Raw genomic sequence first — 269,780 nt, 5'->3', positions numbered from 1 at the left:
CAGCCCGTTTCGTCTTTGACCAAGGTCGTAATAATGACCAAATTCAACGCCAGAACCACAGTGAACAATGACTGCATGACTATTATAATAGTGGTCTTGCTAGATTGAAATGTTCATCTATTTTGAACCTCTCCAAAGAGTTTTTTGCTTTCGTCAAGGTTGAGTTTATTTGAAGAACATAGTTGTTATTATTAGATTGACTGGTGCCTCAGCTATACTATTTTCTTATAACAGTCAGTTTGTTTGCCGCATCATGATTGGCCAATACAGTCGATCATCACCTGTTGAAAAATTCCATTTTCAGATGATTTAACGATCAGCTTTGCACGGATATTTTATAAGTAGCGTAGTAGGAGATTTGAGCCGGTTCTAAGCCTCCCCCCACCACTATGACGTATTAATTGCTTTTTTATTGTTGTTGTTTGGTGAAGTCAAGGTGATGTGACCTTGAAGGGTGTGGTGTATGGATCGTTCAGAAATTTTTTCCGGTTCTAATCCTCCCACCAATATGACGTGTTATTTGCTTTTTTTTTGTTGTGCAGTGAAGTCAAGGCGTTGTGACCTTGAAGTGTCTGGTGCATGGATCGTTCAGATTTTTTTTTTCATATGAGATTTTGTGTGTGTATGTGTGTGTGTGTGTTAGAGAATGCACGGTACAGGGTTTCATCATGTGCTTGTTTGTCTATGTACAAACATACGTCTGCATACTTCGAAGATCCTCCAAGTAATGAATGCTCCATCGGTGTGAGGGCACCAAGTTAGTAGTGGAGTGACGTCACAGCAATAACCGTTCAACGGCTAGAGAGCGACATGTTCACTCCACGACGTGTGGCAGAGTAATGCGTATTCATCGGTCTGCTCTCACCTCCCTCGATGTAGTGAAGGATGTGACGTAACGCCCCAGACTCGCCATCAATGGTGACACGCAGGCGGGCGAGGACTGTGCTAACGTCTGTCTTCTCCGAGAGCGCAACGACAATTGCTTGTTCGGCTATCGCTCTCGAAGCAGTGAATGATGTGACGTAACGCATCACCCTACCCTCGCTATTGATGGTGACACGCAGGCGGGCGAGGACTGTGCAAACGTCTGCCCTCTCGAGAGCGCAACGATCACTGCTTGCTCGTGCCGGCAACTCGCATCAAATTGGGAGATGGGCTTGGCTGTGACGTCAGGCATCTCTAGCGGATGCATCGATGTGTCCTTACCTACCCTCACTCTCTACGGTGATGCGCAGGCGACGTGGATTATGGTATTTAAGAAGCGGGCGAGTGTTGGTTATGTCAGTTTCCATCGAGTGAGTTAGTGAGAACATATCATAGAAAATGTATTCTTGTGAATGTGGTAAATCTTTTACCCGTAGTGACAACCTTCGTCGTCATCAGCTCCAGAGTTGCCAAGGAGGGCCATCAGTGAAACGAGTGAGATTAGATGACGCTGCAGCACCTATGTACACATGTAATTGTTGTAATGTGATGATTCCATTGACTCAAGTGAATTTCTCACAATAGAACTCTACAACATAAGAATAATACATGTGTTCAATTCAGTGATGGTGTTCAAATTATAAAGAGCGCCTTCAAACGTCGGATTGCGACATACAGGGTGCAGAGTTCCATTGTTTCCACCGATTACATGTTATTCTTTAATGAAATCAGGCAGAAAGTTATAGAATTATTGGAATCGGCCATCAGGGTTCACAAAATCATCAAAGTGAATATGGAAGTATTTGGGAGTTATATTCTACAAACACAAGACCTGAAGGAAACAAATCATTTAATTCACAGAATAGAACAGTTGATCAATCTACTGATTTGAATTCCTTATTTGATGGATTTCGAAATGGGATTATCGCTCAAACTACAGAATTCCAGGAACGTGATTCAGGTAAACATTTCTACCAAGTTTTAATTGGATGGATTAGTAATATTGTTCTGTATTTAAGGTTGGACTTGTGAAAAAATCATGTTTCTGGAGTTGAACATTAATAAATACAGCCCGCTCAGTGGATGTTCATATGTGAAGCTGCCTGAATGTATTGAGCGTAGGAAGGCCGTGGTTAATGTCCGTAATGAAGATCAGCATTGTTTTGCATGGGCTATCACTTCAGCACTACATCCTGCAATCGATAGAACATCAGAAGTTTCATCGTATCCACATTTCAGTACAGTCATAGATGTAACAGGTATGAATTTTCGGTAAAGTTGAAAGATATTGTGAAATTTGAAGACAAGAATGATATTTCAGTTAATGTGTACGGTTTAGAAAGTAAATTCGAGAAGGGTAAAATAATGTATGAAATAATTGGACCATTACGTTACTCTCAGAGAAGACTTAGAAGACATGTCAATTTGTTACTTATCACAGATGATTTCGGTAATAATCATTATTGTTGGATCAAAGATCTTTCAAGATTAGTTTCAAGCCAATTATCGGCTCATGAACATAAGAAATATTTTTGTGATGGCTGTTTATTATATTTTTCTAATGAACAATTACTATTACGTCATAAGATAAATGATTGTAATCACTTGAGTACTACAACACCATCAACCAATTTCAAAGTCAATAAATATGGGAAAACGGTACCTGAAAATATACTAACTTTTGAAAACTTTGAGAAACAAATGAAGGTACCATTTGTAGTGTATGCAGATTTTGAATCAGTACTGAAGCCGATTCAAACCACTAAACCAAATCCTGAATACTCGTATTCGATCAAGACATTCAAACATGAGCCTTATTCATTTGCTTATTTGATTAAATGTTCATACAATGATGATTTATCAAAATTTGTTTCGTATAGGGGTGTGGATGCAGCCCAAAAATTCGTTAGCAAAATCGAAGATGATTTGAAAAATATTTATGAAAATCATCTCAGGTTTCCTATTCCTATGGATGTACAAACTCCTGAGGAAGAGGAACAGTTTGCTTCTGCCACAAATTGTGGCATTTGTTCCAAACAATTTAATGATGGCGAAGTCAAAGTGAGGGATCATTGTCACCTCACAGGAAAAAAAAGGTCCCTGCTGCTCATTCATCTTGTAATTTGAATTTTAAATTGCCAAATTTCATTCCTATAATTTTTCACAATCTCAGTGGATATGATTGTCATTTATTCATAAAGGAATTGTATAAAAACAAAGATAAAGTGGATGTCATCCCACAAACTAATGAAAAATATATATCTTTCACAAAACATCTCTTTACACACTCCTATACGGATAAAGATGGTAGGGTGAAGAAGAATTATTTGAAAATGAGATTCATTGATAGTTTCAGATTCATGCCTAGTTCTTTGGAGAATTTAGGTGCAAATTTAACATCTGATCAGTGTATCGAGATGCGCAAACATTTCCCACAAATTGAAAATTTCAATTTGATGAGAAAGAAAGGTGTATTTCCCTATAGTTTTGTTGATGACATCGAAAAACTGAATCATCCAAGACTTCCAACCAAAAATCAATTTTATGATAAACTCAATTGTGAACATATATCAGATAATGATTATGGAGAGCTCAACTTGTTTGGAATTTATTCGAATGTCAGGATTTGGGTGAATACTCTGATTTATATTTAAAGTCAGATGTGTTACTATTATGTGACATTTTTGAAAACTTTAGAAATATATCTGTTGATAAATATAAATTGGATCCGGCACAATACTTCACTGCACCCGGATTATCGTGGGATGCCATGTTGAAATATACTAATATTGAATTGGAATTACTAACTGATATTGATATGGTTCACTTCTTTCAAAAAGGTATTCGTGGTGGAATAAGTCAATGTAGTGAAAGGAAACATAAAGCAAACAATACATTTTTACCGGATTATAATCCAAATGAACCATCTTCATTCATTTCATATTTGGATGCAACAAATCTATATGGTCACAGCATGTCGCAACCATTACCAACAGGTGAATTTTCATGGTTAGCACCTCATGAAATTCTCAATCTTGATATAATGAATGTGGATATCGATAGTCCTTATGGATATGTATTGGAAGTGGATATACATTATCCCAAGAACTTCATGATAAACATTCCGATTTACCATTCTTAGTTGAACGTTTGATACCTCCATATGCAAAATCGAAAGTTCCCAAATTAATTCCAAATTTAAACGACAAAAGAAAATATATTGTTCACTATAGAAACTTACAGCAAGCTGTCAATCATGGTTTGATAGTGATGAACACACATAGAGTATTGAGGTTTAAGCAATCATGTTGGATGAAGCCTTATATAGATTTGAATACTGAAATGCGTAATAGGTCTAATAACAAATCTGAAAAAGATTTCTACAAACTAATGAATAATGCAGTCTATGGAAAAACAATGGAAAACGTAGACAATAGAATTGATGTTAGACTCATTACACATTGGGAAAATATAAAAAGAACTATAGGTGCTAGTTGTCTCATATCTCGACCAAATTTTAAAAAATGCTCTATTTTTACAGAAAATTTTGTTGCCATTCAATTGGCTAGAGTAAAAGTTCATTATGATAAACCACTATATTTAGGATTTTCCATTCTAGAATTATCTAAAACAGTTATGTATGATTTTTTCTATGGATGTATCAAACAAGAGTTTGGAGAAGATGCGTCCTTACTCTACACTGATACCGACTCCCTTATTCTCAAAGTAAATACAGACAATTTCTATGAATTTATCAAAAATAATATAAATAAGTTCGATACATCTAATTATAAAATAGGAAACCAATTCAATATTCCAGTGACAAAGTCAGTTCTGGGTAATTTCAAAGATGAATTCCCAAATGATCCAATAATCAGCTTTTACGGTACAGGTGCTAAAGCGTATTACGTGAAATCTGTTGATGGTGAACTGAAGAAGGCCAAAGGTGTGAAACGATCTGTTATAAAGAATGAATTGACATGTGAAGACTATGAAAAAATCATTGAAGAGGGAGGTATGATATTCAGGAAGATGAACTCGTTCAGAAGCGTATTGCATGATATTTACACTGAATTGAAAAATAAAGTCGCTTTATCGTATCATGACGACAAGAGATTCATCATTCCGAATACCACTCGAACTCTTCCATGGGGTCATAGCGATATAGAATTTTATCGAAATGATCCTAATGATAACATTCGTTGGGTGTCTGAAATCGTTCATTCTTTTTCTCAAGAGAGCGCCTTAGACCAACTAATCAATTTGTTGACTGTAGAGATGAATAATTGAATTATAATTCGAAGTATTATTGCTTATTCCTTCAAACCGGAACATTCTTATTTGTGATTATTTGTGATTATTGTATTATGTATTGTATATGTATCACTTTTACCAAGTTACTTAGATGAATAAAAAATGATAAAAATATTATTTGTTTCATTTCTATTTTCCTAACCAATTACTGTAAAGTATATAGTATAATGTAAATGAAAGAAATATCAGTTTGAAAAGAATCATCGTAGAGTGCACAATGTCTAAAACAATCGATAAGTTTGGTAGAAAAAGAAAATTGGGTGGTAATGTCATTCGAGGTCCTCCGGGATTGGTTTTAAATTAACAAAAGATGGTCATTATGACATGCAAAGAAAATATTGAAAAATATAAGCGAACCAATTGACAAGAGTGATTGTGTAACTGTATCATATCTTGAGGGGGAAATTAACGGAACAAAGGAGGTTATACTTCTAGCCCTACAAGCTGCAATACAATCCACAATAGGTAATATTGCTCGCGATGCCCGTCAAGCATTTGACGATAAAATTGCAGAGGCTCGGATAACTTTCACTCGTAAATTTGACAAACTTACAAATGATGTGGACATAAAAATGTCTGACATAACAGCGTCTACAAATAAAAAATTTGATGCTATGTCAAATATAACAGGGACTACAATGAAAAAGTATGATGTACTAGAAGAGAGAGTTGAAGTTTTGGAGAAAAGCCATAAAGTCAGGCCATCAGGTGGACTGGGATATCCAGGACTGGACATTGATCCAAATGTTAGAATAATAGAACCAAAACCAAAACCAACAGATGACGTATTAATTGAACCAACATGGTGAATTTACTCCCGCGTTAGGTTAGATTAGATTAATACATACAGTAGGTTAGGGTCATAGGTGTTAGGTTAGGTTTGGTTTCACGGCGCGCGAAGCGCGCGGGTGGGGGTGGGGGGCGGCGGGGCCGCGCGTAGCGCGGCCCCGCCGCCCCCCACCCCCCACCCCCCCCCTCCTCCCCCCGGGGTGGTGGGTGGGGGGCCACCGCGCCGGCGCGCGAAGCGCGCCGGCGCGGTGGCCCCATTACGCTCGCGCCGGCGCGCGAAGCGCGCCGGCGCGAGCGTAGCGAATTGGGGCGTAAGCCGCGCGGAGCGCGGCCCGCTTTCTTCCCACCATTGCTCACCCCGCCCACTTCCTACCATTTCTCGCCCCACCATATTCCAACCATTGCGCATGCACGCCCCCACCTCATTCCCTCCACTCCCAATGATGTTGATACCCGAGGAGCACGTTCTTCTACATTCAGTACGACAACTCCAGTCATCCAGAGCAGTCCAGCCATACTCAACCAGAAGCAGTGTACTATACGACGAGGAGCTAAGTTTGAGTAAGTTAACAATGTACTTTAATTTTTTACATCTACTAACTTTGTATTATTTTACATTTTTAGAATGGCATCCAACACTCAGGAATTAAATAACGCTGTGGCATCCATCATGCCTATGACAGAGCAGGAGAAGGCATCCACTTCGCGAGTTAGGTGCAGATCCACCAGCCCTGACTTATTCGAGGAGGAGGAGGAAGTCAGGCCTGTAAAGAAGGTTTGCCAACGACCTGCAGCGAAGGTTGGTCCTATTTCTAAGTACCGAGCTACTTGCAATAGGACTAATCCTTATGCAGGTAGTTGGTCGACCGCTCCAAACAGCTTAAGGCCCTCCACACCACCCGCACCAGTAGTGGAACAACCTAGGGCGCCTTCTCCGGAGGAGCCACCAGTTGTATTGTCCCCATCGGAGGAGGCTCCCATCGTATTCACTCCGTCGGTGGTGCCGCTTTCGCCGATGCTGGCAACACCGGTGACGAATCCTGAAGTGTTAGTGCCACAAGTGCGACAGCCTATCGGAGAGGTTAGTGAAATGTTGGACAGTTTTCTACAGAGATGTAAGGAAGCAGAACATGCTTCTCGAGCTAGTGAGGCCGCGTTGGTTAAAAGGAAGCGCGAAATGGCTGAAATTGTTAACCGACGGAGGGAAGCAGAAAAAGTAATAGCCGAACTAGATCGGAAGTATGCATCTCTGGAGAAAAAGTGTGAAGCAGATACCTCTTCGATAGAGACTTATAAAAAGTTAGTGACTTTTATAAAAACTTTCCCATAGATTAAGTGTAAGTGTAGTAAGATTAGTTTTAGGTTAGTTAGGAATATTTAATTAAGATAGTTTTAAGTTTATGTTTGTAATTTTAGGAAATAAAAATAAAATAAAAAAAAAAGAAGTGAAATTAAGGGTGTACATTGTTTTGGTTTGGTACACATTGAACAATGCGATGGTTGGAGCATTTTTCTTCACTTCGTCTCATTATTATTTCCTTTTTTTATTTCAATTACAAGTTCTTCTATGCAAATACCTCACATCAATTTTTGTGTTCTCTAATCTATTGTAAATAATCTCTTGGGAAGAAAATATGTTTCATAATGAAATCAATAAGTATATTTCATATAATTCATATAGTATTTTCAATTTTCTCTTTCATGGAATATAGCTCATGTCATTTTTGAAATTCATTCCCACTTAATCCCCTCTCCTCCCCACTCCTCCCCCACTCCCTTTCAAAAGTATAAAAGTAGGAATTATCTGTTGGAATATTCAGTTGATCAGCCACCTTCAACATGGAACCTGATTCAACTACTGAGCCGTACAGTGACCCAGCGCATCAACATCCTTACTGGGCTTCTATCCATGAAGGTTTCGTTACCTCCACGACGGCACCTCACTCGATGGATTATGATGACATAATTTATGATGATCGGATACAAGTGCTTCACGTTACTGGAACCGATCAAGCGGACCTGTCTGATGGGGATTATCCAGATCCCTATGATTGGCGGAATGATTACGAATGGGATACACAGTCCGGAAACACAGACGACGACGACAGCGATGATGACGGTGACGCTGACAATGAGTCCGATGATAGTCCTCCACCATCCCCTATCCTGATTGATGAAGTCCTGAATTCAGACGATGATATGTAATCGTTTCCTCATTTCTCCCATCCTTTCTATTCCTTTCCTTTCCTTCCACGGAGTACACACTTTTTGGTTGGTGTACACGAGGCACTGCGAGGTTGGGGCAGTGTCTTTTTCCCTCTCCCTTATTAGTTTTTTTTATAATAATCACTCAGAGTTTCTCATAATAATAATCACTTAGAATTTCAAGAAAATTGTCATTCTTATTGCTTTCGAATTTCAAACACTGAATTGTTCTACATTTACACTTCACCCCCTCCTTTTTTTTCCAATATAAATAAAGCATCAATCCCAGTTCTATATCATTCTTCCACAATGTCGAGTGCTGATTCCACCACCGAACCGATGAGTGTACCAGAGTGTTCTATGACGAGTACAGGCCCCATCCAGGTACATGGAATAGATTCAACGTTCGATCATTTCAGTACAAATTTTGCACAAATGCTGCAACGTATCTATGATCTACCTGATGATTTCCCGGCACGTATGGAAGAAGGTATGCAAGAGGAAGTAGAGGCAGAGTTAGAGATGGATGTCAATGAGTTAGACGATCTAGAGGATAACGAGCTAGATAATTATGCTAATGATGATTCCATTAGTATATCGTCTGATTCAGATGATTATGAGGATGACATCATCAGTATATCATCAGATACAGATGATGATACAATCATCATTGTTTCTGATGATGATGAGGAGCGTTAGTCCATACCATTGCATGGATTAATAAAAAAAACAGCCCTTTTCAGGGCTACAATTGAAGACTGAAACAATAAAAAAAAATAGCTCTTTTCAGAGCTATCATTATACTTTCAAACAGAAACAGGTTCATACCATTGTTAACATTATAGTCTCAAACAAAATGTATGTATGTAAAAGTATTCATCATTATATGCATACAATGATTGACAAAATGCCAACTTCAACTTTCATTTAAAGTAGTACTCATCATATGCATAGATATTCAATGACTATCAAATTCCAAATATCGACTTTTCAGTCAAAGTAGTAATTTATTTGTCATATAATGTATAGATATTCAAAGACTAACAAATTACTTAGACTTTTATTAGTCAAAGTATTCATTTGTCATATAATCTATGAATACTAATACAACTAACTACTGTTTGTGTGAATAATGTAGCCCTGAAAAGGGCTGTTGTTTTTTTTTGACCAGTAGGTCCACGGTTATTGTGCCACAGGTTGGACATTATTACATATAATACATGTAGATACTCGGGTGAAGTTTGTTAGTGGCCTCTCGCAAGCTTCACACCAATTCTGTCCCATTTCCATAATTGAGACAGTGTTGTGGGTGTTGACATGGGCATACCACCCTCCATTATTGTTTCTATGCGAATAAAACCGAAAGCAGCACCAACATAGTTTTTTGTTCTCTCCATCTATTGTGCTGATCAATACGTATGCATCCATTGCACAATACAAATCCAAGGGATCTTCCAGTGTCTCACTGACATTGAGCGTTCGCATACCGATCCTCAAAGCACCATCGCCTTCAGTTGTGTCAGCTTCTATCCCTTCATCATCTCCTTCTTCATCCATGACCCTCTCAAACTCCATCACGTCATCATCTTCGTCGCTTTGGTTGGCCTCGTTTTCAACTTCGTCTATCTCATCTTCATCGACTCCAACATCTTCTGCTTCAACTATCACTTCCTCTAGCGGAACATTGACATCCTCATCATCTGATTCGTCTATCCAATTGTTTTCATCAACAGCAGATATTCTATTTAATGCAGCATTTATTTTTGCAGAATTCATCTTGTTGTTGTTTGCTCACAGTTGTAGAGAGTGAATGAATGAACTCTAGGTTTGCAAGTCGACTTATATAGGAGGTGATGCGACTCCCACTTGACTCGTTTAGAGTGGAATAGTAGGAGAAGTTATCCCACTATACTTTCACATGATGTTGATTTGTATAAATAGAGATCGTAGGTGTAGGAGAGAGCATTCAGAGTTTCTGTAAGTCATCTCTTAATATTTCTAATCGAATTAGTAAAATGCCGTTTCCAAAAGAGTGGAATGAAAAACCAAAAGTGTGTGTCTACCCAATGATGATTGCAGGGGCTATTGTGTGCTACTTTTGTCAAATAAGTAGACCTAAGGATTCAATCAATCCATGTACTGGTATGTGTAGTGATTGCGTGTTGCGGATTCAACTATCGCCTCCTTCTCATCCACCGAAGCGAACAAAATCGGATTATCGTCAACAACAGTTACAGTGTCTGAAGTGTTCCGAACCTATAATATTTAACAATATAGGTATCTGTAGAAATATTTGCGGTACCTGTGCTGCCGTTCCAACACCACTGCAACGTTGTTTGCGTTGTGATACATATTCCATGAATTGTTGGAATCATGTATGCAATGCATGTAGAAGTACTTGGGATCTGTGTGAGAAGGTTGGTCAACTCTACCCCAATAGGAGAATCCATTTTTTTCAATGTTGGTGTTTGACGCACGAGCAACAACTATTGAGGAATAGAGTCAAAGAACGTTCCACATCCACAGAGACATATTGACATTTTTCATTTTATATTTTTTATTATCGTTATTGTCCTCTATTATTAATAAATATATATATATATATTTTGAATTTATTTGTATTATTTTCTAACATTTAAAAATACATGCATGCAACACAAAGTTTTCCTCTTAAATGACAAAGATTGTTACATGCGTGAATAGTTTAGTGAGAGAGCGCATGTGCCAGTTGATGAAAGAGCGCATGCGCTAGTTTATTTTCTTCTATAAATGGTGAGGTCTCAGTAACATCATCACCTTTCCTATCCACATTCTATTGCTATCACATATCATTCCTCAGACCTTAATAATCATGAGCTCTATGCCGCTATTGATTGCTGAAGATGGTTCACCACTTATTGATATCGATCAGACTGATTTTGAAAATATTCCAGTATTACATTTATCCAGTCAAGATTCGATAAATGATTTTGATATTAACGACTTCGTTAACTTTGCAGATGTGCCAGAACCAAATGAGCAAATTATTATTGAAAATCCGATCGTTTCGCAATTATCATCACTCAAACACTCTTCATCTACCCTTCCTCTTGGTGTTGATAAGAAATCTAGAACAATCAAGAGGAAGGTTACTAAGGCATCTTCATCGATTGTCACTGACTTTAAAGAAAAGAAAGAATCCAAAAGTGTTGTGCGACAGAAAAAACCCGCAACGAAAAGTGACAGATCGAAGAGGAAGCCAAAAGGTACTCCTAAAGAAATGAAGAGTGATTTGAAAGCTGAACCGCTATCTTCTTTCAGTCCCCTCCATCGGTTTGGGGAAATGAAAAGGAAAGCAAAATACCGTCTTGTAAAGGCACAGATGACTATTGCTGAACTTGAAAAGAGTGAGCGAGCTATTAATGCTAATAATGAAACTCTTGAAGCATTAGATGCCAAGATTGCATTAGCGAAGGTTGAATTGGCTAGAATGTCTAAAGATGCTGATGAACTCCGTTCAAAAATAGGTAAAGATAAGCAATTCCATCAACGTTCGAGAATGCAAGCTCAGGCTGAGCTTGAGCAGTCGACTAAGCTTTATGAGACGGCATTATCAGTGAGAGATAATTGGCAAAAGGAGTTGGATACTGCATTTCAAAGTGACGGCGATTAGTTTTGGGAATGATAATGTGTTTTCAATATCGTGAGTTGAAAAATATAAGCGGGAATGGAGTATACAATTAATTTGGTTTGGTATACACAGAACATTGCGAATGGCTGGGGCAATGTTTACCGCTGCAATATTTTTCAATTCACATACTTATAATTGAAATGAAAACAATAATGAACTTTAATATTACTTTATTCATAAAAGTCACTATTAGATACATTTAAACCATATTTGATTCATCAATCCAAGAATTTTGTTCGCTAGGAAGACCTAACCACTTTACATATACTTTATTTTTTCTTCTCTTCAACACCTTCTCAATCAGATATACGTCAGGATTCTCGGTTCGTAATAACTCTTCTTCGTAAAAACATCCTCTAATCGGCTGTTCATTCATATCTTCAAGATTATAAGTCGTTGGGATGGTTTTATTAATTTTAACAATCTTGAATAGCTCCGTGGTAAAATTCGCAGTGTAAGACTTTTCAAAAATATTTTTGTATTTACTTATACGTACAATATCATTCAATTGGAATTTGGGTTTACTTTGTCTTCCTCCAATTCCATTGATACCCTTGAATTTCAATTTTGTTGTTGAATCAACATTGATGGGTGCCATACCTATTGTACGATGAACTTTATTATTATATCTACTAGTTATAATTGGAAGAATATCAAGCCATTTGTGGTGACCTCTCATCGAAAATTCCTTGTAGAGCCATGCCTTTATTGTACGAATCACTCTTTCTGCTATAGCTGCCTTCTTTGTGCTGAATGTTGAATAATGATTGATATTATATTCTCGCATGAGAGATGAGAAGCTTCTATTAAAAAATTCTTTCCCTTGATCGCTTTGTATATGTTTAGGGGAAAATTTGGCTTTCTTCAGTACATATTTCATTGCATTAGTTATTGTACTACCTGTTTTATCTTTAACTGGCACAGTCCATAGATATTTTGAGTAACAATCAATTACTACAAGTATATATCGGTATCCTTCATTACTTTTTGCATAAGGTTGTAGTTCAGCTAGATCTATTTGCCATAGATCTGCAAAACCTTTGATGGTAGTTATTCTTCTACGAAAATTACGTCTTGCAGGTCTATGTAATTCATTAACAACTTGTCGTTTGATATCACTTACTTCATTAGTCATTCTATTTCAATATGATTAAAGAGAAAAAAAGTGATAATGTTACTGCATTGAATGATGATGTGACAGTGATCATTACTTGTGGATATATATTAATATATTATACCTTCTTCACGTAATTCTTCAATTATTGAAATTATTTCATTATCATGTCCGGTATGTCCAGCTGACTTTGATGCTACCAATAGTCGTAGGCGAGCAACTAACTCTTTCGGTGAATTCCAGTACACATAATTCGCAGGTTTAGAATTATATGTTTTCTCCATTTTCACTCGTTTGAGTGCTCCACCAATTTTACTTCTACTCCTAATTGGATATTGTCGTGAGTCTAATAGTGGTTTGATGACTTCACGAAATTTTTTAGAATTTGTATTTTTAAAACCATTCTTCAGATGATATTGTTTATATGGAGCATTCGTTATTTTCAATATTTTGGAATATACTTGACGAGTTTCTTCATTATCAACATCTTGTGGATTCTTCAAAAAGATCATATCATATAATTCTGGACTACCTGCGCATTCATATTTTTTCACTTTATTAGCATCCCAAAATGAAATGTTTCCATCTTTGAAATGTACCACTAGACTTCCCATTTTCAGCTTTTGTGTAATTGGATCCATACGTACGCCAAATGTTCCATCATATGCTGGATTTCTAGATTTTACATTATTCAAATGTTTCATCAAAACATCTTCACCACTTTCATTCATAACAGGTGAGATGTCAGGATCCGAGGAATCGATGTGGGACGATGATGGTGTTTCGAATAGAGTTGTTCTCATATCGTCTTGAAGTGTGCTCGTGTCACTATTCACAGATGATACACCATCAAAAGATTGTTTTCTTCCTATTGGAGTACTCATGGGATAATTTGAAGTAGATTGAACAGATCCACGATTTGGTGATAACACTGCTGATTTAGAAGTAGCGTTTGATGATAAAACATTCAATGGTTTCATTATGGGCTCATACAATCTTTCAAGTGTCGAACGATTTTCAATATTATCATTCTTGATAGAGTTGAATTTCTGTCTGACAGCTTCTGTTGTCTCTACTAGTTGACGTTTCAAATTCATTTCATTGTTTTTATGTTCAGAATCGTTTTTTGTATTCATAATGCCCTTTTTAAATTATAGCTCAATTCGTTGATGAAGTGACCTCTACAATATTCAGTGATCGAATAAGTTTCAAAAACAAGATCATGGGTATATAAAACTATCGAATCCTTTGCGATATCTACCTTCATCTATTTTTCTATCCTTATCAATTACTAGAAATCCATATTGATCCTCCCAGCATTTAACACACATCAATTGGAATTGTTTGAATGTTACATCGGGTGAAACATGATCTGAATAAATGTGATGTAAATTCGTCTCATCTTGTTTGAACATTATAATGAAATTGGTATTGTCACGCACTAACTGTTTGGGTACCCGTGAATATGTCTGTGCTAGATAAAAACAATCAACATCCTTATGACGTCCCATACAGAAATATGATCTAATAATATCTTGCTTTTCACATATCACATCATCGAAAATGAAAACAGAATTAGGCTTAGCGTCGGAGGGTTCCACTATTTCTGCATTATTGCTGAATGTATAAAAACCTAATCCTTTTATAGGTTCCAAAACACTTCGCAAGTACTGATATTTAGGTTGATTGAGTGACTTCGAATAGAGATACACATTTCTAAATCTCAATCCTTGTGGATGTGTTAATAGTGATATCATTGCATTCGTCTTTCCACAATTTGAAGGTCCTATAATGAGTCCTCGAACTGATGATGGAAGTAGTGGACCATGTCTGAATACTCTTTGTCCATTCAATCCACACCCAAATTTCTCATCTAGATTATCTACAGCAAACTTTTCTTTCTGTTTTACAATGCGCATCGTGCCGTGGTTGGAGACTATATAAATGTTATTAGCTTATTCATTTCAATGTGTACCATCAAACGATACGGACGTATTGAAAGTGATCGTAAAATTAAAAGAGGTTGTGGTTTTGTTAATGATTTAATAAACAAACTTCCTTTCGAATTACATCTACCTGGAGGATATCAATACTGTGGACCGGGTACAAAATTGAAACAACGTTTAGCTCGTAACGATCCTGGAATCAATAAATTAGATATTGAATGCAAAAAACACGATATTCAATATTCTAAGCATCCATCTGATCTTGCAGCAAGACATTTAGCCGACAAAGAACTTGAATACAGCGCTTGGGATAGGGTTAAATCAAAGGACGCGAGTATTGGGGAAAGAGCAGCTGCATTACTTGTCACCAACATTATGAAAGCGAAAAGACATATGGGCATGGGTTGTAGTACCAATAAGAAAAAATGTAAGAGGAAACAATCGAAGAAAAATAATATTAAAAAAGTTGCATTTGGTGCTGGGATAGTCCATAAAGTGCGAAATGTATTGAAGAAAGCTGGTGGGAATCAATTTGTGACGAATAATAGCAAAAAAGCTATCACTGTAGCATTGCAGGCGGCTCGTAAATACCTTAAAGCTGCCGGTGGAAAGAAGAAAATCCGCACACCACGCATAATTCCTGTTCCCAAGATCGGTGGACTTTTACCATTGATACCAATTTTTGCTGGACTATCCGCACTAGGAAGTTTGGCGGGAGCCGCTGCTGGTATTACCAAGGCCGTGAATTCGGCAAAAGCCAGCAGAGCGGCTTTAATGGAAGCCAATCGTCACAATAAAACCATGGAGGCTGTAGCATTAGGCAAACGCGGAAGTGGAATATATCTCAAACCATACCGTAAAGGTTTAGGACTATATTTAAAACCATACAAAGCCACAAACAAAACAAAAAACTGATTGAACCCCTACCTCAGAGGCCTCTTACTGATCTCGATCTCAGTTATTATGCACAAAAAATGAAAATTCCACATTTTCGTGGTGTTTTTATGCGTGATAGATTACCATCTTCAGGTCCAAAACAAAACGAGACAGCTATTGTTAATTTAGATGGAATAAGTGGACCAGGAACACATTGGGTGGCATATAAAAAATGTGGGAAAGAAGTCACATATTTCGATAGTTTTGGAGATCTACCCCCACCATTGGAATTGACTCGATTCTTTCGAAAATGTTCGAATGTAAAAATCAAATATAACTATGATCGACAACAGAAATTTAATACAGTTCTCTGTGGTCACTTGTGCTTGCAGTTTCTCTCTAAATAATTTTCCAAATAAAAATGGATTCAACACCAAAACTGGATCGGGAGGCTATCAAGGGAATGGGGTTTTCACTTAGAATGTTTTCAAAATATGGTACCTTGAAAAAAATGGATAAAGTGATGCTTGCAAATATGCCTAAGGAAGTGATACTTGCATGTGTTGCACATGAGATTGCATATGTTTGGGAAAAGTTGCCTAAGCATCTGCAAGATGACATCGATATAATGAAACATAGATATTGTTATGAGCACCACCACGATCAAAATTCAGATTCGGATGTTAATGATGGTCCTATACCTCGAAAATCTATGTGTTGTATTTGTAATATAGAGGATGTGAATATTGGTATCAATAAAAATGATACTTATTACAATACAACACCTTCCAAAAAGTGTAAATTGTCTCAAATGTGCTGTTGCTGTGTACAATAATAAATTGAAATGTGTTTCAAAATATTCATCAGTCATGTCACGAAAGTTCGAGCTACAAGCTGTCGGGACAAGTGTCTTGAGTGCGGATTTTTTTCCACCAATTGAATTGGATAGGAACAGTCGTTATGGATTAGGACTTTTGGGATTCTATGGATGCAATACAATCAATAATATAACTGAAGCTAATAACTTAGTTAGTTTTAGAATCAGTAATGACAACTCATCGATACCCCAAAAGTTGACAATTGAAATTCCATGTGGTGCTTACGAAATAGAAGAGATCAATGCCGTCATACAGAAACATATCATGTTCAGATTGTTTCATGATAAAAAACCAAATGATGTCGTTGCAGATGATATTTTCTATCTACACGCCAATAATAATACATTCAAATGTGAAATGCGATCCAAATATGAAATTGATCTGACACATCCAAATTCTATAGCAGAAATGATGGGGTTCGCTCATGGAATATTTCCACCAAATCAGATACATGAATCATCATTACCAATAAACATTACAACTGTGAGACTTATCCGCTTAGATTGCAATATAATATCAGGTTCATATATAAATGGTGAAGAATCTCACATTCTTTTCTCATTCGATATTGATGTTGAACCTGGCTACAATCTTACTAAAGAACCACACAGTATTATATATATGCCTGTCAGTCCAGAAGGTCGTCAATTGATTCACAACATTACAGTGCGTATTTTGGATGAAAAAAATAACCTTATCGATTTTGGAAGTGAAGAAGAGATTTTCATTATTTTGGAATTGAAGAAAATCGAATAACTGTTGTTATGGGTTTCATTTACAATAGACAAAATCGCATTGAACAATCCCAAACGAGTTGCACTATCAAAAAGAAAGGTGTGCATAAAAAGAAAAGTGTGCATAAAAAGAAGCTCATTCCACAAGTGTATGCTAAACAGTTAGCACATAACGCTCTGTCTGTGAGTGATCTTAAATTTTTGAAATCGATTGGATTGAAAGTGAGAAAATAACAATGGTGCTCGAAACAAACAGTGAAAAGTTGAATATATTCAATGAACCAGTGCTCGATCATTCTCTCATAAGTTTACATGAGCACACATATAAGCCCTATGGATCACCGCTATTCAGGAATTCGGATGAAATCAGAATTGCAATCAATAATCAAGATGTTATACTAGATATTGCCGACAGCTTCATTTACATAGAAGGTAAATTCACCCCCAAAGATGTAGCGAAAACATGCTATCTCTCGAATAATGCAATTGCATTTCTCTTTGACGAAATTCGTTATGAAATGGGTGGTGAACAAGTGGCTGTTGTTAGAAAACCTGGGATAACATCTACAATGAAAACCATGATATCATTTGGACAATCTCATGCTAACACATTATTGACATCTGGTTGGGGACTTTCACAATTGAAGCAAGATATCTTGGATACAAACAGTCATGTTTTTAGTGGAAAACTACCACTGAAATATTTGATGGGTTTTGCTGAAGATTACAACAAAAGTATCTTGAATGCCAAACAGGAATTGATTTTGATTATCGCTCGATCATTCAAAAACTCGTATATAGGTGAGATTGATGCTGATTTGGAAATAAATAAAATCGAATGGAAAATAAGACATATTGTACCAGATGATAAACACAAGCTAAAACTTTTGAGTAGAATAAACAAAAGCGGTCTGAATGCCAAAATCAAGTTGGCGTATCGTATGTGGGACCTCTATGAACTACCATCATTACGTGGGACTTCTTCAGACATATGGGCCATCAAAACAACTAATGCATTGGAAACTCCTCGTTTTGTCATCATCGCATTCCAAAGTACTACCACATCTGAAGATAGAACACAGGATATTACAAAATTCACAACTGCTGATATCAATAGTATTCGAGTATACTTGAATTCTGAAGTTTATCCATATGAGCGTTGGAATTTGAATTTCGATAAAAAACTTGATGCTCCTGCTTATTATGCTTTTGAGAGTTTCCAGCGAAGTTATTATGATAAAGATATGAGTGAACCTCTGATGGACATTGGGCAATTTAGAGAGAATCCACTATTCGTCATCGATTGTTCCCATCAACCGAATGCAACAAAATCATCAACTATTGATATAAAGATTGAGTTTGAGACGAGGAAGACCAAGTTTCCAGACAACACTAAAGTATATGCATTAATTTTGCATGATACAGTTTTAACATACAATGCATTGGATGGTTCAGTTCATAGCAGATATTGACACTCTTTTCACTCTATCATATACTGTTTTATGATCTTTTTTTATTTGTAACTGACTTATATCATGTATTGTATTTTATATCATATTTATTGTTTTGTAATCATTTTCTATTGTATTTCATGAGATTTAAATAAATAAAACATGAAAATAATTCATAGTTTTTTATTTGACATTATTTATGATTTACAGGAACATACAGACTATCTAAAATAACTTCTTCCTCATAATCATCATTTTCGCGACCATCTTCAATTTCCTCTCGATTTTCATCATTCAATTCAAAGTGATGAATAATCCATTCTGGCAAGTATGGTTGGAGGCTATACAGGAATCTTCTTAGGTTCAGTTCAATCATAACCTCACAAAGTTGCCACAATTCCAATTCATTATCCAAAAATTTGTTACAAACTTCTGCACCACTCCAATACTTCTCAGCATCACGAAGGCATAATTCGATTTGTTTTTCATCATAGCATACACTCATATCATAATTGCTTGCATGTTCGGCTCCATCACCCAACACCTTCAATTTAGACGACAAATGTTGAACCGATGATTTGAGATCTACAACATCGACCCAATCTTGACTTGCGTACTGCATCCACATCTTTAAATGGTGGAACTGAAATCGAATAAAAAAAAACAATAAGCAACCTCCAATTTTCAGTGATATAATACTCACATTCCCATTTTACTTGTAGTTACAAAGTGGGTGTATTCAACTAAGTTAGTAATGTTTATATTTCCATATAATTATCATCTAATATATGAATATTAATAAAACAATAAGAAATTCATTATAATTACTATTATTATTCAATCATATTGAATTTGACTAGAGTTAGCGTTTTCACACCAAAAAACTTTGTAAGCTATGACCTAAAGAAATTCGCTATAAATTATTACAATTATTATTCAATCATATTGAATTTAACTAGAGATCGCGTTTTCATGCCAGCAAAACTTTGTTGGCTCTGTCCTAAATACACCATCGTATATTTACCACCTGATGAGTTGATACAAGATATATCGTCATCACTGAATTGCAACGAAATACGTTTTGGTAGCCATGTTTTAAATAATTTATCATTGCTCACATCTTGCAAAGTTAATAAAATTGATTTACCAAATCGTGTAGAATAAGTTGACATATTTTTAATTATGTACACTTCATCAATTGGCAATGATGATAAGGCCTTTTGCTCTAGTATTTCAACCTCCTGAACAATCAAATTATTAATTTTATTCAAGTCTACTTTTGAAACGGACATGATGATAATATATATGAAAATATAAACAATTTCCAACAGACAAATACACTCACCGTCTTCCTTCTATTACGAACTGAATAACACTCTACCAATTGCTAACTGCTGCAGATATATTCGTCTACTGATTTCATAGTGTGCCAGGCATTTCTTTTATATTAAACAGTGCGAGTCACCCCCACCATGAAACCGTGAAAGGTTCACATTGCTAGTTGCTATCCACTAGACATGCCTGACGTCACAGCCAAGCCCATCTCCCAATTTGATGCGATAACAGTTGCCGGCACGAGCAAGCAGTGATCGTTGCGCTCTCGGAGAGGGCAGACGTTTGCACAGTCCTCGCCCGCCTGCGTGTCACCATCAATAGCGAGGGTAGGGTGATGCGTTACGTCACATCATTCACTGCTTCGAGAGCGATAGCCGAACAAGCAATTGTCGTTGCGCTCTCGGAGAAGACAGACGTTAGCGCAGTCCTCGCCCGCCTGCGTGTCACCATTGATGGCGAGTCTGGGGCGTTACGTCACATCCTTCACTACATCGAGGGAGGTGAGAGCAGACCGATGAATACGCATTACTCTGCCACACGTCGTGGAGTGAACATGTCGCTCTCTAGCCGTTGAACGGTTATTGCTGTGACGTCACTCCACTACTAACTTGGTGCCCTCACACCGATGGAGCATTCATTACTTGGAGGATCTTCGAAGTATGCAGACGTATGTTTGTACATAGACAAACAAGCACATGATGAAACCCTGTACCGTGCATTCTCTAACACACACACACACACATACACACACAAAATCTCATATGAAAAAAAAAATCTGAACGATCCATGCACCAGACACTTCAAGGTCACAACGCCTTGACTTCACTGCACAACAAAAAAAAAAGCAAATAACACGTCATATTGGTGGGGGGAGGATTAGAACCGGGAAAAAATTTCTGAACGATCCATACACCACACCCTTCAAGGTCACATCACCTTGACTTCACCAAACAACAACCAATAAAAAAGCAATTAATACGTCATAGTGGTGGGGGGAGGCTTAGAACCGGCTCAAATCTCCTACTAGCGTTTTTTTAAACTTCATCGCCCTATATCTCAAAAACGAAGCAACTTCGGACATATATTCATAGGAACTTTTTGCCTTAAACGACCTAACGAATCACCTTCTGAAGTTTCGTGCCGTACTTAACAAACACCCTGTATACCTCACACTTCTCACCGATCCTAGTTTATTTCGTGTTTATTATATATTTCTCTTATTTTTCCAGCGGAGATTATTAACTAGATCAAGCCTAGATATTCAACCGAGTACACTCAATGATTTACTCGTCTATCAAAAACGGTTTCGAGAGAGTTTTACTTCCATCAAAAAACTAATTGTTGTGGTCGTGCACTAAAAACTGAAATCAAAATTGAAATCTATATATCTAAAAATCATTTCATTTTTTACCTTTCATCTTCTAGAAAAGATCCCCAGGGGTTATTTCTGAACACCATGTAACATTCCAAAATGGACGGCAGCGATACCCAAACGATTAGGGGGTGTTTTTTTTTCATGAAATTTACGCACCGCCGCTGCTCACCATGAATAGCGGGAGGAATATGCGTTTGAGACAGTAGCCCGTTGCCGACCCGATGACGAGCTCAGCGTTTCGGAACTAATGGACGCCGTCAAGCGGTGTTCAGAATGTTCCACACGTGGCTACTTCACCGTGAAACCGTTTGGTGTTGACAAATCATCCGTACTTTACACTCGTATTAAACTAAACTAACTATACACGATGTATTGGTAGTTGTACATCACAGAAACAGCGATACGCGGGTTATGGGGAAACCCACCTGTTTCTCTGATCGTGCACTCACAAAAGGGAGGTAGGAAACAAATATTTTTTATATTTTGATGTATGAAGTGACACTTCAAAATTGTTCTGGATGTCAAAACGCCCCTCATTCCCAATTACGAAAATTCCATTCATTTTGTTCAAGTGTCTTACGGCAAAACATCGGTGTCTACCAGTGAGGATGACAGTGTTCCATGTTAGTGCAATTTGTTACCATTCATTTAAAGTAGAAGTCTTGTGAATTCAATGTTTATATGAAAGTAGCTGTTTCAGGAGGGTTTTCTTCCAGTTTGTGTCTGAAATTTGCTTCTTTGCATGATCTACACATCCATGTATAGTTACTTATTTTCAAATTGATTACTTCCTTCCTTTCTTTGGAAGATTCCCACATTTTTTTCATCAAGATGGAGTAGTAGAAAACCAAAAACTTTCTTTCCCAAAAACATTAGTCTTCTATCTTATAATCATTGAAGTTCATGAAATCACTCCCAGGCTTCATTACACATTTCAACTACAACAATAATACTAGAACGCCGTGCATTTTCGAAAGTTGTTCGACTAGCTTCCAGAGAGATCCATTGGGTTAAACAAGCATTAACGCGACGTATAAGGAAACAGGCGATAGACATATGGCCGTTAGTTTGAAATTGAGTCAGAGGTTTTGTGTTGTATTGTTAGTGTAGTAATGAAATAAAGCTGATCAATTATTGTCGAACCTACTGGGAAAAACGTATCAATATAAAGTAGATTCCACACGACGGAAATGCATAGTATTGTTGTCTGATTAGCAGATTATAAAAGCATTTTTTCAATCAACCTAGGCCTAGACCATGCAAAAGTCTAAGAGCCCCCACGTACCAAAACTTTCTCTCCAATTTTGCTCTTGACTTTTTTCCTGCGACTCCTTCATTCCAGTCTCGAATATCGAGGTACTAGAGAATATAGTGGTGTACAGTTTGCCTTCAGGATCATTATTGATAAGTCATTTACGTTAATTAAAACAGTGAATAACAATTCAGAATTTTTGGAGGGGGAAAAAAGATTTTGGCTTTCTACTACTCCATTTTGATATAGGAAAGAAAGGAAGAAAGTAATCAATTTTAAAAGAAGTAACTCCATACATGGATGTGTAAATCATGCAAATAAGAAACTTTCAGACACAAATCTGGAAGAAAAAACCTTCCCGAAACAGCTACTTTCATATAAACATTGAATTACACGAAACAAATACTTTTATACGAACACTGAATTATACAGGAAACACTTTTTTCTACTCAGTTTGTATTCCAAACATTCTTTGTGAAATTAAATCGGATATCTTTAACAGGGTTTCTACACATACTAAATGAAAATAAAAATTTCACTTACATATATTGAAAATTTAATTTTTCATTTAGTATATTGCGTAGAAACCCTATATCTGATTTATTCCATAACGAATGCTTGGAATACAAACTGAGTATAAAAAAGTGTTGTCTGCGTAATTCAGTGTTCATATGAAAGTATTTGTTTCGAAAGAATATTTCTTTCGTGTAACTCAATGTTTATATGAAAGTAGCTGTTTCAGGAAGGCTTTTTTGCCAGATTTGTGTCAAAAAGTTACTTCTTTGCATGATCCACATCTACACATCTATATATACAGTTACATCTTTTAAAATTGTTTACTTCCTTCTTTTTTGGAAGATTCCCACATTCTTCTGTATCAAGGGGGAGTAGTAGAAAGCCAAAAACTCTCCCAAAAATGAGTCACTCCTAAAATGATAACCCTTTCGAATGAAATCAGTATTACTCTTCCAAAAACAGCTCCAAGTTACTCTACTGAAAGTGACGTAGTAACATCCTCTACATATGTAACGGCACTCAGACCAATTCCTTTTGGTACCCGTGCATCTTCAATCCTTCAACTAGACAATGCACTGATCGTGGATTATCCAAAATACTCAATATAAAATGGTTTTTCTTAGTTTCGCTTTTCGTGTGAGCATCTAATATTTTTCTAATATAATGCCTGTCGGGCTTTCTTTTGAACATTAGTACAGATAGAGCCTTAACCCTTTCGAGCATGTCGGTACACATGAGTACCGGCATGAATCATGCAAAGACTACAGGCAAATATTCATATTTCATATGGTTTCTATACGTACCGGTGCGTCTCCTACCGTCCTATGTAACTGTGATGCGCGGAATTTTATTCCAGGTTATGTAGTAGTCGTTTATTTGAGCCGGGTCACGTTTTGCCCTCCGTTTTCAATTAACTTTTACGGAAAAGAGTGACATAAATTGCGCGAATTGTGTGTGTGGATTTAGTTAAGGGTAAGTTTCAAAATATTACTACAAAATATGATGCGAAATACTGCTGGAAATAACAAAAAAACACCTGTTTTCTACACTGGTACACATATGTACCAGTAGTCCGTAAGTGCACTAGATGTTGGAACATGTATGTACCGATAGTCTTCTGTATTGACTGTTTCCCTTTTTGTTTCAGACAATGTCCAGAAAAAAAAATTATGTATGGATGAGTTGGACCACATCGCTGAACATTTGTCAGAAGTTTTAAGTTTATCCGACTTTTCGTCAGGCATTAGCGATTTATGGAAGCCATCATCTGCAGAAAATTCGGGCCAAGATAATGAGTCATTGTGCAGCAATGATGATATGGATTCTCAGCAAGTCGAAAGCTTGGAAGAAATGATTGAAAGTGAATCACTGGATGGAGAAACTGCTCATGGAGAAGAGTCTGGCGATTCAAAAAATCATAGAATTTTATGGTCTGATGTGACACCAGACTTTGTTCCAAGAAAAGATACTGATGTAGGTGAAATACAGATTGTGATTGGCTCAGTTCTCATTATGTCGTATAATCGATTACCATCAATTGCACATTATTGGTCAAAACATCCATCAATGGGAAATATAACTATAAAAAACGCTATTTCGAGGGATGAATTCAAACTTATTTCGTCAAAATTATATTTTGCTCCTCCAGAAAAGCCGACCGACTGCTCTAAAACTTATTATATTGGTGACATCGTTCATTGCTTGAACAACACGTTTCAAAAATCACGACAGGACAGCAATATCCAAAGCATTGATGAATCGATGACTAAATTCAAGGGGCGGTCATCCTTCAAACAATACATGCCCCTCAAACCAACAAAGCGAGGAATAAAAATGTGGCTCCGTTGTGACTCAGAAACGGGCTATACGTACGATTTCAACATTTATGCGGGTAAAGAAGAGGGCAACCAAGTTGGTACTTTAGGAGAAAGAGTAGTCAATACGCTTGCAAATACCATACAAGAGGTCGATGTTGACTTACTCCATTCAACAAACTATGCAGCAGTTGTTACCTGTATTGCTACTGGAAAAAATATTCCGAAACTACCCGAAAAACTGAAAAAGGGTCAATCACTTTTCAAATGCACCAAGGAGGGTGTAATTTTTGCAAAATGGCAGGATACTAAAGATGTTCTGGTTCTTAGCAATTGCCATACGAATAAAATTGTATCGCTAAATAAGAAAAACAAAGATGGTACAAGATCTCCTATAGAATGTCCAGATATGATTGCCTTCTATCGGGATCACATGGGAGGAGTCGACCGGGCAGACCAAGTGGCGGGATTGTATGAATTTGACAGAAAATCAAAAAAATGGTGGATCAAAGTTTTTTTCAGGCTTTTGATGATGTCAGCTGTAAATGCCTGGATAATTTACAAAGAATTATCAGGAAAAAAAATACCATTTCTAGACTTTCGCGTACCATTAGCCGAAGCAATTCTCAGCGAAGGCCAGAAAAAAACAACTTTAGTAAAAGGTCCATCAACAAGTGGTCGTCCTTCCGAAAAAAGACTGAGTCAAAAAAATGTTCCGATGCATCTGCCTACTGAAGGAGATGTGCTCGCTGTGCCGAAACTAAGATTCAAAAGAGGACCAAGACAGTGTGCAGTCAATGCAGGTTACCATTATGCAAGAATTGTTTTGCTGCATACCATACTTAACAATTTTCACGTTCATGTCAAATTTATAAAAATGATTTCTGTAAGACGCTTGGTACATATATGTACCACCATCAAAGACCCTAAAGGACTGGTGGTACATATATGTACCTTCCCCCCACCACTTCCTATAAGTAAAAATTCATATGAATTTCGATGCAGATGTTTTATTTTATCGCCACTGACATTGAACCACTGAAAATCTAACCCATAACCCTTGAAACCAAAACTCGTCTCGAAAGGGTTAAAAATATCTCCTTTAGAGGTTCTATAAATTTGTAGCTTGGCTACAAAATTAATAATAATAATAATAATAATAATAATGGTCTTTATTGGGTGAAATACAATATAACATCCAAAAGGCGAAGTTCAAAACTGCAGTGTAGAACACTACAGATTTGTTCTATCACTTAACCTCAAAATAAGAAATAGTAGTTTTCGAAGCTACATTAACATTGAAATTTTCGAAAATTCCCTCAAATGAAATTCATCAAAAAAGCTGTGAGGATGGCCACTGTATATTGACAGACTTCGTATCGAGACATACCATCGGCACGAGCGGAGTATCAAACTTTTTCCGAACACGAAAATACTGGAATTCATTTCAAGAACAACCACCTGCAACGTCCAGCTGCAAAGCTGTTTGAATTAGTTTTTCAACTAACTTGAATAAAACAGATCGATAGCAGCGAAAGCGACAGTGGCATAAGTGCGATAATTGCAAAGCTTCATTAAAGTATAGTGTTCAGTTGTGATTTGTGTTATTCAATAAAGTGTTTTAATCCAAATAACCGTACCTCTCATTTATTTACTAAGAAACTGCGGGCAACATTATTATGAGTGTAACAGAACACCAGATTTGAAAGGGTTATATTTTTAGGAGTGATTAATTTTTGGGAAAGAAAGTTTTTGGCTTTCTACTACTCCATCTGATACAAAAAAAATGGATGAGAGAATCTTCCAAAGAAAGGAAGGAATAATCAATTTGAAAATAAATAACTCTATACATGGATGTGTAGATCATGCAAAGAAGTAACTTTCAGACACAAACTGAAAAAAAGTCCTCCTGAAACAGCTACTTTCATATAAACATTGAATTACACGAAAGAAAAAATTCTTTCGAAACAAATACTTCTATATGAACACTGAATTATACAGAAGATACTTTCCTCTATTCAGTTTGATTATCGAACATTCGTGGAGGAATAAGAATCAGATATCATTCACATGAGTTCTACTTTGAATGAATGGTAATAAATTGTACTCACATGGAACACTGTCACCCTAACTGGTATACACGTGTTTCGCCTTAAGACACTTGCCCTAAGGCTCTTCAGTACCAAATTGGATAACATTATAGAAAATACACACACTTCATTCATGAATTACGATTTTGAATGTCACGGAATAAGCTTGATCTGCTTATGTCATCGATGACATCGTAATGACATTCATTCACCTATTTGATTTAATCCCAGCCATGAGGAATCTTATTTGATTTGAAAGGGTTATATTTTTAGGAGTGATTAATTTTTTGGGAAAGAAAGTTTTTGGCTTTCTACTACTCCATCTGATACAAAAAAAATGGATGAGAGAATCTTCCAAAGAAAGGAAGGAATAATCAATTTGAAAATAAATAACTCTATACATGGATGTGTAGATCATGCAAAGAAGTAACTTTCAGACACAAACTGAAAGAAAGTCCTCCTGAAACAGCTACTTTCATATAAACATTGAATTACACGAAAGAAAAAATTCTTTCGAAACAAATACTTCTATATGAACACTGAATTATACAGAAGATACTTTCCTCTATTCAGTTTGATTATCGAACATTCGTGGAGGAATAAGAATCAGATATCATTCACATGAGTTCTACTTTGAATGAATGGTAATAAATTGTACTCACATGGAACACTGTCACCCTAACTGGTATACACGTGTTTCGTCTGAAGAGCCTTAGGGCAAGTGTCTTAAGGCGAAACACGTGTATACCAGTTAGGGTGACAGTGTTCCATGTGAGTACAATTTATTACCATTCATTCAAAGTAGAACTCATGTGAATGATATCTGATTCTTATTCCTCCACGAATGTTCGATAATCAAACTGAATAGAGGAAAGTATCTTCTGTATAATTCAGTGTTCATATAGAAGTATTTGTTTCGAAAGAATTTTTTCTTTCGTGTAATTCAATGTTTATATGAAAGTAGCTGTTTCAGGAGGACTTTCTTTCAGTTTGTGTCTGAAAGTTACTTCTTTGCATGATCTACACATCCATGTATAGAGTTATTTATTTTCAAATTGATTATTCCTTCCTTTCTTTGGAAGATTCTCTCATCCATTTTTTTTGTATCAGATGGAGTAGTAGAAAGCCAAAAACTTTCTTTCCCAGAGAAAAGTATCTTCTGTATAATTCAGTGTTCATATAGAAGTATTTGTTTCGAAAGAATTTTTTCTTTCGTGTAATTCAATGTTTATATGAAAGTAGCTGTTTCAGGAGGACTTTCTTTCAGTTTGTGTCTGAAAGTTACTTCTTTGCATGATCTACACATCCAAGTATAGAGTTACTTATTTTCAAATTGATTACTTCCTTCCTTTCTTTGGAAGATTCTCTCATCCATTTTTTTTGTATCAGATGGAGTAGTAGAAAGCCAAAAACTTTCTTTCCCAAAAAGAACACCAGACTTTTGAACGCTTTTGAAAGTGTGGCAAAAAAAAAGTCTGAATTACAAGCAAAAGTATCTGCTACGCAAAAGAAAATTGATATCTCTTTTCGAAAGAGAATGCTCCATTAAATAGAAGACATACGATATTCGAAAAAACGAAAATCTAAACGAAAGAATTTAAAGAATGCCAAGAAATCGTTCCCTGCGTAAGCACAATTACTGCATCTCCCTTGTAATTCCTCTGCAAATTACAATATACGTGCCAACAGTCGTTTACGGGAACTCGCAATAAGAATCACATCATGAAAAAAAATGTCAATAAAGAGTCAATACAAAGAGCGAACGGAACAATGCCAACTTCGACGTGTGTTGATAATAGCGGGTCCGTTCCCAAGACAAAATCCCCGATAAAATGAGTTCCGCGCCCCTAAATAACCATACCTTTACATCGAACATAACGATGGGTGTAACGTGTGAAAATAACTATATAATTTGTAACCGAGGATATGATTATCGACATCATGCAGTCCGTCCCGCTGATGAGAACGTTCATTTATTTTCGCAATAATGAACCAGCTCCGGACTGGAGGGAAATAGCTACCGGGCAAATGCTAGGTGGGTCCGTTTTTAGTAAACCGAACATCGACAAACGAGAAGACATCAACCTTCTTTTTTTTTATTAAATATTAACACGGTTTTATTAGCTTCCAATGTATGTATGTATACCGTGTGACACAGACTTATGGTACACCCCCTTTTTTTTCTTTATTCTTTCACCTATGTTTAAGGAACTATTAATATTGATTATGCTTACAAAGAGGCACTTTTTGACGTAATGTGAGATTTTTTTCATCTTCCGGATTTTCCGGATATCTTATCAACGTTTAATTTTCAAATAGAACACCCTGTATATTATTACATTTTTGAAATCTACACAGTTTTCTGAATTCAATGATACCCCATACTTCATATTTTGAGTGTTAAGACGCTTGGTTTATTATTTGCTTACCATTTAAAAATTTATTTCCGCTAGCCTGTTTCATTCTAAACAAAAAATATCTCTTGGGTTTTTTGCCCAAAATAAACCAGTTCGCAGCAAAAAATTATTTCACGAACAATTACAGAGATATATCGTCATAAATGCGAACTAGATTTATTGTTATTTTGTAGTTAGTACCTTCATTAAACGATTAAAGGGTAATAAACAAAAATAATTTATTAATAACAAAACATACAACATGTCGTAATCATAGTAAATGTTCAATATGTCTACCTTCAGACATTACGCATGCGTCTACCCTACACGCATCGATGATGCGGTTTCTTAAGTCCTCTACATCGCGAACAGGAGTACGATAAATGCTGTAAATGGCCCTAATTAGAGAAATCAAGAGGATTGATATTCGGGGATCGAGCGGGCCAGTTCTGTGGTCCTCCTCGATCTATCCACTGATTTGCATATGTTTCAGTTAAATGCTGACGTGCTACTTGACTCAAATGGGCGGGAGCCCCATCATGCATAAAAACATATCCCTTCTAACGCCCAAAGGAACTTCCTCCAGCAGTACTGGATGCACTTCTCTTAAAAATTGAACTTATGCCTCACCATTTAATCGAGGAGGTAGAAAATGAGGCCCAATTAAATCATCCCTAATAACTCCGAGCCACACGTTAAGAGAAAACTGTTCTTGATGGTTAGTTTCGACAATAGCGTGAGGGTTTTCATCAGCCCATATGTGGTAATTATGAAAATTAATAATCTTGTCCCGAGAAAAACTACATTCGTCTGTGAATTCTATAGTCTTCAGAAAGTCACAATTTCTTCTAATCATTTTCAGCATCCAATTGCAAAATTCAAGACGGTTCGGAAAGTCTCGCGGTAACAGTGCCTGTACTCGTTGCAGATGGTAAGGGTATAAGAGTTGTTCCTTTAAAATTCGAAATGCCGTCATATGATCCACATTTAGCTGGAAAGAAATCTTTCTAGTACTGGTAGTAGGTTGTTCTTCAATCAAATTAAGTACTGCTTCCTCGAGCTGTGTTGTTCGTACTTCTCGATGGCGACCACAATCCTGCGTTCTTCTGTCGAATGAACCATATTCTCCTTATGAAGTCGAGCAAATATTCTATGTGAAGGATGCTGTCGTTGAGGATACATTTCAGCATATCTTCTAGAAGCTTCTAACCCATTCCCCTGAGACGGACCGTAAACGTAATGCATATCAGCCATTTCCTCATTTGTGTATGCCATTTTAATAACAAGTGAATTATTAAAGTAACAAATTAAGAACAGAACAACAACACACAATTAGTATTAATTCAATTTCGAAAATTCACAAACTGACAGCGTCATACCAATTCAATTGTCACTATCGCTAATAGCGACCTACTAGATAGATTTGTTTCGTATTTTCGCATTTATGACGATGTATCTCTGTAGTTGTTCGTAAAATAATTTTTTGCTGCGAACTGGTTTATTTTGTGCAAAAAACTCAAGAAACATTTTTTGTTTAGAATGAAACAGGCTATCGGAAATGAATGTTTAAATGGTAAACAAATAATAAGACAAAAAGTTACATTGGAAATACATTTTAGGGGTTGCGTTTTCCACCCCTTACAACCATGGGGTAAACCAAATAAATTTCTGGCTGAGTGTCTTTTTGGTAGTACAGAACGTCAGGTTGATTTCAATATTGTAAATTTTTAGTGCTTGTGAAAAAAATTGTTATACAAATTTCATGTACCCCCTTTAAGGGGCTGTATCTTAACAAGGGATGTTCCAATAAAATTTCTTTATATGAAAGATCCTATCTTTTTTTCAATGAGGAATCACCTCCTTAAATGTTTTACACTTATTTAGTTACACCCTGTATTCAGGAGACGAAGAAATTAGGCAACTCATAGTAACACAGTCTAAAACATTTCATTGATACTTTTCCAAGTCCGACCCTGAGCGGACCTGTCGATTTCCTTTAATTCGACGTCCTGCCCTGCTCCCGTTCGGCCTTTGTTTGATTCTCGAGAAACATTTGAATTTCGGGGCGTTTTGCTGCTGAAAAGATCGAACTGTGTTCTTTTGTGAGAGCGGAAGGCGAGGGATGGACGCTCTTATTATTACGCACTTTACCCAAATGCATTTTAAACGGTTTTATTTTTCTTTGAGTCGCCCTTCGAATTTTCTCAATTCCAGGGGTCTGCGGGAGAGAAGAAGGCGCGGCGCGGATTAACTTTCTTGTCTGGGGCTATTCACAATGCTCCGCTTTAATGGAAAGCATCGTCTTGTGGGAAAATTGCACTTCGGCATTTCATCCCATTTCATTTTTGGGCTCTCAGAGAGAAGCTGCTTACGAAATGGCTTCAAAATACATCTTGAAAATGATCAATTTCTAAAGAAGCATCAATTTCCAAAACGATTCAAATCGAATTAAACATTTGTTCCAACAATTTTCAATGTCTGTATCTGTGTTGAAAATATTTCATCAAACCGGGAGAAACTGAACTAAAACTAGAACTAAACAATTTTATATGGAAAAATATAGTAATGTAGGTACCTACTATCTGTTTCATAATCAACACATAAATATTATAAACTGAATTCAGGCAATCGCCTGAAAAGAGAAGACTTTGGTCAATCCTTGAAAAAATCATTATATAGAGAGTCTAAACCTGAATATAATCAAAAATGGTTTTCCCAAGGCTGGACTATATCCATTCAATGAAAATGCTGTGGATTATGCAAAAGTATTGAAGTTTTCTACTGCTGCATTAGATTTATAAGCTGGAAAGAGTAATGTCAATATCTCTTCCCAGACAGAATTACAGCAAACCTTCAAAAAATCTATTGAATTTATTGAAGTATTTGAAAAACATTTAGAAAACCACAAATTAAGTGAATTTGAACACTAGTTGAATCAGTGGTCATTTCAATGAACGTGTTAGTTAGTGTTGACTTGAAAAGGATGATATTTTAGCATGTGATGCTGAAGAAGTAGTAAAGAAAATTGATTGTCCTGTTGCTGTCAACAAAACAAGTGTATTTTCTTTTCCTGACTTTGACTAAGTTGTATGACATTTTTTAGGGAAAATTACTGTAATTCCTCAGTATTATAAATGAAATGACTTCTTTATTTGAGGAAAAAATTGAATAAATAGATTATTCTGAAAGTACATTTCATTTTGTCTACTTTTACCCATAAACCTAGTTTCTTTTTTTGTTGCTAAATACAGAAGTAAGTACGTAATTTATAAATATCCCGTAATTAGGCGCAACCATTCACAAAATTAAGTTCAAAGCGAAATTTTGTTACGCATATGGAACAGGATGTTCCAAAAAATATCAAGAATCATTTAAAAAATTAATACAATATGGTTCAGTTATACATATTTCCAATCCGTAAAGACCCTTTCATCTTCTAAAAAATTTCTATATCGCTCAACTTTCTTGTGTAGCTGCAAATCTTCCTAAATATGATAGATGCCTTAATACTCCGTAATTTTGTACTTTTACCTTAATCAGCCCGAAACCGGTCTGCAAGTGTGCCCGTTCCAAAATTGAAGGTCGACTCTTTCAATTGTATTGCCAATTGCATAAGCAGGAAATTTTCTGTGAAGATTCCTGCACTGACGCCTGTCGGATATAATCCAACGCCCTTCGTGGTATTGGCCAGGGGAGTAGTTGTTTTTTGATAGGTGTCAGTCCATTCAAGCTACCGTGTAGGTTTATCCGAGACTGGGTTGAACGTTTAAAGTTCATTTCTTTAGATTTGTTTACTGCCAGTCTTCAAGCATAGCCCACTGACTAATAAGACAAAAATCAATGTATAAGATTGAAAAGGTCCTTCTAGGAGGAAACTGCAGTAACGTTAGTTACAAATAAAAGTGGTAAAAAACATATAAAGTTTCAATTCTTTTTTCTTCATTATGATTTCCTACCACGTAGTAACGTCTACATCCATCAATTTATTGAATATTGAATTACAGTACATTTTAGCAATACTTTGGTAATCAAATAATAACAACCAGATCTACCTCACTAATTAACAAGACGAAAAAACAGACAAGAGTGTATTTTTAAAAGAAATTAGAACTTACCGGGGTCAAACCATAAGTAGTGCAAACTTTTGATACTGACTGTATTTCTTCTGTGGATTCTCTTTATTTACTGTACTGTGAAATCAAACGTGATACAGGTCCTCTTTATACTGTTTTACATTGTTGAGTGTTGTTTCAAATAATATTTTCAATTGAAAGTAATAGAATGAATTTTTTTCGATAATATTGATAATAAGTAAGTTTGTGAAATAGAGGAAAGATATATTTTTGATGAAAATATCAAAAATAGACAATTCTGAGATTGTCAAAAATCTGCAGATGAAAAATGGTACTTAAACACTCTGTATAAAACATTATTTGCATCAATAAAACGGTTTTTATGTGCTCAAAACACCCAAATAACTACTTCATCAAACCTGAGAAAACTATTTTCTAGATAGTCCGAATGAGTCCTTATCCAGTTCATTATTTGACGATTCAACTGTCAAAGACAATACGTTTCGTCAAAGATAGACCGCTGCGTTTCACGTTCTACTTTTGTGGTTGAAAATCACCGAATCAGAAAATTCGATTGCCGAATGTTTACACAATTGAAACATCGACCGGCCGCTTTTTTACCTCCTTTGTGACAAGTGACTGGAACTAATTTTTAATTTCTATTTGCGAAAATAATAACAGCATCGAGGTATGTCGAGAATTTATATTCAGCCGACGAGCGCTCCTGTTATTGTAGATTTCGGTGGTCGTTCTTCCAGAATGTGATTTCGAACTCCCGAACGCAAGTTTCTACTTCGACATTCCTACAAACTTAACATGTTAACTTTTATCTCGTGTATCGGCTGAAAGTGAGGCGATACGATGTGTTGGGGTATGGAAATATCGCGTTGTTAATACCAAAGGAATTCCATATTTTATTGTTACTCGTCGATTGTTCCTTTGTGATACGGAGTAAGGGTATTTGTTATATGGTGAACGTTTATCACTAAAATTTTACCAAATCGTATTGATTCCGAAATTTCGTATTATGTAATATCTTTTGAAGGAACCAAATCGCTTGTTCAATTTTTTCATCACATGCCGAAAACAGCGGAATGTAAAAAATTATTGAATGAGTTATAACGGGTCTTCTAACACAGGGACTTCCGAACTCTGACGGCCATTTTGTTTAGGCTACATCTGTCAAATTGGTTGTCATTTATTCCGCCTGTTTCGTGCTGTTCGCCCATTTCACGGTCGTCATTATCATCCTACCGGGAGGACTATTCGCTGGTGAATGAATTTGAGTCCACTGGTTCAGTAAACGATCGACCAACACTCGTACGTTTATAAAACGCAATATCTTGAGTACTAGTCTAGATAGTCTAGTACTAGAGTACTTGTCTAGATTTTCACTTCCCATAATACAACCATTACAAGGAAAAACATCGTCCATTGTGAAGAATTCAAGGCATTTTGTCGAACTACTAGGGTCAATTGAAGTCACACAGGAAGATCAACTAATTAACTTCGACGTGGAAAGCCTTTACACCAACGTTCCGGTCGAAGAAGCACTCCAAATCATACAGAGAAAGCTATCCGAAGACGGGAACCTGAAAGAGAACGAATCTACCTATAGAAGTAATTATGAAATTACTAGGATGATGTTTACGAAAGTGCTACTTCCAACTAAAGGACGAGTTCTTCACACAAGATGAGGGACTGCCAATGGGATCGCCACTTTCACCAGTCATAGCCAACATATATATGGAGTGGTTTGAAACTCTGGCCATTGAAAAAGCCCACAAGAAACCTATACTCTGGTTGAGATATGTAGACGACACCTTCATAATATGGAACCATGGGAATACTGAACTAGACGCCTTCCTGAAACACATCAACTTTCACAATGGAGAAGTAAATTCACAAAGAATTACCATTCTTAGACGTTTCGGTGAAGAGGACCGACACTAAGTGGGAAACATTTGATACCGAAAACCCACTCACACGGGACAGTATCTGAACCACGAATCCAACCACCATCAATCGACTAAAAAAGGAATCATCAAGACTCTCAAGACCGTGCTTTCGGGCTCTGTAATACGAAGGAAGGTCTCGAGAAAGAACTAGACATCATCAAAAATGATCATCACCGGAATGGCTACTCCAAAGCGATGGTAGAAAAGACTTTGGCTAAAAGACAGCAGGAGCCTCACAAGGAAGAGCCATCACAACCAGTGCTTGCACTTTCCTACATCGAAGGATTATCAGAGAGGATAAGAAGAATTTGTTCCAAGTACAACATCAGAACCTGTTTCAGATCCGGTAACACTATCCGTAGTAGCCTCACGAAAACCAGGTCGCCAAACGCGGACTGCGATTCCAAGAATTGCATTTACTGGATACCCTGTTAGGAAAATCCTATATTAACGAAACTAAGAGGACATTGAATGTTTGCATTGCCGAGCACAAGAAACACACACAGCGAGGGGAAACCAGCAAATCAGGAATAGCAGACCATGTTTGGACCCATCAACACAACATCGAGTGGTCCCAAGCTGAGATCATACACAGAGAGGAACATTGGTTTAGGAGAAAATTCAAGGAAGCCGCATATAAAATAATAATAATAGGTCTTTATTCCCATAATGATACAATAAATAAATGTGAACATTTACTGAAACGGGAAAGGCTGAAGCTCAGTTGGTTGCATCAAAAGATGCAACCAACTGATATATATATATATATATATATATATATATATATATATATATATTGTTGTGATATATTTATTGTTTCTAAGAATTTTGACCAATGAGACTAGTTAATAAGTTTGTTCGTTTAAAATACAGGTTAGATACGTAACCTTAGTTAGTAATTTCTTATATTTTGTTCTCAGTAAAATGGTTACGCACACAATGTAACAACTAAATCATTCCCCAGTTGGTTTCCATTGAATTTCAAATGTCACAATCCAGTATTGAAAAGATCAGTCACCAGATATATATTTTCCTGAAACACAAAAACAAATAAATAAAACCATTTAGATCAATATTAAAAAACAAAACAACATTACAATTTTATTCAAAATTATCCAAATCAATATTTTGAAAGTAGTTTCAAGTTGTGAAAGGAAAAACACTCAGTATATGAAAAAACCATGTAGCAAAAATATTGTCTAGCCTACTAGGTGAGAGAATTAGAGAGGAGCTCATGAATTATGCCAAATGCAAATTTCAAAAATTAATTTTGTAAAATAGAGAACATGAATTGTTATAAGACAACCAATATTGTAAATATTAGATATTAGAGTTTGTTTATGAGTACAAATGGTTAATAAACTAAGTGTAGTTTGAGTGAAGTTCCAGAATTTAAAAATTAGAAGGTTTTGACAGCATCTAGAATTTTCCAAAATTGGTTGCCAAGGAGATTTGGAGTTTGTTGAAAGAGGAAGCTAAAAGGAGTCGATGATCAACGCTGGAACGAGAAACACGTACAATTTTTGAAAGTTTTGAAAATTGAGTTAAAATTAAGAATTGATGAATCAAACCTATTAAAATACATATAGATTCAATTATAAATAAATATATATAGTGGAAAGCAGATAATTGAACTTACCCATAGTACCAATTGGGAAAATTGGAGAAAAAACATCCAGATCAATTCACCGCACCAACAAGGAAAAGTTCAAGGTATTTAGAAATCATGTATAAAACTCAAACCGCCATTCACTGAACCTGTTTGCTGATAGAAGGAATCCAGGAGAGACATTTCAATTTCTCAGTGTTTGAAAACTCACTGAACATTTATTCACCATTATAAAAACACATTGAGAACAATAACCATTTGTAAACTTGATATTAATGATTAATTTATAAACATTCACTGATCAGCCATTTTAGTAATCTGTCATAAGGCAGAGAACGTTGTAGCAGTTTATTTTCAACAAGGTTATACCACGGAACAGCAATTATTATAGAGTGGTACTTCAAATCAAATCAAATCATTTTATTCTCAAATATGAAATGGAAACCATACATACTATTTATTTTAAGACTTAGAATGTAAGAATAACAATTAATACAATTTTAAGTGATTTGAGAATAAATTCAAAATCCCACTGAGGTTACAAACCTGTGTGTGGTTAAAAAATTCAAAAATATTAAGAAATATATAATAAAATACGAAATACATACATCGGAACGAATAATAATATTCATAATAATATGTCATAATAAAATGATATGACATAAAATATAAAATGTAATAAATAAAAATAGATAAAAATAAATCCTTAAGTTACATATAATATGAAAGTTGGGAATATAAAAGTAACTTTTTTTTTTTTAATTAAAAGCTAATAAGCGAAGTAAGGTAGAGGTACTATACGGAATTCAATCATAATATTCTCGTATTTTTCTTCTTTCTTTACTTGATATATGTTTTTTCAACAGTATTTTGAATTTTTTCAAAGAAGTTTCAGATTTTAGGTTCTCAGGTAGGTCATTATATATTTTAGTATGTGTAATTACATTCAGGATTTAAATTTTAAGATATTTTTCGCAGGTGTAGGTAGGTAAAGGTTAATTGTACTAGTGCCATAATTTTTGAAATCAATATTATATTTATTATCCTTTTGAAATTTTATTTGCCACAATATCTTTGTAAACATACAAGACTTTTCCAAGAGCTCTACCTGTAGAGAGAGAGGGCGCTGCATGCTTATATAAATCCGACTGAGCTGAGCTAATCAAGGTAAGAAGTATCTGTAAGATAAGGTATCTACCTGAAGTATATTTATCAAATTCAAACAAACAATAAAAATCAAAACTCTAATGATAAAATTTTGAACCCATTTATTAAATTCAAATTAAAAACAATACAAAAAAACAAATTACTAATTATCAACATCACCAAAAATTATAACAATATGTATATATATTATTATATATATTATATATTATTATATATGCTGTCCAACAACGTATTCAGCCAAGCTAGCGTAGAGATACGCAACATATAGAAACCCATGATCAAGCGAAAAATGACCAATTCCCTCCAAACGGTCATCTCCCAGTGAAGCGGAAAAAATTGAAAGCGGGGATAAGTGAAAGTACTCGAACGACCCATAAATAGTCATCGTTCGGAGAAATCAGTCCAGTCATCACCTGAAGACGATTGTAGATACTAACAATCGAAACGTCGTGAACTAACGTGGCTCTAACGTGGAATCTCTTAACTTTTTATTTTATTTTCATTTTTATTTTTTGTTCAATCGTTATATTTTCACTTGTATTTTATTTCACTATTATTTCATTTCAGGTTATTTTTGCTTAATATAATTATTATTTTCAGCTATTCATTTTTAATTCTTCTTTTTTTAGTTGTTTCAGGAATTTAAAACCATTTTATATATTAGACAATGGAAGTCCGAACTGGTGAAATTCATCATGAAACTTTGTCAATCACCTTCAAATAGACAAAACTTCTTGGCCCTGATCTCAAAATGTCTACTTCGAAATTGACACCGGTAGGGAATGTAGTTTGTTTCACAAGCAAGGTGTCCGTACCTATCAAAAATTAATCATAAGTATTCGAGTTTACATGATCCCATTCTACGTACATCTTTCGAAATTTCATGTAAGACATATTACTCTCTGTGGTTTTTTTGTATCTTCACTTTTTGTGCCAAGGTCTCCATTGATTCTGACTTTGAACATATGAAAATATTGGAATTGTTTGAACTCTCGTAATGCCTAATTATATAAATTTCTCCAGTATACTAGATACAAACCACTGATGAAAGCTAAACGCTGAAAATTTCTCAGCAACCAGCAAGTGGTAGAGATAATTGCTGTTAACAATATAACCGACCTAATTACCGAAGTTCTCTCTACCTTTGACGAATGGGAACTTATCCACTTAGCGATCTGCTTTGAGAATTATTGTGAAATGTTAAACTGAAACGCCGCAGGAAATCTTATTATTACATTCCGCCTAGCCTGAAGGGCTGTTACGAACAATAAAATGCATTTTAATATACTTTCCTTTTAATAACAGGTCCCGGTGCATTCGAAGCAATTGACTTTTGTTGTGTGTGCTTTTGTGATTACTTTCAGATTAGATAACCAACCGTCGATCAAACAGTCTTGGGGGAATTCAAGGAGTCTGGAAGGAGATTTATCTTATTCTCAAATACTGCTTAACCTTATTCAGTTGCTTTTTTTTCGATTCATGACCTTCCGCAACCTGTAAAATAAACAAACTATATCAATAGAGAATCTGCAAATGAAAGATAAACAAAGAGTTCATTCCAAAAAGTTCGTGCGTGATTTAAACCACGCAAGTGTCCAATTTCGAATAATTGTAACTTGTCATTTTCATAAATTTTTACTGAAAATGGAATAATCCATGGAAAAAATTAAATATTTGTACTTATCTTTCCTTAGATGGTTATCGTTTCGGAAAACTATCTTTTCCGTTCTCAAAACCTAATAGATTCACAATCGGAAACTAGTAAACGACCGTCGTGAATTATTTGAACGAGTAATGGTCATTTCTCACAAGTAGAATACTACACTTTTTGTGTGACAGATCAAGAATATTTCAAAATAAGTTTCATATATGAAGTATATTCCGTATGAGAATAATAATTGTGATTTCATTCAATTTCGAATAGTTCGAAAATTGGGTGTTTACAAAAACGAAAAAACTGCCATCGGTCATTGAGATTTGAAACCAGAATTCTGGTTCACGGATTCCGACTATCAACTACTCCACAAGATTTCACTTTTTTTAAATTGAAAGGGGTGTATTTTTTAGGAGAGATTAATTTTTGGGAAGGAAAGGTTTTGGCTTTTTTTGAATCAAGATGAAGACGTGAAAAGCCAAAACTCTTCTCACATTTTGTTTATCAGTGTTGAACTCTTGAAACTATATAGTTCAGTGATTACATTTGATATTTGAGACTACATTTTGTAGTGGGTGAAAACTCCAGGCTCACTTGCACTTTTAAATAATTGAAAGATAACTGTGAAATTATGAATCTGCTCGTCTGTGATTTTCTTCGAAGGTACTGAGTTGACACAAAAATGTCTTTCAAAATATAAATTCTACACCAATTGACAACCGTTGTATATGAATACAAAGTACAGATAAAAATACTGTTATTTCATAAACTACAACATAGGATTTGATCTTTCAGCTTCGCGATCTTCACAAGTTTGTAAAGATTTATTCGAAAGATGTAGTTTATAAAATTACTATGGATCTTCATCAAGTAACGGCTGAATCGATCAGAAAAAGAAATTGTTATCACGGGAACAATAAAATTCTCAAAAAAGAGGTTTGGAGGATTTTTGTAAAAATTTCTCCATTCAGTAAAAGTAGCAGCTTTTTACACCTTCGTAATTGTTCTCCATTACAATTTTTTTTCAGGATGTAAAAATTGATAACTCCCAGAAAGATCCATAAAAAATAAAAAAGTATATTTGAATTCAAAATTAGAAGAGATCCTGTTTACTGTAAAATAATAATTGACTTTGTTTCTATGTTTTACAGGAAAAATATCGGTTTAATTGGAAAAAAGTTATCATTTAGAGTTTATTTGAAGGCGTTTTAAAATTTAGTATATTTCAATTTTTTCGACATGGCAATGAACACTTCCTCATTGCCACTTCAAGGATCAACAAGGTGGTCTCCCAGAAACCATAACCAAGTTTTTTTATATACATTTTGGTGACAACTTCAATGATGTACTCATCATTATAATCGTTCATTTAGTACTCTATATCTCTTCAGGTTTCCGATTTTCCAATGCATTATGTTGTACACAATATATACTCTCCCACCTTTTTTATTTATTTTTGAATGTTTTGTATTGTATGTATTACAGTTTTCTCAAATTTTCATGATTCTGCAATTTTTCATTATTCTATAATAATATTAGACAGTTTCATAATTTTCCATATGTTAGTTTTCAGTTATTTTATTGAAATTTACATACTAATGTAAAATTTCAATGAATCTAATGAATCAAGACCAAGCACAAGTACACTTCTACAATTGATTGCAAGAAAAGGCTAGTTTGAAAAAATGTTTTCAAAAACTACACCTCACGATTTGATCTCCACAAACTTTATTTGAAAAATATATCACAACATGTTTCGCTAGCACAGTAGCTTTATCAAGTGATTTTGATACATCAAGTTTGTTTCTTACACTAATATTTAACAGGGTGTAACTAAATGAGTGTAAAACATTTAAGGAGGTGATTCCTCATCGAAAAAAAAAGGATCTTTCATATAAAGAAATTTCATTGGAGCATCCCTTGTTAAGTAAGATACATCCCCTTAAAGGGGGTACATGAAATTTGTATGACAATTTTTTTCACAAGCACTAACAAAGTTACAATATTGAAATTAACCTGACGTTTTGACCTACCAAAAAGACACTTAGCCAGAAATTTATTTGGTTCACCCCATGGTTGTAAGGGGTGGAAAACGCAACCACTAAAATGTATTTCCAATGTAACTTTTTGTCTTCTTATTATTTGTTTATCATTCAAAAATGTATTTCCGATAGCCTGTTTTATTCCAAACAAAAAATGTCTCTTGGGTTTTTTGCCCAAAATAAACCAGTTCGCAGCAAAAAATTATTTTGCGATAGTGACAATTAAATTGGTATGACGCTGTCAGTTTGTGAATTTTCGAAATTGAATCAATACTAATTGTGTGTTGTTGTTCTGTTCTTAATAATAATGAGGAAATAGCCGATATGCATTACGTTTACGGTCTGTCGCAGGTAAATGGGTTACATGTTTCTAGAAGATATGCTGAAATGTATCCTCAACGGAAGTATCCTTCACATATAATATTTGCTCGACTTCATCAACGATTACGAGAATATGGTTCATTCGACTAAAGAACGCAGGATTGTGGTCGCCATCGAGAAGTACGAACAACACAGCTCGAGGAAGCAGTACTTAATTTGATTGAAGAACAACCTACTATCAGTACTAGAAAGATTGCTTTCCAGCTAAATGTTGATCATATGACGGTATTTCGAATTTTAAAGAGCAACTCTTATACCCTTACCATCTGCAACGAGCACATGCACTGTTACCGCGAGACTTTCCGAACCGTCTTGAATTTTGCAATTGGCTGCTGGAAATGATTAGAAGAAATTGTCACTTTCTGAAGAAGATAGAATTCACAGACGAATGTAATTTTTCTCCGCACAAGATTATTAATTTTTATAATTACCACATAAGAGCTGATGAAAACCATCACGCTATTGTCGAAACTAACCATCAAGAACAGTTTTTTCTTAACGTGTGGCTCGGAGTTATTGGGGATGATTTAATTGCGCCTCATTTTCTACTTCCTCGAGTAAATGGTGAGGCATACGTTCAATTTTTAAGAGAAGTACATCCAGTACTGCTTGAGGAAGTTCATTTGGGCGTCAGAAGGGATATGTTTTTTATGCATGATGGGGCTCCCGCCCATTTTAGTCAATTAGTAGGTCAGCATTTTTTAGAAAGTTTCAAAAATTTGACTGGTTTTATAGATACACTTCGAAAAAGTAGGTGGAATATGATACAGACTGGTAATATTGTTGATTTTTCTCATAAAATTTATTTCTTTTAATAAATTCTCACACTGTGATAATAGTTAAGTTCTACTACTACTATTGTACTACTTTTATGAATTGTATAAAGTGTTTTTTTTAAACACGAATCCTCAAAAAAACTGAAACATATGCAAATCAGTGGATAGGTCGAGGAGGACCGCATAACTGGCCCTCTCGATCCCCAGATCTCAATCCTCTCGATTTCTCTATTTGGGGCCATTTATAGCATTTGGTTTATCGTACTCCTGTTCACGATGTAGAGCATTTAAGAAACCGCTTCATAGATGCGTGCAGGGTAATCAAAGAGACTCCAGGAATATTTGAGAGAATATGTGGCTCAATGCGCCGACGTCTAGACGCATAAGTAATGTCTGAAGGTAGACATATTGAACATTTACTATGATTTCTACTTGTTTGTGTGTTTTGTTATTAATAAATTAGTTTTGTTTATTACCCTTCAATCGTTTAGTGCAGGTACTAACTACAAAATAACAATAAATCCAGTTCGCATTTATGAAGATGTATCTCTGTAGTTGTTCGTAAAATAATTTTTTGCTGCGAACTGGTTTATTTTGGGCAAAAAACCCAGAAGACATTTTTTGTTTACAATGAAACAGGCTATCGGAAATGAATTTTCAAATGGTAAACAAATTATAAGACAAAAAGTTACATTGAAAATACATTTTAGGGGTTGCGTTTTCCACCCCTTACAACCATGAGGTAAACCAAATGAATTACTGGCTGAGTGTCTTCTTGGTAGTATAAAACGTCAGGGTAATTTCAATATTGTAACTTTTTCAGTGCTTGTGAAAAAAATTGTTATACAAATTTTATGTGCCCCATTCAAGGAGCTGTATCTTAACAAGGGATGCTCTAATGAAGTTTCTTTATATGAAAGATCCTATCTTTTTTTCGATGAGGAATCAACTCCTTAAATGTTTTACACTTATTCAGTTATACCCTGTATACTATATACAGGTAACCATAATTGAGACTACCTTCAAAAAATTACCTAAACCTCTACCTAAGGTACCTGTCCAATTATGATCACCTTAAGCATATTACCTCACATCTACATCAATAATAACTCTTTCTTGGTTTTTAGGGAAGCAAGTTCAATAATGGTGATCTATTCAAATTCAGTTGGTCATTCATTGGAATGTTTGAATTTTTAAGTTTATTAATTGTCATTGCTTCCAAATGATTCAGTTTCAAACGTTCATTTTCTATGTGCAAAATTTCGAACTCTTAGTTAAAGATATGATTTTTTTCTGGAAGATGATTTGTTTTCCTATTCACATAGCTCGTATGATGTTCCTGAATTCGATTCCTAAATATTTCGCCAGTTTGACCAATATATACTTCAAGACACGTTCCACACTTTAATTTATATACTCCTGATTTTTCGAATTTGGATGTTTTGTCTTCATTATTTCAAACTAACTTTCCCAACGTATTACTTGTTCTTTATGCAATTTTAATAGCTCGTTTCCTCAAAAATGAAGCCACTTTTTTCGTTGTTTGTCCAAAATACGTTGAAGCTCTATAATTTTGATTATCTACGTTATCAATAGAAAAAACGTCTCGTTTTTAGAAATTACTATGGATCTTCATCAAGTAACGGCAGAAGTACTCAGAAAAAAAAGGAAAAAATATTGATAATTTCTATATACTTTGCTATAAATATTGATACATACTGTAGTTGACATATTATTGCTAACCCTTAAAATTTTCAATATATATTTAACAAAAAATCATTTACTCAATCCCTCTACGCATACTTGAAACGACAGTTTGTCAACGTATGAGTTGAAACATTGCCTAAATCCTTGTCGAGGGTTGCGACAACAATAAATCTGCCTAGTTCATTAATAACATTACGTTTACAAATTTCCCATTGCAACAATAGTGCACGGTAGGGGTCTGCCGTTATTGAAAAATCCTACGGAAGCGAATATTAAAAGGTGATAACAAAAAATAGTGTACAATCACGAAGCTACCCGAATGAACACGTATAAATACATTAGTTTTAGTCGAACAAGCATCGGTAAAAAGAGTCAGTTTAGGATAAGTAATGGTCTCCCGTTGAGCCGGACCCTGTCGATTCTGACATCGAATCGAAATTGAAGGTCTGAGCTTGCATTTGAACACTGGAACCATCCGTAATTTCCGTTATGCGATTAACCACAATCATATTATATTTGCACTCGAAAGATCTAGACTTGCCCAAATTGCCCATTCGTATATGGCATTGTTGTTAAACAAGGAATTAGGAATAAAGAGTGCGTACATTCATATCCACTCGAAGAGATTTGTACTTGAGGTTTGCATTTCGTTTGACTTCTCACATTATTGATGAAACGAGGTTGTCTTCGTGACAATTTTTATTTTTATTGGAGTATATGACACAAATCCACACGTGACTTCGTGGACTCACGCTGTGTTCAAGAAATTATGGAGAAGTATGAAAAAGACATTCATTTCATCGAAAATTGAAGATGTCAAAGATGAAGAATTTAAAAATGAAAGAAGCTTTTATTGAAGAAAAGTTAAAACATAGAAAGAAAAGAGCGTTTTCTTCACAGACACGTTTCATCAATGTACTGTTGTATACTCGAAATCGTGAAAATAAAAAAGTAAGTATGTATAACAGAGAAGTATCGCAAATTTTACAGAAGTTGATTGATTTTTTCAACAACCAGTTCTGTAAACTCCTCACGGTTACGGTTTGGTTTTGGAACTATATCTTTGTTTTAATTGGTTCTAAAAATATAGCTGGAACATAATGGAACATTTATTGGACAAGTCTTAGAACTGTTCACAAAAAATGATAAACTTTTTGAAGCAAAACTCATGAAAATGATGAATCAATCAGATCACAATTTTTTAATGATTGTTTCAACGGAAACTGAAATATTTTTCAGGTCACTGATTCTAATACAGTTGATCTTTCTAATTTCTTACCTACTTTGACGTCTAATAAGGTGTTTTTTACGTAACCTCAATCTATTCGAAGCTCAAAATGCTGAGATTTCTGTCAGAATTATTCAGTTTTCTATAGTCCGTTCATAATTTGTTGATAGCTCATTGCAAGTTTGACCCTCATTAGAGAACTGAAATACAGAGAGGACAGCTAATATGATATAATAACAAAAACCAAACTAAAACTGGCAGTTTAAGATATTTTCGACTAACCCACCTTGTATCTGAAGAAATACAATACAGCTATAAAACTTTTATTCCGATTATGTAGGTATTTTGAGTGGAAATGAGTGACCAGTGTCGTAGAGTATATGATTAAAACATTAGTTACTTTAAATAAATAAATAAATAAATTTCTTTATTTTATTCAAAAATAATAAGTTACTTGCAATTTGTAAAAGATACATTTATTTAATTAATACCTATTTTTAAATGATATAAACTACGATTACTTACAAAACTATTCAAATTCAAAATAAACAGGATCATCTTCGGAATCCGAGTCGTCTCGCAGGTTAATAATTAGCGGTTGTGTCTCTACAGTCGCATCAATTATATTGTCAAGATCCCACATTTTTTGTTTTTCTTCTATTGCATGTCTTACTGCATCTCGCCAATTTTGTTCTGTAATATGTTGTAAAGACTCATATAACAATTCACGTACAGCTTGTATTTTATATGACGTATTTTTTCTAGCCACATAGCTTTTCATTTGTGCCCAAATAAGTTCAATTGGATTTAATTCGCAGTGGTAGGGTGGAAGTCTAAGGACTGTGATGTTTCGTCTTTCCGCCATTTTGTCAACTACGTATTTCTTGAACTTAGATTTGTGTTACCGGACAATTTTTAAAAGTTCTGCTTTAACCATTCCATCTTCGTAAGGCAGGGACTTATTCCGCAGCCAGTCAATGATATCCTGTTTCTTCCACGCAGTCGTTGGAAGTCTTTCAACTAGTCGTGAATGATAAGGTGCATTATCTAATACTATAATTGAGTTTGGTGATATATGTCATCTCCTCGTGATAGTCTTTTGTGCTTTTGGATTCAAATTCCAACAAACCATGCTTAGCAAATCCTTTTTCACTGCCAATGTGAGAAACTATTAATCTACTGCCTTTACCAGAGGGTGGGGAAATACCAGTAGACCAACCTTCCATAAAGGCTTGCCTGGAGCTTGATATATTTTTATCTGTCCAAATTTTTGTGAGAGTATGACCTGCGTTTACCCACGTTTCTTCCTGATAGTAAATTGGCCTTCCTTCAGCCCGAAATTTTCGTATAGATCTTAGATACTTTCTTCTCCAACATATTATCTCTTCCCGGTCAATCAAAAGTAATTTTCGGTCTGATTTCTCCCACCGGAAATTTAATTCTTTTAAAACTTGCCACAATTTGGTTCGTCCGACATGAGGCAAATCCGGGTCGTCTCTAACTTCTTGTAAAATTTTGTTTAAGTTGGGTATTTCTTTTTTGTAAAAAAATTCGTGAATTTTCCTTCGAATACCATTTTTGGCAAATTCATCAATTTCAATAGGTTTTCTCCCCCTCTTTAAGTATTCGTTTGTATTTGGGTTAGCTATACCTTTTTTTTTCTTTCTGATAGGAACCTATATATTGTTGACTCCCCTACGCCCGTCATATTGGCACAACTCTTGATTAGGTTCTGAACAGTGTTTGTGGGATTCTGAGAAACCAGAGCATCGTGAACGTTCAAAACAATAGTCTTCTCTCTTGGTGAATAGACAGACTTACTGACTGTACGCAACAGTACCGATGTAAATCTTGATGATGTTGATGATGATGACGAAGCCATCGCAAGCAATCAAACAAAACAAGCAGGAACGAAAGGTACGTATATGTTTGTAGGAATATGAAAAAAAGTTACTCACGCACTGCACAAAATTCGCAAAATAAATATTAGAGACGTTAATTACTGCTGTAGACGCCGAAACACCAACGAGCCGTAAATTAAATGCGATTAAAAAATGTACTAAACCAAAAATTATTTTCGTTCGTAACAACTTCACCCTTTCAAGGCAAGTTTCGAATATAAACTGAAGCTTTATATTTAATGAATAAACACCTCAGGAACCTCCGCTTATGATTTTACGAGTTTTACGACCGTTTTATGACTTGGGCCCTCATTTTGTGCTATCGACAAATTATGAACGGACTATAGATAATATTTTTTGATATCAGGGCATTTGTACTATTCTTTCAAGAAACTTGTGCCTTTGGCAAGCCAACTTGACATAAATAGGTGTTTTGCAAGATCGGCGACATAGTCACTGTCAGATCTGTCTATTTTGTGATCACATATGGAATCATTAACTGAAATTGGTTATTAGGAATACTTATGGAGACTTGAAATTATTACGAATACCAATATTTTCAGATATATACTTCTGACAGTTCACACCATTACCCACAAAAATAGTGTCGGAATTATGATTTCTTGGCCAGAGGGATATTCCGAGCAAATTTAGAAAAAAATGATAAACACGCCTGAGGAAGCTTTTGTATTATGAAATACGTATTGCGGTTTTGTAAACTAAATTATCTGAAACAATTAGTTCAGGCCAGTGTCAACTCCTTACACTGTAGGTTAATGGACTGACACCTATCAGAAAACAATTACTCCCCTAGCTAATATCACGAAGGCCGTTGGATTATATCCGACATGTGTCAGTGCAGGATTCGTCACTGAAGTTATTTCTGCTAATGCTGTCGGCGATACAACTGCTGCAATTGTTTTTCATTTATTGGAACACACGGTTTCGGGCTGTTTGGCCAATCGTCAGTGCAGGGTAGGTGTCTATCATCAACATAAAATCGATAATATCTCATAATTGAAAATCGAATTCCTTCAGAGTATTATTCCTTAAAATTAGGCAAAAACGAACGACAAACAACAAATTTAGCATCACCCCATCTGTCTGTTAACGAGGTAAACAATATACGAAGAATTGAGCAAACTTTGGATATGCGGTTGGCACTTTTTACACTATCATATTCTGACATTTCAACTGCAACATTGAGAGAAAATCACTCTTATGTATTTGAATATGTATCTGATTGAAGTAAATAGTATTTTATCATCTGCTAACTTGTAGTAGAAACCGTTTGTTATGTTTCGTATCAAACAGTTTCTTCTTTAAAAGAACATATTCTGATTTGAAAACTTTGAGGAAAAACACAAATGAATATTCAGAAATGTTTGGTTCCTTTTATCTGACATCTGAAAACAAAGAAAGCAATCTTGAAAACTGAAACAGTTCAGTACAGCAAACGTCACGAATGTGCTTTATACGAAAAAATTAAAAAATATCTTAATCAAGTAAAGTGCCCTGAAAGAACTTCGAAATTGACTGATTATGGGTATGATCTGCAAACGTCGTAAACTGCTCGAAAAACATTTCGTCTACCGCATAAACCCAGTCAATTCACGACTGCATCGGAAATCTATCCCACAAATTGCCACAAAATATAACCTAGCAGCAAGAAGATATTAAACGTGACTTAACTTTGGAATTGGCGAACGGCCAGCGAGAACAACTTTAAAATAAGGACGAAACTCTGAATATTTCAGGAGATATATAGTTCCATAAAACATCCGTCTATGAAAAAGTTTATTGCGATATTTATTACTTTAGTTCCCGCGAATATACGCGGATAAAGCACTGAATATACGACACCCCGGCGAATGGATAGCTGCAAAATAGTGGAGGGCGACTACTTTTGTTCCTTTTCGTATCACCATTTCTGGATGCGGTATAAAGAATGGACCGCTGGCCGTTAAAGTATTCACTGGTTCTACAGATATTAGAATGGTTATGATAATTTTTGTTGTTTTCTCGAAAACTGTTCTTTATCTATTAACGGACCTATACCTCAAAAATGGGTTCAAACTGAAAATTTGCTATTGAACAAACAAATATACAGGGCTATTCAAATTCGTTTCTGTACATGGGGATCTCGTAAACGGTGAGAGATAGAGTGTCGGTTGAATGTGGCAAAGTTCCGTATTGTAGAGACCTATTCAATGATGTGATGAAATCTAATATAGCTCTTTTGGTTCTGGAGATATACAGGAAAAACGAAAAAATCCCAAATTACACAACACAACAAAGTTTCTGTTTCGGGGTTGAAATTAGATGATTTTAATGTATTTCCACGTGTTAAAACCGAAAGTGACCATAAAAATTATATATTAGCTCTTGTTTTCAAGATATAGTATCATTATATTATATATATGTATATTGAGTTTTCAACAAATAAAATATTTCATCACCAACACCAATGGCTTTTGCAGTACCTATGGTTTGGCGTGAGCCTACCAATCATACAGACGACTGTTATTTCTGCTCAACTCCTCCCATTAAGCAAGGTTTATCTATGAAGAAAAGAGGAACGGTTAAATACCCTAATCTCCCATCTGCTCTTCGGCCTGTACCACACTCAGACAATTTGCCAGTCCCTTCTCCACCCCAAAACTATGAAATTTTAGAGGAAGGTGATGAAGACTGTTTAGAAGGAGCAACCCATCCTTCTACATCCTATGACCCTGATTTTGAGGTAAGCGATAGGTCTAGTGATCCGCACAGAATTAGTCAAGCAGAGTTGAGTGACCTTATAAGAGATCTTCGCTTGTCTAAGGAAAAGGCTGAGCTGTTAGGGTCAAGACTACAACAGTGGAATCTTCTAAAACATGATGTGAAAATATCTCAGTACAGACAGCGTCAAAAAGATTTGCTTCCTTTTTTTGAGAAAAAAGAAAACCTCGTAGTTTGTTCTGATGTTAATGGTTTGATGGACTGCTTGAATTTGGATCACACTCCATCTGAATGGAGACTGTTTATAGACTCTTCAAAACTAAGCTTAAAAGCTGTACTTCTGCATAATGGAAATCAGCTACCCTCTATTCCTATAGGTCATGCAGTTCACATGAAGGAAACGTATATAAATATGAAAACACTTCTCCAATCAATCAAATATGAACAACACAATCAAATATGAACAACACGAACATGAAGAAAGATTCCATCAAGACATTGCCTTAATGGAACAGAGATAACAGGGCCGTTGGAATGAAGCAATGCTTGCAGACTACTGCTGGTCTGTGTATAGGGATGCTCCAGAAGTGTTTTATAAAAGACAAGCTAAACGACAGCGATGTTACAATGAATCGGATGGACTTAATTGAAATTTGGTGGTACAAACTTCTTTTATTTGTCAAAACACTAAGAATAATGTTTTTTTCATTAATTTTGTACTTAAAATATTCTAAAAGAAACATAACAATATTGTTTTATGTACTTTCACTTTTCACGTATAGTATAACTACTCTTTAAGATTAAGTACTGTGTATCTCAAAAACCAGAGCTAATAAAAATGTTTCATTGTTATTTTCGTTTTTATCACCCCAAAATTAGTAGAAATTGACTAATTTAGTGTAGGAAACATTCAAAAAATATTTTTTTGTTGTGTTGTGTTATTTTTTTTGCCTATATCTTCTTTATTAGCATACATATTGAAAATCTCTCCACATTTTGCTATTGGCACTTGATGTGAGCTATCACAATATGTTCATGAATCTTTTATATAGGGTGTCCCTGACTTGAACCACCCCCATCTTTGAATTTTTAAATACGGACCTGTATTTTTTGTTGTAGTTTTTGGATCGTAGACGTTCACTTCATACTGAAAAATTAAATTAAATTTTATATTTCGGGATGTTTCGGTAATATTTGATTATAATTGTGTAAATTATTCCTTTTTAAATTACGGCCCTGGAAATTGGTTGACTAGAGTTGAATGACAACACATTTTTTTTTCATTTTTAGGTACCTATTCATATTTTTTCCATTGCTCTGGGCATTTTCTACAATGAACTTCGAATAAGAAAACCTTTTGTGATTATCTGAAATATATCTACATCAAAAATATATTTCCAATTCGAACATTTATTGCGCCATTAATTTTTTTGTGTATATAAATTACTTCCTTTCAATTTTCATTACAATTATAGTGTTCGTTTCGGATGCTTTTATTGCTATCATTTCTTTTTCTGTTCATAAAAACACATATAATATATTTTTGTTGTAGATATGTTTCAGATAATCATAAAAGATTTTCTTATTCGAAATTTATTGTAGAAAACGCTCAGAGCAATGGAAACATGGAAAAGTATGAATAGATATCTAAAAATGAAAAAAAAACTGTCTAAAAACTCTACGGTACTTAGAGAGACGTGAAAGTTGCTATTGCGTTTTTATTTAACTCTGTCAACCAATTTCCAGGGCCGTAATATAAAAGGGAATAATTCACCCAATTATAATCAAATATTACCAAAACATCCGGAAATATAAAATAAAATTAAATTCCTCAGTATAAAGTGGATGTCTACGATCCAAAAACTACAACAAAAAATACAGGTCCATATTTAAAAACTAAAAGATGGGGGTGGCCCAAGTCAGATGACACCCTATATAAAAGATTCATGGACATATTCTGATAGCTCACATTAAGTGCCAATAGCAAATTGTGGACAGATTTTCAATATGTCTGCCAATAAAGAAGATATAGGCAAAAAATAATTTGGGATTTTTTCGTTTTTCCTGTATATCTCCAGAACCGAAAGAGTTATATTCGATTTCTTCACATCATTGGATAGGTCTCTAAAATACGCAACTTTACCAGTACTCAACCGACACTCTATCTCTTTACGTTTACAAGATCCCCATGTACAGAAACAAATTTGAATAGCCCTGTATATCAAGCGATACCGTTTTTATCCTTCGAGTGGGCAAAACAATTCCAGAAATTTAAAATGCCACAAAAATTATCATATATTAAAAACCTCATCAAATGAGAAAAAGATTATATATGTAAATGTTGTTTGAAATATTGTTGGCGAAAAAAAATTTAAAAATCAATTTTAAACAACATTTTTTCATGGAACGAATATTAGATGCTAGATCTTCGCCACGAAATTACAGTTCCAAACCAAAAAAATAGCGAGTAAAAATACTAAATTTTCGCATCATTATCGCACATTTATTTTTTTTTCAGGTTTTAACTTTCTACTTCTCCGTCCTTTTCTGATAAAAAATATGTGGTATTCTTCCAAAAAAGGAAGAAACCAATTAATTTCAAAATAAACTCTTTACAATGATTTGTAGAGTATGCAAATAATTAACTTTCAGACACGAACTGATAAAAACCCTTGCAAAGCAACTATTTTTGAAAATATAATAATTTAATTGATAATAGTCTTCCAGATGAAGAGCACGAACTGTTCAAAGAATGTTTGTGAGATTTCCGAGCAGTTGGAAAGTTATTAGATTAGTTCAGCCAGGTTGATTGCCAAAGGGAAATGAGTGAAATCAAAAATCATGGAGAAAGCCCTAAACCACCATATCCTCAAATATTTGCAAGGCTTCAACATCTTGAGCGACCATCAATATGGCTTTCGGTGTTCAATTCAATTCCACAAAACCCAAACATCGGTTTTCTTCAGAAAGAGAAGTTTCCTAACCGAATATAATAATGTCAGATCAAACAATTCCGCTTTCTGCTTCGATAAGTTTCTTGGGGGTGAAAATGGACACCAATATGTCTTGGCACAATCATGTCGCTGGAATTGCAAAGGCTGCTTCTCAAAAACTTGGAACACTGTTCCGAACCAAAAGCTATTGGTTTCCATCCAGAAAAGAGTCGTCCACCTGATTGGAGACGCGAATATCACTTGCAATCTTGATAGTTTGGAACATCGAAGAACGAACTTTTCTACAGTCGGCTAATTCAACTTCACTCAGCGAATCCTTGAAATGCTTGAAAAAATCCTTATTGTTTGTCATATGACTACTTGCTCCAGAGTCTATATACCATTCATGAGCTTGAGCTTTATCACTAACGTTAAAGCTAACATGAGTGTTTTCTTCAGTTTCTTCATTATCTGTAGAAACTACATTGGCTGTATTTGATTGTCTTTTCGATTTCTTATAATAAAAACAATCTTTCTTCATATGTCCCATTTTCTTACAGAAATGACATATCACATTTTTCGAGTTGCAGTGCTCGAATACCTTTTTAACAGACCCTTTTTTGTAAACTTTTAGAGCCATTTCACTAGTTGATGTGGAATTCTCCTTCCGCCTATGATACTCCTGTACTAATTTGCCTTTTACCATTTCGAGAGTCAGATCACATTCTGCCCTTCCTTCTAATGCTGTTACCAGATTTTCATAGCTCTCTGGGAGACTGCATAAAAGTAGTGCTACTTGTAGATTCTCTGCTAGATTTTCTCCCAATGTGACTAACTGATCGATAATGCTCATCATATTATCTATGAGCTTTTCCATGTCACCATTTTCAGGTAATGTTTTACATAACCGCTTCAGCAGAAAAACTTTATTGGTGAGAGTTGGTTTTTCATATTGTTTCCTTAAATTCTCCCAAGCTTCTTTGGCTGTTTTACAATTCTTAACATGTATCACTTGTGAATCTTCGATTAGTAAACCAATTGTAGCTCTCGCTTTACCATCTTTTGCATCCCAATCACTGTTCTTTTGTTCAGGTGGGTTTTGATTGACTATTCTCCATAGTTCTTCTTTCAGTAGAAGCATTTCAACCTTGTATTTCCATATTTGGTAATTATTGCTATTCAGCCTGACTATGTTGAATTTTGTCACATCCATATCAACAACAGTTTTACTTATATATGCCAGTTTTATTGAAACGTGCCTGGGCCCATAACCTGTTTGAAGATACTTTATATTTATGATGAGAACTTTATCGAGACTTTTTATAATTTTTATTTCTAGTAAAATTATAACAACTGAACTTGACAATATATATCAACAGACAACCATAGAAACATCGAATCAAAAATATATAAATATAATGTGGCTCAAATTCATTTTTGTTGTTAATCTCCAACAAGTTTGGAACATCGAAGAAAGGTTAGAGATTTGGTTCTCTTCTATAGATACTTTCATGGGAACTGTTCAAATGATTTGGCCCATTTGATTCCACCAATGACTGGTTATCGTTTTGAGGTTCAACTCAGTACACCTCGAACGGTAAATTTTCGTTATGCGGACACCCGGCGATTTTGAAAAAATTTTTGACTGTACTTACGTATTTTGATGCGTAGATTACGAATCCGAAAGAAAAAAGCGGCGCTCTTCCTTATTTAAAAAGTTACGGCCCTTCAAAGTTCAGAAAAGGGCAACTTTTCAGCCTTCTTTTTCACTAAATAAACTATTTAAAAACACAAGCATTTATTCACTAGGTCACCTTTACACCTTATTCGTCCTTCTTTAACACTTTTCACTTCAATAATCAACATTTTTCTTATAAAAATGTTAAAAAATGTACGGAGCTGCTTTTTGATTACATATCACTGTATTTTACGTTTTTAAGGTTAATGATATGGTTGGAACGACTGATGCAGTCCATATTCCTGAAGTAATTCAAATGTTTTTTACCTTCATTCTTTAGATCGTAAATTGGTTATTGGTGATTTTCTGAAATGTCTCTAGTAACTAACCTAAAAATAGAATAATGTCACCAGGAGAAGCATTCGTTTTTAAATTAAGTTTTTTTATAAGAAAAATGTTGATTATTGAAGTGAAAAGTGTTAAAGAAGGAGGAGTAAGGTGTAAAGGTGACCTAGTGAATAAATGCTTGAGTTTTTAAATAGTTTATTTAGTGAAAAAGAAGGCTGAAAAGTTGCCCTTTTCTGAACTTTGAAGGGCCGTAACTTTTTAAATAAGGGAGAGCGCCGCTTTTTTCTTTCGGATTCGTAATCTACGCATCAAAATACGTAAGTACAGTCAAAAATTTTTTTAAAAATCGCCGGGTGTTCGCATAACGAAAATTTACCGTTCGAGGTGTACTGAGTTGAACCTCGAAAATTTACCTTTTGTCCTTTTAAAAAAAAGTCAAGTGATGAAAGTTAATATTGAAATAAAAGTGTTTTGATTTCAATTATTCGATAAAGTTTGTCAATTCTACGATTTCATTCTGAAGAGCGTTCAGAAATATTTAAAAGGGAAATAGCAGATTATTCAGTATTTACTAGTAAATTGAACCCATTACCCACAATTCCCGTATACATCATTTACGAAATATTAAGCAGACTTCCATTAACCGCTAGTGAACCTAATCCTCCAATATCTTCATTAATATTCCGTAACCATATGCACCCATCACATCGCACATTTCTAATATTGAGTTTTTTCCAACCGACACGTCCCCATTACTCGTTCTGATTTAAAAAACCCATCACAGATAAGCGATTCCAATCATATTAACACTGATCAGTACGTAATGAACATGTCAGTATTGTCGCCCATTGTCTGGTTAGGGAGGGAAGCTGTATGATAACCTTATCTCGGAATCTCTCATATCTAACCTCATTCCGGGTATCTCGCCCCATTATCTGCGACACTATCAGCGTTTGTTAACGCTTTGCCAACTATTAATGTCTCTGGAGACGTGCTTCGGTTAGGAGGGACAATACCGCCGAGAGATTGACCCAAGAGTATTGCAATATGTTTGGTTCTAATGTCATTACAGAACTATTAGTATGTAACGTGGCAAGTAATTCGTTCTGAATCATTGTAACTCCACTCGATTGTAAATGAAGTGCATAGTTCTTAGAGATTGTAACACTCTTGCTCTCAGAATTGTTATTTTTATCACACATTCATTTCTAAACAAAGAGCATTGCCATTTTTTTATTGGATTCATTAAATTTTCTCAGATAATTCAATTCAAAATACTCTTCACCTCGAAATGAATCTTCATACAGGGTCACCATTAAAGTGCGCACCATATGGGAAACTTTTTTTTCGAAAAGTTTCAATGAAGTTTAACTTTGGCACTTATTTGTGCTTTAAATTTAACTTAAAATGATGCGGCCAACTGCGACCCACCGACGTTCAGTGTTTATCAAATTCAACTTTTTTTTTGAAAAAAGTTGAAAAAGTGCATTTCTAGATCGGATTTAACAAAAAGTTACTTGAAAAAGTTGTGTCTAAGGCAATTTTATATCCATATGCCAAATTTTATGCAACTATGATAAAGTTAACGTTTTGCTTATTTTTGACAGATATCCCCTTTATTTTAAAAAACAAGTTCGGTTAATTGTCATCAATTCAAGTATACATAACAAACTCATCATGGAGTTTAACTTTTCTGATACATTTTTACTTATATGGACATTTTGAGAGAGAAATTAAAAATGTGCTATAAAAATTTTAACATGACTGGTGCAAAGTTTCAATCACTTGGCTATTTTCTTGAACAAACGTCAGTACCTTCAATTTTGAAAAAGCACACACAACTCAAAAACTGCAATAAGTATTAATAAAATTACTAGAGTTGAAATCACATTGGAATTTCAATATTCAGTATTTACAGATTATTTATAAACACTAACTAGGGCGGTAAGGATGCTTACTCACGTTGAATAAAATTTTTAAGTAGATCTTGACAAACAAAATGCATGCTATGGTAGTGTCAAGTTGTTGATTTACTTGTCAAATTTTTAACAGTTATTGTTGCAAAAATGTTGTCTCTTCAGGAAAGAATAGAAATAGTTTTAATATGTGGTGAGAATACACCATACCGGCAAGTAGCTAACATTTTTAAAGAAGGGCATCCAGGAAAAAATGTTCAACATACTACTGTGTCAAGGATAATGTCGAAATTCAGAGAAACAGGATCCGTAGCAAATCAATTTAAGAAAAAGCATACTCCAAGTAAATATGATGAGGAGGCCCAACTTAACATTTGTTTAAAAGTTATTGAGCACGGGCAAACGAGCATAACCGATATTATAAAAAATACCGATTACAAGAGGGAAAGTGTTAGAAAAATTTTATTAAAGAATAAATTTTGGCCTTACAAGCCAAAATTTATTAACACATTAAAAGAACGAGATTTTGATGTCCGCTTGGGGTTTTCATTCTGGTTTCAAGGAGAGAGAGAGAAGAAAATGTAAAGTTTCCGTATAAAATTTTATGGACAGATGAGGCAACATTCTCTTCAAATGGAACGGTAAGTTCTCAAAATTGCCGATGGTGGGCCCAAGAAAATCCCAATTTCACAGTTGAATGTGGTGATCAGTATTCCTTTAAAACTAATGTATGGTGTGGGATACTTAACGACCAAATAATTGGGCCATTTTTCTTTAGGGTTTTCCGTCGGTTATCTCAACCTATTAAATAATGAGGTTAGTGAAGTTTTAGATAATATGCCTTTAAATAACGATGAAATTGGAACCTTTGGTGTGAAAGTTGAATAACTTTTTTCGAGATCAATTGCCCTAACACCAAACTGATATTTTTGCACTCGACGCGCGTTTCGCCAACAAAGTTAGCATCCTCAGGAGAAGAAAATTGATGCTCCGTATTCTTAGGGTTCTTGATGAATACTCTTCGTGAGCAAAAAAAAAAGTATAATCTATAACTCCTGACCACTCTGGATCGTTTGTAGTTTTTTTTGTGGAAAAATCCTCACTTGTTTACTTCTTAATAAATGTTCGAAAGGTAGCAAAAACGTATGTGCCTTTCTGAAAGTTCAACTAGTGTTTCCTAATATGACTGATAACCAGTCCCTGCAAAGCTTATTGTCAAATCATCGGAAAATGGAACTTTTAACGGGTGATGATCAACTGTATTGCCAAACATGTGCTAAACTAACTGACTATTAGGAAAAAACAAGTATAGCTGAGGCACTAATCAATCTAATAATGACACTGATGATCTTCAAACATGACTCAATCTCTGACGGATGCACCAAATTCTTACGAAGGTTCGAAAATGAAGTAAAATTGAAGTCTATTAATTTTTTCCAACACGAAAACTAGTCCATTTCTTCTTTAAAAGTAGTATGTAGTAATATATGTTATATTTTTTATATATATATATATATATATATATATATATATATATATATATATATATATATATATATATATATATATATATATATTGTATTTATTATAGTGTACATTGTTCTGTTACACGAACAATGTTATAGAGTAATATTTGTATATATGAAGATATATTTATAACCTTTTATTTTGACTTGCTACAAATATTTGTCCAAATGTATCACGTAGCCAATAAACTTCTTCTGTTCTATTCTATTCTACGTAGAACAGATTTTTTGGTTAATACTCCAAATTTAGAAATAGTATAAAATGTTGAAAAATTAAAAAATCTTGAAACATTTAAAATTGTATTCTCAAATGATTTTTCTTCAGCACATTGGTGACATATTACGATTCATATTGTGTTCAATGTTACGACTGGAACTATTGTCTAAAATGGTGGTGGAAGAACAATTCACATTCAAGGCGTTTTGTCAACGCCTTGAATATGGGGGCAATCAAAACAGAACGAAATCAAACATTTTTGACGTAGAAAGCCTATACACCCACGTTTTTTTCGAAGACGCACTTCAAATCATGCAGAGAAAACTATTTGTAGACCATAACCAGGTTACCAATGGAAGTAATCATGTCAATACTAGGATACTGCAATTGCAGGCGCTCGTATTCGTTTGACGGTCATCATCATGATTCAAGTATATCAAAGGATCATGGACAAGCCTCATAGTAAAACGTCTTCTGCTCCAAAAGTTAGTAATTGGTATCATATGTATCTTGGTGCCGTTGATTACATCCATCGTTGCTTCCAGTACATTCTCGAAACACAATATTCAACCCACTCTTTGACATTTGTCTGGGTCGCAACATGTTGAAAGAGTTTCAATCATTAATTAATTTTCCACAATGTTTTTTAGGGTTCTTTTCTTTTGGTCTGAGATAATTGTTGTTAGGATAATTGTGATAGGAATCACACGTTAAAAGGTGAGACCTCGTTAGTCCTTAGCTCGCACAAGTTTCTCAACTTCTGAGAGTTGTCGTTCGTATGGGGGGCGACAGCTGATTAACGGAAAAAGAGATTTTTAAACAGTTTTTCTTCAAACAAAATATCTCAAAAATTCCTCCACTCGCATAATTACCGAATACACGATTCGTAAAACGCCCAGTATTCGATGCATTATTTTCTCGCAACTCTCAACGGGCCGTCGCTGGTCTGTGTATGTGTGTGCTCAATGATTCGAGCGGACATATATTATTTTTGTAGCCGAGGGTGTAAATATGATGTCACAAAGCCATTTGTTAGCTCGCTTCCTGGTCTGGTCGGAGACAGGAAAACCGCCGAGGCCCGATATGTCGCACTCTATTTATGATTCGAAACCATTGCCGGATAACGCAAACATATATATCCTCCTCTCTTCGTGTTCAGCGTTTGTTTTACTAGACGGTTGTTGCTGTTTTGTTGTTTTATTCCCATGATAAATGGATTTTCGCGAAATGCTAGAGAAAAATCGACTCAACTGGAATGACTAGAGTTCTCAACATCAAATTTTTCAATTTGATTCCCAATTTTTGCCTTCCTAAAAATACTTATATATCATATAAACGAGTTTCAATAAATGGTGAATGGTTAAAACCCCTGCTCTTTCGCCATTTTCTACAATCAAATTGGCGGTCCAAAAATAAAAACAATTCACAATACAATTTGTTTGTCTGTTCGCTTCATCTGGTACAATGATACTATCCCATAAAAATAAATACATAATTTTAAAAATATTATTATGGATAGTGCTATTAATTTTCATCGAGTAACGGGACGGTCCATTCATAATTTTGGTACAATACAGGGCTTTTCATGATGAGCGTTGATTAGCCGTTTCTGGCAAACTATTCAACGGATCAACCTGAAAATTTCACAGTATGCATAAGTCAATATGGCCTACACGCCTAAAACATTTTAGACGAAGCGGCGTTGTCGCTTCTACTATAAAGTAGCGGCTTCTTTGATTTTTCATATGGAACACCCCGTATATAATATCATATTATGATTCATTATCACTTTGTCAACAAATTCATACACTATTCCCCTATACCTATCTATTACCGTTTAGAAGATATAAATTAATTTCGATTTTTTTTACCAAACATGAACTTTTATAAATGCTGATAATCTTGAACTCTCTTGCACTAAAACGATCAAATTTGAAATGAAGTGGAGTGATACTATGAGGATCTTCACTCCGAGTCATATTTTCATTTGCCTCATACAGGGTCTTCAAAAAATGCAGATACTTTGATCTCATGAAAAAATGAGTGGAACTCAATTTTTTCAAATGAAACACCCTGTATATTTCAACATTTTTGAGCTCTACATCCAATTTTAGATTAACTTTGTTCAGATAACACTATTTCTATTTTGAACCGTCTTCGAGATAAACTGTTTCAAACGGAAACTGACGTGGTTTTCTTGCTCGTTTCATCTCCGATGTGATGTTCAAAATGACGAAAGCCTTCGAATTTTTCGCAATAGAACTCCAACTCTAACGATCCTCATCAAAAAAAGATAAAATTTTACCCAATGCGTTTCAGAATCATCATAAAGGTATCGATATTTACTGATACTGAAGATAGAACAGGCAAACCAATATACCAAAGCCTCAACAAAAAGACATCTTATTGAAAACAAAATGGAAATGAAGAATTTGAAAATTTTCATATTGGATTTGAGCATATACAACAAAAGACTTGTTTTCTTTGATACATAACATTTATCAAAAACACAGTTCACCAGGAGTAATTTTCCTTTAATGGTAGACTGGAAATATAATTCTGGCATGTAGAATGAGAATTACAATTGCTAAAAGAAGAAGAGTTGCCAATTCTGACAATTTTTATAATCATATAATAACTACTTGAATAACTGGACCACTGAATAAATCGTATTTTATGATTGTTCCTAAAGACAAAAATCAAAATAAAATACTTGACAATTTTTTGCATTACTTCATCGACGTCGCCAAGTCTACGGCAAAAAATCAAAATGTAAAAACCGGGTCCATGTTTTTAAATACTAGACAAGGTTTTACACAGTAGTAACAAATATTTTAAGGGAATATTCATTTTTTTAGTAAAACTTTTCAAGTATGTTCAATTACAAAAAATATAAAAATGAATGGCTCTCAAGAATTCTATACTAATCACTATTGTTGCTACAACATATGATTTTCTCGTCTTTTTTGTATGATACAAACCATGTGCAAGCACATGTAGTGTTTCATTATATAAACATCTGGGCAGATCTTGAACTATAAGGTAACTAAAGGTTACATCAGTTCGGACTTCCATTGTATAATATAATATAAATTGATTTGAAATCCCTGAAAAAAAAATTAAAGAAATTATCTGAAAATAACAATTTTATTAAACAAACAACTGAAATTACAAAGAAATAACTTACAAGCTACAACAAAAAAAAATAAAAATTGAAATATTAATAAAAGCTGAAAATAAAAAATATTATTAACAAAAAATTAAAAATTAAAATTAAAAGATTCCAAACCAAGTTACGTCACGACGTTTCGATGGTTAGTATCCACAATCGTCTTCGGGTGATAACTGTATTCTTATCCTTTCCGATAATCCTCTGATGTAGGGAAGTACAAGTACTGGTTGTGGTGGCTTCTCTTCCTTGTGGAGCTCTTGCTGTCTTCTATCTAAAGCCTGTTCTATCATCACTCTGGAGTAACCATTCCGTTGAAGGTCATTTCTGATGATGCCCAGTTCCTTTTCAAGACCTTCCTTTGTATTACAGAGCCCGAAAGCACGGTCTAGTAGAGTCTTGATGATTCCTCTCTTAGTCGATTAATGGTGGTTGGATTTCTGGTTCAGATACTGTCCTGTGTGAGTGGGTTTTCGATACACAGATTTTTCCCATTAAGTGTTGGTCCTCTTCACCAGTACGTCTAGGAAAGGCAATTCGTTGTGGACTTCCTTCTCCATCGTGAAAGTGATGGAAGGACTTAGGTTGTTGATATGCTTCAGGAAAGTGTCTAGTTCTGCATTCCCATTGTTCCATATTATGAAGGTGTCGTATCTCAGCCAGACTCGACGCTTCTCGTGGGCTTCTTCAATGGCCAGAGTTTCAAACCACTCCATATATATGTTAGCATATATATGTGGCGATCCCATTGGCAGTTCCTCATCTTGCGTAAAGAATTCGTCCTTCAGTTGGAAGTAGCAGTTTCGTACACACCATCCTAGTGATTCCATGAGTACTTGTATCGGTAAGTTTGTTCTATCTTTCAGGTCCCCATCTTTGGATAGCTTCTTCTGTATGATTTAAAGTGCTTCTTCGACAGGAACGTTGGTGTAGAGGCTTTCCAGGTCGAAACTGATCAGTGGATCCTGCTCTTTGATTTCGATTTCGCCTAGTAGTTCAACGAAATGCCTTGAATTTTTCACAAAAGATGATGTTTTACCTTGCAATTGATTGATTATTGGTAGTAAAAATCTAGACTAGTTCTGAGTGGCTGAATTTCTGGAGCAGTTTTTTGTTTAGTAAAATTGTTATTTTCGGTTAATCTTTTTAATTTTTTTTTCAGGGATTTCAAATCAATTTATATTATACTAGACAGTGGAAGTCCGAACTGATGAAATACACCACAAAACATTGTCAACCACCTCCGAACAAACCTCAGAGCAGATATTTCATTACTTAGAGGCCGAAACGTATCAATCAAACAATAAAAACTGTTCAACACACGATTTCTGTCGTACATTTCAATCCTCTGCATTCGGTAAGATAAACCTTTTCGAAGGTCTGCGATTAAACCGCATGTGTAGATTACAACACGAAAGACATGATGTATTTGTGAGAGTCCTAATTCCTTTAAATGTATTTTAATCCTTCTCGCAGGGAACAGTTTTCGGTCGAGAGATTCGTCCGAAAATAGTGTAATGAATTTACACAAAGCACACGGCAGCCGCAAACAAAACCACTGAAAATTATCACGGTCGACGGACAAAGCAGATTTTCACGATTTTTTAATCGTTTTAACCCATGTTCAACTGATTTTCTCTTGTGGGAACGCTCGCATCGGTTACAGGATTATCACACGATTCTTCCTAGTCATTTATTTTCGCTTGTGGAGTGCACACAAATATTCGATTGATGAATATTTTTCCGAAGGACTTATATAAAGTATGCTGCATTAAGTTTGAAACTTGCATACATGTCTGTCACATAAAAGTCAATGTCCATCGTATTATTAGCCAGGGAAGTAGTTGTTTTACGAAAGGCTTTCACCACATTCCACTGTGGAGAAACTTTGGCGATAGGTGAATGTTTGGAAATTTGTTATTGATTTTACCAGTGAAATTTGGTGATAAATTGTTAAAACGATTTATCGATTCATGATAGCCTCTTCGTTCTCCAAATTTTAGTCCACACGATTTTATCCAAAAGGGTATTTTGAAGCAAAACATATACAAGGGTCGACCTTTCACTAGTATTGCAGAAAAATTCTCGAAATGGTGTTTAAGTAAACAATTTGATGCGTCAAACAAAACAATAAATGTATTGAAAAACATGGATGGTTTCTTTGTATTTATCTAGGTTGTGCGGTAAATAACAGTACGACCAGCTGTCTAAAGCGCTCGCAGATAATTAAATAGAAGTTATAAAGCTTCAAATCCTTTTTGTGACTTACATTAATATTAAAATATAGATATATATATATATATATATATATATATATATATATATATATATATATATATATATATATATATATATATAGTAATAGATGTAGATATAGATATAGATATAGATATAGATGTAGATGTAGATATAGATATAGATATATATATAGATGAAGATATAGATATAGACGTACACCTAGGCGTAGACGTATAGACGTAGATGTAGATGTAGATATAGATAGTAAAATATTGCGGCCTTACTAAGAGACCAAAAAAATGAGAGATGTCATTGAATCAGATCATCTAAATTAGTATTCACCCATTTTTAGGTTATAGCTACTTCAAATTCCAAAAAAATCAAAATTGCTCTGTGGGTATTTACTCTATTCTATTTCCAATGCCTTTTTATATAACACCAGTTGTTGTCCGCGGCTTCGCCCGCGTAGAATTTGGTTTGTCACGTGACATACCATTTTGAACAAAGAGTTACAATATTTTTATATCAACCCAAAACTTCACGTTTCCAACTTAAAAACTGTCTTTGAACCCCTGTTTTTCTCCCCTGGGTGTGGAAATTCCTTATTCCCTTTCTTGATGCTAGTTTACGCTATACAAAGAACCTACCTGCATATTTCAAGATTCTAGTTTCAATAGCTTCGGCTGTACGTTAATATAAGAGCAGGCAACAGCTACTAATTTATATTTTCACTTTAAAAATATATTAACTAAAAAAAATATGCCAACTGTACCAAGTAATGAATAGCTTCGAGAATTGAATTATCTTACCTATACAGAAATTCGCAAAACTTACACAAGTGTCAACGACGTCCCACACGTCTGCCTGCGTTCGGATCGCGTTCTCAGTGGTGACGCTTCATTGCTTAGACCCCCGCGTATCGTTCCCCGTCGCCTTACAGTAGACGCGATGCATATCTTACAGCGTTACGTCAAGTTAATCCTATCGCGATAACTTTTAAACGATTCGTCCAAATAACTTAGTGTAAAAGACAAAGTTTATCTATATTAAAAACTTAAAACGATAGCTGTATCAATTTTTATAATAATTTGGCAGATATTCTTGAATGTGCATTGTAAAAAAAGTATCACATTTAATTGTATTAATGGCTCAGTATTTTGCATATAGCGGCTACCACATGTATCTAACTCCAACGGTATAGGCAGCGCACGTCAAAATAGCTCTCAGGGAACAAGAATTTTTTCGAATAACTTAATACTTATCATTAAATTATGACCAAAATTACACAAAATTTTCGTAAATTGTAGCCTATATGTTATTATGATGTATAAGCTGCTTTATGTAAAGTTTCATTTAAATCCGTTCAGTCGTTTAGGCGTGGAAGAGCCACAAAAATACATACATACATCCATCCTCATAAACTTACACATTTATATTAGTATACATATAGTAGTACACGTATACGTTAGAGGCACTTGTTATTCTATCCATGAACTCTGGAATTGACTGCGGTGGTGTAACGTAAACTTTAGATTTCTTTAATCCCCACAAAAATCTAAGATAATCATATCAGATAATGCGGCGGGTCATTATAATGGACCATGGATACCTGAGTTTGGATAATTGTCATCTACTCATTTTGGAACGAAATATCTCGTACGCAGGCGGAAAGATCACCCGAAGACGATTGTGGATACTAAGAATCGAAACGTCGTGACATAACTTGGTTTGGAATCTTTTAATTTTTATTTTTCATTTTTAATTAATAATAATTTTTAACACAACACAACAAAACATGCGACTCAGACTAGTTGTCTGTTTGGTGGAATTCGTGTTTCGAGTTTGTTTCCGAAACTTAAACAAGTTTTTTGTTTCTGTTTTCGAAAACGAAACTATTCGCAAATTAGTCCTTGAAGTATGCGATACAAAACCACAGCTCATTTCATCTTTTCAGAACTCGTGAATAGAAAAAAGTACATACTTTCAACGAAATTGTCCAGAAACATTTCATAATGTAAAAAATAAATTTGTGGACAAACTGCATTATTATCAGGAACAAAATAGTGAACATCTCGAACATTTACTGAACTAAACTGGCGTGAGTTGTAGTAATACCACCAAGCCACAAAATGGTATCGATTAATGTCTGTTTTTTAACGAAAACTTTATTTGTCGAAACCGGGAGATTAACCAGTGTGACAAAACCACGAGTAGGTAGGACGAGAAGGGGGGGATATTTGCGTCCGCACTGTATATTCCGTAATACCCACGTTCGTTTTCTACTATTACGAAAATTTATTATTCCAGAAATTTGAATGTGAATACCCGGTTGAGATATAGCTTCAAATTTTGGTTAGTTTGATTCGAGTTTAACTGTGAAATATGACATTTGTAAAACTTTACTTTGGCGCATTCAATGAATTATAATCATAACTACATTTCTATTATATATGACCATCGTTGAAGACACGCAGCTTTTTCCCATAATCATATTAAACTCCACATTTTCAATAATTTTCACAAACGAAAAAATCTGTCACACAAAAAGAACCCACCCTATCAATAATCGAAAATAGGTAAATCATAGCCAACACCTTGTTGAGCTTAGAATCGATTTTCAGAGAGAATATCAGAATAAATGAAACGTACGTAGAAAAATCAAATTTGTATTCACAAATTAATTTTATAATCTCATGCAGTCTAAAAACATATCTACCTACATCAGTAAATTCGCTGTAACTATGTACATCAAGGCTGGGTACCGATAAAAAATGTTTTCTATATACAAATGTCAAATATCCTTAATGTAAAAACTGAAGGAAAAATTTTTGCGGTCCCTTTCCAAAAATACTCCAATACCTAAAGCCATTCATCAGATAGAGTTAAAAATAACTGAAATTAATGCCAGTGCGGGGTGATGCAGAATACGTTTGTTCGTTTGTAACTAGTCCTGACCACAATCACGGAATGATAGGTATTTGGTGGCAGAGTGCTGTCATTACATTAATTCTTTTAACAAGAGTGACTCAGGTGATGGAATCGAATAACTTCATTGATTACTCCATAATCAAGATGTTTTGAAAGTTCGCGAATTTGGTTGAATTTGAAAGACAAAAAAGTCTTCATCAAAAAAACATCAGTCTTCTGAAAAAGTATTTTCGAAAGTTGATGTTAATTGAGTTCGAGTTACACTAACGTCAAGCCACGTTCAAGTTAACAAATATTATTAATAGGATCAATTACCGATGATGGTTGTTAATCAACGAAGAAATAATTTGGGTTGTCAAATTATTTTGACGATAGGTGTTCTTCCTATAAAATCAGCCTTTTTATTGTGATCTATTCCTCTGGAGCTGAAGATAGAGATCATATTTTCAAAAATCTTCGAATAATATGCTCTACTCTGTGATTTCGGGTCAAATACAGGGTTGCGTTTAGGCAACGCAGTTTATAATATTTCGATGATGAGTGCCAGGTTGCATATATTAGGGTTTTTTGTTATTTTGTATAATTATCACATTCGTCTTCATTGTGTTGGTTTTATGGGATTTATTTGAGACTTAATTTTTGAATTATGTATAACAGAATGGTGAGTCCGTTGGTTACGTCTTTCAAACTTCAAAATTACATACTTCAATTTCAGCTATGACTACAATTGGTAATGTAGGAATTGGTCTCTTTGTTTTGATTATACTGTGGATAATTACCCTCGCAATTTTTGTCATTGGTGTAAAACTCCAAAGCAATATATCTTGGATTACCTTGGGATCAGCTACTGCAATAACTATAATCCTGCTGATAATACCTACAGATAAGGGCACCCCCATCGAAGAGTTTGATGTTGTTGTGAGTGCACCGATCAAATAATAATGATCATAATTATACTTCTTTATATTTCAGGAAAAAGACTACTGTATAATATACAAAAATCTCCTCCTTTCCATCTTATTACTCAGCTGTTTTGTTGGCTTTATTTGTTTCTTTGTGTTCCACTGCATAGAGCCAGTACGGCCAAAGCCCATTAAAAGTTTTTATTACGAAGACTGAGAATGAATAGAATAGCGCGTCTGTTATATTGTCATTCAAGGACATTCACTTCAAGCAACGTGTTGAGCAGAATTATCAACATCAAAAACAATGATGAATTCCTCTCGAAAGTGATGCACTCCGACAACCCAGTCATTGTTAATTTCCACGCTGAATGGTGCGAACCTTGTCACATCCTAACCCCAAAAATGAAAGAACTTATCGAACCTAAGGACAATATCGATCTAGCCATAGTGGATGTAGAACATAATGCAGAACTGGTGCATACTTTCGAAGTGAAAGCTGTACCGGCAGTGATTGCTGTGCGAGACGGACTGGTAGTTGATAAGTTCATTGGTTTGGTGGACGCTAACATGATAGAAAGTCTGATAAATAAACTGGACAAAAAACTGTGAACAGTTTCATATATTGTTATGAATTTGAATGTATTTATATCAGTTGAATGATAAATAAAATTCTCAAACAATCTGTTTGTTTATCAAATACCAACAAAATAATAATAACCTTTACTTTCCTTCAGAAGCAACATATAATTGTATATTTTTCAAAATCAACAATACTGTGGAAAAAACGATTGGGTAACACAATGTGCAGCCTAGCTTTAAAAATTCAAGCAGTACAAAACTTTTTAGGTAATAGCTGGAGCGTATATAGATTTTATGAGGTCTGTTCAGTCCTTCTTGTGGAATGATTATTAATTAGTACATATCATGACACAGTGATATGGAGCTACAAAAACATATGATTTTGAAATGGACAAAACGACTGAAACGACCTGATACTATTATAAAGTTTCTTCTGCAACACTGTTTCTATAATTTTGAGTTATATATTGACACGGCAGAGTCTTTAACTTGTCAAAGACCTCATTAAATCACCATTTAGTTGATTTTATAATTGTGCTTTCAATTAACCTACACTCTTATCTTTATGTTTAGAATTAATCCACTTTTATTATTTTTTAGATGAATTTATCTTTGTTAACTCCAAACAAGGATTTCTGTATTTGTGACTTGCCATAAAAGTATTATAGTATGTAAAATGGTCAAATAAAGTACTCTACTCTACTCTGTTCTTTTTTTGAATTGGTCATATTTGCTCAAGGTTTCATTTATCATTTACGATTTCAGAAGTTGAAGATTCTTCACCACCCCCATAAGCTGTCTCGAGTTGCAGAAGACTTCTAAATTGGCATTTATATTTGTTTTCAGAATATGGCAATGAATTCTTCATACCTTTTATCACCCACCAGTTGAAAGTAATTTTGGAAAACAAACATCTATATCAATCTTTATTCAACATGTTTTCTGCAATTACAGTCCATAACCTCGAGACAAAAGTTTCCCAACGAGAAAAATTGCATCCCATAGATCGCGATACAAATTGTCCCATAAGTCAACGTTGTCCATCAGACTGATCATTTTCATAGGTCCTGTATGCTGTAGGTCTGTTTTTTAAATTGACTATGAATGAAGCAAAAGACTAAGGTGTTGCTCAAATGCTTCCAACTAGTTACCTTGCAGTAAAAGAAAGACGTCGTCAAAGTATGGCGCTTTGAAACCGACAGCATTGGCAAGAGCCTCCTTTATCTTCAAAATTCGATGTTGAGTTCTCTGCCGATCTCATAGATGGCGCCGTCGACCTTACTCACTTAGGCTTGTCTTTTAAGGACCGTCAGTTGGGTCCAGCAACGCATTTGTGGTTCAGCCTAGCACCACTGATAACACCTATGGTGTTAAATCATAAATTTATTGTGTTTGGGATTGTTTCCACTCTAGTAATAGGGGAGGAATGGAGGATGCAGGATGAAAATGTTCAATAAAAGCACTGGATATTCAAATCTTTTCTCAATGATTTGTAATACTGAACTTGCCAGCAATAATAGTAGAGAGGGTTAGAAAAAATGTCATTTCAGATATCAGATGAAGTGCAATAAGAAACGCTGTACTATTTAACCAAATATGTACACTTACAAACAATCAATAACAATTAAACACACTATATACTGAAAATACAAAAATATTTTCTCTTAATATAATAACTTGATCACAGGCTACACAATAAAACCGTTGAGAAGCACCGTCTAATCTTCATTCGAAATTAATGTTCTCGAACTTCTTGCTATCGATTTCTGGCATATCCTCGTTGATATTTAGCCTATCTAAATCCAGTGCTAAAAATTAATTTATATTGAAAAGGCCCAAGTACATTTTCTTGTTTTTACTTACATTCTTCCTCCTGTAGGTGCCTTTCAATTTCTTTGAACTGAGAATAGACTGTTATATATTTTTCAGCCAATTCATAAGAATGGAATGCCATCAAACTCAGCATCTTTACCGTTATTTTATTTTTGAAAAATGTATCCCATTCATCTGAAAAATACAAAAGTTGTGTAACAAAAAACCTAACGTCATAAGTACACAAATAACAAGTTTTTATTTAAATTACAATGCTGAAGTATCCTCAAGCAATTAAATTGAAAATGGTTCTATGCATAATTCAGGGGATATCTCTCATATTTTTTAATCTATAAAAAATTTGAAACCAATTCAGAGGTATACTTGATACATGATGGTTCTAGTGGCATATAATTTGAAATTGAGGAAAACATCCCCATTACTTTCTACAGAAAAATAGAACGCACACAAATAACTTCAATATTCACTCACTTGTACTTTGCCCATTCTTGAATTCTTTATGTCGTTCTAAAGCTCGGTATAAAATTTCTACTTCTAATTTGTACAACTGAGGAAGGCATTCACACCTGAAAATATAAACGTAACAGCACTATGAAAATATAAACCAATAATTTGTCTCACTCTTTCACATTCTGGTGATGTACAAAAAAAGAAGACTTGTAGGTGTTGTACATAAAGCACAGCAAATTCAAACTGACATCTAGTGGGATACTATCTAACTTGTATATACACCTGTCAAACATAAGGCCGAAGATATAGAAGCGACAGGCATCTGAAAATAAATTTAACAAAACAAAAATTCTAAATTAATTTGAAAAAATATCTAATGTTTGTATAGATATATTCTCTGATGAGTGCATTTATGTGTATGCTGATTTATCTTTTTTTGTAGCTCTGCTCGATCTTAGTTATGTTCTTAGTTGTTTTTTTTTTCTCCCTACTATTAATATTGTATGATTCTTGAGAAAAACGATAAGTTTATGTATATTCTGTATTATATATGATATTAATTTATAGACATTTTTCAACAGTTTCATAAGAAAATATTTCTTTATTATGTTCAGTACACGAAACTGACGAATCTGTGAGTTATGTGAAAGATTAAAAATATACCCTGTTGAAGTGAAAATTAATTATGTAAGTGAGAGGTGCAATAATGCCACTTGTAACGAATTTATGATAAAAATCATATGTAGGTTTATGAGCAAAAGCTTTTGTGACATTAATAAAAAAAGCTTTCCATACATAACATGTTTATTTATCCTAGACTGCTATATTTCTACTATCTGCTTTTTGTACAAATCTGTTATTATTTGATTTACAAACCTTTCTTGAACTCTATTTATCTGGTTCAAAGTCACAATTGCTATATTACTCAACTCACCATTATTGAAATAAACAACTCCTTTTTTGGTAGTGGAACAACTTTTCGCTTTGTTCAATAGGAATTCGATAAAAGACGTACACTGAGATGCCTCCTTGAACAAATATGTTATATCAAGAATAATCTGTGGAGGAGGCCTAAGAAATATCAGCTCTCTAGTGAAGGAACAGACCAACTCGGGGCTGAAAAGAAAATCAGCTAATAAACGTTTAAATCACTTTCCTCTTCAACTTACACACATTCATATTTCTTCAATTTACAAATGTTAGTGAATACTGTCAGTGATGATCTTAGGAACGTCGACATTGCCTCTGCTTTTCTCTAAAAATATACAGAATTAGGAGTTTCGTAATACTTCTGTGCAGATACCTACAATCTCACCAATAATTTTGGCGATGTTGATGAGTTTATTCAAAAAATGAAGCCCAGTATGAAACCTTTTTGATAACATGTACGGCAACTGTTTCACAATCGAGTCTTGTTCCGATAAATTGATTAATTTTTCTCCAAGGATATACCTACTCAGATACTCGCAATATGGAAACAACTCGGCAAGAAAGCTTACGACCAGTCCGGATTTCATACCCATTTCATCTCTGTCAAAAACAAAAAAACTAGTTCAAACTTTAAAAAAAAATTATTATTAATTCACCTTTTACATGACTTGTCCAAGAAATTCTTCTTCAAATAAATAGAGTCAGCTTCTAAAATGTCCTCGGTACCCAAATTATTTTTGATTCGTTCCAATAAGTCTTCCAAATCTGTGAGCAACTGCAGGCTTATGCAGACTACCTGAGATACAATGATTATGATAATAATTTCACTGCCCATGTTATCAAAAACATCACGTGGGAAACATTAAAAAAACAGTATTGTAATGGAGCTGGGTAGCTAAGGTGAAGTCAAAAGTACAAAGGATAGCCCCACAAAAGAGAATTACCTGTTGGTAATCTAAATCAATAAAAGGCAAATCATGTTCCTTGATATTTTTAACCTTCCACGATCTAAAATATTGATAAATTCAAAATGTTGATAATAAAAGGACCTAGACTGTTCGATTTTTGGTGTCTTACATGTTCTAACAACCTACTTTTCAAGTAACATCCTGTTTGTCCCACGAACTATTTTGAGTATTTTTGGAGTTCAAACAAACTGAAAAGGAAAATGTCATTTTCGTGTAATTCAATGTTTATAGTTTTGAAGTGGCTGTTTCAAATGGGTTTTTTCTTTCAATTTGTATCTGAAAGAAACTTTTCTGCATGATCTAAACATCTTTGTTGAGGGTTTATTTTCGACTTAACTACTTTCCTTTCTTTGTGAGTTTTCCATATTTTTTTTATAAATATGGCATAGAAAGACAAAAAACATTCAATTCACAAACAAATCTCTCTTAAATGAAATATAAACTATTTTGGAAGCTATCACACCTTATTGATATTCGTGATGTTTTCCCTCATATTCAACTCTTCTTTGGTGCACTCTGCCAACTCAACCATTACAGGAATAACGTTATCCATATCCACATGACTTTCCTCAACCACTACACTGGTAGATACAGTCTGATTTTTGAGGTAGGGAATAGCATTCTTGGATGAATGTGTCAGTTTGTTTTCAATGATGTGCTTCTCAATTTTTGGGTTATTCAATGTCATTTTCGATACCAGTCTCTTCAAAGGATACACTAAAAAACTTTAATTATCAATAATGTTTCGAAAAAAAGGTTTAAGATTGTTAACCTGGATCTGCGATTATGTGGAGTTTGTCTTTTGCTGCTCTGGACTGTTCTGTGACAGTTTTTACTACTGTCTGCTTTATAATTTGTTTACTTGTTCCCATCTTTGAACTGTTCATTGAGGCATTGAGAGAAAACTTGGAAAAATCCACCACTTTCTGACTCTGCTTCAAATTCGCTATCTCAAGATTCTGCAATAATAATAATAACAATAAATGATCAGGAGTATAATGTGCTTTATGCATTAAGCAACCAGTTAAATAAAATACAAAATACATATATACCGTTTATACCAATAAATAAATAATCAAAAAATAAATGAGTTTATTCATGTGTTTATTCAAAATGACTTACTTTAAACTCCAGTTCACTTTTCATAGACTGAATTTGCTTTTCCTTGATACCCAATTTATTTTTCCATTCACCCTGAGACTTCTGCTGTTCAATATTGATATGCATTTTAGTCTCAGAAAGTTGATTCCTCAAGATAGATATCTCCCCAGCTTTCTCCTCGCATTGCTGTTGAAGCCTTTGGATTTCTTTTTCATAATTGATTACATTTTCTTTGTTCAAATTCGTCTTGCTTGTTCCAGGTCGTATGCTCATTTCGAACTGAGTGGAAGAACAAATTTTGCCTGGTTCTTTGAAAGCATTATAACTCGGTAGTATACTGGCATTCAAATTGTCTTTATCCTAGAAATATAAGTTAAAGATCAGAGTCAACAATAATTTATTTATCACTGCAAACTTCTGTACAAATATAAAAAGGACTACTTAATGAATTTATCCGTCTAAAATTTCTGTCCTATCTTTAAAAAAATAATAGCCGCCTCATTGATAATTAGAAACCTATACTTATAGTACTTATAGTGATCTGTAGAGTTTTCAAAAAGCATACCCTACTTTCTCAAAAGCGGGTGGAGCTCTAGCACTTTTCAATTTTACTACCCACTGTGGGAAACTGGGGCAAACTGTTTTTTTTTTCAAGAATGAACACATTGCTCAGATATGTAGATGACCACTAGAAAAATAAGCATTGAGAAAGTATTATTGATTACACAAGCCCAAAATATACAATTGTCAATACATATTTTTCAATTGTCTGATTGAAAAAAATATACACCACTCAATCTGCATATATAAGATGTTATTAATGTCACACAAAGAGTGTAAACATTAAGGATCCCGAGATTGATCCCTGAGGTACTCCAACTCTCACAAGTTTCTTCCGATCAGAGTTACAAATTATAACAATTTACATGTGGAATACATTGTAAAGTGGTGAACTCACTTCATTCAGGACTTGGGTGGCCCGGTTAATACAATCCTCCAAGATACTATCATCGAAATCATCGCCCCACAAGGCATCAATATCATCATCCAATTTCTGCTTCTTGGTGTTCTTCTCTATGGAATTGGAAACTCTTTTTGTCATGGTGGTTTAAAAACTACAAAAACAACATTATACAATAAACTAAGAATCAACAAATATTACACAAAACAAATTTGAATTTAGGTTAGGATCACATGTTGACAGCTGTCAGAAACTGAATCTACAGAAAATCACATATGAAAAAAAATCAGCATCGTTCGTTTGTATTTCTCAGAAACACCACTTCTTAGCTGAACTTCTAACTGAACTATTGCATAACGAAATACGGGTTGCGGTTCAGTAAAGTGAACTACAGTCCCAGCAGCCATGTAACTTATCGAGATCAATTCACGATCGACTAGATATCGTTTTCTTTACTAATGTAAATGATTTTTCTTCAGCTCTAGTTGTATTCACAGAATTCAGATTAGGTCTCAGTGAAAATGAAAATACTCCTGTTATCCAAAAGAATGCAACAGCGGGTAATTTCAGTCTGGTCATCGGACTTTTAAGGGATAGTAATTTCAACCCAATTGTGGATGGGCCCGCCCCAGGTCCACTTAAGTGTGGCCACATTTGGATTTAACAACAACGGACGTTACCAACTGGCCGGATAGCCTTAGATGCTGAGGCCATTAAACCGACAAGAAGAAGAGGAAATATCGAAACGGCAACACTGGCCGATGTCCCATAAAAGTAAGGTTATATACGTTAAATTGGTTGAAAAATAATAACAAATAGTAATTAAAAAATGGACAACAAAGTATGTGTTAAAAAACCCAATAAACTCAATGAAAACGAAGATTTTGAAAAGTATACCAAGGAGGTTGTAATTTTTTTTGTAACGAAAAGTTCATATAAATTTTCTTCAATGTTTAAATTTCAGGAGTTGATCGAGAAAATGAAATCCATAACGGCTCATAATCAACAGTTGAAAAATATAATAGCGAAATCATCCCTTAGTAAGGAGCAACGCCAACAAAATAATCTTAAACCATTCAACTTTTCCAAGTAAGTTTTTCTTTCATAAAAAAATGTCTTGTTTCTTTAATTTTTAATGTTCAGAGTTTCCAACCTTCTGATTCTCAAAGGTTCAAATCGAACTAATTTTTTTGGCTACTTGAGAACCCTCAGAATTCTCCTTTTCCATGTCTTTGGAAAACGCGGTGCCTCACAATAAACATGACGAACGATCCTTGTCCCTTTGTGCACTGTATACAGACAGCTAGATTTTTCATTATACAGCCATATTATGTTCAGATGTCCAGTGAGTTTCCAGTGAGTAATGAAGTTTTTCCTTTGTGTGCCCAGATGTAATTTTTCAGAGTTATATGGGCTGTATTTCAAATACATGAACTATTGGAAAAAAAGCTGTGGTCAAATAATTATTCAATAATGAAAAACTACATTTTGAAAACATTTTCTTAACAAAACAAACTTCCAAATGAGTTTTCATTGAAAATATAAACAGTGGAATAAGTGAACTTTTTGATGTTATTTTTAACATAATTTCTGGACCGCTTAATATATATTTTCAAAAGACTTTACTAACAAAATCTGAAAATAGAAGACAATACATCGCATTTTGTTTAATACCTAACTTTGATACACCATGTCTCTCCAGGACACTCTTTAGAACAATATTTATAGAAGCCCAATACATGAAACCTTTATAAAAAACATTTTTTGATAACTTCACTCCTTCGTCTCAAACTTCCGATGGAAGCCCAATGTGACACACACTGTATAATTATATGCATAATACATGTTAAAATATAATTCTCTTCTATACGTCCGTGGTGTACTTGAATAAAATAACATCCAAAACCCCTTTTGCAGATGTACCGTCAAACATATTGCTCTCAAATTGTACTACCTTGGTTGGGAGCACAAAGGATATGTGGTACAGGAAGATACCACAGATACCATAGAACATTACCTATTCGAGGCTCTTCTCCGAACAAGGCTAATTAAAGATCGTCAGTCATCAAATTATCACAGATGTGGTCGAACTGACAAAGGGGTCAGTTCGTTTGGTCAGGTGATATCAATCGATGTGAGAAGTGCGCTTCCCAAAGGTGCAGATGACTTGACGAAAGAAATAAACTATTGCAAAATACTGAATAAGGTTTTACCCAGCAGTATACAGTGCATTGCCTGGAGTCCAGTTGATGAGAGCTTCAGTGCTAGGTTTGACTGTAAAACCAGGAGCTATAAATATTACTTTCCAAAGGGAAGTTTGGATATTGAAGTAAGGAATGAAAACTGGAATTATTGGTACTTTCAGATTGATGAGAATCATCGATCTGTCCTTTGTTGAGCGTTTCTTTTTTTACAATGGTTTATCTGATTTCAGAGAATGAAAGTTGCCTCAGAAAAGCTACTCGGAGTCCATGACTTTAGAAATCTTTGTAAAATGGATGTTGGTAATGGTGTGACAGAATTCACTAGGAATATTTTGAAAATCAGTATCGAAAAGAGAAGCAAAGACGATTTGGAAAATGGTAAAAGAAAATGAGTATTCTCCAACATCTATGATTTTTTGTTATTCCAGATTATACAATATATGTGATAAATATCAAAGCAAAAGCATTTTTATGGCATCAGATCAGATGCATTATGGGAATACTGTTTTTAATCGGGCAAAGGAAAGAAGAACCTGATGTTATAGATGAGCTGCTCAATGTAGAAAAAAATCCTAGGTGACAATATTTATTGTGAAATAACTTTTTTTCTATGAGAATGATCATTGTTTTGTTTACATTTCTTTCGTTTACAGAAAACCAGAATATAGTATGGCAAGTGAAATTCCTCTGAACTTATATTTTTGTGAGTATGATGGTCTCAACTGGCAGTATGACAAGGAAGTCCTAGACCAGATTATAGAAAAGTTGAATTCTATTTGGACATTTCACGCAATAAAGTATATATTTTAGGATAGTTAGTAGTTCATATTTTCTAATTGAAATTATTCTTTAGGAGTGAAATGGTTAAGGACATGGTCGCAAGCTTGGAAACCGATAGGAAAACTTTGAGCATAGACTGTAATAAGGAAGAGAAATGTCTCAGCACTAATCTTTTTCAGAAGCCAAGTTCAAAAATATACATTCCCCTAATGAAAAGGCATACTTGTGACAGCTTGGAAGATAAAATCAAACATTTCACTAAAAGGAAAAGGATAGAAATTGTAACTAAAGCAAAATGAAAAATGGTCTATTAAAAGTCTTATAAAAATATAAAAGTTTATATAAGTGTGTAGTAGCATTTGTCAGATCAACTGTCACTCTTCTTATTTCTGAAGAACTGAAATAAAACAAGGATTTTTATTAGGCCCTCAATAAAATTACAGTAAATTTCTGTACCTCATCTACTGAAGCAAAGGCTTCATTGAAGTCGCCGACTTGCAACGATTTTTTAATCCAATTTGGTAAAGCATTCTTGACGGATGCCCTGTTATATCTCTCGTCTAGTAACAGGACTGTGGCATAGTCGTTTTTGTGTCTGACAGCTCTGCCGATACACTGATTGACTGCTTTCATGCACTGATTTTCATAATACTTTTGACCTGAGCCGGCACCCTAAAGAAAAATCACAATCATCATTGTGGGACTTGAATTATTATTAAATCACCTCTGTTTTGTCCAGATATCTCATTTTCTCTTTCAAATCCGCAGCCATTATGTTAGCATAAGGCAGTCCAACAACAATGACGCATCTTCCCAACTCGTCACTGAAATTAAGCCCTTCACTAAGTTTTCCTCCTGAAAACAAATAAATATAGTTTGAAAAAACTATCAAAGACGTTACGTATAGCGGCATCTGCCCGCGAATAGCTCAAGCAATAATTGATAGTTACGTACTGCGCCATCTGCCCGCGAATAGATCAAGCAATAATGCCGATAATTCAGTCGATACAGATCCCGAGCTTGAGAGTTACAAACAAACATACATCTAATCTGACTTGTTATAAATGTACTTTTTTATATAACATAGTTAAATAAATATTCTATTCTATTCATACAAACATGCATACAGGTGAAGCTAATATAAAGCATGTAAAAACGTTAATGATATAATAGTGGTTGATTACAGAAAGATTTATTTATTTATAAACATATAATTGGCCAGTCATCAGAATAGATCTGGTGTTATAGCTTACAAAGTATGCTTTGATTAATATAATCTTGTAGTTATTTATAACAATACCAAAATAATAAAAACAAAAAAACTTTATGTCAAAGACAGATCACATATATCTAAGAAATCTATTTTGAAATCTAAGAGGATAAATGCAAATAGTATTGAGAATACTAGGACTGAAATATTTAGTTTTGTTATAAAAGTATATGCGAATGATATTGAAAAATGTGAGAAAAAGCGACGATTGAGGAGATAAAAACAAAATCGTTGGGAGAGCTGGAAGACATTACCTATGTCCTCGAACAGTGCATACCAGAATTACTTAGAGGATTGGAAAAAACACTGACACAAGTTTATTATATCTGAGGGGGACTGACTTAAAGGGAACAAAATGGATATTGATGAATAAATATTTTTTTTAAAAAATTAAAATTCATCTTACTTTGTGAACAAACCTCATATATAATACTTTACCTACAACACTAAAGAGAAGTGCTCCAGCGCTTCCAGGCTTCCTAATAACTTCAGCATACTTTTCCAGAACAGAATCTACAGATTTAGAGTTTTGAGGTTCTCGAAACACAGCTCTCCCAAAATTTATATCTTTAACTTGCTGCCACACCCAATTCTCATAGTTATAAGACGGAAAAAATACTACAATGCCGCCTTTTACCTTTTCGCAAGCTTGTTTTATAGTGTTTTTGATATTGTTTCCCTGAAATACAAACAATAATAACTGCTTCCAAGTACAGAAATACTATATAGTACCATAGCCATTCTATTTTCAAAATTAAACAACAGACTTTCGTTGCTGGACCCTTTCGTGATGATTATTGGTAGAATATTTTCAGGAGGTACAATGTGATCGCAAGCAAAATCCATTATCCTCTCCGGACTTGCGCCAGCATTGATGAAGAGACGATCTTTGAACTCGCCAATTGGTTTCATGGTGCCACCTGCCACAATAACTGATCTGGCTTCTTTGACAATGTCACAAAAGTTCGAAGAGGGGTTCAATAGCAGAAATTGAAGTTTACATTGCAGTTTGTCCGTATTTTTCTTCAACAAGATTCTTCCATCTTCATAGGAGTACGTTAAGGATTCTAGAAAAGATAGAATGGCTAAAAGGGGGTTACTAGCAGGTGGAACAACAATTTTTTTGGGATCTTCAGCTTGAATCTTTTCTTCAGCTTCAGTTTTGATATTTTTACTCTTTTGAATGCTCGCTAGAAATTCTTTAACTCCTTTTTTTGCTGGAGTCTCACTAGTTTCTTCGACAGGATATTTGATTGCATAGCTTCGAATCTGTATGAAAAGAGTATTGATAAACACTTGATGTTTGATTTTTATTTCCCTACCTTTTGAGCTAATCTGCAATCTCTGCTAAATTTTACAAGCTTGAACATGTTATAATTATCTATATGGGCCGTTAGTACAAAATTTTCAACTGTGAATATATCTGTAGAGTTGTTTGTGCAACTTTTCTCTGAAATTATTGCTTCTATTATTTATTATCTCTATCTCTCAAATATAATACTTTGAAATATATTTAGAAAATGATTATTTCATTCTATTTTCCAATCAAAGGTAAATGTTATGTATTCGAAAAATCTGAGTTTTCTATTTTAATTTAAATCTAATGACAGTAAATAACTCAATTTTAAATAGAATACTCACCAAGCAACTGCAACAACTGGTTAACAACGAATATGAGCTGATTTATCATCAACAAGTTTTTGGCCGAAAAACGAGTACTGAACTTATTTTTGTAAGATTTCATTTGATGCAATGCATGGTAAACCTGATTATAGTTCAGATCAATATTGTGCATTTGAGCCAACGCCTCCAGTAGATTGTGGGCCTCATCTATGATGACGATATTATTTTTCAACTTAATCCCATTTGCTTCTCTGGTTGCTTTATGAAGGAGGGTGTTATATGGTATCAAAACAACTTCCGCATCTTCTGCTGCTTTTCTGCTGGCATAATAGGGACAGGCATTCATTTCCTTGGCACTCGTAACTAGGTCTTCGACGTCTTGCACCTCCACGAGGGCATACTCTTGTAATTCCTCAATCTTTGTTGATTTATAAAATGGACATGAACAAGATGAACCTTTCTGCTTTTTGACAACCTTTCCGTCTTGATCAACCTTTGGTTGAGGATTCTTTTTCTGTAAATCCAGGCATCTCCAGGGATCCAAGTTGAGAAAGATATATCACTGAAATGTTTGAAGAAATTTTAACTTACCTCTCGTTAATTAAAGCCATACTCTTCAGTCTAGACACATTGGGATTAACACAATACGTTTGTCTTGAAGCCAAAGAAATAACTCTTATGTCATTACAGAAAGGTGATTTTTTTATTTCTCCAACGAACTGGGACAGCTGTGAATGTGTTCTGCTAGCAATAAATATCTGAAATGAGACAAAATGAAACCCAAACCTCTTTCAGCAGTATAAACTATATACAGTACATCTATATACATAATTCCTTATAAACATTTTTGCTTGCTACAAAACAGGATGATTTACATTAAGTGAACATTTTTACAAAGAATGTCTTTCCTTGGAAAAAAAATTAATGGTTTGTTTCTTCTCTTGTTTGATTTACCGTATTGTGAATGTACTCTAAATATAACTGAGTGAGGAAAACAAAGAATTACCTACTTTAACTGGTTCATATTTGGAGTCTTGTTCATCTTCATCTGTTGAATAACCATCCTCATTCATATCTGGATCTTCTGGTAAGATATCATCATCCTCCACTTTTCTTTCATCTTGTTGATTTTCTGTGTCTTCATTGTTGGGTTTACTTTTACTGAAGTACTTACGCCTCTGGTTATCCTTCGATTTTTTCACCTTCTTCAGTTTTTCAATCTTCTGATCATATTGCAATATTTTTGACTGTCTGATTTTCAATGAATGCAGTTTGTCTGTTATTTCCCTTTCCTTAGCTTGAGATGCTAACCAGTCAGTTGTTTCTGAGGCAATTATTTGTTTTTCAATTTCAAGGTTTGCTACTGTTCGAAATAAGCACTCACGTTCAAATTTATTGTGGTCTTTCAGCCATCTTATTGCTCCGCAAATTATACTGAGTGATTTGCCCTGTAAATAGTTAACTATTGATCTTATTCTTATTTGTTTTACTTAAAGTGTATGAGAGAAAACCTAGTTTGTAACAGTAATTCTAAACCATACTCACGGTGCCTGTGGGACTCTCGAATATTCCTAATTTTCTGTTCTCTAATGCAAAATATAAGTTTTGCATAAACTTTTGTTGTATATCGTAAGGTGGGAAAGGAAAATCGAATTCCTCTGGTGAATCTAGTAATTGCAAATTGTCCTCGATCATTTCAATTACATTACTTGTTTATTTTCATTTTTGATTAACTTGTAACTTTAAAAGTAATATATAACCTCAAAAATAACTCCCGCCAAAATATGACATAAGGTCCGTTCGTTTGTAAAAAAGTTCAATTCATCATCACTTTCTTTTGGACACTGAACAGCCGATCATGAAGTGATTGCCGAACACCCAGAAATAATTAGTTAATTTTGTCGTCTTTCTTTTGGATAACACTTACACACACAAAATGAATTTTGATTTATTCAATATGATTTAGGGTGGTGTGCAAAAAAAATACTACTAAATGTTAAGACAAGTTTTTAAATTTCCTGATGTCAACAATGAAGGATACGATGGATTCATTTATTGGTCCATTCAAAACGTTAGCACATTAAGACAACGGAATCAGTTATGAAATATGAATTAACATAAATCTCTTAAACATTTTGCGATGTATAAATAACATTTGGTTTTGTGCAGCCGATTCGCTCTAGTGTGAATCTAAAAAATAAAATGTTATAGAAAAATTTTTAATTTTTCTAAAGGAAAATTGAAACGGTGCTCCTGCTTCTCCTACTTTTCTTCTTCCATTTTTAATAGGCCATATCGAATAACGATTTCATTTGAGCTAAACGTATTTTTTCTGAGTTGGCTACTTCGTGTATTCATCATCAGTGTTAGTTGCCATATGATGTTGATATTTCATTGTCAATTTTTGACAATGAATTTTAGTATGTTTCGTAATTTTTTGTTCTACTCTTGGGAAAGTGTTTTCAATAGGAATACTTTAATTGTTGACCAACAAAAAAATGGTATTCAATTAAAGGTTCTATGCATTCATCTGAATACTTTCTCACACAATTTTACTTTTTTGATAGTTAAAAAATTCATTTGACCAATGAAATTTTTTAAAAGGAAAAATGTTCCTTTCTATCTCTTCCTTTCTTGACTCTGCCCTCTTTTGGTGCAATATGCTAGCTCATTCGGGCAAAATTTTCCTTATTCGCAGAATGAATTTGTAAAGTCAAACGACTGTTGATATTTTCTGCGACAGAAAATGTGAAATGTTTGAAATAAAATTATTTTTTAACATTACTATACTGAATAGTGATTTTATTTGGAACACTTTTTTTTCACTCGTGTTCGTATATGGCTTTCACTTGATATTAAGAAATGTATTTGCTAGGTATGTCTGATGGATTACATTAACCAATAAAAATGCGCTAACGTTTCGAATGAACCAATAGATTAATCCATTGAAATTTTACGTTTAATAAAAAAAATATTTATTTTCCAACAACACAGAATATCAACGGAAACATCCCCTCTCGAGCATGCGCACATTCCTTGTACAGGTGCCATCGCATCACATGACCTGAACATTGGCCCCGTGACCAAAATTGAAGGAAAATTCAAAATTGTTTTGTACATTTCATAGGAATTCCGAACTATGGATATGCTAGATCCGTTAGAGCCAGGGTAAGGTGAATAATAGAAAAAAACTGTTTGCTAAACTGTTATGTAATGACCCGATTGTGACAAGGTCAAATTAGGCTTTTGCAGGGTACCCCAGAATATGTTAATTAGATAAATATTATTGATAAAGATAAACAAACAATTCGTTTTACAGAGATTCTGGCGAAGTGGATAGTAAATTAATGTTGGATGAAATTCATATCAAAGGACAAGTAATAGATAGTGATGATGAGGGCAATGTAGATCATCTCTCTCCTCAAACTTTATTAGAAACTCCTGGAGAGCATGAGGTGCAGTATTCTCTTCGATCACCTGAAGGTAGGATTTTTGAAAAAGGTGTATTCAAATTTTGTAAAGACAAGTCATATCACAGTTTCAATATTTGAAATTTGCATGTATTGTAAACCCTTTTAGTAATCTCAAGAATCTGAACAATGTTTTCTGTATATGTGACTTGCCATAATCATACTATATTTTGCATTATGATCAAATGAGCTACTCTACTAATTTCAGGAAATATGATAACCTATCGAGTGTTACAAGTTGATGACAATGGTGTTGAAGCAGTCCCCCAAATAGTAACCGCTGGGTCAACCGGTTATACAAACGCAGCAGTGCCTCAAGTATTGACAAGCAATTTGAATGGACAACTTTTTGTGATAGGAAATGCAAATGAAGTGTTTACGTCATCACCTGGTGGAACCCGAGCAATAGCACCTAGGTCTTCGCTTCTCGAAACTAATAACAGTGTCGTTACCAACATCAAAAAGGTAAAGAATTGATTCACTGGGTCATCTTGTTCTGTTTTCATATTATGGTTTGTTTATTTTTTCTACACAAACTATCTTTGGAGTTGCTTCATAGACTTGTAAAAATTTCTAATTTATAATCAATTACACCCTGCAATGAAACGGCTCCGAGTTCATTATTTAATAACGAAATTATTATTTCAATAGTGTATTCGCAACTAAAAAACAAAATGCCTAATTTTCATCAGGATGGTGTACCATAATAATAATGAAGCTATCCATGATAATAATTGAACAATTTTCACAAACATTTTTTTTCTAGACGCATTTCTCTAATACCGTAGCTTCCTCAGTAGAAAGCTGGTGAGGAAGAGAGGGAGTTATTAATTTCCATCAAGTAACGGGTCAATCCATTCACAATAATAATGAAGCATTCATTGCCCAACAGTAACAATCATTTACAGAGAAATATTGAATGAGAAATAAAATCGAGTATGTGTGAAAACATAAATTAACTTACCAGTAACAATTAATATGTGCTCTAAGTTTATTTTTCAACTCAACTGAAGTATAAGAGAATATATCACGATAGTCACAAATTTTGTTATAATTCATGCACATTGTGCAGTTTGCACCCGTTTATACATAAAACTGCATTTTTTCGAGGCACAAATAAGTTGATTTAGGATAGTAGTTCACGGGAATCCATTTTGTTGTTCAAGAGTTTGTACAGAAATTGTATGGAATTGTGTGGCCTGCATTTTGCTAAAGAAATAAAATGAATTATCTGTTTAAGCCTCTCAGTGAGTTTATTTTATCAATTTTGAGCTAATAAATTTCAGAAATTTTTTCTGTTCCTTCTCAACTTATTCACACAATATTTTTTCAGATACATAAATAAATTCTGTTTAGCAAAGTTAACATTACTTTTTATTTGGTCATGAATAGCACTTTCCGCATATTATGCAGGATTTTCAAAAAAGTGTGGAATCCGAAACATGCATCAACTGAAAAGTTGGTTGAGTAATAATTTTTCATGAATTTGCAATGGACTCTTGTAGCTTAATTAATATATCAAATTGGTATATATGTAAAAAACTGGTTCTGCAATAGTATATTTTTTCTGCTAGTTTCACAACATTTCTTTTTCTTTCCACAATAAAAGTTTTTTCTGTTTTTAGGTAAGCTTGGTTACTTCTAATAATTACTAGTAAGATGATTGAATGGACCTATACAAAGTTTTTCAATTTATTAACACAAGCGATTTCCACAAATATTTTTGAATTTTTAGAAAAGAAAGGTTTTGGCTTTATGAAAAATGAGAAATGAAACTTTCTACGTTATTTTAACACTTTTATTTGTAACGCATGTTGTTACTGCAGTTTCGTCATCTCCATCTTCATACAAAAAAATGTATTTCATAACTAATGTTTGGAGTACAAACTGAATGAGGAGAAGTTTTTTTATAATTTAAGGTTGATATAAAAAGTATACACTATACACTATACAATGAGTTATGGAGTACCCCATTTTTCAAGAGCTACTCAATATTGCAGACCATGATTAATGTGTTCTTCTTCATCATATGACAGATTAAACCTCGATAGTAAGATACAATAACTCACAGTCAGTTTGTAAAACTGAGTGTAACAAAGTTCTTGGTCTTTTCTTGTTTCTTCTTCATGTAAATAGTCATTCAATAATATGTAGACCATTTTCGGGAAAGGTTTTTGGCTTTCTACAACTCCATCTTGATACAAAAAATTTGGGAACCTTCCAAAGAAAGGAAGAAAGTAATCAATTTCAAAGATGGAGGAGTAGAAAGCCAAAAACTTTCACTCCTAAAAATATAACTCTTTCAATTTCATCTAGACCACGTTTATGTAAGAATGTTTGTCAACGACATCACAATAATGATATTCGTTCAGACTGGTGTCCTGGTGTCTGAAAAATAGATTGATTTTAAACATCAAATAACCTTATTAGGCACTCATTTAAATAAGAGTTTGAATATGAAGACACAAATCTGAATAAAGCCTTCCTCGTTGTTAAACAAATGGAATAAACTTTGAATACAGACGACTTCGAAACAGTAGTCGACTTATTTTTGAAAACAAAATTATTATAATGCGGAACATGAACATATTATTAGATATATTTCAAAATAAAGTTGAATCCTTATATTAGGGAAATGCTATTGTTCCCAAAAATGTTTTACCTGCCAACACCTAGAACCAATATGTTATTCAAATCTCCCTTATTTGTAGTAGTAGTAGTATTTATTAACCATATTGAATACACTCAGTACAAATGGCAGGTCACAGAATAGGTATACTAACATAAATGAGTCAAAATATATATGTATATAAAATATAGAGATGCCAGGAATAACAATTACAAACTTATAACAACAAATAGCTTCACAAAAGGAACGTAAATATTAAAATAAACATATATCTATACATAAATATTTGCTAACACACACACCACTTGTAAATATTCAGTGCTCGAAAAATTCTTCCATAGTATAGAAGCAATTTTGTAAAAGATATTTCTTTGTTTTGTTCTTGAAATTGTCATAGCTGCTAATGTCTTTAAGAAACTTTGGCAGCTTGTTGTAGATTGATATACAGTTATAGAGAGTTGATTTTTTGAAGGTTGCTGTCTTATGCTTTGGTATATCAAGAATAAATTTTCTTGAAGAGTAATTATTATTTCTTCTCAATATGCTGAATTCAGCAAAGTTATTTTTCACAAATGTTACGCATTTTAGGATAAATATGGAATGGAATGGTAGAATACGGTGCTCTTTAAAAGTGGATCTACAGGATTCCCTATGTTCCAAATTGAATATTAGTCTAATAAGTCTTTTTTGAGATATAAAAACTCTTTTGTACTCAGTTGATAGCCCCCAATTTGCTATTTGCTATAAATTTAATCAACTGTGACAGAAAGTAGACATTTATTCAACACCATTGAATATATTCAATAAAGAGATAAAAACCATTCTGTTTGCGAAGCAACAAATACTCATTTAAAATTTGGTTTTTTTCAATGAAGATATTATTGTTACCTATATGAATGTTTTTATATTCAACACTTTTATCCCAAAACTGTGTATTATGTTTTGCAAATCATCAAACACTTACTTGATATTTGTTAATTTTTTTTCCTTTTTTATTTAATATTCCATGAATGTATTATTACTATTATGATATGTATATATTTTCTATATTCAACAATGTCATCCCAGAATTGTATTGTGTCCTGTAATGGGGGTCTAGTGCCTGTTTGGACAATAAAAGTTTTTTTAAGATGATTATTTTTGAAAAGGAGTCATTAAAATTTACGTCTTTGAAAATATGTTTTAAAAAAATAAGGTTTTTATGTGTCTGTGTACATATACAAATTTTCATTTTATTTTCTTTCCATAAGTGACTATATTTTGAAATTTATACCACTCTTTTACTCATTTCTGACTGCATTTGATACTTGACTTATATCTGTAGCATCTGTAGCAACAATGACCTTGTCTGCAATATAAAGAAAACCAAGTTCATCTATTTCTTACCAAAAAACAGTACCTCAAATCTAGATCTAATGAACAACATCAATATGTGTGGTGAAACTCTGGAATACTGTCAGGTAGCTAGATTTTTAGGAATACTCCTGGATCAAAAACTAACATGGAGGCACATATCGACAGTTTATGTGTAAAGGTTGGCAGTGGAAACTACGCAATTCGGAATCTGCGAGACACTGTTTCTACAGAAGTTATAAAACTCATGTATCATGGACTGGTACAATCAAGGCTACAGAATGGATTGATCTTCTGGGGTAACTCTGCATATAGTGACGGCATTTTTAAGGTTCAGAAATGGGTCATTCGCTGTATGGACAAGTCTCGTCCACTGGACTTTTGTACACCGTTACCATTGCCGTGCCTCTGCATATTACAGCTAGTGTTATTCATCTATGATAATAAAAACCTATATCCAAAAAACTATGATATACATAATTACGCTACTCAGGGTGAGGATACTTTATACCACCCCTACTCTCGCTTGTGTGTGAGTCAGAATTCCCCAAAATACTTGGGTATTAAATGCTTGAATAAAATAACAATTTTTATATGGATCAATAAAAGTAGAACTGTAATGAGGAATGAACTACAAGGTTTCTTGTTGACTAGACTTTTTTGTCTAGTTCAATAAGTATTCTCATGTATTTAATCTTGTAAATCTGTATGTGTGAAAATTTTAGTGATGAATAAAACTATTTCTATTTCTATAATAATGGCGAATAAATGTTATATTCTATCATTTTGATTTGGAATCATACAAATTTTGTAAAATTATTTTATCTCACTTTAATGTATTTGGATTCACAAGGTTTATATTGTGGCGAGTTTATTGCAATTTTTTACTGTCTTTTTGCGAATCATGACTGTCTGTCTGTATTTCATAAAATATAATTTCAATATAATATAAGCTGTGATAAATCATTATTATTTAGAGGGACGAACGTAGACGAGCGACTCATAACGAAGTGGAAAGGAGACGCCGAGACAAAATTAATAACTGGATAACCAAATTGGCGACCATCATACCGGATAATTCGCCGAACGAATTACGAACCAGTGGTAACTACGACGGTCTATCCAAAGGAGGCATCCTGGCAAAAGCCTGCGACTATATAATGGAATTAAGGGAGACTGAAAATAAATATGAAGCCATGTCACGGGAGTACAAACAAAAGGAGCAAGAAATGGAGGCGTTGAAAGTGAAAACCACAGCTTTGGAGAGAGAAAATAGAGAATTGAAAGCCATACTGAAAAAGAATGGGATTTTGTATGTATCAAACGAATTGCCATCCTAGTAAGTGTAATAATAACTATGTTGTGAAACGTAAGTTATGAATATTGAGTATTTGTTATATATTTTTTATCTTATTTTTACTTTATAGTTGATATTTTTTAATTTGTTGTACAGATTTTGAAATGGGACTCTATTTCAATTCGAATATACATTAAATGGTTGATATATAGTTGAAATTATTGTACATAATAAAAACATATGTATACTCCAGAGTTTTTTGTCCATGTCCCAACACAATTTTTGGAATCCTTCAGTCAATGAATACTTGAGAATATCTATTTCTCGTTTAATAAACTGCCTCAAGATGATATTCTCTGATTGAATGTAATTATTTTTTGGATTGGTATTAATTGACCAAGTGAATTATGTATGTTGGATAAATATCAAACAAAATGTTTTCACCTTGCTAACTTGTTGCTTGAAAATTGAAACATTAGGTAAGTATAGATATTTATCAACAACAGAAGTTTCTGTTATAGAGGCATCCAAATTAGTTTGGGGATATATGATATACTCAACAAGTCAATAGATTAAAAATAGACACTGCAGATATGTGACCAATGGTATAGAGAAATTGATACATTATCAGGCCGATTTGTTCATTTCTTCCAAGTCTCCAAAAAACACTGCAGCTTCGTTTTCCCCCCATCTTTTTCATGACACTCATTCAAATCTACTTACTTCTCAATATAATACTTGATGCCTTGTTTTTCAATTTTTTATGTACTTCATATACTAGTTTTTGTACCGATACCTGTTGGACACCAAAAAACTTCACTGTACTTTTAATTCACTTGAATATGGAAAGGGTTTATATGGGTGAAAATTATTTCAATAGGTGTCACTAAATAATTTTATATTTGAGAATTTTTTGAAGTTTATACAGTGAATTTTCAGAAAATGGAAGCAAGATCCCATTCAGCAGTCATTTTTTTTTATAATTAAGACGTTTGGGTTAGGAACAGAGGTAAATTGTGCCAAAACAGTCGAAAAAATTATATAATATATTATAAAAATAGTAAATAATAGTGAAATATAACAAGTACTTCAACAATATTTAATACTACTTACGAATCATATTATTTTTTCAAGCACATTAGTTACATCTAAGAAAATGAAAAGATCGGTGTAGCTATTATATCTCAATGTTATTCTGATAGAGAAAAAAAAACATTAATTGAAAAAAACTTCACTGAACCACAGTGTAAGTAATTAGTTATTTGGACTGTGGAAGCATGTTATTAGTGACTACATTTGAGGATGTTAACTATTCAGCAAGTCGATTTGAACTACCAAATGTGTTATTTTATCCTCTTAAGTGAGTAAATTAAAGCTGTCAAAAATATATTTTAAAGCTGAAAACTATTTTTTAATAGTTAAAGCTGAAAACTATTTTTTAATATTCAAATAATGTGAATACTATGTCTTCCTTGTTAGCTTATTCAATTTTATTACATGATCCAAGAAAATTAATAAAAATTCACATGAAAACTACTTTCCTAGATGCCATGATGAACATTGGATTAGGCAGAGAAGTAGTTGTTTTTCCTCAGGCATTTACTAGATTTCACTGTGTAAGGAGCCTTGGGAGTGGTAAATGTCTCAAATTATTTCCTTGGAGCATGTATCTCTTTAACGGTAATCGGACTGGTTTTATTTCCCAAATAAACCAACTAGGATCAAACTACACTTTCGTCTGTGAGGCCTTCATTTTCTTAGAGAAACCTTTTCTTAGCAGATGAGATACCTAATTCATTCCCTTCTCAAATTATCTAACCTAGCTTGAAGATCAGCGTCGGCATCTGATAATCCTCCTCCATTTCCACCAGATGCAGCTGCAGCTGCTACGGGCTGTTTCTGACCAGTAGGTAAGGCGCCTCCAGTTTGGGGCAAGCCAGACAGAGTGTCCGTGAGTTGAAGACCCAGTTCGTCTAGGACTTGGTTAACAACAGCGTCACTGAAAATTGTTTGTTTAGTAAGCAATTCAGAACAATGAAAAGAGCAAAGAACTCCGAAGTTGATGCCAATAATTTTGTAATAAGCATACTTTTGATCACAGCATATATCAAAGAAATATTACACGTTTTTCAATCCATATTACCAGTGTACAATATGGACAGCATTGGACCTAATACAGAGTCTTGTGGAACTTGTACATCAAGTAGTGAAATGATTTATAACAATTATAATTATTACAAACCTTTCTTCTTCGTCGTCATCGCCTTCCATTGCGTCATCAATAGCATCGTTCATGACTTCTTCCTTCATGTCCATGATTTCCGACTGTTTTTCAAATTCTTGTAATATTCTTTGAATCTGAGGCAAATTCAGCTGGCGATTCATGCTTGCCATAGCTTTAGTAACACCTTTCATGGCTTGTGCCATAGCGTTTTGAGATCGAAGAGTTTGTATTTTGAGGGAAACTGCTTGAATGTTCGCTTTCATAAGCATGAATTTTTTAACATATCTTCTAGTTCTAACCAAATCTCTTGCCATAATTTTTACGGCATCCTATTGATTATACAATTAGTGATAAAATAGTAATTTTGAAAAGGTCTTACCATTTGTCCTTCTTTGGCTAGCTTTTTAATATCATTAATTATTTTCTTTTCTTGTTGTTCCATTTTCTGCCTTTCTCTGTCTAAATCTCTCATTGCCTTGTTAAGGGCTCTTTGGTTTTTGCGTAAAAGCTCTTCAGGTGTAACTTTCTTTCCAAAAAGCCACTCCATTTTTGTGTATAAACTCAAATTCAAAACTAAATTAAAAATGACTCATTATATTGACTGTCTAATTGACGTCTATCAATATCAATGTGTCACTGTCACCTGTCACTGTCAAATGTCAATGATTTGTGACTCCCTGCTCCCTAATAAAGAGGGTTTTGTTTTCAACGCCGCGCCGTCTCTTTTTTTCTTTAAAACGTTCAGATTTGTAGTCTACGATTTCTGCTTGAATTTGAATAACTTCCCTTCCAAACGCCAACGTCACTCATAGTTATCTAATGAATATCAAGAATATTGAAAACTATCAACAATAATAGAAGAATACCTACTTTAAATTTTGATTTCCCAATTAACAATAATATGGAATTCATAGAAGAACAAAAGTTTTAACGAAAGAAGCGCGCTCTCTGTGAAAAATTACTGCGTGAAATAACGATTAATGATTTATTTGTTCACCAGACACCACTAGGAGAAAGTTTTTTGGCAAGTCTGAAAATTTGGTGAAATTCATTTTGGTTTGATCAAAATCTGTTTATCCGATAACCAGCTGTCACCCTTATGATAACAAAAACCCTCAAAATGCCTTAACGAGATCTTACCTTCCAATGAACGATTCCTAGAACAGTTTGTACAATAAGCAGTCAAAATCGATAGTCCGGCCACTGTTTCACATAACAGATGATTGAATAGATAGAATCAACCACCCACGATAATTTATTAAGGAATGACGAAAAACTTTTTTAGGCTAATGGGAATTTTATTGCATAGTTTTATTCTATTGTGTACATCAATAAATATTTTACACCTTTTTTTACACAGATTGGATTAGTTAAAATTAGTATTTTAAAAAAAGACGAATGGGATTCTACGACGTTTTGATTGCATTTGTGATCATCTTCAGGTGATAATTTAATGATACCCTATTTCGAAGATACAAATATCCACGATTATGAACTAGGACTAGTAAAAAAACGTATATATTGTTTCCCACAAAAAAACAATATCGTGGGATGTCATTTGTCAGCAATTGTTAGACAGTCAGCTGACTGTCTTGTGACAAATTTACTTGCTTGGTTAAAAGTTGATAGTCCGTCGTCTTGCGAGTTGTGAATTGACTGGGTGAGGTTGAAAGTGATACAAGTGAGTTTTTTCTAGGTAATTTTTAAGCTTTCAACATTTCTTCTTAGTCCGAACCATAAAATATTTCATATAATCGATTCCATTCATCTTTTCCGTTCAAGAATATTCCTATTGATTTTTATCATCTTTGGGTTTCTTTTCTGAGAAGTTGTGTAGGAAAGTAATTAATGACTTCGTGTTTATTGTGAACTTGCTTTGGAACAATACATTTTATGCTCTATTCATTATTAACCCTTCAAAAACATCCTTTTTGCTTCAAAGCGATATTATGAAGGCGTAGTCCATAAGAATATAGTGTTTGTTGCACCATTTCAGAGGTGCGGCCCAACCCAATTGACAGTTGGCACATGATTTTGTACACATATGACAGCTAGCAAACCTTTTATTGTGGTTTGTACTAAGGGTTTAGTTTGTCATGTGACTGTTAATTATCTCTTGATTATTTCACAACTCTCTTTTCAAATTAGTGTACTTTTTGATCCCACGGGTATAGAATATTGTCAAATTCTCATCTATGTGAATAATTTAATTTCATATTTCCAGGCCTACATTCATAATGTCGAGATTAATTGCTGATGAGGAACAGGAATCACAGTATGGATATGTCCATGCTGTATCTGGCCCAGGTATGTTTTTCCTCAATATAATTTATAAGTTTTCATGTAACTTTTGTTCTAGTCGTTACGGCCGAGAAAATGTCAGGATCAGCTATGTATGAATTGGTTCGAGTAGGATACTATGAGTTAGTAGGCGAAATTATCCGTCTGGAAGGTGATATGGCCACCATTCAGGTAAATTAAACTCCTTAGGGCCCCAAAACAATTTTTTTTACTCTAATTACATTTTAGGTATATGAAGAAACTTCTGGAGTAACGGTGGGAGATCCTGTGTTGCGTACCGGTAAACCTCTATCTGTGGAACTTGGGCCAGGTATTATGGGTTCCATCTTTGATGGTATCCAACGTCCGCTGAAAGACATCTGCGACATGACGGAAAGTATCTACATTCCCAAGGGTGTGAACGTGCCTTCACTCTCCAGAACTATCAAATGGGAATTCAACCCAATCAACATCAAGGTAAGTCTGTCCAATCTGTTTGTATAGACTCATCTAATTTTATCATTTCAGTTGGGATCCCACTTGACAGGTGGAGATATTTATGGTATGGTCCACGAAAACACCCTTGTTAAGCACAAAATGATCCTCCCACCAAAATCTAAGGGAACAGTTACATACGTGGCAGAACCAGGAAACTATACCGTTGATGTAAGTAGGGAAATATAATTATGTGATGCAATTATTTATGGTAATGTGCTTTGACAGGAAGTTGTATTGGAAACTGAATTTGATGGAGAAAGGTCAAAATACACTATGTTACAAGTCTGGCCAGTTCGACAGGCAAGACCTGTTAGTGAAAAACTCCCAGCCAATCACCCGCTTCTCACAGGACAGCGTGTATTGGACTCTCTTTTCCCGTAAGTTATTTTCTATCAAGTGACTTATTTCTCAAGATTTGGTTGTAGAAATTTCATGAATTGCATTTAGGAATAAAACACAAACATATTTAAAATGAACAGTGTTTCTGTAGTTATAGCTTTAAATAATATAAATTTTTAGACATAACAGATGAAAAAGCATCAACAATTTTTTACATTTCATTCATTTCCCTTGAAGACAAATTTACATTTGTATAGGAATAATCACATAACAAAAACAAGACTCCACGAAATAGTTTAAATTAAAATGAAACAAGATATATAGTAAATGTCACAGTTGAAGATTTTGAATCACCAGCTGAATCATTTTGATTTACAGTTACAAGCAACTAGTAGGTTTTTATAGGAAAACTTCAAAAATGAAGAATTCAAGGAGAGTTGAAATACAAAATTCTTCAACAGTTCTTTTCAAGAAAATGAGTTAGGCTTTTTTGCAATACTGTTATGTGATGACTGTGAAATCGATATTCATGTACTAAACTTTTCAGTGATATCAAACATTTGTTGATAATTTTGAATTCGAATTCTAGATGTGTGCAAGGAGGAACCACTGCTATTCCCGGTGCTTTCGGTTGTGGTAAAACTGTAATTTCCCAGTCACTTTCCAAGTATTCCAACTCTGATGTCATTGTGTATGTAGGTTGTGGAGAGAGAGGTAGGAAATGAATCAAAGTCATCTTTTTTTTTATTATTGGCTTCAACAACAATTTCAGGTAATGAGATGTCTGAAGTATTGAGAGATTTCCCTGAACTGACTGTGGAAATTGGTGGTGAGACCGAATCTATCATGAAACGTACCGCCTTGGTTGCAAACACCTCCAACATGCCTGTCGCTGCCCGTGAGGCTTCTATTTATACTGGTATTACCCTGTCTGAATATTTCCGTGATATGGGTTACAACGTTTCTATGATGGCTGACTCTACATCACGTTGGGCTGAAGCTTTGAGAGAAATTTCAGGTAACCTAATAGTTCTAGTCTATTTAAACATGTTAATGTTGAATTTCAAATGGTTAACGGCAAAAATTCTATACACGACAACGGAAAGTTTGAATAAACTCACTTGTTAGGGATTTTATTAATAGAATTACTGAAATTACTGATAGCAAAATTCAAGATGATAGATGAAGTCATTGTAATTATAATATATACCCCCATATTTCTAATTTATGTTTATTTTTTACATGATTTGAGAAAAAATAGTTCAATCATTGGATAGTAATGGTCAGTTTGAGATTTTGAACTCTGAAATGGTTAAATGTATTTTTAAAGTAACTGGAACATTTATGCTAAATTCTCCTCAGTAGATTTCCCTCAAAAACTTTCATTTTTGAAATTATAAATAACCTGGCCGTTGCAAAATTTCCAAAGTTATGTTTACAATTTGGATATTTATCACTATAATAACACAAGACCTAATTTGTTCAATCAAGTAAACTGAGAATGGTTTAATAAACCGAAATTGGTCGTAACAAATAAGAAAATCTTATTGTTATTGATAATTGCTGATAGGTAGATGGATACGTTTATTTACTTCACAGAGAATTTGTAGTCCTACATGAAAACATTGTCAGAATAGGTTGTTTTTAAAAGCACGTCACAAAATACAAATATTGTGTTCAAAGTGTCACTACAGAGTTTCACAAGTTCAGTTTCTAACCGAAATGACTCTTGATTTCTTGGAAATAATGTGTCAATATTATGTTACTGTAATTTCAAACAGCTTATTATAATATTTATAAAACTTATTTTTTGTTATTATTATGAATATGTTTGTACAATAGGGTTTCCTCTTTCAAATAAATACTATTTGGTTTTTACCCTCAGTTTTTAATAGTTATGCTGTTTGACTTCAACAAGGTAAAGCATAGTGATTGTCTTTTGCAGGACGTTTGGCTGAAATGCCTGCTGATTCCGGTTACCCAGCCTATTTGGGTGCTCGTCTTGCCTCTTTCTATGAACGTGCTGGTCGCGTCAAATGTTTGGGTAACCCTGACAGAGAAGGATCGGTTTCTATTGTAGGAGCAGTATCTCCACCCGGTGGTGACTTTTCAGATCCCGTTACTTCAGCAACTTTAGGTGAACAATAAATTTTCAATTTACTTTAATCTATTAATCATAGGAGTTTTGTTACAGGTATCGTACAAGTGTTCTGGGGTTTGGATAAAAAACTTGCCCAGCGTAAACATTTCCCATCTATTAACTGGCTCATTTCTTATTCGAAATACATGAGGGCTCTAGACGATTTTTATGACAAGAACTTCCCAGAATTCGTATCACTCAGAACCAAAGTCAAGGAAATTCTCCAGGTAAATTTTTTTAAATTTATTTTGTCTATATCTTCGCTATACCCCCAGATCTGTATAAAAATGATGTTTCACTGACCAACTCGGCTTTCTCACTATGAAAACTCCTAATAAATATTGGCTGACAATGTTTCATGGTGAATTTTATCAGTTCGGTCTAAAGTTGTCTAATATAATATGGTTTGAAACCTCTGAAAGAACTAATTAAATTAAAATTATCTTTTAAAGAATTCGAACCATATATCATAATAGTTCAAGTCCGAACTTGAAAAATACAGTAATTCACAAGTGTTTTAATGAAGTTAATTTTATTTCAAAGCAAGGCAGAACGACTTCGGTCAATAGCCAGTTGAGCAAAATTGTAATTTTGTTCAATAAATTACAATTATTATTATTACAGTTAATATTGTTCAATTATCTGGAGTTACAGACAACGAATACATTTACCTTTGACTCCTTACACATGATGTGGGATTTGAAAGACATCTCACTGTCAAACTTTTTTTTGACCAGTCAATGAACATACTATATGATGATTTGAACTCAAAAAACAGCTCTATTGTACTCTTCTTTGATCTGAGTGAAGCGTTTGATACGGTTGATCACAATCTCCTAGTTGAGAAACTCTATCACATTGGTGTTAGAGGGACGCCACTAAATTGGCTCACATCGTATCTCGAAAATCGAAAACAAGTATTGATACTGGGTAATGCAAAATAGGAAGAGGAAACTGTAAATGTAGGGGTACCGCAAGGATCGCTACTGGGTCCAGTACTGTTCACTATTTTTGTCAATGATATCACCTCAACATGCAAACAAGCGCACAAAATAATGTATGCTCACGACACAACTATGATAGTGAGAGAAAACAACTTAGCAAAAACAGTAGAAACTGCCAACACCGTTGCAAACCAATTTCACACATGGTGTACCAGTACGGGCTTGTGTGTGAACAGAGAAAAATCAAATTTTATTTCATTCATTCCAAAAAACATCAATAATACGTTCTGCTCCCTGATTAGAATCGATGGCAAAAGTATTGAACAGGTTACATCAACGAAGTTTCTAGGTATTACCTTGGACCATAAACTAAGCTGGGAAACCCATATTAACAGCTTATGTAATAAACTGAGTAAAAACTGCTTTGTACTAAGGCAATTGAAGAATACAGTGTCAATGGACGTGCTGTTATTGGTTTACTATGGTTTGATACAATCAAATATATCCTATGGGTTGATATTTTGGGTAGGCTCAACTCAAATAGAAAAAGTATTTCTACAGCAAAAGAAAATTATTAGATGCATAAAAGGGGTACATCAAAGAATATCATGCAAAGAAATATTTACTGAATTATCTATTCTAACTGTGCCATCATTGTACATATTTCAAATTATTTTAAACATAAAAAAACAATTGGAAGTACTACCTACAAATAGTGCTCACCATAACTATAATACATGAAGTGCAGGGAATTTGCAGCAGCCGTTTTCGAGACTTGCCATTGGTCAATGCTCTCACATATACAAAGGCATCGTATTTTATAATTATTTCAAGAACAAATATGGAAGTGAAAAAAATTTAAATTATTTTTAAAACTTTTAAATCTCTTTTAAGTAAGTTCTTGCTGAAAAAAGCATTCTATTTTGTGAAGGAATTTTTAAATGACTGAATATGACCTTTTTTAAAAAATTTTAGCGTTGAAAGTAGGTTGTGTATGTAGAATAGTCTTATAAATAGGTATATATTCTGATTTTAATTGACTAGTCTAATGAAGTAGTAACATTTGTGTACCAAATTATTTTGTAACATATTATGTTCTGCTTTTACAGATGATTAAATTCTATTCTATTCTACTTGTCATTTTGTAATACTCTACAATCTTTGATGGATTTAATTGATGAGTAAATTTTCAAGTTTGCAAATTATAAGCAGTAAGTCAATTCATTTTTTTTTCACGAGACTATTGATAAGAAGTAGGAACAGATTACCATGGATTTTGACACTCTCCACAGTTAGTTCAGGGCTCATATATTATCATGCAAATTGCTGAGTGGTAATTGTCCAATTGAACATAAGATTTAGGCATTACTTTCAATGTCTTCTTTTTTTTTTATCTAAATACATTCCTGCTTGTTTCACCCAAAACATGTTGTTCCACTACTTTAAAATCGTGATTTATTTTACATTCCATTTTACAAATGAGAATCTATTCATAATTGAACAAAATTAATTGTCATGAAATGGTTTTCTCACCTCAAAATTTTGATATGTCGGTCTCTATGAGATATTCTAAAATTTCAGGAAGAAGAGGACCTCTCAGAAATTGTGCAACTGGTTGGTAAAGCCTCTTTAGCCGAAGCAGACAAAATCACCCTTGAAATCGCCAAACTGTTGAAAGAAGACTTCCTCCAACAAAACTCCTACTCCTCCTACGACAGATTCTGCCCGTTCTACAAAACGGTAGGCATGCTCAAGAACATGATTGGACTGTACGACATGTCGAGACACGCTGTAGAAACGACCGCCCAATCTGAAAACAAAATAACCTGGAACGTAATCAGAGACTCCATGAGCAACATCCTCTATCAGCTCAGCAGTATGAAGTTCAAGGACCCCGTCAAAGACGGAGAAGCCAAAATTAAAGCAGACTTCGACCAGCTCTATGAAGACATCCAACAGGCCTTCAGAAACTTGGAGGATTAAGTGGGGGGTCGCGTAGGACTGTGCAGCTTGGGGTTTTAGGTTTCGAAGATGTTTCTCTGGAACTGCACTTGGTCACTATCAGAAGGCCTCTGTCCCTCACTCTGGATATTGTCAACCGGCGGAAGTAGTAATAATGGGGTTTTCCCTTTTGATATTATCATGTATAATAATAAATCATGTAAATTTTTCGAGTATGTGTATAGTTTTTTGAGATTTCTTGGTGAGGGTAAGTGTTGAAAACTATAATTTTTCCCATCATTCCAGTTACTTTTAAGTTTGATTTTTTTTTCATTGAAATAGGTGCTTATCAGTTGTCCAGTATTATCGATTTCATTGAACTGTGGCCATTTTCGAAATCATTTACACATTTTAAAGCTGTTGTACATTATATTTACCTTTTTAAAGATATATCTTACTATTGTACAGTTTACCATGTATCCAATGTCTAGAGGTTTAGAACTTTTGATTGTAGTGCTATTGTTCTGTTTTGAACGATAATAAACATACATACTGTTGTTTCTGTAGAGTTTCATTTTTTGAGTGTTGGAGAAAGAAAAAAAATCATGTTCCTTACATTGAAATATCATATTCACTATGATATAAAATTGTTTGTTATATATTATGTATCACTAGTTGACCAGGCAAACTTTGTTATGCCTCATTGTTAATAAATATTGTGTCAAGGAAGAATATTGTATTTTTCCAATAATAAAATATTTAGAATTTTTTTTTTAACTTTTTTTTTTCAATTTTGAACAATAAATAATGAAATTTGGAACAATCATGAAATACAAATCAATTCAAAGAACTAAGATTATAAAAAAAAGGAAAGAAAATCACATCAAAGGTGCTGCTTCGTTCCCTCCTGTTAATAAAAGAGGACATATGCCTCATTGCTCACAAGTGATTTTGGCGAAATTGGGAACACGTGTGAATCGTTGTATTTATGCCACGTGCCACTATATGGGTGTCTGCAATATGCTGTGTAATGTCCATTGTAAGTAGTCCCACTGTGATTTGAAAGTGCATATAGATTATAACGACAAGGAGCCACATTGTCTGCTGCATAACTGCTCATATCTAATCCATCTGAAGAAAAGTCAATGGAAACATTCAATTTGCCTCTGAACCTTTCCGTCGGAGATAATCTTTTCAAATTAATTACTAAAATACGGGGAAACTTATAGATTGATAAGGACTTTGTACATTTTCTTCTTTGTTTGCACCTCGAACACATTGGTTTTTCATCTCCATCCAGAGTTTCCTCTCTTGTGAAAGAATCCAAGCAATGTGACAAACTCACTTGGCCAGATCTTTGTGGTATGGGAAGGGACAAATCCCAGAAAGGATCAAAGGTTACTGATGAGTGTCCACAGTATGTGCACTTCATAGTGGATTTTAATTGACCAATGAAATAGTCTACAATCTTGGAGTTGTTCATATTCAAACATCTCTGCCAGGACTCTTGTGCTTTTCCGTTATCGCTCAATTTTTCGGCAATCTCAGTTAAGATCGGTTCAGGTTTCTCAGCAATTTTGTTGAGGTCCTCATGTAAACCTTCTAAAAGATATCGAAGGAATTCGTGGGCGTCTTGATGGGCAGAACCCATGTATTAAGCATTTCATTTTTCTGACCAATCATGTAAGAAATTTTTTAAATTAATTTAAATTTGTGGATAGTTATTCTCTGAATTTACTAGAACAAATCTATGTTAACTGTACAAGAAAAATAATTTTGGGGTTTTCTGTTTTTTCAGAAATAACTTTTGAGATTTGTTTGAAAGCATAAAATATTTTGCAAGATACCATGTTTTTTCCTAATTCTTGAAAACTTTAGTGAATCAATGTTCATTACAGAAAATTTAAATAGTAAGTCAATCAAGTTGCTAAGATCTACTCAATTCTTGAATGAAGTTTTGCTATAATAATAATTTATTGCACATATTACATAAAATAATGAAACAACCAGTCAGAAGAAAACAATCTTTATAAGGTAGCCTTCTAATTCAAGTTTTATGTAAGTATTCCTCGACAGATTAAGTCAATTAATAATTTCGTAAGTGTTTTTTTACTGTTTGAAAATGCTGCTTAGATTTCTTATTCGGTTGCAAAGTTTAATACGTGAACCATCTTATCTGAAAAGGCAGAACTATGGTTCTGCCATAGATAAGATGGTTCTAAAAAAGACAATGCCATTAATATTGAAGTGCTGTCATCAGCTTAGTATATGATAGTTTCATGTTTTGCAATCATGTGAAAGACACATGAATTATAAATAAAAGGGGCCCCAAGATACTACCGTGTGGTACCCCTATATTGATAGCACTGATTGTAACGAATCAATTAGGATTTGCAGTACTTCTTTCAATCTCATTTCAAGAAAACATTGCAAAAAAAAATTTTGGGGGCGCAATTTTTGACTTCATAGTATAACTTTCATAAAAATCAACGTTGAAAAATTTGATTATGAATCTCCCTCACAAGAATTATTCTAACCTCATTTATGGTCTATGGCGTCATCTTGGACATATTTTAGGAACTATTACAATTTTCAGGAACAGATTTAGTAGTTAACTGCAAAATAAATAAAGATTCCATTTGAAGATCCTCATACCAAATTCTCTCAGTTTATGACAAGCTAGGCAAGTACATATTTAAATATTCATATGTATCAACAGTAATAAAAATAAGACTATCGAGGAGAGATTCATACCTATAAGAAAATATATATTTGAAAACATTCATCTTTCTCGAGGTGAATTCTTGTTGGAAAATAACTACTACCCGGACAATTACCATACCAGACATTGAATATTCAACAGACATGTTTCTTCCTCGCTATTGGGTCTTTGTTTATGTGATGGAGCTGTTACTAGTTAACATATCTTTCTCCTTGAAATCAGTAGAGTCCCAAGCACATTACTGTTTGGGTCCTGTCTCTCCTGCACTTCTAATATCTCGATACTGGTCTATAAGTAATCTACTGGGAACATCTCTAAGACTATCCTCTGTGGGGTATCTTGCACAAATACCTGTTGAATATAATTCAATGCCTAGTATAGTACTTGCCGGGAAAATAGTTGTTTCCAAAACCTACTATATAGGTATAGGTGAATATATCTGGATTTTATTTCCAAATTATTTATTTTCCCAACGGTAATACTACAAAAACTTCTAGGTACTCATTAACATGGACATGCCAAGTAGTTGCATACATGAAAATTAAGAAAACCTCATTGAATATACAGATTATTTTTAATGAAGTAGCTTTAGTTGCTTGAAACTATAGGTACAGACTAATAAGTCTATACACTGGTGGTTGCTGGGAAGTCGTTTTGTTTCAAAAATTGTTGTAGACCAAGTGGGGAGGTTCTGACATTGCCGCAAGCTGGTGCCAATAGTGTTGTGTTGCTACACCAGTGTATAGACATCTTAGAAAGGCATAATTGCTCGACTAGGTTTCTTTACTAATCACCCATTATAATACAGATTTATTTTTCATACCCAACCAATTATACATTTTTTATCTCAATGTGAAAATGCGAAGGTCAAAAAAATAATTTTATTTCAATTTTCTATTTTTAATAAACAAGACATACGTTATACAAAATATTAAATATAAGAAAACAATTCAGTATCATAATAAAATCACATACATTGTATTTTGCAACTATCATGCAAAACAGTTTAATTTATTTCACAATGAATATTAATATTGGTGCTTTTTTCAAAATCTCCTCTTTATATAAAATATAGATAACTGATAATGAAAATTCAAAAAATATTTTTGATTTTGTCTTGTAGAGTTAAAATTTTCTGCCAATTTGTAAATAATTTGGCATTTATATACTCATATTATATGTCAGCCAAAAAAGGAATCGATTTTCACCATAATTAATAGCAAGAACCTATGGAGTTGAGTAATCATTATCAATCACGGAAATATGATAAAAACAAAAAAAAATTTTTCAGATATAAAGAAAAAAACCCGCTATTTTCAACGCTATTTCGACCCCATGTAGATTGTCATTGCAGTCAGTGTTTTGAATCTGAATCCAACCAAAGCTTGGTCGCATTAAAAAGTTGTGTTCTGGTTGCTATGCAGTTAAGATGATATCAATAGAATTAGGGTATTATACAGCTGAAGTAGTGTACCACTCTGTATTTGAAAGTCACTTGAGGTATAGGATTTCTTTTTGGCATAGTTGTAGTAATTATCTATTCAACTTAGTCAAATTGCAAAAAAGAGCTTTAAGATATAATGTGTAAAGCTAAATATAACGAGCCATGTCAGCCGCCCTTTACATCCCATAAAATATCAACTGCAGAATCACTATATATCTCAGAAACGGTATTGATTATAAAGAAACATCTCCATCTATAATTCTGTTTATTATAGTGCTTTTACTAATTTTCAAGTGTTTGAGACTTACTTTTTTCATTTTTAGTCTTTTCTTTATTTTTCAATTATATATGAATCTTTATTACATTTGATGCTCGTACTATTAATAAGAGGAGTGACCCTGTGCAAATGAATAAATAAATTTAAACAGGTTTGGCTCCCACCAAACATTCTACAAAACTCACCAAAACAGCGATATTAAACTTCCTCTTCCTTCTACAACTTTGATTAAAAACTCATTTATTTACAATGGCTGTAAGATATATAATCACTTAATTGCCAAAATAATAATAATAATAATAATAATAATAATAATAATAATGATAGCCAGTTGAAAATCATTTAAAGGTTAACTAAGTAACTTAAAAAAGTAATATAGGTCCTTATAATTACAAAGTTACAATTTGAGAAAATGAATAACAAAATTAAAATAAAATAAATTCAAGAGTATAGAATCACTTATTGAATTTAAAAAAGTAGTTAAGAACCTTTTTGGTGGAAAAAGCCTATTATAATCTTGGAGGATTCTTTGAGGATTCCTTCTGATACATTTATGAAGTTTTAGACTTATATAGAATTATTTGTGGTCCTATTGTTTTTTACTTCATTTGACATCGTACATTGTATCATATCTCTTATGCTTGGTAATCATGATTTATTTCATGTACAATGAAGTATATTTGTAATAAATTCATCCACCGAATCTCATAGGTTAACTCCTGCTATAATTATATTTGATTTTTGGTTTTATTGCTTAAATGAATGACTGAATAAAGAATTGAATTGCATTATAATTTTGAAAATAAAATTTCAAGTTCATCATCTTACCAAATTCCCAGTCATTCAAATTGATATTTAAAAGGCGAAAGGTAAATCAGGACGGCTGCGTAATATTTGTGACATGCATAAAAACAATGACAGTAATAATTTCACTAACAATAACTCTATGTCAGAAACGGGTTCGAAATTTTCAACGTAAATCATACTTCTAATAGAATTAAAAATTCATCATCAGCATATCATATTCACTCACTCTGAACAAATATTTCCTATATAATATTGAAGTCAAAGGGGCCCACTTCGTCAAAAGTGTTCTGCTGACCGCCAGCGGCGTTAGGCATCTGCTGGCCCATTTGGGGCCTTGGACCATTTCCACCCATCTGTTGCACATTCATCAACTGTCGATATTGCGGTTGCTGAAATAATAGAAAAAAAAAAGAGATTGTATCTGATGTATAAAAGTTGAAACTGAAAGAATACATTTTATAAATGTACACAAGCAGAAAGACACAGTTTCAATTGTATATTAAAAGTGTAAGGTAAGCGAACCTGCTGCAGTAAATGCCTCAATCCTGGATTATTGGACATGACAGGCCTCATCATTCGCTGTTGAGGAGTTGCAGTTGCTGCTTGAGAGTTAGCCTGGTTAGCCATTTGCTGCCTCTGCTGCTGAAATTATGAACAAATAAAAGTGACCGAATAAATTAAATAGATTTCAAAAAGAAATGAACTAAGAAGTATGAAATGATATTAATGTATGGTCTTTATTTCACGTGGCGAAGTTTTGTTGAATGCTATTTTTCCACTCGACCACGCTATTTGTCCACCCACCATATATACGAGATTTATCAAAAAATTATATCCAAAAAGGGAGGAAAAAAATTAGAGTTCTACAAAATTTTTGTGAGATTGGTGCTAGCAAAGCCATTGGAGCCATTATTTTATATTTGATAGATGCCTTTCTCAAGTGCTGGCACCGACACAAGTTTGTGAAACGAGGTCTTTTGTGTATTTGAAATATTATTTTGATTGATTTATTCTGCAGAACTGGATATTTTCAAAATTTGAATAGCCACAGTTACCCCGTAACATTGAAGATATTCAAATTTAGATAATATATATGCATTGTAAACCAAGTACTTGTTTTTCACAGTTTGCGAACATTTCAAAGCGCTCCTAACATTAGTACAATTTTTTTTATCATCAAACTTTATATGACCACACCAATTCAGCTCATCATCTATTATCAGTTCTAAATAATTTGTGTCACATTCATTAAGCGCAGATCATTTATATTTGTTTGAATGCTTCCACAAACAATCAACTTACATTTTCGAGCATCTTGTAGTGCATCTCAGTCTGCTGGGCGGCCTGCAATGCCTGCTCCAACTGCGACGTCTTCATGTGACTGATCCTCTCCAACTGACTCTTGTATTGTCTCTCCTGCTGTTGGGCCGCTTCTAGGGTCTGTTTAAGCTGATTTATCTTCTCTAAATTCTGCCTACGTTCCACTTCCAATTGGTTTTCGATAGGACCGTTTTGTACGGGAGTCTGCATCATATTCTGTTGCATCGGTTGGTTGGTGCCTGGTTGGATACCTTAAAAGAAAACCACAGCACTTAATAAATCAGTATCAACCTGTTAACTACCAGTACAGAAAAATGTTGATAATTCTTACATACATTAGTACTTCAAAATACAATCAAAACTTGAAGGTACTCTTAAAGTTGTAAAGTATAAAAATGAATTATCATTGATTTTCAGAAGTGATTTTTTAAAACAGCGCATACAGAATAGAATGTAGCGTTTCACCAACCAAGTCTTCAGAAGTCTTCATCTCCTGAACATTTGGTGTGTAAGAAATGAATACATAGTGAAGGTAAATCTACCAACACTAATCTACTGTTGTACACTCAGTATATTTTGAATGCTCTGGAAAATAAACAACAAGTGAACGTAATTTACACCGATTTTTCAAAAGCATTTGACGTCGTGAACCATAAAGTTCTTTGTGAAAAATTAAACGCAATTGGCTTTTTTGGGAGTTTGCTGGACTGGTTCTCAAGTTATCTTTGTGATAGATCACAGTTTGTGAAAATTAAAGGATTTATCTCTCACGAGATATCTGTTACCTCAGAAGTACCTCAAAGGAGTCACTTGGGAGCTTTTCTCTTCAATATCTTTGTAAATTATATCAAAGAAAAAATTACTCACTGTGAAATACTGATGTTTGCAAATGATCTAAAATTTTTTAGATCAATTGATTCGTTGCAGGATTGTGCGAAAATTCAAATGGACCTTAAATCTTTTTCTGATTGGTGTAAGATGAATTATATGGATGTCAATGTAGAAAAATGTAAAAGTATTTCCTTTTCAAAGTCATTAAACCTCTATACAGCTGGTTATAGTATTGCAGGGAAGAAGTTTGAACGTATACAATCTATACGAGATCTGGGTGTTACGATGGATGACAAGATGGACTTTCATTTACAGTATGAACACATATCTAACAAAGCGATGAAAACGTTAGGATTCATATGCAGATCAACAAAAGATTTTACCAACATTTTTTCTATCAAGATACTATACTTTGCATTGGTTAGATCAGTGATTGAGTATTGCACTTGTATCTGGTCTCCAACACACTTCAATCACAGTTATGATATTGAGAAAGTTCAGAATAAATTTCTTAGATACATTGCCTACAAAATGAACATGCCAGCTAGAAGTCATTCGCTCTACTATTGGATTGCCCAAACTCAGTACAAGACGGGCACATGCAGATAATATTCCTACATAAATTGTTGAGCAACGAAATTAATTGCCCAACGTGTCAAGTCAATCTGCATGTTCCCCCGAGAAGGACACGTAACAACCAAACTTTCAGTCTCGACTTTCATAGGTGTAATTATGGAAAAAATTGTCCTTTGTCCAGAATTCTAACGAATGCTAATGGGACCAATATGGATTTTTTTCATATCTCTCAGAGCACTCTTAGATATACTCTGCGTGGTTTAGATTTATAAGACTATTTTTTTATCACAATTTTATTTTAATTTTCTCTATGTAGGTTGATTTATCAGATATGTAGATACTAAAATTAGAATAGTTAGAGTAGTTAACTTTCTAAGGTTAATATATTGTATAAAAATTGGGGGTTACCCGTTGAATAATTAAATAAATAAATTAAAAGAAAAGGAATGAAAGTACACCATAATAATACATGTTGAAATATTTACAATTTCTGAAAATCAATTCTAGCATCCTTTTCGCTGCTGATGCAACTTCAATTAAGAGTTAAAAATCCCAATTTCGAGACAAAATGTAAGTACAGTAATAATAATTTATTGTTCATATTACATAAAAAGATATAATAGCAATAGTTGTGCAGTAGCATTCTAATTCAGAGATTTATAGAAATATTCCTCCACAGACTTGGTTCCAGTTCAATTAGTAATTTGAATAGTGTTTTTCACTAATACTCTATTGTAGACTGACACCTCGAAAGCCTTTTCAAAATAAGATAATATGGTAATCGCTCGAAAATTTTCAATTTGTTTACTATCCCTACTTTGGATACTTCTCATTTTTATTTTGATTCAAAATTTATCATCTTGTATCTTCTCACCTTGCATCCTAATGTTCGGCCTCATTCCACCCTGCGCAACATTCTGTCCGATCATTCCTCCCATCACTTGACCCGGCTGGCCTGTCGCACCTACGACGTTGTTCTGAGTTATTTGACCGCCACCCATCGTGAGGCTGTTCGTCGGCGGTATAAGTAGATTTTGTTGAGTGTTTTGTGAAGTGACCGGGTTGGAGCCAGGCATCTGAGGAGAATTCACGACTTGAGGGTTTATCGAAGGACCACCGGGGCCTCCCTGAAAATCGTAACAACCCTGTGTCCGTTTAAGAGCAGTTATGTCTAGAAGTAGTGTTTTTTATTATAAGGTAATGGGAAAAAAACTGTTAAAATCTGATTTTCGGTAAACAGCCTCCTTCAAAAGTCGAAACTTGTGCGAGATGAGGAGTAACGTTGTGTTTCCTAGCATAGGTTGAACGACAGGAAGTGAAAATCGATCGTCAGGCCTGGCGGCTTGAATCACCGGTTCACACAGCGGTCGATTGACTGAGTGGCGCAAACCACCCGCGTCAACCCAACCGGCTACCATCCCACCATGTATGGAAAGCGATTGAATTATACTTGGGAAGTTTTTGGATGACAACTTGACATATGCAAGTATGTTAGGATTTTTTCCAATTTTGAAGACGTTAAGATAAGTATCTTAATTCTTTTTAGATGGGCAGAGGGCAGAGTTATCAAATACAACAAATTACTGTAACTTATCTGGGTAAACTGAAAAGCTTACCCTTTCAATACCCGTGTAAAGTTTTTATTTATTTATGTATACACGGGCAAATCCAATTCAAATATAAGTAGTACAGTGTTATGTAGCACTTGGTGCAATACAGTGGATTTAAAGTAAATTATAAGAATAATACAATTTCGAAGTAAGATAAATAGATTATTTAAGAAAAATTAAAATGTATAACAATAGAACTAATATAATTCTTACAGGCTAGTAACACTAGACACAATACAACAACACAAGCAGAGAGAATTAGATGATAGATATATTAAAGATTTGAAGGTTATTCAAAGAGTTAGTCAATTGAAGAGTTCTGGGAATGAAGCTGTTATATGAATAATTGAATCTGTGAAAAGAAACGTAAACCGTTTGCCCTTGTCTAGTTGAGCGACTGGGGATATATATCAATATTTTGGAGAGAAGCTCGGAGCTGATACTGAGTCCGTTGATAATTTTGAATAGAAGTATTAAATCTCTGTTTTCTGCGAGCCTCAAGAGAAGGTATGTTCAAAATGCATTCCAAAGCAGTATAGTCATAATATACACGCATCTTGAAGGCAATATGTCGCAGGAAATTGTGCTGTACGGCCTGCATTAATATTTTTATTTTTTCTGATTGTGGAAGGTGGAAATACCCAAAAAAAGTCGACGAAAAACTTTGATTTCTTCCACAAAAAATTAGTTTCGTTCAAGGATTTCATCAAATGGACTTGAAAGAATATAATACAATATTAGTAGTCCTCAAATTTTGGAATGCTCTTCAAAAAAGTTTGGAAGCATCAAACAAAACTTGGCATAATTCAGAAGTTTCCAATGGTATCTAAGACATAACCTTGTTTTATTGAAAAGGACGGGTTAGGGAAAGAAAAAAATATTTCACAAAAATATTAGATGTTTTCAAAGCTACAGTTTTCTCTGTAGAAGTGAATATTACACACTAGACTAAAATTCTTATATACAACAAAAGTGGGTACCTAACTAAAATTGGTTAATAGTGTAAGCTATACCAGGTATAATTTGTAAACCAGTTACTCATAGTCCTTGGACAGCAGGTAAACTTTTGAATATGGATAAACTTATGAGTGTTATGGTATTGGTATGTCATATATTCTAAATCATTCCAGTATGTACCACATACCTTTCTTCCTTACCAACTGTAATAGCAATAAACTCCAACTGTATGAGTATAATTATAGTTCATTTTCATTGTTCATTTATTATTTTCAATCATACAATTCCACTATTTTATTAATAGATGTAAGCAATCTGTTATCAAAACAAATATTTGTACTGTAATAATTATATAATTTATATATATACATGTTATTTTGAAATTTTTGAATGTATAATGTTGCTATTTTTGTAGAAATGTTTTTAGAAATATTTCATTGAACTTGTGTTTGTGTTTTTAAGTTATTTCTATACGTGTCCTTTTTCATTAAATATCTATCTATCTATGAATGAAAAAAGGTGAGTAGTCAGCCTCCTGTTGGTCGTTCAACAGGGAACCCGTACGTTTACCCATATTTATTTCCAGGAATTCCAGCAGGTTCAACTTCTGTCTCGTAGGTGGAATTGGTCTTCTTCAGTTCAAAACTGAAGATAACTAATGTAAAGATCAAGTTACACAGGTGATTATATTATATAAATTGTGTATGGAATAAATTGATAGATTTTAACTAATCAAAAGTTTATTTTTTAGAACATGTTGATAAAATATTGTTTCAAAAAATATTTTCTTGAATTAATTTGTTTTCCAGTTATCCCAAGGTTATTAGTTTGTTTATTTAATTCAATGTGTCTTGTTTCTTGTTTGATCCCTATAACATTTGCTTGAGCTTTTTAGCACTACCAATAACATTTACCAAATTATAATTCTTTAGATTTGGCAAGGCATCTATCTTGTTTTCCTCCTTGAATCCTTTCCTCATACAGGTGCATAAAAAAAGATAGACCACTATCCATCAAGTAGTAGGAATTTAGAATGACTTCATTTCACTTTTCCATCTTTCCCAGCAAACTCTTTAATTTGATATCCAAATTATGGGGTTATATATATATTATATATATGGGTGAGACATCTTGGGCGGTCTGACATATTGAATATAAAGTGTATTCTGTATGTAAAGTGTACTTTGTATTCTTTTCAGCAAACCCTTTTATTTAATAACCACATTATAGGGATGCATATAAACAACTAGTCCGTCATCTTGATTGATTCGCTAATTTGGATGTAGAATGACGTCACTGAGCTAATTAATAATATCCTTTATTGCCATATAAATCTACAATGGACAGGGCAACGTCAATAGGTTTTGATATTTACAATATTTGTTATACATAATGATAATAATAGTATAATAAGGTACAGTACAATAATAAATAAGACGGTTGAATAATAATATAGTAACAATAATAATAGTAATAGTAATATCCTTCCTATAAATCTACATTGTTACAACTACAGTTCCCATATCACAATTTTTATAATTGGTCAACATTACATGTTGGATAATTTAAGAAGGACTTTTAAAGAAAGAATGGTGCAATCGCATAGAGACCCATCACCAACTGTCGAAACTATAATAAACTTTGGTTTTTAGATAATCAATGACTGAGAGTCTGAATTTGTTGTGGTTTTCTGTATTTATAATTTCTCTTGGGAGAGATTGATAAGCTTTTATGGTTTTGTAATGTGGTCCTTTTTCAAAAAGTGATGAATTATGTCTTGGTATGCTTAGTTCATTCTTGTGTCTGGTATTTATAGTCATTTGGTTTGAGTAAAGATCACAGTTTCTCATGAAGATACTATAATGTTTTTTGACAAACACGACTAATTGCAGAAAATAGATTGAAGGAACTGTTAATATGTCTAGCATCTTGAAGTGTGGTCTACATGTTGATCTATGAGGTAGTTTTAACATACAGCGAATTATCCTTTTTTGAGTTTTGAAGATTTTATATGACTGTGTGGATGATCCCCAGAAAATAATTCCGTATTGAATAATAGATTGAATATGCGCATAATAGTATATCTTCAGACTATCTAATGATACTTGATCTCTTAGTGCACGGATTAGACCTGCTGTAGTACCCAGTCTAGAGTTAAGTTTGTTTAGATGGATGTCCCATGTAAAATTATTTTCCACTGTGACCCCTAAGAATTTAATATCACTTATTTCAAGCATAGATTTGTTAAGCAATTTGGCATATATCGATTCTAGCCTATTTTGGGATTTGCTGAATGTTTTTCCTGTATTTAATTTCAGGTCATTTTCCTTGCACCAATCAATCATTTTTTTGAGCTGCTTGGGACAATTGTCTGGAGAGGGTAGACGGAGCTTCGGCTGACACTATAACCGATGTATCATCTGCAATTATGCATTGTCATCCAAAAATACATAGCAAGTTGAATAAAAGCTTGTGATAATTAAAGAAACATCTGAAAAACGTTTTGTATCTCTGTTTGAAGATGATTTTCATTATAATTCCAATCATTCCTCAGTTGTGAGAAACTAGCAGTGTTCTACTAGTTCACATCACATGAGGAATGGATAAAATTTGAACCCGAAGTCTTGTTCATTGCAGATGCATATGATTCAATATATCCAAAACCTATTATAAATAACACAAAAAGTCATACCTGTCTCATCTGTTGTTGATTGGATTTCTGCTGTTGGATCACCTTCCTCAGTCTGTCAACAAAAGCTGCCTGATCATTGGGTATGAACCCGAGATAGGCTCTTTTGTCGGCTGTATACAGTAGTATGAGTACCTTGATGTCGCACGGCGAGTGATTTTGTTGGATACTCGTGAAGTGGACACACCCTGCCTAAAAAAATATTCATCAATCATGATACACACTGAAGTTTAAATTGAATGGAACTCACAAATCCAGAACTCATGACTCTCGTCAGAGACTCCAAGGCATCACATGCCTGAGGATGGAATAAGACGGACTTGGAATTCTTCAAATATGCTCCACCAATATTCCCGATCAACTGTTTGGGCATAAGCTGCATGATAAGCTTCTGGGGCCAGCCATCAGCTTTTCTAAAATTTTAATGGACTTAGCACTCTTATACAAGATTTTTAATGGGTCATTTATAATTTTTATTGAACCTCAAAAATGTTTATATGAGGGAAAAATATTTATGAAATAGCAATTTTTCATTTCAAGAGCATGTACTTTTTCTGAGTTGGCTACAGACAGGGACAGTCGTCATTTCAATTGTTCAAGACGTTACTTCAATTAAATAATAAGAAAACTAAATGGAAAACGAATACAATGACAAACACTTCAAAGTCGTTGTATGATGAAACTGGGTTATTCGGTGTTAGAAAAAACTTACATTTTTCAGAGTTTATTATGGACTGCTAATTCTTCTATAAAATTTGTACAGCATGCTTTCAATACTCGTAACAGTTCAGTTAAGACCATGAATGTTCCACGATCTGGGACCCAAACTTTACAAGACTCTACCTGAATCATTGAAAAGCATAAAAAACAAACTCAAATTCAAAATAGAGTTGAAAAAATTTGTTGAGAATAATTAAGATATGCTTCTTCTGATACTTGAATAAGAAATATCTATTATTAGAGGTGTCTTTCAGAGCGCATCACAGACAGATCTTTCTCTCTCTCTTTCTCGTCCTCTATCTTCTTGTAACTATCTCTTCCTTTCTACACTCTGTTCACTATGTTTGGTTATACAGGAAAAGATATACTATTTAGTTTGCTGGCTACAATACAAGCTTGCTTAGGTAGCCGTAACTTTCATTAGATTTTTATAATCTCTACATTTCATGTATCTTTATTCATTTATTTTATTTTATTTCAATTTTATTTTTTATCCTTTTGTCATAGACGACTATGTATTTTGTCTTATTACTGAATTGAATGAATTACTTACTTACTTAAATAGCAAATGAAACTCAACAAAAGTCAATATAAATATCAACTACTTGTGACAACTGACACTTATACAAAGTTTTAATTCTGCTTAATATATACAATTTTCATTTTTACTTAAATAAAATATTTGAAAAGTTGAATGATACTGTAAATTTTATGTGAATATTTGAGTTAACCCAAATCAGAAAAATGACAGCGGCCTCAAATGTGAACCCTGAAGTGTTATATAATGGCACACATTCTGGCACTAGGGAAGAAACATGTAAACCTTCAAAAGGTGATGTAGTAAATGAGAAATGCTGAGAAATACTCACAGTTCAGGTTCCCCATCTTTGCAATTAGCCGATACTTGACATGGAACGTGTTTGGTAATCTTCTGTTGATCTGTGGCATTTTTCGGCTTCTCTATCCATTCCAAAAGCCCTTGCCAGATGGTGTTCCTCTCTCTCACGGAACCCATCTGCTGAGGTTGTCCTTGGACCCCTTGCGCCATGCCCTTAAAACAGGACTCTTAAGGTTAAAACGGAGGTCAAGGCAAAAATTGAACAAAACTCACCTGAGACTGAGAAGTGACCACTTGGTTTGCTTGAGACACCTGGGCCATGGGGGTCATCGAAGTCTGCACGTTCCCAACGTTTCCTTGTGGGTTCATTGTCAGTTTGTTTATAGGTGAGTTAGCAGACACTGAAATGATTGATGATAATTTTTTGATATCGACATTGATGACAGGTATCTTACTTTGTCCAAATTGATTGACTCCGGTTGCTGTCATCGATGAAGGGGGCCGTGTAAGCTGGTCGATCAGTGCACTGCCCTGAGTGGCTCCACCCTGCTGGTTGGGCTGCTGCAGGTAAGGACGTGGTTGTTGCACGGGAGGAGGCATAGGCCAGTGCGGAGACGTGCGATTTACGTGACCTAAGGAATATACAGCGTGTAACAACAAAAACTTAACAGAGCCGTTTTTGAATATAAAAAGTAAGATTTTTAAAAAAGCTCGGACACGTCGATTTCTAATTAAAGGGGGACACCTTTCAGACTAATCAGATTTTTTGTAGTACGCATCCCCTCGGAGGGGTGCGTCCGACGACCCTTATTTAGATAGGGACCGGTGTGTTTCTCATTTATTTCAATGACTTGGTCCATGTTGTGTTCACGTTTAGATGTAACATAGGGGAAGTACACTTGGAAAATGAATAAAATTGAAAATTTGGAGAAAAACAAATTTTTAGGGCTCTTCATTGATGAGAATCTAAAATTTGATTTCCATGTCGACTACTTATGTAAAAGACTAGCAGCAGGATGTCATGCAGTGAGAGTTGTTGCAAGAGAGTTAGACATTATTATCACAAGATAAGTTTATTTTGCACAAATTGAGTCCTATTTTCGTTATGGAATTTGTTTCTGGGGAAATTGTGCAAAATTTCGTTTCGATATGGTATTCTCTCTACAAAAAAGATCCATCATATATTTATGCAAGGCTAGCTACAGGGATTCATGCCGCCCATTATTTGTGAAGCAAAAAATTCTGACCTTAGTGTGTCTTTTTATTTTGGAAACAGTACGTCTTATCCACAAAAAATATAAAAATCAATTTAGTAACACCTCAACTTATAGTACACGTCAGTCTTACTCCGTTTTCCTTCCCACACCTTCTCTAGCCCTTACACAAAATTCTATTATTTTCAATAGCAAGAAGTTATTTAACCACCTTCCCATTAATTAAAGGCGAATATATAATGAAAAGAAATTCAGAAAGAAAGTGAAAGAATTCTTTGTTGGGAGGCCCTATTATAGTGTGAACGAATTCTACCAAGGCTCTATCGAGTAATTGGCATGTAGCTTTGTGTAAACAAGTTAGTGAAACCAACACGAAATGGCTATTAATGTTCATTATGTAGCATTATATATTTACATTTACCTAATATTCATTAATTCATGTACTTATATTTGTATCTGTTCAGCTGGACTTAATATTGTTCTGTCCATATACTCTGCTCTTGTCTCTAAGCATTATTTTATAGTTTATATTTGTTAATTGTCCCATATACATGTTTTACTTTACTAGACTTTGCCAATAAGATGTTCATATCTTGGGTAATAAAGCATATTTTGATTTGAAACTATTATTTTCTTTTCATATTACTAAAATCACACTGAAATCTTAAAAACTTCTAGGTTATGTATCCAGGTTAATATTTTCAAAATTCTATTTTGTTCCTTAGTGAGGTCAAATTTGGAATACGTCTCTATTGTATGGAGTCCTTCTTATTCTATTCACAAACTGTCACTAGAAAGAATTCAGAATAAATTTTTAAAAACTGCCGCTTTTAAAATAGGAATGCAAGTAGGCCTTTACCACAACAGTGACGTTCGATCTAATCTTCCGTTAACTCCTTTGGAAAATAAGCGTATTCAAATAGATTTACTTTTTTTATATAAAATATTGTCAGGGCACTTTTATTGTCCTGAACTACTCAGTTTGATTAATTTTAAGGTGAAGCAACGTGAAACAGGGGATGATACATCTGTCTTCATGGTGAACAGGCACTTGACAAACTATGGACACTATAGTCCTCTATCAAGAATTCTGAGAGAGGCTAACGAGTAAGGTCTCAATTTTTTCCATAACTCTTTGGAATTATTTAAACAGGAGGCCAAGGATTATGTATTTTCTATTTAATTATGTTTTTACTATGTTGGTTGTTAATGCGATTATATATCAGTTTTAATTGGTTTCTACTGTGTAGGGTACTACTTATATGATTTTGTATTCAATCATTGTAAAACAGGGGTTTCCCGTTTATACTGAATGAATAAATAAGTAATACTCCTTATTGACTGTACTACCATGTGACCACTTGTAAAATTTTTTCTGACTCAGAGTTCAATCACCGTATGCCACTGTCAACATATCAAGGGTTTTTGGGCATCATATTCCGTGTTTTTTATGTTCTTGTATTGTTCAATGATAGTTTTAGGATTAGCACATATCATGTGACGTTTATGTTTTTCATACATTTAAATACAAACATGGGTGGAGAATAAATTAATTTTTCTGGCTACATCTCTCCAGGCTCATGATTATTCAATCATCTAAGGATCACTACTCGTTTTTCTTATATTAAATATTGTTATTATTGCTTGCAACTCACTGTTTTATTATTTTTGAAGCCAATCGCTAAACTTTTCGCAAGTCCAAATCAATAATAATAATAATAATTTTTATTGGTCTCAAGAAACATAAAGTTTGTAGACACAGGTCAGTAGAAAAATACATTTTAAAATTCATATAAGGTCATACATTAAAATTGGTTAATGATAAAGAAAATAGAAGGTATAACGCAATAGAAAAGTTAAATAATACATAAAAAGAGTGGCATTATACATTATAAATATATAAAGTATGTAGATAATGATGAATTGTGCTATCAGCATAAATAAAACTACAGGTTTCTGTGGGTTATGAAGATATTTCTGTTTTTCTTGATGAATGTTTCGAATTCAAGTATACTATAGAAACAGTTATTGGATAGTATCTGTTTTAATTGATTTTTGAATTGCGTCGAGGGTCTATTCCTAAACTCTGTGGGAAGAAGGTTGAAGAGCCGTATGTCGTCTCTGCGTTCGTTGCAGACGACATAATGGCACCAAGAAATTGTGTTTGTGTCTGGTATCATGAGGGTGAATTGAAGAGTGTGTTGCATGTTCATTTATATTTGACTTAACTGTTATTATACTTTGATAAATGAACAGTGAGTAGATGGTCATGATTTTTAATGAAGGAAATAGTTCTCTACAACTGGTATCCCATGGTACATTTAAAATAGATCTTATTGCCGTTTTCTGCAATGTGAAAATTCTCGTAATATGTGAAGATACTGCATTACCGTAACACTGTATTCCATACATCAAGTGACTATGAAACAATGCATAATACGCAGATACTGTTGCTTCCATGTTTGTGACATGTCGTATTTTTCTTAGTGCAATAATGCAATAGTGCGATAATGCGAGTGATAGATTTGACGAGTCCTCAAAGGACGAGATGATATCTGTAACTATAGTCCGTTCATAATTTGTTGATAGCTCACTGCAAGTTTGACCCTCATTAGAGAACTGAAATACAGAGAGGACAGCTAATATGATATAATAACAAAAACCAAACTAAAACTAGCAGTTTAAGATGTTTTCGACTAACCCACCTTGTATCTGAAGAAATACAATACAGCTATAAAACTTTTAATCCGATTATGTAGGTATTTTGAGTGGAAATGAGTGACCAGTGTCGTAGAATATATGATTAAAACATTAGTTACTTTAAATAAATAAATATATTAATATTCTTAAACTGTAGGTACTGTAAACTGTATTTTTATTTAAAAAAAAATTCTTTATTTTATTCAAAAATAATAAGTTACTTGCAATTTGTAAAAGATACATTTATTTAATTAATACCTATTTTTAAATGATATAAACTACGATTACTTACAAAACTATTCAAATTCAAAATAAACAGGATCATCTTCGGAATCCGAGTCGTCTTGCAGGTTAATAATTAGCGGTTGTGTCTCTACAGTCGCATCAATTATATTGTCAAGATCCCACATTTTTTGTTCTTCTTCTATTGCATGTCTTACTGCATCTAGCCAATTTTGTTCTGTAATATGTTGTAAAGACTCATATAACAATTCACGTACAGCTTGTATTTTATATGACGTATTTTTTCTAGCCACATAGGTTTTCATTTGTACCCAAATGAGTTCAATTGGATTTAATTCGCAGTGGTAGGGTGGAAGTCTAAGGACTGTGATGTTTCGTCTTTCCGCCATTTTGTCAACTACGTATTTCTTGAACTTAGATTTGTGTTGCCGGGCAATTTTTAAAAGTTCTGCTTTAACCATTCCATCTTCGTAAGGCAGGGACTTATTCCGCAGCCAGTCAATGATATCCTATTTCTTCCACGCAGTCGATGGAAGTCTTTCAACTAGTCGTGAATGATAAGGTGCATTATCTAATACTATAATTGAGTTTGGTGGTATATGTTCAATCATCTGCTCAAAATACTCTTCGAAAACATCAGCTGTCATCTCCTCGTGATAGTCTTTTGTGCTTTTGGATTCAAATTCCAACAAACCATGCTTAGCAAATCCTTTTTCACTGCCAATGTGAGAAACTATTAATCTACTGCCTTTACCAGAGGGTGGGAAAATACCAGTAGACCAACCTTCCATAAAGGCTTGCCTGGAGCTTGATATATTTTTATCTGTCCAAATTTTTGTGAGAGTATGACCTGCGTTTACCCACGTTTCGTCCTGATAGTAAATTGGCCTTCCTTCAGCCCGAAATTTTCGTATAGATCTTAGATACTTTCTTCTCCAACATATTATCTCTTCCCGGTCAATCAAAAGTGATTTTCGGTCTGATTTCTCCCACCGGAAATTTAATTCTTTTAAAACTTGCCACAATTTGGTTCGTCCGACATGAGGCAAATCCGGGTCGTCTCTAACTTCTTGTAAAATTTTGTTCAAGTTGGGTATTTCTTTTTTGTAAAAAAATTCGTGAATTTTCCTTCGAATACCATTTTTGGCAAATTCATCAATTTCAATAGGTTTTCTCCCCCTCTTTAAGTATTCGTTTGTATTTGGGTTAGCTATACCTTTTTTTTTCTTTCTGATAGGAACCTATATATTGTTGACTCCCCTACGCCCGTCATGTTGGCACAACTCTTGATTATGTTCTGAACAGTGTTTGTGGGATTCTGAGAAACCAGAGCATCGTGAACGTTCAAAACAATAGTCTTCTCTCTTGGTGAATAGACAGACTTACTGACTGTACGCAACAGTACCGGTGTAAAACTTGATGATGTTGATGATGATGACGAAGCCATCGCAAGCAATCAAACAAAACAAGCAGGAACGAAAGGTACGTATATGTTTGTAGGAATATGAAAAAAAGTTATTCACGCACTGCACAAAATTCGCAAAATAAATATTAGAGACGTTAATTACTGCCGTAGATGCCGAAACATCAACGAGCCGTAAATTAAATGCGATTAAAAAATGTACTAAACCAAAAATTATTTTCGTTCGTAACAACTTCACCCTTTCAAGGCAAGTTTCGAATATAAACTGAAGCTTTATATTTAATGAATAAACACCTCAGGAACCTCCGCCTATGATTTTACGAGTTTTACGACCGTTTTATGACTTGGGCCCTCATTTTGTGCTATCGACAAATTATGAACGGACTATAGATAGTACGGAACTATTCAAGTAAATTTGCCATTTTGTTGATATGAATACGAGAAATCTTACCAGGATTATGGTAACCCGGAGGAGCGTTAACCTGCATCATAGGCATTTGTGGATTGCCCATCATTCGTCCGCCGCCAACATTTAAACTTCCAACCCCTTTTTGCTGTGCCATGTTGAGTCCTTGAAATAAACCAGGTAAATAAATCAACAGCAACAAAAATATTCATACAACAGGCAATCTATAAGCCTATAGTTATTTGATTTTTTACCTGGAGGTCCTTGGGGTCGATAGACATTATTCTGTCCTACAGCAGCTACAACGCCAGCAGAAGCATTGCCTAGAATGTTGACATTCGGTTCTCGGGTAGGTATAGGGCTGTCGCTACCAGGCAATGGACTGGGAAGGGAGGTTATAGGTATTCCTGTGTTTGCGATTTGGGACTGGCTTGAAGTAACATTTCCTGCTGGTGGGCTGATGGGTCGTTCCTTGAGACTGATGTAAGAATGAATGTAGCGCAAGTACAAATTATTTCAAGGCAAAAATACGAACATGATTGAATTGATCCCAACTTCATAGTTTAATGAAAATTTTCGATAGATTGAACATTTTACCCTGTAGTGTTAATTTTTATTCTTCAAGATAAAATATATATAAACACATTGTTCAGACATAATAATTTTCTTTGGGTCTAGTATGATTTTCACATTATTGTTTCTTATTTTATGGGTTTGGCTTGCTTACCCATACCATTATTACACTGAGGGTCGAGAAAAGCTGCCGCAACCAGAATATTGCTACATCTTGAAACTTCAAATCAACATAGGAATCCTACTGTATTGATAAAAATTCAGATGTTTGTAATGTTAACTTGTTCTTATGGTTTGGTTTTTAAATAATATCTACACACATCGGAAAAGTCTAGGGATATTTTTAAAAATGGCAATAATTTTTTTTTAGATCGCTTTAGGGAAAAAAAGTTGACGGGTGATTATTAAACGAATGTAACTTACAACAAAATTTATTAAATGGTCAAAAATACTGAGTGCGCATATAAGCAAATCTAAAAAAAAATATGGCTCTTCTTTGGCACCCCGAAAAAAAATCATAATACAAAAAAAAATGGAATCAGTACAAAGTATGGCCTCCACGCTGGTTTATTACGGCCCTACATCTATCGTGCATCGACAAAATGAGATTGTCAATGTCTTGTTGAGGTACATTTGCCCATTCAGCGATTAAAAGCTCTCTCAATTGAAACGTTGTGTGAATGTTCCCCATATGCGGAGTAATTCTTCGTTGAAGCATGTCCCAGCGATTTGGAAAAACGAGATCGGTTCTGCCGCCGATCATGATTCCGCCCCATAGCATTACTGTACCACCTCTGAATGTGTGGACTTCCTGGACGTGTCTCAAACGTTCATTATTTCCAGGTCGTCTCCACAGTCTTACTCGACGAGAATCTGGATGAAATCCAAATCTGGATTCGTCTGTAAACAAAACTGTGGCCCAATCATTTGCATCCCAGTTTTGATGTTCTTGACACTACTCTAATCTTCTACCGCGATTGCCTCTCGACAAAGGTGGACATCTAAGTGGCCTTCTGTTGTGGAGATCTGCTTCATGCAGTCGATTTCTGACAGTATCACGACCAATGGTTACCTGGTGCGTCTGCTGCAACACGTTAACCAACTCAGGTGCTGTGATTGTCGGTTGTCTTCTTGCGGTTATGACCAAAAATCGGTCTTGAATTGCAGTTGTAGCGCGTCCTCGCCCTGGATGTTGTTCGGCTGGACTGCCAGTTTCACGGAAACGCCGCCACAATCGGCTGATAACACTTTGGAAGACCCCCAAACGAAGAGCTACATCATTTTGTCGCATGCCACCTTGAAGAAGCCCTACAGCTCTATTCATCTCAGCCAATGGTAAGTGATGGCATTCCATGTTAAAGCACAATATTTCCAGTTCAATTGCTGAGCAAGAACTGCATAGAATGTACAAACTCGACACTTTCAGATTATTCATTTTAGCCGAAAACCTACAGTTTGTAAAAAACTTGATAAAAGATTAGTTACCGTTTTTGCAGGCTTTGTTCAACCCATAGAAATCTACAGGGTGGTCGAGTGTACCAATTTAATCGAAATTAAACGACCTCATACATTTATTTTTATGATATTTAGTATGTTATAAAAATATCCCTAGACTTTTCCGATGTTTGTATATCTACATTGGTTCAAATAATATAACTTATTGCACGAAACTGTGATTTAAACATCCAATACAAATGAATCCAATATTAATCAAATACAATTGATAAGGAAGATCTCTTCAGATTGTTCCAGAAAATCTTACTGCTTCAGATGATGCTCTTTGTTGAAGAATAAAACACATTTTCTCAGGAAAAAATTGCAAATTCCCATTTGGAGCATGCCCAGAAAAAAAGAGTGCAAGGGAATGACAATACCTGATGTTAATTCCAACCACGTTTGTATAAAATGTTATTTTGATGTTTTTATGAGTTTTTTGTATAGTCGACCTGAAATACAATATATCAAACCTATCAATATATTACATTACACAATTTATAGGATACAAAAGCTTGTCGCAGGATTTACCAATTGTAAGTTACATATTGTATTCTTTTTTCTACAATGTCAATATCGAGGCAAGCTTTTATATCATATACAATGTGTTTGTTCTCAAAAACTTTTTTTTTGGATAATTTTTCGCTGGTTTTGTTTTTCCTATGTCTGTTCATTTCAATGAATGTGTCACTAAATATTACTTCAAGTGGAAGAACTGTTTGAGCTTCCTCTTGAAGATGATCACTTGGTGATCGAAACATGTGTCGAGGTGTTAAAATAACGGTTTAGTGTTGGTTCCAAGCAGTGCATCACGAGTATTAATGTGTCACTGTTGCATGATTGGTCCATACAATATTTTTTCGAGCACCATCAACTATTCCTAACATTGTTTTTTGAAAAAAAAAAAAAAACGGATACAGTATTAGATATATATATATATATATATATATATATATATATATATATATATATATATATATATATATATATATATATATATATATATATATTACAATGTAGGTTTTCACGAATGGTGGAATATGATGTGCTGTTTTTCCGGGTGTTCATAAGTTGTGTACTATTCGATAGTCGACGTTTCGCCATCATCTCAGATGGCATTATCAAGACGTGTTACTGCTTCGCTTCGAGAGGTGTAACTGATGTTAGGTTATTCTTGTGGTGTTTTTATATGGTTTCGCTTGCGTAAATTGTATGGATTTGTTACCTGTTTTTCTACCTGAGGGTTGTTGATGGCTTCTGGCAGTTCTCCTACCTGGTTTGTGGTTGTCTTTGGGGGTTGTTTTTAATTATTGTTTTCCAAATCCCTTTTGTTGATGAGATGTTGATTTTTATAAAGATACTAGATTATAGTAATCTTTTAATGATACTTCAATACTAACACTTTCACCCAAATTTTTGAAAAGATGGGTTAATTCTTCTGCTAAGTAGTCCACATGAAGCTTCCAAGTTGGGAATAAGTCAAGCATTACTTAAGGAAGTTTCATATTTGATTTCACCTTTGATGAATCAAAACTTTTTTTATTGAAGTGTGTAACTGCTTTCTGTCACATAAGTAGGAAGTTTCAATTCAATTTGTTAATTTACCACTGAAGATAATGTACTAATGGATATAAATGAAATATTTAATAAAAGTCTAGGTATAATATTACACATTAGTCACAGGTAATAGTTTAATAGTTTTTATCAAATACATACAGAAACATTCAACTTTTTTTCCAAAACAATAATTCACAGTATACTTAAATTTCCATATTGCAAGAGTACCTACATACATCATTCATACATACATAAATACATACATACAAACAAACATGGCAAGTTATTGAAAAATCAATCCCTCCCAAGTGCTGGTGAAATCCACAGGGCAATATGAAATGAGCATAAAAGCATAAGGACAAGAAATTATTCTATAAAAAGTAATCAATGATTACTTGTAATAATCAAATTATAAATACTAGAAACATTTTGGTTGCTTCAGTTTATTTGATCCTCAGTGTGACAATCCAAATCCACTGTTCATTAGTTAACGTAGTTGAACCAATACAAACATATGTGATTGGTGAAACACTTCATTTATTTTATTGCTTATTAAAAACTGAAACATTGTCTCACCTGAATCCTTTAAGTAAAACTAAGTGCCTTGGATCCTTTGCATAGTTTTTAGTTTGGGAAGAAGACAAGTCTCCACCAGCTTTCTCAAACAACTTGTAAAGTTGAGGTATTTTCCTAGGTGATACCACCGAAAAATTGATGTTTTTCTGAAATGGATTCAATTTACTATACTATCAAAACCTTGCATTGTGTATTTTTATCACCTCTTGCAATATAGTAGCAAGCTGTTCAGCAGACTTTCCGGAATAGACATGAGATTCCAGAACTGGGAGAGAATATGGCGGAGAATTGCAAACGAGAACACAATGTTTTTGAACAGAAGAAGTTGCATCTCTTTTTTGTTGTAAATCCTCGAAGCAATGCAATGCTGTTGCAAGGCCTTCTGCAATATTAGAATGGGACTCTCCTTTACCTCCAATCAAGCTAGAAATGTAATGCAATGCTGAAATATATTCAAGCCAATGATATTCTGGTAAAATACAATTCAACAAACTCATTTAATGAATACATGACGCAATTGTAAAATTCATGTTTCATTTGTTAGATTGAGGATCACTGGTGATTTCCATTTTTCTTGCCTCATCTCGGAGAACAGTAGGACTGTTAACGAATTTAAAAGAGTTTTTCGGAATCTTCTACTGGAGGATAATTTGTACTCCATTTTACAATATTTTACTGATAGCTTTCAGCATATAATGTAATGCGCATTGAAAGTTTTTTTGTAAGGTGATTTTTCCTATATAAATATATTTTTTTGCTGATGGAACTGAAACGATTTTGTATTTTGAAAATTGTTTTCCAGTGAAATCTTTCTGGAATTGTCATTTAATCTTAGTGAACTTCCGAAGTTGAAATTCAAGGAAAAACATTACGGACTTGAAATTTTTGTGAGAAAAGGTTCATGTTTCCTTACTCCAATTTGTCAATAGTGTTCAGTAGTTTTGTAGGACTTGAAAAAGGTCCATAGGTATCAGTACTTGGGTGAGGCAAGCAATCGGCAGCTTGGTAGGTGACAATTCCGTACAGCGAGTTTGCATTTTCTGATACGTAGTTAGTGTCATCTATATTTCCTTGGCTGAAATATCTGAAAAAAAACTTTGGTTAATTTTGTGAAATACACAAACAAGGAATTTCTTCAAGAAACATAATAATCAGTAGTGTAATTGTAATCAAAATGTAGCAAGGTTACACTGATAAAATCAGTACCTCAAACTACATTCAATTATCCGTTCATATTCATCAGAGATAGGTGAGGTGGCTGGAAGTTTCAGAAAGATTTTTTATTAAAAAAAGAACCTGAGTTGTTACTTTTTGTATGTGTATGTTTTAAATTGCTGCTTACATCAGAAGAACTCCCTAACACAATAAAATATAAAAAAATTGTGCAACTCTAGCATTTTTTAAGAATGCACTTGAATCAGTTTGAATAAATAATTTAATCTTTATATGGTGAGTTCTGAGATACATCAAGGTATGTATGTATACAAAGTTCTTACTCCAAAGATGGAATGATGTAATTAGTTTTGATATCATTAATGTAAGCTCCATTTACTGCGGTTCCTTCAATAAGAAAAATTACATCTGCTTGAATCCCGTGTTCAGCCGGACAAACAACCATGTTTGTGTAATATAAAAGCAAAATATACACTTTCTACCAGACCAACCACACTTTCAACTATTTACTATAGTGATTCGAATTAAAAATAATCGATAATTCGATTGTCATAAGTCATAATAAATCGAGATATCGAATATCGAATCGTTATCAAGATTATTCGAATTATTCTTCTTCTTCTAATGATGTGGTCGTTGCTTCATTGGCTCATTTGACATTATTTGCATCACAGAACATAAACATTTAGCTGTTTCCGATTGCTTGTACCAGAATCACAAATGTTTTTACATATTGAAAAACTTTCAAGCCTATCGCTGATAATAGGTGTTTTTGTTTGCTCTAATCCTACTCCAGATTGAGTTATTTCCGGCAAAAGTAATTATCTGCTCTATGTTATTTAATCAAGCAACAACGAATAACGTTTGATAGGAAAGAACCAATTTGGAGTAAGATTAATGTTAACAAAACACATCCAATACCAAAGCCAATTGAGAACGGTTGGCGCTGATTTATCTCAAAAATTAATGGAATGAAACATTATTCCAAAACTGGAACATAAAACTCAATGAACAAAATGAACAATAAGTTCACAAACTCCAAATAAATTCTCAACACTCAGAAATGAAGTAAGACATTGTTCTTAGTTTACAGTAAAATATCACAGTTTATTCTAATAATATACATTCACATACTAAACAACTTATGCATTATCGATGTCTATTGAGTGAGTCTTCTGCGCATTGCGAGTGATTTATAATTCGAATGATTATTCGAACGTTTCGATTATCAAAATAATTCGATTATGCCCATCACTGCTTTCAATCATGCACAATAACGAATAATATCAGTGTTGTTATTGGGAAATTTTCAATTGTATCTGAAGTAGAAACTAGAGAGAATCGATAACTTATCAAATCTGTCGAACGTGCCCACATATCATTTAATTCTTCTGATTTGTGACAGTACCCTTTACACTAGTTGAACTCCAACTAGAGATATAGCAACTATCTTGGGTAGAGAGGTTTCAGTCAATGGTTTATTTTTTGATGATGATGTATGCGGAATCTCGTTTTATTATGTACATTGATTTCATCGAGTAATTCTCACTTCGTGAATGACGAAAAACTTTGTAGAAAAAGATCAAATATTTTTCTTCTGCTTCTATCACATGATATTGACTATCGATTGAGCACTACTTTTCAAGAAAGAAATTATATACGTCAACAATACTTTTACCATAGGCATTTCAAAAATGTTTTGATTAAAATGCCGTTACAAATCTTCGTTTTCTAGAGTTTTATACCGCCACCATGCGGTAATATAAAGTAAGTTGAGAAGAAGAATAGTACTGTTTGACATTGTTGGCAACTCTAGTTACCGCTATTTCTTATTATCGATGGTGCTGCCATACCATTGAAGTTCCTAGCGTGACAGCGTTCTTGTGTTGTGGTAATGTGCGGTATTAAAATAAATTGTATAAAGTTCGAATTTATGAAAATTTTCATAGTTTTGAATTGCCATACAGATCAGTAGTAAACTGATGCACGTGTTTAACTCTTTGTAGTGTGTATTTATGGTGCTGTAGAATTGATATTGGTAAATGACGCATCCTAAATTACAGCTTTCTTGTTATGTTATATTAGACTGCCTTCATGTGAATTGAGTGCGATGCATCCCGAGTTATAAGGTAGTCATAAGTTTTTGATATGGAGAGTGCCAAGAGAACACGTGGAAGATCTAAATCGAAGTCGCTCTCAGAAAGCGAACCAAATACAAATTCTGAAAATTTTGGGAAGGAAACGGCGCCAAATTTGAATGGTGATAGAGATAGAGAATCTGCTATGGATGAAAAAATTGATTCTGTAGACGATGCTGGCAAAGAAAACGAAATGACAGCTGAAAAATTAGAGGAACCATCCATCGAAGAAGGAGCTAAGGTTCCGAAAGGAAAGAAACGTAAAGCTTCGGAAGTAAAATCTGAAGATGAAAATGCCAATGAAGAAAGTGTCTTACCGAAAGTAGAAAATGCAAGCCCTTCGGTGGAGCCAGATCCCAACGTGGATATTAAAGGTTTGTGTAATGTAGGACTACGATGATTGATATATAGTTGATTGTTCATTTTTCTGGTTTGCGTTTTTGACTGACTGACATCACAAATCTGTATATATACTCAGTATGTGCTGTACTTTGTCACATCATAAACAATCTATTAAGATACGGTATTTTCCTCCAGAAATGAAACTGGACGGTCCATAAGGCCTCCGAGGTTGATATACCAAGGTACATTTTCCTCAATCTAGTGCTTACCCACTTTGGTCAAGTAGGAAGCAACACAAATGCTGAGAATAAAAATAGTAATAATATTTATTGACTGTTCGTAATACAAGCTGATACAAGCAAGTCACAAAAGATTGACAGAATAGTAATAATAAGTATACATTTGAAAATGTTTAGATATACGTCTCTTTAATTGAAAGATTATAAGATAATTACATAAAAATTATTGAAAACTGTGAAGCATTACTCTAATAATAAGGCATAACTTCCTACCTGTTTTAATGATTATGGTGGCACTGTAATGTGGAGACTTTTTATAGAATTTCGTTCATTGAATATTTTCAAGTCATCAGCAAACATTAATCTTACAGAATGACTAATTTCAGTTTTGACATTACTTAAAACATTAAATAGGAATGTTCCTGAATGGTTTCTTTGCGGTACTCCTGAGCTGACAGATTTTGTGAGATGTAAATCCTTTGATTTTCAATACTTGTGCAAAAAAAATATGTGTTACATCTAATTGCTGTTCATTAAATTGAATTAGATGAAATCTTGTATTCACAAAATAATTCCAACAAAAATCCTAATTGAAATTGTCAAAAATTATATCTATTCCAAATAATTTTAACATAATTTTCTATTGAATTTGTTGGGGAATTTATGGAACTGAGTTAATAAATGACTGCCTCTTGAAGATAACTTCATTTTTACAGAAGAACCTGCCGAAGTAGATTTCAATGCTGATCTCCAACTTCCCTCCAAACAAACTCTTGGCAAGGGTAAACGAGCTCGCATCCCAAACAAAAGATATAGCGACATCCCAATGTCGCCCCATAACAGACAAAAATCGGCCGAGAATGGATCTGAACAAATAGAATCTGAAAATGATTCTCTCATGAAAGAAGTTTCAGTGAAAGTAGAACCCCTCAGTCCATCTGTTGTGTCACTGAAATCTAGAACCAGTTCTGGTAGCCCATTGAATCCTCACAAAAGACAAAAGGTATCTGTGGACTTATCCGATCCAAAATATCTGAAGCCGTTCAATTTTGGTTGGAAGAGAGAGTTGGTGTGGCGAGCAACGAACGAAGTTGGCTCCAAAAGAAATGGGGATATATATTACTATACTCCGTCAGGAAAAAAAGTTCGTTCAATGAGGGAGGTGTCTGAAAATTTGAAAAACAAGGAGTTATCTCTGGATAACTTTACCTTCTTCAAGGATTCCTTGGGTATTGATGACACAGAAAAGGAAATTATAAGAGATGCTAAGAAGCCAACTCTAGTACCATTGGCGAAGAAGGCACTACTGAAGGCAACAAAAACTCCAAAGAGCCCCAAAATGCCAGCAGCATCTCCTAAAGTCCTGAGCCCAAAGATTTCCCCACCAAAAGTCGCTACCCCAAAGGTTACCACCCCAAAAGTCACCCCGAAAACTGTCACTACAAGACTCACCAGCCCCAGGAAAGCAGTCCTAAACGAGACAGCAGATACTCCTGTGGTCAAACCCAAAGTAGTTAAAACCGCAGGGACTCTCAAGGTAATTTGTTATTATTTTCAAGAGGGTTTAAAAATATCACACAGTACAATCAGGGTTGATGGATGACATTCAAGTCAATTGTGCATGTCAGAATTGTTGAGGTAAAGTTTATTGTGATTTCAGATGAAACTTTCTGCTAAGAAGGATGCTAAAACTTCTCCAGCTAAGCCTGCAGAGAAAATGGAGGTAGAAATAACCCCTGCTAGAACACCATCTGTAAGGAAGTCTGGAAAGTGGTCAAAGTAAGTTATCATTTGTTTGTGCTAGTTTCGTTATATTATTCTTAAGTCCCTTGTTTGAAATACTGCTCACATTGATTCTCATTTGATTTCAATGTATAATATATCTAGGAGATATCAATCTTTCCACACCTTTTGCATATTTTGATTCGGGGGTGTTTCTCTGAAGATATTTTTTTCTAAATCAATTTTTACACTGTAATTGTCGCTTTCTTTTATTTTTTCATTTCCTATTTATTTTAAGCCATGTTTAATTCTTCAAGAAGTACTGATAATGATGACTTCACCTCTTAAAGATCAGATTAATGAAGACAATTTATTTTTAATGTGTTCAAATAGCCAAACAGATTGAATCAGATACTCTTTATAATAAATTTCTCATATGAAATCTTCCTGGGGTAATTTCTTTGCATGTGTTACTGATTCTGAAAATAACCTGTGGTACGTAACGTACATACATTAAATGTCACATGAGAAACATCAAGCGGTGTCATATCAGGTGATCTAGCAGGACTTTCTTACAAATCACATTTGCGCTTATCCACCGGATGGATGATTATCGTCTAGCCACTTCGAACCTGTCTGTCATAATGAGGAGGTACCTCACCTCGTTGAAATGTTACATCAGTTGAAACCCACTTGAGTTTGTCGTTTATCCAAACCAGTAGATATGCATATGTTGTCTCTTTGAATGGTACGCTAGATTAGCCGATATAACACCTAGATGTTTTTGATGATTTTTTTGTTGAACTAAAATTGTTTGCATGATTGCACATATAGGGTTCAATATATAACTTTTATTTTAATAATCCTGCTATTATAGAAATTATTTGATATTTGTGATGGAATCTGCTGATACTTGATGAAAAACCATACTCAACCGTATTCAAGAAACACTTAGTATAGGACACCTGAAAAAGTTATTTTATAGCGAAACATGTTGTGTATTTTGTGTTTAGTGAAAATCTCACAATACAGTGTTTGTTGAATTATTTGGTGTCATTTTAAGGCTCGGCTCACATCACACAAGTTTAGTTTCTTTGTATCTGTGCATGATATTCCTTTATCATGAGATATGCTTCTTTCGATTCTTTGCCTTTATTATCTCTATTGTATTTATTGTTATATTTTTGTTTCGAGACAGTTCAAACATTTTCTCACTGCCTGTGAGATGGAGAAAAAAGTTTGATGAGGAAGTTTTTCTTAAACCTTCTAAATGTGATTTCAGCATGAGTTTGGTCTAATTCCTTCCTTATTTATACCATTACAAATCTCTGTTATTTTCATACATTACCAATTCATCTTCATAAATTCAAACTTCATAATTTCTGTAGGAATAATGTATTTCACTATACAACATATTCCTCAGACGTGTTCAGTACTAACTAAATTAATTTCCAACTCATGAAGGTTAAGCTGTATGATCGTTCGTCTTTTAGACAGAAACCTGTTGATTCAGTATAACAGGAATTACTAGATTTGTTTACAATTTGCCTACCTCAAAATCTTTTCCAATTTAATGACAGGTTTTACTCTTGCGGCGAAGGCTATTAATTGAAAACCTTTGCTTTATGGATAACATTAGGTACTAGATATTAAGTTATTGGCTCTCATTATGTAAGGTAAACATTCCTCTTGAAACGTATAAAAACATTAGATTAGTCGTTGAGAGAATAGTCCTAATCATCTCATGATGATGTTAACTTGCTTAGCGAAACACGTGTCGAGAAACAGCATTTTTGTTCTGGTGCGGAAAAGTGTTTTCATTTCATTCATTTCACGCCAGAGGTTCCTAATTCTACTTAGCGAGTACGGATACAAGCTTTGGACCAAGTCTATCCAATTTCAATGAACGATAGTAAGTTTTATAGGAATCCCAAGGTAAGTAATTGGAGAAAATTTATTCAAAAACAGTAAAGACGAAACTTCAGTGTTGGATTCATTGGCCAAACTTATAGAATGTTCTCTAAAAGAGTAAAATGATGAAGCAGGGTGACACTCAGTCTATTGGTATGCTTAGAAATCAATAGATTTCAATAATTCCCATAGGGGACAATTTGTTTTTAATGATGAAATTGGTGAAATTTTGATTATGGTATAATGAAACTCAGGTATTTTTTTGTTTTTATTTCATATTACTGGAGTTTTTTCCCAACACCAAATCGTTATTTTTAACACCTCGACACGTGTTTTGATCACCAAGCGATCATCTTCAAAGAGGGAGATTGAAACTAGAAATAATGGGAAGCTAACCTTATTTATGCTATATAGGTATCCCATACAGGTAAACCATCAAGGTGTACCACCCATACAGGTATACCAACCTAAATTAATTTTACAATTTTGCCTTATCTATTTCGTTTCATGTCCAATTTATTAAGATTGTTTCCAGAAATTGTAAAAGTTTATTAGTCAGATAATAAAACTCATTAAGCTTCAAATCACTATAATATAAGAAGCATGTTGCAGATATTATTTCAGTTAGTAGTGAACACGTCTGAAAAAACTGGTCTATAGTGAAACACGTATTGCGATTTTGTAAACCGCCAAGAGAAAATCTAACAATCAAGTGTCATTTAAATATGTCGTAATGGATTTTCATCGAGTATCGGCCAGTTCCACCACATGTCCAGTAGGATTGATTCTTTAAATTGAGACAATGAAAAAGCTAACACGATGTTCAAAGGACGACTAAGATGAAATAAAATGATTATCTGTGACACCAATATATTGGCATGAAAAAGCCAGGTTTTTGTCTAGCCCTGATCCATCAATTTATTTGATTTAAATTATTTTTGATTTCAAGCAGTTTTGAGAAACACCCCGATTCATATCAATTTACTTTGTTCAACAATTTGCTAACTCTCTCGTCATGTTCGAGTTTGTGAAAGGGAAGAAACCAAGTAAAAAGTAGACGTAGTTTTATCAATTTAGCGAAAATAAAATGAAGCCATTCATTTTACAGTATTTCAAGCTATTTTTTTTATTTGATGTTGTATTGGAAGTAGTTTTACGCCTGAAACAACCCAACCATTCATATCCCTTTCCCGTTATCTCAAACCAAACATATTGCAGTTTTAATCAAGAAGTGAACAAGCCGTGTCGACCCTGCTCCATGAAGTGTGAGGGAGTGCGTGGTATTGTACCGACGCTGCAGTGTAGACTGTGTCTTTGTCTGTACCATCACGAGTGCTTAGGATTATCGACGGAAGTGTCACAGCCATACGTGTGCAAGGTATGATGTCCTATGAGACGGTTCATATTTTTATTTTTTGATTGTTTCTTGCTTGTTGGTGAGTGAGAGAGCTGGGTGTTGAGGTCATCTCGCTTTGGATCCCCAACGTGCAGATAAGATTGATGTTTTGTTTTAATTTTTTGATAAAAGTGTTTTTCAACAAGCTGACATACATACTAATTATTTTTGGCTTATTATAGCTGTTGGACAATAAATGGATTGTAATCATTAATACAGAGTGGTCACTTTTACAGTTCTGCTATATAATGGTGTGAACATTATAAGAAAATTTTATTACACAATGAAGAAAATTATGACAAGTTTCAGTTTATGACATTTCAAGACATATTTGGAATATCTCAGTTTCCTATTAGTCTTTTTTCGATAACAGTTTCATAAATGATGAAAAATATCATGAAATACAGAAATTTAAAATATACTTTGTTGAAGAAAAATAAAAAAATATTCAAATTTAATACGAACATTATAGAAGTTATATCCATCAAACAGTTGAAAAAATAATATAAAATTATATAACAAGTAATAAAAAATTTAGAAAAATATTTAGATTTAGATTGATGATAATACAGTATGAGGTAGAAAATTGAACAGAGCAGAGTCAGAAATGCTTTATTGTCATAAAAGTTTAGGTTTTTTTGACAAAGCAGGTTTAAGAACTAAAACAATCTGAAATATTAACATAAAGGTCAAGAATTTAAAACAAGATATTAATATGTTTGGGAAAAATAAAGTTATGAACTTCAACAAGACCTGATCTCTGAACCAAATAGTATCACATTTTCAATAACCAGCTGAAAACACCATCTCTGTATGTTGGTGTTCTGTATACGTACTACTATATCACATTTATTGAGAAGAAAGAGAAAGATATTCTAATAATTTTTTTATGAACGATTAAAGATTAAGAAGTAAGGTTTCTGCTGATTATGGTTCATGTTGCAAAAATATGAAATGTCACAATGCCTGGTTGAATGGTGTTAACATGTTTGTGCTTGGAAAGTGTGGCCATGATTGCATGTATGTGTGAATATGATTGAAAGGCGTATGCATGGCTGAATGATGTACACGAGACAGCGTACACCTAGAAAGACGAATAACATTATTTATTGTTCTACAGAACTGTCACCTAGAGAGTCAAGACCCCAATTTGGCTCCACCAGCCACTTTGAGCGCGCCGCCTCCCCTCACCCCTATTAATACGTTGAAAACAGCTGGCGGGCATTCCACCACTACCCTACCAAAACTCCAGAGAATCCCCCGACCCGGCGACACTACCCCCCTCCCTCATATCGAACCTACCGCCCCGAACCCGCTCCCCGAACTCCCGAAACTAACACCGAGACCGGTTCAGTTGCCTGTCATTGTGACGCAGGCTGTCAAAGCAACAGAGCAGTCTCCTGGTTCGGAGAACAGGTCCCTGGTGGGTTCCGTGACCACTTGGTTGCCACACAACTCCAAAATAGTGGAGAGCACCAATGAGGAGCTCACTGAGGCTTCTAGGCCACAGTATGTCGAGTTTTTGGGAGGTAGGAAGTTCCTTGTCATTCCCAAGAACAACTTTATGTCAGTGTCGCCCACCGTGGCTGCTACAGCAGTCACCAGCCCGGATGTTGAGGTCGTTCCCACCGATTCTGCTCGGTTGGGATCGGAACCTGTTCCCGAAATCAAAGTAGAACCCGAATCTCCCTCCAAACCCGAAAACTCCCAAATGCCTGAAGCCATGGAAGTAGACGGCGAGTCATGTGAGAACAAGCAAATTGATGGTGGAGATCCTCCCAGAGGAGAAAATGGAGTCGAGGACCAGAACACAGAGTGAGTGTTTTTTCAGTATCTTTTTCTAATCTTTCTTTGAATTTGCAGGCTTTTCCACCTCCCACTCTTCCAATTTTACCAAATTTCCTTTGAGCGTAAACTATTCCAATACATTTAGATTTTTCAAAATTGGTTCTGTATGATTTTTGACGCAGAGTTGAGTTTTTTGTTTTTGTTTGTAGGAGTGTGTATAGGAAACGAAATTCGAATTATTTTAATAATTGGCAAATGATTATTACATTTTTTCAGGTCGCAAGGTTTCCACGAATGTGTGAACACGGTGTTGGAAAAGGTTATTTGGCAGAAATTTTTAAAAGAGGAACATTCGTTGATTTTTTAATGAGATATTCAAACATGAGCAAACTTAGATCTGTATAAAGTTAATTGTGGTCACGATATTACTGAAATTAATCTAACTAAATTTAATTATGTATCATACGAAAAATATAGCATATTCAAAAAACACACTTTAATGTGCGATTTCAAGTGTAAATATCACATTAAAGTGTTTTTTGAATTTGTTATAATGGATTTTCATCAAGTATTGATCAGTACTATCATATTTTTTCCAAAATGATAGTATTTTCTCAATTAATTTTTAATTGATTGTGAAGTGAGAAGAAAATATCTTTACTGATGCTAGTAAGTTTGTTACAAACGTTTTTCAATAACAATACTACTACAATAACAATAATAAAATTTGTGTTAAAAAACACTATTGGGAGATTTTCACGTAAGCAACCTGATGAGAAGGTATAGTTTAGCAAAACTGTTTGCAATTTTATGAATTCTTCATGTGTAGATCTCAAAGTATTTTTAATATAATAATCATTGATTTTTGTCAAGTATTAAATCCTTAAAAAATGAAATGAGCAAAGAGATGTACAGTAGAAAATTATCAGATGTGTATTATTGGAGCTGTTACCAGTATTTGTAACTGAGAAGATTTAGTATTAATAATAATAATGGTAATAATAACTTCATTAAAAATGGGTACTTCCTAATATGCAAATGAACATTTTTACATATTGGCATTAATAATTAAACTCAATAATTACTGCACTGAAGTATAATCAAACATTGCTCTTCATTTTAAGAAACTTCATTAACTCGTGTTTGAAATTAGATAAAGTATTACATTGCTTCAATTCAGCTGGAAGTGTGTTAAACTCTATAAACCCTTTCTGGAATAGGGAATTCATTGTTCTTGAATAGTTGGTACAAGGTTCACACAAGGTGTTACTAGTTCTTGTGTAGTAACTATGAACATCATGGTGGTATAGAAGAAATTGTCCAAAATATGATGGAGTTAGCCCTTTTGTTAGTTTGAATACGAATATCTTTGAAAAATAAAACTACTTGTCTTCTACCAATAACCAGTTGAAACACACAAAGAATTGTTATGACGGGGAGTATATCGATTAAACCTCAAAAGAATTCACAAACTTCTGTTTTGAAGTTTCTGTAGTTACGCTATAGAGTAGTGATATTAATGATGGGCAATATTTGTAGTGAAGCTGAATCATTGTTTTGAACACAGTAACTAAAAGTTGGTATGTGTTTGGCCTACAATTGACATTTAAGTCCTGGACACACCTTCGGCTTGATTGGATCTTTCCTGCACTGACGAGGGGTAATATCCCGAAACCAGTCTGCAAGTGATCCACTCAATTGATTTTAGCGAAGTTCTGCTGCTTTGGACGGAAAAGAAAAATCTGCACAAGTCCCACTGTGTTGGGAGAGGCGAATATTTTGAATTTTATTCGTAAATTTTATTTTCTCAAACCCATCTATTTTCATTACTTGGTCACTTCTTTCTTCCAAATAGAAGGGTATGTATGTTTTCTTAAAATTCAATCAAATCTCTTCGAAGTGAAAACCTTAGGGCATTTTTAATATATCAAATTGAAATTTGGTATGCATATGTTTTTGTAAGTTGTTCATTTACTTTATCAATGTGACCAGAATAGAACTGATGACGATTTTGAAAAGTTTTTGATACAGTGAATTAAAGAATATTGGGAAAATCTTTCAGATATATTTTATGGTCAAATCATGTTTAATAAAATTATTTTGTTTCTATTTAAAATTATTGTTTTTATCACTAGTTACTTTTTTTTTCATTAACTAATCATTGGGTCTCTAGAATCATCTGCCCTGATTAGGTGCAACGAATAAAATATTTTAGTTCTCTGCCTTCTTTCTAGACTGTTTGTTGTGATAGTCTGTAGAATTTGGTGATCGATTCTTCATATTTTATTTGCTTCTGCTTTTAGAATGATATTCATTTCATGTATTTGTTGATAAAGTAAATGTCAACTTCAACATACAATGTGTCCTATTCATAGTTGCTGAAAATGTGATTTCAACAATCTTTGAAGAGTAGGTAGACTTGTCAAATACAATAATTTACTCAATCGAAAGTATTAGTATCGCATTGGCGTACTGTCTGACAGGGTAATAACTATTGTTGGTTTTCATTTTTATTTTTCTTGTTAAATTCATAAGATATATACATTATTAATTGTATAAGTAATACTAATGAGTTTTATTTGTACAAACGTATCCTATATTGTGCACGTGATCAAACAGGACTTGATTTTATTAAACTATAATATAAATCAAAATAGATTTCAGATTCAGCATTCTCAAACAGCCATTTAAAAACTTTTCAAAGCAGCATTTCCAAGAATCTCTACACAATACAATAAACAATTTCAAATAATATTTTTAAAAGCAAGAGTTGAAAATTGTATTTTTTACCTAGTAGTTGAATATTTTTAAAAAACGTCTTCAAATTCAGTTCATTGAATGTGCGTTAGCATATATATATATATTTATATATATACATTTTCTGTAAAAGGTATCTACATTAACAATATTATTTGATAAGACTGACATTTTCCATTTTTTCTGTGTTGTTCAATGGGGAATGTTCCTCCTGACGACAATCAAGTAGTTTTCAAAAAAGAGCTCTAAAATAAAGCATTTTAAACTTATCATTTCAACCTTTTTTTTTTAAAAATTATTTAAATACTTGAAAAAAGAATGAAATAATGCATTCAACATTTAAAGGGATTTGTTTCTATTTCACCATTTGACAACATCGGTTATAGCTAATAAAGGACAATGAATCTGTTACCTGTATGAGACAAACAAAGATGACATATTTCAGAGGCGTGCTGTTCTGTTTATTTATGTTCCGAGTTCCGAGACATTCTGTGACATATGACATTTTGTGCACCTAACCTGTCTTCCTCTATATAAATAAATAACAAAACAACTGTTGTTTATGTGGCTTATGGAGGTGGTATTGAACTATAATTTATATTTTGCCTTAATTGTTGATTTATAAAGATAATTTTTCTTTTTTTAAAGTAGAGTATCTAGGTACGTATAAATTAATTCAACTTGATATAGGCGCTGTTGCCAATATGTGATTTAGAAACAAATCCCTTTAAAAATTAAAACCCAATATTTGAAACATCAATTTGAATACTTTTCGAAGTGAATTTGAAAAACTCATGAATTGAACTCAACTTTATTTTGTTCAAACTTGCATTTGCTGTAATAACCCAAATTGAGGAATATTCCCCATTGTATTGTTATTTTGACCAGAGTTTCTCAACAATGAGTTGTGAGCTTCAATAAAGTCTATCTATCTAATCAGAAATGTTTTTACAAGTTAAATTGTTTCATTAGCGATAAACCAGGCAGTGGAAGAGTTAGATTTTTCTGGATTTTGTCAATGTTCTCAAATTTATTGATTTATTTACGAATCAAGCTTACTGTCCCCAAAATGAAAATTTATATTACAGGATTATGACTAGACTCTGCTATAAGTTGTTCATGAGCTACATATATTTTCTTTTATTGTATAATAAAGTTTTCAAATATTGAATTTTAGTGTTGTATGAGCTATAATGAATCACGTGGGTGACTTACTTCATCTCTTTCCCTACCGAAAACCTAATGTTATTTTTCGATTTGTTCTAGAACCAAGACCCAATCGACGCCCGTCGCCGTCAAAGCGAAGAAACGCACCATCAAACTGAGCAGCATCACCAATGCCGAAGAAAAAGAAGAGAACAAGTTCATGGAGAACTACCTGCAGAACCTCTCGTACGGCTACAATACGCTTCTCTACGTGTTCCAGTACCTGAAAGTGCAGGATCTCCTGCGAGCCGGTTGCGTCTGCACGATGTGGCGGGACATCGCCAGCCATCCCATGCTGTGGCGGACGGTGCGCATGAAGAACTCTCAGGTGCACAGCTTCGAGGGGCTCGCCAACACGTTGAAGAAGCATGGTACTAGGCACCTGGACCTGCGCAAGATGCTGCTGCCGACGGGAGGCGACGAGATCTGGCCTGAATTCTCCAAGGCTATTGAGAAGGTGGACACGCTCAGAAGGATCGAGCTGTGCAGGTGATATTACTGAATATTCTGAATATCGCATTCTTTTTCTTCCCTAATTGAATCCAATATTCTCAATACTTATTTCTAATGTCATTATTGGTATTACTAATATGCATTATTATTATTATCGAATCGATTTTCATTATTTCTCTTTCAGGTGTCCGGCGTCCGTTGTGGAAAAATTGGCGGTGTCCAACCCGCAACTAGAAGTCATCAATGCTGTGACAATCAAGTGCGAGACCATGGACTTGGCTCCGTTGAAGGCGCTCACTAATATCCGTGAGCTGCGGCTCAAGTCCACCGGAGGTTTAACACTCTCCTCTAACCTGGACTCGCTTAAGGAACTCAAGTTCCTGAAACACCTCTCTCTCACTTCGATAGGCGACTTGGACCGCTTGAACCTGAACGTGATTGGCGAGTTGACCAACTTGGAGTCGTTGGACCTGGGGGAGTGCACCGACTTTCCGAAGACCTTCGGCAGCGATATCCTCGTCAAGCTGCAGAAACTCGAGAAGCTGCGGTTGGAGAAGGGCCAGGGTTTTTGTGAAACGTTTGAAATACTCGACTCCGTCAAGGACATGCCGAAATTGGAGCAGCTCGAGCTGGTGAACTTCGACATCAAGTCCGGCTTTGATAAGGCTCTCGGAGCGTGCCAGAACATCAGGAAGCTGCTTATTATTCCCACCTACATCTCGCAGGCAAGTGAATTCACACCTATAAATACACTACCTCTAATACCTGGTCTCAATGGATCTATTACACAAGTCATATCTTATTGAGTATTAGGTGTATCAAAATAAGATTTGGTGAAGATTGAAATGGTTTTAATTCATAACTCTTTGGAATCATAACTTGTCCCTAAACCAAGTATTTCGTTTATTATTTTCCTATGGCACTGTGATAACATCTTTTTTGTGTTGACGAGTACTTGCTTTTGTAATACGGCATCATACAATATTTGTAAACTATCATTTCTCTAACAAATCTCTTCACAGAATCAGCAAAATACATAACTTAAATTTTATTCAATATTTAATGATTCAAAAGTAAAGTGGGTTGACAGAATCTGAAATTCACTCAGGTGTTGCCAAGTTGATAGGGAATGCAACCCTTGGAAATTTTCGTGCCCATCTAAATTTAAATTTATTTGAAAGTGCAACGGTCAACCGAACTTGCAATCTATAATACTGTAACAGAAATTATGAAAAATGTTACATAAATGTGTTGGCGGCTTGTACTTTGACCTTTCAAAGGCCTTCGATATGGTGAATCACAGGATTCTACTAAATAAACTAGAAGGATATGGTATTAGAGGCAAAGCACATGATCTCATCACCTCTTACATATCCGGGAGATCACAAATAGTGGACATTTCTCAAAATAATTTGTCGGCTCTTTCCACTAAAAACCCCATTACACAAGGAGTACCACAGGGGTCTATCCTGGGCCCCAATTCTTTTCCTAGTATATGCAAATGATCTCTCAAATTCACTCGACCCTGGATTAGTATACCAGTTTGCAGATGATACATCGGTTATAGTGTCAGCCGAAGCCCCGTCTACCCTCTCCAGACAACTATCCCAAGCAGCTCAAAAAATGATTGATTGGTGCAAGGAAAATGACCTAAAATTGAATACAGGAAAAACAGGGCTTATAACATTCAACAAATCCCAAAATAGGCTAGAATCGATGTATGCCAAATTGCTTAACAAATCTATTCCTGAAATAAGTGATATTAAATTCTTAGGGATCACAGTGGAAAATAATCTTACATGGGACATCCATCTAAACAAACTTAACTCTAGACTGGGTACTACAGTAGGTCTAATCCGTGCACTGAGAGATCAAGTATCGTTAGATAGTCTGAAGATATACTATTATGTGCATATTCAATCTATTATTCAATACGGAATTATTTTCTGGGGATCATCCACACAGTCATATAAAATCTTCAAAACTCAAAAAAGGATAATTCGCTGTATGTTAAAACTACCTCATAGATCAACATGTAGACCACACTTCAAGATGCTAGACATATTAACAGTTCCTTCAATCTATTTTCTGCAATTAGTCATGTTTGTCAAAAAACATAGTATCTTCATGAGAAACTGTGATCTTTACTCAAACCAAATGACTATAAATACCAGACACAAGAATGAACTAAGCATACTGAGACATAATTCATCATTTTTTGAAAAAGGACCGCATTACAAAGCCATAAAAGCTTATCAACCTCTCCCAAGAGAAATTAGAAATACAGAAAACCACAACAAATTCAGACACTCAGTCATTGATTATCTAAAAACCAAAGTTTATTATAGTTTCGACAGTTGGTGATGGGTCTCTATGCGATTGCACCATAACTGAGTACTGCGCAAAATTCTTTTAATAGTCCTTCTTAAATTATCCAACATGTAATGTTGACCAATTATAAAAATTGTGATATGGGAACTGTAGTTGTAATAAATATCACCTATTGCAAATCTTAACCCATTGACGTCAATGTAGATTTATAGGAAGGATATTACTATTACTATTGTTACTATATTATTATTCAACCGTCTTATTTATTATTGTACTGTACCTTATTATACTATTATTATCATTATATATAACAAATATTGTAAATATCAAAACCTATTGACATTGGCCCTGTCCATTGTAGATTTATATGGCAATAAAGGATATTATTATTATTATTATTATTATTATTAACATGTGGATGCCATAAATGTATACATCTCTTCTGACGATAAAAGTATTCTTCCCATGTTTTTTTTCTGCTTGAATTTCTATCTTTTTTTAACACCTTTCAAAATTGTCTCAATCAGAAAATATTTTGCATACGCGATAATCAAATATAAAGTGTTATTTTGCACCAACAATAAAAATACATGCAAGTGGAATACTGTTTGCCGTATCTTGTTATGGTATTTTATGTAACTAAACTTGTCCTGTTGCTAAATTAATGAAAAAATAAATGTTACAGAGCGCCACCACCAACCACATGGTACTTGGCGGTGTGCTGAGGTTGCAGAAAACGCTGTCGCACTTCGTGTGGGGCGTCACTCTGGAACTCCTGCGGGTCACGGAGTTGTTCGTTGATCAGTGCGAGGAGCCGAAGGAGAAGAAGGAAAAGAAGCACGTTGGCAACGGAGACAGCATTCCCGTGCTGAAACCGGTACCTCTATTGATGGACAAGGGCAGCGAGATTGCTCCTGCGCTGGAGCCTCCCCAGGTGGAGATCCTGGCATTGCCAAGCTTGCAGAAACTGCTGATGCAAAACCTGCCAACGACGCGGGTCAAGATCCTGAAAATACCCTTTCACGCCACCTGGAGGCAAAGCATTACCGACTCTGTGAACTAAGAATAGGTTCTATGACTAAGGTTTACTGTTTAGAATAGGCATGTACTATTTTTAGAGTTAGTGATCAGGAGAATTTGCAATTTTAACCCTTTTTTTCCACAGTTGGAACTTTTATTTCAGATTATTACACCCTTGTACTGCAAATTTGCTGATACTTTTTAAAAGTGTATATGTACATATTAAGGCCAAATTCTTTTTTTTTTGTATAATTATGAATGTTTACATTACTACAGGTATGTCTTGTTTTTAAGTAAAGCTAAATTATTTTGAAAACTTTTTTTGAAAAACTCGTATGACTGGAATGGTTTGTATATATTTTTTTTCCAAAAAATACAGACTTGAAATCTGTACTTGCGTTTTTATAATCTCTATTCCTGTGCAACCAACAGCAAATAATCAACTTCAAATTGACTAGAAAGCCGGAAAAAAGTATTCAGAAGATTCAAAGAACAATGGGGAATGTTTCTCCTGATGAAAATCAAGTAGTTTTCATTAAAGAGCTCTAAAACAACGCATTTTAAACTTATCATTTCAACCTTTTCATTTAAAAAATTATTTAAATACTTAAAAAAGAGGAATGAAATGATGCATTCAACATTTAAAGGGATTCGTTTCTATTTCACCATTTGGCAACATCGGTTATAGCTAATAAAGGACAATGAATCTGTTATCTGTATGAGACAAACAAAGATGACATATATCAGAGGCGTGCTGTTCTGTTTACTTATGTTCCGAGTTCCGAGACATTCTGTGACATATGACATTTTGTGCACCTAACCTATCGTCCTCGATATAAATAAATAACAAAACAACTGTTGTTTATGTGGCTTGTGGAGGTGGTTTCGAAGTATAATTTATATTTTGCCTTAATTGTTGATTTATAAAGATAATTTTCCTTTTTTAAAATAGAATATCTAGGTACGTATAAATTATTTCAACTTGATATAAGCGCTGTTGCCAATATGTGAATTAGAAACAAATCCCTTTAAAAATTAAAACCCAACATTTGAAACATCAATTCGAATACTTTTCGAGGTGAATTTGAAAAAATCATGAATTAAACTCAACTCTATTTAGTTCAAACTTGCATTTGCTGTAATAACCCAAATTGAGGAACATTCCCCATTGTTCATAAGATATTTTCACGGCTGTAATATCCACCATTGTCTATTGATAGTCCAATTAGAGGGAAGTTTACTTACAAAAGGTCCGGTAGGAACATAGACACTTTTCGAAAATTTCAAACTACTCGACCTTTTGTTACTTAACCTCCCACTTCAGGTCTCCAAAGAGACCGAACCATATTTTATTGAGAAAATTGTACCCTTATGAAGTGAGGAGCAAGGTAATAGGTTGGGTCAGTAACTATCTCACAAAGGGAGCAAGAACAGGCAATGCACATTTATGTAAATTGAATGTGAGTTGTGAAATACCACACGGATCTATTTTGGTACCGTTGTTTCTAGTTCTTTTAAATGATATACAACACCATCCCAAGACCGGGAAGGTTGTGAGGGTCACACTATTGGGCCTTTGACTGTGTTTCCCACAGCATTTTACTCGAAAAACTGTCATATTATGGTGTAAGAGGTACTCCTTTGGGTTTGATTGAAACTTACCTGAATAATCGTTTCCAGAGAGTTTTTTATGACAATGCATTTTCTGAGCTGAGGCCGATTGACCTAGGTGTACCGCAGGGATCGGTTTTGGGCCCGCTTTTGTTCGTTATTTACATCAATGATTTTTACAACTATATGAAGCCATGTCACAGTGTATTATTTACTGGCGATACATCCTTGATGTACTCTTCTATGAATTATTCAGCTCTTGTTGATAAGTCTATGGAAATACAAGAAAAAGCGGAGCACTGGTTCAGTATCAACAAACTCATGATGAATAAGGAAAAATCACAAAACATGATTGTTCTATGGCTCTGCCATTACCTGAATTCTAGTGTGTCAAATTATTGGGTTTTACTCTGGGCGATAGGCTAAATTGGTCCAGCCACATTTTAAGTTTGAAAAGTAAGCTATCGAGTGCCTTATTTTTACTTGGACAGCTGAAACCAATAACAATATTCACTACGTTGAAAATAGTATTTTGCTCGCTCATACAATTTCTTATTTCTTATGGTATTCTACTTTGGGGAAATTTTATTCATTCCACAACGAATGTTTGAAATACAAACTAAGTAGAAAAAATTATCTTCTGTATAATTCAGTGTTCATATAGAAGTATTTGTTTCGAAAGAATATTTTCTTTCGTATAATTCAATGTTTATATGAAAGTAGCTGTTTCAGGAGGACTTTCTTTCAGTTTGTGTCTGAAAGTTTCTTCTTTGCATGATCTACACATCCATGCATAGAGTTATTTCCTTCCTTTCTTTGGAAGACTCCCTCATCCTTCTTTTTTTTTGTATCAAGATGGAGTAGTAGAAAGCCAAAAACTTTCTTTCCCAAAAACTTTGTAGTTCCTTACACTTTGTTAAATATGTTTTTGTATATTGGCTTTGCCGTTGAAGAAATAAATAAATAAATAAAATTTACGAAAAAATTGCATGGCATGAGCTAACTGATATTCCGATGTCTTCAGCAACTTTTCATATAGTGATTCGACGATTATCCCTCACAATTTTCTTTACTTTCTCAATATTTTCATCAGTTGTTGATGTGTTGGGGCGTCCAGGGCGTCCATTCATATCTTCTCGACCTTCTATGAAAAGCTTGTACTTATACCACTTGTAAACATTTTTCTGACAATCACCGTATGCCACTGCGTCAACATTTCAAGTATTTTTGAGCACCTTATTCCATTTTTCACACAAAATTTGATTCAAATTCTTTAATTAATTTTTTTTAGATAGCAGAAATATTTTGTCTAAAGATGGAGAAGTAAAAAATCAAAAAGCTATTTTCCAATCGATATCAAGATTAGAACTTTTCTGAAAAAAAAGTATCACAAATGAAGAAACTATATTAGGAACTTGAATTTGTTATGTCGGTTTTATTCTAGACTAGTTTGAATTTCTGAAGTTAAACTCAAATTATACCATTAGAAATATGAAACGATTTCTATATTTTTCTGTGTCGAAAACCATAAGAATAAATACTGCCTTAAAAAAGAGAAAAGTATTTTTATTGGATCAAAAGAATATATATTCCATCAAGGTTCGCCTCCTTTAACAATAACAAAAATATTTTAAGTTTAACAGCATAAAGCATGAAAGTATGGTTTACCTACAGTAATTATAACAAGTTTGCAACAAACATCACATTTACACTGATTAATATAAATTATTGACATATATTCATACCAGTGACCTGACTCGCTCAGCAGGGGCAGCAAAACATATATTACTACATTTTTTTCTATCGATAATGTCAATCAGCTTGTCCATGTAGAAGATTCCCATTTTTAGCCTTTAGGTGTCGAAGTTTTGTCTTCTAGAAACTTCTTGAACAGCCCAGAACATTCGAGAGTCTGTTCTGTCTGTTTTTCCGTTATTCAGCTGTCCCCCCCATACGAACGACAACTCTCAGAAGTTGAGAAACTGGTGCGAGCTAAGGACTAACGAGATCTTACCTTTTAACGTGTGATTCCTAACACGGTTGCAGAATCATCCCAGCTTCAACCAGATAAATTCTCTCGAGAAAAATATCTGGTCGAGGCCGGAATCGAGCCCACGGTCTTCCGATCGTGAGTCGGGCGCACTACCACCGCGGCCAATTCTACAACATATTTGAAACATTACACAACAATCCAGAACATTTCGGAATATTCTGGAATCTGGTGGAATGTTTACGGATGTAAATGCAATATTGGAGTTCATAAGTGGTTTCCACATTCAAAATGTTGAAATTGTTATATTCATATTTTGTATATATAGGTATATGACAGAGAAACAGAGTAAATATTTCTCATGACTCAATTTATAGAATTTGGAGTGGATTGACATATTAAAGACACGTAGCAAACCACAGGACAGTTAATTTTTTTCAAGTGACAGTGGATGAGTATGAAAAATATTTATTTAGAAATACGATTTCGAAAAAAAAAGTCGTAATTTCAGAGAAAAGCGATATGTCTTGCATGAAGCGGTGTTAATGAAAAAGAGTAAAGAAAAGTTATCAGACATAGGTTAGGTGTGGGAAAAATTTAGATAGGAATAGGTAAGACAACAAAAAAGTCAGGCTGAAGAAAGTAGTAGAGGAAGGCAAATATCACGAGATAGAGGTAGAGTTAGAGAAAAAATATGAGCAAGGCGTGAGTAGAATCAAGAAAATGATTGTTCAGAAGCGCAGATAGACGTTGAGAAAAATATTAGGCAACAATAGTGACAGTTAGTAGTAAACAGGGGAAAATGAACAGATAAAAACTGAGGTGAACGAGAAGAAAGAGAGAAGTTGGGATCAGAAAAAAAATACTGTGGAGAAAGAGAAAGAGAGAAAAAGAGGGGGTAAAAGGCAGAGAAAAATCAATGGCATCAGTTTGAAAACCTGAGCACTTCCTTGTAGCCTGTTGAGAGAGAAGAAGAGAATTATAATAATATCTAACGAAAGAAAATTTTATAACAAAAATGAAATATACAGAAATTCTAACAATTCTTATATATTGGGATTCCATTCAAGCAGAAAAATTCTAAAACTGATAAGTTAGAACAAAACGCAAGGACAGTGATTGAATGGCCCTTTGTGACAAATCGTATTTGGAAATAAATAATTGAAATTTGTTTTCCACACCAAGAATTGAACGATTCATCAACTAGAAACTCCGTAACCGTTTTTATGGCATTTACAGGACACTGGATTTTTACTTTTCGTGACAACAACATTCCTTTTCATTTATATCTACCTACATCGTTTAAAAAAGTCTACATAATTGACAATTATTCACGTTTGATCCGTCGGGCTTCGACACAGTATGGTTGTTGTACTGATAATAGTGATCAACAGAAAAATCGCCAACAGTATTCTATCCAAGACGATCGAGGCTTGCTTCCATTCTAGCTCGGTCAGCTCTCTTCTGTCTTGATCTATCATCCTCTGATCGTTTTTGTCGATGCTGGCGTGTACTTTGTTGAGAATTCGAAGAATCTGGTTTTCGAAAACATCTGAAAAAAAAAACAATAGTAGGTACGATGAAAATTTACTATACTCTTAGTTACAATACATTTGAATAAATCTAGTTGATTGTATCATACTCATTGAAACTTATGAGTTTGAAAGAAAAATAAATTTGAGTGTCATCGAAATAGAAATGACTATTTCAATATGCCAGATTATTTTTGAACGGGGAAGCGTGAAATGGAATGAGAAGTGGACCTAGTATAGACACTTGAGGAACTCCATAGACATAACTCTTGTCGTAAACTGTATGGCCTGATAACCTCATAAGACCGGTAGTTTCGTATATAAATATTCCGGTAAGAGAACTAGGAATACGTCTGCTTAACAAGTTGTTCAAAAATATTACCAATTTCGTCCCACCTCACAGCATTAAAAATTCACTGACTTTAGTAGAAAACATAAGGAACCAAACCACGCCACATAATTCAATTTTAGTTTCATTCGACGTAAAGAGTATGTTCTCCAACATACCGTACAACGAGTGTAAGCCCCTCATTTTAGACATATTAGATCAAGCCAAAGTAGACCATGTCACTTCCTTTGAAGTTTCAACAGCTTTCGATGTGTGCCTGAATCAGAGCTACCTGCAGTTCAACAACAAATTCTATAAACATGATTCAGGTTTACCGATGGGCTCACCCCTTAGTCCACTTTTAGCAGACATATTTATGAACAACTTGGAGACCACTATAGTAAACTCCGACCTGGGTAAAAAACATATTCATTTTTGGTACAGATATGTAGACGATATTCTTGCCTGTTTCAGAGGTACTACACGACAGCTGAACCAATTTATGACATTCATGAACAATCTCAATAGCAACATTCAGTTCACGCTCGAAACAGAGATAGAGAAACAGATAAATTTCTTAGACCTGGCCATTACACACAATCAGAATAGATTCGAGTTTAATGTTTTCAGAAAACCTAGCTATACAGCTATACAATCTAGCTAGAGAAATTGGTACAATTACACAGATAGGTCATAATAATGGTTTCAACGCAGACACTATCCAGAAGTTAGTCAGGAAACAAAGCCGAAAATTCAGTTACCGATTAATATATCCTCAGGTCAAATGACCAGAAATCAAGAAATGGGTAACGCTAACATATTTTGGAAAAAAAATAGAAATAATCGCAGGTTTCTTCAGAAAAAACAATGTGGAAGTAGCATTCAGACCACATGCCAGGTTATCTCATTTCATTTTCAATGTCAAAGATAAGGTCGACAAGTTGGAAAAAATAGTGACTACATCCTCATGAATAATTTTTTTGCTAGCATCAAATGGGAAACTTTATTACTTGAAAAAGATATAAATTTATCTATAACGAATTTTTATAATGTACTATATGATGCAATCTATCATTTTGTTCCGATAAAAAAGTTCAAATCCTCAAATTTTCCTAATTGGTTCAGCAAAGACTTGAAGAAAAGCATACTCGATAAGAAAATAGCACACAGAGAATATAAAAGTGGTGATGTAGAAGCATTTCATAGATTTCAATATCTCAGATCTCATTGTAAAACCATGCGAGATGAGTGCTATCGTAGATATATTTCAAAAACCGAAAATAATGTGTCAACTAATCCCCGATACTTCTGGAAATATATTAATGATAAGAAGAAACATTACAATCTCCCTTCCCGTATGGTTTATGATGATATCTCTACTGATAACGCTAATGAAATAGTTAATCTTCTCTCAAAATTTTTCTCAACAATTTATGACAGCACTACGGTCAATGAAATCCCCAAATTCAAATTTCAAAATGTTGCTGACGTCTGCCACTATAATATAGATATCAAGGAAGTTATAGATTTAGCTTTAATTACCATTTAAACTAACAACATGTCCTGATAAGATACCCTTGCACCTGATTAAAAATTGTATTTATACTCTAGAAAAACCACTACACTGGCTATTCAATCTTTCTATTGAAAAAGGAATATTCCCAGAATTTTGGAAACAAAGCTATATCAAACCAGTTCATAAAAGTGGACTTCGTAACAATATTAAAAACTATAGAGGCATATGCAATCAGTCAGAGTTGCCCAAAATGCTGGACTGTCTAATCACTAGAAAACTTTCATTCGATTTCACAAACATCATAATCAATCAACAACATGGTTTTACCAAAGGGAAATCAACTTCTACGAACTTATTACTTTATGAAAACTACATCATAAATAATCTTGAAAATAGGCTACAAGTGGACTCTATATACACAGATTTTTCTAAAGCCTTTGATAGAGTCAACCATAACCTACTGATTGCTAAGTTGAATGCCTTGGGTTTAGAGGGAGATGTTTTAAATTGGATTGAAAGCTACCTTTACAATAGAGTTCAATACGTTAAATATGGCAACTCTATATCTGAACCGATAAATGTGTCATCAGGTGTTCCTCAGGGATCCCACATAGGCCCATTACTGTTCAATTTATTCATCAATGATGTCTCCACTGTTTTCACCTCCAGCTCATTTCTAATGTTTGCAGATGATTTAAAGGTGTTCAAATCAATACAAAATATATCAGATGCTCAGGCACTTCAATGTGATTTGGTACAGTTTTCTAGCTGGTGTGACGTCAACCTTTTGCATTTGAATCCAGATAAGTGTCAAAAAATTACTTTCTCAAGGATCAATAATGTATATGGTTACTCGTATAAAATCAATGGGAATGATTTAGCAGTAACGGATAAAATAAAAGATTTTGGTGTCGTTTTTGACTCAAAAATGTCATTTAAGTACCAAATAACGGCCCGTAAGATGTTAGGCTTTACACTTCGTTCTGCTAGAGACCTAAGTGTCGAATCTATAAAACTGGTTTATTGTGCCCAAGTGAGATCCATTCTTGAGTATAACTCCATTGTATGGTCACCCTATTATAATGTTGATGTTGAGTTGTTAGAGGGGTGTCAAAACAAATTCTTGAGATATGTTGCTTTTCAGTTAGGATTAAATAGAGGAGAGTATAACTACTCACAGATATTGAACATTTTGAACATGAACACCTTAACTCATAGGAGACTTGAAACAGATCTTGTGTTTGTCCACAAAGTATTAAACGGCTATATTGATTCTCCAGAAATAGTTGAGCTTTGTACTACTCTCTCTGTGAATGATAGAAGAACCAGAAATAGTGATATTTTTAAAATTCCTTTTTGTAGAATCAATTATGATCAGAATGAAACAATATGTAGGATATTGAAATCAGCAAATCATTACCAACTTAACCTGGAATTGTTTAATTCATCATTATTATCCTTCAAAAAATCGATTAAAAACATCTGATGTATCTTTAGTTTGTAAGCACATGTACAATTTATAAAAAGATAATTGTAAAAATTGGCTTGTCCGTTGAAATAAATAAATAAATCTGGAGTTTATAAGCTTAAATGTCCGGAGTGTAATAGTGTTTATATGGGACAATGCGGATGAAATTTTCAAAAACGGTATGCTGAACATGAAAGGTCCTTCAGACTAGGAAAAAATGATTCAACGTTTTCAAACCATTCCTTGGCATGCAACCACAAGTTTCCGAATCTAAAACGATACGGAAATTCTGCACTATGCAAGGAAGGGTTGCAAACTCAATTATTTAGAATCCTTGGAAATTTACAAGCATGAACATTTCGGGTGCAACCTGTTAAATGATCAAATCGATTTAATTTACTCTCCGGTTTTTAAATTGGCACATCCGCATTGTGAACTGTAAATTCAGGTACTCAATCAAGTACCTGAATGGTATATATTGGCGAATGTAATGAATCATTGTTAGTTTATTGTATTAGTTTGAGAATGTCCATATAGGACGAAACTGCAGTAACGATAGTTACAATTGAAAGTGATCTCCTACCACGTAGTAACGGCTACATCCATCAATTTAGTTCATTAACTAGCTTTTACATTACACAATAAGATTTTTCTCAGACAAATAACTTCTTAGGAATCTGCAGACAGATAATGTTGCTAACAAAAGATCGTGGTCTGTAGAAAGACTAAACTACCGTGAGCAATTCACACCAAAAATAATTTTTTGTCCCTTATTGCATTTTTCATAAACGGATCTAACATTTAATATACAACATCCTGGCGAGGTCACTATTTCTAAATTACATTTAAATTCTTATCGTTTTCATCCTCAATTGATTGCTATTCCTTTACTGAACAATGTTCAATATTTTTTTCCAAACTGAATTGGTCATGTTTAGAATTGGAAAAGAACAGAAACTTTTCATCTAAGAACAAGGAAATAAATCGTAATATCTTTCCTGAAGGAGTTTAGAAACTTCAGTCGGTTGCTTTGTTGGATTAGTAAGTTTGGTTTCCTTTCCGACAAAGTTTGCTGTTCCTGTCAACTGACCCTTTTCTTACTATGCCTGTTGAATAGCAAAGAAAGAAGTATTTCAAAGTAAACTTCACCGTCATCGTATAACTAACTTCTTTCCTCACTTGTGAATTGTTTTACAATTACATATTTATCTCGCAAAACCAAGCTATACAGTGACAATCAAATAAAAAAATATTTCAGAAGAGAGCTACATCGATGTTTCATGAATTTTAGTACATGAATATTTATGAAACTTGAAGTTTGTTGAAAGTGTTTCTTCACCATATTTATTACATATAGATACGACAAAGTAAACGAAAATCACCCTAGAAGCAACATTTTTGATCTGGTAAATCTCACAGTAAACCAGGTATTACTTTCCTTTAATTATTATGAATGATAATTCACTTTTTTTTATGCCTGTACTGCCAATACTCCTGTACTCAAATTTTTGCTAGCAGCTCTACTTTTTGAGATATGATGGAAACTAACTATCTTATTAGAACAAAACTTTCTTTTATGTGACTTTCTTGGATGAGTTGGAGTGTGGTTACTAATCAGGATGATTCAGAAAGCATTCTCTTTGCTTCTAGCCTTAATCTCCAAGGTTTCCAGGTAATCGTTCAAGATGGTTATGAAGGAAATGCATCTTAATGTTCATGTTGCATATTAGTTGCCGAAAGTATAATAGTAACTGATAATAGTACCCTTTGACTTAGCACTCAATTTTGGGAACGATCTGGATATATATTGAAAACATTCCCCCTCTTTGTTTAGAGCCTTTACTTACTGTTTCATCAATCCTAGTTTGATGTATAAAGGAGGTGTTCCCCAGGCACTATAGATGTGTTTATTACATTAAACTTGCCTCGTAATAATTCGTGTCTGAGCGGCCAATCTTTTCTGATCCAATGCTCACTTTTAGCTCTGCTGTTCCACAAGCAAATAAAACCGCTTTGTTGGCCCAAAAGGAAATTAACATCTTACGGTCTACGCAAATCAAATCCACGGTTGTGTTCTGTGTATTTAATTTTGTCTAAAACCAGAGATATTGTGGAATATTCTTCTTCAGCTTTGATTGAATGAGCAATTGGCAAAAAACCAAGTTCATTGCCACTATGTAAAAGTACACATTTAAGCCTGCGTTCTGACGAGTCTATAAACAAACGCCAATAATGGTCGTAATTTCAGTCATTAATCCCGGAATATTATTGCAAAAAACAAAATCGTCCTCCTTGGAAAACAAAGGAAGTACTTTTTACAATCGAGAAGCTAGAAGTTCTTATGAAGTTTTAGACAATCCGAGATTTCTTATTAAATCATTTAGATCCTCTTGGTTGAATGGTCTTGGTCTTTCGGCTACTACTATATTCGCAGCTTGTGTCACTTTCCTCCATTGGTTGAACAATTTCGTGCGGACGTACCTGAGATGTACTTGGTTGGGGTTCTAATATATCAGTTGAATGCAGGACAGGTCTAGTAATTAACGGTACAGTAGGATAAACCCACTTGGAATGATTTTGGCGGTTAATTCTTGTTATGTTTACGGCGCAGAAATAACAGTCGTCGTGGTGGTTCGACGGTTTACGCCAAATCATCGAACTAATGAAGTTCAAGGGATCCCTCTTGTTATTTTTCCATTATGGTAAAGACTCCACACACGTTTTACACACTATAGTCGGTATCCAAGGCTTGTTTGTTTCCAATGGCCGTTGAAAGTACCCCACGTAGGCACACAGGTCCTTCTAGACGAAGCCATTGCAAAAAAAGAAACAGAAAATAGTACGACATTGACGATATCGATATCAACAGGCATTTGCAACATATCATTCACTTTTTCATTCAGTCCTTAGGTATGGTATAATCAATTGGAATAATGCATCAAAGCTACATCTTAATAGAATATTTGTCATTCAAAAATCTGCAGTAAGAAGCATAATCTCTTCCAGTTATGATGAAAAGTGTCGACCAATATTTGCAAAACTTAAAATAGTGACCCTATACTCAGTTATTGTCTATGAAAATCTGCTTCTTGTTCAACAAAACTTGATGAATAAAGTTACTCACAAGGATATACACCAACATGATACAAGAAATAAATTAAACCTTGTTCCTATAGCTAATAGGTTGAAAAGAACAGATAATATAGGAATTAAGCTATACAATGCCTTATCTGTCGAATTTCGTAATTTGCCATTCAGAAGATTCAAAAACTTATTGAAGAAAATATTAACCAAACAACCTTTATATGAAATTGATCACTTTTGTGACCACACTTTTGTGGTCACCTCCCGAACTTTTACTCAACTTTGAATATATATAATATGTTAGATATGTGACTTATAATTTGTAAAGCTCATGGCTTTACGTTTTAGTCAATTTTCATACGATTGGAATTTTATCTTGTTAACTTGTATTTTTTTGTAACTCTAATTTATCTACAACCATTTTTTTTAAACTATATTGACGAGCCTTAACCTTTCAAACCTATTTTAGAAATTGTATTGACTAAAAAAACTGTGTGTTTCTTGAGACTAATAAAATTATTATTATTATTATTATTATTATAGAGAGTACATTTTAAGGAGGTACCTGTTTCTCCTAAACTAGAGCTGCTAGAAAATATCTGAAAGTAGATTTGAAATAAGCGAGCCTAAATTAGTAAACAATAGGTGAAAAATCTCATGCAACAAAAAAAAAGTTCGATTTTGTTCTGCAGTATAATTCGATGAGCTGTACCAGAATTTTTCAACCAATAATTTAGTTTTATCTCAAATGTCAATTATTTTGCTTATCAATAGAATTACTGTTTTCCGAGACTATCTACCAAACTTTTGGTACGAAATTATTATAATTCCTTTGACCTATCAATGACGACTGGGGTTAGGAATTCATTTTCTTTATCTATGGTATTATAATTATGTTCCATTAGTTTAGTTTTGATTTTGTTTTCGAAAACTTTTATGACCATTTTCAGGTAGAATAGAGAATCCTTAATCCCCCCAGCCTAAGATGCCACAGGACAATAAATATAATAGGATTAGATTGGAGCAAACTTTCAGATGAGGAATTTCGAGTCACTGAGTCATGTTGACGTAAAAGTATTCTGTTTTTTCTACATCCAGAAACTATTTGTTACATTGAAACCACTTTATAGGACTTCTGAAATCTCCTTTTCGCATATTGTCCTCATTAAGAAATATATTTGTGTCGGTTTCAAATCTGAGAATAATTCCTCTGGAATGCATTTTCAATAAAGTATTCATGTAGATGATGGACATGATAGAACTCAAAATCGTGCTTTGGGAAACACCATACTTTATAATTTGAAAATTCATTTCTGCATGCTGATTTCTTCTAGTTTCGTGAGCAGTCTTTTATTGTCAACAGTATTGAATTATTTGGAAAAATCGTTTTTTCCAATGTTAAGGTGGCATTCTTTTCTCTCCGAATACAAATTTCTGCTCTGATATCTTTTTTTTTCAAAAATCTGGTTAGTTTGATATTGATTTTCTCTATATTTTTTACAAAATCATGAATCAGTGATATTGGTCTGCAATTGGCAATCTCAAGTCTATGCGACTGTGCGAAAGTAGCGATTCACATTGGATTTGAATCGCTGGAGATTTAATCCATTTGGAAAAAAGTTGTCAGGATGTTTATTCCACATAAACGCGGTTCTCCAAATGAAAGAGTTCTCAAACAGTGAAGTTCGAGGTGTACTGAGTTGATCCTCAAAAGCAGTCACAGTAGGCCCGTCGCGTATTTGAAAATGAATTGATTTATTAATGTTGCACGTACCTAGATCGGCCTCTTTGGATCTTTGTAGAAACCTTGGAGATTTTTGCTGGCGCTGTTGTAAAAAATATCCGTCTTCTTGCTGTTGCTTATCTACCCACGGCCATGGACAATCCAGCCTTGTTCCCGTTTGTGGATTGACTTCCTGCAAAAATATTATAAAAATTTATGTATGTTTATTTGAATGTGATTGATAATGTTTTTTTATTAATATTAGAGATTCGGACTCCTACTTATTTGTATTATTACTTGTTTCGTGCTTATTCCAAAAGCAAGGAAGAAAAGAATAATAACAGCATAAAAATTATTATAAACAGCAGGAATTGTGCTAATTTCAGGAAAAATAAATTTAAGTCGGTTCAAGGTAAGGAGGATGAAAGGGGCGAATTTTGAGAGTAGAAAATGGTTTTCTATGATTTCCACTGAAACTGTACGTTTTATTGAAAACAGGTGTTTGTAAATGAAATGATCTACACATTTTGTATGTACCGTTTTTCCACATAACCACAAATTTCTAGAGGAAATTAGAAAATCAAACTGGTTTGTTTTTTTATTTCATTTCCTTCAACCAAATTACTTGTTTTTGACCATTTTTTTGTGCTTAATATTCTGTAAATTTGTTGAACATTTTATTTTGATGTTATTCTTAAGAAATAGTTCATTTTCAGTTTGAATACACTACATAGTCGTTTCCTCAGTTTACAGGTACTCTTCACTAATTTACAATACTAATTATACAAATTATCGACTTCAATTAATAGAGGTTACTGTTGGTGAACAGGTAGTTTGAAGAACAGGTGGCATCAGGTAAAATGATTCGCCTAATTCAAGGAATTTTTTATGCAAATACATTTAACAATGGAGAGAGATTAACTTATTGTTGGTCGTTCAGTAGGAAATCCAACGATCACTAATACTAGCATTAATAGAAGAGATTACTACTAACTAAAGAGAACATCAACATAGCATAAAAGATTGATAACACCGTAGGTAGACATATGAAAAACAATAAATCCCACATCGACAAGGACAATAAATCGGGTGTCTACAATCTAAAATGCGGTTCGTGTGTGTTATTGAATTCATAATGCAAATGTTAAATATTTATAGAAACATCAAAACATTTTCTATGCCCCGTAAGCCGATAAAGAACTATTTCATTTCGAAAAATATTTATTTGTTCACCTATCACGCGAGATTTTTCGAATTGTTCGTATCCCACTTCTGACACCATATTTTCACAATAAATGTGGTGGTTATTGTAATGAAAAATTACACAACACTAATTCGGCGTCTCAGTTCATAAACGTAGTTTCATCATTATTACCATATTTTCCTTTCCTCAACGGGTATTTTTGTATCCCGAAGTATGATGTTTGTTGAAAACAACGAATCAGACTGTACCTCGTTAATGCCCTCCATATTGAGAAAAGCGAACAGCAAAAGCCCCACGGGCTTTTCAGTACACTTCGAATGGCGAAATACAGTTTAGAGAAATATTTTGTAACGAAAACACCGCATAAAAGCGAGTTTCCAAAGTTATTACAGTTCATTTTCAGGGAATTTCAATGAATACCTCGTTCAATTGAAGTCGTTTGAATTCGTTTGTATTGGATGAAACTAGTTTGTGTCATATGCTATATGTAAAAGAGACGTCAATGTGAACAATTTTAGATTTTCGCTAAAAGATCTGTTCGTGTTTGATTATTCCACATGAGTGTGAATGTGAGAGTAATTCGACATAAATATGAATGCTGACTCTATACGAATAACTCATGAGAAAATGTGATTTTAATTACATAGTTTGAACTTAGTCCCACAATAAATTAACTCCTCACCTGGACTGGAGGACTTCGATGTCTGTTATTGTCGAACCTCATAAAAACCAGAGGAGCTAATTTTTCCAAGACGACGTTCCTCAATAGTCCCGGGACAGCTGCTCCTCTGACTCCTCTGTGGTAGATGTTGAGAGTGACCACTGACAGCGCTGATGCGAAAGAAACCAAACATATGCTCACTCCATAGTACATGCCTGAACGAGAAAATGTAAGTCAACATTTTGGTCAACGGCTCTCAATGTAATTTAAAAAAAAGCAAATTTTTATATGACATTTGATACCCTAAACGTACTCCCGCTTTCTTAAATACCGTTCTTTCCCGGTTACTTTGCGATGTACGCTTCCACAAGGTTCCGAATTGTATAAAACATCATTTCATAATGATGGAACAGCCCAGAAATTGCTTCGCTGATATGGTAGACACACTTGCCTTTTGCCAGCTGCCAATGCATAGCTTCACCGACATGAAAAATGTTTATATCTTCTAAAGATCTGGGAAAATTTGCTGTATAAGCCTAACACCAGACAGCGCTGTTTCGACCCGCCAAGATCTCATCAGTGGTGCTAGGCTGGACTATTGATGAACTATACTAAGAAGTACAATACTGAATGTAAAGGCGATTTCCCCCGAGGCGGTCAGTTACAAGGACAAAATTCAACTTTGAACTCCAACGTCCTATCTTTGGCTGTAACTTCCACTACAAAACAACTAGATGAACTTGTGATCCAACAAAGTTCACTCTTGTAAAATTTTACGTGATTTAATGATTTTCTATCTTGGTCATAGGAGTTCTATGACATTCTTTATGGAAAAACACGTGCAAATTTGGGGAGGTCTATTCTGGTGATTTCTGGATCTCAGGCCCTGTTCACATAGATTGGAAAGGACAGAGGTCCGATCCTCGCCTCTACCAGACGTCAATTCTGTGTGAATTAGGCCTTAGACTCTCAGAGCCCCCTTCTCCACTTTTGGCATCATACAGTCGACCAATCAGAAGCTACCGTGCGTACAGCGGAAAATCAGTAGATGAACAAAGCGACTTCGAGCGCAAAATCCCATGTATTTTCTCATGACGCTAATTTTTTTGCAATTATCATTCCATCCTTCTCTGCATCGATTACGTCACACGTTTCTCTTTCCCACTTTCCTTCCGAAACACACCTACCTCAAGTTGGGTGTTCCACAAGGTTCCGATCGGATGTCATGAAAATTGCAAAAAATTTAGTGCCATAAGAAAATACATGGGATTTTGTACTTGGAGTCGGTTAGTTCATCTACTGATTTGAATTTCCCGCTGTACGCGCGGTAGCTTTTGATTGGTCAACTGTCATAGAACTCCCATAGCTATATTACTAATGAAAACCATCAATTTATAGAAAATAAAATGCTCTTTCGATGAGTATATACCACTAAACATTAGAATAAATATTTATTGAGATATGGAACTACGAAAAGACATGACTTTTAAACTGACAAAACTTTTGGAACAACCTAATACTTCCGTAATGATTTATAATTGATGACAACCCCGTATCTCCACTTTAGAATAATTCAAAATATTTGACCATATCAAACCAGCATTGCTGAAGAGATAACTGATTCAAAGTTGAATGTAAACATTTTAAATGATCAATTTTGGGAGGATAATAGACTTTGAAGTTATTCGTTGTTCTGTACAGACGAAGCTTTCGATTGATCGAAGACGAATGGGAAAGTGAACTACTGAACAGTGTCTTTCACGATCGAGGAGTATTTGAGGAAATCCAGCCCGGTAATCTCGTCAAAGTGTTTTCCAAAGTGCGGCAGAGACTGTCACGGTCTCTTGGGAAACCAAAGTTATCCGAATGCGTGCCGGGAACTACTTTGACTTTATTAAAAGTTCAATTCGATTCACCTGCTTCCCACTTTACTTGTTGACGCCGTTTCCCATTTTGTCACTGATTTATTGAGGCTTTGCATTTATTTATGACTGGTATACAGTATACTTTGGGAAGAAGCTTTTACAGCTTTCCATTTCTCATTAAATAAAAAATTGAAAAGTTTGGAAGAAAACAGAAAAAAATAACTTCAATAAAAACTCTTCAGATGATCTCTAGATTTTTTCAGATAAAAACATATGAACATTGAGTTGAACGGAATAACTTTTTCTCATTCAGCTAGTACTTCGAACAGTGATAATTGATCTATTGATAAAAATAGATCATTTCAATAGATTCACTTTACACCAGAGGTTCCAATTCAACCTATCAAATTCTGAATAGAAATGATATGAGGTCGTAATTTTATGAAAAAGTAGTGTGCCTCGTCATATAACAGTATCCAAAACAATGGACCAAGCATAATTTCGTGTTTTAGTTTCACACTGCTTCTTGAAGGGAAAAATACCGTGCAGGCGAAGCAAGGACTTGAAACAACAAAAACAGAAACAACAATTAGGCAAACTTTGGTTTGCTGACTTCAAACGTGGTCGTAGAGACACCGATGATGCAGAATGCAGTGGACGTCCAAATGAGGCAGTAACACCAGAAAACATAAAAAAATCCACAAAATCGTTTTGAATGATCGAAAAGTGAAGTTGCATGATAAGCTGACATTGTAAAGATATCAAAACAACGTGTTGGCTTTATATTGCATGAGGATTTGACTATGAGAAACCTCCGTTCAAAGTGAGCGCTACGTGAGCTCAATGTTGACCAACACTTTGTAAAAGTATTTTTTACCGCTTTGAAAAAGTGGTTGAAAAATGGCCTCGGTATTTCAGGATGAGCGTAGTGTAATATTCATCGACTATCTTGAGAAGGGAAATACCATCAACAGTAAATATAATATAGCGTTATTGGAGCGTTTGACGGCTGAAATTGCGGAAAAACGACTCCATTAGAAGAAAAAGATAGTGCTGCTCCATCAAGAAAATGGACAGCGTCACAAATTGATGAAATCGATGGCAAAATTGAAATGGGCTTTGACATGCTCTCACATCCACCGTATTCGCCAGATTTGGCTCCCAGTGACTACTGGCTGTTCGCAGACTTCAAAAAAATGCTCACCGTTAGGAAATTTCCCTCGAATGAAGAGGTTATTGCTGAAACTGATGCCTATTTTGAGGCAAAAGATAAATCGTTCTACAAAATTGATATTGAGAAAAACGCGTTTTCTTTGTTGGGCCCGGGACTTTTCAGCCCATGTGTTACACCCGGAGTTTGATAGTCCATGTAAGTGAAATTCCATATGTGTAGCGTTCTGAATGAAAAAAAAGGTTACTTCTGTGTACTTCAATATTCATATGTTTGAAAGAAGTTGTTTTGGATTAATTTTACTTAATCTTTACATTTTCGTGAAAAGTATTTATTGATGTTAATCACTTTCTTTCTTCCTTCTCACATGATGATGAAGAAGTAGGAAGCCAAAAGCTTACACTCAAAAACTGATCTCTCCAAAAAATATGCCCTTTCCACTTTCCGCAATTCTATTTTGAATACATGTGTTTTTCATCGAAAGCTACATCCTGCAACTTTTTTGAGTGAAGTAGAAGCTATATTATGCTATTTGAATGAATGCAAATAAAATTTCTTTATGATAAGGAAAAAGAAAGCAAAAAAAATATCACTGCCATTTTTCGATGGTATGTAACAGGAAATACATAAAATATTATCAATTTTCTTGGAATTGTTTGTTTCAGTTCGAATTATAGTCAACATTGTTCATTTAATAAATTATTTTGATGATTTATAGCGGAGGAAAAACACCATCATGGGTCAAAGTTATCCGCCTGTTTCAAGAGTAACTTTCCATATCCCAAAAATAATATTTTATAGCCATTTCATGGACAACAGTCATCAAGGAGTTTCAACATGGAACTCCTTGATGACTGTTCATTGTCAGTTCAGAAAATAAAATGATTTTTCATTTTTCTCAAAAAAATATTCATTTATTCATTGATTTTTATCTTATCCCTTTCGAACTAGTCCTCATATATAATACACCGTTATTTTCAATCCTCGAAGCAGTTGTGATATGCAGTTTTCGATATGTCCTTGAGCTCTTTCAGCGATTCCATTTTCATCTCCTCAATCGTCGCAAAACGCCGTCCTTTCATGAATCTATTCAATCTTGAGAGCAGGAAAAAGTCGCGGGGGGCAAATCTGGTGAATACGTTGGCTGAGGCATGATGACGGTAATGTGTTTGGCTACAAAATTACGAACAAGAAATAACGAGTGAGTAGGTGAATTATCGTGATGCGAAAGCCATTGTTTTTCCATAATTCCGGACGTCTTCTTCGTATGGCTTCTCGCCAGCAGCGGCGCATAACTTCAAGATAGTTGTTATTGACCATACGATTATGTGGCAAGAACTCCTGATGCTCTACGCCACGGTATTCGGAGAAAATAGTGAGCTTTTTTCAGTCTTGGCTCTCCTGGGATCGCGCAACCGGGTTTTTGGTTTGAATTCAGCAATTTTGGAACGAACTTCGCTGTCACACGCTGCTTACGGTGATCTAACCGTATAAAAGAACAAACAAGAAGATAAAACGTCCAGTTTGAGTATATCCATGAAGATGATAGCATAGTCTGCTATCAAAAGCGCTCGCATATATTGAAGTTTCAGATCCTTTTTAAACAAGTACTAATATTAAAATATTATCATTTATAGATTCTTTGTACAACAGGGCAGATATTGCAAAATGAAAGAACTAATGGCAGTTTGATAAACATTCAGAGTTTCTACGTAATGCAGTTCATTCAATAGTAAAAAATTTCATTTCATAAGAAAATTATAACGGTGGTAACACTGATTACAATTGACCAAGCAATAAAAGTACACTCGTGCCTACGATGGGATTTAAATTGGTGTATGAAAGCTTCTCTTTCAATTTTTGTTCGTTTTGTCTACAATATTATTAGTACTTTGACAGACAGGCGGGGCCTTCAATTACTAATTTGGTATTCAGAACATCGTATTGTAAAATTACTGTCCCACATGTGCTTCCGGAAAGCAATATGAGTTTATTCTCATCACAAATTTACCTCCAAAATATTTTGTGTGCTTGCAATTTTGTTACATTCCCTGATATTCTTTGTGAGCACTTTTCCAGTTGGTTGGTTTGTCTACAGCCAATTTATTCATGTTCTTTACGTATACTAACTTCATAAAGGAGCTTACGAAATCGAATCAGTACTAACAACGTTTCGGTTTTAATGTGAACTTCTGGAAACTGAAAGAAATGGAATTGTTCTTTGTTTTCTCAATTTATTCAAAAGACGTACGGGAATGGGATAATATTCTCATTATGAACGAAAAATGAGGAAAGCGCGAAATTTGTTATGAATATTCCGATGTTGTAAAGTAAAATAATGTAGTTTGAAATGCTTTATTGCATTTAGTATTATCAGAATTTGAACTACAATTCTCATTACATTAAATTTTTCTGTGATATTAGTATCATAAAATATTTTAAATGATCAATTTTTAGGTGTACGGGGAATGTTATAAAGGAATGTGCAAAAAACAATTCAAACGACATTTTTAATTTGTTTCGGGGGAATCCAATTTTGGAATATATATGTGACACTGGCTATATTTTTTCAAAGGTATGGAGGTCGAATTTAACATCACCATGTCCTGTCCCTCTATTATTACTTCTGTAATATTTTCAAAATCATTTCATTTGTGAAAATGAACTTTCATTGTTTTATTAAGAAAAATCAATAAGAAACAACAACAATATGAACAAAATCAACGGCTATATTGCTTAAAATCACCTCCATCAAGTTTCATTCTCAAAGATAGCTCTTCTAAATTTGTAGCATTGATAGTGTTAACTTTCGACTACAGGCTTTCCTACCCAAAAAAACTCAAAGGTGTGAGATGAAGTAATCTACCTGACCGATCTATCACATTGGAAAACGTTTGCCGCTCTAAACATTTCTCGCCACTGCTGAAACATGTCTTTGGTTTCTAAAATAGGGCTAGTCAAAGTTTCTACACATTCTTTTAAATTCTTGTAGATATCAGCTTTCCTAGAGAATGGTCCATATGGTTACCATGAGTTCCGACTCCAACATTTCATTTTTGTGGAGTTTGCGACTGTGTTTCCAACACTGAATGAGGATAGACATGTCTTCACTAACAACGATTCTGTCTGTTCATTTCATCTTTCAACAAATACCATGTGCGGAAGCGTGAGAGCGTGGGAGTCACCCGTAGAGGTGAAGGTAAAAATGCTCCTAAATGAAACCACATACCAAGGTGTATGTATACGTGCCAAAACGATGTATGATTCTGAATCAAATCAGTACCACTAACGGAATCTTCGAGACACTGGGCTCCTTTTCGTCGTTGAAAGTCTTAACGAATTGTTGCGGGGCTTCTCCAAGATGGACCTCCTTTCCATAGCTACTCGTAGGATCCATACGGAACACGGAGTAACCAACATATCCGACCCGGAGCCCACAGAGAAGACGTTTACTAAGCGACCGCAAGTGTCTTTCCTTATCCAACTCTTGATCTTGTAAAAAACCTGGAAGGCTAAGTGGTGTAAGCAGATAGCGAACTTTTCCTGAATCGGTCAGCAAATACGCTAACTGGGATCTCCTAAGTAAGCTATTATGGTTGCCGTAGAAGATGTGCCACATATGCAATTCCAGAGCTGCACATTCTGGTCTTAATGACTGCAGGTCACTAGAGAGAATTAAAAGAGCTTCTCCTGGATGGTGGGTACGGTGAGTACCTTGAAGCCTTGGGAGTGCATCTTCCTGAAGAAGACATGATACCTAAGCCTCACTTTTGTGTTGCTCACCTACGTAACGAATGTAGTCGCATTCTGATCGCCGATCAGGTCCTCACTATGTTGAGGTCTATCAACCTTGGATTTGGTTATTTTTTATAACAAAATTCAGACCCTGGTATCCATTGTTGCCAACCTTATATTGTGAAAAGATCCTAAAGTTCTGTTAATTCAAATTTTTGGTCAAATAGTTTTGAATAAAAAATATAACGCATTAGGATTGTATGCTTCAGTTCGTATAAAAGGACGATCAAAGTTTTGGAAATACGTTTCCACGTTACTTCAATTTTCGAAATTTGTAACCAACGGACATAAAAAAGATGTAGGTTCTTCTGGTTGATGTCCAGATTCCAAACTTTTGGTATTACTTTCAAGTTGCGTATAATGTTTTCCATGCTCTTTGAGATATCGAAATTCATACTCACTAATAAGAGGTGTTTTTTCTGTAGGGGGCAATGTTTCTCGAATGGTCATGAGAAAAACAGTCATTGATAGAAGCGCGCTGATGCCAAGCGTTACTTTCTCTCCGGATTCAGACGGAACATAGAATACCAAGAGTGCTGAAAACAAAAAATAAAAATAATTAATGGAAGAACGGTATCATTTTTCTACAATAATGGGCTGCTTTAATTCTCAATTACAGAGCAACAGCGAAGGTAACAATAATACAGAAAAGGAATTGAATTGTAAATTTTGAATCATTCTGGTGATTTGTTGATGATGAAAGAAAAAAGTTACTATCCACCAAACATTATGCACATCCATAAATGAAATGCTTTGCTTATCGTTAATCGTTTTGCTCTGTAACTTGTCCTGGTAACACAGAAATACCCCATTATAACTATGAAAAACCAGTTAGTTTCAGTTATTTTGGAATCAATGTCGTTGAGGTTATTAACGAAAATACCGATTCACCAAATAATTTTATTCACCTGATGGTTTTCTAGCAGTTTTTATAAAGAAATGTATATTTATATTATCGTAGAGTGCATGTAGAGGTCTTGAGAACAACATGAATGCAGCATATCAAATTCTGTAAAATATAAGTATATACAAGTATATTATGGCCGAAGGTAGTTATTTCCAACAATCATTAGTTCAAATCGTTTTCAATTTTTATCGCATCATTATGCCACATTGTCGAAAATTTTCATTACTTCTCAAAAATTGTTACAAGGAAATTAGTTCATTTTGTTTCTATATCTTTATTTTTCATGTATTGTAAACTTATCAACTCACCAATTCCGTTAATGAGTATGCATGGCAAGATCAGATTGAAAACGTAAAAGAGCGGCCTTCTCCTCAATTTGATGGTGTAGGTTATGTCCGGATAAGGTTCCGGACAACATGAGTAAAATTCGATATTCTTCACGGACGAAAAACCAATCAAATCGAACTCCCCGTTCGCTTGGTAGTTGCTGACATCTCCTTCTTCAGTTTGCTTCACAAGTTCGACCTTGAACAATATAGAATTTTAGGAAATTTGTCGTGCATATTATTTTTTTATGATTATTGTACTACAGGATAATCTTTTTCGAGCAGTGCCTGTACAAATACGCTGTCTGTTCAAAAAATAAGGTGAATTTTAGTTGTTTCAAAAAATATGTATTCATCAATTTATATTTTGTTCCTCTTCAAAGTAGTCCCCCTTAGATATAATATACTTGTGCCAGCATTTTTTTTAATCATTCAAACAGTTCTGATATGAATTTTTTGGCATGTACTTGAACATCAAACTAAATTTGGTGAATAAGGTGGCTGATGTATGATTGCGGTGTTGTTTTCGACCAAAACACTCCGAACTTCCAGTTAATACTCCTTATTGTCCGTACGACTATGTGGCAAGAACTGTGGTGCATTTGTGCATTTTTTGGTCTTGGTACTCATGGGCTCTCCCATTGGGACGATGGGACTTTGGTTTCAATGTCAAACTATATACCCATAATGAGTCATCTGTTATGACCCTTTTAAGCAAATTTGGATCGCCGTTGACGTCATTTTGGAAGGAACTTCGTTGTCACACGCTTCATGACCAAAATTTCCGAAAAAATGCATGTCCTGAGTCAACCGATATGCCGACATCCTAAGCAATTTCTCTAATAGTAGTTCGACGATTCTTCATAACAATTTTCTTCACTTCCTCAACATTTTCATCGGTTGGTGAGGTTTCCAGGCCGAGTATCATTTACATCTTCTCGACCTTCTGTGAAAGGTTGTACCATATTTTTTTGACTCAGAGTATAATCTAGATATGCCACTGTCAACATTTCAAGTGTTTTTGAGCAGTCAATTCCATTTTTTACACAAAATTTCATACAATCATACAAGTTCTACTTATGAAAAACATTTCTAACTTTTATGTCTCTCAACAACAAACTGAATATGCTTAACAGCTGAAACTTTGAACTTATGTTTGGGACGAAAGTACCAACATAAAAGTAAAAAAATAATTAATCGAATATACGTAGACCACGAAACTAGAACATTCACCTAATTTTTTGAACAGTTGACGTATATTCTGAAATGCAGAACATTGTTATATTATCTGTGAAAGAAGAAGAAAACTGGTTCATCAACTCCAGACTTGTTCTGAACCCATGGAAAACCAAAACTTCTTTTTTCTAAACAAAAACATCTCTTTCTTCGAAGACATGAGATATCCTGGAATATTTATCGATAAGTTTAAAATGTTGTCTACTCATTGATTCTCTTTGTGAGAAACCAAGTCGAACGTTTAAGGATTTTTGCAGAAGCACAAATACTTAAATTTGCTGAAATATTTTACTTTTCGAACGTTTACACCCATGGGTGAAATTAGCGGTTTTGTCAATTTTCAAAATTCAAAAATATGCTACGAAGATCGTGACAAATTTGAGATTCCTGGATAAATGTAGATGTCATTTCTCTAATATGAAACTTCTCACTATGTCAGAGCTTTATATAAATGAATGCATGAAATTTGATTTTAGGAATCAACATTATTTTTAATCTCATCTAATATATAATAAACTCGTGTCACGGTGTTTGTCGTCCCACTCTTTTGAAACAGTTATACCGATTGTTATGAAAATTTTAGAGATTAGGTCGTAAAGTATATTTCATACCGCTAGATGATTAGGGTGTTCCTTCCCAGAATTTTTTTTTATTTTTTTTATTTGGTATCATATTTGATACCCTTTGGAAATAATTTATATTTCAGGACGTTTGCTAGGTCAGCCAGTTATAATTGTTTCTCTTTATTCATGCATGAAATTTTGTAACCATCTATCTGTATCTATATTCTTTATATCGGCAGGTGTAGGCCAAGACTCGCCGGACACAACGTGTTAGGAATCACACTTTAAAAGGTGAGACCTCGTTAATCCTTATCTCGCACAAGTTTCGACTTCAGAGTGTTGTCGCTCGTAGAGGTGTGACAGCTGGTTAACGGAAAAATTGATTTAGATTTTTGAACACACACTCTCTTATTGACGATAACATCTTCGTGTTCACGCATTCTGCATAGAGGTGTGTCTACTAGCCCCATATTATGGAGGTGTTTTCTTAGTTGACAGTGGCCAGTCAGAAATCCTACTGTTAAACGTAGATTTTTCCTGGTCATCGTCAGATATTTCTTCGGCGCCAGCTTCCAAGGGTCGCCCAGGGTGATCCATCTCATTTCTTTAAGGATTGAGCATGGGTGTAACGTTTGGCTAGTTCCGCATTTGTCGAAGTCATCAGGCCGTGGGTGCCACTGGGTCCTAAAATTCTTAGTCCAGCCGCTTCCTTGGCTAAAGAGTCGGCAATGCAATTACCTTTACTCCTATCGTGCCCTTTGATCCACCTCAGGATAATGTTATTACCTAACGAGTACTCCCTGCAACGAAAATTGATAAAACATTAATGTCAAACAACCCATAATCAGCTCATTTTGTAATCCAGAGCCTTATCATATTGATATTTTACTTAATGATACTTTTTCAAATACTGAAAGATTATATATTTGAGCATCTGTATTGGACATTTATCTAAAGTTTTTTGGCTAGCTTTTTCCACAATGTATAAAGTTAATGTTATTAGTCGTTTATGTTAAAATACATTAGTATTTTTTTCCATGTCATCAACAGTAAAAGCAACTATTTTTTAGACATATAGTACAAATTCTGAAACACCTGGTATGAAATCTGTAAACTGTATATTTCCCATCTTCAGTTCCATTCTTCTGAAAATGGAAATACTTCATTCCATAATCCAAATGGATATATAACCTGAATGGAGGCGAACGGGAGTAAGGATTCCTCTTATTTAATTTAGAATTAGAGCAGCTTTCGAAGGATGTTCAATCTCTTCATATCCGAATGGTTTTACTTGCTTTTTATAGAATAGGGGATGTTGTCAAATACCTTCTTTAAAAAGCGTATATTTTTAGATCTGTAACAATTATTGTCTTTAGGATGGATGGAGTAAAATGTGAAGAAAGCTTCGTGAACATGTATAGAAATCGTTTTAACAAAGGGTAATTATATTTTTCGGTATTCGAGAAATGAAACTATTACCTTATTCTACTATTTTTCAACGACCTGTTCTCGGATTCTAGAATGATGATCTTGACTCTTGGTCCTAATATCAAGAGAACGGCTTTCTACGATGCTAGACTCAGATGTTTGTTGTGAGGTCATTCTACAATGTTCCGCAGAGTTTGTTGCGACCATACTTCCGTTTGAGTGAATTTTACCAAAGGTCACACATCTTAGTAATAAATTGATGCTAGTATTTTGATAGTACTGTTCATTCATTACCAATGTTTGTGTGTGTGTATTCAATGTGCATGGATGTATGGAATTCAATATTCTATTCTCAGTTGGGGTGCTATTTTTCCATCAAACTTGAGAATACTGGACCTACTTCATAAGAAAATATTGAAATTAATGTTTTTCAAACCTTTTACTTACACTACTATAGAATTATTCCGTGATGATATTGATGATAACTATGACACAAGAACAAAATTTAACGAATATGTCAAAATGAACAAAACCATAAAGTATTGGGCCAGAGATGTTTCACATATATGTACAGTGTGACCCATTTTTAATGGAAACACCCCCTTAAAATTTGAGGTTGTAAACCGATTTTAATATTTTTTTTTGAAATATCAAGTACTGAAAGGTCTACCTTGGGACAAAATTTGAAATGTTTATTAAAATTTCAGGGCATACTACGATATTTTTCCTTACTCGAAAATCGGGATTTTTTATTAGCGATTTTTTTATTGAAAAAATCACTACGCCACTGGATTCAGTGTGCCTCTAAACAGATGTGACCAAAATTTCATCAAAAAATATTCATTATTAACAAAGTTATGACAACTCAAAATTTCGAAAACTCACACAGCTAACAGTTACAAAAAACACCCTATATCAACAGATATAGCCATGAGAATTTTTTTTTGGATTTCAACAATAAAGTGCCGCCAGATCAAAAAAAAATAGCGTAAATATTTTTTATGAAAATAACGGAATTACATTCAAGTTTTCACGCAAATTAACTAAAACTAAGACCTAATATTTCAATTTAAATCTTAGTTGCCATGGAAATGATATTACAGTTTGACACTTGTGGAAGATTTAAGTGTACTATTGTCAACAATATTCACCTCACAATTCTTCGAATTATTTTGAGTCATGGCTGCAAGATTGAGCGTAAGAGAGAAAATTGAAATTGTACGCCTTTCGGGAGATGACGTTAGAAGTGCTAGAGAGGTTTGTAGAGTATTTAATGAGAGACATCCAGATCGTCCTCGTATTAGCTGCGGTACGGTAAATAAAATAAATAAAATATTCAATGAAACTGGTGCAGTATCAAAAATGATGTTAAAAAGTAATCCTGTACAAAGACGAAACAGGAATGACAGGAATGATCAAATCATTTAAGGTTTTTTCGGAAATAATCCTAATGCCAGTATAAAGAATGCCACTTTAGATTTGAATATTCCACGAGAAACTATTCGGAGATGTCTCAAGGCGAAGAATATTAAACCTTTCAAGCCAAAATTTTTACACACACTTCAAGAAGGCGACGAATCAAGACGCCTGAATTATTGTTTATGGGTCCAAGGGGAATATTTAAAAAATAGAAATTTCCTAAAAAATATTTTATATACCGACGAAGCCACTTTCACTACAAATGAAGTAGTGTCATCACAGAATTGTCGCTATTAGGCAGCGGATAATCCTAACTGGGTAATAAACTGTAAAAGCCAGTATTCTCAAAAAATCAACATCTGATGTGTGATACTGAAGGAACGAATTATTGGTCCTTTCGTTTTTGAGGAAAACATTAATGCGCAGAGGTTTCTAGAATTTTCAAGCACAGAGTTTTGGGATGCTATTCATGAGCTGCCAATCAATGAACGATCAAATTTAATTGTCCAGTTAGATGGGTGTTCAGTTCATTATGCCAGAGCTGTGAGGCAATGGCTTAACGAACATTTTCCAAACCGATGGATAGGCGCTGGTAGTCCGTTTATAGAATGGCCACCCAGATCTCGAGACCTCACAGTTTTGAACTTTTTTCTCTGGGGACTTCTCACACCTCACACAAAAAGTTTACAAAAACGTTTTTCCAAATGGATTCAATCTTCATCAGTTTGGATAATTGATAATTCCAAATGAGTTTTCAACTGATGTTACATTCCAGCAAGCTGACATACCTTAAAATGGCCCACTGAATCATCTGATTTGACGCTTCTAGATTTTTTGTGGGGAGTCGTGAAATGCCGAAATACATCCACTGAACAGTGTGCAATTATCTTCTTTTTTCATTTTCACATAAAATCCCTGAAAAGGTCCTGTTGTACACTATTCCATTTAATAACTGGAATATTCTGTTTAACGATCCCTATATCCTTTCATATCGCACTAAAATAGCCTAATATTATTTTTATTCAAGTGTTTATTTGTCTCTCCAGTGAAATATCAGTTCCAGGACTTATTATGTAAATAAGTAGATTGCATGGCGACTTGATGAGCATATAGTTTCTGGGAAATAATTTCTCAAAATGAATTTTGGTCGCATTAAATATTCACTGCGGGCAGCTGGAAGTTTGATGTTCATTATCAGGAAATCTCACAGGCCTTCAAAACTTCTAGTTTGTGCGGAGTTTCAAAATCTGTTCTTCTTGAAACTTCAAGTTTGGATAAAATTTAGTTGTAAAATCTTAACGCAACTGTTGCCAAAGCAAATATTTTTGTTGTCTGTCAATTCAGTCATAGTGAATATGAAAATTACAAAATAATTAACCTTTACAGAGTGTATCTACAGTGCCTGGGTGAACAATAGTGAATTCCTATTTCACCGTGTGCCGATTTTTCCATACAGGAGGAAGAATAACCAAAATTAGGAAACCTTGTTTTTTCAAATGAAACTATAAATAATGTAAAGCTCGAATAGTTCTCTGGCATGAATAAATAAACATATAATTTATACTTTTGAAACTGATTTTTTCAACATTGTATAACAAATCGTTATCACTTTGGTTTAACTAAATCAAGTAGGCAAACTCAACATTTACCTTGATCTCATAGTGTGGACTACCTATTCTGTGTACAATGTAAAAAACCGATAAGATTGCGGAGGGAATTGTGAAAAAGATTCTGAAGAATAATAAAGAGAGAAGAAAGAAACGTCTTACATATCAAGTAAGCAAAAGGAATTGAGGTGGCAAGTATAGATACTTTAGGGATAGGAGAGGTAATCAATCAGGTAGTCATCAAAACAGTGAGCATGAATATCAACAAGGCTATGTTATGGGTCCGCATTGTATTTGATAGTAATGGAAAGCGGTTGAGAAACTTACAGTGGAGTGATTACAAGAAATATTCTTTACGAAACAATTACTTCAGTTATTGTTAATAAATTTATTATAAACAAACACATTGTTTATAAGCAATTGAAACATTTTTTTTTTGCATTATGTTGTTTGAAAAAAATCATGATTTAAAAAAAATTGGTTTCTTAAAAAAATTCTTATTTGCTAAAAAATGCGTTTGTTAATTAAAAATCGTTTTTTGCAACTAAATATTTAAATTAAGGAACCATTTTTTTCAAATCATAAATTCTATTGTTCTTTAAGGTTTTGAGAAAACTTTTTTTTAATTCTTTTTTTAATTGTTTATTTAAAAAATGTTATAAACAATTTTTTTTTAATACTTTGTTCTATAATAAAAGTAACTATGTGTTTATTTTATTTATTCTATTTTTATAAAACTTTTAATATTGTGATACCTTGATACTTGTCTTTTTCATTCGCTCCTTCGCTTTAATAATTATTATAACTTTCAATCTACTGCAGTTATGATAAATATGCTTCAAGTCTTTTTTGTTCATTATAAATTTATTAACAATTTAAGCCTTTTACTAAAGTTGTAGTCCTATTATTTATTCAATTATTGATCGTCATTTATTAAAAAAGCAAAATTTTCGAGTCTTTTCAACATAAACTCCGTGTCATGAAACAATAAATCATAAGGATTTTATTACTTGCACTTTTAGTAGTTGTAGGATCATTAACATTCACTTATTGTCATATTTGTATGGAGTTTAAGAAAATTAAATGAAGCAATCAGTCATTCTGTTAATTTAATTTTAATGAGTTTACTCATGTAATGTATTTTTTATAAAATTATAATTTTCAATTGTTAATAAAAAAATAGAAAATAACATTTTTTTTATTTTGGCAACGGTAATCTATTTTTTTGCCTATTAAGGATAACTTCACCAAAGGAAAAAAATGCCAGGGTTTTAGTTTAATAATTATAGGGATTTTTATATTAACTTTCAATTCAGAAAAAGTTATTAATTAACACATTTATGATTAACGTTAAAATTGGGATAAACATTTTTTGACTACGGATTATTGTTTATTGATGTATCCCAACATCACATGAATTTTTTCATTCCTTTATATTCACATTTAATATGTTTAAATGATTTTTTTTGTTTTTATGTCAGAGTGACGAAAGGCGCGCGGAAGCCAGACTACCCGCTTTTGGCTCTATTTTCAGGGCTCTGTAAAAATTATAAATAATCGAGAAACAGTTTCGGGAGTCGGTATTTTTTGTACGCAAATTCATTGATCTTTTCAAATATTTTTTCAAATTTCCAAAATTTTGAAAATTTTCCGAGATATTAAGAAAAAACTAAAGCCCCATTTTTTTTCACTTAATTGTTTATAACTTTCGTAATTTTTATCGGCGCGATTTCGGACCCTTCCTTAAACTTTCTAGGCAAAAATACGAATCGAATGACACCTTGGTCGTAGTTTTTGGACAGGCCTGAAAAATGTCACCAAAAAGAGCTAAATCGAGTACATGTGAACCAGACTAAACGTCTTATAGTAATCCACAATTCTTATTTCACCTTTTTTCAGGAAATCAGAACAAACTGAATCTTTAACTTGAAATGTTTTAGGCCTCAGGGAACCAGCTTGACAAATGTAAAAATAGCTTTCAAATTTCGATATGATGATATAGAAATAATAAGTAGTTAGAATTCTCAACTCTCTTGGGTATGGTAATTATGTTGATGATTGATACCGTCATGATTGATAATATCCTGAATGTGTTGATTTGGTTGTATTTCTGTTTAAAAATAGATAACACTTCATACACTAGAATATTGAAACTGTGTTTAGTCACGTGTATCTCCGTTTCCAATAAGTGGCTGCCTCCAGAGGCAAAGCTCAGCATCCACAAACATTTTGATTCGGTATATATCTTATTTACGAAGATATATGTGACGAAATAAAACTCCCAGTATATATTTTTAAAGCTCTATATCTCGCGGGCATAAACTAGAAAACGACAATTTGATGCGTGACTGGGAACAAATTGGATTCCCACTCATCCTTCCTACATAAAAATGCTAATGTCGTGAATATCCATCGATGCTTTATGAAGGGACATGAAAAAGATTTACGGAAACTGCCGATATTGAAACCAAATATAATAGAGCGTATTGTTACCGGAAAACATGAAGTGGGAGTATATGGAAATGGAGTTTTATTGAATTTCGCTTTCTCGCGCTGCTAACCGGAAGGTTTCAATATATAGTTTGAATTCGAAGGTAACGTATAGAGAGAGATAGACAAACAATTATTTTAATATTATTTCTATGCCGATATTATTTTCTCATACCAAGTTGAATGTACATTTTCCACGAAGTTATTAAAAATTCATTTTAAAATACTATAGTCCGTTCATAATTTGTCGATAGCACAAAATGAGGGCCCAAGTCATAAATCGGTCGTAAAACTCGTAAAATCATAGGCGGAGGTTCCTGAGGTGTTTATTCATTAAATATAAAGCTTCAGTTTATATTCGAAACTTGCCTTGAAAGGGTGAAGTTGTTACGAACGAAAATAATTTTTGGTTTAGTACATTTTTTAATCGCATTTAATTTACGGCTCGTTGGTGTTTCGGCGTCTACGGCAGTAATTAACGTCTCTAATATTTATTTTGCGAATTTTGTGCAGTGCGTGAGTAACTTTTTTTCATATTCCTACAAACATATACGTACCTTTCGTTCCTGCTTGTTTTGTTTGATTGCTTGCGATGGCTTCGTCATCATCATCAACATCATCAAGTTTTACACCGGTACTGTTGCGTACAGTCAGTAAGTCTGTCTATTCACCAAGAGAGAAGACTATTGTTTTGAACGTTCACGATGCTCTGGTTTCTCAGAATCCCACAAACACTGTTCAGAACATAATCAAGAGTTGTGCCAACATGACGGGCGTAGGGGAGTCAACAATATATAGGTTCCTATCAGAAAGAAAAAAAAAAGGTATAGCTAACCCAAATACAAACGAATACTTAAAGAGGGGGAGAAAACCTATTGAAATTGATGAATTTGCCAAAAATGGTATTCGAAGGAAAATTCACGAATTTTTTTACAAAAAAGAAATACCCAACTTAAACAAAATTTTACAAGAAGTTAGAGACGACCCGGATTTGCCTCATGTCGGAAGAACCAAATTGTGGCAAGTTTTAAAAGAATTAAATTTCCGGTGGGAGAAATCAGACCGAAAATCACTTTTGATTGACCGGGAAGAGATAATATGTTGAAGAAGAAAGTATCTAAGATCTATACGAAAATTTCGGGCTGAAGGAAGGCCAATTTACTATCAGGACGAAACGTGGGTAAACGCAGGTCATACTCTCACAAAAATTTAGACAGATAAAAATATATCAAGCTCCAGGCAAGCCTTTATGGAAGGTTGGTCTACTGGTATTTCCCCACACTCTGGTAAAGGCAGTAGATTAATAGTTTCTCACATTGGCAGTGAAAAAGGATTTGCTAAGCATGGTTTGTTGGAATTTGAATCCAAAAGCACAAAAGACTATCACGAGGAGATGACAGCTGATGTTTTCGAAGAGTATTTTGTGCAGATGATTGAACATATACCACCAAACTCAATTATAGCATTAGATAATGCACCTTATCATTCACGACTAGTTGAAGGACTTCCAACGACTGCGTGGAAGAAACAGGATATCATTGACTGGCTGCGGAATAAGTCCCTGCCTTACGAAGATGGAATGGTTAAAGCAGAACTTTTAAAAATTGCCCGGCAACACAAATCTAAGTTCAAGAAATACGTAGTTGACAAAATGGCGGAAAGACGAAACATCACAGTCCTTAGACTTCAACCCTACCACTGCGAATTGAATCTAATTGAACTCATTTGGGCACAAATGAAAAGCTATGTGGCTAGAAAAAATACGTCATATAAAATACAAGCTGTACGTGAATTGTTATATGAGTCTTTACAACATATTACAGAACAAAATTGGCGAGATGCAGTAAGACATGCAATAGAAGAAGAACAAAAAATGTGGGATCTTGACAATATAATTGATGCGACTGTAGAGACACAACCGCTAATTATTAACCTAATGAGGGTCAAACTTGCAGTGAGCTATCAACAAATTATGAACGGACTATAGTAGGTGCTTTGGTTACTCTTGTTGAAAACAGTATTGATGTGTTTCTAGAATGAATCGAATATTGATAATGAATAGACCAATCCAGCGACCTGTCAAATCGAATGCAATATGGCGGCGAGTGTCTTTTTGAATACATAATTCGACATGTTTCAGGGTTTTCCTTGAAAATGGCTAATAACGTAGAAAATGAATTTATCCGTTACATATGGTGCTCAGTGTAGGTATATTTATACACAAATATATAAGTAGGTAATACAATTCAAAATTGAAAACGTGTTTTTTCGGTATAAATATATCTACAAATCAGAAAATAAAAAAATTCTCTCGTAAAATATTTTTTTTATTTTATTTACAATCAATAATCAATGTCCAATTACAGATCACAATACATAAATTTATAACTAGTTTAAAATCTCAAAGAATTGATACATATAACTTCATTTGTCCAGCATTATTTTCTTGAGGTTACAATGTAGAAAATTGGATTATATATACAGTGCGAGTCTCTAACATGGAACAAATTCACTGAATCAAAGGTGTTGTTTCTTTCGGACATATGCTCGGACACGTCGATTAGTATTTTAAAGTGGCCTTATTTTATTGCAAAAAAAATCATACAGTGTGTCTCAAATATGAGATATGACGTCATCGATAATTTTTTCAAATGGCAACTCTTTTTTTTAATGACTTCTATTAAAAGGTTCAACAAGTTGCACATGCCTGCCAAATTTCAATTTTTTACTCCTTGTCATTTAAAAGATATGTAACAAACATTATCTAATTCGAAAAATTTATTCAATTCAATAGTCTTCCTTCAATAAATGCTTAAAATATTACAGGAGTGTAGGTTGATTTTCGGCGAAGTAATCAGAAATGTTCAAAACGAGTTTCAGTTACGTTTAGGGTATTGTCAGTTAGTAAATGGACAGTTTGAACACTTGTTAACGAAAGACTATTGATTTTGAATTCATTTTTTTAATTAGATAATGTTTGTTAAAAATAATTCAAAGGACAAGGAGTAAAAAAATGAAATTTGGCAGGCATGTGCAACTTGTTGAACCCTTTTATAGAAGTCGTTAAAAAAAGGGTTGTCATTTAAAAAAAAATCGATGACGTTATATCTCATATTTGAGACACACAGTATAATTTTTTTTGCATTTAAATAAGGGCACTTTTAAATACTAATCGACGTGTCCGAGCATATTTCCGAAAGAAACAACACCTTCGATTTAGTGAATTTGTTCCATGTTAGAGACTCGCACTGTATAAAGTATTATTTATATCCTTTTTGAATATCGAGATTGCGTCAAAATATAAATCTGCTGTAGCAAGATATTCACTGGCAATCCGACAAAATCGATAAATAGGACTATTATGACTTAGATTTGACTGAGGTGTTGGAGAAACATAAAGAACGTTGTATTAGTTTTTTCAAATTAGGAGATAGCTTAGATAAAAATTGAATACAGTCAACTTTTATATTGATCACCTTGTAAATGAAAATTAAACTGGCTATTCAGCATGTCCCCCTCGTAATGTTTTGAGGATTTTTCATTGTAGTTTCATTGGTTCATTTTCAAAAAATATCGCTTTCTAGGTCGGCATCACTAAGAATTCAATAATCGAAAAGCACATTTGTTAATAAGATATTCAATGGTTTACAGTATAAATGAAAAATATTAATTTATACCTACACTTTCAAACTCAAATACAGAACAAAATGTTTTTTTGAGAGTGATGATTGGCATCCTACCCAGAACAACATACTGTAATAAATACTGATTCAAAATACTACAATAAACACGATGGTAGGACGTTTTATCTGTTGAATAACAGATCAACTCGGACAACGATACAGGCATAAAGCTAGTCGACTACAAATATTAAAAAAATCAGTAAATGGGTCCATATTTTCTTAATAATGAAGTAGTACTCTTTAAATATTAAATTGAGTGCAATAAAAGAAAATTATACTCACCTCGACAGTGTCCATTTCTAATGATGCTCCTCACATAAGTACACACAACATACTAATGAAATTCCGAGTTGGAAGTCTAAATTCTGACTTGCAAGTCAGAATTCTGAGATACAAGTCAGAATTCTGAGATACAAGTCAGAATTCTGATTTGCAAGTCAGAATTCTGAGATACAAGTCAGAATTCTGAGATACAAGTCAGAATTCTGATTTGCAAGTCAGAATTCTGAGATACAAGTCAGAATTCTGATTTGCAAGTCAGAATTCTGAGATACAAGTCAGAATTCTGAGATACAAGTCAGAATTCTGAGATTCAAGTCAGAATTCTGAGATACAAGTCAGAATTCTGACTTGCAAGTCGGAATTCTGAGATACAAGTCAGGATTCTGACTTGCAAGTCAGAATTCTGAGATTCAAGTCAGAATTCCGACTTGCAACTCAGAATTCTGAGATGAAAGTCAGAATTATACAAATCGAAAAAAATATTTTTGTGTGGCCCTTCAACGCTTTCGTATTCTTGCAAATCCTACTTTATTGAAAACAATATCCTCATTGTACCATGTAAATACATCATGAAATCATTATTGTCAATTAAATTACAACTCTCTAACCTCCCGACAAGTGGTGATAATCACAATTATAATACAAGATACGGTACTCGCTTGCAGATACCACAGCATAGAACAACCCTTTTCGAAAATGCCCCTTCCTTTATAGGGGATCAACTATACAATAAGCTGCCTAAGGATATTGCCAGATCATAATACATCATTATCCTTACAGAAACTCAGTTGCGACATTCAAAATAAATGTTTAAAATTGTTTTGATATTCGAGTAGATTATTGAAAATAGAAAAATATTCACCATATGTATTGAATTTTTCAGCCTGATTTAATAATATTCAAAATTATTTCTTAATAAACCATTGTGCACTTGATTTTTTATTTTATTGGAAATTTAATGCTTGCGTAGGAGCAAATTTTTTTTATAAATAGTTCATATCTCATAAACGGTCAGAGATAGGTATAGGACATAGTTGATCAAAGTTGTTCTCATTGGTTGGCTGTTACATATAGATGTGGCAACAATGCGATGGTGAAAATATTTTCAAACGATAGATCTCAGCCATTTACATCGGTAACCAAACTTTGAAACTCTCATATTTTTTTTTATTCTCTAGATACGTCTAGTAGAACATCGTATATGGAATACCCTGTATACAGAGTGAACCTTCTGGTCAAGGAAAAGATTATATTTGATTTACCCTGATCAAGATGGCCCGATCTCTTGTATTGTCAAGAGACAATTTTCCAAGAGAAAAATCCCTCTTGCAGCAGACCGAGAATCTCTTGTCTTGGCCTAATATTATCAAGGAGACTCATAATGACCTTGAATAGTGACTACAATTTTTTTTCTTTTTGTTATTTTGATATCAAGCTACATATCACATATTGACGATTTGTATACAAATGAATGTCGAAAGGAAAGTAGAAAAAATTCAACTCCAACTATCACGTCAAGTGCTTGGATTGAAAAACTCAGCATGCTATTCTGACGCCGTTTCATTTAAGGCATCATGTGCATTTGCTTTAAAAATTCCTCAAGAATAAAATGAAGTATCAGTATCTGATACACTGACTGAAGAAATATTGTTGTTAATAATTTGTAAAGGCTTTCCTGAATTTGTCTATTTTTTCTACACAAATTACCTACCATACCGACTGTTGACGACTGTAGTCTCGAAATATTATAACGAAATTAGGTAAAATAAATATAAATTGATCCAAACGATAAGATCCCGTTTCCAGTGGAATTGAAAGTTTTAATTACGCTGCTACAAAACGGGAAAATAATTTTGGATGCTGTCTTATTAACCAACTGTAAATGATATTGAAGAGGGTTCCACTTCATTATCCGCATCTCTGAATTTTCATCTGGAGCCTAATTTCAAATGATACGCCGTTTTAGGACTGAATTTTCGTCCAAATATGGGTTTGAAGGGAATAAAATTATTCGAGAACTTTTTCGTTGAATTTAATTGGGACGAAATGGAAATTTTTATAACAACTATGAAGGCATCATATCTATGGGGCTACTTGGATTCTCAAAGATCTTTGAGTGGGATATCTTTTCGTATTTGAGTAACACTTTGATTCATCTCAATATGCAGTGTGTCTCAAATTGTTCCTTACAAATGAAAAACTTTTATATTCCACGAATAATTTTTCCTGATACTACACTTCAATGGCTTCGAAACTGATATAAAAAAATTCAAAACCGAATGAACCTGGAGTAGCTAACGTTTTGTTTGCTACTGCAGCAGACATCATCAGTAGTAGGGTGGAAACATCAGATTTAATCTAGGAATATCAAAGATGAAGGAGGCTCCAAAGGCAGTCTATTGCAAAGCTAAGCTTCAACATTATCGCCGTCCTCTATTTTTCTCAACAATTCCACTATAAGGCAACTAGTGATAACCAGAGCACAAAAACACGGTATTTGTGATCTAATACCAGCCAGAGCTGTTTCGGCCCGCCAAGGTCTCATCAGTGGTGTTTGGGTGAAACACAAAAGCTTCACTGGACTACTTTGTTTCTGGGTGCTGATTTCGATTGGTTCGGTGTCAGACAAAGAACAATAGAAAGTGACTAGGAAAGCGAAAACTGAATAATTGTAACAGTTGAATCTAAACTATACATATGAGTGTTTCGTGTTGTATTTTTGTAACATTGAATGAAATTGCTAATTGAGAAGTGTGTTATTTTCTTGAAACATTTTGAGGCGTAACTATATCTGAGATCAATTCTCAATTCTTATTGAGCTAAAGAGACTTGGTCTATTATAAATGACTTTCGAGGAAAGTGTAAAAATAACCGAGCAGAAATACCAATACCAATAGATGAACTTAACAAATATTATTGTTCAATAGCCCCCACTTTAACTAATAAATCCCCTTGAGAAATTACGCAATGTAATTTCTTACGAAAAACAAATTTTACACCCTACTAATGTTTGCGAATTACAGGCAATAATCGCTTCATTTGAAAATAAATTGACATATGGTAACGCCGAATTATCCATGAAAATCTTTGATAATCTTCCTGCTACTGCTCTAAATGCAGTACGGGTTCATTTCCCTCGTTCTTTAAAACTTCTATTGTAATCCCTCTTTACAAAGGTGGTGATCTAGAGAATCCTTCGAACTATCGTCCAATTTATCTTATTCCGTCGTTAGCAAAAATTATTGAAAAAGTGGTAAAAAAACAGAACATTTGAACTTCGGTAATATAATAAGCTTCAAACAATTTGGATTCAAGTCAAATAAAAACACTCATGATGCCATATTTTCATTTTAATATGAAGTTTATAGTAACATTAATAGACGGGAGATTACAGCAGCAGTCTTTTGCGATTTCTCTAAAGCATTTGACTGTGTTGATCACGAAATTCTGCTCAGGAAACTTTACCTCTATGGTATTGAAGGTATTACTCATAAATGGTTTGCTTCTTATCTATCAGGTAGAAGTCAAAGGATTAAATATACAACAGTATCTGATGTTTCTAACATATCTAACAAGGATCAGTACTGGGACCTACCGTATTTCTACTCTATATCAATGATTTGACTACCATTGATATTGGGGTAAATTTACTTTACTCGCCGACGACATTACACTATTATGGCGCTAAACAAATGATCTATATAGTGCCATTTGCTCTGATATTTCCAAACTTTCAGATTGGTGTAAGGCAAATTTATTAGCTTTCAATGTCTCAAAAACTAAAGTTTTATCCTTTAATTGCATTCTTGATAATATTCCTCTAGCTTCGAATTCGAATGTTATTGAGAACACGTCATGCAACAAATTTCTTGGGTTATTAATTGAAAATAAATTGAAATTTGAGGACCACATAATATCTCTTAACAAAAAACTTTCATCTGGATGTTATGATATGAAAATAACTTCTAACGAACTAGGACTAACTGCAGCTAAAACTGTCTATTATTCATTAGTAGAATCACATTTAAGATATGGGATACATTTCTGGGGGGGTAAGTAATCAAACTCGACTCGAGTCGATTTTTATTCTGCAGAAAAAGTCATTAAGATGTCTCTGTAGAGCCAGGCGGCGAGATTCTTGTAGGCCTTTGTTTTTAGTAAACAAAATTTCATCACTGTATGCTCTATTCATTTTAGAAACAGTTTGTTTAGTGCATAAACATAGAACAGAACTTCCCTCTACTGTCTCTCATTACACCACACGCCAGACCCTAAATTTGAGTCTTCCCACACCTAACACTACTTTAATTAAAAATTTTATATTGTATAATGGTCTCAAGATGTATAATCATCTTCCAAACTACCTAAAATGCGTAGTAATCTGTACTGAATTTCGAAAATCTAGAAAGGATTTTCTTAGCGAGAGGCCCTATTATAGTTTGCAAGAATTTTATGACGATATCTTTTAATCATATTTTATACACATTTCTCTCTATTATTTTTGTATTTGTATATGTATGTATGTATGTATGTGTATACAGTGCTAGTCAAAAGTCCCCTCCCCCCCTCGTATCTTTTGAACGGGTATACTTATAATAATGAAATTTGGAGTGTGGAAATAAACGGATGTAGGCTTCTTAACTGGTCATAACAGGTGACGCAATAGTCATAAATGACGTCACAAGGCCACTGTGACCAAAAATTTTAAATGGGACCCTATGGCAAGTGACAGCTCGTTTGAAAGGTATTGAAAATACCTATTCAGTCATACCAATTTTGTTTGGGTTTCGGCTGATTTTGATTGATAAATTGAAGAAATAGGAAAATTATTGTTTCGCATTTAATTAATAAAGATTTAAGAACCAGTTCTTATAATAAGTGTTCAAAATGTGCTCCATCTACTTCCTGGCAGTAATGCATCCTATTGCTAAACTCTTGTCGCACTCGTCCCAGTGTGTCAGCGGAAATTGCCCTACATTCTTCAACAATTCGTTGTTTCAGAATGGCAATACTGTCAGGTGCTGTAGCGTAAACCTTAGATTTCAAGTACCCCCATAGAAAAAAATCTAATGGTGTAAGGTCCGGTGACCGAGCTGGCCATTCGATCGAACCTCGTCGTCCAATCCATCTACCACGATATTCTTCATCTAGGTAACGTCTTACTGCACCGTAATAGTGTGCAGGAGCACCATCTTGTTGAAACGTTATTTCCAAGATGTCGAATTCATCTGGATTATCTTCTAGAATTTCAAGAATTAACGCCTCAATATCAGTTTGTGACATCTCCAGATACAATTCACCGGTTAAGTTAGCATTGAGAAAAAGAGGCCCAACTATGTGGTTTCCCAAAATACCTGCCCAAACATTTACTTTTTCTGGAAATTGAGTATGTTTTTCACGAAAAATGTGAGGATTTGTGTCACTCCAATACCTCACATTTTGAGTGTTAACATTTCCATTGAGAAAGAAAGTACTTTCGTCACTAAAACAAATTGTCTGTATGTAGCCTGGTTGTTGGTTCATTTTATCGGACATAGTTTCACAGAATTCTAGTCTTCGGTCGGGGTCATCATCTGAAAGTTGGTGCACCATTTTTAATTTGTATGGATGAAATTTGTTTTTAGCCAACACCCTATGTACTGTCCTTTGACTGACTTCACAGATAGACGCAACTTGGGCTGTGGAAGAAGTAGGGTTCACTACCATTTCTCCAAGTATGTCAATTTTTTTGTCATCACTAATTGTTGGTCGACCAGATCGTTTGGCATCTTGAACACTACCTGATGCTTCAAACTTCCGAAGAAGCTCCCTCAAATAAACCCTCGATATAGGGCGATCGGGGTACCTCTCATTAAACAGTCGTTCCGCTGCATGGAAATTGTTTCTACATTCACCAATTATTAAGATAGCTGCTACTTTGTCGGCTACAGTACGTACCATTTTGCCTATGTAAACACTTAAACGTCTCGTTAAACAATAGCTTAGGTAAATTTTCAAGGTATAAACACTTTTGACAAGTAGATAATTCAAACACGTCAACCTTTTTGACAATGAACCAGAGGCGTACTTTAAAATCTTTATTAATTAAATGCGAAACAATAATTTTCCTATTTCTTCAATTTATCAATCAAAATCAGCCGAAACCCAAACAAAATTGGTATGACTGAATAGGTATTTTCAATACCTTTCAAACGAGCTGTCACTTGCCATAGGGTCCCATTTGAAATTTTTGGTCACAGTGGCCTTGTGACGTCATTTATGACTATTGCGTCACCTGTTATGACCAGTTAAGAAGCCTACATCCGTTTATTTCCACCCTCCAAATTTCATTATTATAAGTATACCCGTTCCAAAGATACGAGGGGGGGAGGGGACTTTTGACTAGCACTGTATATATGTATATATAAATATATGTTTATATTTCAGTTATATTGTATATAATCCAATGTTTTTCAGAAAATGCGACTTTCAAAATTTTTATTTTTATATTTATGGTAGGACTCTAGATATTTTTATCAATCTACTAGTTTATATTCTGATTTCATGCACTTGCCTATGTTTTTTCTTTCTCAAAATGTTCACCAAAGCTTTGTCAATAAGAACTTTTCTTTGGACAATAAAGCATATTTATTATCATTATTCATTTCGTGGGTTTGCAACTCAATGTGACGCTCATATGCCAGGACAATAATTTTTTTATACAAATTTTATTTTAATCGGAATACAAAACAATGCTTTCAATTTACCAATAAATGAAAACATTTTTACTATTATGTTTAACGATTTCTCAATAGTATTTGTATTCAACTCTTCCAATATTGATCATGATTGAAACACTTCGAAAGCCTGAAACTTGGTACGAATTTCCAGAATCGTGCGAAAGCCCTTATGAGGACATTCTTTCACAAGATTCCAGCGGAAAATCTCATTTAACGACAGGAGTTGCCCATCAAAACCAACGTGATTGTGTCTTGTTACGAGTTTCGAAAGCTTTTCTGGCTTCCCACAAATTATATAGAAACGTAAACTTGATTTTAACTTCCGGGCATAATGATCAATCAACGTTCTTTTGATGAGTTTCATTACGAAAGCTTATATTTACAGAGTAATTGATTTTGTTTGTGCTATCATTCTTTTTCTATTTGGAGAATATGTTCATTACCTGTGGGAGAAGTTTTATATAAATTTTTTTCATTTTCACGTGGAATTTATCAAAGAATTTTGGGTATCAGAAGAAGACGAAGTGTGCTCATTCGCCTTTTTTGTTTTGTTCATTTCTGAGTTTCATTTGCTGTTTGGAAGTCAGTTTTATTTCATTAATTTCAATGTCCAAATCACTGAAGATTCTGCTTTCAGCACACGTATTTTTGCTGAATTGGCTACTCTGTGTCTTTGTCATTAGTGTCAGTTGTTGAATTTTCAGTTTCATTTGCTGATTTAATTTTATTATTTCCCCATTCAGTATTCTCAACCAACTCAGAAAAATATATGTACTTCAAATGATATCAATCAGAAAGTTGAAATAATCTGTTATACCCAATGGTAGACAGTTGAAACTCTTGCAACATGACTTTTTTGCCATTTTGAAAACTATCTGACTTGTCCATTTATTTTGAGAAAGCACTGCGGCCTCTTAGATATTTTGCGTTTTTCCTGCCATCTGGTTTTTTGTACTAGTTTGTACAAGCCCTCTGTTGGATATTCATATTTTCTTCAACATAATTAGGGTTGTCGCATGAAACAAGACAATCTATCTTTGTCTCAGCTAAGGTCTTCTTTATGCAAACCTATTTTGTTGCGCGAATGAAAGTTTACAAGAATTCCCATTTCTCTTTGAAAGATGTCAAATGTCATTAGAAGCTAGTTTCACCAAAAAACAGAGGTTAGTTCCTCCTTTGAAATATCGAAATTTTAAAAATTTTGTTGATCATCAATACAGATTGCTGAAAATTTAAGTCGCTAAAAAGTTTACTTTTCAATAAATAAATTCCCCAAATCACACTAGAAAACATTGGGTTCTGAAACATTTATATATGATGAATCATGCACCATGCGTTTAGTGAATTGTTGTCATTGTTGATTTTATTTTTGAATATGGGATTTTCTGCCACAATATGGTTGTATGATGAGCAAAAACTGAACTGCTCGGAAATACGGTTATTGTATCAATCCCTGGGAGTACCATAGTTGAAGAGCAAGTTTCCACTGTTTGCTTTTTGGTATAATCAAACAATTCTCATGTAAAGTATACAGGGTGTAACGAAATGAGTGTAAAACATTTGAGGAGGTGATTTCTCATCAAAAAAAGATAGGATCTTTCATATAAAGAAATTTCATTGGAGCATCCCATGTTAAGATACTGCCTCTCAAAGGGGCTACATGCAATTTGTAAAACAATTTTTTTCACAAGCATTAAAAAAGTTACAATATTCAAATTAACCTGACGTTTTGTACTACATAAAAAAAACTTAGCCAGATATTTATTTGGTTTACCCCATGGTTGTAAGGGGTGGAAAACGCAACCTCTAAAATTTATTTCCAATGTAACTTTTTGCCTTATTATTCATTTACCATTTAAAAATTCATTTCCGATAGCCTGTTTCATTCTTAACGAAAAATGTCTCTTGGGTTTTTCGCAGCAAAAAATTATTTTAGGAACCACTACAGAGATACATCGTCATAAATGCGAAAATACGGAACTAATCTATCTAGGAGATCGCTATTAGCAATAGTGACAATTAAATTGGTATGATGCTGTCAGTTTGCGAATTTTCGAAATTGAATAAATACTAATTGTGTGTTGTTCTATTCTTAATTTGTTACTTTAATAATTCACTTGTTATTAAAATGGCATATACAAATGAGAAAATGGCTGATATGCATTACGTTTACGGTCTGTCTCAGGGGAATGGGTTAGAAGCTTCTAGAAGATATGCTGAAATGTATCCTCAACGGCAGCATCCTTCACATAGAATATTTGCTCGACTTCATCAACGATTACGAGAATATGGTTCATTCGACAAAAGAACGCAGGATTGTGGTCGCCATCGAGAAGTACGAACTCCACAGCTTGAGGAACAGTACTCAATTTGATTGAAGAACAACCTACTACCAGTAGGTACTAGAAAGATTGCTTTCCAGCTAAATCTTGATCATATGACGGTATTTCGAATTTTAAAGGAACAACTCTCATACCCTTACCATCTGCAACGAGTACAGGCACTGTTACAGCGATACTTTCCGTCTTGAATTTTGCAGTTGGATGCTGGAAATGATTAGAAGAAATTGTGACTTTCTAAAGACGATAGAATTCACAGACCAATGTCGTTTTTCTCGGGACAAGATTATTAATTTTCATAGTTACCACATATGGGCTGATGAAAACCCTCACGCTATTGTCGATACTAACCATCAAGAACAGTTTTCTCTTAACGTGTGGCTCGGAGTTATTGGAAATGATTTCATTGGGCCTCATTTTCCACCTCCTCGATTAAATGGTGAGGCATACGTTCTATTTTTAGGAGAAGTGCATCCAGTATTGCTGGAGGAAGTTCCTTTTGGCGTCAGAAGGGATATTTTTTATGCATGATGGGGCACCCGCCCATTTTAGTCAAGTAGCACGTCAGCATTTAACTGAAACATACGCAAATCAGTGGATAGGGCAAGGAGGACTACAGAACTGGTCCGCTCGATCCCCGGATCTCAATCTTCTCGATTTCTCTATTTGGGGTAATTTACAGCATTTGGTTTATCGTACTCCTGTTCGCGATGTAGAGGACTTGAGAAACCGCATCATCGATGCGTGCAGGGTAATCAGAGAGACTCCAGGAATATTTGAGCGAATACGTGGCTCAATGCGCCGACGTCTAGACGCATGCGTAATGTCTGAAAGTAGACATATTGAACATTTACTATGATTTCTACATGTTGTGTGTTTTGTTAATAATAAATCAGTTTTGTTCATTACCCTTCAATCGTTCAATTCAGGTACCATCTACAAAATAACAATAAATTCATTTGTTCGTAAAATAATTTTTTGCTGCGAACTGGTTTATTTTGCGCAGAAAACCCAAGAGACATTTTTTGTTTAGAATGAAACAGGCTATCGGAAATAAATTTTTAAATGGTAAACAAATAATAAGACAAAAAGTTACATTGGAAATAAAATTTAGGGGTTGCGTTTTCCACCCCTTACAACCATTGGGTAAACCAAATAAATTACTGGCTAAGTGTCTTTTTGGTAGTACAAAACGTCAAGTTCATTTCAATATAGTAACTTTTTCAGTGCTTGTGAAAAAAATGGTTATACACATTTTATGTACCCCCTTTAAGGGGCTGTTTCTTAACAAGGGATGCTCTAATGCCGTTTCTTTATATGAAAGATCCTATCTTTTTTTAGATGAGAAATCACCTTCTTAAATGTTTTACACTTATTCAGTTACACCTTGTATACGAAGTATATAGTGTAAGAAGTCGCTCGGGTCTAGATCTGGTGAGCGAAGCGGATGGTCAAGCAGTTCAAACCGTAATTCCTGGATTGTCGCCATGACAATTTTAAGGTGTTAGACGGTGAATTGTCTTGGTGAAAAATAATTTTCTTTTTCTGCAAATGAGGCCGTTTTCCCGCAAATTCTGCCTCAAGCTTGTCAAGTAATGATGTTTAGTATGTTCCTGTGATGTTTTTCCTTTTTGAAGATACTCGATTAAAATAACTCCATAATCATCACAAAAACCAGTTGCCATCACTTTCTCAACCGAAAAAGTAGTTTTCGCTTTTTTGAAGCCGTGCTGTGCACTGTTCGGACTGTATTTTTGTTTCGGGTGTATAATTCGTGTATCCAAGTTCCATCTACAGTAATTAATCGGCGCCAAAACTCGGATTTATTGCGCCTCAACTGCGCCAACAGAGCGTTGGAAATGTTCATTCGAACACGTTTTTGGTCTAACGTGAGCAAACGCGGCATCCAACGCGTGAATAGCTTTCTCATGCCTGAATGTTGATTTAATATGTGACAAACAGGTTCTTTAAACATGTTCATAACCTCCGCTATCTCTCCCGCTTTAAATCGGCGGTCGTTTAGAATCATTTGGTGAACGTTGGCGATGTTTTCGTCTATAGTTGCAATTTTTGGACGTCCCGAACGTTCATCGTCTCCCAAGCTCTTACGGTCACTTTTAAATTCAGCTGTCCAAAATTTCCCTGTGGTAAATGATGGTGCAGAGACCCAATACACAAAATCCATCCCATCTTTCATTTGCGTAGGCGTATTGTCTTTCAAAAACAAATATTTAATAACAGCTTGATACTCGATTTTGTCCATTTTCATAAAAACATCACATCAACTCACTCAAACAACTGTTTCATAACAACTGCGCGTCCAAAATGGCTGACACTTTGGAGAGTAACTATCAACAGATGAGCAGTGCAGCTATCTTCGTGTTGAGGTCGGTATTTGAATAGACTGAGGACTTGTAGACGATTCTACTGGTAATTGATTCGAAATATTCAGAATATTTTTCGTTAAATAACTCACCTGGTATCCATCATAGGTCCAGGACGCCCATTTCATGTGACAGCTTTGAAGATCGAATGGAAAGTATTCCACGTTGATGTCGCACGAGGACCGGTAAATACCATGGCTGAGCCACACCACCTCTCCCGTACTGGATACGATGACGTTGGTGTTGATGACAGAAGACTGGAATTGGGGATCAGCGCTAAGGAAAAAAAGAAGCATTTTACTTCCTTGGAATTGGGAACTCTTGATATATTCTTTTGTCTTTGGGGCTTGATGTAGTACTGAAAAAATGTGAATGCTTCCCGGAGAGATGTTTGATGGATATCAGAAAATTGATGAGGATATGTCTTCAATAAAAAAAGATTATTGTGAAGCAGGTTGCCAGGACGAGAAAGTGACGAAACTGCCTTTGATTTTTGTTAAAAAATTAAAGAAATCACTTTTTGTATGTTTTTACTCAAACAGTTTTGCTACTCGAAGTTCATGTTTACACCTAACCTAGAATCTTGAAATATGCAGGTAGGTTCTTTGTACAGCGTAAATAAGCATCAAGAAAGGGAATCAGGAATTTTCACCCCCAAGGGGGAAAATAAAGGTTCAACGATTGTATTGAATTTCCTCAGTTTTGAAGTTGAAAACCTGAAGTTATGGGTTGATAAAAAAATATTGTAACTATTTGTTTAAAATGGTCTGTTACGAATGTGACAAACCAAATTCTACTCGAGCGAAGCGGCGGGCAACAACTACTAAAATATATTTTTCAATTAAACGTCGTACATTCATTATCGAATTGATGTGTGGTGTATTATTGAAATAATCCGGTAATATACAATATACAATACACAATATACGATATACAGGGTGATTCAAAAGTACTTTGACAAACTTCAGGAGGTGATTCCTCACAATATTCTAATATGAATTGTCCAAATAAATAAATGTCCGGAAACGCTTCGTTTCCAAGATACAGGATGTTGAAATTTTATTTTCGTTTTTTTCAAATAACTTTTGAAATACTGAACTTAATTAAACGAAACTTGGCTATAGGAGGTTTTTGAGGTGTCGAATTCGAACCTGATGTTCTTATTGCTCTTACTCGTAGGGGGCGCCACGTACACGTCTTTTTCTTTTTTAAAGATTCATAACTTTTTTGGGCGTACTTCTAGCACATTTTTCAGTAAAAAAATCGATTCCTTTATCATATCTACGTAAATAAGCTACCCTTGTTACTAGCCGCTGTAAGCAACCGTTTTCTAAATATTTGGACTTGAAAACTTCAAGTCGATTCAAATGTCCCCAAAAATAAAAATCTATCGGGTTTAGATCTGGGGACCTTGGTGCCCACGTCTGGTTAGGTTCTTCTACACCCCTACCGATCCATCGATTTGGATAGACTGTGTTAAGGAATTCCCTGGCTACAAAGCTAAAATGGGCCGGAGCCCCATCATGCATAAACCACATGCGGATACGAATTTCTAATGGTACATTCTGAAGTAGTCCCAGCAATTCATTTTCTAAAAAGTGCCTGTAAGTTGCGCCATTCAGTCGGAGCGGAAGAAAGAAAGAACCTATCGAGTAATTATCAATTATTGCCGCCCATACATTTACAGAAAATTGATATTGATAATGCCTTTCACTAACTGCGTGCGGATTTTCGAGAGCCCAAACATGGTTGTTATGAAAGTTTGTGATAACATTTCGGGAGAAGTTTGCCTCGTCCGTGAAGAGTACATATCTTAAATATTGAAGATTTCCAGCCAATTTTCTCAAAAACCATTGACACATAGTAATGCGTTGGGGAAAGTCTCGTGGCAAAAGAGCGTGTACCCTTTGAATATGGTATGGATAAAACTGTTGATCGTGGATAATTCTCCACACTGTGGACTGAGTAGAATTGACAGCTTCAGCAATTACTCTTGTGCTTGTTTCTGGATTCTCCTCGAGAATTGGGCATTTCTTCACACAAATACGTATGAAGTTTTTTAAGCGTTCCAAATTGTGCGAAATCCATCAGAAATAGACATTTTTCAGAAAATCGAATATTTTGCAGTCTGTGATATGTCAAATGTAGTTTTTGTCTCATGATATTTTATATCTCACGCTGATCTTCGATAACGTTTCTCATGACATCGACATTTTTGGAACAACAGCCAAGTTTTATCGCTATTCACTAGATTAAAGACAGACGAACGCACAATAACGACGAAATTTCACAAACGAATCATAAACAGTCTCTTCCTGTGATGCTTCTTAATCAAAAGTTGATCCTAAATATTATTGTCGTGTTACTTTCTTAAAATAGTTAAACACTTCCCAACGAAGATTTTCATGTTCTCACTCATTAGCATTTTGCAAACACTCACAATCCAATAAATATGCTGTCGTTTTCTAATTTGCTGCAGATTCCAAGACAACTTAAGGTACATTTCATGAATAGGGTGATGCCACATTTTTGTAGCGCCATCTAATGAGCCTTCATACAAATATAAGACGTATTCATCGTTTTGATATTTTACAAAATAACCTTGCCTAATAACTATAAGTACATCTTTGCTCTCTAGCTCACTTATTTTCAAACTTCGTCTGTATGCAGAACCTCGTTCACACCATTAACTATTTGTGTTAGTGGGGGGGGGGGATTCTTGTCATTCCAAAAAAAATTTTATATTGCAAAAAAGAGTCATACGTTTAATATCTAATGCCAACTTTAAAGATCATTGTCGCCCACTTTTTATTCATCTCAAAATAATGCCGCTTCCTACAGCTTTTGTATATGAAACATTGATTGAAATTCATAAAAATAAATCAAAATACACATTACAATCGCAACAACATGAATATCTTACAAGACCAGGAAATCTGATAAGAACTGAGAGATTCAGACTGAGCACCTCACAAAATAATTCATTGAATTTGAAATTCTATAATAAGATACCATGTCACATAAAACAACTCAGTTTCTACTGTTTCAAGCAAAAACTCAAATCATTTTTTTTGAATCACTGTTTTTATTCTACAGATGAATACATGTTATACAACATAGATAATTCATGTGACTTTGAGTGAGTAACAATTGTTCTCATTTTTAACATTAGTTGATTGATTGTTTTCATTATTATGTACACTGTTCTGTTATACAAGCATTGTGATGGTTTTATTTGTATATAAGACGTCATATTTAGAAATTTTTGTGTTTTGACTTGCTACAAATATTTGTTCAAATGTATCACGTAGCCAATAAACTATTCTATTCTATTCTATTCTATTTCCTTCCCTTTCAGTTCTTGAATTATGTATAGCCGAAATAATATAACTCCGAAACATCCGGTGTCCATTGAAGCACGAATACATTATATTGACAAATGGGGAAAACAAACAGATAGTCGAATATGTGCTCACGTATTAGCATTTGTTGATATCACAAAACAGATATCAATCACGATTCCATTTTCCTCTTCGTTTCTGTTCATGGATGATGTAATTTTACAATTTGTTGTAGTAATAATCCGATATATTGTGAATTGGGGTTTAAGGAACAAACAAATTGGAATGTGTTCTCTCTGCCGGAATGAATATCTTCCACCTCAACAAAATGCCAATGGAGATTTTGATATTTCCATGGGAACATCGCCGAAATTTCCATATTGGGTGACTTCAATGTCCACTAACAACCCTGGGGAGCTTGGTTTATCTTTAATTTTCAATCTCTCCCTACGTCTTCATAGGGAGAGATATCATCGCCTTCATTTTCGGGCTTGTTCTTTTTGGAACAGTTCAGTAGTTGAGCCTAACAACACTGATGCTACCTGGTGGGACAAATAAGCGCTGTCTGGTCTTGGATCACAAATTCATCTGATCGATTTACTCACCATGCCACCCCAATAATTAAACTAGAAAAAGTAGCGTACGTACACCAGATAGCGAAATTGAGTGTGAAATCATTATGTCCGGTTTAGCCACATTTGTTGGTCACTAACAGCCCTATCCTGATTTTCCTTCAGATCTTCCTTAAGATATAAAACTTTATCGAGAAAAAACTTCGACTTTCTGTTTCTCCTTCTTTATAGAGAAGAAAAGAAAACAGTAAAGATGTGTAGATCAGATGCAGAAATTTCTTTCAAATACAAACTGGAACAAAAAGCCCCTTCGAAACAAATGATTTCGGATGTACATTGAACTACGAGAATCAACTTATATATCAACACTGAATTACATGAAAAATACTCTTCCAGTTAGCTGTTTCTCCAAACATCTGTGAAGGAGTTGAAAAATATAGTATTCTATTGATATAGAAGATTTACATTGGTGACATACTAATGTAAAAAAATACAAATGCATTCGTAGTATTTTCTAATAGTACGTTGATATGTGAAAGGAAAAGGGTTGGGAACAATAGGCAAAAACGGAACACCAACATTGATGGTGAATGTATTAAAGAAAGTTGTGGGGCCAGGAACAAAACCCATAGCAAGCCATAATATAGAAGTTCAACTAGAAAAGCCTCATGTTCTGGACTTGACTCTCGATTGTATTGTTCTGAATGCGGGTGACATGTAATAATAATAATAATTCATTTGGAAAATTAATTTTAATCCTAGGGCTGACATCAAAGGCAAAGTTCAAATCAATAATTCAAGATTAATTATTTTTCTTTACTAGACACAAGCCTAACATCAGGCGGATGACTCTTTTCGGGATGGAATCCAGCAACTTCAGGGTATGTTTGGGGGCAGAGCTCCATACATGAGAACAATACTCCAAAGAAGGTTTGATCTGAGCTTTATATAAAGCATCAAAAGTTGCTGAGGTGTGTACAGTCTTCTGTTTCGGAACAGTGTTCCAAGCTTTTGCAATTCCAGCGACATGATTGTGCCAAGACATATTAGTATCCATTTTAACCCCCAATAGCAGGGGAGCCCACGATGCAAAATGGGGATTTACTAGAGCGTCATTGAGACATATTAGGTTGCAAAGCTTAGATGATAAGAAGAAAAAAAATGTTATATAATATATACCTTTTCATCGGTGGGGGAAGCGGCTATAGATTTTTTAATATGTAAAAAAATACTGTTGCATGGACATACTCGAGCGCGTCAGTTATTGATAGCATCAATGTCCTACCTATTTTTAATATTGTTGGTATGTTAATGTGATGGTTTGCATGATGTGGGTGGTTGTACGTAAGGGTTAAAAGTGAAAAGAAAACAAATTCAATCAAGCGCGTCAGATTTTCTAAGGAGGTGTTAAGTGCAACAAAAAAAAGCTCTCATTCAATAACCTGACGATTTCGATCTAACACAAACTCGCGGCCATTATTATAATGTGCAAAAAAATTTGCCATTTTGAAATACTCAAGCGCGTCAGATTAAGATATATATGATTCATCTTTATGTTTTAGACATGCTGTCTCATAATCTGACGATTATCTAGAGGGATTCGCTCAATCTGAAAAAAACAATATTTTCAATTTTTTTTTATTTCATTGAACTTGATCAATTGAAAAGCTCAGGAAATAGCATGCAAATAAATAAGTGCATGTTTTTTTAAGTAGAAAACTTATATTCATGAGAATTTTTTTTTAAATGCTCAAAAAAATTTAATTTTTCATAGTCAATTGCTTAATTAATGAAGAAAAAAGAAATGAAACTTTCTATGTTTTTTACCACTTTTAATTGTAACTAACATTACTGCAGTTTCGTCCTATAAATATATTTTTCTACACCCGTACTCTAACAATACACTTATATGACCATAATCCGTTTCATAATGATATCCATTATGATACAGATTTTTCATAACGATACAGATTATCAACCAATAGAAACTCATAATTTTTCAATCAAGAATCCTGTTCCTTTGTTTGTCCTAGATTCTAACCTAAGTAACTAATTGCTTCATTTGTCAAAATCAGTTTTCATATTACCTACCTATATTATCAAAATGTCTGAAAACAGCGATATAGAAGGAACCATCGACTCCAATATTTTTAAAAGATCAGATTAATTACAGTTGTTATATTAAATATAAATATAATTAGAATCTTTATAGTTTTCATATATCCATCATATATCATCATATATCATTAAGTTTGTGTTTTTTTTTAAATATGAGTTAATTACTGTAAATGTGTTCAATACAAATATAATATTTATAGTTTTTCATTATTTATCGGGTTTAGAAAAAATAGCGTATGCAACTCTCATGTAATGGTTATTAATACACTCGCATATACCATACAAAACTCGCCTTCGGCTCGTTTCGTATCCCGGTTAATGCACGTGTCTTAATAACCATCATTACATGATCGTTGCATAATGTACTATTTCAAACTTATATATTGTATAAGTTTGAAAATGTCCTTATAGGACGAAATTGCAGTAACGTTAGTTAAAAATAAAAGTGGTAAAAACATAGAAAGTTTAATTTCTCTTTTCTTCATTATGATTTCCTACCATGTAGTAACGGCTACATGGTAGGTATCATCTTCATCTTCATACGTCATGGCAACAGAATTCAGAGTGGGGACGGAGTGAGAGAGTAATAGATAGAGAAAAAGTGAATAGAGAATAGAAGAATAGAAACTCGGAGAGGGAAATATAGGTATCACACAGCTACACCCATTAAACTTTATCGACGAATTTTTGTTATTTCGGCTTGCGGAAATCGTAAGATTATATATTTTTCGTTATCCTTGAATTATTTCCTTCAAAATAAAAAAAATAGCTACGCTCGGGAATGTCGAAATGACGTTATTTTTTTACAACTCACTCTCAAATTGTCAGATTACTGGAATATACACTTTTTAGCATGTAATTAACTCACCCTACCTTAATCTGACGCGCTCGAGAATTTCTGATAATCAATTTTTTTTTACTAATCTGATTCTTTATCCCTCACAGGCGGCCTTATATATGGGGCTCATATTTGGTGGAGGTACTTAACCGGGTACAAGGTACCCCCCTGTATATCAATCTACCACGCTTTAGTAAATCCCGAAATCCCCGCTTGGGCTCCCTTATTACAACAAACTTATCAAAACAGAAAGCAAAATTGTTCCACCTGACATTATTATATTCGTTTCGGAGACATTTATCTTGTTGGAGAAAACCAATGCCTGGGTTTTTCAAAGTCACTTCTAGATCCTCATTAAGATATGCAACCTCCTGCTGCCGGTGAAATTGTGCATCTGCAGTTGATGTCCTGGAATCCAAATGAAATGACCAGACAAGTATGCTGTCGTCAGCAAAGCAATATATTGGATTCTTGTTTTTTTTTCCAATAAGTCGTTGGTGGAGTTAATCGAATAGTGATTGTATGAACATCTGGTTGAAATGAAATATTTTCATTTAAGTGAATCGGAATCTTTGTTATGGTTCTTCTGTGAAATAAGCAGGCTACACATTGCCATCCAACCAACCCGTTACAACCTATTTGTTGGGAATACTTTTTCGTCTTAGAACTCTATGAATTAGACGTAAAAATAATTCTGAATCTTTTGTATTTTGCACACTAAATCAGCAAAGTTCAGGATAGACAAAACTAAACTATCACTTAACATTATTCTTAATACCTTTGTTAGAAAGTTTTTATTTCCATAAATAACCATAAAAGTGCCATGAGTTATGTGAATAACTTTTTTTATGTGGGTTTCTAACCTCAAATTACTTTTGAGGATGAGCCCCAGACTTTTCGCTTGATCTACAATCGACAGGTCATTGTCACGTATTTTTATTTTTACTTAGTCTGCAATTATCTACCTGATATTTTTTGGCACAAAGATCAAAACATTTGACTTTCTTGTGGTATCAACTTGACAATGAACAGTTGCAATTTCAACAAAATTATTGATGTTTTTATTAAGTTGTACACAAGCCGGTATAGCTGTTCAATTCCTAGTATTTTAAAGAAACTTTTAACATTAGGATTTTCTGGAACCATTCATGAAACATTTCACATATCAGGAGTTGTAAATTAATAGTAAAACATTCAGCCGCCTGTAATTCAGCATAGAAAGTCTAATCGCTCTGAACTATAAAGCAAACTTTTTGGGGGCGGCTGATTGCCTGTACACTCTGAAAAATGCGTATGTGATTTTGGCAGTTGCGACTTGGTCGACACCCTCTCATTACCCCTACACCGTCTAGGAAAAAACCTTTCCATGCGGGCTGGTCTACGACCTCAGCTCAGTTAATTAAATTGCGACATTTAATCAAACACTCACTTGTTATATAGAATTAAATCCGGTCTCCATACTCTGTTGTACGGTATCCTGATGACTTTGATACCTGCGAAATCAGATGCGTTCCATCTCAGATGATGATCGATCCAGATTTGCGTGATCCAGCAATTCGTCGTTAGGATCTGATTCTTCTCGTCCTGAAACGCGAATGAGTTGGTAATTGTTATCGTTAACTCACTACAGGGGGAATTAGGAAAGTTAGCGAGAATCGAGCTTGGCTAAGACGACTAATTAATGTAATGTGGTTAGAAAGTAATATAGGGAGAAATTCATTCTTGATTTCATTTAAAGCAATAAAATGGTGTAAAACGGAGTTTCATAACAACAAAACGCTCAATTTCGAACTATATTTTAGAACTTAGCAATACCAATCGAGCAATAAGAACTAGATGAAAGTTATATCATACCGGTTGCTCTCATGTAATTGCTAAATTAATGAAGTATTCGTTGAAACATGGAAATTCATTGATAACATTTTGAGTTTTCCTGGTATTATTTTTGATTAATTACACAACACAACAAAGTTTTTGTTTCGGGGTTGAAATTAGATGATTTTAATGTATTTCCACGTGTTAAAACCGAAAGTGACCATAAAAATTATATATTAGCTCTTGTTTTCAAGATATAGTATCATTATATTATACATATGTATATTGAGTTTTCAACAAATGAAATATTTCATCACCAACAGTTGGTACACATGTTTGTTTACATAACACCCCACTGTTCTTAAGTAGTAAACATAACCTATGTGAGTTTGTCAATTGTACGCACGTGGTTGCTATTGAAATTATCGTGTGAAGTTGATTTTTAAATTAATTTAAGTGCTGATCTGAAATGCCTCGAAAGTGTGTGAATTCTGTCGATAGCTTTTGCTATATATGTGGTGAAATAACATTTAAGGCTCAGAAACGTAAAATGACACCTATCGTTAAGACAGCCTATGAATATTATTTTGGTGTGAAAGTTGGGGACCAAGATAAATCATGGGCTCCTCATATATGTTGTAATTCTTGTTCCGTCATATTGCGAGAGTGGCTGAAAAATAAAAACCGGGCAATGGCTTTTGCAGTACCTATGGTTTGGCGTGAGCCTACCAATCATACAGACGACTGTTATTTCTGCTTAACTCCTCCCATTAAGCAAGGTTTATCTATGAAGAAAAGAGGAACGGTTAAATACCCTAATCTCCCATCTGCTCTTCGGCCTGTACCACACTCAGACAATTTGCCAGTCCCTTCTCCACCCCAAAACTATGAAATTTTAGAGGAAGGTGATGAAGACTGTTTAGAAGGAGCAACCCATCCTTCTACATCCTATGACCCTGATTTTGAGGTAAGCGATAGGTCTAGTGATCCGCACAGAATTAGTCAAGCAGAGTTGAGTGACCTTATAAGAGATCTTCGCAACAAATAATTATTTGTTGTTGAATATAACCGGGTGTAGTGCCCTTTAGATAATTGTACTTATTCTTTTAAATATTTATTTACGTATATACACCCTGTACATTAATCATTTTCATTTATAACTAGGTCAACTACGTTTTGCTAATATTGCAAATATATTTATGTAGGATATGCAAACTGTATCGATAATGAACGATTTGTCAATTGTAAATCAGAATGAGAAGAAAGACAAGTGAAGTTCTTGTCGAATAACTTATTCGTTGAATTGAATTATGAAAAATGCTTCTTTTCTGAACCTGTTTTGTGTGGCAACTTATATTTGAGATATATTGGAAAACCTCAAAACAGTGTTTGAATATTTTTACGAGGTATTTTGTACAATAATCAACTCCACTACCACAAAAATCATGTTATTTTCTTAATACCTTCAAGCATCAACTGTAAACATCAACAATCAACTGAATTCAGTCGATAAATCAACCCGTATTTGTAGTTGTAGGTTGTAGGTCGTTCAATTAGATTAGTTGAAGTAGAAAAAGCAGTACCTCCTTATGAATATGTACATTATTGCCTTAATTGTCTTCATCATAGACCTAAAAGTAAAAAAAATTGGAACTTGTTTCGAAACAAGTTGTTCCCTTTAAGAATCTGCAAGTACTATATTTCAAATTTCAGCAATGTATTCGTTAAAACTAATTAATACAGTTTATTGTATGATTTTCACCATAAAAAGTGTTTACATAACCCGAGACACGTATTTCGCTATACAATAGATTCCTTAAGACAGTTTATTGTATGATTTTCACTATAAACGCTTGAGAAAGCTATTGTAAAGCGAAACACGTGTCGCGGTTTTTGTTAAAACCCTTTATAGTGAAAATCATACAATAAACAGTATTAATTAGTTTCAATGTGGATTTTCATCAATTAATGCATTTGTTGTTCAGCCTAGCACATCTGATGAGATCTTTGGCGGGTCGAAACAATGCTGCCTGGTTTGAATCACGAATCCTTTTTTTGAACTCTAGTTTCATCATAGTGAGAGCTGAGGTGAAAAACAGAAAATGAATGCCGTCCTGCTGTTGATGTCGATGCTTGGCCTTGCAATGGAACGCCTTGGAAGCCTCATTTATTTTCGAAATTCGAGGATTGAGTCTTCTGTTGATCCCATAGATCACATGACGTTTTCGTAAAGGAAAATGTCGTCGCTTTCTCTTACTCAGGTTTGTTTTTTAAGGACAATTGAGTTTAATAATGCATTCGTCCCCTATTTACCTTAAATTACAGCATCAACCCAGTCCCAATCGAGACACTGACCACGACCTGGAAGTCATGCCAAACCATTGGAAGGATCCCGAAGAAGAAACTCCAGTAGCTCTCAGCTAGGAACCTGGGAGCACTTGGGGATATTTCAGAATAATTCCTTGACATCGTGACTCAGTTTTAAAAATATTTCAAAGTCAAATCCATCATTTGTCAACATGCGTTAGGTGGCTGGTAGAAGTTGAAAGTTATTTTTCTCTATTTTTGGAATACTCACAAAAATTCGGGATTGTACCTCAATGTTCAAATAGATTTGAATTGTTTCCCTTCATTGAATATAGTTTGCAATAAGGAAATTGGTAATATTGGTGTAAATAAGTGTAAAACATTTAAGGAGGTGATTCCTCATCGAAAAAAAGATAGGATCTTTCATATAAAGAAATTTCATTGGAGCATCCCTTGTTGAGATACAGCTCCTTAAAGGGGGTACATAAAATTTGTATAACAATTTTTTTCACAAGCACTAAAAAAGTTACAATATTGAAATTACCCTAACGTTTTGTACCACCAAAAAGACACTCAGCCAGAAATTTGTTTGGTTTACCCCATGGTTGTAAGGGGTGGAAAACGCAACCCCTAAAATTCATTTCCAATGTAACTTTTTGTCTTATTATTTGTTTACCATTTGAAAATTTATTTACGAGAGTCTGTTTTATTCTGAACAAAAAATGTATCTTGGGTTTTTTGCCCAAAATAAACCAGTTCGCAGCAAAAAATTATTTTAGGAACCACTACAGAGATAAATCGTCATAAATGCGAAAATACGAAACTAATCTGTCTAGTAGGTTGCTATTAGCGATAGTGACAATTAAATTGGTATGATGCTGTCAGTTTGTGAGTTTTCGAAATTGAATTAATACTAATTGTGTGTTGTTGTTCTGTTCTTGATATGTTACTTTAATAATTCACTTGTTATTAAAATGGCATACACAAATGAGAAAATGGCTGATATGCATTACGTTTACAGTCTGTCGCAGGAGAATGGGTTAGAAGCTTCTAGAAGATATGCTGAAATGTATCCTCAACGGTAGTATCCTTCACATAGAATATTTGCTCGACTTCATCAACCATTACGAGAATATGGTTCATTCGACAAAAGAACGCAGGATTGTGGTCGCCATCGAGAAGTACGAACACTTCAGCTTGAGGAAGCAGTACTTAATTTGATTGAAGAACAACTTACTACCAGTACTAGAAAGATTCCTTTTCAGCTAAATGTTGATTATATGACGGTATTTCGAATTTTAAAGGAACAACTCTTATACCCTTACCATCTGAAACGAGTACAGGCACTGTTACCGCGCTATTAGAAGAAATTGTGACTTTCTGAAGACGATAGAATTCATAGACGAATGTAGTTTTTCTCGGGACAAGATTATTAATTTTCATAATTACACCATATGGGCTGATGAAAACCCTCACGCTATTGTTGAAACTAATCATCAAGAACAGTTTTCTCTTAACGTGTGGCTCGGAGTTATTGGGGATGATTTAATTGGGCCTCACTTTCTACCTCCTCCATTGAATGGTGAGGCATAAGTTCAATTTTTAAGAGAAGTGCATACAGTACTGCTGAAGGAAGTTCCTTTGGGCGTCAGAAGGGATATGTTTTTTATGCATAATGGGGCTCCCGCCCATTTAGTCAAGTAGCACGTCAGCATTTAACTGAAACATATGCAAATCAGGGGATAGGTCGAGGAGGACCACAGAACTGGCCCGCTAGATCCTCGGATCTCAATCCTCTCGATTTCTCTATTTGGGGCCATTTACAGCATTCGGTTTATCGTACTCCTGTTTGCGATGTAGAGGACAAAAAACCGCATCATCGATGCGTGCAGGGTAATTAGAGAGACTCCAGGAATATTTGAGCGAATACGTTGTTCAATGCGCCGACGTCTGGAGGCATGCGTAATGTCTGACATATTGAACATTTACTATCATTTCTACATGTTGTGTGTTTTGTTATTAATAAATTAGTTTTGTTTATTACCCTTCAATCGTTTAATGCAGGTACTAACTACAAAATAACAATAAATCCAGTTCGCATTTATGACGATGTATCTCTGTAGTTGTTCGTAAAATAATTTTTTGCTGCGAACTGGTTTATTTTGTTCCAAAAACCCAAGAGACATTTTTTGTTTAGAATGAAACAGGCTATCGGAAATAAATTTTTAAATGATGAACAAATAATAAGACAAAAAGTTACATTGGAAATAAATTTTAGGGATTCCGTTTTCCACCCCTTACAATCATGGTGTGAACCAAATAAATTACTGACTAAGTGTCTTTTTGGTAGTACAAAACGTCAGGTTAATTTCAATATTGTAACTTTTCAGTACCTGTGAAAAAAATTGTTATAAAAATTTTATGTACCCCCTTTAAGGGGCTGTATCTTAACAAGGGATGCTCCAATGAAATTTCTTTATATGAAAGATCCTATCTTTTTTTCGATGAGGAATCACCTCCTTAAATGTTTTACACTTATTCAGTTACACCCTGTATATCTTAAAAGTTGGTGAAATGATGTATACAAAACCTTTTTTCACTTTTTATTATAACTGAAATGTATCCGACATTATTTTCGAAAACTCTTGGAATATTTGACATGTAATATTGAGAAGAATTCAAATAGACACCGTCACCGAACTGCAGCTATAATTCGGAGAGAATTGAATTTTGAAGTAGAATATTACAAAGATATCAAAGACGGTATTATTATATTGGTTTCTACCTTTGTTCGAGAGTCATCAGGAATGACTTTATCAACGTTACGCCACTCAATCATCTCTAATACTCAACGATACCTTTGGAGAATCACTACTTCACTTCGGAAAATTAAACAAAAGATTGGACGACACTTGAAAAGTCGGAACGTGATTTGTGTAGAAAAGTGAAGGCCATTCTTTCTGCATCGCGTCTTTCATTTTTCCGAGGCTGCATTAAATCTGTATAGTTTGAGCATTGAATAATAACGAAAAGCCCATTTCCATTTTTGCTGCTTGCACGAATAAGTTGTGAGTGATTCTTTAGAATTCATGCGTCATGTATTTATTTTTCGAATTGTAGCTCAGATTCGTTCGTGAATAGTTTTTCCGTTTAGGATATTCGCGCTGTAAAAGAATCGTAGATTATTATTATATAAAGACGTGAATTCCAAAGGAAACTCTTATGAAATTGTTACCTAAAGCGATACTGAAACATGCTGAAATATGTTGTGGTTTTGTAAACTATTCATTGAAATTCTCAGAATGAAGTGTTACTTTAACATGCTCTCATTTTTATTTTTCATTAGAAAATATATATATTTTAAAACTGAATGATCTTTTTAAACATATTTTGAAATATTTGCGATTGAAAATAATTGAAACTGTAAAGTTATGAATTTGCTCTTATGGGATTCGTCTCGAAAGAAGTGAGTTATAAATCTGCTCAACTGAAATTAGTTCGAAGGTATGAGTTATGGATTGTTATAGATATTTACTCAACAAGAAACGGCCAATCTGAACACTAGTCTTCAATAAAAAGCTAATGTGGAGAAAGTATTTTTTTGAGTTTTTGGCCTTACAAATCCTGCCCACTATCTTACTTGCTAAATTTTTATTTCAACATATGTTTGAAATGTTGGCCTCTCACTTCCATATTGTGATGAAGATTACATTCAAAGAGCTCTCAGACGTTTTGGAGCATTCCCGGTGTAATGTTTCCCCAGTTATCAATAGTCCGTTGACGTTAGTCATCCAGAGATGCTGGCTGAGTTTTATAGATTGTCGTCTCCAAGTGGTCCCACAAAAATTCTAACGGATTTAAATCTGGCGACCCTGCGAGCCAATCCTCTGATCTTCTTTTACCGATCCACCTACTAGGAAAGGTTTTATTCAAATACTCACGAATAGCAGCAGAATACGTGAACTTTTTTTTTGAAATATGAATTAATTTTCATTGTAGCGGTCATTATGTTCAGTTATGTTTGTTAATGTAGAATCCAGAGTGTTTCGTAACAATTATAAGCACATTTGTCCTGTGAGATTTCTTGGTAGGAAAAAAACTGTCACCATGAATTTTATCGCATACATTCAATTTCACGGAATAAGTATGGGTTTTCATCAGATCATTACTGACAGTTCTGACAGCTGAGAAACAAATGTTGAACATCCAATTCGTTAATTAGTAAAATTGTAAAGGTCTGTCGAGGTGACCTTCATTCGATGAGATTTCAGAATCCTTCGAATACTTGTACGACTTATACCAAAAACTGTAGATAATTTCCTAGTACTTAACGTATAAGAAAGAGACTGATGTGGTCCAACATAGTAACTTAAATAACTTTCTTTTCCATTATTTCATTTGGGAAATTTCCCACCGATATTGTCTCTCCAAATGTGTCTAAGAATACTCTTAGTTAAGATGCTAATCCGAATTTTGGTCATTGAGCAACTGTGCTGTAATATTAGAGCACCTAAAATTTATAAATAAAAGTTAAATCATCGATCCTCTCCTGCATTTGAATAAACCATTCGAGCAAAGTAATAGCACAAAATATGTGAGATAATAAATGTAGATAAATGAAATTTTGAATAATATCGCCAAAAACTTCGTTTACTTTTATTTTTACCGGCATTGAATTCCAGAGTAGAAATTACTAATTCGTACATACGTCAGTAGGGTAATTTGCAAATTGAAATAAGTATCGAAAGTGGAAAGCCATTTAACGTTCAATTGCTATATTTTTTACTAACGTTTTTTTCTAGAAAACCGCTTCAGGTTTTTTCTGAATGCCACAATTGTGAGAAATTGACCTCGTTTCGTTTTCATTGGCATATCCGGTATAGTTAGTTAAAAATGAGTTTTCTTATTGAACAGAAGTCGTCTTCTCAAATAAAAAAACATATTCCAGTAGAGATTAACGAGGTTTTACCTCTTCAACGTGCGATACCTAGCAATTATACTGTTTTACTGTCCAAATATCAGAATATCCTACCGTCAGTGGAAAGATCCACGTATATGCACTGTCTGGAAAAATTCCCGTATTCATTTGACTGTAACTCATTCGTATATAATGAACCAGCCTATACATGATGTGAAGCTGTACTTGTGATTGAGTTCCAAATTTTCTACCACTGAACTTCATCGATTGGATTGAAAATTTCTGAGATAAAAACATTTTTTCTCGACGTGAATAATGAGAGTGCCTTTCGAACGACATTTGTGTTTTGAAATAAACGGATACAATTTGATGAGGTCTGGAGTTTAATTATGTTTACTTGGAGATAAAACCTCAAAGCCGCTTCCAATTAATTCGGTTGTAGCTTGTGGAGTATTTCAATGAAACCATTATTTGAGAGACAGGAGAGAGAAGTTTCAATCTTTACATTTTTTTCGAAAAAGATACTGTTGCATTACTGCTTTTCAAAGCTATAGATCAGGGTATCTGTTCGGTATTGTTTCCCCTGATTTCAGTCGTACTTCCGATAAAAATCAATCATGATCTACTACATGCAATTTTGAATTGTAATAAAATTACTCGAGAACTATCTGAAGAACAGGAACGAGAAAGTCGGTATTAACGAAAATTGCTTGATTTTTTGGATCTTCAATCAGTAGTACCTCAGGGATCAGGTTAGGTTAGGTTATGTTAGGTTAGGTTAGGTTAGGTTATGTTAGGTTAGGTTAGAAAATAAATCTTTCCAAACAGTATTTCTTCCTAACCTCATCATCAATCAAAAGAAATAATATATTATTGATGTAAATTGCCACTAATAGATGGCCAACGATGGTATATACTTGGGCAAATCGTTCAAAGTATATTTTTTGAGGGAGATGACAATTAGAACAAGCTTTCAAACTTCATAAGGAATTCTGAATTAGACATCCTTGGTTGAATTTTTTCTTTCACGAAAAAAGTATGTTACGATTTTCGAATCGCAGTTATTTATCTCTGCAATTTCTTTAATGCGAATTATATTGTTTATCGTCCAATTTCCTTTACTAAATCGAATGGGCACCGCATCGACGTTATGACTGATTAAACTGGTGGAATAATTCCGTTCAAGACATCAATTATGGTGGGACTCGAGGACAATTCTAATTGAAGGGTCACCTGAACATGCGTGGTCCACTTGATTTCTCGAATTCATTCAATTGGTCATAGTGATGAGGTTTGAACGAGGAAAAATGAGTGAGAGAGAGAGAGAGGTACTTTTATTGAACCAAAAGAATATATATATATATATATATATATATATATATATATATATATATATATATATATATTGCACCAAGATTTATCTCAATTAAAAATAAGTTATGTTACTAAAAGTATTTAGGTTTCAAGGTTTACAGCATGAAAGTATTTTTTTCTGATTGATTCGGCCGTTACTTGATGAAGATCCATAGTAATTTCAAAAACTACATCTCACGATTTGATCTTAATCCGGTCAATCTAGACATTGGAAGGTACATAAATTTACAACAAGCTGCAAATGCGTGTAATTGTTCAAAACATAGTTAAAAATAAGATTTTAAAATTCCGAATGATTGTGATGCCTGGAAAAAAAATTATTCGAGGTCGAAAAAAATTTGCTTTTTCGTGATTTTCAGGAAAACGGTAAGTTTTATCATGAAATAGCTTCAGATAAAAATTGTAGATCATGAAATTCTCTACAAAAAATGTATCAATACTTTTTTTTCTTAGAGCCACCGTTTCTGAGATACGACAAGTCAAAAAGTTGTAAAAGTTGTAATTGTCATTATATACACACGTTTTCACGCCACCTATGAGGTAGTGTACTTAGCGCGTTTTTTTTAACGTGGTTTCCCCAGTAGGCCTATTCCACATGTCTGTTGTGATTCTGTCAAATTGAAAACTTGCATAATAAAATATATTAGGAAGGGTTGGAAATTATAAAAGCGATTGAAATTTAAAAAAAATTAAAAATGTATTCATGAGTCATAACCTTCAGATACTACTTCTTGTCGTTCTTCTTCTTCTTCTTGATCTTATTCTACTTCTTGATGTTCATCCTGGGTGTAGGTAAACTGCGTCAAGAGTGATGTATCGCATGTTTCCTCGTTGGTATCAAATGAATCCTCCACTATTGGTGATCAGCATTAGAACATGACTGGCCTTGACAATGTGTACATGCCAGAGAACACAACTTTTTCACAATCTCATTTAGCGCTGCATCCCTTTTTACAGTTGCAAAAAATTGTGTTCAGCAGTTTTTCCGGCGCAGGTGGGTGTAAAGTCTGGATATGTTCTAATGCATTGTCGGCCAACTTCCAACCCCAGTCTTTTGATAACCCAGCCACACTTGAACTTGGTAATATACCCGGAAAAGATGTTGATGAGCAGCAACTGAGGTTGGAGGAAGACAAGCTAATTGCACCTTTCTCTTATTTTTAGCGTTTTTTACGAAACATGCATATCGATACTTATCTAAGCAGGTGATTTTTTCGGAGCTTTGTACATAGAAAGAAGAAACTGAATCCCGTTGGTGATAATTTCTTGTTGAGTCGAATTACTTTTTTTGAAAACTTCAGCACATTGAACTAAATCTTGTTTTCAAACATTTTAAAGACTGTTGCTTCAGCCCTCCTGTAAAATGCAGACGTCGTATCACAGCCAGTTATTGCGTGTAAAAATAGTACATGATGACAAAATGGTTTAGACTTTCACTGCTGAGGTTTTCAGTGTCATTGCTTTTTGAGTTTGAAAGCCGTGGATTTTTGGAATTTCTTATGACGAATATATTTCGGTTTGACTTTGAGCTTTTCCTAGCTTTAGAAAGAAAGTAGTTAGTTTTCAGGTGGAGTTCGAGCAGTAAGAAGTACGGGTAAGTCTACATCTTCACCAACAAGAATAGTTGTATTTGCCAAATTGAATTGCTCTATAGTTGTTTCAATAATCAGTACGTCGGCATCGTTATTAGCCTGTTTAACCAATATATTTTCGCCAATAAACTTATCCTTCAACATTGAAATGAACTGAGATTACCAATTACAACTTTTTGACTCGTCGTATCTCAGAAACGGTGGCTCCAAGAAAAAAAGTATCGATTCATTTTTTGTAGAGAATTTTATGATCTACAATTTTTATTTGAGGTTATTTTATGGTAAAACTTACCGTTTTCCTGAAAATCACGAAAAACCAATTTTTCTCGAGATTTTTGACCTTTGACCTCAAATACATTTTTTTCCAGGCATCGCAATCATTCAGAATTTTAAAATCTTATTTTTAACTATGTTTTGAACAATTACACGCATTTGTAGTTTGTTGTAAATGCATGTGCCTTCACTCTTATTTTTTAGTCTAATTTGACCGGACTATCTTCACAGTTTGTGGAGATCAAATCGTGAGGTGTAGTTTTTGATAAAATGAAAGTATTGTTTGGTGAGTTTCACTCACTCTATAGAAGCATCCTCATTTGAACTGGACACAATAAATTTTGGTATCACACACAATTTCTGGATATTCAAACAATTTTTAGGCCCACACACATCAACCCGCCTACCGTCCCACCGATTTCCGTCATAAATAGGTTCAACATTCAAAATGTTCCATCATCATCAGTTACTGACTCATAAATGTAAGTTTGCATTCCTATTTCTTAATTACTACTTCTTCAATCCATAATCTTATAAAAGCTATCAGACTCAGTTGCCTACACAGAAGTATGTAAATAATGTAGAGTCTAACTAATGTTTTCGACTTATTTGAATTACTTGATTATAATTCCATTCAGTTGTGTGCACAGTAGCTTACTTTGGAGTATGCCCCCGATCCAATAGCTTTTTGTCAACATTTTCCGAATGTATACAAACAGACGAACATCAGAAGAAAGTCAGGATATCACGTTCATGAATAATTCCACGAGAGGGGAATTAAAGTCTCATTCGAGCTTGTATATTTCCTAAGCTGATGAGGGTTTGATTCTCATCAAAATGTTGAGAATATGTCTAATGCTCACAGATGTGTATAGTGTGAACAATAAAATCTAGATCTAACGGGATTTATTTAATAATAGCTTTATTAAAAATTTGACCTCATTACCAATTTCAGCTTCGAAACGAAATATAACTATGAAAATAGTTGTTCAAAAAGTTCCAAAAGTTGAATTATCTCTCAAAATATCGAGAAAAGTGATCGCTTTTCTAAGTGCAACACTTTATATACTTTATGCAGTTATAAAAGTTTATTTTTATTTCCCACCCATTTTATGTAAAATGCACAACTGTTGTAAAATGAGACATAACCTGCATGAGATTTTTATTTTTGGCCATGTTTTATTGCAGATAATTTGTTGAAATGCAGGACTATATTGAATATATGTTTCTTTACAAAGTCTAAGTAGTAATGTTAAAATTTAAACATATGTGATGAAGAGTTTAGTTGCTTATCATGTTACGAGGTTATGAGAAATAAAGAAGTTTGAAAACCAGATGATTTATGAAATACATACATTAATAAGTTGTGACGTAATAAAAGTCGTATAATAAAAATAATTCTAGTCATAATTACCGAAGCAGGACTAAGTTGAACAAATAACGAACATCAATAAACTTGATTTCTCTAAAATGGTGAAGGCAGAGGGCGTTCATTGTGGTTGTAACCAAATTTCAATAGCTCTATTTGCATTTTATGAAAAACGAACAGTCAATATGACGCTACTTTGAAAAGTATCTGGAATGAAGCATTGTCGAAAGTGAGAAGTTTCGTTCAGGTTGCACTGATTTTACAACAGCGGTGCAATTTAAAAAAAAGAGAAAATATCAAAAATATCTCATGAAAAAACTTCTTATAACTTCATTTTCTGTATTTTGGAAATAACACATCCAGATTCATTTTCAGAATAGAAATTTTACAGATAATAAGAATCACGTGACTACTTTTTTCAGGGTGAACCGCTTATCTAACGTTACCAAACACGTTACAGCGCCAGTCTGTCTGGCTTCCCTTTCTCTCACGCATACGTCAGCGGATGGCAGGCTCCTCCTCTCTCGTCGGACAGACGCTCGGTGTTTAGTGTACGGTAGACATATACTGTTGATAATATTATAAAAATCTAACCAGCAAGAACGTGGCTTGAAAATGATGATAGGTACTAATTTTGTGTATGTACATTATTAGTATCATTATTCAATCCTACAAAAGTAATAATTGACTTATGGTAGATGTAGTATATGTACATACACAAAATAATAAGCGAAATATTTTATCAACAAATAACCTTTCCCTACAGTATCATATCAACAGTTGTACTTACGATTTTTTGAAACATCAAACACATATTTCAATCAATAAAGAAAAATATAACTTGTTGAATATTTATACTCACCCATTAAAAACATACCTAATCAATAAATCATTTGCAAGTAGTTTCGCCATCAGGGTGATGATGGATAGAAAAAACGATGTAGCAAAAGAAGGTTGAAAGTAACACCAAATGACCCAGTAAACACATAGACATCCCTAGAATATCCAATGGAATATATAACTATTTTCGATCCTGATGGACTCAATTCGTCCAATGTTCAATAAAGACAAATATTGAACAATTAAAAATTCATGGGACTCTGTAGATGTAAATTGAATGGCAACTGACTACCTATACATATTAAAGAAAGTGATGAGTTATGATTTGGTGTTAGAAATATTTTTTATATTGGCAGTGGTCCTTTAATAAATACATACAAGTGAATGATGATTGAAAGATATCCTTTAATTGTTCAGTACAAGTAAATTTTATATTGATCAATAAAGGAGCTTTCATGGATATGTGTCTGCAGTTCTTTCTAAGTTCATGTAATAATATATCCCATGGACGTCCATTTATTTTGCAGATTTGTATTGCTGAATAATGAACCTTTCATGAAGCTCCATTGGATATCCCATGAATGTCAATGTGCATGGGGACCAAATGGGACCTATAATGATGTCCAATGGATATCTTTTGTTTACTGAGGATATCATAGATGTGGTCATACTTCGAGACTGTGATGAGAAGCTAGTCATCAGTATAGTAAGTAATAAAATAGTCAGTGAATGATACCTCAGCAGTAGTTGGAATATAATGTAATGTAATGAAAGTTGTCCTTGGGGATAGTAGAAGAATACGATTTCAACTAACGTGGACAGAATAATATTGAATGTGAAAATGAATTCGAAAGATAAAGAGATATAAATTGCTTGAAAATGAAGTAACGAAGAGAAAATAAGATGATTTTTTTATTCAATTGGCAAAATATAGGCAAAAAAAGTAATACAATAAAATCGGCAAACAAATAATAGAATGGAGAATTGAAAACATTAAGGTAAAAAATACACCTGAAGAAACTATCGTGAGTGGAACAAGTCATCAAGTAACTGATGAGGAGTGAAAATTTCATCATGAAGTATATCAAATATGGTAAATCAGATTAGTTGTTAAAATAGATCAGTGTAAATGTATGCCAGTGGATCATGAACCATGACACAAAAATACAAATCTAGTATAAACCCTGTAGAAAAAATGTTCCTATGAAAAATATAATTTAATACCTGTAAAGACAACATCTATAAGAAACTACTTTGTGATATACAAACTGAAGTACCTACGCGAACGAAGATGAGATAATCATCTAGAAAATCTGAGTTCGATATAGTTTCTAAAAAACAAGAATATACCCCATATCAATTCAACCGGTGGAGTAATAAATACAAAAAACCGTGCCTGCCGTAAGTGCCGTTTTTTATGAAAATGATTCTCTCGTATATCACTCTTGAAGTAGCAGTAAAAAAAAACATTACGTAATACCCTAATGCTTTTACTGTTTATTATTCAGTATGTGAATGTCATATTGCATTTTCAAACACGTTCACATTATAGTCCAGTCATTATTGTAAGTTCACCTCGGAATTGGGGATACCCAGCTGTAAGTCTGTAAATACTTGTATATTGACACCCTGAAAGTTGTCCCAAAACCTACATATGGCAAGGTGTACGCAACTATTAAATTTCAAGGTCAAAGGTCACAAAAATCGGTTTTTTGCGCTTTTTTTGTAAATATCTCATTTCCTATGGGTTTTATGCTATTTGTATTTATTATTAATATTGTAGAATATAAAATTCTCTACAAATTTTGTTGAAAAAGTTTTTTCATACGGTCACAGGATTACTTCAGGTCAACCGGTGCCTCCGGTCGAAAACGCGCCATATATAGTTGATGATTATAAATATTTATCAATTTTTATAAACTATTATATGATATTTTATAATTTTTTTCCTAACCTATCCACTTTTTATTCAGTATTAATTTATTTAACAACACTGACCTGCCCATGTAATTACAGAATTGTTAATGAAAATATAGCAATTATATTTGAATTTCAAACTAATGATGAAAAAAACAAATAAATTATAAATGAATCTTTTTATTAAAAAATATTATTCAATACATTTATTTTCATTAAAAGTAAAAAAAATGGACTAAAGTCCATTTGCATATAACGAAGATGATCGAGATTTTTCACAGATTTCGGATCATTATAGACTGCCAATAAGGTTTGAGTTCCACTCTCTAATAATCTCTGGGCCGAACAGTTTTCTTCCTCAAATGCTGCAGCTAGTTCATCCAAATTTGTCAGTTTCTCAAAAACTTTTAAAAATTATTTTTTTCCCTTTTAAAAAAGCGTAGAAATTGTTTCACACCCACTTAATGCGTGCAGAAATAAAATATGTGTTTTGGGATGAGGATAATTATCAAAACTTTTAGTCGAGTATATCTCCGTTTTTACATTTCCTTTCCCAACTTTTTTAAGGAAAATTTCTTGTTCGTAAGACAGTGTATGCCCAATTGAAATGACAAGTAAATCAATATCTTGTCCTATTATAACTGCAGTTTTTTCAGACTTTGATTCTTCAATTGCAGTTTCAACTATAACATCCGCATCATCTCTGGCTTGTTTAGTAGTAATATTTGTAGCTTGTAATTTTTCAATTAACATATTAATGAGCATATCTTTGTTATTTCGATTTGATAAGAATTTTTCTTGAGGAACTTTTACAACCATTGTTTCATCGAAACAGACTTCATACGTTTTTGAAAGTGCAGCAGTTCTTCTCTGCTGCTCCATAGCGTTTACGTTTTTACTGTAGTCTGAATATCCGTCAAATACAACAATTATTTTGGAACTGTAATGCCTTTATAAATAATTCATGTATTTATCAAAAATAATAGAAAAAGTATCTTCTCTGCTCCTTACAACATGAAAAAGAAATCCGCCATCAATAATGAACGTCATATTAGTTTCATTGAGAACAAAATCAATTGGGCTCATGTTGTCATACAATGACGATTTTGTTGTTTTTCTCATGCCATCATTATCAAATAGAGCTGTTGGATACGGACTCAATTCATATTGAAGATATTCTTCAAAATAACTTTCAAATTGTTTGCTGACAGTAATTCCTTGCAAGAGTAACAATGGATCCATACGTTTTCGACCGAAGGCACCGATTAACCTAAAGTGATCCTGTGACCGCGCGCTCTCCGTCCTCTATCTCAAAAACGGTTCACCGTATGAAAATTTTTTTTAAACAGAATTTGTAGAAAATTTTATATTCTACAATATTGATAATGAAAACAAATAGCAAAAACCCCATAGGAAATGAGATATTTACAAAAAAAGCGCAAAAAAACGATTTTTGTGACCATTAACCTTTAAATTTAATAGTTGCGTACACCCTACCATATGTAGGTTTTGAGACAACTTTAAGGGTGTCAATATACAAGTATTTACAGACTTACAGCTGGGTATCTCGAATTCCAAGATTCTTACCTAATTTAAGCTTAAATGACTGGTGTATTACGGCAATTTGAAACATTCGAGTTTGGATGAGCGGGTTGCATGATAATTTATTAGAATTCATATGCAGTGTGAGCCAATATATTTAAAAATAAAGTTTTGTTCGATAATGATTTTTTTGGCGTACTTTTGTGAGTCGAATTCACTTTAATGTATAGTATGTGAAGTAAAATTTCACACCTAAGAGCGTGAAATCCAACGTATTCATCATGAAATTTATTTCACCACACCTTTCATACAAACAAGTGCATTTTCCAAAAATTTTGGAAGTAGCTGTTGAAATTGGCTGTGCTTTGGTTTTCCGTTTTACATGACAGTCATCAAATAATTCCAATATTGGTGAGAAAATTTTCAATTTCTGATTGCAAACCAAGTGATTGATATGAATTTTGTTTCAAAAATCGAAATGAGAAACTATTACTCTATTCATTGGATAGTACAAAGCGGGCCAAATGGAACACTTTGAAAGGGAAACTCCTTTATTTAAATTAGATAGATGAAAACTGATCGATGTGTCTGAGGGTAAAATTTTATGAAAAACTTGATGGTGAAAACCGTATATCGATATCTAACATTTTTTCTGAGTTACAGCATGTTTTTCGAAAATGTGCATTTTCAAAAAACTCTTTTTTTTAAATAAGATATCAATAGTTATTAATGAAATACTATTTTTTGAAGAGACACCCTATATATTCCTGGATATTTTAATAGAACTTAATATTATATTTCCAAAAATGTAGTACACTTGATTTTTTGCTGAATTCATCTTTGAAATCGAGAGCTTTTGAGAAGAAAATTTTCTTTTGCTTGACAATACTCAGCAAAATTATTCATATAAATTTGAAATGAAGCTTAGTATTGAAATTTTATTTCAATTGAAATAAAATTATCCAAGAAATCTATACCTACTTGTTATAAATTTTACTTTCAATTTCAAACTAAACCTTTGTTTTAAGTGGAATCAATCCTTTCAAATTTCCATCAATAATAATCTACCTGATATGATAGCAAATTCAAATTTATTATGAGAAGACTAACAGATTACCATTTGCAACATTTTTACTTTTTGAATTGTAATATTGACCCTACGTAATCCACTTATATTAATGAGAGGGAACATAATCCTAACGACCTTTTCAAGATCCTAATGATCCATGATTGAGTGATTAAAGGCAATTGAGTTTCAATACATGGTGTAATTAGTGATTAGGGAAAGCAGAAGAAGGTCAGTGACATTAAAATATTTATGTTTGGCTCGGCTGAGCCAAACATAAATAACAGAAATGGTTCTTGCAGAAACGTTCACGAATAAAACATTCGACAAATACAAATATTAGTTATATGATATACATTCTTCGAAAAATATCTTTCATATGGGAGCCAATGTGTCCCTCTGCTTTACATCTACTGTACATCTACTGAGCAGAAATATTTGAATATCAATTTTGAGTTACTTATTGTATTCTTATTTTTCTACATAGGCAAATATTGCGCGTTTTTATGTCATTTGAATTGTGTAAGTAATATAATGAGTTAGCGAGTTTGATTCAATTTGAAGTTTTATTTAATAGAAAAAAAGTTTATCTACTGAGCTTACTTTAGGTAGTTAACATTTCAGAGAAATCCCTTTTCGTTCCGAAAACCGAAAAATTCACTTTAATGAACTATTAATTAACAATATATTTCATTTCTGATTTCAATATGCCGTTGACGTCACAATCCTGCAGGCAAATTTAACCTGTGTAAGGATTAACTGAAAATAACAATTTTATTAAACAAAAAAACTGAAATTACGAAGAAATAACATACAAGCTACAACCAAACAAAAACAATAAAAAAAATGAAAAATTTCCCGAAATATCACTCGAAGACGATTGTGGATACTAACAATCGAAACGTCGTGACATAACTTGGTTTGAAATCTTTTAATTTTCATTTTAATTTTTTTCACATATAGTCAGTGGGCATACTGACTATATGTTATATAATTCAACGGATATAATTCAACGCCCTTCGTGGTATTAGCCAGGGGAGTAGTTGTTTTCTGATAGGTGTCAGTCCATTAACCTACAGTGTAGGGAGTTGAGACTGACCTGAACGAATTGTTCTTTTAGATGAATTTCATTTTTTGTTAATAATATTTTTAAATTTTTTATTTTTCAGATTTTAATAATATTTAATTTTTTTTTTGGTTGTTGCTTGTATGTTATTTCTTTGTAATTTCAGTTTTTTTTGTTTGATAAAATTGCTATTTTCAGTTAATCCTTTTAATTTTTGAATTTTTTTCAGGATTTTCAAATCAATTTATATTATATTAGACAATGGAAGTCCGAACTGATGAAATAAATTTAACCTGTGATGAGACTCACAAAGAAAAGAGTACACGGTTTGGAAAAAGTGACATATAACTGGTATTCCGATATCACGAAAAAACAAGTCAAAAAAGTGGCATATATCTTAATGGAATCGGCCAACACTTGATCCAGAGATCAAGATTTGATGTGAGATTTTCACTATACAGTTTTACAAAAACGTAACATGTGTTTCGTTATGCAACAGCTTCTTCAGGCGTGTTTTGAATATGGCATACATCGAAAATGTTGCAAAGTCGCTAAATACACGATTTTTTTCACAAAATTTTCAAGTGCCGTTTGAAACTGCTGGATGAAAAACTGATTTGTGGCATTTGTTATCAGAGTATTTCCAGTCCTAAGGTGATTGGATTTTTGTGAGAGTTGTTCTTTCGTGGAAACTAGACGAGTTTCACCGTGAATAACAACCTATTTTTGCTGTCAACTCACATCGAGAACATTGTTTTCAATAGACGCGGATTTTTGAAAATTGACAAGACAATAAATATAATAAAAAGACGCGTCTTTTATTTTTTTACTGCCAATTCGTTTGCACCTTGGCCCGATTTCTCCATAAGACTGGCTTTGAAAGTGATGCGAGGATTCATTCATTTTACTTTGACATCGCTTCAATTGACGGTTTTAGCAAGCTCATCAGCAATTTTTTTTTCAAATGCAGTGAGTGCCTACTAACCTATGTTTTTACACTAACCAAATAGCAAACTAATGTAGTACATAACATACCTTGCAATAATTGTGATTTACAGTACATTGTAACTTCTTCCAGATCATTTAGAGATCAAATTATTTCCCATAAAAGTGACATAAGACTCAATAAAAAATCTTGTGCTCTGGCTGAGCATTGTATTACAAAAAATCATTTTCCAAATTACGAACAAAGTATGATTTTACAAATTGAAAACAATTACAAAAAAAGACTTTTTCTTGAAATGATAGAAATTATGAAAGAGCCCAATACTATAAACAAACGAATAGATATCAATCATCTTACAATATATACTTATATATTACATTTAGACATAAATAAAAGTAAGTGGCATCATTGGGAATTTTCCATCATGTATTTCTTTTTTCAGTTTGTTAAGTCATACACGAATTTTCTCTGACATTTTGTTAGAAATCAAACATAACTATATATTTCCATGAACATCAACTATTTGTTTTTCAAAATTGTTAAACAAAGTTAAATCAATTTTGACAACTATTAAATTCAACTATTTAAATTCAATCTGTTGACAAAATCTTTTTTACAAACTTTCTACAATTATTTTATATAGTGTTCACATATATTTTCTTTATATTTACTGTAAGTATCAATATTAACCTTTTTCTGTTAAAATTGAACCAAATTGTGTTTTACATAGCCCTGAAGAAGCTTTAAAATAAAGCGAAAGCTTGGCAAATATTGTAAATAAAAACCTTTTTTTGAAAGTTTTTTTCACATTATATATATATATATATATATATATATATATATATATATATATATATATATATATATATATATATATATATATATATATAAAATCTAGAAAGGTTAATACAGCCAAGCTGCTGGAAAATAATTCCATGAAAATCAAAAATAAATACATAAGTACTTTTTGATCATTCCCATATTGAGCTGCGTTTCAAGAGCCACCGTTGGCTCTTGAAACGCAGTTAAGTAAGTTAAGAAAAGTACTTAATAAAAATACTGCGTAAACGCAGTTAAGTAAGTACTTTTCTTTGTTATTCACATGTTGTCTTCAATCGAGACCGCCTGCCCGGTACTGACGATGCCCAATAGGCTGAAACAGCTGTCTACCGGTGGATCTTAAATTGAAATCAATATGGGAATGATCTAAATAGTACAAAGATTAAGAAATCACCATACCCATTGAAAAATGACATTTATGTGAAAGTATGACATTTGTCAAACCCAAAATAATCTTATACATGTTCAACCTTCTCCGTCAGTTTATATGTTCAATTTATTGTTTTTACCTCATTTTTACTGTAAGTATGAATTGTAATGTTTTTCGATGGCAAAAAAAACAATAACTCAATAAATTAAGGCCCTGAAGAAGCTTCCCATTAGTGCCTTTTGGTAATCCTGTTTTGGTTATACTGTCAATTTTCAAATTTTAAACTTCAAATGTCATAATGTCAATTATCAATTTGCAAATATTTTCTGTTTCCTTTCTTTCTAGTTGCTACCACGCCACTAGTAAGTGCCATGCATGGCCGTTAAAATAAAATTTAAAATTTCAAATCCTCTAAATGTTACTTCTGAATAAGTTTTATATATATTTTTTCTTTAAACCATAAAAAATTTTATGTGTGACACTTTTCTACATAATGAAAAGGACTAAGTTTGTGTTTCTCAGTGAAATTTTCGACTTTTTACTATAACCTCAAGTTAGTAAGTACTTTTTATCTATTGTTTTACAATTTTGCTTCAATGTTATCAATTTATCGTAGATGTCTTGATAAAGGGAATAAACATTCTCGAAAGCTCGACCATATAACAAAGAGTATTCTTTAAACAACAGCCCAGCAATTTATATATATATATATATATATATATATATATATATATATATATATATATATATATATATATATATATATATATATATATATATATATATATATATATATATATATATATATGATAGAGAGAAATGATCATTGAAACAACAAAATTAGTTAGCCCCCTGACTATATTATTAAAGGGGAACTGTTGGAAGGTAGATTGCACTGCATCGTTTACTTGAACTATACCTGTATACTGAAATACATACCTGTATTTCTATATCCTTTCAGGAATCTTTAGATACAATAGAACTTGTTAATTCTTTGATTCTCTTAAGGTTTGATAAAGTAACAACTTTCTTTGATTTCCTTAAGTTTTGAAAAAGTTGACCTTATTCATACACCCTCATTAATGAGTAATAGATACAATTAGTAAACGTCGATTCCTATATAAGTAACTATTTGTGATGAGAAACCAGTTCCAGTGTATCCAAGAAACTATTTATCGAGAGAGATTTTCACTATAGTGTTTCGCTATAGTATAATTCATCACTTAGTTCCAGTGTAGTAACTTTGCAGTTTTTAGTTATAGCAGCATGTCTGGATCGGTTCAGAAAACCCGTGTGGAGAAAATTACGGTCCCAAAACTCAGGCAGATCGCAAGGAAGCGAATCGACCGATGTCCATTGATTCCAAATCTGACCGAAGTACAAAAAACTATTTTGGCCAAACAGCTGGTATCAAATAGTATGGAAGAAGTTATAAGAAATTTTACTCGGAAGCCTGAAAGAGTAGCAATTTGAACAACGAAAAATTTGATGCAGTTCATGTTACTGCAAAAAAAATTAACAGGGGTCCGACTGAAATGTCGGACATCGTGGAAGTCAACTTTCCAGGCACTCTATGAACTTGATTGAAGTATTAAAGCTGAAATAGCCATGAACATTTATTGCAGCTTATATGGAATATCGAAATAAATAGGTTGGTATTCAAAGTTGTTACTTTATTTCTACCGAATAAATAGTTTTGGATTCAAGTGTTTCTTTTATTTAAAGAAAAACTATATTGAGTTATTGAACTAGGAAAATGGAAATCAACAATAAATAATTTTCTTCGATTACCACTTTAATTTAGACATTTTTTATTTCTACTTTCATAAATATAAATTCCTGATAATTAATTTTTATCAAAATTTCTTCATTTCTTGGAGTTTAACAATAAATTAGAAAATTATAGATAACTTTCTAAAATAATACCTAGTATAGAAATAATAATTAACTGTAAGCAAAATTTGAAATAGATGTATAACCCTTCGCCTTGAAAAATGATTCAATGTATGTTTGAAAGTGTTTGTGAAGGCTTCTTGGTAAATGTCCTACTATCATTATCTAAAATGATGTTGACATATTCAAAAACTATGGAAGGAACAATAAAATTTTGTTAAATGTTGAATTATCGAAATATTCGGTTGAGTTGGTCAAAAATTATTAGCAAAATTTGTAAGAACGCTAGTGTAAAAATATTGTGACCTGAAACGAAAATGAATTGATTCACTTGTTGTTCAATTCTAATAATTTTCTGGCGTCCTTGATTAATCAGAACAATTGGGTGTAAATCTGAAAATCAACAAGTCAATTATGGTTCCGCTGAGACTTTCCATTAATCATTGATGAAACGGCATGTATTCATTGTGCATTGCATTTTATTTTATTCCACCACAGTTTATTTATATATAGTGTGTGATAGTTTGGTGCTAAGCCATTTCAACTACTGTTATTTCATATATGGGCCATACTCATATGATTCAGCACTGCACAGTTTCAGAGATCATTTCTTTTTGGTGCTGTAAAACTCTATAATTCATTGCTCGAGCAATTGAAGAGATTTAATATCAGGAAATTCAAATACACATATAAAAATTATTATCTATGATAGTCAGTAATGTCAACTTTTGCTTTTTAGAAAACAGATCAATTAAAATAAATTATTTATCAACTATCTTTAGAAGGTAATCACAAATTATTATTTTATTTACGGTTCTCATTTCGTGGTACCATCACTGTTAATTGCTTTTCAAATATATCTTTGTATTGTTTTTTAATATTATCAATAAAGCCGATTTATTATTATTATATAATTTAGACAGTACCACATCATTTTGTTTTGTTTTATTCTCCAATAATTTTATTCTGTACCTTGTATACATTTTGGATTAAGCTTTTAATATATATATATATATATATATATATATATATATATATATATATATATATATATATATATATATTTATATATATATATATATATATATGTACCTATATCTGTATATATGTATATTCCTATATTCTTTATTTATTACACCACACACAAGTGACATATGTTGCTTCCGTGGATTGTACGATATTTATTTGCAATGTATTTTTCTTCTACTTGTCTTGTATGTAAGCAAATGAATATATTATTATTATTACTTCTATTTCAGTCCGTTTTTTTCACAGTATTTTCCATAATTCTAACATTCAATTTATTTTTATTACATTTATTCTTTCACATATTTCGAATCTATTAACGGCTTGCTAGACAATGTAAGTTAGATTTTGTAACATCGAAAGACTGTTGTCACAAAAATAACTTTCAGTTTCGAACTAATCGAACTAGTTCCAAATAAAACTACTTGAATTTTTCATGAACAGTAATTCACCTGAAGGCATCATTATTCCAAATGTACTACACAAAGAAATGTCGCATTGTTACAAATTTTTTCATTTGTAATCTGCGAATATCTCGATTTTCAGTTATAATATATGAGAATGAAGAGAAAGGCGAGATTAATGACTCGATAGGTTATATAGAATCATGCTGCGAATTTGTAGGTGACGATTACAATGAAATTCAGGAATTCAGAAATTCGTTTGGAAAGTATGCTTTCTAGAATCGGGTGGAATGGATGGCTACCCATCTTGAAGAAAACTTTGGATAGTAGCGAAATGGCAACAAACTGATATCGGAGAGTACCTTGTATTACATCGAATGTTTCAGTTGTCAATCAACAACATTGACATAATTTCATATTTCAAAACTTCTTTGACATCTGTCGAAGAAGTAAAGAAATAAGCTATCAAAAAAGGAATAACTGCGAATATATCCGAATTTTTTATCAATTTCTAAAGACGAAGGTAGATTTTGGCCTCCGAAACGTAAAAGATAAGTATTATTTCTTAATAATTTTTTTGATAGCCAAAATTGTTAAATACAACAAGTTACTGATGAATAGAAGATTTTTCTTTTTAAAAAATACTTTGATTTTTACGCAGCAACTTATCGGGGTAAACTAAAAAGTTTGCCCTTCTCCACTTGTATAAAGTTCTCCATTATAATTTTTATATTTTTCAGGTTGTGGAAGGTAACAATTACCCAAAAAAATCGATAATAAACTGATTTTTTCCTCCACAGAAAATGACTTTCGTTGAATAAAACAAAACTGTTACAAATAAACTTTTCTGGATTTAATATGCGTAAATTCAGAGATGACACTTTCATATATCGACTTATTTGGGCAAATCATATTCTATATTCACCAAAGTGATATGATTAGGATGTTCTTGGCTCATCGAGTTTTAACTTAACGTTGAAAAAGAACATTCGCCACTGCAGTTAGTGATCATGAGAGACAAGTAAATACGAAAGGCAGTGTCTACGTTTGAGAAACATGATTCTAAGGAATTATTTGATAAAAGTTTATAAAATTGCAATTCCAGAACTCTTGTTTCTTGCCAGTAGCCACATCTGTTTTTAGCAGTTCTGCGAACTGCCGATGAAATGGTCCTTTGTATTCCGTCTTGAATTCTGTTGCTGATATTCTTCATAGCCGGTCAGATCTTTGGCTTTTGCCTCAATATCTGGAAATATGGATCGCATTTCTTGGACGTAGATAGTACTCGCGGCAATGTCAAAACAAATTTTCTCAAGAATGACTCACATCTAAAGTGCTTTCAAAAGTTTTTTATGTTGTGCCAAACGTAAATGTAGAGCATTTTATTATTGTTTGATAGTCGATAGAATCCTATTTCATTTGATCGGATTGTTACGACTAGCTCGTTCGAGCAATATCAGGGATTTCCCCTGTTAGTTTTGCAGTGCTGCCAACCTGGGTGTAGTGAAGTGCAAGAAGAACAACGCATAACTTTTGGTGTGGCCAGCGCTCAATTTTGGAAATGTGGTAAAATTTAAAAAATTATTGTTGTATATTTTGATACCAACGTTTCTCGTGGTAGGTACTATACCTAGAATAAAACATCTTGTTCTAAATTAATAGGCAAAGTACCGTCACTCGCTTTCAATAATTTCGAAACATGATCGATATGATAATGGATTCAAAAAAGGTCAGCTATATTTATTCATGTAATTATTCTATATTTTATAATAAATCAAGCAACCAGAGATCATGACTAAGTTAAAAAAATAAACGGTTTGTCTTTTTCTCGAAATAAATTAGATATTAATAAGGTCATACTTCTTTAAGTATAAATATTTTAAGAGTGTGTTCGAGCCATGAAACTGAACTTTCGTTAAGAAACATAGGTCGCAAAATGTTGGTCTTCCCATAGGAAATTATTCGGCTGATCGGCAATTTTGTATGGGACACCGAAAATTTGCGACCTATGTTTCTTAACGAAAGTTCAATTTCATGGCCCTTAAGTTCATTTTGAAAAGTTGTTCAGTTTCATGGCCCGAACACGTCCTTAAAATATTTGCGCGTAAAAAAATATCACCTCATATAGTAATCGATTATAATTAAACCGAAAAGTGATGAAACGCAATTTTCAAATGAGATCTGTTCAAGAGTATTACGAAAAAAAAATTTATTGGTAGTTGTAGTGTTTCCAACACCATAAACATTAAGATATTAACGTTAAAAGTTAGTAAAAGTACCTATTTTTACATGAACGTGTTAATTTATAGACTTAAAAATGTGTCAATTGATTAATTTTCTATCTAATAAATATATTTTTATATAATATGAATAAAGATGATTAATATCAGATAATATTTAAAGTGGCGAAATCTAGTTATACATTTTCAGGTGGCAGTGAAGCATAATAATAATAATAATAAATATGCTTTATTGTCTTAAGGGCAACTTGTTGACAAAGCTTGAGCAATAGAACAATTCATGTAACTTATTAATATAAGTAAAATCGCAAGTCATAGTAGATAATAAAGAAATTTTGTTTAACTAGTAAAATACGAACATAAGCTTAAGCAATAAGGACAATTAAATAAAACTAATCAATATAAATAAAAATCAAGTTAAAAAGATAATTAAAAAAATGTAGCGAATAAACTTAAAAAATAATCAAGTTATAATATAACTTTTTGTCTAAAATCCACACATGATACATGGTCATACCATAACATATACAATAAACATGCTAAAAGGTGTCTACAAAGTATTCTTTTAGACTGTAATAGGGCTTATCTACTAAAAATTTGTTTACAGCCTTTCTAAAACGCTTGCCTGTCAAATTAGAGGACCTTACATCGACTGGCAGATGATTGTAAAGTTTAGCACCATTGTAAAATATTGAATCCTTTACTGAGTTAGAGGTGGGAATTGGTAGCCTGAGGCTAAACTCCGTATTTCGAATTGAATAGGGTAAGGTCGCAACATAGTCTAGCAAAATATTTTTACACTCCTATCTGAAGCATATTCTTTTAAAAATAGTCAGCTCATCCATTTTTTTAATTCATTTACCTGCCACTACGTTTGTGATACATAGTTTCACAGAAATCCATTATTTGAAAACGTATTATGAATTTCTGGAAGCTATTCTAAAACTATCAGAAATAAATCAACTACAGGTATATGAATATAATAAGATCACAAAATTTCATGAGAGTCTATGACCTCTGTACTATTCCTCATTATTCCTAATTCTAGAAAGTTTATCTCATTTTACCTCTTCTAGATACCTAGTTCTAGGTACAGCTACCCGCCTATTTGAACTAGAGCAAATCCTAACGATAATCTGGCGATCAGGTAGTTGACATTAAAGCACATGGAAGTTCGATGTATACCCCCATCCCCACCCCAGGCATACCCGTACCTGACCTCGCCAATCGACTACCAGCTACTGCACCCTTACCATTTGACGAACTACAATATGACAACACTACTCATGGAACAAGAATCGTAATGCCCAAGGAACAGGAACAAACCCACTGACCTAGAATAAGAACATTGTATACATATAAAACTAACCATTAACCCCTAGACTTACTATAGTAACCTAGATTAAGGTTACTATAGTAAGGTGTAATTTACACAGCCTGTGAAGAGACATAAGCAGGGCCCCTCACAATGTTATGTAATAATTAAGCCCACTACCAAAATTGTCAATGAATATTTTTGATCTTGAACTATAGCAGTTCACTTTGTATCTATTTAGTACGAGATAGACAGCAGTACAAGGTTGAGCTCCAAAATAAAAAGAACTAACCAAAGCAGAGTAGAACTCAGATCATTTAGTAGAATGGCTGAGGATACCGTAAAACCTTCGAGAATCTTCGGAAAAAATCTGGACTAGAAAGCAGGTAGGGAGGGTTCCGGACCTAGCGTAAAACCACAACCCAAAAAACGAGATTGATTGAGTATCGCAGCAGATAAAAGTCTAGACCAGGGGTTGGCAAGTAGTTTTAGGTGGGGTTCGGATACTGTGCGAAAATTTTACCGAGGTCCAAAAAAAAACCAAATACTTATTAATAATAAAGTGCTACATATTATTTTGGCTTCAAATTACATTCTGAATTATAAAAGAATTACAAGACCTCTTATCAATGTGAGAAACTACACCGACGGAATCACCTCTAGAAAAATGTTTTTTTGCTATTAACAAAATTAGATTTTAAAAAAATGGTATCTAGTTTTTCGTTAATAACTCAAAAAATTTTGATATTTTAGCAATTTAAAAAAAAAACGGAGGAGGAAATTTCCGATAAAAAGTCCCGGCTCTCGAAACTATCTACATTATTTATAATTTTAAATTTGACGTTGAAAATAGTGTTCCGCGGGGCTGTTACGGCATGCGCGCGCTGCCGCTAAAAAGAGTTTATCAAAAGAAATAATTTTTTTATAACATAAAATGTCATTTCAAAAATTTGAAAAAATCTAGTATCTTCTTAACACTTGAATGAATCGAGTCCCGTAGAAAAAAAAGTTTTATCAACATTTTTCAAAAAGTTATTCAATTGTTAACTAACAAATTTTTTTCCCAATCTCCGTCGGCATAAATAATGGGATAAAAGGTATAAATAATTGGCGAATTGGCCTATAAATTTTGAACTTCGTGGAGCCCTTTTGATATATAAACTTCATACGATCCTTCGATAAAAGTTCATAAAAATTTATTGATTTGTTAATTATGATTTTTTATAACTATTGCAAAATGAAATATCTAAAAATTGTTGAATTTTTTTTATCAATTGTTTTTTATATGTCTGTTTTCACATTAAACAATGACAGTTACTAACATAGGATATTAATTTTTTACGTAATTTGTTTATTAAATTGTTTCAAATAAATAGAGAAATTCAATATTTTTGAAAAATTTTTTTTGCTATTTTGTTGTTGTTGTTTTGTGTTGGACCGCGGTCCGCCTGTTACTGACCGCGGTCCGCCTGTTACTGACCGCGGGTCTAGACCTTCGCCTCGATTATAAAATCGAGGCTAACAGATCCAAGGAGACAGATAATGTTTCACACCTCCGTGTAAGATTCCAGAAGAGACATCAGAGGATATTTTAAATGTCGCATTCCACCTCCAAACCAAGCGACATAGAAATAAACCCAGTTTTATGGATTATCGGATACACTATAAGCATTTCAGCACTTACTGCTGTTTCAAATGCTATCAGATGGATATGAAGACAGGAAGGAATAAAAGCATAAATTGCCTTAGCTAGGATATTGGTAGATGAGGTCCCACGTGATTTTTTGGGCGGAAAGTTACAGAAAAGTTCTTTCCGCAGACGCTCGAATGGTTTCTGAGCGGATCACCTTATCGAGGATATGTAAAAGACATTGCAACGGAAGCGATGATGTAGAATTAGATAATTCAGTGCTAGTTGTGTGTGACGGTAAAGTAGATACAGCCCTAAAGAGGCTCAAAATTAATTGTGAATCCTCAGACCCCTTTTTGATGACCCCGAATGAATTGATTTATGTTGTTTAGATATAGGGTTAGGATTAAGAAATTTGATTAAATCTATTTCTTAAAGTGGTTAATATTTTCAAAAAATACTGAAACACGTCAACTTTGCATTCAAAATGAAAAGTTCCCCTCTGAATTCAACACTTTTAGATCGGTTTCAAATATGATTACAATAATAAACTTGGTAAGAGAGAAACAGAAAATCAAACAACACTTCCTCTTTTTTCATTTTGATATGTAATTATCAATTTCGACTGGATGAATAAGGGTTATACTCTAAATATCGGGCCTGTTTTTTACGAACTACATACAGTGTGATCAATTTGAAATAGAGGCACATTTATGAAACATACATTTTTCAACCGATAGGAATGATTTTTTTCAAACTGGTAGACATCCGAGAAGTACGGAAGTGCAGAAGGGCCACTTAATTTTTTCAATTCCAACTTGAAAACTCGAAATTTCGAATTCAATTTCGAAATTTTGAATTCAATTTCGAAATTTCGAATTTCAAGTCAAAATTTCGAGAATCAAAGTTGATTTCTACAAATTTTCCCAACAGATTCAAACAATTGCATATATGTTTATAATAATAACAGTAATAATATAATAATAATAATATATTGATAAAAAAATCAATAATTTCAATTTATTTATGATTATTAAGAATGAAAAACTAATTTTAGTGTAATTATTGAATGAATGTAATTACTAACTACTCAATACTCATTATCTTATTAGTCTCAATACTACCTTTTAATACCATAAAATATGATTTCCCCAATTCAAATTAGTTTCGCGAGTTTCATAAAGCACGATTATCGCCTGAGAAAATGTTTATGATTTGTTCTCCAAATGAAAAGATATGAAGAAATGCAAAACTATTTCAGATGATCTAGTTTTGGCTCATTTGACGCTTTCCCGAAGGTAAAATGTTGGTTATGGAGTAAAGAAATCATAAGCCCTCAACAGCGAGCAGATCAACAAATTCATTATTAGGGAAGCAAATTCAGCCACGTTATTTGCTGAAGGATATTTAAACGACCCACTTACAAATAAAATTGCCAAGACCACAAAAAAATTATCACATATATGTTGAAATATGTGTAAATCGGAAATTGTACCTTCTTGTTTAGACTTCAACAAAAGGCAATCGAATATACCAAGCATTTCAAACAATATTAGCAGTTGCTTTAATTCTCTATGACTATTTGAAATTCAATAATTAATACTGAATAGAATTAGAATGTTCATAATTTTGTTCTATAAAGAAATGTGTCTCATTGATTTGTTACTTTTCACGGTTGCCGTTGCCCTTATTGTATTTTGTCCAGTAAATCAGCTCAATGTTTATTAAGGAGTATAAAGTTTTATTAAAACAACGATGAAAATAAAATAAAAACAACAATAAAAATCAATCGGCGCTCCGGGGCGACTTCATTTATTTGTGGTGGAGAATCGAACATTACGGTGCCTGATACGTTACTGTGTTGCCTAGCAACAACATAGCAAAACATTCCAGTTTCGGCTTTTGACTAATTCTCACTTAAAAATGATTATGAAAATTTTCAATAGAATAGCTTATTAAAAAAAATATTTTAAACTTTTTAGTTCGTGTTTTTTAAACTATATTTATTTTTAACTTTTTAGTTCGATGTTCTTTAAAAGCGTTTTTTTATTTTTTTAAACTATATTTATCATTTTGATTTTCTTTCGAACAACCTATCAAGGAGGTTACATAACTCGCCGTCTGCCCGCGAATAGATCAAGAAATATCAAGTATGTTACGTATGTTACGCCATCTACCAGCGAATAGATCAAGAAATTGTAAGTAGGTTACGTACAGCTCCATCTGCCCGCGAATAGATCAAGAAATATCAAGTATGTTACATACAGCGCCATCTGCTTGCGAATAGATCAAGCACTAATGCCGATAATTCTGTCAATACAGATCCCGAGATTGAAAGTTACAAGCAAACATGCATACAATCATACATACATACATACAGGTGAAGCTAATATAAAGCGTGTGAAAATACGTATTGTGCGCCCTCGTCTCTATTTTATTGAAGAAAAACATCCACTGCTCTATAATCAACCACTCTTCAACCAACCCTAGTAAATGAATTACTGTTAGGTAATAATAAATTAGACTCCAATTTAAATTTTTTATACTATTTACCTAATTTTCAGTCCACCTGCAACGGTAACTAATAACACAGTTTAGGCACTTCCACTTATAAAATAAATTTTTCCATGTAAATATACAATTTTGAAAAAATATACAACAGACTATCATCATTTTTTATATATTTTGCCTAACCTATATTAGTAATTTATATTTTATTGCATATTAAATCTATTAGATTATTATATCCTTGTTATCACTGTATATCTAGTAAATCATGACATTGTCTGGAAAATATTAATGAATTTTAGCTGGAACAGAAATTATTTGTTACGTAAATGAAAGTAAATTTGATTGATTGAAGCTTATCGTATATGTTTTTTCGGCAGTAGTATCTTTAGAGAACGATTAGGGTGGATATATTTACTGATTTTGATTGATGTCCTCGTCAACGTCATCACCTGTCCAGAATCCAGAGACAAAGTTGAACGATTTTGAATGGATTCTGTTATGGTACATTATTTTCGAGCAGCAAACTCCATATAAAATTAATCAATATTTTAGAAAGTCCTTTATTCATGTGTTTTCCTTACATTTTTTTTATTTCTCATTACTAGCTTCATGGTCGACGTAAAAGTTTATTTAGATCGTATTTCATTAGTTTGGACTCCCATTGTCTACTATGATATAAATAGATTTGAAAGCCCTGAAAGAATCTCTATGAAAATTAAAAAGATTAGCTAAAAAAATAACAGTTATTTTATGCAAAAAAAGTGAAATTACAATGAAATAAAATACAAGCAACAATTAAAAATTGGAGTATTAACAAGGAAGGAAAATTAAAAATTATTAACAGGAAAAGAAAATTAAAAGATTCCAATCCAAATCACTTCACGGCGTTACGATTATATTAGTATCCACAGTCGTGGTGATGGCTGGATTTATTCCCCCCTCATGCCCCCTCCGGGTTGAGTACCCCGAGTTGAAATCATCCCCACACGGTTACTGTGTGCAGAACATTCCATCCCGTCCATTCATCCCCGCTTCTCCGGAGCGGTTCTCAACTTACGAGTACTACTAAACAATCGTCTTCAGGTTGGAGCCCAGCTCACCTATCCCCTCTTCCCCCCAACGCTTCATCGGTTTCAGCGGGAGCTGACCGTTTGGCGGGAGTTGAGTGTTCCGCTTGATTAGAGGTATCTTTACGCTTACTTGGCCAGCGCAACATAAATGTTGTCCAACAAAGCATTCAGCTAAGCTAGCGTAGAGATACGCAACATATGGAAACCTATAATCAATCGCCAAATAGTCTGTTTCCGCTAAAGCCGATGTAGCGGAGAGAGGAAAGAGGGGATGGGTGAAAGCACTCGAATGACCTATAAATAGTCAAATTTCGGAATTTGTCCTTCTGACAAACGTCAACCGCAAGGGTAAGGGAGCCAGGCCCCAACCTGATTAAAATTAAAGATGATTTGCCGAAGACAATTGTGGATACTAACAATCGAAACGTCGTGAAGTAACTTGGCTTGGAATGTTTTAATTTTTAATTTTTATTTCTTGTTAATGATTTTTAATTTACATTTCTTGTATAGTTCAATTTTTATTTATTGCTTGTATTTTATTTCATTGTAATTCCAGTTTTTTTGTTTGCTTAGTATAATTGTTATTTTTTAGCTGATCTTTTCAATTTCTTATAGATTTTTTCAGGGTATCAAATCAATATATATATTATATCAGACAATGGAAGTCCGAACTAATGAAGGGCACCAAGAAATATTATCAACCACCTTCAAACAAATGTATTTAGATCGGTTGGGGGTAATGTTTTCATTTCTAAAGAACTTCATAAGTTTTGAGGTTTTCAAACTTTACTGATTCGTACATTGACTGTTTCTGACAACCTTGAAACTAAAACAAAAGAAACATGTTGAAGATCACCAGAAAACAGGTTAGATTTCATTCTTTTTCAAATATAACAGGTCTCTGCATATAACGGAAGATAAAACTTCACATCGTCCAGTGAGTAGCTGAAATAAGAACACATCTGTTTAACACGACCGATTTACAGATTGATAGAAAAAAGATAATTTGAAGGATTTTTGAATATTAGGCACTTCGTCTAAGAATCTTTCTAGTTGAATAAAAATTTACATCACCACTCCCAAGACTGTAGAATACGATTCTTAAACGACGTGGTTTGAAAAAGAATTTGGTTCAGCGATATTGTTTGAATTTCAAAGGTATTGGGGTGTTTATAGTTCAATATAAATTATTGACTCTATCTTCCCAGACTTTCTATATTGTACGGTTGAACGTACGAATGAATTAACCTCCATTGTACGACATTATTCTCTTGACAGCTAGAACCGTATCATCAATCACGAAACGGGACACAACCACAGCATCCAATCTACAAATGCAATTACCAGGTTTTATGCGTTCTTGGTAGCCGATCGAGAATTGCGAGAAATAATGAACAAAAAATCAATTCCGATCAGAAGCATTTCCTGGAAAATCAACTGAAGAGATTTTATACTCAACAGATTCTATTAGGCGTTTGAGTGTTTTTGCAGTAAACATTTCCGAGAAAATAAAAGTGTTTGCTAGATGTTTCAGATCTCAATCAATCGACAGAAGTCTTTGGTGTATATTTTTTCACTGATAGATGATAGTGTAGAAACGCATGAAACAGACACTGAGAGACGGTTCAAACATCATCCCCTATGCTGTAGTAATATTCACCAAGAGAACAAAAATTGAGAGTTTAGGACCTTCAAAACTTCTAATTGAAATTATACAATTGTTCGTGAATGTTAGGAATAATTTTGAGTAATATAAGATCCCAAACTGATGTTGATCCAACATCTGAAGTTACATAGAAAGACACAGGCAAAAACTAGACATGACGGCAATGCACAGCTATCACTATTAACGAACACAGTACTTCCATCTAATGCTTCCACCTAGCAAAAACTGTACCATTTCTCTCTATTTCTACAGACATGATGTCTAAACTAACATGATAATGACGTGGATCATTTAAAAGAACTGAGTGGCAGAATTATCAGAAGCCACAGTTTGTAGATGATGCAATAAGAGAATAGAGCCAGCTCATCATATCTTAATCAAATATGAGCCATTGACATACTTATGAGCTTGCAGTATTTTCTAGAAACTTGGAAGAAATGGATATTGGACAAGTCAGTCGGTTCTCGCCGCAAAAACGCCACATCTGCTTGTGTTGTATACCAGAAAATAGAATGTAAAGTTCTATCGAGTTAACACAATACCTACAAACCTGATAACATATTTTGAGAGCTGTTTTGACCTAGAATTGTTTCTAGGATGGGTCGTTGAAGTTGACTGCTCTACCAGATGGTGATCTATCTGGTAGAGCAGCCAACTTCAACAAACGTTGAGGAAATATTTTCCATAACAAAGTTTCTTGTTGGAAAGAGTAAAACAGAACATTGGCCTAAATGTAAAACTTGGGCTACCTTAAGAAAGCTTTCGTTATAAAATTGTAGATAAATGTTTGTTTGGAGGTGATTGACAGTGTTTCATGATGAATCTCATTAGATCAGCCTTCCATTGTCTAATATTATATAAAATGATTTGAAATCCCTAAAAGAACCAATACAAATGAAAAATTAAAATAATAGCTGAAAATAACAATATAAAATTGTTTAATATAATTGTAATTTTCAGCAATTTTTTCATTTGTATTGGTTCTTTTAGGGATTTCAATTCATTTATATAACATTAGACAATGGAAGTTCGAAGTAATGAAATTCAGTGTAGAACAATATTAAGCGTACGTTTAACACAAATACAAGTACAATGTAGCCACACCGTAAAAAACTCACCACATCAATGATATGATGTAAGGAAATTCCAAATATAACACTGAGCGGTAGAGATGAATTCTGAGCAGGCCTCACGGCAGCGTCGTAATCTGCCATCAGATGGCGCATCAGTCGGACTTCGTTTTCATCTCCTCGACATGGGACCATTCCTGAAATTTCAAAAATATTATCATGATCAAAATTGAATAAACGCTGGCAAGAAGAAATTTTCGGTTTCGGTGACGATTTTGCCTTAGAATTATTATTTTTTAATAATTTAGAATAAATGTATGTATTCATTAATGAAGAAACAGAAATAGTGCTCTTTAAAATAATCAATGAACGGATATAGTTGATAATTATTTTCACTAATTGATCAATTAAATGAGACGTATACAAATTCACAGGTCCTGATGAAATTTTAATGTGATCATCAAAGATGATAAGAAAAACTTGTCAGCACGCATTACTAATTTGTCATTAACACAAGGCAATTAATTCGCCTTCGTATAATATCGCTAAATGATTGGCAAAAGAATTTGAAAATCTCCCGATCGGCCCAACCGATGCGAGTGTTAAAAACTGACAAGAATTCATAGAGAAAATAAAAGATATTAAATTAGGAGAAGGCGAATTATTGGTATCGCTCGATGTGAGTTTCTTATTTCCAAGCGTCCCAAAATCACAAGCTCTAGAGTGTTTGAGGGATCTTCTGAAATCTAACAACTTAGCAAATGAAGCTGTTGAAGAATACATTCAACTCACCAAGCTTTGCATGGATCAAAATTGTTTTCAATATAATGGCTCATATTATGAACAGCGTGAAGGAACGGCTATGGGTAACCCATTGTCTCCATTTATAGCGAACCTATTCATGGATAGGTTTGAGAAGAAAGCTGGGAAAGATCTCAGTTACTTCCCTAGGGTCTGGATCAGGTATGTTGATGACATATTCGCTGTAGTGGATACAAGGATAATCAGAATCGAGAATGTCCTTTCAGCACTAAACAACAGGTGTAAGAGTATGAAATTCACATATGAAGTAGAAAAAGAACGAAAGTTGCCGTTTTTAGATGTATTGGTCATAAGGAACAAACAGAACGAAATAGAATTTGACATTTACAGGAAAGACACGGGCCCTTTCAGATACATTCCCAATGACTTGAATCATTGTCCACAACACAAAATGGCGGCACTGCAATTTCTGGTACACAGGTTAATAACTTTTCCTTTAAAGAAAGATAAGTGCGACAATGAAAAGAGAGTGATTCGGTATGTAGCTGAAGCAAACAGTTTTAACCCAGATATAGTTGACAAGATGATTAGAAAATGCAAGTTTAGGGAAGCACTTCGTAAATCTTCGACTTTTCAAAAAGAGGAGAGTAATAACAAGTTTATAGTAATCCCATATGAACCCCAATACACGAGAGGGCTCCAACAGATATTCGATAAAGTAAATATGAAAGTTGCATATAAAACCTCTCATAAATTGCAACAGCTTCTTAGTAATCCAAAAGATAGACTAGAAAACACAGAAAGGTCGGGGATTTACGAAATCAGTTGTCAAGATTGCAACAGCAAATACATCGGTCAGAGCCGACGAGCGATTAAAACCCGCTTCAAGGAGCATTGTGCACACATGAAATACGGAAGGATAGAAAAATCCACTGTCGCCCAACATGCTCACAGAATTGGTGAAAAAAAATCTGAAACTGATTAAGCATGAGAATGACACCAGGCTACTCGATGCATGTGAGAGTCTAGAAATAGCAAACTGTAAAAATAGCATGAATGGTGATAAGGGACCCATCCCGTTTAGCCCGCTTTTTAATCTTTTGTTAGAAAGAGAATAATTACTAAGAACTTGCAGGTAGTTAATTACCGAGAAATTTCATACCTATTGGATTTCAGGTATACAACCTCAGGTAACAAATTTTAGTATATAAGGACTAATCAGACTAGACTAGGTATCAATTTTCTTCTCCTCAGGATGCTAACTTTGTTGGCGAAACGCGCGTCGAGTGCAAAAACATCAGTTTGGTGTTAGGGCAATTGATCTCGAAAAAAGTTATTCAACTTTCACACCAAAGGTTCTAATCTCATCGTTATTAACACAAGGAAAATGTTTTACTCTCAAACCAGGCTTCATAATTCTCATAGGTGATCAAAATTACACACAATGAATTCACGTGAAACAATTAACCAACCCAGAACAAGTACTGTCTCCGAACACCAGATCTGCAACACTATTCTCGACGCATTTTTCATCATTGAATCTAGCATCTTCAGGAGATGGAATAGACTCATTCCTGAACCTGGGCTATTCATATCTATCAGGGCACACTTTCCCTTTCATCTTCAGGTACAGTTTAATGATTCCTTCGTTAAAATTTTTGAAACTTGGCAAAGTACATCGGTCAGACTAAACAAGCTATTTAAACTCAGTTTAAGAACATACAGAAAAAATGTTACCTAGGAAACTAGAAAAGTATGGTGTCGTTGAACACGCTTTGAAAAACAGTAAAAGAATAAAAAAATACTAATAAATTCAGTTTACTGTATGATTTTCACTATAAAGGGTATTGCAAAAAACGCTACACGTGTTTCCCTATACAATAGCTTCCTCAAGAGTAGACAGTTTACGCTTGGGGAAGCTATTGTATAGCGAAACACGTGTCACTGTTTTTGTAAAACATTTTATAGTGAAAACCATACAATAAAATGTATTAATTAGTTTTAATACAGATTTTTATCAAATATATATTCAAGTATCAAGTTCTATTCAATTAGTAAAAGAATAAATGAATACCGTCTGAAACTTTCGATATCGTCACATGTGTGACGCAGCAGTAACAATAGTCATTTACCAAACAGCCCAATGTTCACCATTATTTTGAAAGTTCCCGTCAATTTGTGTACCAAGAAGTGAAAGTGGAAATGTTTTGGATTTATTCTTGTTGTTCTTGTTCGAATATGAGATCTCTGGATTATATCAGAGAATATACAAATGCAGATTTTTTTCATAATTACTACAATTAGTACATATCACTATATCGAAAGATTTGGAGTTGAATCCGAAAATATTAAATGAGTACCTACTATTCTTCAGTTGCAGATGAATTCACAAAAAATGTAACCGTAGCCTATGATCCACTAATAAATCTAGCAAACGTATGACTTATGACTTACGTATGACTTAATCTTGTATGACACTAATATTGATGAATTGAAAGAAACGTTACATGATAATAAAAATAAAACCGCAACTGGATTTGATGACATTTCTGTTGGCATTTTTGAAAATCTTCCAGGATAATGCCCTGAACCAACTAGTATCTCTGATAAATGAATCCTTCAATGAAGGCATATTTCCACGTTTTCTCAAAACAACAATTGTCATACCGATCTATAAAGGTGGTGAAGTGAGCTCTCCCATAAATTTCATGCCCATTTCCCTCATTCCCACGTTAGCGAAAATTATGGCGTTAAGCGGAGAGTCTTTGACTATTTGCAGGCGTTCCGCAAGGATCAATCTCGGGTCCGATTTTGTTTTTACTATATGTTAATGACTTGACGACGCTTGATATTATAGGAAATGTCACCCTGTTCGCCAATGATATCACCATTCTACGGCATTATGATAAGCAAGCTGACCTTCATGATATCATTAATTCAGATATAAAAAAGGTCAGAGTGATGCGACTCAAACCTTATATATTTCAACATATTGAAAACTATGATAGTGTCCTTTGAATGTGCAGTTGCTGATATTTCTTTAAACTACCAGATTATTGAAAATAGTGTTTTTTCTGAATTTCCAGGACTATACATCGACAACGGTCTCAAATTCAATGAATATGTCAAAAACTTGAATCAAAAATTGTCCTTTGGTTGTTATGCTATGAAAATTGCTGCAATAGAACTAGGATACCCAACCACAAAGATATTATACGGTATTCCATTCTGGGGAATGTGCAGTGGTAATGTTCTTGAAACAAAAACAAAATTTCATTACAGGGAATAGATACCCCACCCGTCAAAGTAACCATCCCAACCTACCATTACCATCTTCCCTCTCATTAAGGATTCAATTATATATATAACGGCTGCAAAATGTACAATCACCTTCCAAATGGTAATAAAGTTATACCGTCCAACGCCAGCTTCAGAAAAGCAGTAAAAAAAGTTCTTTCTGGTAGAACCTATTATAGTTTGAAAGAATATTATGTGGATAGAATAGAATGATAAGTAGACCAAAACTATACACTCATATATACTTTCTATACACTATACAACTTCTATTTTTTGTTATATTTTGAATTTCAAATAAGTGACTGATGGTTTTTATTTAATTAAATTTTATATGGTAGTGACTATTTTTATACATTTATCAAATGTCATTAATTCAATTTATATTTACGTTTATATAAACAAGTTTTGTCAACAAGATATTATTCTTTGATATTAAAGCATATTTTGATTGATTGATTGATTGACAAATCAACTAATCAAAATTATAATCTCTAAAATAAAAGAAAAAGTGATAGCTGATAAAATTTGATTTGTCCACCCCCAATAAAAAATCCCAACGTTTTATTTGATATTTACGCAGCTCTGTATCATTTGCCTCCCTCGTTTTGAATTGTACAGTATTTTTGTCAAACCCAACATCCCAGAAAGTGTAAATATACGTCTACAATTATTTATTTCGTTGGGAATGAACGTGGTCCTGCTTCATCCCGAATCAACATAGAAAATTTTGGACTCCCTCCTAATAAACCCTCTCACTAGGAATTTTCACATAATTTTATCAACCTGAACCGACACTGTGGAATTTCATTTATTAAATTCTTGTGTGCCGGACTTCATGATAATAAAAAACCTCCCTGCTTCCTGTGAACAAATAACTCCATTCTTCGCAGTCACAATACTCGTTCCAGGATTTTGAGATCTCATTCTCCAGAACTAGCCGCTGAAAATGTTCACAGCTACTTGGTTGCAGGGTTGTCAGATTGTTGTATTCGAACAATTACATGATTATTCAATTCAAACCTTTCCGTTCACGTGGACTTTTAGTTTCAAACTGACATGAAACAGTACAAATAATAGATACAAAACTAAAAGCAATACGACGCGTACGATGTACGAAAACAATTTGTTTCCACTCAATCACAAAATGTTCCCATTCAATCACAATCCGTTTCACAATCATGAAATCAATGAAAAAGTACATAGCGGCATCGTCCTCAATGTTAAAATCATCACGGATGATTGTAGGCAAGTGTCAAAAATCTGTTATATTAATTTCATCAAATAAAAAGATAGCCCACCCGGTAGGTCAATCTACCAAAAGAAAAATTTGTCACCATTGAGCTCCGATTCTTCTCCGTCTTCTTTTTTATTCAACTTGTTCTAGATTTTCTCACATAACTGAATCATCCTGAAAAACAATACTTATCCTTCTATGATTTTCATCATTGTTCTCCGGAATGCTCATAGCAAGGAAAATGAAAATGGACTAGATAGCAGCCAAATTCCAATGCGTTATCAATGATTTCTCATAAAATGAAGTTGAAATCTTTGTTTCTTCAAGATATAATGAAATTCCTCAAATCTAAAGAAATTACTATACAACTGGCAACGCTTTTTGACTGGATGGCACACATGGAACGTGTAATCCGAAATTGGTACATACTGTGGCAGGGCTTTGCACAGGGGGCGTATGAACAATTCTGAGCGGATTAAACAACTTGGTCCTGCTCGAGCTGATGAGATTACACAATTCAAGTGGATTCTAACAAGGTTTGGATTGTTCTGACTAAATGAACAGATATAATAGACAGCCGTCTAGCCATCTTCGGGATTTCACTTTGACTTCATTTCAATCAGTTAAGTGTTCATTCGACTGTTTTCTAAATGGTTTTGAAGTCGGGTTCTACAAGTTGACAAATAGTTTTGAAGAATCAAGTAGCACATACTATTTTGGATTGCGAAATAGAAATTTTAGATCAGGAGTCATATTATACGAGTGAATTATGACAAGAATTGTGTTTGAATTCCCATTTAGAGATGCTGTCATCCTTCCTTCTGTGATCAGTTTGCTTGATGTCCTTGACAGAAAAGAGGTAGAATATTGAACAGTGTTTGTAGTTGCTGCCAGAGGGAGCAAATGTATGTAAACCTTAGCAAAACTGTGATAGACCTCTTCGCCAGAAAAAGGGACCTGGATGATATTAACTCTACTTTCTTTCAATTGGAGGATCGGGTATTTTCACCAGAACTCGGAGAAAGTTATACATAAAGCCAGGCAGGCTTGCCTGGCTATCTCTGGCGCCATCTGCACCACACCGTCAGCGACCCTCTGAACTTTCCTTATCTCCACATCTTTCTGTTTAGAAGCTAGAACTTTTTGGCAAACAAAAACCCCCGATATTCGCTGTTTGGCAAAAACTATCAAATCATTAAGAAATAATTGATATGATACTTTTTTATTTGAAATCGATATAATTTTTTCATTTTTTTGGATAACATGTTATCGCCATTTTAAAGCTCCATAATCTTTTGAAAGCACTACCCCCAGTGAAGTGATGATTTTTCAATGGTTTTTGTGTCAGAATTAGTTCCTTTTGTCAAACAAACTGAACGTTTTAATTGAAAAGGGAATAGTTTTTTATCTGAAACTTTTTGGCTACTTTCTTCTCTATCATTGAACAAACTTCCAAAGAAAAGAAAAATGTTAATAACTACAATCAAAACTCTTTATACAGGTATGCAGAACAAATTTCTGCAAAGGAGAAGTTTTGGGAAGTCTTTGGAGGATCAAGAGTTTTTATTGTAGTTAGTATCTTCCTCTCTTTGGAAGTTTTTTTTCAGAATAGAAGTGTTTTATTATTGCGAAATTTTATGCCTGGCAGTTCGGCTTGCGGTTCATTTTCAAAAGCTCATTCTGTATGAATGTTTTTATAATGTTATTATCATAATTCGTATTATCAGTATGCGTATCTTAGATTTGATGAAAATATCATAAAGCTTCGTCATTTGCCTCAAAATCATGTGCTTCATAGATACTTCTTTGATCAGCTTAGTAATCTCATAATTTGTTCAGACCATTCGCTAATTAGCTTTATCCCTACTTTAGAACTCAGGTTTTCTTATCGAATTTCTGATTGTTTGTCTCATAAATATCTCAAACGTTAATTAACGTTCCCCTTTTCAGTTCACTTCGATTTTTCCATTTGGAACATATTATAGAAGAAAATATGAAAGGAATTATGCTTCAGCGAATTTAAATGGATGATCAAGTAGGTTGCTATTAGGTGTGCGTGTGGGGTAAATAGTCAAGCATTTCAAAGTAATATATCGTCGTTTTCACAATTAATTAACATTGGTGTTGATAACAATCTTACCAAAATTATAGATGTGAGAGTTCAAATTTGGATCAAACAAAAACAGTTGAATGAATTTGGTTGAAATTTGTCATGTATATAGTGATTTAGTTCACAAGTGCCATTGCACATAATTTCAGTTCGCATTCATTGAAAATTAGGATTGAATAATGATGATAATACTCGTCCTATCGTCCAACCCGTGTTAGGAATCACACGTTAAAATGTAGGATCTCGTTAATCCTTACCTCGCACAAGTTTCGACTTCTGAGGGTTGTCGTTCGTAGGGGTGTGTCAGCTGATTAACGGAAAAACTGTTTTTTTTAAACATAGAATACGTATTGAAAAAGTCGAAGTGATTTATCGAATTATAAAAAATTCAAGAAAAATACACAAACGTAGTTCAAAGATATCAATTATGTATTAAGTATAAGTGCCAGACAGTTGAATGCTATTATTGGGGTTTACTTCAGTTTAAGAAGATATAATTCAAATATGCGACAAGTAGCCAATTTGTTATACGTTTTTGAAGAGATTGATTGAATGATAGTTTCGATATTGATGGCAAGTTCGTTGGTCAAAGTAGCCGTTGGAAATTAAAAAAAGCCAATTTGTTATACGTTTTTGAAGATATTGATTGAATGATAGTTTCGATATTGATGGAAAGTTCGTTGGTCCAAGATATGTACCTGTATCATATAAATCAGGGGTCTCCAAACTACGGCCCGCGGGCCAAATCCGGCTCGCCAGTGTCATCAATCCGGCCGCGACAGCCACTGATTTACTGTCATCAATCTGGCCCGCGACAGCCAATGATTACCTAATTGTTGTTACTATTGCTGTGATAAGTTGAAAAAGAAAACACAGAATGATAATTACTCGGTTTAATTCACTTGCAAGGTAAAACTTAACGACAGAAATGATGACAAAGAAAACTTAACTTAAGTATCTAAGTTTAAGCATATTAATAACTAACAAATAATTTAAAGTAAGCGTAAGTTTGCTTAGGTCACGCACTTTGCGACTATTCTAGTCTAGAAATATAGTTAAGGGCAGAAATTGGCCCTTGGAACAAACTGAAAAAATCATTATGGCCCGAAGGCTTCAAAGTTTGGAGACCCCTGATATGGATGATTTGCACAAGTTCACTTTTATTTTTATAGATTTAAACTAGTAGTTAATATCTTTGCATATAACTGATTCATACCTGGTGTAGCTGATTCACAAAATATTTCTTCGTAGGGATACATTCTTATACATAGTTTCTTATACATGGTTTTCAGTATTCTCTTCTGTATTTTCTTTCGCTTATTCATGAACGTTAAATTTTCTGACCCCCAAATGATGAGACCACATGTCAGGTTTGAAGCTACAAGAGCATAATATATAATTTTCAATTGTTTTCCATTCAGGAAACCATGATAAGTTGGCTTATCAATTTTGAAGCATAACTTGAGATATAATTGTACTCAATATCGCGAATATTGGTGAAAATGTCAACCAGAATTTCTACACTCCAGAATGTAGAGAGAAACATTCTCTAAAATATAATTGCATGGGATTAAGTAGAATCCCAGAAATGAATATTGAGGAATTTATATTGATTGTTGCCTGAAGCATTTTTTTCAACAACTCTACTATAACTGAACAGCGCTACTATGAGAAAGACTTCTTGAACAGTGAAGTTCGAGGTGTACTGAGTTAAACCTCAAAACGATGAGCAGCCACAGTCCTTCACGTACTTCAGATATGTACCGCTCTTTGTGGAATGAAATGTGCCAAGTCACTTGAACAATTTCCGTGGAAGTACCTGTAGAAGAGAGACAAATCTCCAACCTTTCTTCGATGTTCCATGCTATCAAGGTTGCAACTTATGTTCGCGTCTCCAACCAGACGGATGACTCTTTTCTGGAGGGAATCCGACAGCTTCAGGATATGTTTGGGGGCGGAGCTCCATACATGACAACTATACTCCAAAGAAGGTCTGATCTGAGATTCATAAAGAATCAAGCGTTGCTGAGGTGTGTACAGTTTTCTGTTTCGGAACAGTGTTTTGAGCTTTTGAGAAGCAGCCTTTGCAATTTCAGTTACATGATTGTGCCAAGACATATTGGTGTCCATTTCAACCTCCAATGAACTTATGGAAGCAGGAAACGGATTTGTCTGTCCTGCCATTATAATATCCGGTTGGGAGACATTAATCTTTTTGGAGGAAATCGATGGTTGAGTTTTTGTGGCATTGAAATGAACCTGGTTCCACCCCAATTCGAAATCACTTCTAGATCCTCATTGAGATAAGCAACCTTCTGCTGCCGATGAAGATGTGCATCCACAGCCGATGTCCTGGAATCCAAATGGAATAACGAGACAAGTGTCCTGCCATTAGCGAAGCAATATACTGGATTGTTGATTTTTCTGATATCAGAATAAATGGCTGGATCATTATTCTTGTGCCAACAATTGATAATATGTGTAATTTATTAATCTATAAACGGGATACAAACTTTCAACATTCTCATTGGAATATTATCGCCAAACCACCCACTCGAACAAAGCATGTGGCACTCACCCTGTTCTGAAAAACCGAAAAAAATGATTTTATAAACATTTCATTTCGTAAACAAGTTAATGATTCATAAATTACTATACAAATGTCCCATTATTTAGCATTTAGGGAAACTATTATTTAAAGCACCCGCCTTCCTCCTGATAGATGTATACGTGGTATAATGATAGCTTGGCAAACAATGCACTGTTTTCCACTTCATGAATTCTTTTTTTCATGATTACATTCCTGCAAACGAGAAACTCTAATTTTCAAACGATTCAAACCCAGTGATGCAAGTTTCAAATCCAAAACCAAGAAAAATAACAATCTACAATTGAATTATCTGTCCAACATATCCAACATGTGAAATTGATGATATCTCAATCCCCGAATATCAAGGATTAACGAGGTTCCTCAAAGCGGTCAGATGCAGAGCCAAGCGCCGGCCGGCCACATGAAAACCACGTCAGCCATAACTGCAATACTCTCCTCAACATGCGTTCCACCTACCAAGTTGGCATCATCAGAAGATGAACTATTCCTACTGAATCCTTAACTCAATTCTCGTCTTCGTTTTACGGGGTGATCTTTTCTATTTTTTAAGTTATGCATCAATAATTTCTTCTGCTAATTTCAACAGATCGATTCATGAAAGAATAAACCATGAACTGCTCAATATTGGGTGATACCACAGATGAAAACTCATTGCAATACTATGAAACAAACCAGAAACAAGTGCTGAGTGTTTTATTTTCTTTTTCCCAGGTTGATGAAACTGTGAGAAGGTGGGGGACGTAGAATGCAATAATACGGCGCCATCTATGTGTTGGGCCCGAGACTTTTCAGTTCATGTAGTATATTATCAGCCACAGCGTTACTAGAAATAGTTGATCATATAATTGAAACCACAGATTCGAATAAATTGATTATCTCAGTCCTCTCAAACTATTGAAAACCCTTCGATATACACTATTAACCATGAAATTGTGTTACCGATTTCAAATTATTTGGTTTCAGTAATTCAGCTAGAAAGTTAATTTCATCATATCTGGAAAAGAGATTGCAAAAGACAACGTATCGTTAGAGCCAAATAAATTATTGTAATTATCATCTTTACTTTTTTTTCTTTCAACCTAGTAGACATAGAATCAATACAAATAAATCAAATGTCATGGTATTTGGAAATGAGTCTATTCACATCTACTACGTTTATTGAGAGAATGAGACCTCAGATAATGCCAAAAATTTAGGTTGGATTTCAGCTACCTATCTCAGGTTCAAAGAGCATATCACTTGATAATTGAAAAGTACTCAAGCATCTTTGAGAAACTGTTTTGTGATTTATTTGGCTTGTATCATTCTGCTCATTGTGATCTTGAATATATCCCTTCTCCAGATGGCAGTGACGTAAATCGGATTTAAAAAAATGCAAATTTCCTATATGAGAATATTTGGTATGGAAGAAGGGAAGGTGTGTCATATCTCTAACTCTTTCACAAATTTCTGGCTGAGAATCTAAGCGATTTTAGTAATTTTTTAATCACTTTATTATTGATTTCAACAACATTACTAGTATTTCATAATAAACAAAGCATGCTTGTAAAAAAAACTGCAGGGTGTTTCAAATTCGATCCTCACCATTGGGACCTCGGAAACTATGAGAGATATGCCCTCTGAACCTGAAACAAGCGTCTGAAATCAAACCTAAATTTTTGGCATTATCTAAATTCAAGTTGAGGTCTCATTTTCTGAGTAAACAATTTAGTAGATGTGAATAGACTCATTTCCAAATACCATGACATTTGACTTATTTGTATTGATTCGATGTCTACTAGGTTGAAGGAAAAATAAAGTATAGAAACGTTAGCACAAAGATGATAATTACAATAATTTAGTTTTTCAATGACAGTGTAAAGACTAATGGACCCAAATTGCTGCTTTGCGGTATCTGAATTTATCCGGCTCCAACTAAAGGATACGTTGTCAAGTCTGATCTTTTGCAATCTCTTTTCTAGATATGATGAAATCAACTTTCTAACTGAATTACTGAAACCAAATAATTCGAAATCGGTAACACAATTTCATGGTTTATAGCAGGGGTCTCCAAACTTTGAAGCCTTCGGGCCATAATGATTTTTCCAGTTTGTTCCAAGGGACAATTCCTGCCCTCAACTATATTTCTAGATTAGGATAGTCGCAAAGTGCGTGACCTAAGCAAACTTACGCTTTTTTTGCATTTCAATTATTATTATGTATTTTGACGCTTAACGACATCTAGTGGCGAGTAGTGGTACTAAGTACTATCTTTTTCAGCTACCCGCTAGGTGGCATTAGGCGTAATTAAATATTTGGAATTACCGCGTTGGTTCGAGAAAGTTCCTGTTCTAGCTAGTGTATTCCGATCACCTCGAGATGGCAATAATAATTGCATATAAAAAGGCTAGCGGCGCAACTGCGAGTTAGTCTGCGTAGGAAAGGCGAAGGAAGCGATACTGTCTATTGTGAAATAAAGTAACACCCGTCAATAAAAGTGTTTTGATTTGACTTATTGTTTTTATGTGTGATTTGTTAGTATGGAAAAGAAGCGAAAAATCGACAGTGAATGCAGAACGTTCCAAGAAAAATGGTACTCTCAGTATTTTGTGATTGAGTCCAGTAATAAGGCGCTATGTTTAATTTGTAATGAAACCATAGCTGTTCTCAAAGACTATAACATTAAACGATACCATGAATCGAAACATCTTCAAAGTTACTCCAAGTATACAGGAAGTTTGCGAAAGGAAAAATTTGAAGCTTTGAAACGCGGACTCAATCGCAGCAATCTTTGTTTATCAAAGCGAATACTGAACAAGAGTCTGCAACTAGCGCCAGCTTTCGTGAGACTCTTGAAATCGGAAAACGTGGCAAACCATTCACCGATGGAGAAACGATAAAAGTGTCAGTTTGTCAGCAAACACCGTGGCTCGGAGGGTGCAAGACATCGCAGGAAATATATCATCTCAACTGTCTGACAAAAATGGACATCATGAGTGGTTTTCTCTAGCATTGGATGAGTCAACGGATGTGTCAGATACTGCTCAGGTGTTGATTTTTATTCGCGGAGTAGATAAAAGCTATGAAGTGTATGAAGAACTTCTTGATATTGATAGTATTCACGGCACGACAACTGGGGCAGATATTTTTAAGGGAGTTGAAAATGCCATTAATAAAAAGAACCTTCGATGGAGAAATTTGAAATCTATAACAACTGATGGAGGCAAAAATATGTATGGTAAAAATAAAGGAGTGGTTGCACTTGTGTCAAAGGCTGTAGAAAATGATGGTGGTTCAAAACCATTGTCTTACATTGTATCATTCATCAATAGTCCTTGTGCGGAAAATGTTTCTTCTAAATCGGCCCTTTTGCCGATTTTGCCGAATTTGAAACACCCTGTATACAAGCAAGATGGCCTGAGATGAAAAACAGAGGTTGCATCTTTTGGTGCAACCAACTGATCTTCAGCCTTTCCTGTTTATTTATTGTATCATTATGGGAATAAAGACCTATTATTATTATTATTGTTTCGAATATTTTTTCGTATGCCTCAATATTCATCCTAAAGTATTTATTTCTTGCAGTTTGTGTCTGAAAACTACTTCTTTGCATGATTTACACATCTTTGTATAGAATTAGTTTTTTGAAATTGAATGCTTTCTTTCTTTCTTCAGAAAATTCCCACATTTGTGCGAAGATGGAGAAGTAGAAAGCCGAAATTTTATTTCTCAAAAATTCATTTCTCCTAAAAATAGGGACAGACAGCGGGAAGCGACTTTATTGAATACTATGTATTGATATTAATGTAAAGTATTATATTAAATTTATTATGGAATATTACATTTATTTCACATTGATTACTTGACGTTTATGGTCACGAATGACTATTTGAAATATTTCACTATCTCCTTGTAACTTTTGAGTAAATAGTTGAATAAATATCATTACCTTTCTCCGTATACGACATGATGATAGCTTAGCAAATAAAGATTCCTGTTCTACGTCATGCTTTATGTTCCAACAAACTGAAACTAATATGTTCTGATCAGCCATTAAAAATGAAAGTGACATTGTATAGGATTTTCAAAATCCAATATAGATTATCAAATTTTCTGGGATTATCTCCGATTCTGGATGTTAAGAAAGTGACAATCTACAACTTTTTTATCTACTCCACTTATCTGATTAATGTGCTAATATCTTATAATTACAATTTTTCCTCCGCAAAAGTAGTGGATATTGAAAATGCGTATACTCCAGTAATGCTTTCGTTACACACCAGCAGTCTACTCTTGGACTTGGTGATCAGTCAATACTACCTGAAGAAAACTATCTTCAACAGAGATATTTGGAGAGCACTCTTCGAAAAATTACACCGAATAGAATGCCAGAAAGAAACAAGCGGATATATTAGGCCCAATAATGTACACGTATTGGCTATGATAATATTAACTATTTTTCTGATTACAGCGACAATTCTACAAGCGATTTTGTCGTTTACCGTTTTCGAACATTACAGGAATAATATTGATGATGTAGTTATAACTTGTACTTTGGCAAATATAATCAGAAATCAAACGAATTTCATGTTAGTAATACTGAGTGTCATCATATATATTTTAATTCATAAATACAGAGAGTTGGACTCATTTCTGAGGAGAGGAGTTGAGGGAATATTGCGAAGAGGATCATCTTTTGACATAGTTGTCGACAATGTTATTGTGAAGGCCAGTTTTCTTCATGGGGAATACTTCGTTCTTACCCAAAATCTGAATTCAATATTTGACTTACCAATCATGTTTACCCTAATGTCCTTTTGTAACAGTATTATATTCACCATTCTTTTCATTATTGTTGAAACAAGTAGATCTGAAGAGCTCTCAATTTCAAATTTGCATCGTTATCTACCTGTATTGAGTCTTATAAATGATTTGGTAAGTACTGTGGAAATTAGTTCATTTGTTAGTCATTCGTAAGCCTCCTGATTTCGTTTTATTGCGAATTAATTTTTTACGTTGGACCTGAACTGTATAACTCTCTATAGTACAATTCCATAATAGTAAGCACTGAATTCTCAGAAATATTTTTCAATTAAAACGAAACATTGTTGTCAAGGTTGTGATTCTATATATTTCATCATTTTTCCTCATATATTCAGTATATCAAACACTAACTGCAACAATGACTTAATTTTTTGTTGCAGATCATAATTTTCATTCTCTTCATAGCAGGCGACACATTGGAGAAAGTAGGGAAGAAATTCACCAGAACATGTCGCTTTTTGCAAAGGGGAATGGCCAAGTCAAAACTGAGAGATGAACTGCAATATTTTGTAGCATGTAGCAAAGTACAACGACCTGCTATAAAGTATGCTAGAGTAATGCCAGTCAATCAATCTCTCCTGACTCTTATGTTCTCAACTTTTACTGCCTACTTGATAGTCGCCCTACAATTCGATAAATTAATTTAAGAGCTGTAGCCCAATCAATATCCCTAAGTAAGGATGGAAATTGAAGATATTCCATGTGAATCAAATGATGAATACCTTCTATACAAGAAGTTCAACGGATGCACGTGTGAATGAAGTTACATACACGTGGTTTGCACTTCGCGAATATGTTTTAATTTTATGAATGTTGAGGCACAAAAAATGCCACTTGAGATGCACAATAAATGTTTCACAGTAGAAAAGCTTTTCAAATATCAATTTTCAGCTTTCAAATTTTCCAATTATATCATCAGGCCAATAATATTATCTGTGAGATACATTAGTGAATATCTTTCAATTTGACATTGATTCAAGATACAGCAGTGGTAATGGATTCATATGCACAAATTAATACCTCACAATGAAAAACTAAGATCAGATATCTGATGTATGTTATAGTCAAAGTAAACGATATTGAGTACATTTAAAGTTGGCGGCACTCTCAAAGGCCAAAAAACCAATACATAGAAATAAACCGGCTGCGAAGTAAATCACGTGGACTGTAGAATTGGTGGTTCGTATTGGATAATTTTTACTAACTGTTGTAGAAACTAATTCAACACAAAGTACTTTTTATATGAAATATAAAGTTGTGTGCGCATTTCAACTACAGCAAAAACATTAACTTTATTTATAGCAACTATACATCATTTTTTTAATCAATAGAACACAAATAAACAAGGACAAAACATAATCACTTAATGAAATCTAATTCAACACTCTCCCTATTTCATTAAGATCTAAAATATTCAGTTCGGAACGCAGAAACTTAATCATGTCTCTTGATAAAGGTTTTGTAATAATATCAGCCAACTGAAGCCAGAATCCACGTATTTGACAGAAACCTTTCCACTTTCAACAATTTCACGAATGTAGTGATATTTAACATCTATATGTTTTGTTCTCTTGTGAAATTCTGGATTGTATGCAAGTTTTATTGCACTTTGATTATCAACATTGATGACACTCAAATTATTTTTCAAAACGTCAAGTTCTGTCAACAACTCTCGCAGCCAAACACTTTCTCTGCATCCAAAAAAGAGAACAATAAATTCTGCTTCGGTTGTGGATAGTGCAACAACTTGCTGAATTTGCGAGGACCAAGTAACAGGGCCCCATTAATCGTGAAAATATACCCACTTTTTGATTTTCTTGTGATGATATCGCTAGCGTAATCTGCGTCAGTGAATCCAGCTAAATTAATCTCTCTGAACTCTAGACTTCCTCCATAAACTATCCCAAAACTTTTTGTACCTTGTAAATACCTTCGTATTTTCTTCACAGCAGACCAATGTTCAAAACCATAATTATTTAAAAATTGACTAACGTAGCTAACAGAATAAGCAATATCTGGACGTGAAATCATTGATAGGTATAACAAACTACCTACTGCTTCTCGATATGGTATCTTCTCTTCATTTTTAGAAACATTCTGGAGCTGCAATCCAAGTTGAAATGGAATATTTGTAGAAGAACACTCTGACATATTGAATCTTTTCAATATTTTCTTCAAAAAACATTCCTAGGTTATTCCATTTCGTTTATTCTTTCTATCTCGCCAAATTTCGATTCTAATAAAACATTTTGCATCGCCAACAGTAATATCAAAGTTCTTTTTGAGATGTCTCAATAATTTCTGAATAGTTTCACTTGACTTTGACAGAGACCTGAAAGACCACTCACCATACAAACTAATCTGCTTCTTTAAGAAGCTGGGTTTATTTGGTCGAGTGTGAATATATAAAATATATATATGAATAAATAAAAATAAAGAAAAGAAAAACAGGAAAATAAAAATAAAAAGTGGAGAGATTCCAAGTCACGTTAGTTCACGACGTTTCGATTGTTAGTATCTACAATCGTCTTCGGGTGATGACTGGACTGATTCCTCTGAGAGATGACTATTTATAGGTCGTTCGAGTACTTTCACTTATCCCCGCTTTCCATTTTCCGCTTCACTGATTCCGTGGGAGATGACCGTTTTGGCGGGAGTTGGCCATTTTTCGCTTGATGATGGGTTTCCATATGTTGCGTATTTCTACGCTGGCTTGGCTGAATACCAAGACAATGGAAGTAGACAATGGAAGTCCGAACTAGTGAAATTCATCATGAAACATTGTCAATGACCTTCAAACAGACCCACTTACTTTGGACCTAACCTTACCTAACCTAGGTACCGATTTTCAATAATCGGTACAATGTAGCTCATTGTGTAATAATCATTTCTACTAAAGAAAGTACTGTGTTAGCGAAACGCATCTAGAAATCAAAATGTTGGTGATAAACTTCCTCGTGGTATTTAAAACATAAAAGAAGTAAAGTTTTGCTAGTTTGAAAAGCACAATGTTTGAAGTGTTTTCTCCCTCATGAAGTAAACTATTCGGAGTTAGGTTTTTCGAATTGATTTTAAAGCGTACAGATTGATAATTTTCATTACATTAGCATTATTGGTGGTCGAGATAATTTTCGAGCTAAAACTTACCAGCGTTTCCCGTAAACAATAACATAAGTTCTCTAGAAAAATGGTTCAAAACCACAGGATTCAATTTTTCCACAGAAAAAACGAACTGCATTATATTCTCAAAGAAAAAATGCGAGAACTCACCAACAATGGAAATGAATAACACACAATTAACATTCGTAACCCACATCAGATTCTTAGGGATGATATTTGACCAACAATTAAATTGGAAGCTACATGTCAGACATCTAGTACTATCATGCCAAAAAGGAATAAACCTACTCAAACACCTAGCTCATAAACAATGGGGTGCAGAAGGTTCAACACTGCCACTGCTGTACCGATCTTTAATACGCTCTAAATTATATTATGGTTGTATTGCATATGCTACTGCTAAACGAAGAACATTATCTCAACTGGATTCAATACATCATTCTGCTCTGCACATAATCGCAGGAGCGTAAAGGACCACTCCAGTGAAAAGCCTCTACTGTGAATTAGGAGAACCTTCCCTAAGTTTTCGCAGAACCCAGTTGAGTTTGTCGAATGCTGCCGCAGTTGCATCTATGAAAAACAATCCCACTTACAGGAATACAATAACAAATCGATTTCCAACAAGTTACTGTCGGCCAAGAAATGATCTTCCATTTCACGAGAGGATCCGACGACAAGTAAGTTCTTCACAAATGGAGTCATTTCCAACCCCGTACCCCACAAACATCAAATCTGCACCACCATGGGTCATACAGACTCCTATCATAAACACCCCATAAACATCCCAGTTTCATGAACACGATACAGATAAGAACATCATCAAACAAAATTTTCGACAAATCCTGGACCAATTCGACCACCCTGAAGAAATATACACAGACTCATCAAAAACTCATTTTGGTGTAGGAGCTGCAGTAGTGACTGACTATGTTGCATTGACCTTCAAACTTCCAGAAACAGCAAAAATACTAACTGGAGAATTATTCGCCATCGCCATCCTTCTACACTGAGTCAAGTACATCGGACACTATCTCAATCATTTCAGACATATATCAAACATCTCATTGGAATACTTATCAAACAACAATTTTCTGAACTCCAATCGCTCCAGAAGAAAATCATCTTACTTTGGGTTCCTTCGCATGTGGGAATTGTTGGAAACGAGAGTGCTGACTTTTATGCTCGTGAAGCGATTGATAATCCGAACCAAGGAACAACAATGTATAGCCCTCATGCCGACCTGAAACAATACTTCAAAAGCTTTTTGTTGAGTAAGTAGAGCATTGAATGGCAGAGTACCCCGTCCAAACTGAGAGAATGGAAACCCAAAGTCGGACCATGGAACTATGGAACACTGAAAAGATTAGGACACACCAAACTAACCCACGAATACTTGATATCTGTAGCAGACCAACCACAGTGCCACATTTGTGAAGTTGCACTAGCAATACATCACATCATAGTGCAGTGTTCAGTGTTTCAATTAGAAAGGGAAATATGCAAAATATCGAAGGAATCGCAGGAAACCTTGAGTCATTTTAGTGCTAGTAAGAAAATAAGTTGGAAAAATGTTCATAACTACAATTCTCTTGATTTCATTATAATTTTCACGGATTTCTCGATTCACAACTATTATTTGTATTTCTGTAAATTACCTATAATATTGAAGTGTTTGGAAAACTGAAACACCGTTCAATCGACCAAATAACATGTTTAATATGGAATAACAATATATTTATTTCATGATGACATAATAATGGCAATTCAAACAAAACTTGTTCCACTATATAAGGACTTTACCGCTGTTATATATGACTATTGGCTCACCAAGCACGAACGATTTTCTTGACGATGAAACTGACTCTGTACAAGATGTTCCACATCCAATACAGAATCGAAAATTGGGTGGGAGTCACCCCTTTTTTGACAGAAAGGAGATCAAAAGCTTACAACTTTTTCATCTACCTTATGTATCTGCTGAACGCCCTAATATGCTGCTGGAATTGTGTCATCATCACAAAATCTATAAGCAAAGGAAGCGGGTTCACCGAAACCCAACAAGTACTGCACATCATTTATTATATATCCGATCTATTTGCTGTTGCGTACTACCTTATGAACACCATCTTCAATAAAGGTACTTGGAAAGTTTTCATCAAGAAACTACGCCAATTTGAACATCAAAGAATAACAGCGCAATATACCAGGCGCAATGATAAAATCACATCAACTATGTTAGTACTGAATATTTCCATCTTGGTAACCATGTTCACCGTAATGGTCTTGGGAGTGTTCGGATCGTATTATTATATGAGACGAATTGATAGCAGAATTATTATTTCCGTCATCGTAAAACTTATCAGACACCTGGTTAACCACATGATAGTCGCAATGGGTATCGTGATACATATTTTAATTTATAAGTATGAAGAGTTGGACTTATTTCTAACATGCGAGTTGAATTCCTCCAATGCAACTGTTGATAATGTTTTCAAAACTGCCAATTTTCTACACGGAGAGTACTTCATGGTTGTCCAATATCTCAATAGAATATTCGGGTGTCCAATCCTCTTTTATTTGGTATCAAGTTTTGCTGTCACATTGTACGATATTATTCACAGCATCTTTGAGTATGTTCACGCTGTTGATAACGTCATCGCCTCCATTATCCTAAACTACGTGTTTATGTGCAATGTTATACTGGATTTGGTGAGTACAGTGGAATGTATATAGATATATTTTGCAAATATACCGAAGGCGAGGTATCAGCTTCATTAAATTGGAGAAAACCATTCACAATTTGTCTCAGTTACGAGGTCCGGCTATTAAATAACGAAACTGCGCGCCTAGAGGATGAATAAAAACGAGTAGTGCGTTGGGTATCTGGAAATCTTCTCTATGCACATATCAGTAGATGAACAAAGAGACTTCTGGCTCACTTGGGAGTGGGGGGAACGTCATCGAAATCGATGCAGGATGGAACGAGTATCGTAGCGATTTAAGCGTGGACCCCCTTGCCCTCGGCCCCCCTTAGTACTCCACATCACCGCTCAGGCCTTCTTGGTACTCCACCTAACCCCACGGCCCTCTTATCACGTTCAAGTCACGTGATTTTAATTAAAAAAAGTTTACAGTTATGAGATTAGAACCTGGATCGTCCGCGCCGTAGACATTGTCCTTAGCCTCTACACCATCGTAAGATATTGAAGTCAGAAACGTGGGTCAAAGTGACGAAACAAAGGCTCTTTGTTTGATTGCATAATATGTCATCACCTATTTTCCTATTCTTAGCCAAGGTGACATTGATCACTGTCAATGCCGAATCAGCACCCAGAGATATGCAGTTCTCAAAGCGACGGAACAAAGGCTCTTTGTTTGGTTTTGAAATATGTCATCACTTATTTTCCTATAAATACCTCCTGCGAGGCAAAATGATGAGTTAGTTGTATCAGTGATACTAGTGACAAGTGCAACGATTTTATCTGAAAGTAAGTATTTTTCATGTTCACTTTATGAATTTTTATTGCAAGATTTTTTATACGTTTTTGACTTTTTCACAAAAGAATTTATTCAAATTCAATTAAATTCAAAGTTCGTGAGAGTTGTTGTTGAATTATCATTAATTTTCCAAAATTTTTCTCAGATTAATATACTGGAGTGTTTTTCTATACATAGTTTTTGAGGATTAACGTTTTTTTTCAATTATTTTGTAATACAAAACGGTTCAGAGGTATTTACGTATTCCTCAAGCCAACCCTGGACTACCATTTTTATCCTACATACATCAAAAGATAAGAAATAACAATTACTGATATTTCTCAATCTTTAATAATGAATAAAAGATAAGAACCGGTAATTGCTGACATCCATTTTTTTCGAATACTATCTCTTACAGTAATTATTGTACCGCACAATTTGTTTTGATGTACCAAGAAGGCCTGAGCGGTGATGTGGAGTACTAAGAGGGGCCGAGGGCAAGGGGGTCCACGCTTAAATCGCTACGATACTCGTTCCATCCTGCATCGATTTCGATGACGTTTCCCCCCACTCCCAGGTGAGCCAGAAGTCTCTTTGTTCATCTACTCATATCAAAACACGTTTTCATCACTATTACAGTATTTGTGCAGTAGCGGTTTGAAACGAACATGTTTTTTTCTCGTGCCGAAAACCATGTGTGACGACAAACAGGAGCAACGTATCAATCTCAAATTTCTCGTTAAATTGAAAAAAACTTCAACTGTGTGCTATAAATTGTTGCAAGAGGACTGTGGGGACAATTATTATTAAATATGAGCAGTTATGCAGCAGACAATGTGGCTCCTTGTCATTATAATCTATATACACCTTCAAATCACAGTGGAACTACTTACAACGGACATTACACAGCATATTGCAGACACCCATATAGTGGCACGTGGCATGAATACAACGATTCACACGTGTTCCTAATTTCGCCAAAATAACTTGTGAGCAATGAGGCATATGTCCTCTTTTATGAACAGGAAGGAACGCAGCAGCACCTGTGATGTGTTTTTTTTCTTCTTTCTTTTTTTTTAATAATCTTAGTTCTTTGAATTGATTTGTATTTCTAATTGTGTCACAATTAAATAACTTCACGAAAAAAAATTATCTATCTCGCGCGCGTGTTTTTGAGTGATGTAAGCGCTTCATTGGGGGCCGAGAGAGCAAGGATGTCCAAATCAAAACTCAAGCAATGTCAACCAGATTTACTATTTGTCAGTTTTGGCAACACTGCGAGAACGAGTTCGTAAGAAACGTCCCGAGTTGTGGAAGAACAACTCGTGGATTTTGCACCAGGACAACGCATCTTCCCATATCTGTAAAGCGGTATTTGGCCGATAAACGCACTCCAGGGCTCGAACACACGCCGTACTCGCCAGATTTGGCACCATGTGACTTTTTTGTTTCCGAAAATAAAATCTGCTTCGAAAGACACTCGATCTGAGTGGAAGGAAGCGGTAGAGCAAAAAACGGCAGAGCACTGCTTCGATCATTGGGAAACACGTATAGAAAGGTATGTGGCGAGGGAAGGGGAATATATTGAAGGGGAGCGTTCGAATGTAGAATGCTTATAATAAAATCCTTTTCCGTAACCAGTCTCGGTATTTAATGGCCGGACCTCGTATGCCAACGTTTTTGGAACCTTTGGTGTAGTAATGAATAATACTAGAGTTTTATCGCAACACCAAACCGTTATTTTAACACCTCGACACGTGTTTAGATCACCAAATGATCATCTTCAAGAAGAAAATCACCTCGACACGTGTTTAGAGCAACAAATGATCATCTTCAAGAAGAAAATCACCTCGACACGTGTTTAGATCACCAAGTGATCATCTTCAAGAGTAAGATCGCCTAGACACGTGTTTAGGTCACCAAGTGATCATCTTCAAGACGAAGATCACCTCGACACGTGTTTAGATCACCAAGTGATCGTCTTCGAAAGCACGATCACCTCGACACGTGTTTAGATCACCAAGTGATCATCTTAAAGAGGAAGATCATCTCGACACGTGTTTAGATCACCAAGTGATCATCTTCAAGAGAAAGACCACGTGTCGAGGTGTTGAAAATAACCGTTTGGTATTATTAAAAATCTCCAGTAATATTGTCAATGTTTCATTGTATTTTTTTTTAAATCATTCAGTGGTAGTGGAAGTGATTTGGATCATTTAAATATTTTTACTCGTGATAGAGCTGAAAATCAAGGTTTTTATGTCTGGCATGGCTTGGTTTTTCCTAATAGATTTACCTTACCTTGTTTGTGTATCTGTAAACACAGGTAATTTCGACTGAGATAATGTGTCTTCTTTGTTGAGAGCATGATCTCCAGTAATACTCGATAAAACTCGAGAAAAGACACTGTTCACTCAATTTATTTCAAAATTAAGCACTTTAAACCAGTTTAACTTCTGGATCATATTACAAGTACACATATTCATTATCAAAAAAAAGGAAACCAACATTAATATCGTCGAAACTCGCTTGGTTTTATTGATAGCGATTTTGTAAGAGGCCAGATATGAATCGAAAAGAGATATTATTTTTGGAGAAAGATTTTATCGGGAAAATAGTTGAAAGTAATGAGTATAGTTACTTCAAGCATTGTTAATGAGGTAATAATGAGGCAATATTGTGAAATTAATTTTATATAGCTTATAATATTTCAATTATTATATTTACCTGACCTGTAAAATTAATTTAAGACTTGTAGATAAGGCAATATTGTAAAATTAATTTAAGACACTTAAGACGCAAGTACCTAGACTAGGTATCTATGGTATAAATATAGATAGCTTTCTAAGTATGATTAGTTTGAACTTCGTCTTGAAGATAATAACTTGCTGATTGAAACACGTATCAAGGTGTTAAAATAACGGTTTTGTGTTGGGAAAAAATCCAGTGATATTCAATATAACATAATAGCAATCTATTCAATTTAGGTAAGGTGATGGTCGATCCAGATGTTTAGGTCCTCATTTCCTGAAGATTTTAACTTGGTTATCGAAAGGCGCGTTGAGAAACGGTATTTTGTTCTGGTGTGGGATAATTGTGACTAGATGAAAAAAACAATCGATCAAAGTATGTGTGTAGGATGAAGGTATTCTTAATAGTCATCACAGTAGTATGAAGGCTATTTTCTGGGTTTTTTAGCCGTGGTCTGCAGAAAACCCGGAAAATAGCCTTCGTTCAGTTATCTCCGGCCGTGAAAGTTTACAGTAGTAGTTCAAAATGTGTCATGGTGGAGGCAATGCAGTAAAATAAAGAGCTACTTTTTCGATTATTTCTCAACTAATGGCACTGTAAATAACCGAAAGTTTCATTTTTTTATATCGGGAATGATTTTCTCTAACCTTTAGCAGATTATTACTTTGTTCAGTTCAGATACCAATCTCCGTGTATTCAAACACCACGATAATTACTTAGCAAACACAGTTTTCGTGTTAATTTACCAAAAACTTGCCATGTTCATCAGATACACATTGAAACACATCCACGATGAAAGTAACATTGTATCGCATTTTCAAAACACAATACAAAATCACCAATTTTCTGGGGTTCACTCCTCTAAGTGATAGAAAGAGAAAAAATTTTTATATTGCGCTCATTTACTTGAGTTATTTAGTGAATGCCCTTCTCTCATTTTGCAATTACTGGAGCATGTCAAGAATTGTAGTCAAAAGTGGATGGATTTCGACAACACAGAAAGTGTTGTATGCAATATACTATAACATCGATTTGATTGCCAGTACTTTCTACCTACTTCACACAATCTTTTACAAGGGAGTATGGAAGACATTACGAGAAAATTTACGACACGTGGTATGCATAGGTGAACCAGTGGTGAAGAGAAAACGCTTAGCATCTTTAATGATTGGGATCAATGTTCTGCTTCTAACTTTGATCCTCATGATTATCTCTATGAGTTTTGTCACGGTTTATAGTTATAATTGGAATGTTAACCTTTCAACACTTGTTTGTACACCATCATCTAAAATAGTCAAAGGTATGACGGGTTACATGATGGTGGTTATGTGCGGTGTAGTCCATATTTTGATTGGCAAGTACGAAGAGTTGGAGATTTTTCTCAACAAAGAAGTTAAACGAATATTGAGAAGTGGTATTTCTTCTGATACCGCTGTTGACAGTGTCTTCAAAATCGCCACCGCACTTCACGGGGATTGCATGGTACTTGTCCAGAGCCTCAAAGAAATATTCCAGTTGCCAGTTCTCTTTTATTTGGTATCGACAATGACCAACACCTTACATGATATACTGCATAACCTATTCGAGGACTCCCGTCTCAAAGGCAATCCTTACATTTTTTTCAAGTACTACCTCTTGGGTAATGTAATTTTCAATGCAGTGAGTATTTCCTTTTTTAAATTACAACGAACTTGCTGAATTTTTATCAAAATACTGAATACAATTTATTCTTCCTTGATCTTTTTCCGGAATTTCAACCTTTTACAATCTGAAAAATAAATAATTATAAACTGGTATAACAAAGGTTCACTTCGAAAAGTAACTGCGTAATGTTTTTTCTGGATTTTGACCGGTCTGCAAGTGTGTTCCAATAATTGAAAATCTATTGCGGCAGTTGTATCGCTAACAGCATATGTAGGAATAACTTCTGTGAAGAATCCTGCACTGACACCTGTCGGATATAATCCAACGCCCTTCGTGGTATTAGCCAGGGGAGTAGTTGTTTTCTGATAGGTGTCAGTTCATTAACCTACTGTGAACGGAGTTGAGACTGGCCTGAACGAATTGTTCTTAGATAATTAGTGTTAATTAGTCAAAAGTGTTTTTATTCATTTCATTAAAGTGATCCTGAATCACCACAAAATGAACAAGTCATCAATCTGACATATTAGATATTGTTTTGCTGATATTTATTACTTTTCAAAAGTCCCCATGCAGTTAAAGGGCAAACCTCACAGTCATATGTTTTTTTTGAAAGAAAAAGTAGACTCACCAACTATTTGGACTTACTTCTTTTCCAGGACGGATGATCAGGGTGCTTTTTGTTCCGTACCTAAAATACCCAGATAGTACAATTCAGGAAATTATCTTCAATATTTCTTTCGGTTTCATCACACCGTAAATAAAAATCGCCTCAATTTTTTCTTTCAATTAACCATTTTGAAGAATCTACCACTAGCCTTACAGCAAGGGACTTAAAATATTCCTGCCTGGTGAGGTGTCACCCATAGAACTGTAATTCCTTTAGATTGACGTAACAGCAAAGCGAGGCTCTGTCGTGACGTACTTCCTTGAACTTGCTACTCGCGGAACTCTTTATAAACCATAAAGTTAGCAAAATATACGAACCAGAGTCTGCAGAGGAGGTTACGATTCGGATCTGTCTTCCCTGTAACATCGATTCAAGAACAAGAGCTTATCAGTTCTACAACTCTTAATCCTATTAACAAATATTCTCATGCAACACATAAATGTAAGTATAACGATATGAAAAGTATAAAGCATAAAAATATGAAAGTGCATGCATAGAAAATAAAAGTAAGTATCAACTTCGTAAACATTTTCAACTATACAGTTCAGAGCTAAATGTAAACATCAAACAAAAAGTTGAAAATGTCACATAGTTTAAATACCAGTTGGTACTGAAACACAATAATTAAAATTAATTGTTTATATAATTTAAATTTCTGTCTGAATAGAATTCGTCTAAAGAATAAAAGGCTTTTGAAATCAGAAGCATTTTGCAGACTTTCTAAATTTAGTGGTACATGTTATGCCTTTGATCTCAATTGGTAAATGGTTTAACATTTTTTCTCAATTATGTATGAAAGACCTCTCAATTTTTAATTATATTAGAATCGGTAAACCTATATTGAGCTTATTTCTGGTATTTCGTCGTGGTGAAACGAAAATTTCCCTCCTGGTTTTTATTGGCATCAGACATAACATTTCCAATAGAAGTATGGAAGGCAAGGTCAACATTTTATGCTTTCTGAATAAAGGTCGACAGGAATCCCTGAATCCAACTCTACACATATTTATAACTCCTCTTTTTTGTAGCACAAACATCCTATCAAACATGTATTGGCAACACGTTTCCCAAAAACAGATACCGCCTCTCAGATGGGAATCGAAGACAGCAAAGTACACATTTTTTGCCATATTAGTGCCCAATTCATTTGCTGATACTCCGAGTGCAAAGCATCTTGATGATTTTTTTTACATAGGTTATTCATGTGACCTTCAAAACAAATTTTTATCAATTTGTAATCACAGAAATTTTGCTGACATTTTGTTCTCTATTAATTGAGTACCCAGGTAGATATCCAATTCTTCCTGGAAGCCATTTTAGGGGCCTTCAATTATGATATTTTCTGGAATTCCTTGTTTGATTTGTATTTCATGACCTGGGACAGTGTACCTGTAGAAAATGTTGAAGTTCAATAAACACCTGCCTTCATAACTGTTTATAGCACAATGGAAAGTGTTTCATTGTGTTCCATTCCATTTTTTCTTAAAGAAGACTCGGTACAGTATTTTTTTCCTAGTGAGAAAGAACATTTGTTCAAGTTTTTCATACCGTTAGGATAACGTAAACGTTTTATAAATCGAAAATAATTTCCAACACTTTACAACCGGTCATTAATTTTGTCCAATTTGTGGTATTTAAAATCCATAATAATAGCCCTTCAAACGAAATTTCTGTGTTGATTCATTGAAAATTCACAGTCATTGTTGACCATTTGTAGTAGAAACATTCACATAAACGCAATGAAAGTGTCTTTGTATCGTATTTTCAAAGTGCAGTACAAACTTATGAATTTTTTGGGGTTCACTGCCATGCTTGATAAAAAGAGACACATAATTTATAGAGTTATGATCTACTTGAGTTACTTGATAAATATCCAGGCCTCTTACTATGGTACTTGCTCTAGTATAAACTTTGTGTTGTCAACTACAAATTATACAGTAACACAGAAGCTGTTGCACATCTTATTCCAATCTACTGATTTGGTTGCCAGCCAGTACTACATTTTTCGCACAGTCTTCTGCAGGGGCACGTGGAAAACTTTCCTGGAAAATTTGAGACGTGTTGTATACCATGGTAAACCAACTATACTGCTTTCAATGGTGTACATCAATGCCTTCCTAGCAGCTCTGATCTTCATAGATGTCATTTTGTCGTTCATTACACTGTACTATTATTCGCCAAGTTTCGATATCAATACTGTTGTAGGCACTCTTAGGGTACTGATCAGAGACATGACATTTTATATGATTGTGAAAATGAGTATTGTAATCTACATTCTGGTCCTCAAATACCAGGAGTTAGATATTCATGTAAAAAGCGTGGTGAAAAGGATTTTACAGAATGGTGCTTCTTTTGATATAGCAATTGGCATTATGTTCAAAAGTGCTAACTGTCTTCATAGCGAATACATCGACGTCGTACAAAGCCTCAATAAAATATATGGGCTGCCGATTCTCTTTTATTTGGTTTCAGCTACGTCCATTCTCTTACATAACATTATGTACAGTTTGTCAGCAAAGCGCCATCACACTGACTTTTTTATTGGCCATTTTTTTTTCAACTACGTGTTTGTATGCAACAGCTTGTTCAATTTGGTGAGTATGTCTTAGTTCAATTCAAAGTAGTTAATAATTATATATCCGAATAAGGTTGACAATGTTTTTTCAGTGAATGTTATAATTTAGGACCATTGTGTAAAAACGTATTAACAGATTTGTAATCCATGGAAGGAAAAAAAAGGAAATGAAAGAAATATTGAAATTATAAACAATACTGAAAAAAACGAGACTGAAATAATGTCAAAATTGGAGAAAAGTTGAAAAACTGAGAAAAAAATCACCAAGAGTGCAAAAATAAAAAAATCTATAGATGAGAACGCTAATTCATGAAGAATAGAAATTATCTTGACCCGAAATGATGAAAAATGCAAAAAATCAAAAACAAAATAATCCATAACTCACAACTTCGAACTAATCGTAATCGACGAGATTCATAACTCACTACCTCTAGACTAATCACAGATGACCAAATTCAAATGTTCTCTTCAAATTATGTTCCCAATCGTCAAAGTCAATAATTGAACACGGGACTATCCCACTACAAACTTGTAAGGTGGCGAAATAAAATTATATTTTTCAAAAGTTCAAGTTGAAACTCAAATAGCTACAGGTGGTTGAAGCTCTCGGCTCTCACATCGCCGACAGCTTTTTTCATTTTTCAATCAAATTTTCAAAATATTTGGAAATGAATGGAATAAGAGAATATGGAAATGGTTTTAAAAGGCTTCTTTGGGATAGTTCCTGTTTTTGTCAAGGACAAAACACAAGAACTACAGGAAAATCCTCAAGTCGCTCTGAGAGCGGTGCCTCTGCGAAAGAAGCGAATAAATCCATTTGGAAAAACGTTCTCAGGTAGTTTATCCCACATTAACGCAGTTCTCGAAATGAAAGAGTTCTTAAACAGTGAAGTTCGAGCTGTACTGAGTTGAACCTCGAAACGATGAGCAGCCACAGTCCGTCGCGTATTTCTGATATTTGCCGCTCTTGGTGGAATCAAATGTGCCAAGCCACTTCCCTTGAAAGTGTATATAGAAGAGAGACAAATCCCTAACCTTTCTTCGATGATCCAGACTATCAAGGTTGGAAGTGATGTTCGCGTCTCCAATCAGGCGGATGACTGTTTTCTGGATGGAATCCAGCAGCTTCAGGGTATACTCAGGGGCGAAACTCCATACGCGAAAAATATACTCAAAAGAAGGTCTGATCAGAGCTTTATGAAGCATCAAAAGTTGCTGAGATGTATACAGTTTTCTGGTTCAGTGTTCCAAGCTTTTGAGAAGCAGTCTTTGCAATTTCAGCGGCAGCGGCATCAAATGGTATTACTCTGATTCGGGATATCCATCATAGATAAATCTTATTTTTAAATATTCTGTAATATGTACATTTTTCTACTCGCGAAATTTGACCATATGCTGCGTATCTCTACAATTAGATTATTGCGTCGTTGACAGTTCGTTCTGGAACCTCTGAAACCTATGATCATAATGATCTCCTCCAAACATGCCCCGCTCTTTCCGATATACTGGTTTTTCCCTTTGGGCGTTTTTTTTGTGCTCGCCAATACGGACTTTCAACTACCTCTTATTTTTACCGACGTAGGACAGTATTTTTTTTGTACCTTGGGAGCTGTCTGACATTTAGTCAGATACTTTTGTTGTTGTTGATCCGCTCATTTCTTTAAGATCTCAATTTAATAAGCCTTGCACACTGCAAGATAGCACACACTTCCTCCGCCTGACGGTATTTGCTAATTGCAATTCTCGGAATGGTATCAGCATTTGGCAGCTTGCTTTTTGTGAAGATGTTGAAGTGAAGTAACTCGGTTTGAAATCGATTTTTTTATTTTCCTTCTTATACTTTTCATTAATTACTTTCATCATCCTCCCCAATTTTTTATGTATTTCCTTCTGTTTGCATATAATTGACATTTCATTTAGGTGTTCAACATTAGGCATTTCTTTTTTCAATTTCATATTTATTTCATATTTTTTCACATTGTTTATGTTGTGACTGGTCCTGTTGGTTTTAGTATTTTTGAAAAAATCTATGTTTCATTCTCTTTTCTGTATTTTTCTTCTATATATTTCAAATCTGTTCACACTTTCCTAACAATGGCACTTCGAATTTGTATCATTAATATTCAAATCGCAGTTAATGAAAATGAGAAATTGACAAAACTCTTCAATTTGCATATAGTTTGCTTTTATAGGTAATCTATTTAATCTATTTTCCTCGATTATTCGAATACTACTGATTATAACTTTAAATAAAATTATAACAAATCAGGATACCATTAGAAAAAAACTGAAGTTTTCTTGATATTATTTGCCAATGGTCATCATTCCAATTATATCAATTTATAAAGGTAATATATAATACTTGTTAGGGATTAATTCAGATGAAAATATTCCTTGAAATTATGAAATTGACACCATAAATGTTTTTTTCTTGAGATTTCTGGATATTTTGTATGATACACCAGACACAATTCTCATTTGATTATGAATTTTAATTTTGTTCCAAAAATCTGATACTTTCAAGTTTTTTTCATTTTTTGTAAATTACAGTGCATCATTCGCAATAATTCAATTCGGCAGAAATGAATTATTTATAAAGGTAGAAATATTTGAATTAGCATATTAGTTATCCCCCTAGCAACAAATAACAATTTCCAAATTCAATATTGATATCAATTCTTTGTTGCAGACAGTAATGGTTGTACTCATAACATCGTGCGATGCATTGGAAAAAGCAGGGAAAAAAGTAAATCGAACTTGTAATGTTTTGCAGAGAGGTCTGGCCAAGTCAAGACTGAGAGACCATTTGGCAATCTTAGCAGCTTATACCAAGGACCAACGCCCTTCGATATCAGTTGCTGGATTAATCACAGTTAACCAGTTGATTGTGAACTTACTCGTCTCCACTTTCATCACATATTTGATAGTGGCCTTACAATTCGATGAATACTTGTGAAAAATCGAACTGATCTTTATTTGAAAGTAGAGTTCCACACATTTTGCTTATGATTTGCAGTCACGCTTTTGGGTGATACAAAACAACACATAGTGAAATATAGATTATTAATGAATATAATTAGATTTTCCTAAAATGCAGGGGCACTGGTTCTTATTGTATAGAAGCAAGCCAGTGTTTGTATAGCTCATTGTCTTTATTCTACTCAGAATACAAGCAAAAATTTTAATTTCATAAAAAGAATTGATATTTATATAACTATTGTTATAAACAACCGTTAGGAGGTGGATATTATCGACTCAATTATTACTAAAAAATTGCAGAAGCAAGCTCTGAACTAAGTCTATTCAGTTTCGAAGAATGATACTAAACGCTAAGTAACTCCAACTCACTTTGGTGATTCTAGTAATAATATCAATCGTTTTCGTTAAATTTTCTGTTTGATTTGGCCGTTACTTGATGAAGATCCAGAGTAATTTCAAAAACTACACTTCACGATTTGATCTCCAGAAAATTTATTTGAAAAATATAATCACAACATGTTTCGCTAGCACAGTAGCTTTCTCAAGTGTTTGAAATCTTCAAATTGTTCTTACATTAATATTTCTATACTACTAGTAGCCATAATTGAGACCACCTCCAAAAACAAGTAATACGTTGGGAAAGTAACTTGAAAATAATAAAGATATGACATCCAAATTCGAGAAATCAGGAGTATATAAATTAAAATGGGGATCTTGCCCTAAGGTATATATTGGTCAAACTGGCAGGACATTTAGGAATCGAATCAGGAACATCATAAGAGCTATGTAAATAAGAAAACAAATTCAACATATTCAAATCATCTTCTAGAAGAAAATCATATCTTTAAGGAAGAGTTCGAAATTTTGCACAAAGAAAATGAAGGTTTCAAACTGAATCATTTGGAAGCAATGGAAATTAATAAACTTAAAAATTCAAACATTCTAGATTTGAATAGATCACCATTATTGAACTACTTTTCTTAAAATCCGAGAAAGAATTGTTATTGATGTAGATGTACGGTAATATGCTTTAGGTAATCATAATTCAACTGGTACCTTAGGTAGAGGTCCAGGTAATTTTTTGGAAATAGTCTCAATTATGGTAACCTTTAGTGTATAAATATTAATATAAGAACAATCTGTCTGTCTGTCTGTTTTTCCGTTAATCAGCTGTCGCCCCCATACGAACGACAACTCTCAGAAGTTGAGGAACTTGTGCGAGCTAAGGACTAACGAGGTCTTACCTTGTAACGTGTGATTCCTAACACGTAATGTAAGAACAGTTTGAAGTATTCATACACTTGAGAAAGCTACTGTGCTAGCGAAACATGTTGTGACTATATTTTTCAAATAAATTTTGTGGAGATCAAATCGTAAGGTGTAGTTTTTGAAGTTTTCGTTAAAATTTAAAAAACAGAGAATTGGACGTAGCCTACAGAACGAATAATGATTTGAGTAAATTCATTAAGAACAATGAAGATAAATCTCCAGTGTCGAATAGATGAGGAGTATTCAAGTTGACTTGTAGTTCTTGTCCAAAATTTTATATCGGAGGTATCGAAAGCACTTTTTCCAAAAGAATAAAAGAGCATAGAAGTATTTTTCTGGATGATAAGACCAATTCAACATTCATGAACTATCTTTTGACAGAGAGGCACGAGTTCAGTTACCATTATGACGTGCCGTATTTGGAATAGAAAGGTTCAAAACTCAACCATGCTTAGAAACCAATATATGTAAACATATAGGATTATTGCTCATTGATTAAATAGATTTGAATTGTTTCAAAAATTCGGAATTATTGATCGTTGATCAAATAGATTTCAGTTGTTTCTTTTTTATTGAATTAAGTTTGCAACGAGGAAATGTTAAATAGAGATAGATTTTTTGTATGAGTTATTCCTAGAAAGGTAAATAGTTTAGGTAATGAATTATTCATGTAGAAATTTGTCAAGTAGTAATAGTCATGATGATTCAAATTAGTATAAAATCACGACACAGAATTTGTTCAAACAGTATTGTGACGCCTGAAGATGCTATTGCATAACGAAACACGTGTCACGGTTTTGTAAACTTTCAAGTGGAAATATCACCTTAAAGTGTGTGGTTTCTCATGAGAGATAATGTGTTTCATTTTTGTGATTGAATCTTTGCCCGATCTCTCTCATTCCAACTATAGCCTAAGTTATCGAAAAACTTGTGAAAATACGTCTGACAATTTTCCTAAAACACCACAGTATTTCAAGTGAAAGCCAGTTTGGTTTTCAAAGCAATAAAAACACGCACGATGCCATCTTTTCGTTTCTTTATGATATTTACTCCAAGTTTAATTCTCGTAGTGTAGCAGCTGCGGTCTTTTCTAAGGCGTTTGACTGCGTTGATCATAAGATCTTGCTAAGAACAATTCACCAATACGGCTGCAGAGAAATGACGCTCAAATGGTTTGAATCCTACCCTTCAGGAAGGAGT

General features: G+C 34.0%; 11 protein-coding genes across 20 annotated transcripts; 6 read left to right on the top strand and 5 right to left on the bottom strand.

The window, feature by feature from the left end:
* The first annotated feature begins 68,827 nt into the window (after positions 1–68,827).
* LOC111502442 (thioredoxin, mitochondrial) lies at positions 68,828–69,434 on the top strand. The gene has a single exon (XM_023156528.2). It carries the CDS (start codon positions 68,971–68,973, stop codon positions 69,361–69,363), a length of 393 nt encoding a protein of 130 aa, XP_023012296.1. The 5' UTR covers positions 68,828–68,970; the 3' UTR covers positions 69,364–69,434.
* A 1,457-nt stretch (positions 69,435–70,891) lies between these two features.
* LOC111502441 (uncharacterized) lies at positions 70,892–75,834 on the bottom strand. Of its 2 annotated transcripts, none has more exons than XM_023156527.2 (12): positions 75,574–75,834; positions 74,637–74,975; positions 74,287–74,473; positions 73,978–74,231; positions 73,203–73,342; positions 72,924–73,146; positions 72,786–72,871; positions 72,551–72,732; positions 71,788–71,938; positions 71,638–71,732; positions 71,197–71,340; positions 70,892–71,141 (listed from the first exon to the last, which is right to left on the bottom strand). In XM_023156527.2, exons 1-12 carry the CDS (start codon positions 75,715–75,717, stop codon positions 71,059–71,061), a joined length of 2,028 nt encoding a protein of 675 aa, XP_023012295.2. In that variant the 5' UTR covers positions 75,718–75,834; the 3' UTR covers positions 70,892–71,058. The 2 variants fall into 2 exon arrangements, with proteins under 2 accessions (XP_023012295.2, XP_023012294.2); XM_023156526.2 differs by having other exon boundaries at positions 72,551–72,748; positions 72,790–72,871.
* A 486-nt stretch (positions 75,835–76,320) lies between these two features.
* On the top strand, positions 76,321–78,905 carry LOC111502439 (tRNA pseudouridine(38/39) synthase). The gene is made up of 7 exons (XM_023156525.2): positions 76,321–76,480; positions 76,541–76,665; positions 77,494–77,905; positions 78,011–78,158; positions 78,209–78,356; positions 78,434–78,577; positions 78,634–78,905. Exons 1-7 carry the CDS (start codon positions 76,406–76,408, stop codon positions 78,857–78,859), a joined length of 1,278 nt encoding a protein of 425 aa, XP_023012293.2. The 5' UTR covers positions 76,321–76,405; the 3' UTR covers positions 78,860–78,905.
* On the bottom strand, positions 78,852–83,260 carry LOC111502438 (ATP-dependent DNA helicase DDX11). Of its 3 annotated transcripts, XM_023156522.2 has the most exons (11): positions 82,999–83,259; positions 82,838–82,901; positions 82,464–82,777; positions 82,045–82,211; positions 81,472–81,983; positions 81,153–81,280; positions 80,563–81,099; positions 80,269–80,509; positions 79,285–79,415; positions 79,017–79,232; positions 78,852–78,957 (listed from the first exon to the last, which is right to left on the bottom strand). In XM_023156522.2, exons 1-11 carry the CDS (start codon positions 83,146–83,148, stop codon positions 78,928–78,930), a joined length of 2,490 nt encoding a protein of 829 aa, XP_023012290.1. In that variant the 5' UTR covers positions 83,149–83,259; the 3' UTR covers positions 78,852–78,927. The 3 variants fall into 3 exon arrangements, with proteins under 3 accessions (XP_023012290.1, XP_023012289.2, XP_023012291.2); XM_023156521.2 differs by having other exon boundaries at positions 82,464–82,901; XM_023156523.2 differs by lacking the exon at positions 78,852–78,957 and having other exon boundaries at positions 79,094–79,232; positions 80,273–80,509; positions 82,464–82,901; positions 82,999–83,260.
* Positions 83,261–84,389: 1,129 nt separating this feature from the next.
* Usf (upstream transcription factor usf) lies at positions 84,390–90,449 on the top strand. 2 transcript variants are annotated; one of them, XM_023156518.2, is made up of 4 exons: positions 84,390–84,621; positions 84,773–84,936; positions 85,132–85,388; positions 89,883–90,449. In XM_023156518.2, the coding sequence occupies exons 1-4, from the start codon at positions 84,593–84,595 to the stop codon at positions 90,243–90,245; spliced, it is 813 nt and encodes a 270-aa protein (XP_023012286.1). In that variant the 5' UTR covers positions 84,390–84,592; the 3' UTR covers positions 90,246–90,449. The 2 variants fall into 2 exon arrangements, with proteins under 2 accessions (XP_023012286.1, XP_023012287.1); XM_023156519.2 differs by having other exon boundaries at positions 84,392–84,626.
* A 785-nt stretch (positions 90,450–91,234) lies between these two features.
* Vps2 (Vacuolar protein sorting 2) lies at positions 91,235–93,051 on the bottom strand. The gene is made up of 3 exons (XM_023156520.2): positions 92,806–93,051; positions 92,445–92,755; positions 91,235–92,201 (listed from the first exon to the last, which is right to left on the bottom strand). Exons 1-3 carry the CDS (start codon positions 92,971–92,973, stop codon positions 91,997–91,999), a joined length of 684 nt encoding a protein of 227 aa, XP_023012288.1. The 5' UTR covers positions 92,974–93,051; the 3' UTR covers positions 91,235–91,996.
* A 919-nt stretch (positions 93,052–93,970) lies between these two features.
* Positions 93,971–101,128, top strand: LOC111502435 (V-type proton ATPase catalytic subunit A). 3 transcript variants are annotated; one of them, XM_023156515.2, is made up of 11 exons: positions 93,971–94,107; positions 94,651–94,733; positions 94,786–94,898; positions 94,956–95,183; positions 95,235–95,372; positions 95,430–95,581; positions 96,133–96,257; positions 96,316–96,561; positions 97,489–97,680; positions 97,738–97,910; positions 100,209–101,128. In XM_023156515.2, the coding sequence occupies exons 2-11, from the start codon at positions 94,664–94,666 to the stop codon at positions 100,608–100,610; spliced, it is 1,839 nt and encodes a 612-aa protein (XP_023012283.1). In that variant the 5' UTR covers positions 93,971–94,107; positions 94,651–94,663; the 3' UTR covers positions 100,611–101,128. The 3 variants fall into 3 exon arrangements, with proteins under 3 accessions (XP_023012283.1, XP_023012284.1, XP_023012285.1); XM_023156516.2 differs by having other exon boundaries at positions 93,993–94,122; XM_023156517.2 differs by lacking the exon at positions 93,971–94,107 and adding an exon at positions 94,468–94,594.
* LOC111502433 (mediator of RNA polymerase II transcription subunit 25) lies at positions 100,794–127,260 on the bottom strand. 4 transcript variants are annotated; one of them, XM_023156511.2, is made up of 15 exons: positions 127,042–127,260; positions 126,459–126,629; positions 125,749–125,968; positions 125,546–125,691; positions 121,600–121,823; positions 121,391–121,510; positions 115,815–115,991; positions 115,633–115,760; positions 115,391–115,572; positions 114,052–114,214; positions 113,805–113,993; positions 109,420–109,690; positions 107,121–107,389; positions 106,341–106,460; positions 100,794–106,207 (listed from the first exon to the last, which is right to left on the bottom strand). In XM_023156511.2, the coding sequence occupies exons 1-15, from the start codon at positions 127,161–127,163 to the stop codon at positions 106,061–106,063; spliced, it is 2,649 nt and encodes an 882-aa protein (XP_023012279.2). In that variant the 5' UTR covers positions 127,164–127,260; the 3' UTR covers positions 100,794–106,060. The 4 variants fall into 4 exon arrangements, with proteins under 4 accessions (XP_023012279.2, XP_023012280.2, XP_023012281.2 ...); XM_023156512.2 differs by having other exon boundaries at positions 106,341–106,457; XM_023156513.2 differs by having other exon boundaries at positions 109,420–109,672.
* A 1,301-nt stretch (positions 127,261–128,561) lies between these two features.
* Positions 128,562–144,412, top strand: LOC111502432 (uncharacterized). Its single transcript, XM_023156510.2, has 8 exons — positions 128,562–129,230; positions 130,154–130,974; positions 131,098–131,216; positions 134,289–134,448; positions 135,587–136,281; positions 140,278–140,706; positions 140,855–141,395; positions 143,687–144,412. The coding sequence occupies exons 1-8, from the start codon at positions 128,867–128,869 to the stop codon at positions 144,062–144,064; spliced, it is 3,507 nt and encodes a 1,168-aa protein (XP_023012278.2). The 5' UTR covers positions 128,562–128,866; the 3' UTR covers positions 144,065–144,412.
* A 2,794-nt stretch (positions 144,413–147,206) lies between these two features.
* nAChRa5 (nicotinic acetylcholine receptor alpha 5 subunit) lies at positions 147,207–255,449 on the bottom strand. The gene is made up of 9 exons (XM_074181593.1): positions 255,331–255,449; positions 235,330–235,478; positions 199,651–199,805; positions 191,445–191,628; positions 167,185–167,401; positions 166,371–166,505; positions 159,160–159,353; positions 157,325–157,466; positions 147,207–149,174 (listed from the first exon to the last, which is right to left on the bottom strand). Exons 2-9 carry the CDS (start codon positions 235,474–235,476, stop codon positions 148,954–148,956), a joined length of 1,395 nt encoding a protein of 464 aa, XP_074037694.1. The 5' UTR covers positions 235,477–235,478; positions 255,331–255,449; the 3' UTR covers positions 147,207–148,953.
* On the top strand, positions 255,091–268,091 carry LOC141485293 (uncharacterized). Its single transcript, XM_074181691.1, has 2 exons — positions 255,091–255,927; positions 267,022–268,091. The coding sequence occupies exons 1-2, from the start codon at positions 255,091–255,093 to the stop codon at positions 267,286–267,288; spliced, it is 1,104 nt and encodes a 367-aa protein (XP_074037792.1). The 3' UTR covers positions 267,289–268,091.
* Positions 268,092–269,780: the final 1,689 nt, after the last annotated feature.

This window comes from Leptinotarsa decemlineata, unplaced genomic scaffold (genome assembly GCF_025532065.1).
Source record: "Leptinotarsa decemlineata unplaced genomic scaffold, Ldec_3_MD MMD2_tig00026314_RagTag_RagTag, whole genome shotgun sequence".
Taxonomy (NCBI): Eukaryota; Metazoa; Arthropoda; class Insecta; order Coleoptera; family Chrysomelidae; genus Leptinotarsa; species Leptinotarsa decemlineata.
Note: the sequence above shows the minus strand (reverse complement) of the source record. Positions and strands in the feature narration are given on the sequence as shown.

Coding starts and splice junctions, on each gene's coding strand:
- LOC111502442 (XM_023156528.2), top strand. CDS start 68,971: ATGAATAGAATAGCGCGTCTGTTATATTGTCATTCAAGGACATTCACT.
- LOC111502441 (XM_023156526.2), bottom strand. CDS start 75,717: ATGACAAAAAGAGTTTCCAATTCCATAGAGAAGAACACCAAGAAGCAG. Junction 74,232..74,286: donor CCACATAATCGCAGATCCAG/GTTAACAATCTT, acceptor AAAGTTTTTTAG/TGTATCCTTTGAAGAGACTG. Junction 71,733..71,787: donor CATCACCAGAATGTGAAAGA/GTGAGACAAATT, acceptor TTATATTTTCAG/GTGTGAATGCCTTCCTCAGT.
- LOC111502439 (XM_023156525.2), top strand. CDS start 76,406: ATGGACAACAAAGTATGTGTTAAAAAACCCAATAAACTCAATGAAAAC. Junction 77,906..78,010: donor AGGGAAGTTTGGATATTGAA/GTAAGGAATGAA, acceptor ATCTGATTTCAG/AGAATGAAAGTTGCCTCAGA. Junction 78,578..78,633: donor TGGACATTTCACGCAATAAA/GTATATATTTTA, acceptor ATTATTCTTTAG/GAGTGAAATGGTTAAGGACA.
- LOC111502438 (XM_023156521.2), bottom strand. CDS start 83,148: ATGATCGAGGACAATTTGCAATTACTAGATTCACCAGAGGAATTCGAT. Junction 82,902..82,998: donor TCGAGAGTCCCACAGGCACC/GTGAGTATGGTT, acceptor AACTATTTACAG/GGCAAATCACTCAGTATAAT. Junction 79,233..79,284: donor GATATCTGGACAAAACAGAG/GTGATTTAATAA, acceptor ATTTTTCTTTAG/GGTGCCGGCTCAGGTCAAAA.
- Usf (XM_023156518.2), top strand. CDS start 84,593: ATGGATATGCTAGATCCGTTAGAGCCAGG. Junction 84,622..84,772: donor CTAGATCCGTTAGAGCCAGG/GTAAGGTGAATA, acceptor TTCGTTTTACAG/AGATTCTGGCGAAGTGGATA. Junction 84,937..85,131: donor TTCTCTTCGATCACCTGAAG/GTAGGATTTTTG, acceptor TACTAATTTCAG/GAAATATGATAACCTATCGA.
- Vps2 (XM_023156520.2), bottom strand. CDS start 92,973: ATGGAGTGGCTTTTTGGAAAGAAAGTTACACCTGAAGAGCTTTTACGC. Junction 92,756..92,805: donor TAGCCAAAGAAGGACAAATG/GTAAGACCTTTT, acceptor TATAATCAATAG/GATGCCGTAAAAATTATGGC. Junction 92,202..92,444: donor GATGACGACGAAGAAGAAAG/GTTTGTAATAAT, acceptor AACAATTTTCAG/TGACGCTGTTGTTAACCAAG.
- LOC111502435 (XM_023156515.2), top strand. CDS start 94,664: ATGTCGAGATTAATTGCTGATGAGGAACAGGAATCACAGTATGGATAT. Junction 94,734..94,785: donor CCATGCTGTATCTGGCCCAG/GTATGTTTTTCC, acceptor CTTTTGTTCTAG/TCGTTACGGCCGAGAAAATG. Junction 97,911..100,208: donor AAGTCAAGGAAATTCTCCAG/GTAAATTTTTTT, acceptor CTAAAATTTCAG/GAAGAAGAGGACCTCTCAGA.
- LOC111502433 (XM_023156511.2), bottom strand. CDS start 127,163: ATGGTTGTTTGTCCGGCTGAACACGGGATTCAAGCAGATGTAATTTTT. Junction 115,573..115,632: donor TGGTCACTTCTCAGTCTCAG/GTGAGTTTTGTT, acceptor TCCTGTTTTAAG/GGCATGGCGCAAGGGGTCCA. Junction 113,994..114,051: donor GAGTCATGAGTTCTGGATTT/GTGAGTTCCATT, acceptor ATATTTTTTTAG/GCAGGGTGTGTCCACTTCAC.
- LOC111502432 (XM_023156510.2), top strand. CDS start 128,867: ATGGAGAGTGCCAAGAGAACACGTGGAAGATCTAAATCGAAGTCGCTC. Junction 130,975..131,097: donor AAACCGCAGGGACTCTCAAG/GTAATTTGTTAT, acceptor TTGTGATTTCAG/ATGAAACTTTCTGCTAAGAA. Junction 136,282..140,277: donor GTCGAGGACCAGAACACAGA/GTGAGTGTTTTT, acceptor GATTTGTTCTAG/AACCAAGACCCAATCGACGC.
- nAChRa5 (XM_074181593.1), bottom strand. CDS start 235,476: ATGGTCCCATGTCGAGGAGATGAAAACGAAGTCCGACTGATGCGCCAT. Junction 191,629..199,650: donor GATTTAATTCTATATAACAA/GTGAGTGTTTGA, acceptor TTTTTTCCTTAG/CGCTGATCCCCAATTCCAGT. Junction 167,402..191,444: donor GGACCTATGATGGATACCAG/GTGAGTTATTTA, acceptor ATATTGTTCAAG/GTCGAACTTGTGAAGCAAAC.
- LOC141485293 (XM_074181691.1), top strand. CDS start 255,091: ATGTTCCACATCCAATACAGAATCGAAAATTGGGTGGGAGTCACCCCT. Junction 255,928..267,021: donor GCAATGTTATACTGGATTTG/GTGAGTACAGTG, acceptor TCTTTGTTGCAG/ACAGTAATGGTTGTACTCAT.